Here is a 288358-nt window from a genome sequence, read left to right as displayed (position 1 = left end):
CATATTCTCCCCTTTGGATTTAAAGGCAGATCTAGTGACCACAGGGAAGCTGACTGTATCTCTGAGATCCCCAAGAGCCCCTGTGGCCCTGCATACACAGGAGGAGAGTCCAGGGCTGCTGTTTCAAGGGGCCTGTTGGGAGATAAATGGAGTGGGCCTTGTTCTCAGCCTGTGAGAACAAGGAAACCTGTGTTCTAGCTTCAAGCAGCAGCCTCATCCTTCCTCTTAACAGATTCAGAAACCATCCTTGCGTATTCCAAAGCGCACATGCAGAACCTCCCGTGGGGGCGAAGGCGGTGTGGACTTTTTATGGTGAATTGTCCTATATCATCTCTTGGAAGGTAGCATGTGTCTCCTGGGGGTGTAGCAGTTATTTCCCCAACAACTGAAGCACAAACGACAAAATGTCCTCAGCACTGCCTCAGAGGGTGCACTCTGACCTGCACTCATCCCAAAGCACCTGTGGTTCCTGGACCAGGATGTGCTCATTCCTGCCCTGGGCCCTTTGGACCATGTCTTCAAGCTAGACGGTCACCTTCCTCAGCCTAATGCCTCTGTGACTCAAGACACAGCCAGGCCTGGGCATGGTTTCTCCTAGGAGCCTTCCCTGACTGGTCCCCCTGGCTGGTCCCCCGGGATGTGGCTCTCCCTCTGGTGTACCTGTGCTCCTTGTCTGGCTCCAGCACTGCCCTGTGAGCTCTAAGGGCTGGAATCTTGTCCTGATTCTCCCTCCCTGTCCTGGTCTCCAAGTCCACCCTACTGCCTGGCCTCCGGATGTGAGCCGAGCAGTCAGTAGTGAGTGGCTTGGTGAATCCACCTGTTTGCAGTTGCAGTGCTATTGTTTAATGACATAGAGATTTTGGATGTTTTCTCCTGTTCTGTAGGAAGGAAAATTTGGGCTTCACAGTGAGAGAAACCTGGGTTCCAATCCTGGCCCTACTGCTTCCCAGTAAGATAATCTTGGACAAATCAGTGAATCCCTTTGAACCTCAGTTTCCTTATCTATAAAATGGGGATACAAAGATCTACCTTGCCAAGTGGTTGTCAGGAAAGTGTTTAGAAATCACTTAGCACAGTTCATGGCATGTAAACAGCATTAAATACACAGTGACTGTAATTACTGATCATTTAAACACTGGGTTCTAGCATCTGAGATTTGGTGACATTCTCGCTTTCTGACTGACCTCTTGGCAGTTCAGTAGCTTCGTTCATATCTTCCCTCCGTTCAAACTCTGTTGTCTCTGTCTCTCTCCACATGCGCATATGTGTGGACATAGTCATATATAAATACATGCACACATAGACATTTGGCTTGAATTGTGAAAACACCTGCCTCTTTCACTAGTCTATGAATGCCTTTGAGGCTGGGACCCATGTCTTGTCTCATTCATCTCAAAAGCCCTGGCACTTAACGCAGGGCCAGCTCTGAGGGAGGACTCAGCAACGTGTGTTACCTAAATAACTAAACATCTCTATGTGCCACTGCCGAAGGTGTGGGATTCTGGTCTCTGGAGGAAGAGCTTTACTGGTGTGATTTGGGTTGTAAAGAGAAGTCCCCTGACCAGCAAACACTTTCCTTCCAGCCTTGCTGTCCCAGAACGCAGAGAAGCAGTCTTTTTTGTTTGTTTGTTTAAGATACTGGCAACCTCTGTGATGATGCATGTTTATGTGGAAGGGGGTAATTGACACTGTGATAGCCAAATGACAGCTTGAGACAGATTATTATTTTATTATTTATTATCTAGCCCACCACTAATTGGACCCTGTGGAAATTGGAATGGTGGGTTTGCAGATGAATCATGAGAGGACTGAGCTGGGGGAAGCATGCTGAGCTGAAGACACTGGCACTGAAAAGGACAGAAGTTCGCCATCTTAATCAGCTGGGGCTTCTGTAGCAAAAATAACATAGATCAGGTGGCTTAGAAACAACAGAAATTGATTTCTACAGTTCTGAAGGAAGGAAGTCCAAGAATGATTATGTTCTGGTGAGAGTTCTCTTCTGGGTTGCAGACTGCTGACTTCTTACCATGTCCTTCTGTGTGGAATGCAGAGAGAGGAAGCAGGCTCTCTAACGACTCTCACAAGGACACTAATCCCATTCATGAGGACCCCACCCTCATGATCTCTTCTAATCCTAATATTCTGGGATTTGGGTTGTAAGGAGAGGGTCTCCAAAAGGCCCTGTCTCCTAATACTATCACATTGAGGGTAGAGTTTCAACATGTGAATTTTGGGAGGACACAAACATTCATCCATACCAATCATGCTGTCAGCTTTGGGGGAGCAATAGGCAGAAGATAGGAGGCGGCAGTGGTTGGAGGAGGATGCTTGGGGTGAGAGTGAGGCCAACCCAAACATGCACTGGGCCCCATTTTTAGCTGTTTCAGCCAAGAGCTATGTCTCAGTCTCCTGTTATTCTCTATGAGCGGATTGAAAAGCTGAAACAAATATCAGATATCAAAGAGCTCTCTCTAGGGCAAACATCACACATGACACAAACTATTGGAGAACTTGGTAGCTTCTGGGAAAAGGGTAGACTCTAGACGGTGCATGAAACACCTGGAAAAAGTTTTGTAGGAAAGGAAGAAATTGGCAAGGATAGGAGAAGCCAGCAAAGATTAACGGAGAAAATGAAAGAGGTCTTGATGGGCGAGTAGGCATTTGGTCAGCAGATAGGAGGTGGGCAGGACAGGTAGATGCAAGGTAAGAATGCCCATGTTGGTATGCAGGCAGGAGTAAGGAGGGAGCCCAGCCCTGGACAAATATATTTCTGCATACAGATTTATAAGGCTAATAAAAGAGTGAATGTTTATTGAATGCATACTGTGTGTCAGGCACTATTTTAAGCACTTTATATATGTCAGTTGGTTTCATCTTAACCCCAGTTGGTTTGATCTACCAATGATGCAGGTAGAATTACTATCCCATCTTTACAGAGGAGGAAACTGAGGCCCAGAGAAGGGAAGTAACTTGCCCAAGGTCCCACAGCTTAGAGACAGTAGAACTGAGATTTGAACCCAGAACAGTGTGGCAGACATGGATTTCCCATATCACACAGGCTTACCTAGCAGAGTGATGTGTTTTCAGCCCGAGGAAGGCTCTGAGTGAGGCCAGAGAGGCTCTGCTGCCCTGGAACATTCCGAGGCAGCTCAAGAACATTTGGGTCTTCAAAATTGCTGAAAGAATCAGTTTCTCTGGAAGCCTCACTCTCTGATTGATTTCCCCGTCAGGAGCGAACATCGTCTTTCTCTTCTCGCCCGGGCAGCTGGAAGCCTTCCTCCCCTCCCGTCATGCTTGGCCTCAAGTAGAGAAGGCAGCTGTCTGCATTGCATGGTCCATTGGAGGGGTCTCCTGAATCAGGAAGACCTCCCAGCAGTTGTTCATCTGGGTTAAACATGGCCCTCCTCTGACTCCTTTTTTTTAAGCAGGCAGGGTTAAGAAAAGCTACCACAGACACTTTCAAGTATATTAGATGTACATGAAGCCTGGACTCTGGGGAGAATGAGGAGGGGATGCTGAAAGGCGAGTGTGGCAAGAGGGGAGAGAGATGGCATAGATGAAATAGAAGGTGACGTGACTGCTCATAAGGCTGCCTTTTCTTCTGCTGTTGTGGCAGGATTTTATATATGTCAATTGTCTTTTTCACAAATACCCATTTTACAGATTGGTAAGTGAACACCACAGGGCATGTAGCCGCAGAGCCAGGAATCAGACCAAGGGGTCAGACTAATTGCAGTTGGTTGCAACCCAGCACCAGGAAGCCAGGTGATATCTTGGATGATGTCACCCGAAGGCCACTTCTCCCACTTCTTAGTGGTTTTCTAATCCTCAGGCACTTGTTTCCAGTACCTTCTCAGGACTTTGCTTCTCCCCAGCTCAGTGTCCTCTGCTTACATCAGTCGTCCGGAGATGGCCCTGACCAACTCTTCTCCTAGTTCACCTTAAGCCCTGCTCAGAGGCTTGCTCCATGTCTGGCCCCTCTAGGATGCCCTGGGGTACCACCAGCCCCATGTGTGTGCCAACCCAGCCTCTCATCTTCCCTCCACGAAGCTGCTGCTTACTCTGTGGCCTCTGTTTGGATCAAAGGTACAAGATCTGCACACTCACCCAAGCCAGAGCCCTGGAGTCCTCCAGCGTCCTCATCTGTCCTCTTCCATCACACCCCATCCTTCATCACGTCCAGTTGATTCTACCCATAAAGACCTAGAACCTTCCCACTCCCCTCCATGCCCGTTGCTACTGCCTTATTTAGCATCTCTTGGGAATGAAAGCACCCCCTCCTCATCCCATCCATCACCCTGTTGCCAGGATGGGTCACATCAACCCCGGTCCCACCAGGCCTGTAAGAAGTGCCATCTCAGTCATCATGAATTCCATCCTTCACCATCCCGTCTGCAGTCTGTTAAGGTCCCAGGGTTTTGAGAATAACGTAACACTCTTGGAATTGCCTCAAGGTTCCATCCCTCCCAGGTTACCCTTGTGACGCTCATTGTCTGAACAGCCTGGCCTCTTGATGTCCCCGGCTGACTCTCTACTTCCATGGGCAGCAGAATCTTTGCTGCCACTGGGGTTCCAGCACCTGAAGTCCAATTCTTCTATTACATTTCATTGCCAATGCCCCGGGGGGTGCTTGGGGATAGGAGATGGAGCAGGCCACCAGTTCCCATCCTAGAGGAAACCAGCCCTTCTCCCACCTTCTACCTCTCCTATCCCTACCATCACCCCATCAAGGAGCTCAGGCATTCATAGAGCAAAGGCCTGGACCGAGTGTCTACAGAGATCTTCTGCCTATGCTCTTGCAACCCAAGCATCCTCTGAAGCTAGGATACACAGAGAGCCTCAACCCTGATGACAAACCACAGCCCTCTCAAGATAGATCCAAACTCTCCAGCCTCACATAAAAGTCCGTTGATGGTTTCTCCCCTCATTTTTCATCTGGCCTTCTCTTCTCTCAGTGAACTTTCCAGCAGTTTCCAGATAGTAAATACGATCTTCTATCAAGAGCTTACTGTGTGCTGGGCTCTGTTCTGAGTGCTTTATAGGTATTAATACTCATTCAGTCCTCCACTCAATCAGATGTGTGCTCTTATTATCCCCATTTTACAGGTGAGGAAACTGAGGCCAGGAAGGTTAAGCTACTTACCTAGTTCACCCAACTACTACTGCTACTACAGCAGAGCTGGGATTTGAATGGACAAAGTCTACTTTCAGAGACTACCCCCTTATCCATTGGGTTAGTGACTCTCAAGCCTGGATGCACAGTGGAGCCACTTGAGAGTTTCAAAATAACAAAGGTGCCTGGAACACCCCTGCAGAGATGCTGGTGTCATTGATCTAGGACTTGGGGTTTAGTTTAAAGCTCTCAGTTGTTTGTGATGCCCAGCCAAGGTTGAGAAGTGCCCCTGCCAACCCCTATTGCTGACAGTTCCCCAGGGAATGCTTCATTTCTTGACATGGGTTGCAGGGCTGCTCCTGGGTGGGGGCCTTGACCCTCTTTATTTCACCACCTCTGGTTTCCCCCATCACAGTGCCTATCACCTCCCTGCCTCCCCAGGCAGACTGTGACCCCCTCGAGGGGGAAGCATCCTGGTCACCTCTGTGTGACCGGTGCCCAGCACAGTCTGAGGTCCAGAGTGAATGCTGAGCGTTGAGGGGGTTGACGATATGCCGGGGTGATGCCACCCACACTGGCTGCAAGTCCCTGAGGACTCTGCCCATGCACACTTCCCCCGGTCAGGGCTACTCCCTGCCTTTGGTCACTGGTAGGAACTAGTCATCAGGCCTCTCCCCTTTAGTTAACTGATTCTCCTTCCAAACCAATGACAGCATTCACTTTGTAAAGGTTGAAAACACTAAGTTCTGCAGGAGAGTTGAGTGAACTCTTAACCACACCAAGATGTGTAAGGGAGTCAAGTCCAGCAGACGCCGCTGGAATTCTCACTGAGAAGGGCTGTAAATGCCACTCGTAGCTTCTAAAAGCGCTTAATTGGCTGAAATTTGACTTCAGTTTTGCCGATAGAAAAAAAACAAAACAAAACACACAGCACGTCATTTTTGTGATTTCTGCCACTTTGCATTTCCGTGATGTCTGTCGTATTATATAGTTAAGCAAATCGGCAGCCTTCAAAGAAGGCTGACGAGGAAATCACCTGTGGAGAAGGCAGTGACTCCAAGTCACGTGACTTGGATCCACTGATCCCTGTGAGGCTCAGGGCACATCACTCAGCCCTCTGGGATCTGCTTTTCCCTGTGCAGAAAGGACAGGATGGCACCTCCCTCCTCTATTCAAGAAAGTTCTGAGTACCCACGTGCAAGTGGCTCTGAATACCCTTTGGAAGGATAAAGTGCTTAAGAAAATAAGGTGATCAGATTTGAGAAATTGGTTTTGACACTTCAGGACTCCAACCCTCCAAACAAAACCCTACATCTTCCCGTCTTTATACTGTCTTACCAATTTAATTAATGATATTTTCAGGAGAAGACTGAATTTAGCGGTAAGGCCCTTCCTAATTCTTTAATGTACATTCTGCATATGGTACACGGTGGGCGTTCACCATGGTTATGCAAGGGGTGCAGCAGTCGCAGGCCCATAAATTTTCAGGGAAGAACCAGTCAAAACTGTTAATATGATGTCAAGTTGATGTGTCATTTTCCAATTTGCATGGATAACTGCATCTCAGCAAATTAATTAAAACAGAAAAATGTTAATCTAATGCATGTCTCCTTGTAATTAATGAAATATAACCATTACCGGGTATTTGATTTATTATTTTAGTTTATAAAATGCCGAATTCTTCTGTAAAGTTAGATACAATAAGAGGAGAAGCTGACCCATATATAGCACTAGGAAAAATGATCACATTTCAATAAATTAATCACACTCTAAAAGGATATAGTTCATTAACACCATGAACTGAAAGTGTTAGATGTAAATTAGATTAACCTTTTTAGCGACACTTGCATTTATATTGCATATTCTCTTCAAACTCCAAGCACTTTACATATATTAATTCGATGAACCCTCACCAGACCCTTGTTAAGTAAGTACATATATCAAAGTTGGAAGGGAGGAGAAATGAAACCCTTCAAAAATACTGAAATCCTGGTCTTAAGATTTATGATTTCCTCCTCAGCAGTACCGTTTATGCTGGGCTTCTGGAGCTTGAGAACATGGGTGGTATTCAGGCTCTCTCGTGCTGTCAGGAAACAATTAGCCCATTACTCAGTACCTGAAGCCAGAGATGCTTGTGCTGGGTGCTCAGGCCAAATGCTCTGCCTTCTTTCACAAAATACACCCCAGCAACAGTGGGTCTGGCTGTGGACAGGGCAGCCCCAAGTGGGTGTGGGTGATGGGAACTTAGTGCCCCACTGGGGCATCCAAGGGTCATCTTCCCTTGGGCCAGCTGCTGCTCCTTTTTACATCCCTACCCTTGATCATCTGGGTGCTGAGGATGGGCTGTGGTGAACAAGACCTTGGGAGGCTATTGGGAGAAGAAAGGAGGAGGGACAGGGAGATGGGAATGGGCTTAACCTCTTCAGCTGGGGGTCTCTACTCAAGCTCGCCTGAGTTGGGGGCCAAGACCACTGTTTCTTTACCTGCTGGGATGGAGAGTGAGGGCCTGAGAGACGAGGAAAGCCTGCTCCTCAAAGAAACTTTCCTGAGCGAGTACCTGGGTCTTCTGTAGCAGCTGGTCACTGGGACCACTCCTCTCCTATGGGGGCTCTGCCTACTTGCAGGACTTACTGTCGTTGCCTACTGGAGATTGCACAGAGGGGAGAGGAAGCAGGGCTCGCATTATAAAAGCCTATGAAGAATCAGGGGAGGAGACTATAAGCATTTCCCTAGCTTGATTGACTGTGTGTTTGGGTGTGTTTGGTGGTTTGAGGTTCTGAATATTTATTTTTCCAGCTCTTTCTGTTCCTTCAAGTTCTCAAACCCACAAGTGCTTTCCTAGGGGCAGATTTTCACTTTATTCCACAAACCCATTGAAATGCTGTGTGTCTCAGATAACGGTCTGCCCTGGAGCTAGTGCATCACTAATGGTTAGACATGAAATAGAATGTAGGAGAACAAAGTTGGAGTGTCGGGGATTCTTCTCCCTGCTTCTGGAGTTGGAAAATCATGTACTCTGGTCCTCATGCAAGGACAGTTGAACCCCACCCAGTCCTAGAATCTCAGCTCATTCTGCTCTACCGGCACTTCTTGGCACACTTGTCTGCTGCAAAATGCTCCAAATTCTCTCCTCCAGACCTCGTACGGAAGGGATGAAGAATCTGGATGTAGAGTCAGGAACTAAGACAGGCCACAACTCAGGAAACTCACAGAAATGCTAGGGAATGAGAGAAAATATTGAATTTGCAGTTTATGGTATTTTAAGAGTTTCCTTCCTTCCTTCCTTTCTTCCTTCCTCCCTCCCTCTTCATTTCTTCTTTTCTTGTGTGTTTTTGTTTGTTTGTAGGAGGGTGTGTGGTCATTTGGAGCAGGGAAGGAGGCTGAGATAATTTATAATCAGAGTTAAAAAGAATTTCACTTTCAAGATCTAGATTTCACTTTCTTTTTGTTGGTTATTTATTTTTTTTCCCGAAAGCAAACCAATTATTTTGGCTTTATGGCACCATCATGAGAAATATCAAGATGGCTGTATCTTGTGTATTAATTTTAAAATTATATTTAAGTCTTTTTAGTGATTTATTCTTTTAACTAGAGGTCACAAATAAAGCACCTTTTTTTTTTTTTTTTTTAACTGCACTTGTATCTTTTCCCTCTTGAAAACCCCCTGCCTCCCCTCCACCCCAACCTTCCAGTCCTTAAATTGCAGCCCTCTTACTTGGAGGAACTCAAGTCAGAGACCAGCCAAGAATCTTTGCTTGAAGACGGAGTTTTCCTGGAGTTTTGCTTTCAGACGTGTCCCACCTCTTGTCCCAGAGCCCACGAGGGAGGAGGGGAGGGCTGACGGAATTGTCGGGTCATCTTCAGCACCCTTCTCATCCGCTCCTTCCCCTCCTGCCATATCTCTTCCTACTCCCTAAGTCCCTCCAGGATCTCTCTCTGCAAGACCTTGGTGGCACCAAGGTCTGCTTTTGGAGGTAGTGTTTGGCTGCTTCCTGGAAACCACTTCTTTTTTTTTTTGCGGTGCGCGGGCCTCTCACTGTTGCGGCCTTTCCCGTTGCGGAGCACAGGCTCCGGACGCGCAGGCTCAGCGGCCATGGCTCACTGGCCCAGTCGCTCCGCGGCATGTGGGATCTTCCCGGACCGGGGCATGAACCCGCGTCCCCTGCATCGGCAGGCGGACTCTCAACCACTGCGCCACCAGAGAAGCCCACCCACTTCTTAAATTACTACCAATAATCATGAGAATCCTCCTCCTCCTAATCTTACAATTTGTTTTCTCCATCCAATGGGAAATGTGAATAGAAGCATCTTTAGAAAACTTTGCTACTTCTGTGGATCAGAACCACCTAACCTTTAACTAAAGACAGAGGGTTCACTATGCAGCCACAGCTTCAAAACAAGTCATGTGGTTCATACTTACAACCAAATGGGCTCTGGTAGAGGAAATTTGGAGCTGCCACTGCCCCTGTCTCAAGTCTACTAGACGTGGTGACCTAATGCTCTCCTTACATCATCTTATCAGAGAGGAAACGCTCTGACATTCCTGTAAGCTAAGGCAATGGGACATGATGCAGGATCTCACTTGGCGATGTGCGCATTTAGAAAGAGAGGACACTGCTCAACCCCTAGGGTTACGCATTCGCACACTGGTGGTGTTTGGGGCAGCGTGGCAGGCTCACTGGAGGGGGTGGGGGACGTGTGAGGCAGATAGGTCTCTGTCATGGTGCTCAAACCGTATTAGGGTGATTTAGCTCCTGTGCTCAAATTGTGGAAGCCCTCCCGGGATGAGTCTATGTGACACCTTCTGTCATCTAAAAGCTGGCAGTCGTGGCTACAGGTCTTAAAAAGCTGGGCTCCTGCCCATGCTGACTGCCACCTCTGGTGGGTCTTGATGTCTTTTCACTCGTGGGTCCTGGCATGGAGATAGCCTGGTGCTTGGTGTGGGTGGCTTCTCTGGCCGTGGGTGAAGACGTGCACTTGAACATCCTCTCTCCCCAGTACCAAGGCAGCCTTGATTTCCAGGGACCTTGAGCCCTGCCAATCCCCAGCCAACCCTCCTGAACACCTAAGAAGGCACCCCAAGAGACAAGGGAGGGGTTGCCCATCCATTGTGATGTAAGAGCCTCAGGTGTGCAGACTGGGGGTGTGCTCAGATCCAACCACAGAAGCACTGCCTGGATACGGGCATCAAGCCCAGTGTCTCCCCTTCATTAGCCACAAGGACTCACCTGGTTCTCTAGCTTGATTGCATCTGCTTAAAGGCAGGGCAGGGTTTCTCCTGAGCAGCGGCCAGCACACCTGGCTCAGCAGTCTGTAGAGCACCGATCCTTCTCTGTCTGGTGTTCTCAGTGTTTTTCAGTGTCCTGAGCTGTTCTTGTCTCTGGTCCTTGCTTCTTGTGGCAGGCGCTATCTATATCCCTCACTCTTGTCTTTCTACTGCAGCCAGCTCAGGATAGGGATGGGGGCGGGTGCGGGATGAAGAGGCAGGGGCCTCACTGCTCAGAGAGCACTCGGTAACTTGGATTCTCCTTGCCTGACTGTACTTCTCTATCCCTGCAGCTCATGGACTGGTTCTTCTTTAATCCACTTCTACGCAGCCCTTGGCGGTTCTTTCAAACACACACACCCAGTCCATCACCCCCTGCTCAGAATCCCTCCATGTCACTTCATCACTTTCAGGATAAAGTCCACTTTCCTTGGCTTATCCCAAAAGGCCCTTAGTGGGTGCCTACCTGTTCCTGGGCTAGAAGGTGAGCTCGTGTGAGCAGAGCCCAGCACCTGCACAGTGGCTGAGGAGTGAACGAGCGAATCTTCTCTCCATATGTTGTCCTCACGCTTCAGCCTGACCCGCAGAAAGAGCCCAGTTCCCTGCCTCATGGGTCTTCTTGTGTCTCTGCGCCGATGCACACCCCGCCCTTGCCCCATCTGCCTTTGCCTTGTCTGGCAGCCTGGTGCGTCTTCTGGGATCCATCCCTGGGCATCCCCTGGGAGTATTCTTACCCTCTACCTTGATTACACAGCTCCCATACGGACCTCCACGGTGGCACTTACCAGCTTGCCTACCTGCCCACCTGCCTGTTCCTCACTAAACTGTCTTATCCCTGAGGTCAGTGTCTGTGACGTCCTCATGCTGTGCCCCCAGGCATGTATGGTCTAGCACAGGGTAGGTGGGTGAGTGATGTCTGGAGTTCCCTAGAACTCAGCTCGTTGCCTTGTGGGGATGGAGGGCTGAGGTGGAGTTCCTGTTGATTTATCTTTCTCCTTCATCCCCCTGGGTCCCCAGTGCCCATCTTTCCAGTGCAAGCCTACCCGAGTAAGGCTGGTGGAGAAGGAGAATTTGGTTAGGAAGGTTAGCATCGCGGGCTGGGTGCTGGCTATCGTTGGCATGAGCTGGTGCGTTCAGGGATGGCGAGATGGAGCCAGGCTGGGGGCAGGTGACATGTTGGGGGTGAGACAGGTTGGGGCCTGGGAAGCTCGATGGCTCAGGGCCTTGGACCTCTGAGGCTGATGATTCTGGGGGCCGTTTCCAGAGTGTATGTGCTTCCGGGATGATTAATGTAAAGTAACTTTCCCATCAATGAAGAAGCTTAGTCATGAGCTCCCTCTTTCATCTGTAACACTGAATACCACCTATCTGGGAGAACATCTTCTGTCACTGCGCCGATGAGAATTAAGTTGTAACCACCGGCTTCTGCGGGTCTTACACTCTGCCCAGCGTGCCCTCCATGTCTCTCAGTGGTTACTCCTGGCTCCTGTCGGCATCCTCTGAAGCCTCAGACTGTAGAAGTCCTACGTGCATGAAGCATGCCTCCTTTTCCAAACAGGCCACTAAAAGCGATTTGCAGTCGGTGACATCAGATGCATGTGTGTGGAGAGGCCAGGATAAAGTTTTTAGTTGGAAAAGCTTTGCCATCAGTTAGAGTGAGATGGCCCCACATGATGAGACCCGTGGAGTGCTACCCTCATAGCTAGAAAAAAAGAAAAAATGAGCAAGTGGGAATCCTTCAAAGTCCAAACATTCACTTCCAGATCTAAGGATATGCTGCTTCAGTTCTAAGCATTCAAGCTTTGACACTGTGTACAGGAAACACCACCATCCCCATCCAGCCCAAATCCAGGACTTTTGAGGTTGGTGTCGGTAGGGGAAGCTCCTGGGGGTGCTCCCTGGAGATGTGGCTCTGCAGGGCTGTATGGGGCAGGTGGCTAACAGCCCTGACTCTGACCCTGAAGCCCCCCTTCTCCTTGGGGCAGGAGTTTTTGTGTAGATTATGCTGCTGGGGCAGGGGCCTGGACAGGACTGAGCTGCCGCCTTCCCGTAACTCTGGCTCAAGTGGGAACAGCTTCTCCCTCTAGATATTAAGGCTAGAGCTTGGACCCAACTGGGTTTGACTAAAGGCTCAGGGTGCATAATAGGGAAATAAGCAGAAAGGATTATGAAGGCAGACCACTGGTTTGCATTGCTTCAGAACCAATGGCCCCTTTTTACAACAAATATTTTGTAGTCCTCCCATTATTATCCTGAAATGAAATGTACTGATATTACTGCTTGCTTGCATACATAATTTAACAAATCAGTGTAATGCCTTAACTGAAATATAAAGAAACTAAAAGGAAAATAATGTATCATAAAATAGTGTGTAATGCTTGTGCCCACCTATACTAGAGGAGTAGCGAATTAGATGTTTGCTGTGAATGCCACAGCTGCAAACGCAGATGGCTCCAGGTGCGTGGTATTGGCAAGTCAAATATCATGGTTGGGCTTCCCTGGTGGCATAGTGGTTGAGAGTCCGCCTGCCGATTCAGGGGACACGGCTTCGTGCCCCGGTCCGTGAAGATCCCACATGCCGCGGAGCGGCTGGGCCCGTGAGCCATGGCCGCTGAGCCTGCGTGTCCGGAGGCTGTGCTCCGCAACGGGAGGGCCACAACAGTGAGAGGCCTGCGTACCGCAAAAAAAAAAAAAAAAAATCATGGTTGATATTGGGGTGATGTGATGTTAAGAAATGGTGACATACTTCATGTGAAATTCTGAACAAGACAAAAGTATCCTCTGGCCTTAATTCATAGGATGGTTGTATTCCTGAGAAACTTAGGGTTTATTAAAGCTACACGAAGAATATTTAGCTGACTCATTCCAGTGCCATTAGTACGAGGAAGAGAACCGTGGAGTTCTAGATGGTGTGCTGGGGGATGTCCAGGCCGAGAGGTGCCTGGAGGATATACCCCAACACACACACACACACACACACACACACACACACACACACACACACACTGACTCCTAAGTTCCTGCTTCTAAGATGTACCAAAGCTGGATCCCACATGTACTTGCAGGTGAAATTTCCTTAAAGGGTAGACAACTTCTGGAGCTGTAGTCTTTCTGGGGAACTTTTGGGGCAAAGGGGAAAATGCCACTAGCTGGTGGACACCTGAAAGAGGTTTTCCCATTTCACCAGAAGACCTTCTGAAGAATAAAGCCTTCCCAGGGGGCATGTTGGAAGACCACACTGAGCCCATCAACCATGTGCTGGAGCATCATTTAAGGGGATAGACCAGCGGAAGGGAGGACTGCTACTTTGCCTGAGATGGAGCCAGGCTGGGGGCAGGTGACATGTTGGGGGTGAGACAGGTTGGGGCCTGGGAAGCTAGATGGCTCAGGACCTTGGCCCTCTGAGGCTGATGATTCTGGGGGCCGTTTCTAGAGTGTATGTGCTTCCGGGATGATTAATGTAAAGTAACTTTCCCATCAATGAAGAAGCTTAGTCATGGGCTCCCTCTTTCATCTGTAGCACTGAATACCACATATTTGGGAGAACATACTTTGCTTTAAGTATAGGGACATGTCTTCCCCTTTCCCTTCTGCTTCTCTTCCCCACAAGCAGAAAAGTAGGGTGGAGGGGTGGAGGAGAGAGCAGACCACACTCGACCCCTCCATCAGGAGACTTAGGAATACCTTGCCTTTTGTGGGGGAGCAGAAGCTTTGTGGATCAGATAGGAGTTTAAAAATGAGTTGGGTTGAGTCTTAGTAATTGAATGAAAAGCTGTAGAATTGGGCTGGAGTCTCTTTAAGGCAGTTGCCATCCAGTAGGAGGGAGGAGCTTGACAGCACTGTAGGGGGCAAAAATAACAGCTTTTCCTGTTTATATCCAGATGGATTAAATGCTAACAAACTGGCTAGAGTATTTATTATGGTCCATACTGATATTTCAGAGATAAAACATTGTTTTCTTGGATGGAAAATTCTTCCTTAGTGTTCTCATTGATAATTTAGAGGGATGAGGGTTTTTATTTTGTTATTAATCCCTAGGTGTCTGTTTATTTTCCCCCCCTTCCTTCACATAAGCTTTAAGGTGCTCCTAAGAGAGAGGCTGAATTGCCAAAGAGAGTTTCAGTAACTCTGAGATGAAAGTGCATTTTAATATTTTGATTTAATGGGAAATGGTATATCCCCTTAATAAGGAGTTCAGTGACATTTGGTAGTTCTGTAATATTTGACTTGGAGTTGAGTTTATAAAAATTTCAGCCCAACGGTAACTTCAGGGCACTAAGGGATATGTGTATTTCTGAAATGAGAAGACCTGGTTGACATTCTGATTCTAAAATCAACATCATCTCTCATGCATCACCATATTTTCAATTATAATGGACGATGGGCTGTGCATTTAAAAGTGTTTTCCCTGCAAGCTCCCTCCCAGACCCAGCTGGGAAGGGAGAGTTCTCACACGCACTCTTCCAACTTACTAACACGCTTCCTTCTCTAAGACTGCTTTGTTTTTTTTCTCCCTACATTGGTTCCTCAGGGATTCTTTAGAAAGTGGAATCTTTTTTAACTTCGTGGGGGAATTTACATCCTGAGTCACCTGAAAAGGTTGAACTTGGGAAAAGTAAAATCATGGCAGGAAAAGCCTGAGGTTGTATGAAATAGCTCTGCCAGCCAGACAAAAGTACTTCTAACAAAATCTGGGGAGTAAAACCAATGTCTAGGGCATGGTGTTCTAGTATCTCTTGGGTGTTTCAGAATGATTCAGACCTTCTCTACATTTGTTTCTCATTTTAGCGTTAGCTTACTCTCCAAGGAAACAAATGCCCTAAAAGGATTATATCAAGAACCCGATATGCCACTCGTAGGCAGCGAATAAGGTCGGGGTTACACTCAGGCACTCCTAGGACGCAATGGTTTTGTGGAGTAATGTGGGTTTTTATTTTTAAAATTTTTTAAAAATAAATTTATTTTTGTAACCAATGGAAGCAAATTTTATATGTCACCTATTTCGAGTGTACATTTCAATGATTTTTAAAATAAATTTACCAAATGGCTCAACCATCATCAATCAGTTTTAAAACATCTCTGTGACCCCGATAAGATCCCTCATGCCTATTTACTCTTTGTTTTTTTTATTGCTGTTGTTTGTTTGCTTTGCCAGGAGGCTCAGGACCAGACCTCCCTACATCAGAGACTGGTCACAAAACCAGGTCTGCAATGGCCCTCTCTTCTACCCACAGTCAGTCTAGGGTGGGGCAGGCCCGGTCTTTTCCCCACCCACCTCATCCAGCTGGGCTGGAGGAATAGAACAGCTGTCGAGTTCAGTGGAGCCTGCTACCAGTGGCTTAGAATTAGGGGCCTCTTCCCCAGTGGGGCTGTGAACTCCTGGCTGGCCTTACAGTGTACAGCCCTTCTCCAGTGTACATTGTCAACAGACTTAATAAGATGCAGGTTGGATAGAGACTAGTCAGCAGCCTCAAGGGTGTGTGTGAGGAGGGGATTTGTGTGGCCATCGAGGGTGCCTTGCCAACATTCCCTCTGCTCCTGCCGTTTTCATAGATTCAGGCCCAACTTCCAGCACTAGGTGCCCTTTGCCTGTGTGCTCTCTCTGGCCGTGAGACCCCTCTCTGCCTGTGTGCGGACCAGGTCAGAAGTCCCAGGGAATTAACACCCCCAGGAATGGTCCTCCACCTGTGACTGACAGGAGTTGGTGGATCAATACCCCTGCTCCGTTGTCACTGAGGTGGGAGAACATCACAGCCTTTCACGTGGTCCTCAAGGGGTTCCCACGAGGTCTGGGCTCCACTTGCCCAGTTTCCACCCTTTGTTCCTGAGTCATTTCTCCCCTCCCCCACTGGTCTTTCCTGAGATCACCTCCAGATAAACCACCTGCACTCAAATCCTTGTCTCAGGTGGAGCCTGCTCCTGAAGGAACCCAAACAGATAGAGGGGCAAACAAGAGAAGGTTTTTTTTTTTGCGGTACGCGGGGCTCTCACTGTTGTGACCTCTCCCGTTGCGGAGCACGGGCTCCGGACGCACAGGCTTAGCGGCCATGGCTCATGGGCCCAGCCGCTCCGCGGCATGTGGGATCTTCCGGGACCAGGGCACGAACCTGTATCCCCTGCATTGGCAGGCGGACTCTCAACCACTGCACCATCAGGGGAGTCCAAGAGAAGGTATTTTATAGAGAGCACTTGGGTGCTCTCTGGACTTTGCTCTCTATAGTAAATCTGGTACTTCAGGATCTCAATGCTGGGATTCCATTGCACATTTAGTCAGACTCACTTGGCGGCTGTGAGGTCTCGTGGGGCGTTTGGAGGACTGCTACCCCTTACTGGTGTCCCCCTTCACTGAATTGGGGCGCTCTTGTGTGGCACTTAGCCTGGCCTTCACTCCCACCCGGGGTGAGGAGGTCTCCCTGCAGCGAGCTCTGTGCAGGGCTCTGCGGCCCAAATTCCCTGGGCCTGGGGGGAGGAATGGGCGGCTGTTCCTTGGGGCCCAGGATTCTGAAGGCCCTTTGAGGGCAAGGTTGCCCCTGCTCCTTCCCCAAGATCTGGGCTAGGGTGGGTGCCCAGCCCCCCAGGGGAAATGAGGTGAATTAGGCTGATGCCTGCAGCACACATCATCCACACATCTGGGGCAACATCTGGTGCCTCTGATCGCAGCCAGATTTCTCGAGTGTCTATTTTCAGCATTTTCCCAGAGTGCCTATAAGTGAATTTGCAAAGCGGTTAACTCTGTCTGCAAGGCTTCCTTCACTGACGTGGAACAGCCGGCAGAACAGAAAATCTCTCCCCTCCACCCACCCCGGTTTGCCCATGAGTCTGAATGACTGTGGTCATTCTGTCATTTCAGGTAAGGCAGTGAAAAAATCTGATTGATACAAATTCGGCCCTTTCTCTGAGAGACTTAGTGCCCTGAGCCACTGCCGGTTGAGCGGGTTGACGGGAATTAGTCCGTCCGCTTAGCTTCAGTCACATGGCCCAGCTCAAGTGGATGCGATTTGGTATTTTTTATGTTTTTGACAGCCGAATGACTTTATTTCAGAGGTGACTATTCTCAGCATATAAAATATATGTAAATAGGTGATTTCAGGTACTGAGGACAACCCCTGATTTATTTAAAAAGTTCTTGTAATTCTAGGTGGCTGACGGATGCATGGTGTGTGAAAGGTGTGTGAATGCTGATTCAGTGTACGGGTCCTGATTATGCAACTTAGAAGACATGGGATCTCGGAAAAGTTGCATAACTTCTCTGAGAGTTAGATTTCTCAGCTCTACGATGGGTATACGAAATCCTACCTCAAGATGCTGTTGGAAAGATAAAGTAAGACCTAGGATGTAAACCACTGGGCATAGCAGAGGCTGGTATTCTGGTTATCTACAGCTACCTAGCAAACCACTCCCCAACTAATCCATGTAAAGCAGCAACGTTTTTAAAAAGTATTTTTTATTGGAGTATAGTTGATTTACAATATTGTACAATGGTATACAGTAAAGTGAATCATATATATATCTCAGTTACATATATATATGTCTTATATATATCATATATATATATATATCTCCATTCTTTTTCAGATTCTTTTCCCCTATAGATTATTACAGAATGTTGAGCAGAGTTCCCTGTGCTATACAGTAGGTCCTTGTTGATTATCTATTTTCTGTATAGTAGTGTGTGTATGTTAATCCCAATTTATGCTCATAGATCCTGTGGCTTGGGAATTTAGATGGGGGTGGGTGGGGAGGATCGCTTGTCTCTGCTCCGTGATGCCTGCGGTCTTGAATGATCAGGAATTGGTTGGGGTCATCTGGAGGTTTCTTCACTCCCGTGTCTGGTGCCTGGGCCTGGATGACTCAAGGATTGGGCTCGGCTGGGGCTACTGACCCGAGGCTGTATATGATTCAGCTTCCTGCCTGCATGAAGGATAGTCGTGCTTCTTACCGGGACACAGAGTAGAAGCTGCACCGCCTCTTGTGGACCCAGCTGCATCCTCTCCTAAGTCATCTGGAAGCAGGTCCTGCTCACCTCAGGGCTTTCTCTCACTGGATGATGGCTTGCATTTTCTCCTTGACTATGCCCTTGACCTTGGCCTTAGCCAGAGTGGTCTCTACTCTCTCATGCCCCAAGAGAGAAAGGATGGAGGACACTCATTTCCTGGGTAGCAGGCAGGGAGCACATGCTATGAGGGGGCAGCATGCACAGTGGGACCTCTGGAGGGAAGATGGGTCCCCGTAGGAGGTGCGACCCAAAGGCTGGAGGGAAGGGGGTGATGAGGAGATGGTCAGACCTTGAGCATAGTTACCCCTGTTCTAGAGACTTTACACCCGTCAGCTCAGGTCAGCTCACCCTCACAGGGGCCCTGTGCGGTAGGTCGGATAACTTCCCCACTTTATAGTTGAAGAAGTCTCCGAGTGCTCTTAGTAAGTCCATAAGTGATGATGTTGGGACTTGAAGCCGATCTGTGACTTCTGAGTCTGTGCTCTTACTATCGCTCTGGTAGGCAGCTTCCTACTTGGTGACACCTTTCCATATTTTGTTCTCCATTTATTGTGCATTCGTCCTTTTCCCTGACTCCATTCTGTACTCACTGAGGGCAAAAGTGTGTCTTCTCCTCTTACATTCTCCTCCTGTGTGCTTGGGAGTCCCTCAGAAAATAGCACCGGGGCCAGGTCGAGAGGCCGCCATCACCTCCATGGGTCCAGCCTGGTGATTCTGTCTTGTGAGCCCCACCAGCTGGGTCCCGGTAGATTGAGAGCAGGGAAGGCATAGTTGTTCATAGTCTAGTCTCCAAAGGAAATTTTGTTCTCGTTTATTGTTGAAGTATTGATTTTGAAATTGAAACACAGAAGGTCTCCTGAAGGGATGTCCCATTCGGAACAGGCTCTCTTTTTTCCCCCGCTTTCAGGTTAAAAGCAATAATCATGAAGCAAACAGAAAAGGCACCCTCCAAAGAATGTGAATGGCTCTGACAGGTTACGGCTGCTGGACAGATGTGGGGTTTACATGACAAAAACCTGAGCACAATGCCCATTGTCAGTCACCAGTAATAAGATTTCCTGAAAAGCTCAAGATCTTAATTAAAAAAAAAAATCCCATAATTTATTTTTGCTGGTAAGTGTCCTTTTGCCTGAGGAACTACTCAGGCTGGAATATTGCTCTTCCTAAACTTCATTTCACCAAGGCTGGGTCTGCTTCATCCCCGACCCTGCACCTTCAACACCTCTTCCTGGTTGAGCAGGCTGTTTGGAGCAGAGAAGTCTTGGGTGAATGTTGTTGATTGGAGAGAAACAGGAAGATCTACATTTTGATGGGGAAACCAACAAGCTGACAGATTAAAATATTCAAAGATGATTCTGGGCAGGAGGGCAACACGGGCGTTGAAGTAGGCTGGAGAGTCAGGGCTGGTGGAGGTGATGGGGGGGGTTGATGACTGCTTTGAGCAGGGAGCCCTCCGTGCGCCTTGGGGCCGCCCAGCTCTCCAGCCTCATCTCCAGCCTGGGTCTGGCACTTAGAGCACAAGGAAGGAACCAGGTGTTTCCCCCTCCAGGCAGGACCACTCCCTCCCCCTGAAGGACCTAGGATGCCCTCACCTCCTCCCTAGGCACAACCTCCATACCAGATCCCCAAGATGGAGAGGGATTTTCTCTTCATGGGCGACTTTTCTGTGACATTTTGCATTTCTCCTCCCACAGTTGTGTCCTGACTCTAACCTGTGCAAACCTCAAATAGAGCCTTACTTTTTTTTTTTTTTTTTAAATATGAAAAGCTGGATTTGCCTGCCAGATAGTGAGGCCTGTAAAGGGGCAAGGCTCATCTCTTAATTCAATCCCTGTTCCCCAGTACCTGAACTCACAAACTTTTGACTGGGTGAGTGGGCAAAGGCATGGCTGATTTGTTGATTCAATGAAATGCTTTGGAGTGTGGGACTCTGAGGGTTCTGGAGAGGGCGGACGATGTCAGGGAAAGAGCTGAAGTCAGAAGAGAGTGCGTGCCATGTTGGGCACAAGCCAAGACCAGCCTGTTTTCCATGGGCTGCCATCTGAAGGCCTGCGGAGAACGGGGACCCCCTTTCTAATGTTGAGCCTCACCACCCTGAGCTAGGGGGGCTGGGCTAGCACAGGAAACATTCTCAGGCTCACAGTCTCAGGATCACCATGGGAGCCCATGTGTCAAACTCTTCAAAGGCAAGCACTTTCCCTTGTTTTTCTGATTCTTTTTTCCTGCTGAGTCACTGCCTGTGAGAAAGCCACTGTTTCTCCCACCTGCCAGTGGGGGACCTCGTGTCTGATTGTTGATCCACACTGCAGAGGCCGCTGGGGCTGCTCAGAAATAGGGCTTAGCCGGGGCGCCCAGGCTGCTTGCACTCCTTCACAGGGAGCCTCTGGGGACAGCTGTCACTCAGAAGGCTGGTCAGAGCAAATACCTGCTCCCGCCTGATTTGTAGTCTGGACAGGGTAATGGCCACCGGAACCCTTGTTCCATAGTGATGTCTCCTAGGAGCCTGGGGGTGGGGACTGTCAATGAGGACTGAGGATGTTGCTGACCCACTCTTGGGAGGGCTTATTGGCCACGTGGGGTATGTGCCGCACCTCCAGCACGTGTTCAGGAGGTTTGGGAGTGAGTGATGTGTGCTCTTTCTTTCTTAGCTTTATCCTCCTGCTGTTCATATTTCCTCTTCTTCTGCCTAAGTCGTTACTTTTCTCCTTTGGCACGGTATGCATTTCAGTACAAAAGACTGAAATCCGTTGTAGAATGTGGTGGGGCATCCGTGGATAAAATAATACATCTGAATTCTGCCCAGGTTGACATGATGAACTTGAAGCCTTGATATACTTGGAGTTATGATCTACCTGGTGGACTGGGGGAAGGAGCACCCGGGAAGGGAGATCCACTAGGAACCTGCAGAGAAACACACCTGGCAACCCCGTGCTCCTTCTAAGGGATCAGAATGTGCCCCTGTAGAGTCAGGATTAGACAACGGTGTCACGCAAAGGAAACCCAATACGTCTGGGAAAATAGATACTCCTCGAAGCATTGTGCCATCCCGCCGTGTCTGCACAGGTATACCATGTTTCATCAATTCTAGGATGACAGTTGTTCTTTCAAATGTTAACATCTCTGAAATCAAGATGGGTCTTTTAATGGATGGTGCCATAGATACAATGAAATGTGATGAAATGTGGGCAATGACTGTGTCATTCCTTTGCCTGTTTGCTGTCAGATCTGTCCCTACCCTCCTGTTCCTGGGCTTTGTAAGGGAGGGCACTGTGGTCCCCAGCAATTTGCCAATTGCCTCTGCCTCGGTACAACCCATGGGAGGCCCTGGTGGAGACTGGAGAGTGGGGGAAGGAGAAGTCAAAGTGTTTCTCCCTCTGCTTCTTGTCGCCGGAAATCACTGCTGCCACGCATCTCCTGCGCCAGCTGTTGCCCTGCCAAGATTCCAGGTTCTGCCCTGTGGCTCCACCTTCTGGGCTTTGGTGACCCTGCCTCTTCTATCCCTTCAGCATTTGGTGGTGATGGCTTCCTGTCTTGCCATTTGCTGCTTAACTTCCTTGTACCCTGTCACTTGGGTAATTGATTCTTTGCATTAAATTTCCTCTCTTTAAAGTATCTAGAGTAGTCATTGTTTTCCTGGTTAGACCCTGACTGCTACGAAGATACAACCTCACAAGATTAAACATTGAGTTGAGGGGCCATTATTTCTCTTCCCCAAGTCCCCTGCCTGCATAAGAACATAACGTGACATTATTATTCGTTTACGGTCATCATGGCGTGTGTGTGTGTGTGTGTGTGTGTGTGACTCACTGCCCTCTCAGCTCTTTCCTCCATGTTACCGCACAGTGGGGTGGGAGGGACAGGGGAGATATAAATGAAAGAGAAGACCCCACCTCTGCCTTCAAAGGGCTTACACTCAAAATGTGGATAGAAGTGGAGCTTCAACAAAATAGAGAATAAAATTAGGTGACAGCATATGGTGTTCTTTGGTTGGTTCTCCAGGTTTTCTAAAAGTAGAGGACGGAACACGGATTCAAGTTACAGAGTGGCAATTTGCAGGAAAGACACATCTACATTTTCACAGATGCAAAGATTAGAGAAATGCAATCTGGTTCTTATCCTTATAGCAAGTCTTGCTTTTTCAAGGAACAGGAAAGACTAGAGGGTTTCCTTGAATATTATTTTATTTTATAATTAAAAAAATACATTCTTTTTATAGAAAATTAATAAAAAGCATAAAAAATAGTAGCAACATTTAAAAATTTGCATTAAAAGATTAAAAATTGCTATATTTCCCATCACTCAGAGGTAATCCTCAAGGTATTTCTAGATTTTTCTATGCATATTTTTACATAATTTAATTCATACCATATATATAATTTATATCTTACTTTTTTCACTTATCATTATCACATAAGTATTTTTCCAGGTTATTAAAAACTCCTCATAAACATTGCCTCTAATGGCTACATAATATTTCAATATGTGAGTGTACCATAATTTATCTGAGCAGTCATTTTTTCAGATATATTAGTGGCTTCTATTTCCTTTTTTCATTTTAAATAATTCTGTAGTGAAAATTTTGTATTTCTTTTTATGTCCTTAGGATACAGTTCTAGAAGAAGTATCCAAGGGTAGGGACATTATAAGGTCCCTGATACATTTTGCCAAACTGCTTTCCAAGAGGGGTCCATTGGTTTATCTTCCTATTTATATCCCTTTAGTTCTCTAGCCTCTATTATCATTTTTTAAAACAGGTATAATTAATATGCAGTAAACTGCACATATTTCAAGTGTACAATCTGATAAGTTTGACATACATGTGCACCCATGAAGCCATCCTCACAACCAAGATAATGAACAAATCTATCACCTTCAAAATTTTCCTTATGCCCCCCATACTTCTCCCTTGCTACCCCTGCCCACCTCACTCCCATCCCACAGACAACCGCTGCTCTGCTTCCTATCATTCTACGTTTAGTTGGCATTTTCTACTTTATATAAATGGAATTATACAAAATCTACTCTTCTTTTTGCCTGGCTGTTTTCACTCAGCATAATTAGTTTGAGATTCATCTGTTGTAGCATGTATTAATAGCTCATCCCTTTTTATTGCTGAATAATATTCCATTGTATGGGTGAACCAACATTAGTTTATCCATTCAGCTGATGGACATCTGGGCTGCTTCCCAATAAAGCTGCTATGAACATTCATGTACCAGTCATTTGCGAACATACGCTTTACTTTCTCTTGGGTGAATACCTAGGAATGGAATGGATGAGTCAAATGGTAATTAGATGTTTAACTGGTATCTTTTGTTAGTAGTAATTACCTCTTAGGGCAAAACATTGATGCATTATAATGATGATAATAATAATAGTTATTATTAAATTATTTTAATCGGCTTATTTATAAAATTATTTTTTTTTTCTGGTACGCGGGCCTCTCACTGCTGTGGCCTCTCCCGTTGCGGAGCACAGGCTCCGGACGCGCAGGCTCAGCGGCCACGGCTCACGGGCCCAGCCGCTCCGCGGCATGTGTGATCTTTCCGGACCGGGGCACGAACCCGCGTCCCCTGCATCGGCAGGCGGACTCTCAACCACTGCGCCACCAGGGAAGCCCTTAATTGGCTTATTGAAACTTGTGCTGGTTCCCTGATCAAGTTGAGGTCAGGGAGGAGTGGAAGTGGGGAGGGCAGAGACCCCTTCCTGTCACTCTTTTACATGTTCAGCAGAGAGTAACTAAGGGGGATGATCTGTGCACAGAGCGGTTTCTGAACCCCTGCTTCTCACTCTGGTCTGTAGCCCTGTCTCTGCTCATCATCCTTTTTTCTCTGAAGAATAGACTCATGTCCTGCTGGTCTTTGATTCGAGTGTCCTGCTTGGATTCAACTTTCTCTTTATAATACTTGGTGGTGAAATAACCTAGTCCTCTGCCAATCGCATCACCTTCTTTTCTTCTTCTACAATCGATACCCTTCCTAGTATTAAGGGGGTGTGGTGGTTGGAGGTGGCAGGTATGGGACTGTGGAAGCAACCACGTTGCGGGACCGACTGGGAACTCCATGAAGGCAGACTGGCCTTTCTTGCTTGCTGTCCTTGGCTGGAAGAGACATTCAATAAATAATTGTTGAACAAATAAATGCATGAATTTACATAAGGGGAAAAGTAAGCGTCAACAGTAGTCAGAGGACCGAGTGATCAAACCTATGTCCTTTGGGCAACGAGAGAAGGTTTCATGAAGCATAGGGTACATATGAGAAAGCAATACAAGATAAAACCTAATGTTAGATTGTGTGCTTCAGAGAGTTTAGTAGAGGAGAGGAACTCTGTTTCTTGTTTGAGAAACTTTCCGTTCATCATGATGTTGAACACCCATAACAAACGTGGGCTAGAATTATCTCCATTTTCTGGTGAGTAACCAAGACTCTGAGATTTGGGTAAACCTGCCCAAGGTCCCAGCTAATGGGAGTGAGTGGACAGAGTGCGTACCTCTTGGAAGGGATGGACCTCGAAATGGCAAGAGAAAGGGTGAGATCGTTTTCGTCCTCTAAGGGGTGAGAGACACTCACTCTTAGTCGACTGGTCCTGCAAACATGAACCCCTGTGCTCTGCAGAGGAGGTTGCTGTGGCTGGAAGGGCCCGAACCCCTCTTCCACTCTTCTTCCCAGGAGCACAGTAGGTAGTGAGATGCTGGCTGGGACCATCCATCCCCTTTGTCCACTGTGGCAGCCCAAGGATGCCAGCTCTCACATGGCCTGTCTTAGGGCCTTGCACCCCAGCATCTCTGGGGTTACTTAGGAGTCAGGAAGACGAACAGAGTTTGTCTCCATGCTAGTCTATCTTTGTTCTTCTCTGAGCCTTCTCGGAGCCCCTCACCACATTGACCTTAAAGAAAGAAGCTTCTGATGCATCTGATAAGGACTTCTGTTGAGTTCCATGAACCATCAGTTTGGTGTTAGTTTCTTTTTCTGGGAACTGCAGTCAGATCCAGAAGGCCTTTGCTTCCTGCTTTGCATTCTGGGCTACGAGAAGGACGATGACTGTGGTGGGTTCGTCTCTCAGCACAGCTCGTCAAGGAGCTCTTCCTGGACAACGTCTTGGGCTGGGGCCGGAGCCGGACTCACCCTTGAGAAGCCCGCCTGGGTGGCCCATGCTGAGCGTAGTGCTTGGCACACAGTAGCAGCTCAGCGGCTATTGGAGTGAATAGCATTGCAGGTCGGCTTGGATGACATCGCCAGGGCAGAGGTTCCCCAACTTTCTCAGCTCCCAGCACCCTTTACCTGTGTCTCAGGAATTTTTTTTACAGTGCCCCTAGGCCGAAAGGAGTTCTGCTTATTAAATCGATTGGTCCCCCAGATTTAATGCTCTAACAACTTAGCGCCTACGAGGCACCACATGATGTCTCAGCCTGTGGAACCACACCGGGCAGTGCCATCTTCATACTTTGTTCCGCATTGATTTTTACACAGTTCTTGCCTTTTATCATGAGAATCCTGAAAACTAGGGCTCACAAAGATGGCATCATGAAAGGAAGGCAGCCCTCTAACGTTGAAACTGAGCTACCTCGAGCTAGTCGTTTGCGTGGCACCTGGCAGATGTCACTGTATGTCCCTCGGAAAATCTAAAACATCCAGGGGCATCTCCCGGTGTGCTCGGCACGCATTTTGGGAACCGTGGCCCTAGCGTCACCGTCCTCCTTCAGCTCACCTCACAGTGTCCTCTGTCTCAGGGCTAGAGACCTGCCAGAAGTGCTCTCAAGGGTTTTCTGGTCTAAGGGGAGAACGATCCTCGAATAATCCAGCCTGGGCCATGCCGGGGGTCAGGGCAGGTGTTCTGCATGGCAGGGGAAGGGCCCACTGCATCTGAGAAAGTGCATGATTTCAGGATGAGAAAGGTAGGCATGGGACATGTTGCAAGCACATGTTCTAACCCAGCCTGGAGAGCCAGAGGATGCTCGGGTGGAGATGACACCTGAGCCTGGGCTCAAAGCATGAGCTGGAGGAAGCATTCAGAGAGAAGGGGCTGCTGCCCTTAAAAGCAGGCAACGTAGGGCCAAGCCACCCAGAAGGGGCTCTGGAGGCTGTGGAGTTGGAGGGACGGTCTGCATTTCCGGGCCGGGATGCTTTCTGAAGAGGGAGTGAGACACGGGCTTATGCACCGAAGGACAGACTGTTGTGTCTTTTCCCCAATCCTGTGGGCTGTGCAACCCCAAACCTTTCCCGGGGTGCTTTGTCTTCTCTCTTTCTTCATTTTATTTAAGCAAACAAGAAGTGCATTCTGCCTTTGTTATAAACTGCTGTTTCCAGGAGGTTCGATTCCATCTCCCAGCTACATGTGTCTGGCCCGTGGCAGCCGCCTCCCTTCTCTTCTGTCGGGAATGACCTGCTTTGTCCTTCAGAACAGCGAGTTGACAAATGCCATCTGATGTGTCTCCTAGGCACCTCCATTCATCTTGATGGCAGGCTTCAGGCAACACCACCACGGTTGATATTTTATACTTTGAGACTTTTCTGCAGTGATATCATTTTGCGTGCTTTAGGTTTTAGTGCCACCTTCTCTGGGTCCCTGGCACGTTTACACGGTGTCACTTGGTAAAGAAAAAGCTTTTCTGCAGTTCTGTTCAAAGGCTGTTTAAAAGAATGAACGAAAGGCTCTATCATTTGCCCAAGTCTAGTTGTGGGCAGTGGTTCTGCCAGAGATGCAGTCATTGATCCTTTGACAATAGCACTGTCTGAACCCACCTCTCTGCCTTGGTATCTGGAGTGGTACCTCTCATGACCTTCGCCGTGACCCGGAAGAGAGGCAGAGGGGAAGGAAGGGGGCATTTGGACTTATGAGCGAGCCGTGGGCCCTGTGCAGCTCTGGGCAGAAGCCAGGCTGATCTGCTTCTCTCTTGTGGGGTGGGAATGGCATCTTCCACACCTGGGGCGTGGGCTTCTGGTCATGGTCTTGGGACCTCTCCTCTGGTGAGCGCTGAAGGGGAAGGAGGGCGGGTAAAGGGCACTGCTCCATCCAGATGTGAGGCAGGGTGGCCAGCTCTGGTTTATGGTATCAAGACAGGGGAGCAAACACATTCCTTTCTCAGAGCTGGCCCAGCCCTCTTGAGAACCAGGTAAGGCACCAGCGCCTAGCTTTCTTCCATTCGGGGACCTGCCCGCCCCCTGGCAGGGGGCCCAGAGCCTTCCCACAGCCTCCTGAATCCTCCAGAGACCTCCCACGTCTCCCTGAAGCCCCAGGATGCCCCCGCAGTGTTCTGCGGCCTGCTGTTCCGCTCACCGTCTCTAAAACCAGAGCCCTTCTCTCGTTGCTCTCTTTCAAGATCAACTTGCCCTGACAACCTGTTGGACGGTGGTTCGACGGTCGGCCCACTGAGCTAATGTTGTGCTGTTTACCTCTGGAAGGTGGTGGGCTTCATCAGCACTGGTCCCCGGAGGGCAGGGAGGTGCTGGAAGGGCTCGGGCCAGGACCAGGAGAATGGACCAGCCAGTGGAAAGGGTGCCCTGGGCTCCAATTCACTGTGACCAAATGACCTGGGAAGATCTGGGCCCTGCAGGCCAGTGTTGCCGTCCAAGTAGGCCTTGGTCATGAGTGAGGATGACACCGACTTCCATTCTCAGCACTGCCGTGCCTGGGGCGACAGCAGTAGCCGCCTACTCAGGCCGTAGCTCTGCCGTCTCCCCACGATCTGTAACCCATCATCTTCTCTGTGGCCAGAAACATCGTCGTCAAACCCAGATCCCAGTACGCCGCCGTTTGTTTGAATCCCTTCAGCTGCTCCGATCATATCGAGGATGGAGTCAAAGCTCCTTGACTGCATCTATGGTCCTTTATGACCTAGCCCCAGCCTAACGCTGGACCCTGTGTTTGTCATTCCCACACGTACACCACGACTGCTGTTACCTCCTGCTTGGATGATGCTGTTTCCTCTGCGGGATGGCCATTCTCTCCCCATTCAAATTGCCTGCTCATGCCTATTCGTCTTTTCAGACTCACCAGGCCAGGCCTCACCTGCTCCAGAAAGCCCTCCCAGGCTGCTGCAGGTTGGGACTGGAGCCTTCTCTCTGAGCTTGCACAGAACCCTGCTGTCCCTTGGAGCACAGACCACACTGCACTCTCATGGTTTATTTATTCATTAATCTAAATCCCACTAGAGGGACTTCCCTGGTGGCGCAGTGGTTAAGAATCTGCCTGCCAATGCAGGGGACATGGGTTCGAGCCCTGGTCTGGGAACATCCCACATGCCGCGGAGCAACTAAGCCCGTGAGCCACAACTACTGAGCCTGCACTCTAGAGCCTGCGAGCCACAACTACTGAGCCTGCGTGCTACAACTACTGATGCCCGCGAGCCTAGAGCCCGTGCTCTGCAATAAGAGAAGCCACAGCAATGAGCAGCCTGTGCACTGCAACGAAGAGTAGCCCCTGCTCTCCACAACTAGAGAAAGCCCATGCACAGCAACAAAGACCTGACACAGCCAAAAATAAATAAATAAAAATTAAAAAAAAATCCCACTGGAGCCTGGGATTGTTGAGATCAGTGACTACAGTCCTCAAAGGTACACGTGTGTCTGTCAATGGACTGAATGAGTGAAGGGAAGGTGCCCAGAGTCAGGCTGGTGGCTCAGTCTTATTTTGGGTCTCTTTGTGCTTGGGCCCTGCCAGAGGAGGGAGATTGAGGAGAAAAGTGACTAGTAAGAGTGAGGCAGGGGATCAGCCCCCTACCATGCAGTCAGGCTCCCAGGCCATCTCCACTGGGAAACTGGAGTATAAATCAGGAGGGGAAAATGTGTAGGGTCACAGACATGTGTAAATGCATTGAGGGCGGAGGAAGCCCACAGCTCTTTAAGCTTCAGCCTTGTAATTGCCACCATCCCTGGTAATGGCCTTGGTAATGGCCTGATCGTGGCAGGAGTCAGGCACTGGCCGGAAGCCACAGGAATGATAGATGAATGGGATGGATTTTGGGAGCAGAGGAATAAGAGCTACTTTTGAGGGATCTTGTGAATGGAAGGCCTCTTGCCATTCTTCTGCCTTCTTCTGTGACTGGCCCAACAGAAACCTGCAAGGTGGCCTTGTCTTTTGAAGCTTTTAAATCATATCCATTAGGATGTGATTAATTTTTCAGTAGGTTATGCCTCTACCTGAGCTCCTGGGCGTGGAGGTCAGATCAGTTGTCAGCAGCGTGGCCACTGTCATCTTGCATCTGCACTCAGCAACACCCAGGTATCCAAGGAAGGACCACCAGAGAATGGTCATGGCTGTCACCCACGTTTGTCCTTCAGGAGCAAGCCGAGGGGATTTGGCATATGGGACTCAAGGTGGCTACAGGACAAAACCCCATGCATTCTCTGGGAGCCTAACTGTGCTTTCTTTGTATAATTTTTTTTTTTTTTTTTTGCGGTATGCAGGCCTCTCACTGTTGTGGCCTCTCCCGTTGCGGAGCACAGGCTCCGGATGCGCAGGCTCAGCGACCATGGCTCACGGGCCCAGCCGCTCCGAGGCATGTGGGATCTTCCCAGACCGGGGCATGAACCCGTGTCCCCCGCATCGGCAGGCGGACTCTCAACCACTGCGCCACCAGGGAAGCCCTCTTTGTATAATTTTGTTTCCAAAACTGTGGATGCTTTTCATCTTCCCTCCTGCTTTAGGAAAAGCTGTTTTGTTATTAAAAGTGGTTGCCAATTTATTCTTTGCCTAACAGTGAGAACTCCCAGTTTCCCAGGAATAAAATACTCTGAATGTCTCTTGGATATTTTGAAGTTATGGCAAATAACTTTTTAATTTATTTATTTATTTTATTTTTTATGTGTTTTTTTACACATCTCACTAATATTTACACATAATAACATGCTTGCAGACACTACCTATTTGTCAGATGGTCAGTTTGCCAAGTGGTCCTTCTGGTTCTCTTGGAGTGAAGAGAACCACATGGGATGATTCAAACCTCTTAGGTCCCATGGCCTCACATTAAGGTTCTCTGGAAATGGGAGAGTGAATGCAGGGTGTTGGGTCTGCTGAAATATTTTGTAACACAAGGTCCATGCTGTGTGACCCTTGGCAAGTTATATAACCTCTTCTTCTGCAAAGTGGGCAACAATAATTCTAGTTTGTTGTGAAGATAAAATAAGGATGTGTGTATATGTGCGTGTTATATATATATAGCACACATATAGACATATATCTGTGTATATATGTGTGTGTGTGCGCACATGTATCTGTATAGCAACAAACATGATTAAATATTTGGTAGAATCCAAATACTTAATGATTGGTTATTTGGTTTAGAATAGGTTGAGAAACCCGAATGGGACTCTCCACTTGGATGGCATTTTATGCCTTCTTGAACATGTGAAGTCTTTGGAGAATTCAGTACTGACATTGTAGGCCATGGGGACTGAAGAATTAACTAGAGGCCACAAATGAAACTGGAGGTCAGAGTTAACTAGAAATTCACAGTTGCAAGCACTGGGTCCCTTGGAACTGTGGAACACTAGTTAATGGAATTCTGGGGATAATATAGGATTAACCTTCAAACTTGTCCTCTTCTTCAGTCCTTGTAGGATGTTACCAAAATTTCAAGAAGTGTAACTGATTGAGGACTCTTGGCATAGACATTATGACCCTCGTGACCGCCGTCTTCTGAGAGATTTCTTTTTTCTTTTTCTTAAGCGAAAGACAGACTGTAACTTTTTTATGGCTCTGTGTTCTGTTTAGTTTGGATCTTGAAGTATTCCAGAAACTCAATATGTCGAATATATTGCTGCATAAAATAAGGGGAAGATGTAAAAAGAAATTAAATATATTTTAAGAAACTCCAATGAAAAATTATTGACATTTTAACTCAAATTCATGTTGGTAAGTCTGTTCTCTAGCAGCAGCAAAAGACATAAACTCTTTTTATTTGTTCATAACTTTGAGCTATAAAAGAGATCATTATTCGCATTTTTTTCTCATGGTAGCATAGCCTTCAAGTTTAAGAGGTTGGAAAAGTGAGGAGAACATGCAGAGTATTACGGCCATCATGAAATTGTGTAGGGCTTTGTATATAATGCTTTTTCACTCCTCCAAACATGTTCATATGCATTTTCTTACGGGAGACTCACAGCCTGCCTTTGAGATGGGCAGAGAGGGTTTGATTATTCCCGTTCATCAAGGCAAGGAGGGTTAAGTGACTTGCCCAAGGTCACCTAACTAGTAAGTGTCAGGGCTGCTACCAAAAGCAAGGCTTCCTGGGTTGTCAGTCACTGCCAAGTCTTGTCCGTTCTGCCCTCAGATGGCTCTTACTCCTTTCAGTCTCACTGCCCTAGCCTGGGTCAGCTATGAATTCTTGGGAAGGCTGCATCCTTTTCCTAGTTGAACTCCATCCCAACCCACCTGATCTCTCAGTCATTTTCTTGTTCCGTGGTAGACCTTGAGTGTCTCCCCTGTGCCACAGCCAGATGACTCTTCTAAGAGCGTCTCCATTGCCACTGGAGAATCTTCAGGGGCTTCCTTTTGCCAACCACATACATCATCAGGTCCTCCCTGCAGCCACCTGTCTTTCTGCCCTGCCTCTGCCTACTCTCTTAGGCCTCTAAGCTCCAACCTAACTGAGTCATCGTCTTTACGTGGGTCCTGCGTGCTCTGCTCCCCTCCTTCCCTGCATCATACATAACCTACAGTCCAGCTGTACCGTCTTCCATTACCACACTATGGATCTGTGCCTCTAGGCCCCTTCCAAAGGAGACTTTTCCAAATAAATCATCACCCACTTGCCCCCAATTCAAGGATCTCTCCTCCCTTGAACTCTAACCCTTAGCACCAACATCGTGGCATTGACTGACTTTCTCCTGCAACATTGTAGACTGGCCTAGTTCCCCTTATAGAGTCTGTGAGCAACCTGAAGGCAGGGACCTAGGATGGGACCCCAGCTTCGGAGTCAGACCTATTTGAGTCCAAGTCACCCTGTCCTCCTACAGCCAGCCGTGGGAACTTCAGTAGGTTACTAGACCATTGCTGGAGTCACCTGCAGGGCTTCCAAAAAAGGAGGTCTGCACCCCACTCTTAGACATTGTCTGGTAATTTGGGCTGGGCCGTGGCCTGGGCATCAGAATACTAAAAGGCCCTCAGATGATTCTGTTGAGCAGCACAGTTTGAGAGTCACTGATTAAACCTGCCTAAGCAGATGGGTTAGAACCTTCTCTCAGATAAAGCACCTCTTGGGCTTCCCTGGTGGCGCAGTGGTTAAGAATCCGCCTGCCAATGCAGGAGACACGGGTTCGAGCCCTGGTCCGGGAAGATCCCACATGCCGTGGAGCACCTGAGCCCGTGCGCCACAACTACTGAGGCAGCACGCCACAACTACTGAAGCCCGCACACCTAGAGAAGCCACCGCAATGAGAAGCCCGCGTGCAGCAGCAAAGACCCAACGCCGCCAAAAATAAATATAAGTAAAATAAATAAATTTATAAAAAACACAACAAAACACCTCTTGCCCAGAGTTCCTGGCACTGCAAGCTATGACGTGCGTAAAGCCTCTGGTGCAGGGTGCTCTCCTTGTGTGCCAGTAAATGGAGGTCATTACAATGATGATTCAACGTTGTAGCCTCCGCAGCACCTCACACCCTGGCCTGAACAGGGTAGGTGCTCAAAGCCCAGTTGTAAGGTATGAAACATAAGAACAGTATGTGCTTTGTGACAGCAGTGTGATGTGTCAGTAACCCCTGGTGACCATTTTCATGACAACACTTGTCGCCAGTGGCCTGTGAACTGCCTTGCGAGGCTCATCCTGAACGCAGCTGCACTTGGCCTCGAGGGCCCTCCCTCTGCCCCTGTCAGAGGCACCTGCAATATTTGTACCCCACCCCTGCCCTCAGGCTGCCTCCTGCAATCCCATTTGGCAGGAGTTGACTGGTGCTCATGCTGTTGTTTCCAAGGGGAATTGTGGCCTCTCTCTTTACCAAGTCATGACGGGTCAGTGGCTGGGAGAGGGTGCTCATTTTAGAAATAGCTCTTAAGCATAATGATGGGATTCGGCTTCCAGAAAAGCTAACAGGACGATGGCAAGATCCATTGTACACCTGCCCCTTGCCCTGTGTCAGATGCTTTGCACAACATTATGGAGGGCCCGTGGTCTCTGTAAAACCCTGGGTAGTCAATGCTGCTTTTAATGGCGAATTTTTGCCTTGAGGACATCAGTCAAGGGGAAGATTATGGTTTAGAATTATCAGGCTTTCTTCTTGGCATTCATGTGCTCTTCTCGGGACCGAATAGCTATATGTAGTCCTTCCTGAAGCCAGAGAAAAGCAGTGACCACTGAAGATTTGGAATCTCAGTGCCAGTAAATGAAACGCTTATAGAATAAATATACCTCTGATTAGGAGGGGTGCTGAGAAGCCTCAGTGCTCTGCAGGGCTGGAGAAAAATGAGATGAGAGGCCTCATAAAAGAGCAGTCAATTATTTTAAAGACGAGTTGGCATCTTTTAATTCCTCACCAGATAATGAAATAGCTATTTGAGCCTGAGACTATTGTATCATTTCTGGTGTATTCAACAAAATTGATTCAGCAATCATTTATTAAGTGCGCCTCTGTCCCAGGCCCTGGGCTGGGGCCTGGGACATGTAGAGGAAGGAGCTTCAGTCGCTGGCCGTGGAGAGATGACTGTCTCTTGGGGAGAAGTGTAGGATGGAGAGCAGTGCAGGCTTCCTGGAGGAGGTGAGGCCTCAGCCAGGCTTGAAGGAAGGGAAGAGTTTGCCCAGTGAAGGACTTGTTGAGCAGAGTAAGAGGTCTCCATCTAGGTGAGTTGGGCAGGTGCTCTGGGTTCTGAGCCAACCCATAGCTGCGGAGTGCAGACCAGGCCCACAGTTAGTGGCCTGGGCGGTACTGCCCCTCCTCCGTCAGCAGGCACTGGAGCCAGGAGGACAGGAGACATAGATCCCAGCCCCAGCTGTGCTTCATGCCTGTGTATGACATCAGCCATCGAGACCCACTGGGCTCCGGTGTCACCCTCTGCCAGTACAGCCTCTGATAACCTCTGAATCCCTGACCTTAGGTGCTGAAGAGGGTCAGAGAGACTCTGTGTCTGCAGAGCCTTCCTGGAGGAAAGGGCTTGATGGGGTCCTGAGGGATATTGGAAGGTCCTCATTTATTCTTCTTTCAGGCCCCCTAAAAACATTTCAGTCCTCTGCTCTTCCCCCACGCTGCAGGCAGGAGCTAGCTGCATGAAGAAGGAAGTAACGAAGTGACTACTCTCTGAGGATCTGAATTCCCAGTAAGTTTTAAGTCTAGCGGAAAAGGAAGAGCACAGGCTGTGGATACTGACAGTGGGCTGCAGTCAGCTCCATCACTTGCTGACAGCGTCGCCCAGCTCCTTCTCAGAGCCTAGCATTCTCCTCAGTAAAATGAGGGTAATCCCAGTTACTCAAAGGTTTCTGAAGATTCCAGATTATCAATGAAAGCCCTTAGCAGAAAGCACTGCCCATTGCCAGGTCTCAGTAAACTGTGGTCAGTAACATCCATTACACCACGACAGTTCCCACAGTGCAGGGGGTGCGTGATGGGGAATTTGAGGGCGATGCCAGAGGTGACCCCACTGCCTCAGTCCAGGGCGGAATGTGAAGATTGTAGAACCACTGCTTTCTTCTGCCTTGGCCCTCAGTTAGCTCTCAGTAGTGTTTATTGAATGAATAACTGGATGAATGAATGAATGGATGAATCAATAAAAAAACCAGAAATGGCCATCTGGTATTTTTTGCTAGGAATTTTGTCTGCACATCTGTCTTTATTGTTAGAAATCATCTGTTCCTTTAGTCTACCTTGAAAAAGAGAAAGGATTCCTGCAGAGTTTTATATACGAGTGAGATGTTGGATAACTGGTGGGAAGAGGAGCCCACCCTTATTCAGTGCTCGCCGTGAGCGGACTTTCCTGATGGATACCTGGGGCAGGGCCTTGAAGCCAGGGTCCCTTGATTCAGAGGCCGCAGCCCTGAGGTGGGCTCTGGCAGGGCGTGGTCTACCTGGAGCCACGCCCACACCTCTGCCAGGTGTCCACATCACCGAGGAGCCACCTGTCTGTGACTGGCTTTGAGGGAAGTATGTGGCTGAGAAGCAGGCAGGTGTCTGGGCCTCCTGAGCATTGAGTTCCAGCGGCAGCCACCTTGGTGGCTGGCTCAGGTTAGTGGCCTGGACTTAGAAACTCGGCCGAGGACTTGAGGGCTCATCTCAGATGATGGCTTCAGGAGGGGAGGCCTGTCTGGCCTAAAGGCATGGCATCGGGGTAAACAGTGGGGAAGAACTCCTCAGGAAGAAGGGGTCGTCAGCCAGCCTGTGACACCTGAGATTAGGCCGTGGGGCAGAGGGAGGCCAAGAACTTGGGGTTCCGAGCCCTGCCTGGCTGGGGAAGAATGACATTTCCAGGAAGCTGATATTACCCACTGGCAGGTTTCTGGGAAAGGATGAGACCTGTAGTTATGTCCAGAGGAAGAGTTCAGCTTGGAATTTGTGCAGTCAGGTGCCAGGACTGGGCAGGAAGCTGCTGGGTTATGCATAACACCGTCTTTGCCCCAAGTGGCCAATTTTGTGACTCTGCCCAAGCCAAGGTGCTTGTAAGCCTGAGAGAAAGCAATCTGATGTAAGCATTTTGGGGAAACTTTGCAAAGCAGCGTGAAGCGGCAGGTTTGGGGCCTCAAGGTGACACCACCCATCCTGTGAGAACTGGTTTGGGAATGGGAGCCATGGGTCAAGGACTAATCTTTCCTGTCCTTTGGATGAAACCGAGATACCTTCAGCCACAGGACTCTCCCTCTGCACCCCTGCTCTAGACACGGTCCCAGAGACATTGTCAGCTGTCCTGCTCGGGGTGGGGGTGGGGGAAGTGACACGCCTGGGCTGTGTGGACCCCGCACCCCTGCTTCCCCGGAGGTCACTGGGTGATCTCCACAGAGCCCTCCGAAGCGGAGAGGGGGTGTCTGTGGAAGAACAGCAGCGTCCTGCACTGACCGAATTTATACTCTTGCTAAATGTTTTACAGCGTACATTGCACTGGATAAATTGAAATTGGGCAGGAAGGTTTTTAAGCAATTCATCAGTCCAAGTAAACCCCTGTTAAGAGGTAGACATGAGCTCTTACGGGGATAATAGCCATAGGAAAATAAAGTGCAATAATATTCTTCTCTTTCCAAAGGATATATAAAATCAGTTGCGGGTTCCCTGCTCACGAGCCCAACCTCTGGTGCTGTAATTTACTCTGGGCCTGAGTGGGGTTGCATGCTGGCTGCCCTCTGGCCTTGTATAGAGGCCCTGGATATTTATCTTAGAGAGGCGAGCTGAGGAGGGGATGCTCAGAGGGTGTCTTGGGCACGGGGGTTCAGCCGGCCAAAGAGTGGGGGTCTCTAAGGGGAAGGTGGGGCACTGCCTCACCCTGAGCACAGGGCCCAGCTCATGCTTTATCTCTTTGAATCTCCGGACCCCTGACTTACTCTGCAGAGGAGGAAGCTGAGACTCTGGGTGAGCAAGTGTCAGGTTGGGAGTGGTCACCTAGCCCCTGGGCCTGGGGAACTGGAGCCCTAACCGGAGAGCAGGGGGCGGGGGGTGTGGGCACAGGCAAGGCCTCAAGAGCGGGAGGTGCAGGAGCCGGGGGTGGGGCTCGGGAAGTCTGCTAGGCAGAGGGAGGCAGGTGCTGGAATATGGAACGGGAGGGCTGTGCTTGACCGTGCACTCCCTCAGGGCAGAAACCACAGCTGTCAAGGGCCCACTGGCTCTGGAGAGCACAGAGTGGGTGCTTGTTAAGTGTTCATGAACCAAAGAGTGGTACTATTATTCCCAGTATTAACTGCAAATATGGAATGGTACCCTGAGTAGAGGTCATTCATCTGAATCAGGACTAAGGGACTGATAGAGACATTGCAAAGTGAGATTCAGGAAATCTTGGTTCTAAGAAAGGACCTGTGATGTCTGACCCTTAGACAAGCAGTGATAGGAGTGCAAAGCTTCAGGCTCCTCAATACACAAGGTCATGAAGACCAGGGACTGGCTCCTGGTCATGTGTGGGTCCCTGCATCCAGGCCAGACTGACAGAGTGGGACTCTGTGACTGCTTGTACAGTGAGTGCATGGATGAATGGACCATTCCCCCATCACTTTTCTGCAGGCGGCGCATCCTCAGTGAATCAGAAGACCCTGCATCACATGTGCAGACCCTGCTCCCTGGTCCCCCGGGAGCCGGCTGAATCATGGCCATGGTCATTGCAACAGCACAAGTGCCGCCACAACCAGAAGCTCTTACAGGGTGTCAGGCACTTGCTGAGGGCTTTGGACACCTGACTGCACATAATCCTCATGACTCAGTTAGGAGGCGTGAGACTGAAGCTTGCGGTAGCATTAAGCTGACTTTTCTATGGAGCCATGGAGTGAGTTCAAATCAAAAGGCTGAGGAATACAACTCATCAAAGTACCATGACCCCTCTGTGTAAATCACTGAGTTTCAGAATTTATCCCAGACTGTCACCAGATATTTCTGCAGAGCAGTCAGAGCTGGCAGACCAGCCTGGAAACCCTGGGAAGAGCCTGTTCTGCTACCCTGAGACCACCCAGAGTTTAAGCCTCAGGCAGGATGGGCCAAGCCATCTAAATTTGCCACAGATCTGAATATTAAGGTGAGAATTAGTAACAGCTGCCACTTAAGGGAACAGCTGCTGTGCTCGGGGCGCTGGGCCAGGTGCTGTACACATGGAATCTCACAGAATCCTTGAAACGGTGCAGGGAGCACTCCTCCTCAGTGCATTGATGAGGGAAACTGAGGCTTGGGGGTGGGGGCGTCAACAACTTGTCCAAGGCCACTCAGCCAATGGTGATAGAGCCAGGAGTTGAGTGGAGTCTGTCTGAGCCTAAGTCCCTGCCTTTTCTGCCCAAACCTGCCCCAGTGTGCCAACCAGCAGGCCTGTGATGGATTCACCCAGCAGGCAGATGGCTGGGGCTGGAGAAAGGACGGCGGTTCTGTGTCCTAGTCCAGGATGCAGCCTGCCATGGACAAGTCACCTCACCTCGCCAGGCCGCTTCTTCCACATCTATAGTAGAAGGGAGCTGGACATGCTGAGGGTTGATGACTGCGGGGGTGTGAGCGTACGGCTGTGTCTATTGATGTGATATATGTGTGCCCGCATGTGCGTCGGCGATTTAGAGACTTACCACCCTCCCCAGCAGACGTAATCCCTAGAATTCAAATATGCAGTCTGCTCCTTTGGAGACCTCCAGTAATGAAGCGCCCGCCTCCTCCACCTGCCTCCTCTTCCTGCTTCAGCCACTTACCACCTGGGCCCCAGCCTGGAAAGGACCAGCAGCCACTTGCAAACAGGAACCTGTGGGAGAGAAAGGACGAAACCTCCAACCCTCCAGGACCTGCCTGGCAGCTCTAACACATGATTTGTAGGTGAGAATGGGAGTTGGTTTGATGCCTGCTGTTTTCTCCCATCTTCCTGCAGCCTTAACTGATCTCTTATCCCCACCACATTTCCTTAAACAAAGGGCTGGGCAGTGCTTCAGAGCCCCGCGGGCAAGCGCACTGGAGGTTTGGACAGGGATGGGAGAGGGACCAAAGGAGGAGGGGACCACCGAGAAAGCCAGCTCCCCAGTGGGGAGAGAACCCCAAGCGTGGAGACAGTCTCGCCGAGCATCCTTGGGCCCCAGACAAGACCTGAGACTCACCGTCTGTCCCCTCTTCTCTTGTTCCTTCCAGAATCCCACGTTGGTCTTGAGCAAAATGATGGTGTTAGCCATAAACAGTGTCAACTGGTGTGGATTTTTATCCCTGTGCCTTTTTTCCTCACCTGTGAATCTCCAAGGCACCTGCTAGATTAAGCACCCTGATATCAGGATTACCAAGCTCCACGGGCATCATTCTAATTCACAGGCTTTGCAGCCTTTCGGGGACCCTCCTTCCCTCGTACTGACTTTTTACCAGGTCTGTTTGGCCTGGAGGCTGAGAGCCAGGCCCCCGACCAGGCAGCCTGGGCATTGTAGGAAAGCCACTGCCCGGCACAGAACAGACCTGCTGTTGCTTCTGTGTCCTGGCCAGGGAAGGGGTCAATCGCATTATTTTTTATTCTTCATCTGCTGAGAAAGGTATAGTTTTGGAATCAAGGTTATTTCCCCATGTTCGCTGCTCAGCGTGTTCCGAATGTTTCCCTTGCTGGCCTGCTTCCGTGACATGTGGTGACACAGGGGGCAGGGGCACTGGTAGTTCTCGTTTTGACAGTGGGAAGGGCTGGTTCTGAGGAAGACCCTCACACAGAAGCAGCGTCACTTTCTGGAGAACGCTGTGCTAAGTTCAAACACCAGAGGAAGGGCCAGTGCAAAGTTGAGGGAGGACCGAAAGGGACATTTTGTCTCAACAGAGTGAGGAAGCAGAGAAAAGCAAGGGACCCTCTGAGCTCATCCATTCAATTGTTCCAAAAGCTTGAATCCAATGAAACCCAATACCTGCTGTTGCTGGGTGCTACGCCAGGCCTTTCCCACGCTCCTGGGGAAAGCTCTTTTCTCAGGGGATACTTACGAATTTGTTTTTGAAATGTTGTTCTTGGGCTGCTGTCTCCTTTCTCAATGAAATCTCCACGATATCGAGTGCAGGAGGCACAGAGAGTCAGAGAGAGTGAGCTTATACATTTAAAGTTTACAGGTTTAGATTCTGCTCGGTAACTTAGAGAAAGTGCGTGGAAAGAAGAAAGACAGAAATCACGATAGTTATTACAAAATGTACAGATAAGGGAAAGTGAGGCATCTGTATGATTTAGGTGGGAATGGCATTTACTTAATCATAATTGTGTAAACCCTGAATATAGTGCTAACCAGAGTGCAACATAGCCAACTCCGTTGGTAAGATTGGGGGTGGTGTGTGCACACACACGTGTGTGTACGTGCATATGTGTATGCGTATATATGTGTGTGTGCACATGCGTGTGTGTATGTTGTGTTTATGCGAGTGTGTCCATGTTTAGTTGCATGGAGTGGAGAGAGAACAAGAACTAAATCCTCTTCTTCCAAAGTGGAAAGATGATGCCTAGAGGTGAAAAATGAGGAAGTAACATAAACACGTTTATTTAGAGATATGGAGGTAAATAACGAAAGAAGCAGCTAACGTAGTTAGAAGCAGCTGCTTCTGGGAAGTGGGAAATGGGGCAGAGGGGAGATTCGGGCTAGCCGCTGTGTTGTAGCAAGCCCTGCAGAACAGTTTGATTCTTAACTCTGTGTATGTAGGACTTTGATAAAAAGTAATCACACATTTTTTAAAAAGGAAATGTTAAAAAATGGATATATAATACCTAGTGGGTCCCCCTGCCCATGCCCCAGGATGTGGACATCCGCTTCAGAGGCTGTGCAGCTTGGTCCCCTGACTTCTGAGGCCTGTCCAGCAGTGGGCTGTGATCCACGATAAATGGCCAGGGCTCCAGGCCAGCCTGTGGTGACCGCCAGGGCTCCTTGCCTCCTCTGTGAGGGCCGCATTAGCAGTGACCACTGCCCACTGCCCAACACCGCAGAGCCCTTGAGATTTGTCACTTGTTCTCTAAGGGTGTGCGGGGCAAATGTGGGCAATTCTGTTGTCATTTGTCATTTACATTTCCTTGTTCATGGAACTCAAAATAACAGGTTCAATTCTTTCTCATCGTGCAGGTAGCTGAAGACCAGGTTCCTACAGACAACCCTATGTGGGTTTCTTGCCCGGTTTTGTGAGGACTAATTTTTAACTTCGGAGAACCGAGATGGGCTCTTCATTCTACTAGCTCACCATCAGCATCGTGCCATCCAATGGCATTTCCGCTTACCCACTTGTCCAGGCCATCTTTTAGTCATCTTTGTCTCTCGTCTGTTTCTCTCATTCCTTATCCCATCCATCGCGAAATCCTGTGAGTTCTGCTTCGAAAATGCACCCATGACCCATACATTTCTCTACCTGTCCAGTCACCACCCTGGTCCAGGGCATCATCATCCCTCCCCTGTGTTACTGCAGTAGACATTTCCCTGCTCCCACCTTGGACCTTCAGTCTGAAAAAAGGAAATCTTAAAACTCAGATGCCTTCCATGGGTGCCCAGAGTGAAATCTAAAGTCCTCACGATGATTAGCAAGGTTCTGCGTGATCTGCCCGTCTGTCTAGCTTCATTGCCCATCACTCTGTCCCCAGCTCACTCTGCTTCAGCCACACTGCCCTTCTTAAGGTTCCTGACCGCTTCAAACTTGCTCCTGCCTCAGGGCCTTTGCACTTGCAGTTCTCGGCTGGACTCTTCCCCGAGATATTCACATGCCTTCATTTCAGAGAGGTCTCTGCTTCCATGTCAGCTCATCAGATAGGCTTTCCATGACTATCGTGTGTAAAATGGCAACCCTTCTCCACATCATGGTCTCGCCTTCTCCTGCATTATATTTTTTCATAGCACTTGCCATTTCCGCTCTATATTATACATGTATTTATTTATCTTCCTCTTTGACTGTAATCTCCATGAAAGCATTTGTCATCTTGGTTCCCTGATATATCCACAGCCCTGGAACAGTGCCAGCACACAGTAGGCACTAGGTAGATATTTGTTGACTATCCCAGTGAACGAGTTGTGCACCCACTGTGATCAGAACACTTCCAGGGACTATAGGATATAGAGGCATTGGACTTGTGCCCTGCCTTCGATTTGTCACGCTCACAGAGAGTTATGTGACCATGGGGAGTGGCGCATCCTGCCTTCCAGCAGCAGTTGTGGACGTAGCGTGCTGCTTTCTTAGTTTCCTCGTGTAACTGTCACCTGGATGTCTGGAATGAATGGTGTGTGGTATTATGGAGGGTGGGGCAGAGAATGGAGCCCAGGATACGCTGCCCTCGAGAAACCTTCATGTGTGTGTTTCACTGGGCAGATCAAAGGGATCTCTGTCTACGGGTCACCTGCACATATTGGAGTTTTACTGATGTATCTCAGTGACATCATCTCTTTTCTCTCAAGCTTTCTGGAAAATGTCATTCTCTCAACGGACTTTTTGAGACGATTTGGCTGTGTGCATTGGAGTGATGTAGCCCTCACTCCCAGATTGGCCTCTTTGTGAAAATGTAGTGATATTTAACAAATATTTTTGAGCGTCTGCTGTATTCCTAGCTCTGTTCTAGGAAGTAGAGATATGGATGGAATTAACCTCTTTGCAGGGGCAAGAGTGACCCATGCAAAAGAGCATACATCTATGTGGGTATTAGTGTCCTTTGAAGTATAGTCTCACCCCTTACCATGTAACTTTTATCATTGCCTAAGCTTCAAGGTGGCTATGTTAAGTTTCCATAAATTGGACTTTCTTCTTCAACGAATGGAATACCAGATATTAATTAATGGTCACTGACTATTCCTACCAGCTTACTTTTCTGGCTATATCTAATTATTAGAATTAAATGATGAGACAGGTTAGGCAGACTAAATCAAAGGAACAAAAAAGAGTCCAGGCTTCCAAATTGTGTCCCTGCATTTGCTAAATCAATTTCAATTAGTTGTATAAAGACATTTGGCTGCTTTGTGAAGGAAGATGGTTGCCTTTTCAGAGAGTCTTTATTCTTCCCAGTTATCTACGATGACTTTGAACCACATAATGACCCTGAGAGCCCATGTCTCCCTTGGGCTCATGCTGCAAGGTAAGCAGGTGAAAAAGTAGGTTTCCAGGCTGGGACTCCCAGGTGGAGAAGGTAATTCTGTCTGTTCCCAAGGCTGCCGCGCCCCGGCTCCCTCCGTCTTTTGCTGGTCAATATCTGTCTTCAGTATTCAAAGATGGCTGGTGGGAGAGTTGCCATGATTTGTGTATCTCCTTCTCTCTATTAGAAGAACAAAGAAGAATAGACCTGAGTGATGAGGAACTTGCTAATTTAGCCAATAATAATTTATTTTCTACTAAGGAGAAGCCAAACGCACTGTGGGCAGCTTTTCCCAACCAAATTAGGTGTTCATCAACAACTAAATATGCTACTAATCTCTTGTCTCTTTTTGTGTTTGTTTCTAGTTGAGTTTTCATGTTTTGGGATTATTATTATTTCAATTTATTTTTAGATTACGAGGGGACAATGAACTTATTGCATGCTCCAGTTACACTTTAGGGAGGTCTTTTGGTATTAATTTTTAATACGTTTATACTTTTGAATGACAGTGTCTCACAGTAATATTAAAATATCTTAAATTTTTTTTTTTAGTTATAAAACTTTCATGGGTTCCTTAAGCGAATGTAATACTCTTGGTATTGAATGCTTCTGTAGGGGCTTAACTTCTGCTGAAAGATAATTGTTTATAGTTAGAAATGCTAGGAGGTCTTTTAACAATGGTTGGAGGGGCTTCTTTATTTGGCATCTTACAAGCTTTCATAGATCTGAGAAAAAGCTGTGCACCAGGGCAAAGAGACTTGCCAACCCCGCCCCACCATTGGGTGATGGGATCCGAACCCAACCTGCTTGTGAGTAGACATCCATCTCTAGTTTCACTGAATTGGTACTAAAATCCTCCTGTGATGTATTTACATCAGGGCTAAAGTTGAAAACCAGATTTTGCTGCATCCCGTGAGGAAGAAATGTGCTTACAACAAGGGTACAAGAGAAAAAAAGCATTAAGGACTCGATAAAAATTAATAGGAATTAGACATAACCAGACACTATTGAGATAAGTTGACTAATGTTGATATTAGGCAGATTCCAGATATTTGTTCAAAGAAAAATATGTATTTCTATGGGTTCCATAATAAACAATACTCTAAACCATCACAAACACTTCAGAAACAAAAGCAACCAATAGGTCCCATTTGTTTATGTTTGTGTTTATTTCCATTTCTCTAGGAGGTGGGTCAAAAAGGATCTTGCTGTGATTTATGTCATAGAGTGTTCTGCCTATGTTTTCCTATAAGAGTGTTATATATGGAATCTAAAAAAAAGAAAAATGGTTCTGAAGAACCTAGAGGCAGGACAGGAATAAAGACACAGATGTAGAGAATGGACTTAAGGACACGGGGAGGGGGAAGGGTAAGCTGGGACAAAGTGAGAGAGTGGCACGGACATGGATACACTACCAGATGTAAAATAGATAGCTAGTGGGAAGCAGCCGCATAGCACAGGGAGATCAGCTGCATGCTTTGTGACCACCTAGAGGGGTGGGATAGGGAGGGTAGGAGGGAGACGCAAGAGGGAGGGGATATGGGGATATATGTATACGTATAGCTGATTCACTTTGTTATAAAGCAGAAACTAACACAACAATGTAAAGCAATTGTACTCCAATAAAGATGTTAAAAAAAAAAAAAGCAACCAATAAAAACCTCAGAGGTGAGCTCTTTCCTATGTAAAATCTGCCCCTAATCTGGTATTTTTCCCCCTGATGTTACTGGAAGAACTTGGGGTTGGTTATGGCATGTTCTGTCTGCATGTTTTGATCAGTGAAACTTGATTATGTGTGTGTTACTCACCTTTCATAAGCAGCCACTCATGTGGAAATCGGTTTACAAAAAGAATGAATGGACTGAAAAAAAGATGGGAGGGGTGTTTTTTTATCTGGTTTAATATAATCTAACCACATTAAAATCTTAATTAGGAAAGAGATTTTAAGCTGTGGGTCTCATCTGGAGAAATATGCCTGAAAGCACTCCTAAGAGAGAAATGAGCTTTTTCCTTAATTCACTGTCATAACTTGGTTCACATATTCATTCCAAGGCCTTGAAATAATCCCCTGTTTTAACCCTACAGCCAAGAAAATCCACATGCCATTATATTATGAACTTGAGGGACAGGAGAAATTACTGCATATTACTAAGACTGTTATCCTTCGGATTTCTAAAAATATAGAATTTTATGTGTAGAGCTCATTTTTATTAAATCTTCAAATACCCGTGTGATTGAAATTTCTTGGAGAATCAAAATGCCACTTTTCTTTTGCTACACTATAGTATTAAATGATGTAATAATTTAGTATGTAATTTTTAATATATTTTACAGTCAACTCCCAGATTATTTAGAAGATACTGTGTATCTTTTCTTGTGTAAAGTGCTTCACATTTTAAAGGGGAGCTTACCCAATCAATAGCATGTTATTAACTTTGTGTACTTGTCATAACATGAAATTAAAACCCAGCAGTCTAATGCTTCTGAAAATGAATATATAAAGCAGTATTATTTTTTAATCATTCGTAAGTTGATTCAACCTCCCCAGTGGTCTCCCTTCATTACATTCCTTTTTTCCTCTCTGGGTTCTCTCTCAGAACCAGAAGTAAAACCCACTGGAGTCATTCCATAAATTGATCCATCTCGTTAGTGAGCCAAGCGATGGTTATTGATAACCATAGTGTGGTCAAAAATGCTCATCATGGGAGTTGAGCAGGGAGTGTAGGAGGGGCCTGGTGGGGAAACGTGTTTGGGGAAGCTGAGGAGATGAGGGGTGGCAGGTACCAGTGCACGGCAACTAAGGAGACTAATAAGTTCTGATCTTACCCAAGAGCCCAGGTTCTTACCCTGGAACTATTCTCCTGGACGACCCATGGCTATGGGGGCTTCAGGTGGTCACAAACAAGGAGTATCATCACAGATGCTGCTTCAAGAGAGTAAAGCATCATCTACCAAAAGAGACAGAAAGAGACACATCTCGTCAGTTTCTCTGCTCCCGTTTCCCCTGGATTCCCAAATCCCCAGAGAATTTCCCAGAATTCTCTGCACCCAATTCTCTGCTTGATATTCCTGTCTGGGTCCCAGTTGAATATCTCAAAAGTCAACAGAAGTCTTGTTCACCTATTCTCCATCTCCAATCTATCTTTTCCTTTTCATATTGGCACCACACGCTTGCCAGCCAAAATACTTTTCTTTACCCATTACGTTCCAAACTGGCAACAATGCCATCAGCTTTGCGTCCAAAATGTGTCCCAGGTCTGCCCACTTCTCCCTATTTCCACTGCCACAACCATGTATAAGTCACTGTTGTCTGCCACCTTCGCCTACATCACCTGTTACCTGGTCTCCTGTTTCTGATTTCCACACTCTCTCAACAATTCATTATCCACAGACAGTTGTCCACTCAACAGATTTTTTTAAAGACAAGTGAGATCATGTCGCATTGCTGCTTAAAACTCTCCAGTGGTTGCCCACTGTGTTCTGCCTAAAATCCAAACTCAGCTGAGACCTGTGAGGCTCACAGGGGCGGAGTGGAGTGGACTGAGCTTAGCCTGGGGAGCTGATCATTTCGGTCTAAATAAGGACAAAGAAAGGAATACCCCAATTAAGGTGGTATGAAACAGAAGTAGAGCTTTTTGAGCTTTATTTCTTGTAAAACCTCTTAGGTATTCCTCCCAGCTTTATATCAGTCAACCATTGGATAAACAGGCCTTCTGGGTTGTTCTCTAGATTGAGGTTCCTAATCAGGGCTCCACGGGTGTGTACCTCCTGAAACTCTGACATCGTTTGCAAAATTGTGCGTGTAGGAGTGTGTGTTTGTGTTCAGATGTGCATTGTTTTTCCTGGAGAGAGAATCCATTACTTTCATCAGCTTCCCAAAGATGTCTGTAGCTGCCACTAAAAATATCTTATTTAAATATAGTGACTTAGGGATATAGTTGAGGAGGAAAAGGCAGTGGAATCTTGGTTGCCCAGAGATTCCTTTGGCGGGGTCTGTGTTTAGGGCCTGGTTGCCATGAGCTTCAGTTTGTGTCATCCAGGTTGCACCACCGTCCGGTAGGACTTCCTGTGATGAAGGGAATGTTCTACGTCTGTGCCATTCACTACGGCAGCTGCCAGCAACATGTACACTTGAAATGTGACTAGTGAGACCGAGGAATAGAATTTTTAAACTTTATCTAATTGTAATTAATTTAAATGAAGATAGCCACACGTGGCTAGTGGTTAGCACATTACACAATGCAACCTCAAGCCTGGTGGTCCAGTGTAGTGGACAGGAATGAATCACCCTGGTGTCATCTAGCACTTCAGCCCTTCCAACTTCTCAACATCTCTCCTCTCATATCCTAACTCTGGGAGGTAGAGCAGACATGTGTTCCTCTCTGATATTATTGAGGAAGCACATAGAACTGAATTTTTATAGAGCATGTTCCAGGATGTACTGAAAATTCTAAAGTAAGTTATCACATGTGCATAGAGGTTTTTGTTGTGAATCATCATTATGTAATTCTTAAAAATAACATGTCTTTATTACATGGTTTTGTGTTCCTGGGTATTATGCTCTGTTACCTCATTACTTTTCACCCCAGCCCTTTGAGGGAGTATGATGGGGCCCATAGAGGCTCGGATCTTGCCCAGTGTAAGTGGCAGAGCTGGGTGTCTAACCTTCCTTTGTCCGTGTTCCTGTATGCAGCCCCCAGTCCCTGCTCCCCTTCACATGACACAGGGTTCAGCATACTATGGGGAGGGCGTTTGTTCCATCCACCCTGCTGCCCTGTCTGTGGAGCACATATAGCTTTCTGTCAAGTCTAGTAGCAAAGATTCTGCTTGACCTTCCCTTGCAGCCCAGACTGTTCAGAGCCTAACTTGAACTTTCTCTGTTGCTCTGGGCAGCTCTCCCCAGCCCTGCTTTTCTTTATGAACTTGTGCATTCCTGTGCTGCTTGATCGCGCTCAGCTCTGTCCTTAGCAGTAGGTCAGTGTTGATGCGTTCTTGCCTGGCTGGAAGGAGAGGTAATTCTCTCGGGATTAGCGCAGCTCTGGCACCAGAACACAGCACCAGAGAGCTGGGTTTGTAGGCAGCATCTGTTGCACACTCAGGGGCTGGCTATGGTCTGGTGTTAACTGGACCATATTTGAAAGACGGTGGGGATGTTGGAGAAACAGAATTGCTTTGAGGGCTGGGTATCTGCCCAAAGAGATACATCTGATCATCCTTAGCCGTTTTTCTTATGTACACTGCTTAACTTCAGGATAGATCATACATGCCTATTATCTAGCTTGATGCCTTTAGTGAGGCTTTAGGTCTCCAAAGCAGCATTCCCATCAAGATATCTTTAGAAAAGTGCCAGTTGTACAATGTTAATACAACTAGAAGAGCTGGAAGCTGGCTAGCACCAGCCTTCCCGTGCTAAATTGGAACCTGGCCCGTTCTCTGTATCTGAGAAAAAAGAGTGAAGTATTTAGGTAAATACTAAAGTATACATTGTAGACTACTAGTGCAGTACAAGTTCAGGAACAATTGCAGCTGTCACACAAGGCAGGTTTCCAAGGACAAAATCAAAAGCCACGTCTTTAATTAATTCCAGCTCCTGTAGCTCGGAGGCTGAACTCAGAGGGGTTTGGTGACTCGCCTGCTGCCCTCAAGGTGTGCAGTTTGTTTTGTGTGTGTATGTGTGCCTGGCGCCTCAACAAGCCTCACCAGGTGGATAAAGAGTGCTGGAGACAGGAGACCTGGAAACCTTCTACCGCTCGATGTGGATAAATTCCACCGCCAGCAACGACATCTCCGTGCTGTTTGCTGGTGTGCAGAAAAATAGTATTAAGGAAGTGCTTTTCCTTTTCTATAATACCTCAGCTATCTATAAGACATAAGCTGCAAACCAATGACATAATGGCAAAGCAGCCCTTGGAGAGCAGCCCTGAATGGTGAGAAAGGTGGGATTACACGGGGGTTGAGCTGAAATATGGGAATGATGAGCTTTGTCGGCTGTTTTTAGTGGTTCCACCGGCCATCCAGTGTTTGCTGACATTAGATAATGCCATAATTAACATTTTCAATAGAAGTCTATGCCCATGTCTCATGTTCTTTCCTTAGGATACATTTCTATGGCTTTAATTTCTGAGTAAGAGGTATCAACACTTTAAGAACAACTTAATACACACTGTCAAAGCGCCAGCGGTTTGTAAGGGCCCAGCCCTGGGCATGGCCATTGCTTAAGATCTTTTCAAATGGTATAAGTGAAAGGAAAAGGCAGTTGTACTTTCAGGTTGCTTTAATTGGATTATTAAAAGTACTTGACTCTCCAGAAGATAGAGCTCCTGCCCTTACCTCCCTTCTCTGTGTTTTCCTCTCAGGGAAGCGCTGACCTAGAGCCACCAGTTGGCGTGTCAAACATTCCCTTCATCTTATTGGTCCCAATTAGACTCTCCTTTTCAATGTCATGAGTTAAAAACAAATAACAAAGAAACAAGAAAAAAAGAAAAACAAGTCATGCTAGTCTTCACAGAGATGGGCAACCTTCAGCTGGGTGGAATTTTAAAGTACAGTGTTGAGGGCAAAGTTGCAATATAATGAAAAGAACCCCCAGTATGGTGACTCCTTGGTCCATTTTCCATAGTATTTGTGGGGCATCAGTAGACAGTCAGTTTCCCCTTCTCAAAAGTTTATTAAGCACAGATGCACACTACTATATATAAAACAGGTAAACAACAGAACTTACTGTATGGCATAGGGAACTATATTCAATATCTTGCAATAACCTAGAATGGAAAAGAATCTGAAAGAAAAAAAATATATAACTGAATACATATATAACTGAGTCACTTTGTTGTATACCTGAAACACTGTAAATCAAGTATACTTCAATGGAAAAGAAAATATTAAAACATTTTAAAAAACCTTCCAAAAAGAGTTTATTAAGCATCTACTATGTGCTGGTTGCTCTGCTAGGTCCTGAGATACAAGGGTGATTAAGATGTAGTCCTTGCCCCAAGGATTTCGTGGTTCATGGGGAGACTAAGCTGTGGAAGCACTAGGGCAGGGGCAGTTAACCTGGCCTTCCTGCTGGCTACCTGAAGAGGCAAGGTGATACCGTAGTAGGGGCGAGGTGCAGGGAGGATATCTGAGCAGAGAAAGTTGCAAGAAGTCATCAGAGAGCATGGTGAGGCTTGAGTACTGGGGGGCTCAGTATTAACCCTGTGTAAATGGAAGTCTGCTGCCGGTTGGTGGGGGCCTGCCTGGATTTGGAGATTTTTTAAAAAATAAATTTATTTATTTTTATTTATTTATTATTTTTGACTGTGTTGGGTCTTTGTTGCGGTGCGCGGGCGTCTCATTGCGGTGGCTTCTCTTGTTGCAGAGCAGGGGCTCTAGGCGCGTGGGCTCAGTAGTTGTGGCTCGTGGGCTGTAGAGCACAGGCTCATTAGTTGTGGCGCATGGGCTTAGTTGCTCCGCGGCATGTGGGATCTTCCCAGACCAGGGCTCGAACCCGTGTCCCCTGCATTGTCAGGCGGATTCTTAAGCACTGCACTATTTTTATATGAATAAAAATCCGGGCTCTGGGGCTTGTAACACAGGTGGATTTGCGTGGTGATTACTTAGTCACCCTTGGTAAGTGTAAGGACAGAGTGTGAAAGCCACGTGCCATCCCATGCATCTAATATGGAAAGGAGTCCAGCCACACTCCATCCTCAGCAGGTGCAGGGAGAGCCCTCTACCCTGGGACAGGCCCTCTCATCTGCTTTACAACTTGGGAAGCACTTGGACTTGTGTTATTCAGTCCCTCCTCACAGAGGCCTTTGAGGGCAAAAACGATAGCCAGCCAACGTCACACGGGTGAAAATGTTGGGTCCAGGACCTCTCTGGGGTTTCAGCTCTGATGTTGCAGCCCCTATCAGCACCCTCCTCCTCTGCCCATCTTGGGCTGCGGCGTGGTGTGGGCCTCAGAGGCACCTTTGCGGCCACCAAGGGCCCCGCCTTTCCCCTGCAGGGTTGCTTTTCCGCATCCCATCGTAGACCCACACTTCCTCTTCTGCTCACTTTTCTCCCATGCTCTGGGGCTGCGGTTTTCCTCTCCCCTGCCTTTCTGAGGGTTTTCACTCCTGTATGGTTTTCTGCTCTCCACTTGCAGAATGCCTCTGCCCAAGGCTTGTGCTCCTTGCCTCCATGTGGCCTGTCACAAAGCTCTCCCACTGTCCACCCTCTGCGTCTCCCTTTGCTCTGTCTGCTCTCATTTCTCCCTGCCTGAAGTAAAGGCTGCTGTCTCCGGGGACCGGAGTTCTCAGAACCTGCACAGGTGAGTGCATCCCGGAACCTCCCGGAGCTTTCTGATTTCTTACCTCCGAACGGAGGGTGTGAGAATCAACGGGGATCATGTATTCAGCAGCTGTGCGCTGAGCCTTTACTGCGTCTGGGGTGCCATCAAATGGCAAGCTCCTTCTCCCCGGAGCAAGCACCATGGCAAGGCTTTTCCCACCCGCCCTGCAGTCCACGATTCTTCCCAATTTCCTGCCTTGTAAAAGGAGGATTCCACTGCCAGCAACAGTGTAATCCATGTGCATTGGAATTAGCAGATTTGCAAGTGTGATATCAATAAAAGGTTTAGAAGTGTCACGTTATGTACAAATTTGGAAATCGTTTGGCCTGCCCATATTTTCTTCCTTACAAATTACATGATTTCCAAGTCAGATGGCTGAAGTAAAAACTGCACTCACCCTTGAACTGGTAAGCAGAAATACCCAGTTCTTCATCCATATCCTGGGGGTCCTTTTGTTGCTAGCAGGCTGCGAGGCATTTTTGGTAACCATTGTGCTGTTACTTTAACATTCACTGTTATTATCATTGGAATCCTCTTTTTTTATACCCTATAGGGGTATAAATGTCATGCATGTGTTTATTAAGAAGCACTGTTTGGGCTTCCCTGGTGTTGCAGTCCGCCTGCCGATGCAGGGGACACGGGTTCGTGCTCTGGTCCGGGAGGATCCCACATGCCTTGGAGTGGCTGGGCCCGTGAGCCATGGCCGCTGAGCCTGCGCGTCTGGAGCCTGTGCTCCGCAACGGGAGAGGCCACAACAGTGAGAGGCCTGCATACCGCAAAAAAAAAAAAAGAAGCATTGTTTGTCCTGAAAATTGCTTCTGAATGTCAATAGGTTTGGGCCTGATATACCAGGAGGAGGCCAGGCCACTGCCATAATATGTTGCGTGGTAACATAAGGGTGACCACTCTGTGGAATATTATGACCATGCTGAGAAAATAAAAAGCAGCTTTAAAATAAAATAGGCAAGAGTGTTTACAGATTTATGTGCTTCTAGGGTTCATTCTCCTGACTTCGTATTTATCTGTAGGTCTGCAAATGGGGCTATTTTAAATTGTCTGACACCTTCAGAAATGCACCCTTCGCTTAAAATTGTCCTGCAGAATCAAAGAGGTCACCCACCATGTAAAAGATGATCCTAACTTTTTACTGCCAAGTTCCTGGTCTATCAGGAAATAAGTAATGAAATGCTTCATAAAGAGGAGAAGGCTCACTACAGAAAGGTCCAAGGTGGAGGCCCTACCTGGATGCGTTAGAGACAAACAGGTAGATGCCCTGTGACACAGGTAAGCTCAGGAAGGTGCTAGACAGGATGACCTTGGAGGTCTCACTGGAATGGTTTATTCACATTTCCCCCAAATGTACCTTGACGACCATTGTTGGCACACAGAATGGCTTTAACTGGGTATAGAGATAGACTGTTTTTATGTTAATAGCTATGTCTTTATTTTAATATTGTTTTAAAGCATAGCTAGCATATCAAACTCATATAAAGTTTCCTTTTTAAAATAAACTTATTTAAATGAACAATATGGGTCTATTTAAAGAAATATTTTAAGTAAATACTATGACAGGTGGCACATGGCTACAGCAGAAATCATGAGAGTATTATGCAAATGATGGAAATTTGGAAAATGTTGGTTTTAGCTTGTTTAGGTAAATATGGGTGTCATGTTGATGGAAACCCTGGCAAGCATGTATTGTTCTTTTGGGGCAATATATTGCATAATTAGATGTACTGCTATTTCATATGTGGCTAATTTCAGAAGCTAAAACAACCGTATCTATTAAATGCTATTTTATTTGATTAATAAAAATGCTAGTTTGTTTTAGGATTGAATAAATATAAAACGCTAATTGGATATAAAATGCTTATTTATGTGATCATAGGCATTGCCATAAAATTATAAGACAGTTATTACTGTTTAATATTGCCTTAATTAGAAGAGCTCTTCCAAAAGTTAGAAGACAATAAGCTTCTCCCCTTAGCAATTCCTGAGGAATCAGTGATGTTGCAATGAGATCAGAAGTCAAAATAGAACAGGGTGATTTTCTTTTTCCCAAGAAGGCACAGGGAGATGTTCAGCTGTACTTCTGAAGGCCAGGATTTAAATAGGCTGCCACAGAGTTGTTAGATTTAACTTATCTATAGGATGTCCACTATGTACCATTCTCTGTTAGGTCCCTGGGGAAGTGGTGACGTTTATATGAGCCAGAATTGTTTCAGGAGCAAATAATAGAAAACCTAACTCAAACTGGCTCAAACAAACAGACAAAGGATTTATAGTTTCACACAATGAAAAGCCTAATGGTGGACTTCAGGCATGGCTGAATCCAGGTGCTCAGGAAGTGTGATTAGGACATGGCTTTCTCCATCTCTCAGCTCTGCTTTCTTCTTCACTCTCCAAGGTTCTGTCCATGTGGTAGCCCCTAACAACATGAGCTGCACCTGAGAGAGGAAGCTCAGGGGCACACTAGCATCTATCAGGGCTCAAGACCACATGTGGTGTAGAAAAGTCATTGTTTCTCCTCTCCCACTTCCCCCGTTGCTCGTCGCTCTGTCTCAGGGTGCTCTTGTACCCTTTGAGGTCCTCTCTCTTGCATCCTAATGGGATGAACAGGGAGTTAATAGTTTCATGTTCTCTTCTTATAGTCCTGCCCCTCTTCCCAAGCCCATCTTTAATTCCCCTATAAGGGAGGAGGGCTAATTGGCCAGCGCCTGAGATCTTATTTGGGCGACAGTTCCTGGTGTGTGTGTGTGGCTGGCAGCAACCACTGGTGAAAGGTTTGGGCATGGGCCTTCTTTCTCTCTTTTGCTCCCATAGAAAGATCCAGCCTGGTCTTTCCTCCTTTTCCAAGAATACCTCTTTTGGGTAATTTAAGCCAAACCCTTCTTCTGGGCCTGGGGGTCTCTCTTCCTCTTTTTGTTTCTACCTGCAGAGGTTCTGGAACACACTGGTTCCAAGATTCAGATCCATGTGGTTCTAGATCCATGTGGCTTCTGCCTCATGTCCCAACTCAGCCTGTACCACAGACCTCTGCAATGGGGGACCCTGGAGGGCCCTTTGCTTCCCATTACCGCTGCTTCTCTCCTGACCTGCAAGGACGAAGAGGGGTGAGTGATGCCAGCTCCCAGCTAATCCTGGGTCTGTGGATAATGAGCAAAGAGGCACCAAAACCTCAGCTTAACCCCCAACACGCCCTCTCCTGGAGAGCCTTTTGCCCAAAGAGTATGTCCCCACTTCTCCCACTCCGCAAAAAGAAACTCATATACTGTGCCTGCACCTCCCTGTGTGTTAATGTATTCACACTGATTGATTTATTAACACAAATTCCCCAAACGGTAGGCAAAATTGTACACTTTGTGAACAAGCATATCTTGGTTTAAATCCTGACTTTGCAACAAACCAGTTATATGATTTTGAGCCAATTTGAGTCTTAGTTCTCTCATCTGTCAAATGGCGATAAAGATACTGACCTAGTGGGCTTGGGAGAAGTTGACAAAAGTGTGTGACAAGTGAATGATAAATGCAGGCCGCTGCACAAAGAGACTTGTGACTGGTGCTGGGAATCTGTAGCAGCAGGACTGGTCCCCATGGGCTGCTTGCTTCCTGGGCAACCCAGGACACCTGTGGTGAAATCTTCACTGGGATTTCAGAAAGGTCTCCCAGTGGAGTGCCGGCTTAGCCTGGCTCAGTCCCCAGGGATGATGGCCTATCTACCCTTCGTACCTGCTAGCGTCAGGGGTGAAGAACAAAGCTCACTCACAGGCAGACCCAGCACTTTTGTGCTATGCCTGAAACCGTGCAGGTCTTGGGTTTAGGCACTGTGTCTTCCTACACTGAAGTGCATTTGCCTCCCAGAAATTTCAACTTGCCTTTACCCAGCCCTATCTTTGAGCTGGCTTAGAAACTGCCTGTGACCTTTCCTTGTGTTTCTATAATGTTCCATATCATACTTTCACATCCACATTATCTGATCCTTACAGCACTTTGGTAGGTGTCATACTATTTAACAGATGAGGAAACTGAGATGTGATGTCTTACTTTAGATCTCCTAATTTCTGATCTCATGCTTACTCTATTGCTCTGAGTCACACATCTGGCATTCTGTCTTTATTATTCCTACATGGAGACAATTTTTTGTGAGGGCTTAAATTTCTTGTGACCTCACCTTTTGTGAGGTCTCATATTATTATGCCCGTGTTGAGATCCTGGACTTTAAGCACACCTTCCGCAATGTGCAGTGCCCTCGAGAGGGCTGGTTCCCTTTGCTTCCCCCTTGCTAACCACCCTGTCCCCCAGCCTCCGCTCCTATTCAATGCTTATATGATATTAACTCCAGGTGCATCCTTCCTGCATATTTCTTGTTGCTTACTTGAGACTTTTGGATGGGAGAAATTGATTAGGCAATCAACAGCATTTAGTGAGAATATACTCTGCCCCATACTCTGCTAGGAAGTGAAGGTGTTATAAGAATTATGAGATGTTTCTGTTGCCACTAGGGAGTTTACAAGAGAGAGATGGTCCCCTCCTTATGATTTCTTCCCCTTCTTTCCTTCTTTAGAATCCTGATGTCCTTCCTAAATGACTCAGGTCTCAGGCTCAAAAGACTGCCTTTGAACATAAAGAACACCATGCATTACTGGTGTCTTGACCTTTGTCTCTCTGACATTTGCTGGGTGCCTGTTCTGAGCTGTGGCTCTGACTTTGAGGGGCTTTGGAGAGTTGAAAGTTGGTGATATCAGCCACGCCCCTGGGTCTTCCTTGGCATCTGTCTGTCCAGGCCGAGGTCCTGCTTGCAGGGAGCATTCAAGGATGCATTAGAGGAATCACATTTCTTTCCTGAGCTCTGAACATCCAGTTTTTCCTCTGGGACCCCAAATGACCCAGTCACCCATGAATGGAGATATTTCTTTGGGAAACTGGTTTTCATTTCCAGCCTCCACACCTCACAGAATAGCATATTTCCTATGTGTCAAGTTAAATATGCTGTTGTCCATTCTGATTTTCCCTTCCTCTGGGAACCAAGTAGGCAGGGGCTTGTGCCTAGGGCTTTGTCAACCAGGGAGCCACATGGCAGTTTTATGGACTTTGCATCTCGCTCCATAAGCTGACTTTTCTCCTCTCTCTTGCCTGTGATCCCTTGAATTCTTCTTCTCTGAATTGCCTGCGGTTCTGACATCCTGATTGGGCTTCTTTGTACAGAACTCAGCCACTTTTCCACATGCTTCATCCCAAGTGAGTATGGGGAGAGCTGTGTGAAAAAGGAGCTTGAAGTCTTAGCAGATTCATTACCGATGTCTGTCATGGGCATGACAAGGAAAAGTAGTCATACCTGCTATCTGTGCTAAGGTGTAAAGGGGGGATGGAAAACTTCTGGCTACAGCAGTGTGGGTGATATATAGGTACTTTTTATAGATGACAGTGTTTGGCAATCGCCAATATTCCATTGCACCCGTATCCCCGATTTTTAAAATTGGACCTTAGGTATACAGAATTGGATTAATCATAGTTCTTTTCATGACACAGTATTATCAGTGGCCCTCTTTTATTTATTAAAAATATAGCAAACACTATGAACTCACAACTCAAACCAAGAATTGTATATTACTAATAACTTACACCTACCCATGTGCTCTTCCCCCACCCCAGCTACATGCCTCCCTTACTCCAGAGAGGTGACCATGATTCTGAAGGTCGAGTTTATTTCTCCCTTGTTTATTTTTTTTAAAGTTTTTAAAATCACACATGATACCTAAACCCAAATTGTTTGGTTTTACTCGAACTTTATAAAACAGTGTCTTACTGGATATTGTCTTCTGGGACTTTTTTTGTCCAGCCAACTTGCAGATGTTACTCTTCAAGTGTATCTGTTTAATATCTCAGTGTGAAATATACACCCTTTATTTGTCCATTCTGCTGCTGATGGGCCTTTGGGTGGGTGACTGGCCAAATTTGCAAAATGATGCCAGATTGCTTTTCAAAATACTTGTATCATTTTTTATCCCTACTGGCAATGTGTAGAATAGCCACATTAAACTGCATTTTCTCCAACACGGAATATTGTCAGCATCCTTATTTTTGCAGTTGAAAGGATGTACAATGAAATCTTGTGATCTTGATTTCCAATTTCTTGACTGCTACTAAGGCTTAGCATTTCTTCATATGTTATTGGCTATAAGTGTTTTTGCTTCTGTGATAATGCCTGGTAATGTCTGTTGCTAATTTTCCTATTGGGTTGTTTGTGTTTTTCTTATCTCTTTGTAGGTGCTTTTTATAGTGTTGATACTAATCCTTTGTTGGTCGTCTATTCCACAGATACCTTCTTCCGGTTGTAGCTTGCCCTTTTTCTTTCTTTGAGTCATCTTTTGATGAGTAAAAGTTTTTCATTTTGTTGAAATCAAATGTATCAATCTTTTCTTTGATTGGTAGAACTTTCTTAATCTTGTTTAGGAAATCGTTTCCTGTTCCAAGACAGAAAGATAGATAGCTAAACACACACACACACACACACACACACACACACACACAGGGAGTTGATTTTTGTGAATGATGAGTTACAGAGCCAGTTTCAATTTTTACACACAGAGAACCACATTTTCCAGCTCCGTGGATTGAATTACCACTCCCTTTCCCCTGTGATGATCATGCTGTCTCTTTCAGATGTTAAAATTCCACGTATGTGAAAATCTCTTCCTGGGATCTCTGGTTTATTGGTCATTTTTCTAGTCCTGTACCAACACTCTTCGGTCTTAATGATCACATCTCTATGTTTAGTCTGTGTAGTCTTCGTATCTGGTAAGTTCCTTCACTGTTTTCTTCTGCAGAAGCAGGCAGGCTGTGCCTTTTCTATTTCTCTTCAATATACATTTAGAATCCGTTTGTCAAATCCCTTGAAAAAGATTGGTGTTGTTTTTGAATGGAGTTGCATCAAATTTATAGGCCATTTTGGAGAACACTGACATCTCCCTAATGATGAAAACGCCCTTTCCATGAATGTGGTATATCTCTCCATGAGGGACAGGCCTGGAGATGATAGTTTTCTTAGGACCCTGGAATTACGTGTTTAGATAATAGTGCACGTGTTTGTTTAGATAATAGTGCCCCCTTCTTTCTTCTTGCCAGTTAGAGGTTTGTATGGTCTTATGTTAGAAAAAGCATTCATAGGCATCTGGTTAAAACGTTTTCTTTCCTGCTCCCAGGGGGATTGTGAGAATTTAGATGAAACCATGTTCGTAGAGTGTCTGGTGCGGTGTCTGGCCCAGGGCGATACCTCAGTAATCAGAACAGAGCGTGCTGCTGGGAAATGAGGCTCCCTGAGCTTAAGAATCATGCAGACCTGGCTCTGCATCCCTGCACCTACCAACTAGGAGGCCTGGAGCAGAGACCTCATGTCTCCTAGTGTCAGTTTCCTTTACGGAAACTGGGGATAGTAGTGTCCGTAACACAGGGCTCTGGGAAGGTTCTGTAAGGCGTGCAGTTCGGTGTGTGGCACTTGGTGCAGGATGAACCGCGGCCAGGCCAGGACGTTGCCCGTCCCCCTTAAGCTTCAGGAACTGGCCGTCCCCCTTCCCATCAGGCCGCCTGCCCGACCCTGCCCTGCCCTGGACCAGAGTGGTCTCAGGAGCTGACAGCCCCATTTCCTCAACTGATGTTCTGACTTATATTCTGATCACACATAGAGGCTACATAAGATCTAAATAGATTTCTGGAAACCTTGAGGCCTAGTTTAAAATGAAATTACCTCTGATGGGAAGACCAGGAGCCTCAGCCTTGGCTTTCCTCTTCTCCCTGGACTTTGTGATTTATTTATTTTTTTTTTTTTTTGCGGTACACGGGCCTCTCACTGTTGTGGCCTCTCCCGTTGCGGAGCACAGGCTCTGGACGCACAGGCTCAGCGGCCATGGCTCACGGGACCAGCCGCTCCGCGGCATGTGGGATCTTCCCAGACCGGGGCACGAACCCGTGTCCCCTGCATCGGCAGGCGGACTCTCAACCACTGCGCCACCAGGGAAGCCCCCTTGTGATTTTTTTTGTTCTGAAGCCTCCAATGGCCCCATTATGTTTGCCTGTCCCCATGGCCTGCCCTGCCTGGGGCACACATGCCGCTGTGCCTGCCCTTTGGAGAGGAGATGTCTCTAGGCATCAGCCACTTGGGGCAGTCTCTGCGGTGATGGCCCTAGATGCCCTGAAGTTTTCTGATCCTGACTCCTGGGGAACCTGGGGATGGGGAATGAATCTGCATCCCATACCTGCCTGCCTCAGGCCCCAGGGCCGTTCCTCCACCTGTGCAGCTCTTTTTTGTTTTTTTTTTTTTTTTTACATCTTTATTGGAGTATAATTGCTTTACAATGATGTGTTAGCTTCTGCTTTATAACACAGTGAATCAGTTATACATATACATATGTTCCCATATCTCTTCCCTCTTGCGTCTCCCTCCCTCCCACCCTCCCTATCCCACACCTCTAGGCGGTCACAAAGCACCAAGCTGATCTCCCTGTGCTATGCGGCTGCTTCCCACTAGCTATCTACCCTACGTCTGGTAGTGTATATATGTCCATGCCTCTCTCTCGCTTTGTCCCAGCTTACCCTTCCCCCTCCCCATATCCTCAAGTCCATTCTCTAGTAGGTCTGTGTCTTTATTCCTGTCTTACCCCTAGGTTCTTCATGACATTTTTTCCCTTAGATTCCATATATATGTGTTAGCATACGGTATTTGTCTTTCTCTTTCTGACTTACTTCACTCTGTATGTGCAGCTCTTTAAGGAGGAATGTGAGCCTTGAGTGGGGCCTGTGTGGTTATCTGCTCAGTCAGAGAAGGGCACCTCTTCTGGAAGCCTGAAGTGCATCTCAGATGTGCCTGACAGGGATGAGACCTACTAAGGTAGTGTTTCTGATATACCCTGGTAAGGTCTGATGCTGTAGCTGACAGCCCTAAACCAAATCGGAGACAGACATATTTGTTATTTGTTTCACTTCCATTAAATACAGGAAAAAGCACGACAAGAAAAGTAGGTGTTTGTAACTTTCATTTTCTATGCGAATTATATGTATGGAACTTTCAAAATTCCAGGCCTTCCCTTTTTTCTGAGCTCTCTGTTATCACACAAATGAAAGGTAAGAGACAGCACGTCTAGTGAGTGTTGACAATGTGCTGATCACTCTGATGGGCACTTTATATAATTACCTCCTTTACACTTCATGGCAGTGCTGCACGGGTAGCGATGGTTAACCACAGAACTGCATTGCAGATGAGGGGCTGAGCCCCAGATGTTGCTGTTTGGGTTCAGCCAGCCCAAGTATAAAAGGTTCCTAACATACTATCACCAGATAGTATCCATCCTTCGGGTAGTAGGTAAGAGTTGACAACCTCATTAGCTGGGTGACCTTGAGGAAGAGATTTAGTTAGTACTTACCTTAGGAGGTTGTTGTGATAAATAAATATAAAGAATTAATTATAAGTGAATTAATGAAATTAATATACACGTAAAATGTTAAGACAAGTGCCTGGCACATAGTATGCATTCATTCAATGCTAGCTATAAATGAAATAATATGTAGTAAGTCATAATAATTGTTAATTAATACAATTGCAAATAATGTTACCAAATATTGGAATTATTGCCTCATTTTATCTATGTCTCAGTCCATAAAACAGGGGTTGACCAAATGGAGAGGGTCAGATAAAAGACTTAGCAGACAAAGCGAGAGAGTGGCATGGACATATATACACTACCAAACGTAAGGTAGATAGCTAGTGGGAAGCAGCCGCATAGCACAAGGAGATCAGCTCGGTGCTTTGTGACCACCTAGAGGGGTGGGATAGGGAGTGTGGGAGGGAGGGAGACGCAAGAGGGAAGAGCTAGGGGACATATGTATATGTATAACTGATTCACTTTGTTATAAAGCAGAAACTAACACACCACTGTAAAGCAATAATACTCCAATAAAGATGTAAAAAAAAAAAACTACACGTCAGGATATATAGATAAAGATAAGAAGAATTCACACTTAATAGTGATTATGTCTGGGGAGGGAGGGGACTGTAGGAGGGTGAAGGAATGGGGATTTTACTCTTTTATATACATCTTATTATTTCTTTAAAATAATATCTGTGTATTGGATGTTCACCAAAGTTATTGTGGTAATCATTTCATGATGTATGTAAATCATGCTCTATACCTTAAACTTACACAGTGCTGTATGTCAATTATATCTCAATAAAACTAGAAAAAAAATATCTCTGCAAAAAAAAAAAGACTTAGCAGAGCGCCAGGGCCCAGATGAGCATTGTTCCTACTGGAGTCTATAGATTGTCCCACCTCAGTGGTCATCACTGGATAATGGCAATGCAAAGCATCTCTAAGAGCTGAGCTGTTCTCATGTGATCTCTGGGTCCTGGGAAGGGATGGTGCTTGCTCTGGTGGAGCTGCCTGGGTTTCTCATCTTGCTCTTCCCTGACCTACATTATCTCTCCTTTCTTCACTTTCCCATCCTGTGCTCTCTCATTGTGCCTGAGAGATAGGAGAAGCCACTCCATGAGTCTATATCCTTCTCTTTCCATCTTCCACATTGACCAAGGGCTTGTGAGCCTTGGAGTTCTGTATTAAGGCCTTTATTCCAGAGTTCTGCTTGTTGGCATGTGTCTTGATTTGGGGACAGAGAAGGTTAGGAGAAGCACACAGATAAATACTTCAAAATATCCTCCTGCCTCACTTTAAAAAGAGGTACAGTGTTGGCTTATTTGTTCCCGTTTTGTACCTGCAGAAACTGAAACTCAAAGGAGTTAAGTCACTGACCAAGCACACCATTCACTCATCCAGTAAGTGACCCAGTAAGTAACCTCAGAGGAGGGGGAGGTTCAACCCAGGTCTGTCCAAAGTCAAAACATATTACAACTTTAATTACAGTTATGTTAGACCACTTGGGTGTTTCCTACATATCTCTTGTACTCTTTTCTCTTTTCTTCCCCTATTCTTTTATCCCCCTGTACATTAGTGTGGCTATCTACTTATCTTGTCTTCTGCTCTGTCCAGTTTGCTATTAAATATACCTGATGAATTCTTAACTTGATACATTGCATATTTCAGTTCTAAAATACCTTTTTAAATTCTTTTTTACACATTCAAATTTCTGTTGCAATTCTTCATTTTTTCATTCATTTTGTTCATCTTTTCTTCTATGTTCAACAGGTTAGTCACAATTATTATTATTATTATTTTTTTTTCGGTACGCGGGCCTCTCACTGCTGTGGCCTCTCCTGTTGCGGAGCACAGGCTCCGGATGCGCAGGCTCAGCGGCCATGGCTCACGGGCCCAGCTGCTCCGCAACATGCGGGATCTTCCCGGACCGGGGAACGAACCCATGTCCCCTGCATCGGCAGGCGGACTCTCAACCACTGCGCCACCAGGGAAACCCAATCACAATTATTTTAAAGTCCTTATCTGCCAACTCAAATAATGGGATAGTACATGGGTCTGTTTCTGTGATCTTTCTTTCCTTGATTATTGGTCAAATTTCCTTGCCTCTTCATATGTCCTGTAATTTTATTGTATGCTGGTCATTGAATACAGAAAACTGTAGAAGCTCTAATATTGTTTTTTTGCCAGGGAGGACTCCCCTTTCTTTCTGTTAGGTAGATAAGGTGAGAAAAGTATGATCCAATAAAACATATACATTTATATATTACACACCAGTCAGTGCTCAGTGCCTCTTTGAAGTTTCCATAGTTCAGGCAGTTTTCCTCATTGTAAAGATGAAGCTGCAGTTTCTCTTACACCAAATAATTAAACAAGCACGTCCATTAATATGCAGTGCTCTTGTTTATTCACATAATTAAACACAAAAAGAGAGATAGTCAATCAGTTGGAAAGTAGCTTTCTTAATGTAAGCAGATGGCTAAGCTGACCTGATTTCCGTTTATGACAGGTGCCGTCTGGAGAGCCCTCCAGGAGAGGGCCGACATTGATGAGGTGGGATGTGGGGAAAGTCAGTGTAAATCCAGCTCTGGCCATCTGGATCCCAACAGGGAAACCCCATCTAGCAATCAGCACTACAAGCCACTCAGAGAGGCAGCAGGAAGGGTGAACCTTTAGAATTATTTGGGAGCCTGTACTTTAGAGACTTTCTCTAAGGCTGGGGCCCTCTCAGGGACCAAGTTTCTTGCCTTCTATGACCTTCCAGTAATTCACTAGCATAATGAAGCTCTTCATCTAGGAGTGAGGACTTGAGGAAGATGTCCGAATTGGAAAAAGAAACAAATTTTTAGGCAGGAAGAGATGTTTTCTAGCCCCTCCAAGTAATACAAGTAAAATTGAGTGTGAAGGGCTTCTTGCAATAATTTGGTTGTGACCTTTGGCCAGTTCGTGAAAGACCCAGTGGGTTTATTTGCGAGGGCCCCGTGATTTTATTGGGTGCTGAGAAAAGTATCGAAATCTAAAATTCTTCTCCATCCTGGAGCAGGCACTGTTGTTCAGTTCTCCACAATATGGCCATATAACATGGCCCTTCTATTGGTCCATTGGAACCAAAGTTTATGATTCATAAATGAGTATCATTACATCAGGTAGCCCTCATCTCCTATGGCCATTGGAGAAGGCTAGGGAAGAGAGAATGGTAACTAGTGGCCAGCCCTGGATATCACTACAACTGGGGAAGGTGGCCCCAGGAACCCAAAGGTAGAGGAGCTAAGCCCTGCAGACATTGGCCTGGGGATGTGGTAGTTCTTGGCAGGGCAGCTCTAAGGAGAGCAGTGTCCCTTGATTCCTCGGCTATCAGGTGACCCCCAATACCCTCATGTCAGGCATGGTCTTGGTCCCAAGTCACATGCGTGGGCTTGTTTTTGTCCCCCTCCTCACTCCAGATCCTCCCAGTTTGCGTTGTGATTGTTGGTTCCCCTGTTCACGGTATTTCCTGTCTGATCTCACTCTGTGGTGACCTTGGCCTCCCTCCCTGTCTTTGGTGTTAATCCAGCCTCGGGCTGTATTTCCTCTGGCTGTTCAAATAGTCGTGTCAGGCTCCTAGACCTTCTTTCACCCTCTGCCCAACAGGACTCGCACACAGAGCCCCACCTACCTTCCTTTATGTCTCCTTTTGGCCCCAGTAAACCTTCTAACTTATAGCTAGTATGTGCTTATCCCACCCACTCTGCGTGCTGTGTGACTAAGTAAAACAAAATTCCTGCTGTTGAACCACTACATTGTACCTGAGGAGACACAAGTTTCTCAATTCTTAACAAGATGGGACTATATTTAATTATGTGCTAAAGGATGTGGCGCTGATAAGTGCTGAAGAAAACCTGATGGGAGAAAAATGAATGTAGCGAGTGGGAGAAGAAGTAGATCTTGACCTGGGATGTGTGTCCCCGTCTCCCCACGTTTGGACTTTGGCTCATGTCGTCACCAACTGGCAAGGTAGCTGGCAAACAACTACGGTAAAAGAAATGAAATGATAAACAGAGTTGTAGCGATGCCAACCCACACATATCAGGATGGTGATAACTCACAGCTTCTGAGGTTGACGGCTTAGTCGGAGCAATATTGTATATTTGAACTAGGCTAGAGTTAGCAATATCTTAAGTTCATTCATGCTACTGCTAACATTAGCAAAACGATGGTTCAGGAGCCAGAGCTGATATATTGATATTCAATATAACATCCACGTTCTTGGAAAAGCAGCTCCCAGTTCAATCCCCGTGGAGGTTTCACAATTTCTCAGTGGGGTTTCCATGGATCCCTGGGCCTTAATGAGAACGTGGTATTCATGAGCACATAATCAAGTTAGACATTTTTCTTGTGAGATATTTTGTTTTCTTCTTTCTGAAAAATTTAAATTTCAAGAAAAAGACTTTTGGCCACAGATTGTATAATAATCTTCCTCCCACAAATCTAAAATAATCTTATGAAAAATTCAAAGCCTAGTTTTTAAAAAACCTACAAGGCTTTCTTCAGTATGTGGATCTTTTAGCTGGGAAGCCTTTCCTTAGTTCATATGGAAATGTTCATGGAAGTGGTTCGTCTCCAAGTCTCTGGAACTTCTGCAGGCACCATGGGATCCATTTAAATCTCTCTGGCTGGCTGCAGAGCGCTTCACCATGCTTGCCCCATGCCATTTTTCCCCTGAATAAGATACACAGTAGGTTGATGTTTTCTAATCAAGCATGGTCCACTTGATTGCCTCCTGAATTTATGTCCTCACTACCTCTCCCCAGGTGTGTGACACTTTCTATGCTGTTAACATTTCATGTCTCATTTTCCCCATTTGTCAAATGGGAATGTTCCTAAGTACTGATAGGAGTATTGTGAGGCTTATATATAATTTTTTTTTTTTTTTTTTGGCGGTACGCGGGCCTTTCACTGTTGTATCCTCTCCCGTTGCGGAGCACAGGCTCCGGACGCGCAGGCCCAGCGGCCATGGCTCACGGGCCCAGCCGCTCCGCGGCATGTGGGATCTTCCCGGACCGGGGCATGAACCCGTGTCCCCTGCATCGGCAGGCGGACTCTCAACCACTGCGCCACCAGGGAAGCCCTTATATATACTTTTTAAGTGCAGTGCCTGGTATACGATTGATAACAAATAGTAGCTCTGTCAGTAAGGCCTAGGTTGGGATGAGTGAAGTACCCATCTCGGGCGAAACTTCAGGAGGCTTGCACACACACACACCCACACGCACACACACAACCTCAGAAATAAAGCTAAATATTACTTTAATGCAACATTTTAGAAAATCAAAATTAATGCAAAAATCCATGATGAAAAAAATGTCAAAATTTAAAATAGATATAAGATCAGTGTTACTGATTTTTCCTTTTGTCTCCAATACAGCTCGGCACGGCACTGATAGTGATATGTAAATGTACATCTATGCCCGTTCCTGCCCTTTTATTCCTGCTTGGCCCACCATGAAGCCCTCTTCGTCTATCACTCACTAGGGAATCTGAAAATAAGATGGAATGGGGTGGGGAATCGTTCATCTTGCTGGATGGCTTCCCCAAGCTGCCGGGCTTGCTGAAGAAACAGCATGCAGAAAAACATAGGTGTGTCCAGGAGCACGCAGGCCTCATTTGGGACTGAATCATTAAGAGTATATGCTCAGGCCAGGGCCTGATTAGATGGGTATGGAAACAGGACACAGGGGCGCAGGAGAGGCAGGTGTTCTGGCAGCTGGCATGGTTAGCACAGCATGAGTGGTACCCATCGGGGCTGCTGGCCAGGGGTGTCCTCTAAGGTGGAGCATTTTTCTTCTCCCCATCCTATCTCGTCCCATCTCATCCCTGTTTCTTTTTGAGCTTATGGTAATTCACATACTGGAGTATAGTTGAGTCCCATCATCTATGAATTTAATTCCTTCATTTATTTGTGCTTCCAGCAATTTTGAAAAGGAGAGAAAAAGAACAGTTGAAATAATGCTAGGGATTCCACCATTCCACTCCAAGCAGGTGGGCTGCAGAGTGAGCAGGCCTGGGGGCAGTAGGAGGCTCAGGCTGGCCTAGGTTCCCAAGTACCCGCCATGGTGTGAGAACCTTGCAATGCCAAATGTGTCCTTGTGTTTGCATACTTCTGTGTGCATATGTGACGCTGTGCACCATGGTAACTCTCTGTGAGCCGGTAACCACTTCCTCTGGCCTTAAGAGAAGAACCAGTGACCTTGTCCAATAGTGGAAGAAGGATGCTGGCTGGTTCTATATACTGTCTGGGCAATTTAAGGGATTTCCTGTTAATCCAGCTTCTGACTCATTTCCTCAGGCTGCCTCAAATTATCTTACCAGCCTCCTAGACCTTCTTTCACCCTCTGCTCACGAGGACTCACACGCAGAGCCCTACCTGCCTGACCACCCATGATTTTCATAGCATGTGCGGACTTAGAACCTAGCCTTGGGGGAGATGCAATTTTTATTTTAGGCATTCATCTACTCATTTAACTGCCAATAGTTACTGAGTTGAAGACTCTTGGTCAGATACTGTGCCAGCCTCAAGGATGCCAGGCCTAATAGGGGACAATCTTACTAGGAGCTCGTGTTCCAGCGGAGAATGACCACATGTAAATAGTTGATTCCAGCACAGGGCGAGTAGTGTTGGGGGCATGATTCTGTGGGGTGATGGCCCTTCTTCTTTCCCAAGTCCTTGAGTTTGCCCCATGAGTGTCCCATGCTTCTTTAAGGGAGCAGCTATGAGCTGGCCAGCTCCCAGAAGCTACAACCCAGGTCTTTTCAGTGTACCATGTCCCTGGCATCCTTTTCCTTTTGGTTAGTGCTCCAGGGCTCAGCTCACTTCCCGCTCCTGCAGTATGCCTCTCCTGACATCTTCAGACTCCTGTGAACTTCCACGCTGTTCCAAGGGAGGAGCAGGCAGCTGTTCTTGCAATTTATAGGGTCCCCAGGGCCCAGAGCCCCCCATTTGTCAGGAGCTTCATAACACCTGCGGTCGGCTTTCTTCAAATCTGCCAGGATCAGAGGCAGTGCTTTGCCTCTATCAGGACCTCCAGAGTTTCAAAGTTAACAGAATTTTCCCAGTGATACGAACAAACGGAGGATTACAGTTTGGTTTCAAAAGGACATCAGAGAGTGGGTGGTGTTATTTGCCCAGCACATACTATTAGTGATGGTGACAGTGTAACTGGCTGTGATTCTACCCAGCCACTGGCTTGGTCGTCTGAGGCCATATTCTCTATTCTGCTAAAACATCTGGGAGAAACATGGGGGGTGCAATCAGTCACCCCAGAAGTTGGTCCAAAGGGCATTTGTTTGCAGATTTGCCCCAATATTTAAATGTTTGGCATATATAGACTTTTTAAAAATGGTTTTGTTGGCACCATACAAACACAAGCCTGTTGACTTCATTTTTGCATCAATATAAATGTTTTCCTTTATGACAATTTAACTAATGTGCTGTGTTACAGATTGCTGAATAAATATGAAATATGTCATGGACTTCTGCTAAACAAATTCTGGCTGTGACATTGAAGAAAGGTTTATTTCTCTTCCACGTTTAGAGGAGGAACATTTTCTTATTTATTTTGCTTGTCCAGCCACACTATTTCCTGTTTTGTTTTAAGGTCCCGTGTCCTAATTATACGTCTCGATCTTAAAACTGACCTTATTGAGTCATTGATTGCTTTGGAAAGATTTCTTTTCATTCCTCTTTATTGTGCAAGTAATTCGTGTGCACGGTACCAAAAATTAGTTCAGATAAGCAGGTCTAGAAAACAATTTAAAATCACCAATAATCCCATCACCCAGAAATAATGACAGCAAACATTTTGTTTGATGTTTATCTGTTCAGAGGTATTTATTTGCCATTCATTCAGTAAATATTTATTGAATTCCTCTTTTGTACTCAATACATGAAATCATCCTATATATAGTCTTTGAGACCCGCTTATTTCTCCTAGACATGTACATCTTTCCAAGTCAATAAATGTGTGTCTACACTGTCTTTTAAAATATCTTTCAATTGTAAGGGCATATCGGTATATTCCGTTAGTTTAAAATTTCAGTTATCGTAAGTTTCTGTTGTTATAAACGTTGCTGCAACAAAGGTTCTTGTAAATATTTCTTGGCATGCTTGTCTGATTATTTTGGAAAGATTTTCATATATATTTACATCCAAATTATAAAAGAAAGTGTAGAATCCCCATGGCTCCCACACACAAAAATGCCCCAATATGCATGAGTCACTGGTAATGAAACTGCTGTCTCAGCAATGGAGTTTCACCTATGCTCTTGTACCTGCCCAGACTTTGCTTCATGGGGTTTGCATTTGATCATCCTTCAGTTTCAATTTAAATGTGACATTCTCAGAAAGCCTTTCCTGACTCTCCATCAGATTAGTTCTGTATTATTATGGCTGCCGCCCCCCAGCCCTTCCAGAGTGTCTGTACCTGTCCTGTTCTATTATTATGGCTGCCGCCCCCCAGCCCTTCCAGAGTGTCTGTACCTGTCCTGTTCTATTATCATGGCTGCCGCCCCCCAGCCCTTCCAGAGTGTCTGTACCTGTCCTGTTCTATTATTATGGCTGCCGCCCCCCAGCCCTTCCAGAGTGTCTGTACCTGTCCTGTTCTATTATCATGGCTGCCGCCCCCCAGCCCTTCCAGAGTGTCTGTACCTGTCCTGTTCTATTATTATGGCTGCCGCCTCCCAGCCCTTCCAGAGTGTCTGTACCTGTCCTGTTCTATCCATTAAGCTCCCTGAAGACAGGAATCCTGTCTGTTGGGCTGTCTTTCCAACCAGTTAGCGTGGTGCTTTGTTGAATTCACATACTCGTTAGTTGAGTGAAAGTACCTGTCTGTGGTTGCCTTATGCTTTTCTTTGATTTTCTCTTCTGTCTTTCAGGAGATTTCTGTGCCCTTGCCACCAATTAGGAGGCCTTGGTCTTATTCTTTGTGTTGGTGTAACAGACTTTTTCTGTCCTAACTAAGATGAGAAGATATTGACTCACCCACACATGAAAATTCCAGCGGTGGGAGGGGCTTCAGACATGGCTGGATTTGTGTGCTCCATGATGGTTCCCAGAAATTCATCTTCCCATTTCTAGGCCTGGATTTCTTGTAACCTGGCCTCGTTCTCTGGCAGGCGTTCTTCTCGGGAGGGTGGTGCTCAGTTGCTCCAGGTGTATGTTTTGCTCTCTCTTGAGGACTCCGTCAAATGTGAATGGAGGATTCTGAGCGGCCTGACTGGGGTCCCAGGCCCTTCCCTGAACCGCCTGCTGTGCCCAAGGAGGTGGGGTTCTCTGGGCCCGGAGTCCCACTGGAAACCAGAAGGAAATTCAGGGTGACAAAGTTGACTGTTACCGCCGTCCACTGCACTCTAAAGTTGTTGTGTGGTCCTCAGCACAGCCAGCCTCTTGGGGCCTTGCTTTGATGCTGTTTGTGTAGGAAATTAGAAAAATAATGCTGCCTTGATTGTTGTGAGGACCCGATGAAACAGTGGATATGAAAGCACTTTGGCATTTATAAAACAATTTGAAAAAAGAGGGGCTCTTCGTATTGCAGATTTGGAGATCCCTTTGTCTTTACCCCACAGGTGCAGCTGAGTGGCCTGTGTGTTCCAGAGGTTACAGACGTGTCACCTGGGGGATTGGTCTGCGCTCAGAGAACCAGGACCCCTCCCCACCTGCCCAGGGTCATTTCCCCACATTTAGAACTTGAGGTGCCCTGGCAGGCAGGCTGCTTCCGCAGACCCTCTTCCTCAGACCCAGGGACCCAGGGACCCTCCCTCGGCTGGCGCCAAGCACTGCTAACGTGGCAGCAGGTTAGGGTGCAACATTGCCAAGGATCTATAACCCTTGACTGGTGGTGTGGCAGTGCTAGAGTCACGTCTGTTACAGCTACTCTGCTGGCGTCTGTGGGTGTCTCAGCAGAGCCGAGGAGCCAGTGACAGAGCATGGGGAGAGGGTATCCTCTGCTCCAGGACATGCCTGTCTGCCACCTTGACCTACAGATCACCAGCTCCTCCAACCCCATTTCTCTTTACCTCAGACCATGGATCTGCCCATTATTTGCTGTGTGACTCCAGACCCACTGCTGAATCTCTCTGAGCCTTGGAATACATTCTGTATACAACTATCCCAGCTGTGCACTTAAAAATGAGATAATGTACCACATCTTCTTCGTCCATGCATCTGTTGATGGACACTTAGGTTGCTTCCATGTCTTGGCAATTGTAAATAGTGCTGCTATAAACATTGGGGTGCATGTATCTTTTTGAATTGGAGTTTTTGTCTTTTACAGATACATGCCCAAGAGTGAGATTGCTGGATCTTATGGTAACTCATATGGTAATTTTTAGTTTTTTAAGGAGCCTCCATACTGTTCTCCATAGTGGCTGCACTAATTTACATTCCCACCAACGGTGTAGGAGGGTTCCCTTTTCTCCACACCCTCTCCAGCATTTATTATTTGTAGACTTTTTGAATATTATTTAGCCACAAAAAAAGAATGAAATAATGCCATTTGCAGCAACATGGGTACATCTAGAGATTATCATACTGAGTGAAGTAAGTCAGACAGAGAAAGACAAATATATATCACTTATGTATGGAATCTAAAAAAAATGATACAAATGAACTTATTTACAAAACAGAAATAGACTCATAGACATAGAACACAAACTATGGTTACCAAAAGGGAAAGAGGCGGGTAGGGATAAATTAGGAAGTTGGGATTAACAGATATACACTACTATATAGAAAATAGATAAGCAACAAGGACCTACTCTATAGCACAGGGAACTACATTCACTGCCTTGTAATAACCTATAAAGGAAAAGAATCTGAAAAAGAATATATATATATTCACCAGAATCACTCTTCTGTACACCTGAAACTAACACAACATTGTAAATCAACTATACTTCAATAAAAAAAACAGAGAGATAATACATGGATGCCACCGGCCCAGGGCTTAGCACAGAGTGTACGTTTACTTAGCGCTCATAACCTTCCTGGCCTGGCCCTTCCGATGACTCCCACAGGACCGTTTGTCTCTGGAAGACGTGCCAGAATGTAACCCTGGTCCTTCCTAAACCCCTGGACCACTGGGCCCCTTTCCCTGGCCACTGCTGCCCTCACACAGGGTTTCACAGAGTCCCTGCAGGAAGAGTGAGTGTCTGGGGACAGGGGGGTTCTAAGTGCTGAGCCGAGGGCTCAGGTGGCCGGCGCAGTGGGGGAAGCCTGAGAGCGGGGGCTGTGAGGGAGAGGACCCCAGCTCTGGGATATAGAACCATCCTAGTCAGGAGAGTAAGGCCAGAGATGCCTCTGAGGGAGATGAGGGTCATTGCAGTCCATCAGAGGAGGAGATCCGAGATGCCGCTTTCTCTGGGGGTGTGCAGGAAGCCGCTGAAGAAGGCAGAAGGAACCACGACAGGAGACTTGACGAGGCTCAGCACGGCGGAAGGTGCACGGGGAACCTAGCCTGTCACATTGCCTGTCCGCACCGCCCTGCACTAAGGACGCCACTGTCTCCTGCTTCTTTGAAGCACAGAGCCTGTCCAGAGTGGGTGCTCAGAAAGCAAGCACTTGAAGAGACAGTGATGAGAGACAGGAGGGGGGAAGAGAGAGAAAAAAGGGAGAGAGCAATTGAGTGAGAAGGTCTGCTGCAAGCAAGCCGGGGAGTGGAGGGAGAAGAGATAAGAAGGAACTAAGTGGATCAGTAAGGATGTGCCAGAAAACACAATGCAGACATCTCTTTCTCTCTTAGGAGAAGCAATCTGGAGACAGGCTGTCCAGAGCTTGAGGGATCCCTCAGCCGTGCCACCAAAGTCCCCAGCGGTCTCTTTCCCCCTTCAGCTGTTGGCCGTGTGCTTGCTGTGCCCGGGGCCTCAGGGCTGCTGCAGCGGCTCCAGGTGCACTTCAGTGTTGGGGGGATTTGGGGGGACTGGGAAGCTGAAAGGAGAAAGGGTAGCCGGTTGCATGGGTCCATATTTTCAGGACAGTAAAAGCTTTCTCAGACACCCCAGCAGACGTCTGTCTCTAACTCATTGGACAGAATCGTGTCTCATGACCACCTCCAGCGGCAAGAAAGGCGAGTCATTAGCTTTCGCTGCCTCTGTGGTGAGGCAGGCGAGTCAGAAGGGCTGGAAAAGGTATGCGGTGAGTGACAGCCAGTGCCTTGATCCCCCGGGCTTACCCTGGGTGACTGAGCAGCTGCAGACTGCATTAACCCAGCGAGGGAGGTCAGGAGGCGGGAGGCGCTTTAGAGGGAAGCCAGTGAGCCTGAAATTCCAAGGTGCATCTACACAGAAGAAGAGCTGGCCCTGGAAATGTGGTCTGGAGGTGGGGCCGGAGACAGAGGCATGGAGGGTGGCCATTACAGCTACACAGCCATGGGTGAATGTGTCCGTCGGGGAAAGAGTGCTCACCTGGTCCAGGTGGCAGGAGGGAGAAAAGCCAGGGGCTGTCAGGGCAGTGCATCCTGTTAGAGCCAAGGGAAGAGGGCCTGTGCAGTGGGTGGATGGTCCAGGCACGGCTGTGGGAGGGGAACTGCCTCAGGAGAGCATCAATGGGGAGCATGGTGGGCCCTGAGTCAGAAGGTAAACCACATCACTTCAGGTAGCCTTTCTGGGAATTGATGAATCTAATTCTGGGTGAGAGAAAACAGTAGAAGGGGCTGCAGCTCTGGGCCCCGGGGCTGAGGGCAGAATCGCAGGCTGTGCTAACCGTGGACCCAGCCCATGGTGGGGTGCTGAGGTGATGGGAAAAGGCCGACGAGTTCTGGTGGCTTTGAACGAGGGCTTAGTTACTTCGCCCAGCTCTGCGTTTGGGCTTACAAGGATATGGAGGACATCACTGAGTGTGGGAATAGAAAAGAAGTGCATGGAAACGGGTGGGTGATATGGAAACAAGGGCTTTGGGTGCCAACTATTGAAATGTCTTTTCTTTCTGAGGCTATTGCAACCCAAATATATATAAATGGCACATATGAACACACCGTGGCACGTTACAGACAATCTGATGCCTGGGTCTAAAGTTGTAATTTAAGAAAATTTAATCGCGAAACACTAAAAATAATCAGAAGCATAAATAGCAGAGCAAGCCTGTCATCATCACCAAACTCAAAACTGTAACTGGAAAGAGTATGAGATGCTGTAGAAAATGGACCAGTTGGAAAAATAAGCTGAGTCTTCCAGATGCTCCCAGCCTGTGCTGGAGGTGGGGAGCGGGGTCCACGTGTGCCTGGAACGCCTGAATCACTATAGTCTCCTTCCGGACGCTGGGCTGGAGCACAGCCCTGGGCCACGTCTCCCTCCCCAAGTATATCTGCAGCTCCTGGGAGGCAGGCATTTATACCAGCCAGTGCCAGTCACCCCTTGCTCCCTCCACCAGCCTCCAGGACCAGCCAATGCGCTGACCTTTTGCTGAGTGGAGAGCTGCTTCTTTCTCTCTGTTATCATGTCCCAGGTGACCTTTCCTTTTCTGCAGCTGAGAGAACCTTGGGTGCCCTCCTTTATCATCAGGCATTGTCAGGGGTGGGGCTGTGACCAGGGCACTTTTGCCTGGGGCAAGGGTGATGTTGAGACTGGGGAAAGTGACCCAAGAAGGCCACACTTGGGGAGGCATCTGTGCAGGTGGGGAGCCCTTTGGGGATCCAGGACTTAGGGAGGTAGCATTGGGGGCCTGCGATGGCAGGGAGGGTGCGATTTTACATAGGCATTCAGGATGGTCTCGGTGAGAAGGTGACATTGAGCAAAGATGTGAAAGAGGTGGGGAAGGGAGGGAGCAACGTGGATGAGGGGAAGGGCATCCAGCCGATGGGACAGGCGGTATAAAGTCCACAGTAGGACATGTGCCTGGTGTGTGTCCGAGGGTCAGTGAGGGCCACTGTGTCTGGAGGAGAGTGAAGGATGGGGGAAGAGAGGAGATGAGGTCAGAGGCCTGATGGGGGTGGGAGGTGGGCTTCTGCAGGGCCTTGCAGCCATTGTAGGGACTTTGCGTTTTCCTCTGAGTGAGATGAGGGTCATTGCAGGAGTTTGAGTAGAGGAGCAACGTGACCTGACTTAGATAATAAATGAGCGATTGGACTGCTGTATGTCAAAAATCGTGAAGAGTCCGCTTCCAAGCTAACAAATTCACCTGCCACAGTCTCATAGATGTTGGCAGACACAAGCCTCCTGGTTAGAGATAAAGGATTTTATTACTGACAGGATACCAGGCAGCACAGCCCCTGCCTCTCGTTCACAACCATTCCCCTTGCTCCCTGAGTTCTACCGGGGCCATTCGGAGCAGCCCAGGTGGATGCTGTGCACACAGTGGGTCTGTGTCACTGCTGAGGAACCCCGGGCTTAGGAACCCAGAGTCTTATAAGGGGCTATTGGCAAAGCTGCCCCAAGTTTGTCCTGGAGTAAGACAGCATCTTTATCATCTTGCTCAGGAGACAATCTGCCCTCTGCCCAGGAAGGAGATACTATCTCTATCCTCCGAATCTGTTTCTATAAACGTCCTCAAAAAGATAGTCCAGGACAAACACTGTCACAACACACGTGGTAATACCATGGAGAAGTTCCACCTTCCCCAGCTGTATAGTGACAGTAAACTAAGTAGGAGGAGGTCAGAAAGCCAGAGGACCCATCAGGAGGATGTTGCGGTGACCTGAGAAAGAGATGATGGTGTTTGGACCGGGTCATAGCAGTGCAGGTTGTGGAAAATAAAAAGTTTCCTCTGTGTAGAGCCACTCAGGGCACTCTGCCCTGGTCATGCAGGAGAAAGATCAGTCCTGCTTGCTTCCTGAAGCCTCAACTCATCATTATAGAAGAGAGACTGTGTGATAGTTAATTTTATGTTTCAATTTGGTGGGGCCACAGTGCCCAGATATTTAACCTGACATTATTCTGGATGTTTCTGTGAGGGTGTTTTTCGATGAGATTAACATTTAAGTTGGTGGACTTTGAGTAAAGCAGATTGCCCTCCTTAGTGTGGTGGGCCTCGTTCAATCAGTTGAAGACCTTCATAGACCAAAAGAGCAACCTACCCTGAGGAAGAAGGAATTTTGCAGCATGTGGCCTTCAAACTTGAACTGGCTCTTTCCTGGGACTCCAGACTGCTAGCCTACCCTCCAGAGTTTGGACTTGCCAGCCTATATAATGTCATGAACCAGTTCTATCTATCCATCTATCTATCTATCCATACACACACACACACACACACACACACACACACACACACATATCCTATTTGTTTGTACTTCATCCTGCTTTTGGTGGGAGTCACTGAAGAGTTTAGAGTATTTAGAAGAAGGACATGATTGGATCTATATATTAGAAGGATGCTGAGGAGGGCCAGATGGTGGATTGGGAGACTGGGTGTTGGGAGACAATTATATTTATCCAGGTAGGAAATGACAAATTTGGTGGCAGAAGTGGGGATGGAGAGGAGGTCTGGAGTGGGGAGATACTTAGCCAGAGGAACTAGTAGGAATCAGAACCCACTGCATGAGGGATGAAGGGGAAAGTCAGGGTGGGTCTGGCTCCTGGGTACACTGGGGATGCCCATGCCTGTTGGTACAGGAGAAGGAGAATTGGGCTGGGGCAGTAGGTGATGAGTGTCCTGGGGGGTGTGCCAAACTGTGCTCCCTTATCTTGAGGGAGATGCCCAGGGAGCACAGATTTGGGAGATGTCACAACTTGAGGCGGGTTAAAACCCTGTGGAGTGCATAGAGCTTGTCCCTGTTGTCCCCAGAGCATCATTCCCACGAAAAACCTGTCTGAGTGCCTCGCCCAGCATCACCAGCCTAGGTCTTCACCCAGGGGCCCAACACAAAGAACGGGTTAATGCTGAGGGGGAAATTCAATACCTGCCACCAGAACTCAGCAAAGGCGTTAAACACCATCTGGTGCCAGACAAGTGAAACAAATGAAAAAAGTCTCTGAGGAGACCCCACCCTAGAGGGAGGCGGCGTCTTGCCTGTACTGCAGGGAGTAGGGGAGGGGCTTTCCTTGTGTGCACACATGTGTACTCAGGTAGAACCCTCATGCACGTACACACATGCGTTTATGAATAATTGAATCTCCGTAAACCTGCCATCAAGTAGCTCATTTTAGTTTCGCAGACTGCCCCCGCTCTGTCCCCTGTGACGGCTGTCTTGTCCCCATTGATACACGAGGAGAGTGAGGGTCCTGGCCTGCAGACAGGCTCAGAGTGCTGCGAGGGAAGGAGAAAGGCAGTGGTTCTGGCCCAAGTCCTCCCCTTGGGTGCCATATGGGCCACATCCCACCCGGGATGGCAGGTCCAAGGCAAGCAGGCTCCAGGCTTTCTGCTGTGACCGGGAGCCTCATCCCTCCTCCCCCAGGGCTGGTTGGCCTCTAAGGCAGGACTCTGACAGCAGAGTTATAAGTGTACCTGGCCGGGTGCATTATCTAAATTATTATGTATCACCCCGCGTAATGGCAAAAGTAAAAACCGCTGTTAGCTCAGTGAATAAATCCTCGGTGTTGATCAGTCATCGCGTGGTGTCGACTTTTTTAATAGGCACTATTTACATGGAGACTTGGCAGCCTGCTCCGTCGTCTAATTGCAGGTGGAAAATGGATGCCGGTCTCTGCTGTGCCGTAAAAATGTAAACTATAAATGACTTAAGTGCTCGTGTGCTCCCTTCTCTACCCAGCACTCATTTCCACCCCGTGTTTAGATACCAGGTGGAGAAAAAAAACTACTCTCCTGTGAGATAATAACTTTTAAGATGTGGGGCTCCCAGCTTCTCCCATCTGATGCCCCCAGTGCTTCCTGGAGCCGTAGTTTCCCTGGGTCTCTCTCCACGGGGGAAGCATCGTTCTGAGCTACGCAGACGGTCCCCTGCCTCTTAAGTGCCATGATGTTATTGCATACTCTTAAGTAGTCTGAGTTACTGCCCCTGTGCTCCTTAATGCTCCTGTGGACTGAAGGGATCGGAAGCTTCCAGAAGAGCTTAACTGCACCACAGAGCCCTGAGAGGAAGTGGATTCTAAGGGTGGGTGTGTGCTGCTGATGGCCTGAAAGCAGGTCAGGAGAGCCAGGTCCACGCAAGTGATTCAGTGATGCGGTTTACCCGCAACCTTGCCAGGAGCCAGGCTTGTTTCACCCTACACTTAGCTCTGAGACACCTGCAAGCCCTGTTCTGTTAGAAAATTCCCCATCCGGGGTGTGTACCTGATGTTCTAATGGGGGCTGGGTGGGCTGTGTGTACATGAGTGTGGCTCTGTACGTTGGGGCTAGGTTTTTGGTTCTTTTTTTTTCATACAAGGGTAACTTTATTAAAGCAAAGAACTGAACGTAATTTTAAAGGACATTTTTCAAAGGACTCCACCTCCATCATATCTTCTCCTAATTTTTATCTTCTCTGAGAAATTGTGCAAGGTTAAGTTTACTTTTTTCTAGTGCCGCTGTCTTGGCTCGTCTTGGTAGTCTCATCTTCATTTCTTTCTATTTTTTTTTTTTTTTTGCGGTTCGCGGGCCTCTCGCTGCTGTGGCCTCTCCCGCTGCGAAGCACAGGCTCCGGACGCGCAGGCTCAGCGGCCATGGCTCACGGGCCCAGCCGCTCCGCGGCATGTGGGATCTTCCCGGACCGGGGCACGAACCCGCGTCCCCTGCATCGGCAGGCGGACTCTCAACCACTGCGCCACCAGGGAAGCCCTCATCTTCATTTCTGATTCTGGCTCTGGAACCTCATGATCACTTTCAGAGTCAACCTCAGCCTCAACAGTCTGACGTCTCCTGTTCGTTCTAGCTGAAGCTATCACTTTTCTCCGTCCTCTGTTGGTCCTTTGCTGCGTGGATTTCGTTCGGGATGCTTTTACATCCTTGACAGGAGTTACATATACTTCTTTATTCTTTTCATCTTCACTTTGAAAAACAGTTGTAGTTGTGTCGTCTTCCTGTGCCATTACAGCTTGGTTCACCATGTTCTTCATTTCCTTTTTCTAACCGAACCTTGATTTTCTCCAAAGCTCTCAGACACGTTCTCTCTTTTACTTGCTCCAGAATCTCATTCAATAGAACTAGAAGATCTTTAGCAAGACTGCTCCTGAGTTCTAAAGAACTCAAGGCTTTCGTATAGACCCGAATTTCTGGTGAATATGGACATGTTAGGATCTCACTGCAAATTTTTAGAGTCAGATTGTCATGAACTGTTAAGGCCTGATAATCTTGGGAATTCTTGGCCTGAGCATTTAATCCATTTGGTCTTGTCAAATCTACAGGTAACTCAGCAACATTAGTGATATCTATTTCGGCTAAAGGAGAAGATGTAGGGGCATTGGCCAGTGTTTGTAGAGCTGGAAGAAAAGGCTTCTCCAAAACATTCCTGGTTAGTCCTGCTTGCATAAGCAAACACTGGGAAGAACACGCCTAGGCAATGTCGAAGTCAAACATCCTCTTCAGTCACAGGACTGTGCCATAACAAGACAAGACAAGAAAGAATCCTACTGCTAGCTTTTAATTCATGTTCCAGGAGCACTAAGGGAGTCCATGGAACTACTTTGGGATGATTTGAGGGGGTGCCATGAAGTCCCCTCTTTTTATGGGTCCAAACACTTTTACCCACATGCCACGGTACCCGCTATTCTACCCATAAGGGGTGCATTTCTTAGGGATTTAAGGCAAGAAGACCCCCCATTCATGTCCAGAATGGAGCCATTCTCCCTTGTTAATACATTAGTTCAGGTTACAGTGTGGAACCATTGAAGGTTAACCATGAAGAAAGGTTTGTTCTCTAAGTCTGTGAGTCTGTTTCTGTTTTGTAAATAAATTCATTTGTATCAGGCTCACAGACTTAGAGAATGAACCTATGGTTACCAGGGAGGAAGGGTTGGGGGGAGGGATAGATTGGGAGTTTGGGATTGACGTGTACACACAGTGCTATATTTAAAATAGATAACCAACGAGGACCTACTGTATAGCACAAGGAACTCTGCTCAATATTCTGTAATAACCTAAAGGGGAAAAGAATTTGAAAAAATATAGATACATATATATGTATAACTGAATCACTTTGCTGTACACCTGAAACTAACACAGCCTTGTAAATCAACTATATGCAAGTATAAAATAAAAAAGAAAAGAAAAAAAGCCATCCAGCACACTTCTGGGGGAGAAGCACAGAATCAGAGTAAGAGTGCAGTGCACCTAGCCTGGCAGTGGGCAGAGCTGTGACCTGGGCACTGCACTTCTGAAGACAAGTAGCCTGGAGAGATGCTGAGAGAACATGGTGCATGCCAAGCTGTCTTGATGGGTGAAAGTGGAAGATTATACTGGGAACTCCAGGTCCACTCCAGGGTAGAGGGGACCCTTGGAGGCAGTGGCAATGGGGCAGAGCCTGTGGCTGGGGTGCAGCCTGGATGCCCGAGATAAGAGAAGCATAGAGGTGCTGGAGGCCCCTCACTTTCCCAGGTGACTCTAGAAGGAGCCAGGCAGCCTACTGGGTGAGGAGGGGAGAAGCACAGGTTGCAGAGGCCTGAGCCATCCCTGTGCAGGTGAGAGGCGCCTCCTACATTAATAATGCTTTGGCTCCTTCGTCTGCCTGACTGTGTCCACATGGCCTGCTGTGCTCCAGGCCATCCTCCTAGGGGGGCTCCTCTGCCCTGCTGCTTGCAGTCCTACCCAGCTCCTTAGCTGTACAAATACAAGTAAGGGTGGGGGAGACCTCAGTGGGCTGATAAGCTTTTATGGATGGTTGGGTTGCTTGCCCTGAACTGATGTAATGGTCCATCTGCGATCTCTCGGCAAAAAGGGCTCAGAGTCAGCTCTCCTTTTTTGGCGTCCCACGGCATGCAGGATCTTAGTTCCCCAACTAGGGATCGAACCCGTGCCCCCTGCAGTGGAAGTGCAGAGTCTTAACCACTGGACAGCCAGGGAAGTCCCTCAGAGTCATTTCTAAGTAAGATTTTTTAAGAAATCAAGTGATTGAACGTGGGCAAGTCAAGAAGCATCATCAAAGAAATGCGACAGGATTTCTTGTGCCTTTTATAGATATTACAAAGTCCCACATGTTTGTGAAGCTCAGGTTGTCCTCGGGCCCTGGCCCCTCTGGTCGCATCAGAGCTGAATGGGGTGCAGGCTGCCCCTGTAGAGGACTGACAGTCAGGAGGGACAGAGAGACAGGCAGAGTCAACACAGTGTCACAAGGAGGTGCCAGGACAGATCTATGTGTGATATGCAGCTCCGCAAGAAAGTGAGATGAGCCCTACCTGGAGATGGAGGCTGGTGACCCAGAAGAGGTGCCAGGTGAGCAGAGAATCAGGGGAGCTGTGTGTGCAGAGGCCCGGATGGTGCGGCAGCCAGGCAAGTGCAGCTGTTCTGAGGCTGAAATGGACAGTAGGAGACACAGGGTATCAGGGGGTGAGGCTGACAGTGAATTGGGCAAGGGCTGTTTGGTAAGGGTACTTACTCCTTGACGTTCAGCCTGGAGGTTATGGGGAGTGCTGAGGGGCTTAAGCAGGGGAGTGACATCATTGCAGAAGGACATGTGGTGTTGCTGAGTAGAGAATGGGATGGAAGGGGTGGAGGCAGGTAGGTGTTACCTAACAGTGCCAGACCCTTGTAAAAATAAGGCAAATGTGGGCGTGACTTGTGGAATATTAGATGATTTTGTTGTTAATGTGATGCTTGGCCCCATGGGAGCTAAGTCATGGACCTCTGCAGGCAGGTGCAGAAGTGGACCCTCTGAACAAGACATATGAAATGAAGAGCCCCCTTTCTACTGCATGGACCCTTCCCAGAGTTTGTGCCCTTAAGAGCCCATCATGACACCTCCAATATAGGAAAGGTGCTGGGTAGATGAGGAAAGTGATGCAGGATTGGGAATAAAAAGATTCAGCCTTCTCCGGTGACCTCTGCCCTTCACTGGGAGATGTGTGTCCTGGGAGGCCCCTCCCTCCTGGCATGCTGGTCATTCCTTCTTGGTCCCTGGACACCACCACTTGCCCGAAATCAATGGCTCTGTGAGCAGACACAGAATTGAACAGATCTCACTCTCAGGGGAAGAGAACCAAGCCCAGGACAGCAAGAGGAGAGATTGTCCTGCAGGTAGAAGTTACCTTCAGGGAGGGGGACCTCACCAGAGAGTTACTGGTGCCCAGGCTTGTGATGCTGGTGGCATGAATGGGGGGAGGGGTGGCCCAGGAAATTGGTCCCTAAGAGGAATTCCAGACTGTGCCGAGAGTCACTGGGAGAAATACACAATCTCAGAAGCGGTCTCTTGAAGAACCACCAGTTTGTGAGATAAATTTCTGGTATGGTTGTGAAAATGTCTTCTTTTATTCAAAAACTATTTATTGGACGCCTACTGTGTGCCATCTCTGTTAGGCATTGGGGGTCCACCGGTGAGTATGGCAGACCACCCTGGCCTTTCTGGAGTAACTGAGTGGTGGGAGGGATGGGGCACACACAGATCCCACAAAAATGATTTAATTCCTACTGGGAATGACGGAGAAGCCCAGGGGCCCGTTATCTGTGAGTCTTCAGTTTCTATGTCAATATGGCCAAAGCAGGGAATCAGGGGGTTGTGGGGAGGCTGGGGAGAACCCTGACAATTTGGAATGAACGCCCAGAGCAAGGCTTAGGACCGGTTCTGTTCCTGAAATGCAAATGCATTGAAGAGAGCAGGTAGAACTCTCTCAAACAGAGGAAACTTGGCATTGTTTTCTTGAGTCTGAAAGAAAAATTGCGGTTTGTGCCTGGACCTGCCCTTGCTTTCTCTGAGGCTGTGTCCCCATTTGTAATACGGAGAGCAGACTGGAAGGTCCTCCGAGGGTGGGGCTGCTCTGTGTCCCTGACACGCTGGCATTGGCCTCCCCAACTAGGGGCACCTCAAGCCCCCATTCCCTCAGCGGGTCCTGGGTCCGCATGCAGCACCTCTGCACAGGTCAGCTCTGTGGAGAGTGCTGTCCTGCACCCAGCGTCCCAGTCCTGGCTTCACAAGGCAGAGGAGACGCTGGTACAGCTTTCAGTGACGTGAGCTGAGTCTGCTGCCCCGGGAGCTGCTCAAGCTGGGCGCCAGGGCGCCTTCATGGTGGCGGGCGCCCCAGGGGAGCTCAGAGCTCTGACTCCTTGTTTACCAGGCAGCTCTCACTGGATGCTGTGTGTCTCACCGCTACCATCCTTACCCTGCTCCTCTCAGGCACTGCTTCTTGGCAGGAGTCTGGTCTCAAGGGAAGAGAGCTCAGGCTGGAATCGCTGAGCCTGGGTGTGGCCTCCACCTGGCCCCAGACCTGGGGTTCTGGTTCCTGCTCCAGGACTCGGCACTGCCCTCCTCCCCGATCCACAGCAGCATGGAAGGTCCCATGGGGGACGATGGGGGTTGGGGACCATCAGCAGAGGTTAAGCTCTCAGCCTCTGAGGTCCCATTGCCTGTGTTTGAACCCCAGCTCCACTCACTGTAGAGTATAGCCAATCTGGGTCTCAGTTTCCTCATCTGCAAAATGGGGATAAGTATGGATACCTACTGTGTAGAAGGTGAGGGTTCAATGAGGGAGTTCATGTAAAGCTCTTAGCACACTTCTTGATGCAGCATTAGCGCTCATTACACTTTGTGGCTATGTACTAATAAGATATGTCAAGTCTGAGCATGGAGGTGGCAGTGTTCCACATGTGCGCATCCCACGGCACAGGGCACCCCCTGCCCGGGTGCCCACGCTTTGTCTTCCCCTGTGTCTGTCCCTCGCACATGTGGACAGCCTGGGGGAGTGTGCCGTCCTCCCCCAGGGAGACCTGGACTGAGCCGCAGGCAGGGCCCATCTCAGCCACATGTCCTTTTGCCCATGAAGCGAGGTTTTATTTTCCCTGGAGACAACTGAGGGGTTAAAGGACTTTTCTGCAGCCCTCTGGCAGCCTTGGCCTGGCCCCAGTGGACGTTTGGTCACTAGCAGATACCCTGTGGTTCAGGCAGCAGTCGGGCCTGGATCTTACCCACGCCTCACACAGCTGGGTCTGTGGGATGGCTTCTTGTCCCTATAGGACTATTCGTTTTCAATCTCATGGTGATACTGTGGGTAAAGGAGGCACAAACTTTGCACGTAGAGATGCACACAGACCCAAATCTCAGCTCTGTGGCCTCGAGGCAGTTACTTGGGCTTTCCGAGCCTCAGTTTTGTCATCTGTAAAATGGAGATGATAACCCTTATCTTGCAGGATTGTTTTCAGTCTCAAGATGCTACATATAAAGCATCTGGCACATATCTGCTGCTCAAAATATAATAGTTGCCACTTTTGTTAAACGAATATACCCAATGCCAGGGATTGGCCCTTTAGAATAGACTTTAGTGATCACTTACAAAATTATTTGAACTACACTAAGGAAATTAAGCTGGAACCATAGTCAACTGCTTGCATTTGGCAGATGAGAAATTAAGGACCAGACAGGGTTGGTCCCCTGTCTAGGATCTCCCTGGTCAGGAACCTTGCTGTTTCTCAAATTCTTTCCCTTCAGCTCCATATTATTTGTCAGTAAACAGGAACTTTGAAAGGGACCCCAGCGTTGTTCCCCAAGTGGTTTTGTTTCCATTTACTCTCTTGGGTACATTCAAACTTTTGGTGAGCAAAATTTTATTCATGGGGATGCTGACCCAAACTAAATCCGTGTCCACCCAGTGGTAGGCCTTAAAATACACTCACAAAAATGGTGCGCGTGCAGAAAGGGGTTCACCTTTTTCCAGGTGTTTACTTTGCGAGGCGGAGGTCACGGTTTGGCTCCTGGCTGTGGGACTGCGGCAAGGCACTCATCAGCTTCTCCATCAGGGGTGAAAACAGAGCACAGCCATGTAGGGGTTTTGTTATCCTTAGTATTACAGATGGCTATTTCTAAACTCCCACCGCTTCCCAATGGATGTTGGTGGGGGATGTCGAGGAGGGGTTAAATCATTCTGCATGAGCAAAGCCGGAGAAGAAGGAGAGAGCGACGAGGCCGAAGAGATGTCCGAGGAAGATTTAAAAGATGTGTTCGGTGTGATGTATGATGTGGCCCCCTCTGAGATCTTCAGCAATAGCCGTCTTGCTGGGTGTCCTACCTGAGGTTGGGTTTGCTTTATCGGGGTAAGGATGGAGTTGAGTGTGGGATGGGCGCGGAAGCAGCTCACAGGTCATGCAAGGAAATGCTGGATGGCTCAGGGCTGGGCGCTCACGGGAACGGAGGAGGTACCCTGCGTGGAGTTACATGGGATTGAGGGCAGTGACCATGGCTGTTGTTGGTAATAGTGAAGGGCATCCCTCCCCCTCCCCCTCCAGGTGGCCCAATCCTGCTTCCCAGAGGGGGAGTGATGGGTGATGTTTGCGGGTCTACCTCTTCTGCAGCATCTCCCCTCACCCCCTGCATCCCCCCAGGGGGCTGGGAGGAGATTGAGTCCCTCATCCCACTGGAGAGGTGTTGATGAGCTCTCTTGAATGAATTCAAGCCTCAGCACTTCAGTATTTTTGACATGAGGATATATCACTACGGAAAAGTATTGGAGTTGGGAGCTATTAAAGTGTTTTCTGAAGTCCGGCTGCGGACCACAGATTTATAGGGAAGGGTTTTGTTAGGAGGGGAAGGTGCCGAGAGCGTAAAAGCTGACCATACCCGATATCTTTCGCTGACAGAAATGATATTTCAGTAGGTAAAATAAATAGTATATGGAAGTGCTTACAAATACATCACCGCGCCCTTTATGTCCTGTGCGGGGTTGGTATGTGCAAAATGTGTCTCAAGGCTCAGAAAGCAGAAAAAACTAAACAAAAAAAATTGCCTCCCCATTCAAGGGCCATCTTTCCTCTGCTTCCTCTCCGTGTCACAGAGTGTTATGGGGCTTGGGGAATGGAAGTGCCGCTTGTCTCTTGTTGGATTGGTCACCAGAATGGGGGCGCGGAGTGGCTGGAGTCGAAGTTCCGACCCCTCAGGGCCCTGAGCCACCCAGTGCAAAGTGACACTCTGGGGCTGGGTGGGCTCAGTGTGAGACCTCTGTCCCTGAGGCCCTCCTGTCTCGGTTAGCTCACTGTCCCCTGCGAGGAACGTCTGGGAGCCAGAGCTGGCTCTTCGTCTTACAGATGGGTACCAGGGGCCCACAGAGGGGAGGGGAGACCCCCATCTCAGAGGCCTCCCCACTCCGCACTGCCCGCGCCTGGGGCGCCTCCCTGCCACCTGGCTGAGAGCCCAGGTTCCTGAGCCAGAGGTGGGACAGTGACCTTGGGAGCCTCATCACGCATTGCTTGGGGGGAAAACCTCCCCCCACCCTGCCCTGAACGGAGCTCTGGGGATTATTGCCAGTGGCATCACAGGTAGATTTGGGGCTGGTGGTGAGACTTCCCCTTCAGCTGTGTATTTCAGGAGAACCTGGAAAAATAAGTGTCGGTCCTTCTCCTGCAGTTGTCAGCCCAGAGGCTTCGTCAGAGCCCACGTGACTCGGCGGGTCGGGTGCAGGAGCCGGAGAGACAGCTTTGCCTTAGACGTAGTAGTGGGTTGACTGGTGTCCACAGAACCTCAGAAGGTGGCCTTATTTGGAAATGGGATCTTTGCAGGTGTAACTGGTTAAGATGAGGTTCTACTGTGTTAAATTGGGGCCTAAATCCAACCACTGGCATCTTTATCAGAAGAGGAGAGGACACAGAGATGCAGGGGATGCAGCCCCAAGCCGAGAAGGCCAGGGGCCCCCAGAAGCTGGAAGAGGCAAGGAACGGCCCTTCCCTACTGCCTTCAGAAGGAACATGGCCCTGACAAATCTTGATTTTGGGTTTCTGGCGTCTAAAACAGTGAGAGAAGAAGTTTCTAGGCCACCCAGTGTGTGACGATTTGTTCCTGCAGCCCCAGAATCTCAACAGGTAGAGAGGGGCTGCTCCTGGATCTGCCTCTTTGAAGAGGGCATATGGGGTGCGGGGATTTAGCCAAGGGCGTAGAGTTTGAGAAAATGAGAATGTTCCAAATTGGGTTTTCTGTCTCAGAAGCTATAGTAGTCAGGGGTCTCCAGAGAAACAGAGCCAATAGGATGTGTACACACACACACACACACACACACACACACACACACACGAAGATTTGTTTTGAGAAGTTGGCTCATACAAATATGGAGGCTGAGAAGTCCCACAGTCTGCTGTTTGCAAGCTGGGGACCCAGGACAAGCCGGGGTTGTAATTGACTCTGAGTCCGAAGGCCTGCGAATCTGGAGCTCAGAGAGCAGAAGATCTCTGTCCCAGCTCAAGCAACCAGGCAGGAAGAGACAAATCCCTCTTTCCTCTGCCTTTTTTGAGTGGTTAATTTCATCTGAAGACACCTTCCTAGACACACTCAGAAATAAGGTTTTGCCAGCTCTCTGGGCACCCTGGGGTCCAGTCAAGTTGACACACAGAATTAGCCATCCCAGAAGCTATGGCTATGAAGAGCATGGCCCCTGCAGAGTGAGTCGTGGAGCTTCTGTATTACATTTAAAAAGCCCCACTGACTTGTACGGGGCAGGCTGTGCAGGAAGCCAAGGTCTTCCTTCTGAAACTGTGTGATGGGTTCAGTGGGTCACTTCCATATTCATGCTGTTACGTCTTAAAATCGTTTCCATCTCCTCTTTTCTCTGCCTCTTCCCCAAACTCCCAGGATCTGGGAAATTCTCATTCTGAGACTCCAGCACATTCTCTCAGGCTTTCTAGAGGTTTCTCTCCCTCTGTCTGGAGTGAGACTGGAGGTAGTTTGCAGCAAATGGAGGAAGGAAACAATTTTTGAAGAGAAATGAATTCTCTCCTTTGTTGTTTTTTTCCCTGACTTTTTACATTTTAAGTATGGCAGAAATAATGAGTTTTGTGATTCAAAGTCTGGTGTCCATATGGTAATGCGTGTGTCCTTAGCGTTCACAGTTGAATTTAGATCTGTAAAGGATCCCGGGTGAAAACAGAACACCTATAAGGATGTCAGGCCCACACGTGCAAGGCCTGCGCCCCACATGTTGACTTTTTTTTTTTTTTTGTGGTACGCGGGCCTCTCCCTGTTGCGGCCTCTTCCGTTGCAGAGTACAGGCTCCGGACGCGCAGGCTCAGCGGCCATGGCTCACGGGCCCAGCCGCTCCGCGGCATGTGGGATCTTCCAGGACCGGGGCACGAACCCGCGTCCCCTGCATCGGCAGGCGGACTCCCAACCACTGCGCCACCAGGGAAGCCCCCACATGTTGACTTTTAACTTTATTTTTCGAAATTTGAAGTCGTCCTCGTAAAAACATTGCCAAGCCTTTAGAATACTGTTCCCCAGACTATCTGACTCAACGAATTAAGAACTCGGTAGGGAATGTGGGCTTGGGGAATGTGTGCATGTAAGAAATGCACACATGCAAAACACAGAGATGAGACGTGCTATATTTCAGATGCCTAAATATTATAAATTTTGAAATTAAGTTTCCTCCAGAGCTTTCGCGTTTGTGTTATTTTCATCTCTGGTGCTGGGATCACTATCGTTTGATTCTTCTAGGATTCCTCCTTATTTCTGCTCACCATCTCCTGATCCCTCTGCTTCACCTTGGTCAGTCTAACACTGAGATCTCCAAAGACTCAGGTTGGAGACCTCAGTGAATTTCAAAGTTGCCAGAATACAGCGGATAGAGTTCCCGAAGGCCAAGCTCAGAGAAGCCAAAGCTATTTCTGAGAGGTCAGAGCTTCAGCTGGTTCTCTTAGCATTTCGCCTTGGCTCTGCCTTTTTTCTGTGTTTTGGTTCAGTGATGAAACACACTGTCCATCACGGCATGCGGCAGCACTGAGAATTGTCAGGAGCTGTGTGCTGGCAAAAACCACAGAGCCGGGGGCGGCAGCAGGATGCGAAGTCACCCTTTCCTGTCTGGAGGGCTTGCTGAGTGCCAGACACATACTAGCTGCTTGACATACCCCATGCCACGTCATCCCCTTGTGAGGGAGATAATATTATACCCATTATAGGGATGGAAATGAAGAGTTAGGTCACTTCCCCAGTGTCAGACCTCTGGTTAGAGGCAGGATGGCTGCCCACAGAGCCCCTGCTCTTTCGTATTTCCCTGATACTGACTCTCTTTTTTTTTGTTGGTTTGTTTGGGTTTTTTTAAAAATTAACGTTTTATTAGGAGTAGAGTTGATTTACAATGTTGTGTTAGTTTCTGCTGCACAGCAAAGGGAATCAGCCACACATATACACGTATCCACTCTCTTCTAGACTTCATTCCCATATAGGTCATCACAGAGCACCGAATAGAGTTCCCTGTGCTATACAGTAGGTTCTTATTAGTTATTTATTTTATATATATAGCAGGGTGTATATGTCAATCCCAATCTCCCCATTTATCCCTCCCCCCTTCCCCCGCCTCCCCCCCCCGGTAACCATAAATTTGTTTTCTACATCTGTGACTCAATTTCTGTTTTGTAAATAGGTTCATTTGTACCATTTTTTTAGATTCCATATATAAGCGATATCATCTGACATTTTGTCTTCCTCTGTCAGACTTACTTCATTCAGTATGACAATCTCTAGGCCCATCCATGTCGCTGCAAATGACATTATTTTGTTCTTTTTTATGGCTGAGTAATACTCCATTGTATGTATGTACTACATCTTCTTTATCCATTCCTCTGTTGATGGACATTTAGGCTGCTTCCATGTCCTGGCTATTGTAAATTGTGCTGCAATGAACATTGGGGTGCACGTATCCTTCCGAATTACGGTTTTCTCCGGATATATGCCCAGGAGTGGGATTGCTGGATCATATGGTAGCTCTGTTTTTAGTTTGTTAAGGAATCTTCATACTGTTCTCCATAGTGTCTGTACCAATTTACATTCCCACCAATAGTGTAGGAGGGTTCTCTTTCCTCTACACCATCTCCAGCATTTCTTGTTTCTAGATTTTTTGATGATGGCCATTCTAACTGGTGTGAGGTGAGACATCATTGTAGTTTCAATTTGCATTGCTCCCTGATACTGACTCTTTAAAGCTGGGTGTATGCTGAACTGTATCATCAGGGAGCTAAGAAGTAGACAGAAGTGGGGAGTGCGGGTCACACTTGCAGCCTCCATTTTCCCTGTCTTCTAATGCATACGGGAGGTCTCCTCTCACCAGACAGGCAGAAGGCTCAGAGAACATGGGGCTGAGGGGCGGTGGAGACCTTGTACCCCACATTCTCCCATTGAGGAAACAGCCCCAGAGTGGGAGGACACAGGATTAATCAGGTACCTGACACCCAATGTTCTTTCCTACCCCTCTTCAGTCTTTTTACAAGAAAAATGGTCTTGTCCCCTCACTGGAGATGATGTAACTGAAATCTAAACTGAAATCTAAACTCCTGAATGCACTTTTGGAATTGTTCATTAAAAATGCGTCCTTATTTTCTCTAAGGACTCCAAATGGCAGATAAATGGCATCTTCCGCCTTGACGTCCCCTCGGTGGCACATATTACAGCCAGAGGAAGAGGGTAAGGGCTCTGTGGCATAAATTAGGCTGAAGAAAGAGGAGCCCCGGTTGAATGGTGGGCACGTGTCCTTCCTTTTTCATGTCAGCCTTCTGTTGAGGAGACGTCAGCTTGACACTGCCTCTTCTAGCTTTTATTCATCTTGGAACATCTTGACAGCGCCATGTCAAAAGGCTAGGATGCCCTTCTGCCAAAGATCTCAACAGCTACGCCTGATGTTTTTTTAAGGGCCTCCAGTAAATCCAGGTAAAGGACTGGTATTCTTAGGAAGCCAGTGGGGGTGGGATGTGGTCAAGCTTTGCCTCTGTTTCATTTTGTGATAAATCAAACCGATTTTTACACGTGGCACGTGGAGGGAAGACATTCTTGGACTAGGAAGATGGGCAGAGCCTTGTTTGGTCATTCTTGGCTATTTGCTAATGAGGAGTGACTTAACAGTTGTCAACGGGTTGGGTGAACGTAACCACCATATCCCTGGAGTGGTTGAGGTGTGGACTGTCTCTGTCCTGGCGGCCACCCAGAAGGGTCCCGGGGAGGCATCCTTACTACCGCAACTCTTGCTGTCCCAAGTGAGGAGATTAATCGTTTGGATAAATGTTTTGAGATAGAGCAGGTATCCCTTGCTATCCAAAGTCTTGATGCTTTGCTCTCAACTTTCAGGCACCAAATTGATTCTGGGCTTCTCTATTTGGGAGAAGCATCTAAGTGAATGGGTTTGAAGATCAAGGGATATTTGTATAGTTTCCTTATTCCAGGCATCTCTTGACAACAAGGACGGCATACGTGAGTTGGAACCTGGTGTAATGGAGAGGACACAGACTCAGAAGCTGTTTGTTAGAGCTGGGCTTCTGCTGCTGTAGTGAAACAGGGTGGTGTCACCCAAAGCTGACCTGGGGAAGAAATCAGGTGGCTGGCAGCTTGCATGATTTGAGATGTGCTGGGGAAGATCCCTATGTCTTCGAGTAATTCTGTGCTCAGACTGAATTATCCATCCAAAGTCACATGGTTAGTGAGAGACAGAGCTGGCATTCAAATCAGGCAGTCTGGCTCTACCGTCTGTGCCTGTAGCCACTGCACAATTGACTGGGGACCTTGGGTGAGTCCTTCCTCTTTCTGGACCTCAGGACCCCTCTGTAAAATGGGGAGGTTACACTCCAGGACCTTCAAACCGCTCAGCTGTCCAGGCACTCTCTAGCCTAGGGGATACTGGGGCATGCTGCTCTGGGCCCAGAGCAAAGCACAAATAGGTGGGAGGACCCTTTGATCTCCTTCTCCCCCTACCGCAGACAAAAGGAGGGTGCTGCCCCCGGACATATTGCATAGGGCTTGTCCTGAAAATTATATCTGTGCAAAATGAACAGGCTTGCTGGGGAGAACAGGCTCATAAATATACTCAGGGGAAAAATTAATTCGTTAAAAATATATTCCCCATGTAGTCTTTTTATGAGTCTGCCTCAAATTTATTCTTATTCTCCTGCTCTGTCTTTGCTCCCACCAAGCCTAGGCTCCAGGGCCAGTAAGTACCATTTCTGGGTGGTCCACAGCGGGTACAGGGTGGCAGAAGTGTGGGCACACCTTCCTGCTTCCTGTCAGCTGGGCGTCAGGCATGGTGCAGAGTCGGCAGTGGCCCAGGACCCAAGACCTGGCTTCCAGCCCCGCATCCGCTCTTTGCCATCTGTGTGACCTTGGGCAAGTCGCTTGGTCTCCTTGCCCCTCAAATTCCCCATTTACCAAATCGAAGGTAACAAAATACTCCTCTCTTGTTTTCGAGAGATGAGTTGGTGTGTAAGCAAAGTGAAAAGCGCTGTAGAGATGAGAGAGACAGCCTGGCCCTTGACAGAGAGCGAGGACGCTGGAGTCAGATGGGTCCGGTGGAATCCGGCTTCAACACTTATCAGCCAGTAAGCCAGCATGAGTCCCTTCACCTCTCTGAGCCTCGGTTTCTTTATTTGTAAAATTGCAATCATGACCCCTACTTTAGAGAGTTGTTTCAATATTAGAAAAGAAATAGGAGGCCTGGCACATAGTAGATAGTATAGAAAAATTATGATATGCTCTGGGACACAGCTTAAGCGGACACTGAGGCTGCACAGACCTCCTGTGTAGACCAAAGGGACATAGCATGGTGACAGGGTCAACCTAACTGCATCAAGGACCAGGTTCTCAAAGGTAATGACTTCACAATGATAACCAAAGCAGCTTGACTTTTTAAAATTATTTATTTATTTTTAACTTTTTGGCCTTTCCACATGGCATGAAGGATCTTAGTTCCCCCACCAGAGATCGAACCCGCACCCCCTGCAGTGGAAGTGCGGAGTTTCAACCACTGGACCGCCAGGGAAGTCCCCAAAGCAGCTTTATTGAACACCCACCTTGGGCCAGCTGCTGGGCTTCGGAGAAGAGCCTTCCCCTTCTGCTGTAACTTCCCTGGGGTGCCAGGTATGATACCCCTTGCCCCATTCCAATGGTGCATTTATCTGTCTTCTCCAGAGGCCATGAGCACATTCTTAAAGTGCATGCAAAACACCTGATAATTTAGTGTGGGAGCAGAGAAATAAACACAAATACCGCTTATCATTCTGCAAGCGTCCTTCACTCAGCACCGATAATACTAGTGAAACGGGCAGCCATCGATTTAATAAACAGTTGAGTAGACTGAAAAAAGAAGAGAGGCAGAACATTCTTCAGGGTTCCTGGGATCTTAGGTGAGCCAGGAAATAACTGAAATGCTGTTTTATGTGTGTGCAAAATTACTGTTTTTCTGTGTGCATGTGCATAACTGGGTGAAACGCTGGGTTTTACTAGGGAGAGGGTCCATAGCACTCTTCATATTCTTAGAGGGCTGAAGATCAAAAGGTTACAGCCTATTAATCTACTGAGTCATTTTTTTTTTTAGACAGGAGGAGGTGGAAATAATTAGTTGTATCATAATATATGGGAGAAAATGTCTCTCATTAACCTTTTAATAGCTTGAAAGGGTGCAAACTTTCAAGACCTCACCGATGGACGTTTTCAATTAATGTTGAGTAAATTTGCATTTTGTAAATGTGACCAAATGTGTATGACGCTATATTTGAAACATTTCGAGACTCTGACAGAAAGTACAAAGCCAGAACATGTAGGTTAACGCTGGTAATCTCAAGTCAACTCTCTATTTGTTTTAGAGATGGCTTTGCAGTGCATAGAAATTAATAAGTAATTTTCTTGGTGACAGCCTGAGGCAACTGAGTTAATGCTTAAATCCAAGTCTATGCAGTATGGAAAGGAGCAAATGATTTTTATAGAAGTTGTCTCTAGCAGTAGGGGAGAGGGAGGTACTATGGGGGAGCATCTAATGAGAATTCTCATATTTTAGTCATTAACCTAGAATCAGGATGTCACCATCCTGTCAGAGAAAGAGGAAATAAAAATCCCAGAGGCCACAGGAGTCTTGAATGCCAAATTGGAATCAAAGTTTGAAATGGGGCTTGTCCTCTCTGCAGAGGTACTCTGTGCTCTTTCTTTGGGAATGATCCCCTTCCTGCCATAAGGCATTCCACGTGGGTAGTATGCTTGCAAACGCTGACCCCAGGGGGCTTGCAGATTTAGGGGAGCCTGCCCTGCCTTCCTCTCCTTTATCAGAACTCCTTCAGCTGGAATTCCAGCTTCTGGAGATCCAAGAGTGAGAAGCATGGAGGAAGGTCAGGGGGAATTTTTCGGAGTTTGATATCCACTGATATCAGTCAACTTTTTTTCCTGCAACCTCTTCATTCAATAATTCATTTATTCTGGGGGAGAGACTTGAAGTCAAATAAATCTAGATCCAAATGCACATTTCTCATCCACAGAGTGGGAATTGTAATGCCTACTTCACAGGGTGGCCATTAGGTATATTAATAAAGCAAAGCCCAGGTACCTGGTGGGTCTACAATGGTAGCTCGGACTGAAGCATTGTTATCCTATTCTGGGCAAGAAGCAATCTATCCACACACACAGTCTATCCAAACACCGTGGGCTTTGGGACCCCCCCTTCTTGTCCTTCTTACGCCTTTAGTGGCCTTTCGGGGCATTTTTATGGGAATTTCTGGGAGCCTACCCTTACCTGGTTTAGGGATGATTGACACTCAAAGGACATTGTTTTCTGCCTAATCATACATATTGGAATTTTTCTGAAAACAACATTTTCCTAGGGAGTTTTAAATTCTGGCCAGCCAGGATGCTAGCTAGTCCTATGGCCTATGTCAGCTAAGGAACTTTTACCAAAGCTCTACCTCCTTTGGAATTCTGATTCATCCCAAGACTGGAAGAGGGCTTGGAGATCCCAGTGGCACCTTGTCAAGGGAACCACTAAGTACCTAGGGTGGCCCATTAGTTGGAATGTCTTTCCTCAGTGTACTGTAAGTTTTTTGTGAATTATACAGGGTGATGGGAAACAGATGACTCTGAGAGCTTCTTGGGTGGTCTTCCAACCCCACCCTGCCACTCCCAGTCATTCCCAACACAGCAGCCCTGTGAACATAGAAGAAACAGCATGGTGAGAGGCTGGACTTTGGAGTTGGGGTTTGAGTCCCAGCTCTAAGTCCTACTAGTTGTGGGAAATTGCTCCATCTTGGATAATAATAATACCTGCATCCCAGGTCTGTTATGCGGATTAAATGAGAGGATCCACCACCCTCTGCCTGCCTTCCCGACCTCATTCTGAGCTCCCTGGGTTCCAGTCATGCTTGTTTCCTCTTCATCCCTGGGAAGTACCATCTTAAGACAGCGCTTTTCTTCTTTGTGCGTCTTCTCCCCAGCTCACCTCTCCAGTTGCGTGGGTGCCACGTGCTGCTTTCACATCTTTCACATCTCAGCTGGAAGGCACCTGCTCTGAGCACCAGCGCTGGACCAGGCCCCCTGTCCTATGCTCACAAAGTAGCCAGTTCTTTGGCCTCAGGGCGTTCATCCCCACTTGTAATTATAGATTTGTGTTTTTATTGGATTAAAATCTGTCTCTCCCGGTAAACTGTGAGCTCTGCAAAGCTGGGGACCGCTTCATTTGCCTGTTTTCTTTCCCACTGCCTGGCCTGGGATTTGACACCAACTAGATGCTGGATAGTATCTGGTGAATGAGTGGCTGAACATTTATCTTCTGAAGCCCTGGCAAGCACATACATTCTGCTAGTGTTTTGTTTCACTTTTCAGAATGGTTTCCATTCCTCCATTCCATTACAGGCACACCTCTTTTTATTGCATTTCACTTTATTGCACTTCTCGGATACTGCTCCTTTTTTATTTTATTTTTTTTTAAACAAATTGAAGGTTTGTGGCAATTCTGTGTCGGGCAAGTCTATCGGCACCATTTTTCCAACAACATTAGCTCACTTCATGTCTCTGTGTCGCCTTTGGTAATTCTCACAATATTTCAAACTTTTTCATTGTTATTATACTTGTATGGTGATCTGTGATCGGTGATCTTGGATGTTACTACTGCGACTTGCTGAAGTAGCATTTTTTAGCAGTGAAGTAGTTTTAATCAAGGCATGTGCGTTGTTTTTTTAGACACACTTAATACTTCAGTATAGTGTAAATATAACTTTTATGTGCACTAGGGAACCAAAGTATTCACATGATTCGCTTTACGGACATATTCGCTTTATTGCAGTGGTCTGGAACCGAACACGCAGTATCTCTGAGGTATGCTTGATCTAAAACATTTCCAGCCCAGCCCAAAATCCATAGAGTGATTTATGCTGCTTTTAATTAGAATCAGCTCTGAGACAGCTTGGCTCAAGTCTAGAAGAATCCCATGACCTTGTCAAGTGTTTGCCCTGAAAATTCAGATGGCATTGTACACCTGCACCTTTCCTTGTTGATACACCTGTTTGAAGTAAGTGGGAATTAATGATATCCTGGGGTACATATCATAATACAGATATGTAGGTAAAAAGTCCAAGCTACTGTATAGCACGGGAAACTCTACTCAATACTCTGTAATGACCTATATGGGAAAAGAATCTAAAACAGAGTGGATATATGTATATGTATAACTGATTCACTTTGCTGTATGGCAGAAACTAACATAACATTGTAAATCACTATACTCCAATAAAAATTAATTTTAAAAAATGCCCAAATCTGGGCACAACTAAGACATTTGGAAATGTTTGGATTTTCACTTTCAGAGTCTACTTTCCTTCCCCTTTGTGCATGAAGTGGACATAGTATTAATGTCTAAATCACAGCATCACATCGAATGCTCTGCCCATTCCCATTATTCTTGTCCCTTCAGTGAGGATGCTAGATCTGTTTTTATAGGAGGTTGAGCATCAGATAAAATGCAAGACATTCTGTCACTCATCAGAATGTTTCCAACATTTAGCATTTTGTCATTAATTTTGACCTACATTTTAGATCGTATTTATTTATAGATGGGAGTATATTTAATCAAATTCTTGAACATTATGTACACTGTTAGAGGTAAAGAGTGGTAATACTTTTTAGATTAAAATGTGTGTGATAACTATAAAAAAGTACAAATTACAGAAAATAAAAATATAAAGGAAATAAAAGTCTTACATAATCCCTGCACCCTAAGATAATTACAGTTTGCATTTTGGAGTGTATAATTTTAGTCTTTTCTCTTGTGTTATATGTATATATTTATATACCAATTTGGAATCATACAGTACATGCAATTTTGTAACATCCCTTTTCTGAAAACAAATACATTGACACATTTTAACAATCTTAATGATTATTTTCAAACTTTTAAAGCACTTTTTGAGGCTGGAAAATTTCAAACAGATATGACAAGAAACACACCACTGTTATAAACCTTCATGTACAGTTCCCCAGGTTCAACATTTCGGTACGCGGGCCTCTCACTGTTGTGGCCTCTCCTGTTGCGGAGCACAGGCTGTGGACGTGCACGCTCAGCGGCCATGGCTCACGGGCCCAGCTGCTGCGCAGCATGTGGGATCTTCCCGGACCCGGACACAAACCCGCGTCCCCTGCATCGGCAGGCAGACTCTCAACCACTACGCCACCAGGGAAGCCCAAGTTTCAACACTTTTGATTCATCTGCCATGGAGGTATTTTGAAGGACCTCTTAACCATCATGTCTTTTATCAATACGTGAGCCTGGATCTCTAAAAGATAAGGGCTTATCATTAAATACATAACCCACAGTGTCATTATCTCACCTAAAAATTAATAGTAATTTCTTATCATCATGAAATATTCAGTCACTGTTCAAATTTCCCCAATTGGCTTATAAAAGATTTTTATGGTTTGTTCGAAAAAAGTCCAATTAAGTCCATAAACTGCAATTGGCTGATATGTCTCAGAAGTGTGTTTTAATTTAAAAGTCTCCCTGCGTGTGCACGCGCACACATGCACTTTTTTTCTTGCAGTTTATATGTTAATTTTTTCTGTAGATTTTCCCACATTCTGAAATTATGTCCCTGTGATATCTTTATAACATGTTCCTCTCTCCTCTGTATTTCCGGTAAATTGATAGTTAGCTCTAGAACTTTGCTAGGTTCTGGTTTGACGTTTTGGCAAGATGACTTCATGTGGTGTAGCATATTTCCATCAGATGGTATGTAATATCTGATTGGATAAGGATCTAATATCCTTACTTTTGTGGCATTGGTAGTCATTAATGATTATTGCCTAAGTAATTATTTCACTGGGGCCTGTGGAATAGTGATATTCCAAGTTTATCAGTCCTTCTGCCCTTATTAGCTGAAAGACTTTTATTAAGATAAACTTCCCTTTATTAACTGTTTGGCAGATTTCAAACTAAGGAGTTGGTTCCTTAATCTTCCTTACTTGAAGGTAATTAATGTGTGTTTTGTGTTCTGTGAAAACATGGATTGAAGCACATTTGATGTGCTTTTCAGTAATTATTCAGATAATAATGTTTCAGTTAACATTATTATTGATATTCAAATTGACCCATCTGTGGTCAGTGGAAGCCTCTTTAGGCCGGCACCTGGGTTCTCTGAGACACAATTCCGTAGTCTTTGATGACATCCGTGCTTCCTGTCGTGGCAGAAACATACACAGGCTGCACATGGCTCCTCTTGTTCATCTCCTGCCCCAGACCTAGAATTAGCCATTTCTCTAAGGGGTCTTTGTTCCTTTTACTGAAAAATGTGTTTTAGGTAGTAAGGGTGCCATTGCTGCTGGTATTTCATTGTTTCTGGTCTTTTCATTAGCTAGAGCTTGGGAAAATGTATTCGGCTAAGCTATATGAAATTGTCATGTTATTGGTTAAAGTGATCCGATATTGGCAATTTCACGTGGGTTAACCTGTTTTTAGAGAAAACACATTATGAGTTCAAACTGATCTGTTCCAGTGAGTTTGTCTTTACTTCATTGATCCTGACAATCTGAGCCACTTATCCCTAGATATCTGGTGAAGCCAGTTCATACTTCTCTTCTTCTCTTAAGGGTTTCTGGGCAAGTGTTGATTTGGAACTTCATTCATTCATTCATTGTTTAATAGATGCAAGTCTGTCCCTTGCATCCACCATAATTTATTTAATCCATTTCCTTTTCCTGAATACTTTGATTCCATTTGTTCTCTTTGTAAATGTGTCTGCGGTGAACATATTTGAATATAAATCTTTCGTGTGTATTTCTGATGATGCCCTTAAGATGAACTCTTAGAATGTGGAATTTTGAGGCCAAGGGGTAGAGACCTTTTAAGGCTTTTGGGTGCATTTTGCCAACTTGCTTTCCTCTCCTGCTTCTACCACTGTTCACTGTTAGGATTTTGGTCAAATTCTTCATTCCTAGTCACATGGATCTTTCTAGCTTGTATGTCCATCGTTTGCACGTTAATACTTGTGTTATCAGTACTGACAATATGAAAAACACGTGGAACTATTTGTAAATAAATTAGAGTTTTTTAGTTTATAACCATGCACGATATTCCTGTAGCTAATTCAGATTTAGAGCCTGTGTTAAAAACACTATTGATTTCTTTCTCTGCAACAATGCCCTATATCTCTCCCCTGCCACCAGGTTATTTGTGGGGCTGAAAAAAACTTGAGGACTGGGATTCTAAGTTCTGAGGGAGAATTCCATTTGATATGTGTAAATTATATTATATATGTGTGTGTGTGTATATATATATATATATATATATAAAGTATTAATAAATGCATATGTATTTTATAATGTAATTTAATTTATTTTTTTTTAAAGAAGATGTTGGGGGTAGGAGTTTATTAATTTATTTATTTTTGCTGTGCTGTGTCTTCGTTTCTGTGCGAGGGCTTTCTCTAGTTGTGGCAAGCGGGGGCTACTCTTCATCGCAGTGCGAATGCCTCTCACTATCGCGGCCTCTCTTGTTGCAGAGCACAGGCTCCAGACGCGCAGGCTCAGTAGTTGTGGCTCACGGGCCTAGTTGCTCCGCGGCATGTGGGATCCTCCCAGACCAGGACTCGAACCCGTGTCCCCTGCATTAGCAGGCAGATTCTCAACCACTGCGCCACCAGGGAAGCCCTAAAGTAATTTATTAAATAAGTAGGAACAGATAAACAATATGAATTAGATTAAAAGACAACAGTAACAACTTCTAAGTGTCAAAAATGTCAAACTCTGCCTAAATTATTTCCAGTTAGATGAATTGGGACTTCCCTTCTTTTACTTTAAGCAGTTTTAAGAAATCAAAGCTCCAGCATTCAATATCCCTTTGTACAAAAAAATTCATTGTTTGCCTCCTGTAAGCCAGGCTTTGTAGGTGAGCTTGTACACTTCATACCATCGCTTACTAAGCCGCTAAAGCTACCAGATTTTGAGCTCACCTGGTCAGTTTCTCCTGTGCCTTGCACATCAGCTGTTTTCCGTAGCTGCGCCTTCGTTTCCTCATCCCCTTTGGTGTCTTTCTTAGGCATTGCCCTCCTGCGCACAGCTGAGGCAGTCCTGGCCCTGAAGCTGACTGCAGTTCTCAATCTGCGTGCATCCTAACTTCTCTGTGTCATTTATTATAGAAACACATTGTAAGTTTTAGTTGACACCCTTGGGTGCCAATGTGCAAAGAAAGGAACCTCCTGAACATTTTCAAGTTTCCAGACCGTGCCTTGCATATGTTAAGTAGAGTCAACTTTTTCAACAGAACCGATACAAGGTGTGTTATACGCAGGAGGAGATCTCCACCGCTGGTATCATTCTCACATACTGTTTCTGTGCCCGGGACGTGGAAAGAGGAAGGCCAGTGACTAATGTCGCCCTACTTGCAAGTGTTAGTATTCCTCCCTGAGCAGCCTGACCCGACCTTATCCAGATGCTGCCAGGGGTCTGAATGTTTTATTCAGTGCCGGTGTGTCTTCCCATTGGCAAAAAGAGAGTTCGAGTGGACAAGCAATTTGAAGAGATTAAAGAAAATGGAACGCTTCTTTAGAAATATGGTTTTACTTCTCTTTTCATTTGAACCCAGTGGCAAGAGGAAAAGAATAAAGTCTTGCCTGTTGATAAGGCCGTGAGGGTGACAGTCCCGTTGAAGGGGAGAGAGTATTTTTCATGATTACTAGGTGGAGTGTGTGGGATCCGGCTGTTAGGCCGGCCCAGCCATGAATCAGTCATATCTAGCATGACGGGGGGATGAGGGAAGAAAACAGGGCTTTGACATCCAGCTCCTGTTGCCAGTAGCAGTGATAAATGAAGGAACTAAGCCCCCTCCAAATCAGGCGGCCCTCGTGGAGAAGAGGCAATGTAATAAAGGTTGGAGATACCTTTCCCCTGTGCCTCGGTGAGCTCTCCGTACGATATATTACTCCTGATATTTATCACGTTAAATCCAGAGAGCAGTGGGGAGACATAATAGCTCATTTTTTATCATCTTGAGATAGACAAGATGTGGTCGTGACTTTAATTAACCGACTCAAAGCAAGTTTATCTAGAGTCTCCCCCCAAGGCCGTGTAAGTGCTGTCTGTGAGAGTGACTTGGCCACGTAGAGCTAGCTCCTGGCTGAGACGGCCATCTACTCTGCACAAGGGACCGTCTGGTCCATGTACACAGAGTTCATTTTCCAGAAACCAGAGGGGTCAGCAGAAGCAGATTCTAGGCAGGCTATGGTCTCTTGTCTGGGAGCCAACAAAAGAATTCAGCACCAGCTTAGACAAGATCTTTGTAGAGGACAGTCCCAGAGGAAATGGAGTTTTCCTTTCACACGTTGTGGGGAGGGGTAGGTGGTGCAGGAGGAAAGATGGGAAGCCGGGTCTTGTCGGAGGTTTCATCACCTGTGTGTCCAAGGCTCTGCCACCCCTGGCCTGCCTCTTTACAGCCATCTCCTTTCAGTGCTTACATCCTGCCCAAACTCCTTGCAAAGCCTCAGTCTCTCTTGCTTCCACACTTTTGTACACGTCATTCCCTCTGTCTGAACGATGTTTCCCCACCTTCCAGATCTGACGATTTCCTACAAGGTTTTTAAGGCATTTCTGTGTCACTTTAGACCATCAGAGCGATTGCTTCTCTCTGCTCATCAGGCGGCACAGGTCCTGTCTGCCTGGGTCTTTACTGTGTCTCAGCATCCCAAGCATAGATTGTGCAGAGCGGGAGAGAGAAAGCTTTGCTGAAGTAGAGAGATGGGCTGAGCTGTTTTCAGTCACGATCCCTCCAGCTCCATCACACCCTAGTCCTGAGTCTTTATTTTACTTGAATATAAAAGCCTTTATTTTATTTATTTATTATTATTATTTTGCGGTACGCGGGCCTCTCACTGCTGTGGCCTCTCCCACTGCGGAGCACAGGCTCTGGACACACAGGCTCAGTGGCCATGACTCACGGGCCCAGCCGCTCCCTGGCATGTGGGATCCTCCCGGACCGGGGTACAAACCCGCGTCCCCTGCATCAGCAGGTGGACTCTCAACCACTGCGCCACCAGGGGAGCCCTAAACGTCTTTATTGAAATAGAATTCACAAGTCATAGAATTCACCCATTTAAAGAGTGTTATAAAGTGATTTTTAGTATATTCGCCAACTTGTGCAACCATCACCACAATCAATCTTAGAACATTTTCATCAACAAAACCCCATGCATATTAGCAGTCAATACACAGTTCAGTTCATTTGATTCGTTATGCATTTGAAACCAAAAAGAAACCCTGTACCCATGAGCAGCCTCCCTGTTACTTCCCCAACCTCCCTTTCCCCCAGCCCTCTGCAGTCGCTAACCTACTTTCTTTCTTTATGGACTTGCCTATTCTGGCCGTTTCGTAAAAATTGAATCGTACAATCTGTGGCCTTTTGTGTCTGGTTTCTTTCATTTAAGCCCAGCGTCATTCAGGTGCATCTGTGCTGAGGGATGTCTCAGTACTTCAATCCTTTTTACTGCCAAGTAACATTCCATCGTGTGGATGTATCACCTTTTATTTTTCTGTTCATCGGCCGATGGATCCCAGCCCCGATTCTTAACGACAGCTCTGGTGTCGCCTCCTCCAGGCCTTTCCTGCCTCACATCTGTCACAGATTTGGGACGGTTTCCTTTCTGCACCTACCACTCGAGTATGACACTGTGAGAGCCAGGACTCGACTGTCATTTTCGCATCCTTGGAACTTGGCAACTGGCCTAGCTTGGTGTTGCCACCTCCAGCTATCCCTTCTGGGTGACTTTTTGCACATCTTCATACTCTCTGTGTTATTTATGTTGAGAGATTTATAAAATAAAGGAAAAAGCAAGAATATTTGGTAAACATCGTGTTGCTTCCATCCAGAATTTTAGCATCATGTTATATTTCCTTCAGGTCACTTTGTCTCTCCTTAAAAAAAAAGGATTTAAAACTCTTAATACTTTATATCCCCTTTGATCATCAATCTTGGCCATACTCCTTCCTCTCTTTCCCCTCTACCTTCCACAGGAGACACCATCCTGTTAGTCAGTTTTGCGTATCTTTACAGTTCTATACATGTAGTCATGAAAAATATCAGTAGTCCTCTTTGGGGTATGTTTTAAGTTTTCTGTAAACGATGCCACAAAATGCATATTGAGTCTACAACATTCTTTTCATTTCAGCTTATGTCTCTGCGTTGATATGTAGATCAGTAGTTCATTCTTTCTAACAGCCATGTAATATTCCACCTGGGCTTTTCATTTACATAATATTTTCTTTTAACTAACTCACTTCGTATGGAAATTAATTTAAGAAGGAACCTATGTCACCCCTATAAATGGAAAATGATTATTGCTTGCCTTAAATAATGTTACAAGGAAATAAAGAAAAGTATGGCCATTAAAATTGAAGTATAAAGCATAAAAAATTGACCAGAAGGATATGGTTGCCATGATGACTGAGGCGAGACAGGAGGGGGGGCGAATAATGCTAAGAATCATGATCTAAAGGGAGGTACATTTATCTGAAATCTTAGCATTGTTTGTTTAAATGGAAAGCTGATAGCGCTTGCCTTATATATTGATATGAGGAAATTAAAAGTATACATGGCTATTAAAATTAAAATAATACCCTCCAGGGTAACCCCTGCTGTCAGCTTGTATGCCACGGTTGTACTGGAACATACTTTGGGAAATCCAGCTTAGTTCAGAGTTAAATGATTGAATGAATGAACACATCCAAGAATGAGTGGTCTACAGTGGAATTTCAGGCATCATGCCCAGGGCCCAGGGGTGATCTGTGGTGAGACTGAAGACTTCCTCAAAAACCCTGCCTGCACACTGAATGGCCCCCAGACTTGGCCAGCGTCCGGAATGACAGCCGGCCGAGGCAAAGAGAGGTTAAATATCAACAGATTGCCTAGCGTCACACAGCTAGTGAGTAGAAGAACTGGCTGTGAATGTGGGGAGGGTGACTTCGGGCTCCGGATCCTTCCCCCTGCCCCATTGGTGCCTCTGTGTGAGCCCCTCCTCTGGGGGCGGTCCTGTGTTCAAGGCCTCAGCGTAGGCTGGAGAGGGAACCGGCAAACTCAGCGTCCACTCCTACTGAGGCCATAGCCCTGCAGCTGTGTGAGGTGCCTGCAGCCCCACCACACCCAGGGGCGAAGGCCAGACTCAGACCCTGCCCGCGGCTCCAGAGAGAGAGTCTGTTCTCTCACCTCCTGGTCTCCGGCCCCACCTGGTTCACCGTCTCTGTTCCCTCCTAGTCTGACCAGCTGTACCCCTCTGGCTGGCACTGATGAGCCCCGACTGTGTGGTCCTTGCAGACTCCTGGGGAAGCCCAGGCAGGTGGCACTGGCTGGAACTCGAGTTTGAGCCAGAGAAACAATCAAAGGGACCTGGCATCACGAGGAGCAGGGAGTTAACTCTGGCCCAGGCACGAAAGGCGTCTCCACGGAGGACACAGTGACCAGCACGCCCTGCAGAGGGTCAGCCCCGAAGAGGAATACATTGCCTTCAACTCGCCCCTCTCTGGGTGGCCTTTGACTGACTTGTCTTCCTAAAGGCTGTTGCCAAGGAAATCCTGAAATTTCACAGTAAAACCAAGAAAACCATCTTTTACGGCAAGTTTTCTAATCCCAGGTACATAAAATCAAAGTGCGATAAACAGTTTTAGCCTCTCTTTTTAACCAGCAATTATAATCTCCAGACTAGAATGATTATTTCCAGAAGGAGGGACCAGAACCAGCCCTTTATCAAATGCTTGTAGGTTCTACATGTTTTACCTTTGCTATCTTATTTTGTCTTCTTAGTCTCTCTGAGCAGGGGAGGGCCTTACCTCCCTGAAGGGGAGGATGCTGTGTGCAGGGGGGCCAGGTGAGGGATCCAGGTCACGGAGTTAGGAGGTGCTGGCGCTGGGCACGGTCTCTGTGGCTCCAAAGCTTCCTGTCGACTGCATCGCTTTGGGGGGAGGGCAGTAGGGTCCCAGGGGCTGAACGTGAACTTAAAAGAGTCGAGGGAAGGGGAGGTGGGCTGTGCCCCATTGCAAAGCCTCAAGACAGTGGTGACCCTGGGACACTTGGCATTCTCCAGGCTTAATCACTCTCACCTGTGGTTCCATCGCCTCCGACAGCTGTATGATGTACCGAATCTTGTACCAAGTATGTCAGGGGCCACCAGTGGGAGGGAACAGGCAGAATGAAGAGAGTGGAAGGTCATACAGTTCAGCGGGAAGGAACGCGGTAGAAGCAGCACACGGGCTCGAGGGATAAAAACCAGGCTGTGATTAAGGGTCTGCAGTGAGGCCACCAGCCCAGCGCTGGGCCCACATACTCTCTCCTTTTATCTGAACCCAAAGCACGGGACCTTGTCAATCCGCTCCTGTCCCTTTGGGCCCGTCTCCACCTTCTCTGTCCTGTCCTGTGCCCGGGGGGGCCAACCTCTGGAGGTTGCTTCCTCCAAGCTTCCTTCCCTCTTGCTTCTGGTTGAGTTTGACCAGAAGTAGTTACCTGCTCTTAACTTACCCAGGCTTCGATGTCCCCACTGGGGACAATAACAGTCTACAATGGGGAGAATAACAAGTCTGTACCTCAGAGTTTTGAGGACTAAATGAGACCACCTGTATGAACTGTTAGCGCAGCAACTGGCACACGGTAAACTCTCAACTTTACTATTTTCTCAGCAAAGGCCTTTGAGTCTCTGTTCTCACCTGTGAATGGACGCTAACAGCATCTCCCCACACCTGCCGTGTGGGTTGAGCAGGACAAAGAGGCCCACTTGGAGGGATTAACTGAAGAGAGTTAAGGAAGGGACTCTTTACTAGATGAACCATATGGAGCTGCCAGTGACTTGACCGTTTTTGACCTACAGACACAGCAGTTTCACGTGGTTCCAAGGTGTGGGCAGTGTTAAAGGGGTGACGCTATTAAGGGAGACTGAAGCGCCCAGGCCTGGCAACATGGCAGCCCTTAGCGCCCAGGCCACAGGGGCAGGGGGAGAGCGGTTAGCGGGACTGGCAACTGGGCCCTGCCCAGACCTGTGGCTGTAGAGACAGGATGGTCTGCAGCAGCTGAGACCCTCTGTAGGCGAGCAGGGACCACCCTGGGACCGATGGAGAGAGTCAGAGGAACGAACACCCCAGCCTGTCACTCCTCCTGCCATTTCTGTTTTCTCCTGGTGCCTTCCTTTGGTTAAACCCAACCAGACAGACAACAAGGGAGCGTGGATGAAGCAGACCGTGGACATCAGCCTCCCAGACATGGAGGCGAGCTGGAGAATAAGTCTGCAGGGGCGAGAGGGGTGTCACCAGCTCCCATGCTTTTGGCTCAGATGAGGGCCCCGCAGTGGGCCTGGTGTGTGTGGCTGCTTCCTTGTCATCCTTACTGTTACTGCTGTTGAGGGGTCTGAAGGCCAAGCAGGGGTGAAGAGGGTTGCAAAGGTTCAGGAACATCTAAAGAAAGAAACACGGCACTGGACCAACCACAAGAAAAGCTCCCACAGAGGGGCCTCCGGAGGCTGTCCTGGATTCCACGCAGCCTCTGGTGTTCCCTGGCTGGGATTCAAGGCCAAGAGAGGCAGGAAACACAGCATCTGATTCCCACTCAAAGTCCACGCCAGGTTGATGGCGTGAACAGCTTCAAGGTCTTTGGTAGGACCGAGCTTTAAATGGCAAATTGCTCCAGGGAGAGGCTGTCGGGAGAAGCCATCAATTTTAGGGCCTATGCAGCTTGCACAAGTTTGCAGACCTTCAGGACTTTTTCTGATGAATGAAAAACTGTTGGACCTGGATGAAATATCACAGACGTCTATGAAGCCCCATTATAGTTCACAATCCATCCTCAGCATGGCGGCTGCGCATCTTCCTAAAAGCGTTCTCGTCGTTCATACCACACCCGCACGCTTGCTGGGCCCTGCCCAAAAGGCAGGGGAAGAGGGTGCAGCAGTGGGCCATCTGCAGGCCACAGGGGCCAAGAGGAGGCCTCATTCATACTTGTGTTTCTCCATCTGTGCTCTTAGACCCGGCCCTCCACTTCCTGCAAGGACTGTGTGATCATCTCCAGAGAACAGGCATCTGGCATCACCAGGGAAGCTTCAAAATAGTATTGAGGCCCAGGTGTCACCTCATTTACATCAGAGATGGTGATGTCATTGGTCTGGAACGTGGCCTGGGTTCTGGGACTGTTGTAGAAACTCCCCAGGTGACTCCAGTGTGTACCCAGCATGCGGGTCATGGCCTTCAAGCAGAGGGGCTCTTGAGCTGCATCAGAATCCCCAGGAGGACTTGGAAACACAGATTGTGGCACCCCAGCCCCAGAGCTGCAGGTGCAATAAATAGGTCTGACGTGGGGACTGAAAATGTACGTTTCTCCTAAGTTCCCGGGCAATGCTGATGCTGCTTGTCTAGGGACCACACTCTGGAACCCCTGCCTTAGTGGAAACTGAGGCTCAGAGAGTTTAAATGATTTGCTTGAGGTCAAATGACCCTCAGTGGATAGAGAACTGAAGTCTGTTTATCCCCCTCCAGGCCTGGCTGGTTGAACCTGTGCAGAAGACCAATATTTTCTTCAGATATTTCTGCTATCAAGTTATCACAGAAAGCCAAACCTGCTCCCACCCCATTCTAGGTTTATTCTTTTAAGTCTGTGTTTATTAGACCTGCCAGATCAGAAGAATCCCAGACTGGGTAGGGAAAAGCACTTGTTTAAAATATTTATTTCTAACCAGCTGAATCTCCCACCGCCGTGAAGTGGGTTTGGCAATACCCCCTAAGGGAAGCATTGGCCTCCCTGAGCTTCTCTTCTGAAGTGCAGCCTTCTCCTCCTGTTTGGAAAATCCTTGGCATGTGCTTGGAGCCCAAGAAACCTGGGTTCCAAGCACAGCTTGTCAATTTATAGGTTGTGTGGCCTTGGACACGTTACCTAACCTCTCTGAGCTCACTTTCCTTCTCTGACAGCCCCACTTCTGCACAACGACGATCTGGGGAGGATTAAATAGCATGCCTTGGGTGTGGGCACAGTACGTCATTTCTGCCTTCCCTAGGCTGTGTGGTAAGGACAGACATAGCTGCCATCAGGAAAACGTAGCCAACCATGGGTCTGCAGGAGTAAGCACAGACCCTTCCTATGGGTGGAGCTGGCAGTCAAGTCTCCCAGAGCATCCATGTGGGCTCCCTGTCCCTCCTGGGTGCAGGGAGGATGAGCCCTGCCCAAGAGCCCGGCCCTCCCAGTCGGCAGCCCCTCTGTGCCCTCGCAGTGCCTCTGCCATCCTCTGGGCTCTGGGTGGGAGACAATTTCATGCCCCTGACTCCGCACCCTGGTGATGGATGTGTGTAAGTGACCTGGGCTCCTCGGCCACCACTGGCGCACACGATGGTGTAATTGAATTTGTATACACCGTAAATTTTATTAGAGGAAAGCAATCTAGTTCCAATTCTGGCTCTCCGGAGTTACTGGACTGTACAGAAGATAAACTGACTGGTCAGCTGGCCGGAGATAGAGGTCAGGGCCACGGTGACTCTCTCATTAGCTTTCACTGGGCGTGATAAACAGAAGTGTGTGGCCAGTGCCAAGAGCACCAGACGCCTCCCGAGTGGTGGGGAAGGCCTTAAGGGAAGGGGCGGGTATGAGGCCAGCTCAGAGCTGCTCACAACAGGGGCTCAACAAAGAGGAGTCCCTCCTGGCTGACGCTCTGTCTCTGTCGGCCCCGCTCTCCCATCACCCATCTCTCCTTCTTCCCTTCCTCCCTCATGGTTCTTCCTCCATTCCTGCCCCTCTGAGCCTCACGGCTTTGGGGAAACAATTAGCTCACCTCTGTGAGCCTCAGTTTCTTCATCTGTGAAATGGACTCCGTAACCCTTGTCTCAGAGGGATGTGGTAGGATAGAGTGAGATGATTGCTGTCAAGTGCTTGGGCATAGTCAGGGTTAATGCACGTGAGGAGCCTCTCTGTCATTGGGTGATTGAATGCCTTGTCTGTAGACACAGATTTACTAACTGTCTGCTTGGAAGGAGGCTTGGGCCTGACCCCAGTGGGTGACCACAGTTGGTTCTCAGGCAGCTCAGTCTGGCTGGGGATTCCCATCACACAGGACAAGGTGGTGAGTGACCACAAGGGGCTGGTGGTGACCAACAGTACCACAGAGCTCATGGGAGGGCGTGGTCCTTGGGGACCCATATAGTCAAGGAGTGCTTCCTGGAGGAAGTGAGGGTGAGCTGGGCCTTTATGTAGAAAATAGACTTATGGTTACCAGGGGGTAAGGGGGGGGGAGGGATGAATTGGGAGATTGGGACTGACATATACACACTGCTATATATAAAATAGGTAACTAATAAGGACCTACTGTATAGCACAGGGAACTCTACTCAATGCTCTGTAATGGCCTATATGGGAAAAGAATCTAAAAAAAAGTGGATACATGTATATGTATAACAGATTCACTCTGCTGTACAGCAGAAACTGACACAACATTGTAAATCAATTCTACTCTAATAAAAATTATAAAGAAAAAAAAAAAAGAACTGGCCAGATTCGGGGAGGGTGGGCCAAGTAAGGAGGCCAGGCATTTATTAAGTGCCCTCCCTATGCCAAGAGCTTTACACTGTCCTTTTAAGTTCTTACTTTAAGCCAAGAAATAGGCATGCTTTTCCCTCCTTGACAGTTGCTGAGACATCAGGAGGACAAGAGGTAAGGGATTACACCCCACGGGCCGGGTAAGGAAAGTAAGATGCACAAATCCGAGGCTGTGTAGCCAGTAAGTGGCAGGAATGACTCTCAAAACTAGATGTGTCTGACCCCACAGACTCTGCTGTAACCTCCTCTCACACCACTGACACCCACATGCCCCTGTCTCTGCCAGAGGCCCCTGCCTGGTACCAGGGAAGGAGACAAAAGCGCCCCCTCTTGACTAGTAAGTAGGGTGCGAGTGGGTCAGTCTGTAGGGGACCCTGCACTCTGTGTGTGTGTGTGTGTGTGTGTGTGAGTGTTCTTCATGGACAAATTTATTAGCAGAGGTTGATTCACTGCGCACTCTGCCGTGTGTTAAGCGTTTGTCGACTACTGTTAACTCCCTGTCAAGGATGGCCCTGACCGGGGAGGAGGGCACTTAGGAGGAAAACTTAAAACTGATGTCACGAGAGACACTCCTTCTGTTCCATCCTGCAGCTCACACGATTAGCAGGGACTAAGCTCCCCCTGAATTTCATTTCCACCCAACTTCTCAGAAACCTGGCTATTTCTGGAACACACCTGGGAAACGCCTGTAGGTTTATGGACTGTTGTTTCTGAACTTGACAGAAAAATTGGCTTGATTTTGTTGAAGGTTTTCTGTTTTATTAATGTTGGGTTTTCCCTCTAGATAGGAAGGCAGCTCAGTGATGTGTAAACCTCCATTTTCATCTTTTTTTTTTTGTCTCTCAGAATTTCATTCTACTTCATCACCAGCTGCCTCCTGTCTACGGCTTCCCGGAGATGGATGGCAGTGTCCAGAAACCATTTTCTTATTCTTCTTATCTTGTTTGCTTAAACCTTGGCTCGGATGGGCTTTCCTCTCCCTTGAGCAGGCCCTGGATTTTCACCTGATTTCAAGCCACCATAATCATACGGCAAACAAGTTCTGTGTATCTTTCCAGATTGCAGAATTTAAGCAGGTCTTTGGAAGTCGAAAAGGGCATGTGTTCCTGAGAGAAAGCTTGGTGGAGGAAGAACAGCTTAGATTTCAGAATCGCCTAGCTGTGTTTAAACCTCAGCTTTGCCCCTTACTAGTGGTGAGGCCCTGGGCAAGTTAACCTACCTCCGTTTTTTTTTAAATCTTTTGGCCGAGCCGCGCGCCATGTGGGACCTTAGTTCCCCGAGTGGGGATCAAACCTGAGCCCCCTGCAGCATCGAGTCAACTACTGGACCACCAGGAAAGTCCCTAACCTACCTCCTTAAACCTTGGTTTCTGTATATGCAATAAGGAAATAAAAATGCTAGCCTGCAGGCTTGTGGAGGGGGTTAAAAGGGGTGAAATGAAAGCATCCAGCACAGTACCCAGCACGTAGTAGATATTCAGTAAATGATGCCTTTTTCCTTCTGACACCTCAGACAAGAAAACAAAACATGCCCTGGTTTAGTGCTAACCTTAGGAAGGTGATAACAAGTAGAGGAAACATCTCATTTCAGCACCCTATTAGTCAGTCTCCCAGTCTGCCTGGCGTTTAGAGCTGTCCTTGACACGATAAAGTATAAAAGAAGAAGGAAACAAGGGCCCCCGCTCAAAGGAGTTGAGTTGGGGGTGTGAGATACGTGGAAGTGAAATAGCTGGGGTGCCTCTCATACCGACCCCATCAGGAGCAGATGTGCACCAGGGCCTTTGGCATCAGTATAAAGAGAAGGCCTGGGAGGAGGCCGAACTGGAGAGTGCCGATGGCTTTGGGCTGAATTTGGATGTGGGGAGGGAGTCTAGGATGGAGGGGCATTCTGGGAAAAAAGATGCTTGCTTGCTGGGGTTGGGTGCCAGGCCACAGTGGGGAGGTTCTGTCAGTAAGGCAGAAGGGTATAGAATGAGCACTGCAATGAGTGGCTAGAGTGAGCCATTGTGGATCCTTTTTTTCTTTTTTGCAATTTTTATTTATTAAAAATTGTTTTCTTTTTAGTGATTGTAGTTGTAGTTGATTTACAATGTAGTTGTAAATGTAGATTTACAGTGTAGTTGATTTACAATGTTGCGTTAGCTCCTGGTGTACAGCACAGTGATTCGGTTATGCATGTATATTCATATTCTTTTTCATGTTCTTGTCCATCATGGTTTATCACAGGATATTGAATATAGTTCCCTGGGCTACACAGCAGGGCTTTATTGTTTATTTTATATATAGTAGTTTGTATCTGCTAATCCCCAAATCCCAATTTATCCTTCCTCCACCCCGTTTCCCCTTTGGTAACAATAAATTTGTTTTCTATGTCTGTGAGTCTGTTTCTGTTTCATAAATAAGTTCATTTGTGTCATATTTTAGATTCCACGTGTAGGTGATATCATATGATATCTGTCTTTCTCTGTCTGACTTACTTCAGTAGTAAGATAATCTCTAGGCCCATCCATGTTGCTGCAAGTGGCGTTATTTCATTCTTTTTTATGACTGGGTAGTACTCCATTGTGGATATATATACCACATCTTCTTTATCCATTCGTTTGTTGATGGACATTTACGTTGCTTCCATGTCTTGGTTGTTGTGCTGATGTGCTGCTATGAACATTGGGGTGCATGTACCTTTTTGAATTAGAGTTTTCTCCAGATATATGCCCAGTATTGTGGATTCTTGAGGTAGGAAATGACATGGTTACATTCAGTGTTATAGTCTCAGCATCGAGCAAAATGCCTCATACACAGTAGGTGCTCAATAAATAGTTGCAGACTGCTTGTTGGATGAATGTCTGGTTGGATGACCAAGGCTCAGCTTGAGCATCACCTCCTCCAGGAAGCCTTTCCTAACCCTGCCAACCCCCTCTCTGCCTGCGGGGCCCCTGTGTGCTCTCTGTTGTAGACCATGACCCACCCGGTTGGCCTTGTCATTCTCTGGTCTGCCATCCCCACTGGACTTCAGTCTTCCTGAGGACAGGACCATGTTCTGTATCCTCAGCCTGGCTCATGGAACACGTGGGCTGGATCAATGCCCACAGACATGGTTGGAAAGATAGGGTGCAGCTCCTGAATGAGGACTGAGAGAGAGAGAGAGTTTGCAGAACTTAGAGGCCCTTAAGGGCTACAGATTGGACTGTTTAATTGCAGTGTAATTCTGGTCACCAAACTGTGGACCGAAACCCAAATAAGTGTGGAATAGGTCACATTTGGGGAAATTGAGGCTACTTTGTAACAAACTATTTGGAAAAAAGTGTGAACTATTTTGTAGCATTGGACAGTGCTGGGTTCCCAGAACAGTGCTTTGGAAATCGCTTAGGCAAATGCTGTTGTTTTATGGATGTTGAAAGAATGACAACAATGCCCAAGATCACTTGGCTTGAACGTGAAGGGCAGGGTGGGACCCAGTATCCTGACTCTTGAGTCATCCTTGCGAGAATCCCTACCTCATGCCAGAGCCTCTTCCTGGAACAGGGGGTTTCTGTGCCCTCCCCACTCAGCAGCTTCGATAGCAATTTCTCCAGGACACATTAACCTGCTAATCTCCATACCAAGTGCTTTACATGCATTGGCTCATGGAATCCTCACCTGTCCGTGAGACAGGTATCACGATCTCCATTTCACAGGGGAGGAAATCAAGACCCAGAGCAATGATATGGACCATCTAAGGCCACTTAGCTGTAACCGGTGTGGTGCTGAGATTTGAACCAAGTGTTCCTGACTCCTGAATTAATGCCATTCTAGCGGTGCCATGTTGAAAAGAATTGCTCAGAGCAGCACACATGCAGGAGCCACATGGGAGCGTTGGCAGCAGCATGTGTTTCATAGCTGAGCAGATCAAGCTGGAAAGAAATGGGTACTTTTCATGCCCTCCTCAGCCTTCCCTGACAGTAGCAATGTCTTTTCTTCCTAGATCCCTTTGGTCACTGATGCCATCAAACTGAATTTTTTAGCATAGAAATGTTACATCCCAGGAATTGATTTTCTTGCATAATATTTCTAGAAAAGTTAATCGTCTCATTAGTCATATTTGCATTCTGTTTTAATGGCATCTTGAGAGCAAATATATTCATGTTTCTCCTATGTTATAGTTCTCACTTTAACAACCTTTTAACAAAGCAGAGATCAGAGCACATGAAGAATACCTTGCTTTCTTAAAACACTCCACCTTCCAAAAATGTAGGGCCCAATTTTCATCGCAGCTATAAGCTAATTATCAGATACAAAATATGGATCACAACTAATTATCAGGATCTGACCTTATTTTGAAGCCATAGATTCCCATAAACTAGGTTACCATTACTAAAGGAAGAGAAATTTAAGTAGGAATTCAAGAACTGCAGTAATGAGTGGGTATGAAATGTTTATATTGTTAACAAATGGCAAAGGCAAGAGATCATTTTCCTAGGCTTATGTCTGGTGAAATTTTCCAGAAGCCCACCCTTTGCAGGGCCTTATTAGTGGGACAGAGATGATGAAACATCCATTTCCATTTCATTAGCATCCTAGAATCTTCTATTTGGAAATAAGGATGGCTGCTTCCAGTTTTCAGTTTTTTTTCAAAAAATGGACACCATATGTCTACAGAGCTCTGTGCTGCATGAGGTGAAAGATTGTGAGACAGCTAAGCCAGCATCCTTGCCCTAAAGAGGTCCATTGGAGTAGGTAGAAATGAGGTGTGGTCCCAAATTCCAGGCAGGGAGCACTGAAATCCCATGAGGGCAGCTGGTGGTGAAAACATCAAGGGAGAGCTCTTGCCTGGCCTAGTGACATTGGAGCTGGGTTTTGATGGGTCATGAGGATTTCATTAGATGGAAGAGAGGAATGGAGGAAGCATCTGGGGTGGGAGAAAATGTTGAGAGGGAGATGGAAAGACACGTTTAAGGAACTGAGGAACAGTAATAAGATTTGTGTGTCTAGGGACTTCCCTGGCGGTCCAGTGGTTAAGACTTCGCCTTCCAATGCAGGGGATGCAGGTTCGATCCCTGACTGGGGAGCTAAGATCCCACATGCCTCGGCTGCCAAAAAAACCACAACGTAAAACAGAAGCAATATTGTAACAAATTCAAGAAAGACTTTTAAAAAATTGGTCCACATTAAAAAAACAGAAAATCTTTAGGAAAAAAAAAAATGTGTGTGTCTGTTGCTGGGGTCTTCTTGGTGGCATCGTGACAGTGCAGAAGGTGCGTGCTAACTTTGGGAAGTGTTCATACATGTTTATTTTCCTGGGGAAGGATGGTCCATAGCTTTCTCCAGAAGGTCAGCGATTCCCCCAAAAGTTTAAGTTCTCTGGCACGGAGGATAGTTTTTGTGAACTGAGCATTGGGGAGCGGGTAGAGAAACACAGAAATGCATGTCAGAGCAGACCGTGCTGGGCCTTGAGGCCAGGGCTCTATACCTGGACTCTTGGGGACTCAGCTGGGGTGGGAGGCAAGATGGAATGGAGGTGACAGAGGCCACGTGGGAGCTGGGCAGAGGCTAGAAGAGGCAGGAAGGCCAGAGGGAGGCTGCTGTGCTTCCAGGACGGACGAGGGCCTGGGACACAGGGAGGGGGCTACCAGAAAGGAGAGCAGGAGAAGCTGTGGAGGAAAAGGTGAAAGGGTTGGAGACAGAGGGAAAGCAGGTAGAGATACGCGGCCTCAGGGAGTGCTGATGGCGTGTGAGCTCTGGCGCCAGACAGCGCGGTTCAAACCCAGCTTTGCTGCTTCCCACCTGTGCAACTTGGGGCAACTCACCTAACCTTCTGTGCTTCGGTTTCCTTAGCTGTAATGCTGGCTCCTCCCTCAGAGTTGCGTGGGCGAGCATCAATTGGACTGAGATGCACCAGGTACCTGGAACAGCCGTGATGACTGCCCCAGGAGTGTGGGCTTTCATCCCCAGGAGGCCAGCAGCAGCTCCACCTGGGCAGAGCTGGTCCACTGCCATCTCCCCAGGGCCTGGAACCATGCCCGGGACACAATGGGGGCTCCAAAAATGTATGTTCAATGCTGAATAGATGACTCACGGTGACATGCTAGGAACTGGGACATAGGCCTGCCCTTGCTGGAGGTACATGTGTTCATGAGCAGGCCACCATTGAAAGCTACACAAGAGGGTCCCAGGGGACACAGGACCTCCCCCCGGCCTCCTTCTCAGGCCCGTGTGTCGAGCCGTTGCACACTTACCATCATGCCCAGTCCTCCCGGTGGCCTCCTCTGAGCATGGCGGGTTGGATATGATTATCCCCATTTTTCAGGTGAGAGACTGAGGTCCGTGCAGTGAAGGAACTGGCCCTTTTCAGCTACTCGCTTGGAGGCAGCTGGGTGGGCCTGCTCCTTGGCCCTGTGTCTTCCCATCTCTGGTGCTTCCGTGGATCCTCAATCTATGATTTCCCAAATTGCAACAGCAGTGTTTAGCTTACTAAGAAAACAAAATGTCCAAAGAGAGTATGCATTTTAAACAACAAAAATTAGGGACTCTTAGTAACGCAGAAAGAGCTTATTCAGGATATAATGGTTTCACTTAACGATGGGATTAAGCATAACACCATCACAGGCAGATTTCAAGAGCAGCTGAAATCCCTGTTGAAATCCCTGTTTCAGGAGCAAATCCCTAGCCCTGCCCGACCAGCTCTGTGGCTTTTGACAAACTCCTTCATCTCTCTGAGCCTCGGTTTCCTCATCCATAAAATCAGGATAATGAAACTCCTTCACGGCTGTTAGGAGAACTAAATAACATGTATGTAAATAACTCAGCAAGGTTCTTGGCATATAGGAAGTGTTCAATAAAGGGTTGTTATCCTTCTTTCTTCTGTTATTATGCCTTATTTGTGCAGATAGCCTAGCTTCGAGGGAATAATGTAATATACGTACTGTTGGGAAAGCTGAAAGGCTAGTCCTCCAGACACAGGAGAATAAACTTGTCAGTGAAGGTCAGGTGTGATATTACTGGAGAAGAGGTGTGTGAGGTGGGGGAATGAGGTCAGGGGAGGTAGGCTTTTTACGACTATAACCAAGGCTGTCCCACTGCTAACCTGCAAAATTGACCAGGAGCTGCCTTGATACAATCCCCAAAGTCCTCTTAGAAGTGAACTTGGCAAGGGCAAGGGCAGCCTCAGCTTTCCCAGACATGCGGAAACCCTGGATCTCAGGGGACCCAGCTCTGCCACACCCTGACTGTCTGAGTGAGCCTCGCCTCGCAATGGCAGGTCCAGATGGGATGACTGATGTGATAGGGCCTCAGGGATGCCTGGTCCAGAGGAAGTACTCCCCATCTGGCTGCTAGAGCAAGCCCTTTAGAGACTGGGCCCATCACCAGTGGGCTGCCCTCTGTGGGATCTGGGGTAATGAGACTTGTGGTTGACCTGGGTAACTGGTTAACCACAGTGGTGGGCAACACAGGGAAACATCTGAGTTTCACAGGCATACATACTGAGTGCTGGATCTGAGTTTCATGGGTGTGCCATTCTTGTCACTCATTCAGCATTTTCTGAGCATCTCTTGGGGTCGGGTCTGTGCCAAGGGAACCTGGAAAGGATGAACCTTGATCCCTGCCGTCAGTGAATTTCCAGCCTGGAGAGAGGACAGAGGAGGAAACAGACCAGGACTGGACACTGGCCCAGTGCTCTGGCAGAGGGAAGCCCTGAGCAGAGGCGAACAGCAGGAGACACCCCTTACTCTCTGCCTGGGGGCCAAGAAGCAAGATTCCCCGAGGGAATCCCAAGCTTTTCCCCAAGGCTCCAACCTTCTCAATTCACACGGAAATAGTAACGTTGATCATTTTCTCAAAGCGAGCTTTTCTGGATCAAATTCTATTTTGTAAGCAGTGCTGTAGTTAAAACTTCAAAGGCGAGGAATTAAAAGGCATGCAGATAAATGCACGTGAATGGACAGTTACCTTTATCTGGAGCATCAGTTAGTTGCTAACACAGGTCCGCAAATCCACTTAGCCCCCACTCTCTGTAACCCCGTGGAAATGAGAAGCTCACTGCAGAGACTGAATTTGCACATTCCCTTCTGGATGTTCCTGAATTTATAGGTCGTGGATCTCTCCAGATCGCCCTGAGTGGGGGTGGGCGGGTGTTCCATGGCTGCGGACAGCACTCAGGACCACGGCTTACTCTAATCCCCACCAGCCCAGCTTCTCTCCAGGTCTGGGGCAGGTGTTCTCCTAGAGCTGGAGGTGGGAAGTCCCTTGCACCACTCTTCTGGGCTGGAACCCCCTCCGAGAGTACTCTCGCCACCTGTCCTCTGAGACCAGGATAAAGTCCACCTTTCCAAGAAATCGCATCCGGACTGTTATAGCCAACTGGGACATGACACAGTTGCATTCTGCACCAGGCAGATGGGAAGTCCTGCCGAGGACTGAATGGGCCATGCTATCTCTTACCACAGTGCCTTTGCATGTGCTGTTCTCTCTGCCTGAAACTCCTTTGGTGCCTATGTTGCTTCTTCGGGACTCAGCTAAGTGCCCGGAAGCCTTGTGCTCACCGATCCCGACACTGATCACACAGTATTTTAAATGGTTGTTTATGCAGCAGCCTCCCTTACAGACAGTTCCTGCCTGCTAGCAGTCCTCGAGCTGTAGCAATTGCTACCCTATAATAATAATAGTGATAATGATGAAAAGTGGTGAAGTGTAGAGAAGGAATGCCAAGTGAGGGCTCAGCATGAGGAGATGAGTCAGGCGTTTGGAGAAGGCCAGGAGAATGGTGGCTGTGTGCCAGGAGTCCCAGGCACCCAGTTTGCAAAATGCTGGGTGCAGTGATTTAGTCCCCGCTAAACGTGTGTACACTGTCCTTTGAGAAGCACCTTCTTTCTGATTCCAAGTTACTGACCTCAGCAAGTCTCAGGTAATGGGGTAAAGGACCATTCTCTAAGTGGAGGGCTTCCTAGTCTACAGACAAGCACGCCCACCCTTGTGAGGCATTACACTGAGGGATTATATCCTCTCCCTAAGCTGCTCAAATACAAGTATAAAGAACGCATGTACGTGATGTGGGTTTTAACTGCAAAGACAAATCAAGCCCTACCACCCTCTTGTGTGGCCACCGAAGGATCATCTAATCTATTAGTTGGTTCAATGTGAGCAGACTTCGGGAAAACAAATAATAAATACTTGTAACTGCTGCTTTGAGGGCCTCCCTGGCTGAGCAGGCAGGACTGTAGACGGTGCAGTCTTCCCTTTACCCTTGCCCTGCCTTGGCCCTTCCTCCCACAGCTGTCACGAGTCCTCATATGATGACACACATACCCACACCCCCATGTCCCCCTTATTGTAAATTCATCCTGTGCTAGTGGGGTTGGAAGATGGAGTCTGGTCCCAAATCTGCTGTGTGACCTTGGGTGGATCACTTCTCCTCTCTGGGCCTATTTCCTTGTCTATAACCAGGGTTCTTCTTCTTTTTTTTAAATTCAAGTTTAGGTGATTTACAATATTGTGTTAGTTTTGTGTACACAGTGAAATGATTCAGATATACGTATATATATAACTGAATTATATATATATATATATATATATAATGTTTTTAGATTTTCCATTATAGGTTATTACAAGGTATTGGATATACTTCCCTGTGCTATACAGTAAATCCTTGTTGCTTATCTATTTTATGTTTAGTAGTTTGTATCTGTTAAGCCCATACTCCTAGTTTATCCCTCCCCCTTCCTTTTCCCCTTTGGTAACCATAAGTTTATTTTCTATGTCTGTGAGTCTGTTTCTGTTTTGTACATAGATTCATTTGTATTACTTTTTAGATTCCACATGTAAGTGATATCACATATTTGTCTTTCTCTGTCTGACTTACTTCACTTAGTATAAAATTCTCTAGGTCCATCCATGTTGCTGCAAATTGCAATATCTCATTGTTCATTATGACTGAGTAATATTCCATTGTATATATACACCACAGGTTCTTAGGGCACTTGGGTTGCTTCCATGTCTTGGCTGTTGTAAATAGTGCTGCTATGAACATTGGGGCGCATATCTTTTTGGATCAGAGTTTTCGTCTTTTCTGGGTATATGACCAGAAATCAGATTGCTGGATCATAGAGTAGCTCTATTTTTAGTCTTTAAAGAACCTCCATACTGTTCTCCATAGTGGTTGTATCAATTTACATTCCCACCAGCAATGCAGGAAGGTTCCCTTTCCTCCACATCCTCTCCAGCATTTATTATTTGTAGACTTTTTGATGATGGCCATTCTGACCAGTGTGAGGTGATACTTCATTGTGGCTTTGATTTGCCTTTCTCTAATAATTATATAACCAGGGTTCTTAAACATGTTTTTGGACCATGGACCTCTGTAGTAGTCTGGTGAAACATATAAACCCCTTCTCAGAGTCATGTTTTTTAATCAGTAAAATAAAATACATTGGATTATAAAGGGAACTAATTATATTGAAATAGCTATCAAAAGATTTATAAATTGTGATAGTGCAATATATATGCTTATTTATTAACACATTAAGTGACAAAACCTGGTTGTGGGTGTAATACCTATCCTAATTCTGAAGTAGCGATGGATGTAAATGATATTCTGAGATGTCTGTGGTAACTGTGACGTGCCACGCAAGCACCTGTGATTTCTGTTGGTCACAAAGTCCCAGGTCCTAGATCCACAGCTAGGACTGCTGTGGTCTGCTGCCTACATACATAGTAAAGGAAATCCTGAATTGCTGTGAGATTAGGGAGGATAAAGATGTGTTTCCTATCCAGATTTTAGGTACCCCCTGCATTGTACCCATGAACCCCAGTAGTGAACCCCTGGACATCATGGTCTCTCTGGGCTCTGCCAGTCCTAGCACTTTACTGGTGTCAAACTCTGCGAAAGGTAGGCCATGGCCTTCCAGCTTGAGCCCCAAGCTAGAGTGGGAAAGGGGTGAAGGAACCTCCCAACCCCACGTTAACTGAGCACCTGCCATGTACGGGCTACCACCCTAAACCTATAGTACCCAGGGCTGGGTAAAGTACCCCCTCATCTTAGGGAAGGATTGTTGGAAATAAATCATTTAAAAGTTAAATATATAAACAGAGGTTCAAAACCCTGGCTGAACTCCTGCCCGAAGCCTGCTCTGAAATAGGAATGTCTCAACCACCACCATGTTTTCCTGCCATGTCTTGTCACCCTTTGAGGACGTGCCATCTTGCACCATCAACCCTGCCCTGGATATGTTCCCTAACCTCTCTGAGCCTTGGTTTCTTTATCAGTGAAGGAGGCTGAGAACTACTCCATAGGATTAAATAGCAAGCACAGTTAGTTAGGGAGTGATGTGGGCACTGGCCCCGTCTGGACAAGTCTAGTTGTGGCCTCTGGGTGCTGCAAGGCTTGCATCTGGGGCACTGTGTGCTAAGACTCTCCAGGGCCTTTCTGGACCTAGGCTGGCAGATGGAGAGACACCACTCACCGCCTTACAGCCTGCTCAGTGCTGCAGCGCACAGCACTCTGGGAGGTGTCTTCTCAGAGTCACTGAAGGAGGACCTCCATGCCCTGTTAGAGGCCTTGTCTCTAGCTGCTGAAAACTCTTCACGTCCCTCCCCAACCCTGGAAAAGCCCACTGATGGTTGTGCGCATTCCCTGTTGCTGAATAAGGATCTTGGAGATTGTCTTCTTATGCAAAAAGTTTTGGTTCTCATTTCTGGTTTTATTGCTTATTATCTCAGAAGCTCCAGTCTGCTTGCTTAAGCTCACCATGCTTCAGGTTCTTCTCTCTGAAAAGTGGAATAAGAACGTCATCCCTGGGCTTCCCTGGTGGTGCAGTGGTTGAGAGTCCGCCTGCCGATGCAGGGGACACGGGTTCGTGCCCCGGTCCGGGAAGATCCCACATGCCGCGGAGCGGCTGGGCCCGTGAGCCATGGCCACTGAGCCTGCGTGTCCGGAGCCTGTGCTCCGCAACGGGAGAGGCCACAACAGTGAGAGGCCTGCGTACCGCAAAAAAAAAAAAAAGAATGTCATCCCTGCTGATGGAGAATCATGTTGCAGTACTTACCAGGAAAATCAAAGCAAAATAAAACCTAATCACGTGGAAAGAAAAAACAGGACTTTCTTAAACAACTTTTGTGTACAAAAGAAAATCAAAACCACAATTACAAGCTATTCATAGAGCAACACTGTATACCAAAACTTATGGAATGTAACCAAAGTTGTACTTAGAAGCAAGTCCATAGGCTTAAATTCTTAATAATCAATGAAAAAGAATGAAAATAAATAAAGCATTCAACACAAGAAATTAAAAAGGAGAAATCTGAGGAAATTAGGAAGCAATAAACCATAAATATGGTAGGAACTCATGTATTAGAAAAATAGAAAAACATAGAATTTATAAGTGAACCTAAAAGCTGATTCTTTGAAGAAACCAATAAAATGGACATGCTCTTCTGAGATATAATCAAGAAAATAAGGGAGAAAGCAGAAATACCCAAGATTAAAGATGAGAAATGGAATATAACCATGATTTTGGAATAGATTAAATTAAATTACAAGAGCATAAAACCTACATCTCTAAGCTAAGATATTGGGAAGCTTCTGAAATGTATGGCATCCTAAGGAATCGTATATGATCAGATTTGACTCAAAAAGTTAACTTGGCTAATAGCCATGGAAGCAATCTAAAATCGTGTTTAATGAATTTTCAAGACAAAATAGATGAATTTTCAGAGGAGGGTCAAAACAAACTGAGTCAGGGTTATACTGGAGCAGGTGAGTAGATGGGGCAAAACAATGACCAGGACGTGGTCAAAGGCACAGGGAGATTAGAATGAAGTCAGGTGGTCAAGGCCAAGGGCAAGTGTGTGGGAGGCAAGGGCAGGTGAGCCAGGGTCTGGGACAGATTGGATCTAGAGACCAATCCACAGTTTCCTACTTTTGAGGCTCAGACCTGGCCACCTGGGCCCTGCCTTTCTTTAACTTCATGGTCAGCCTGGGAGCTAGCCCTCACCACCTACTCACCCTTGAGTTCTGTGACTGTCAACGGGACAGGGTTTTTAAAAACTTGAGCACTTGTACTGACGCAACTTTAACAGTAACTTGAGAGAAAGGATTGCCCTCATCATGGTCAAGAAGTTTATTCCTACAAAGCCATTGTGTTGATAACTTCAAGACTTTAGGTGCTTCCCATGGTCTTGAATATGTTATCCTGAGAGGCGACGCCAAGAAGGCTGGGGACAGAGGGAGATGCCCCGGGAAGCAAATCTTCTTTCTCTCTGGGTCACCATCCAAATTTAACTGGCATCCCAGACTCTCCATATTGTCTCTCTGGAACCAGAAGGTCCGAAGATGTTGGGATTTTCAAGGTTCAATTCCCAAGGACCATTAAATGCATCATCATGGTTTGCTTCATTCATTTAAAGCACAGTGTTGGCAAGTACAGCCTTGGGAGTGACGGGCACTAGACTCATGAGTGATAAAATGCTGCATGGAAATATTAGATCTTAACTGACTATTTTTACTATCCCATGGAAGAATTACTCTTATATGATCTGCTCAACCATGGTGGAGAGAGAACGGGAACTAATGGTTATCAAGTTCCCATGATTTGCCACCCATTTTACATTCACTATCCCACATAATGCTCACCATCAACAACCGATACGCAAATATTATTATCCCTATTCAACAGAATGGGTAAATGAAGGAATTAAATAACTTGCCAGTGGTCTTTCAGCTAGAAAGTGGGAGAGATGAGATTTACACCTTGATTCTAAGGTCCCTGATTTTGCTACTCCATCATCCTACAATTTTTCAGGTAGGCACAAGCCCAGAAAATTTCTGAAATGTTCCACCCTGTTCTCCATGGTGCCTGTCAGGAGCCCCTCAGCAGCCTGTTTGCAGGAACAGATGGGAGCTGGAGAAGCAATCTCCCACTTCCTGCTTCTACAAGGAGGCTACATAGCCTCTGCCCTAGTGTTTCTCCAAAGCTGTCTCTCCAGTCTTTCTCTGTTGCCAGAAATATTGTTTGGAGGCACCAAACTTTTGTTCCATCATGAGAGAAAAGGCCAAGGGAGGAAATAACCCTTTGAAAGAAGACAAGTGGATGTATATTAACATAAAAGTGTGGCTGATTTCTAGGAGATGCTTTCCTGGAAGAAGGGCTAGACAGGAAAGTGAATAGGGCTGAAGGCACCAAAACTTTCATCAGAAAGGAATAAGCACAGGGCTTCCCTGGTGGTGCAGTGTTTAAGAATCCACCTACCAATGCAGGGGACACAGATTCGAGCCCTGGTCCGGGAAGATCCCACGTGCCGCGGAGCAACTAAGCCCGTGCACCACAACTACTGAGCATGCGCTCTAGAGCCCGCGAGCCACAACTACTGAGCCTGCGTGCCACAACTACTGAAGCCTGCGCGCCTATAGCCCGTACTCCGCAACAAGGGAAGCCACCGCAATGAGAAGCCCGCGCACCGCAACAAAGAGTAGACCCCGCTTGCCCCAACTAGAGAAAGTCCATGTGCATCAACAAAGACCCAACACAGCCAAAAATAAATAAATTAAAATAAAATAAATTAATTAAAAAAAGAAAAACGAAAGGAATAAGCACAAACAGGAGAGACTGATGATTGTCAGGACAGACTCTTTTCATTTTACAGCCTTGCTACCTTGGGGGAAAGAATCCTCTACTTAGGCTCCTGTTACATTAAACCAAAGCAGTAGGTTGTTGACTTATGTTCATCTGTGACCACTGTGACCTCCAGATTCCCTTCTAATGCATCACCTTCATTTCCTTTCACCCACAGACACTCACCGATGCTTAGGAGTCAGAAAAGAATGGCAAGGAGGTAGGCTATGCGTGACAGTTCTTTCCGCTTCTGTGACGACCACCCTGAACCAGTTGTCAGTGGCACTCCTATCATTCACATTTCCACGTCAAGGAGTTTGGTAATTTATCATCCATGTGTTTTAATCAGAGAAAGAGATGCCTGGAGTGGGTTTCATCAATCTTGGGGGAGAAGAGGTTTGACCCCCGACCCTCCCTGCACCCCCAGCCTGTGTGACTCCCTGATGGATTAAATGAGGTAACGTAGGGTAGCAGGAAGTTGTCTTACCAACTCAGAGAGGGAGGCAGTGATGTTACACAAACTCATTGGGCCTCGGCCTCCTCCTCTCTAAACTGGGGACACAGTCACCTACTCGTAGGCGGTTCTGAAGATCATTGAGTAAAGCTCCCAGTGCAGGGCCAGCACACTCTTTGGGCTGAATGGCCTTGGGTTCCTTACCTCTCTCAATTTTTGTTTTTAGAAGTGATTGCTGTCATTCTCTGCGACTATCAAAATTTTTTCTAATTAATTTATTTACTTTTATTGAAGTAGTTTCAGGTGTATAGCAAAGTGATTCAGTTATACGTATATATGTGTATATATATATATATATATATATATATATACACTTTTTTCAGATTCCTTTCCCTTATAGGTTATTATAAAATATTGAGTAGAGTTCCCTGTGCTATACAGTAGGTCCCTGTTGGTTATCTATTTTATATATAGTAGTGTATATCTGTTAATCCCAACCTCCTAAGCAAATTCTTGCTCTGTTGATGTGGCGAGGCACAGCCTTCATCTACTTCCTATGGCTTCAGACAGTTAATGTCCCTGGGGTCTCTGCAGGCCTAGGTAGATGATGTTGTTTCAGTCCTGAGGAAGAAACACCACATTGAAAACCTCTTTGTGGCAAGTATGTTACATAAATGATCTTATGTGAAACTCCAGAAAGTCCAGGAAGGTAGGCATTATGCTCATTTTAGAGACGAAAAGATGGAGTCCCAGAAAGTTGAATGATTTCCCAGTGATCACACATAATCACGAAGGATGTAAATTTGAGTGTGCCTGACGAGTAAATGCCAGGATCGCAGGTGCTGTCATCCCCCCGATCACAAAGGCTCCCCTGTGGGTGGCCATTTGAGGAAGGACACTTTTCTGGGAGAAATGGGGCTGCTTCCATTGTTTTGAAGTTGGTATCTTTGCCTCACTGGCTTCAGGAAATGGAGTTCTTGAAATAACCAATCTCCTCACCTCATCCTGCTGCCTCCATAAAAAGGATAAGAATTAAAGATGTGTGTTACCTTCTCTCTGATTGACATGAAGGCCCGCCCTCTTGGCAGAGGTTGTGTCTGTACAGCCTGGACACTGTGTGTATGAGGCTTTGGTTCTATTCCAGGCTCTGTGCTGGGCGCTGCAGACACAACTCTATCTCTCTACGATTCCCAAGCCCACGGCCGTGGCAAACAGGTACAACCAAATACTCCTTGGGAGGTGATTTAAAGTGAGGCCAAGTGTCTGTTCCAGAGCAAGGCCAGCCTTGGTTTAGTTAAGCAAGAGGCAGGGTTTGTCCTGGGCATATGCCACTGTTTTTGTGGGGACCCATTACAGCCAAGTGGAGGGTGGCCCTGAAGTTTGGAAGAAAGCATCTAGGGCCATTTGCTTTTGACTACCTCTTTTAAGCTCCAGGAATCCAGACATTCACTTAACCTCTCTGGATCTCAGAATCTTCATCTATAAATAGACCCAAGGAACCCTTTCAGAGTTGAGGCCTGGATAAAATGATACCGGGAGCTTCTTGGAGCAGTGCTTGGCACATGGTAGACTGCCCTCAGGTTCCATATGGACTGTTTACCTCGAGTTTATGCCTCTTTGTTCTTCTTCCCATCCAGATGGACTTTAAGAATCCCTGGGTACTTGGATTTTAGATGCATTTGGTAGCAGTGTGCTTCATTTCTCTTTCCACCAGAGAACAATGCGTGTTTGTTGAATTGAAGGCTACCTTGTGATACTTTGCTTCCTGGGCAGGCTTTAGCTGGAACATGACCTCTTTAAATCATCCTGATGGAATGACCGATTTCTGATGATGACCCACTTCTGATGGGATGTCTAATCCCTGATGGAGTGGACAGTGAAGATTTGGCCAATTTCTAATGTGATAGCCAGTTGGTAACAGGCCAATTCCTAGCGTGAGGGTCAATTTCTGCCTTATAAAAGGGCAACTATCATTTATTGAACATCTACTGTGGACCTGACCCAGTGCAGGAAATGTATGAATTATATGTGATTTAAAGCACTCCAACGATATTAGCATGTAGATGACGGCAATTAAGAGTCGGTTCTAGAGCTTCCCTGGTAGCGCAGTGGTTGGGAGTCCGCCAGCCGATGCGGGGGACGCGGGTTCGTGCCCCGGTCCGGGAGGATCCCGCATGCCACGGAGCGGCTGGGCCCGTGAGCCATGGCTGATGAGCCTGCGCGTCCGGAGCCTGTGCTCCGCAACGGGAGAGGCCACGACAGTGAGAGGCCCGCGTACCGCGAAGAACGGAAAAAAAAAAAAAGAGTCGGTTCTAACATCATATTACGTGGCTCAAATGTCATTTTTGCCACTTTAAGCATATTACTTAACCACTGTGTGTCTCTGTGATGATAACAGAATCTCCTATCATAGGGTTTGGAGGAGGAATTATCTCCTGCCACATAGTAGGTGTCCATTAATATTTAGCTGCCCTTATTTTTATCCATATCTTGCAGACAGGGAAACCAAGGCTTGGGAAGTGACAGTGAGAGAGTCTTCCTTTCCCAAGAGGAAAACTCAAGTTTAAATCTTTCCTTAAATTTTGCCTGAGATCCAATTCCGGATCTCAGAATTGTCCTATACTCATTTTCAGTTCAGGCCACCTCTTTGCAATGTGAAGATATAAGCCTCTCACTTGTTGGGAGTGATACCTACAGGGACATCCTGGGTACACCATGGCACTGAGACACCGGGTTAAAGGCAGGGCCATGGTAGACCTCTCCTAAGTATAGACTGCTGAGACCCCATAGAAAGTCTGCGCTGCTGGGGGGAAGGGTAGAGTTCCCAGTCTCCGGAGGTTTCACAGGCATAGGCTGAGCCTGACTGATGCCAGCTGGCTGTATAAGAAGTGAGTTATGACCATCCCCTTGCTGAACAGCAAGCTCCACGGTAAGAGTGGCTTTCAGCTCTTATGCATTAACTCTTTCAATCTCTACCGCCATGCTCGGAGGCATGCAGGTTGCCTTTTACTTCTCTGAGGTCAGAGGAGTTCACACCTTGCCTTACGGCACACTTTGGCAAAGGCCAGATTTGAACTTGGGTTTGTTGGACCCTTTAGTCTGTGCTCTTCCTCCTCCTGTGCTGGCTTTCTCCACGAGGATAGGACTGCAGGGCTAGAAGAGGGCCAGGAAAGGATCCTGGCAAGGCATTAGGGGGCAGTTGGCAATAGACAGTTCATGATCCCAGTAAGCAGTTAAGCTGAGCAAAACTCCATAGGAAGTGGGCTTCCCTGGTGGCGCAGTGGTTGAGAGTCCATCTGCCTATGCAGGGGACACAGGCTTGTGCCCCGGTCCGGGAAGATCCCACATGCCGCGGAGCGGCTGGGCCCGTGAGCCATGGCCACTGAGCCTGCGCGTCCAGAGCCTGTGCTCCGCAACGGGAGAGGCCACAACAGTGAGAGGCCCGCGTACCGCAAAAAAAAAAAAAAAAAAACTCCATAGGAAGGAGGTGAGATTGGCCATGGTATAGAGGGTTTATAATAAGAGGAGACCTCAGCCTGAAAGTCAAGGAAAGTTGGATGTGGGCAAGATTGATGACCACAGGCCCTCTGGGATATCTCAGCCCTGAGGCGGCACTGCCCACATGGACAGCAGTAGGAAACTGCTGCACAAACCTGGCTATATCACTCCTACCCCCAGAGAGCCAGGGCAGGGGGGTGGCTCTCACTCTCCCTGACTCCACAGCCAGCATGTTCCTGGTATATTTGGGTTCCATTTCCATACCAAAGCCCTGGCCTTTACCCATCTTGGGGCAGGGCATCTCTAATTTGGGACAGGAGAATGGATAGTGATCTTGAGCTTCTGATGAAAGCTATAGACTCTTCCCAGGAAAATATGCAACATTTGTGAAGGTATCTAGGCCCCATGGGATTTCTCTATCAATCCCAGAAAAGTCTATAGATCTGGTTATAAGCCTTGCATTAAACTAGTAGGTTGAACCAGTGGGTTGAACAAAAGTCAATGGGTACAAATAATTTCATGTTCAGTAACAAACATAAAAACAGATAAAATACCTCACACTAAACAAGACATGTGCAGCAGCTAGGAGGAAAACTTCGCAGTCTTACTGAGAGCAAAAATGAAGCTGTGAATAAATGGAAGGAAAGAATGTGTTCTTGGATGGTAAGAGTCAACGTTTAAAAATGTAGATTCTCCCACTTTAATCATTAAATTCTAAGCAGTCCCAACCAGCAGTCCAAAGCTGGTTTGGCTGCTTAGGTGGGAAAGCTTTCAAAAATGACACTAGGGTTCATTTAGAACAGAGGTTGGCAAACTAGGGCTTGCTGAAGTCCAGACCACCGCTGTTTTTGCAGATAAAGTTTTATTAGAACACAGCTACACTCAAAACTTGTTTACATATGACCCGTGGCTGCTTTCCAGCTACAAAGGCAGAGCTGAGTAGTCACTATACAGAGACTGTATGGCCCACAAAAAGCCGAAAATATTTACTGTCTCTTTAACAGAAAGTTTGCAGATTTCTGACCCAGAAAATTAAACACATGAAAATAGCCATGTAAACATGAAAAGATGGATATGGGCAGACTAGCCTTACCCATTTTCAAAATGTTTGATAAATACACACTACTTAAATCAGTTCGGTATTGGCACATGAATAGAAAATTGTTCAGTGCTATGAAAGGGTACAGAAATAGGTCCAAATATTGGTAGAACTTACATCTAGTATAAGATAAGATGACATTTAAAATCAGGAGGAATAGATGGACTATTCAGTGAACTATTTGATATCGAGAAAAAAGTCTCAGCCCTTTGCTTATACCTTATACGAAAGAAATCATAGATGAATACAATATTTAATAATAATCAGTGGAATCATCTAAAAGCTAAAAGGAAACAACGGTACAAAAGGAAGTTGATGTATTTTACTTAAAAAAAATTTTTAAAGCCTTCCCAGTAAATTTACTATAGCAAAGCCAGAAGACACTTGCAAAACAGAATATCCTCACCATGAGGGACAGAGGTTGTAAGCAAAGAGGGCCAATGAATCAATGAAAACAATCTAATCAGCAAGGAGCATCAACAAGCAGTTCATACGTACACAAGAAAGAAATGAAAAATATCAAATAGACTATGGAAAAATGCTCATTCTTCCCCTCATTGAAGAAGTGTAAACTGCACCAACTCTGATGTATCTTAGTTTATTGAATACCTGTCAGATTACGAGCTTGGCAAAGACATAAAAAGTGTCAAGCATGCGTGGAAACAGACATTTGCATACATAGTTTGGAAAGAGCAATTGCAGTCCCGCTGGAGGGTAATTTGACTGCTCTTATGAGCATCGTAAATTCATCTACACTTTGACCCCTGTTGCCGCTTTTAGAGGTTTATTCTCCAGGTACCCTCAAACACGCAAAGATACTTGGAAAAGATTAAGTGCACATTGTTTGTATTAGTAAAATAACAGGAAACGACCTAAATACCCATCATTAAGGTTTCATTGTGTCAGTGTTTCTCAAACCTGAGTAATGTATCCATTCTATTTAAGGGAAAAAGAAATTCTCAGGAACCCGTTCTAATGAATTTAATTATTTTTATTTTGAGGTTTCTCTAGAATGTGGAACTACTGAACTAAGTATAAACCTCATAGCTTTATAGTTCTAATAATCCTGTAAATTTTAAAAATGTATAAATCATATATAAGCAAATACAAAACCAATGAAATTCAAGTTAACACTATCAAGCTTATAAGATGTGTGTATTCTGAAACTGAAGGATGGACGTATTAAATAATGGCGTTGTATAGACACGGATTCGATTTTATATAGAGAATCTATACTTTCGGTTCAATAATACCAATAAAAAGAAGGCCTGCTTACATAAATACAATTTTTTTTTTTTTTTTTCCGGTACGCGGGCCTCTCACTGTTGTGGCCTCTCCCGCTGTGGAGCACAGGCTCCGGACGCGCAGGCTCAGCGGCCATGGCTCACGGGCCCAGCCGCTCCGCGGCAATGTGGGATGTTCCCGGACCGGGACACGAACCCTCATCCCCTGCATCGGCAGGCGGACTCTCAACCACTGCGCCACCAGGGAAGGCCTAGGCTTTTATATTATATAAATACATTTAGGTTTTGCTTGTTAGTTCAGGCTATTCAGACCCATGAATAATCAAAACCTTCAAATGAGCGGTTTTAATGAGCGGTCGTTGATAATCCTGTGAAGCTATCCAGTTTATTTGAAAGTAAGGTTAGCATCCTGGCTTATTGAAATGTGTGTTAAATGGTAATAAATCTAATTATCACTGGAACTGAGACCAGAAACATTCTTCCTGGGCTATTTACTGCCGTGCTCATTGCTAATGAGTTCACGTGCACACGCGCAGACTGCTGTGGACAGCCTGTTTGAGTTCCGGTTTTGCCTATTCTACGCAGAGGACTCAATTTCCCCACCACTTTTCTCTTTTCAAGTGAACTTTGAAATCTTTATTTCCACAGACTGCCATGATGTCATTTGGTCTTCATTTGCAGTGACCCTGCAACACAAACGATGGGGCTACGTCTTTGAGCAGTTCTTGGTTCAAAGATGGCTATCCAGGTGGTCCAAAAGATGGCTTTGACTCCTTGACCTAGGAGATATCATCAAAATGAAAATGCAAAATCACCAAAGACTGAGCTCCTGACTACCAGGCTCACTGTAATGTAGTGAAATCGGAGAGTTACCCAGAAGGAGCTGGAAGAAAGGGGTGAGGGGAGAAAAAGTAGTCCCAGCTCCAAAATCATAGTTACAGTTACCATCCAGGATGTATTTCCTGGGAGCCTGTGATGTGCCTGTTGAAATCGTGCCCGAGCTTTGGAGCCAGGACATACAGGCTTGGATCTGGGCTCAGCCACTTACCAGTTGACTGATTTAGGGCTTGCGGAATGGTGAGTGCCAGAGCTGGCACTGGGACAGATGGCCCCACCGCTCAGGGCCACCCAGCTCCTTCTGCCAGGCTTAACTGACCCCTGCTCCGCACTCATGATGTCACGCAGCATCCCACCAGTCAGGGCCCCCTAAGACAGTGGTCAGGGGCAGTGGAGGGAGAGGTATACCCGGCTCACTTCAAAGATTTGGACCATGCAGCTCTGGGCGGTTAAGTAGATGTTGGCAGAGAGGATTTAAGCATTTAAAACCTTTGCATCAGATGTTTTCATGCACTTCACTGCCAAGAAGTGCAAAGGGTGCTTGGTTTAACTGTGGTTATTTACAGCCCAAAGAAAGTAGCTGGCAGTTCTCTGGAAGCCAGGGGTTTTATTTCTCACTCCTGTTTTCCATTTCTGGGATTTATGGTCCTTGGGTCTGGCAGAACTCGCCTGAAAAGCTGTGAACTCAGTCCTCTCCTGCCTGCCTCGCCCCACTCTCTGGAGGCTCTCGGAAGGCACAGGCTGTGTGCCCTTGCGAGGGGAGGCCCGATTGCTGGTGATGCCGCCAGAGGTGGCTGGTCGGGTAGGCCGTCCTCCTCCACTGTGGGCATTGGGAACACCAGCCCCAAAGCTCTTGACCTAAAAACTGAGATCAACGCAACAACTTGCTGTTGGGTGTTTTTTGTTTTTTTTTTTCCATCTGCCATTTGACCTTTGATTTTCCTTAAGTAAAATGTGTATTTTCGAAAAATTGCCCACTTCGGCTCAGGGCTATAATCAACCACTTTTGTCTTGATTCTTTGGCCCTTTAGTATCTGAGAGAGATTTCCTCATCTTGCCTACTCCCCGCCCATGAGGGTGTCGCACAGGAGGCTCAGTTGGGAGCGTGCACTGGCCTGGACAGGGACTGAAGCTGCCCCTCCCTGGACCACGTGCTGGAAACCTTAACTGTTCCTGGCACATTGGAGGTGCTTCATAGGTGACTGCTGAGGGCATGGAGGGGAAAGGGGTCCCCAGTTATCTAGGCCTGTCCACAGAAGTGCAGTTCTGCCTCCCTGCCCAAATTGGTACATTGAGTTCTGCTCATAGACATGTAAAAACAATAATAATATTCATAGTAACCCTCAGTGCAACTGAGCATGTCCTCTGTACCCACCTCTTCTAATGCTCACAACAGCCTTGTAAGGGAGGTACCCTTCTCTTTTTAATTGAAGTATAGTTGATTTACAATATTGTGTTAGTTTCAGTTATACTTATAAACATAAACTTAAATATATATATATCCTGTTCAGGTTCCTTTCCATTATAGGTTATTACAAGATATTGCATATAGTTCCCTGTGTTATACAGTAGGTCCTTGTTGTTTATCTATTTTATAGATAGTAGTATATATCCGTCAATCCCAAATTCCTAATTTATCCTTCTCCCCTCCCCTCTTCTCCTTTGGTAATCATAAGTTTGTGTTCTATGTCTGTGAGTCTGTTTCTGTTTTGTAAATAAATTTGTATTTTTTTTTAGATTCCACACATAAGTGATATCATATGATATTTGTCTCTGTCTGACTTACTTCACTTACTATGATAATCTCTGGGTCCATCCATGTTGCTGCAAATGGCATTGTTTCATTCTTTTTTATGACTGGGTAATATTCCATTGTATACACATACCACATCTTTATCCATTCCTCTGTCAATGGACACTTAGGTAGCTTCCATGTCTTGGCTATTGTAAATAGTGCTGCTATGAACATTGGGATGCATGCATCTTTTTGAATTAGAGTTTTCATCTTTTCTGGATGTATGCCCAGGAGTGGGATTGCTGGATCATATGGTAGCTCTATTTTTAGTTTTTTAAGGAACCTCCATAGTGGCTGTACCAATTTACCTTCCCACAAACTGTGTAAGAGGGTTTCCTTTTCCCCACACACTCTCCAGCATTTATTTTTGGTAGACATTTTTATGATGGCCATTCTGACCAGTGTGAGGTGATATCTCATTGTAGTTTTGATTTGCATTTCTCTAATAATTAGTGATGTTGAGCATTTTTTCATGTGCCTTTTGGCCATCTACATTTCTTCTTTGGAGACATGTCTATTTAGGTCTTCTGCCCATTCTTTTTTTTTTTTTTTTTTTTTTTTGCAATACGCAGGCCTCTCACTGCTGTGGCCCCTCCCGTTGCGGAGCACAGGCTCTGGACGCGCAGGCTCAGTGGCCATGGCTCACGGGCCCAGCCACTCCGCACCATGTGGGATCTTCCCGGACCGGGGCACGAACCCGTGTCCCCTGCATCGGCAGGCGGACTCTCAACCACTGTGCCGCCAGGGAAGCCCTCTGCCCATTCTTTGATTGGGTTGTTTGTTTTTTGTACATTGAGCTGTATGATTTGTTTGTATATTTTGGAAATTAATCTCTTGTTGGTTGCATCTATTGCAGATATTTTCTCCTGTACCATAGGTTGTCTTTTAGTTTTGTTTATGGTTTCCTTTGCTGTGCAAAGCATTATAAGTTTGATTAGGTCTCCTTTGTTTATTTTTGCTTTTATTTCTTTTGCTTGGGAGACTGATCTAAGAAAATATTGCTACGATTTATGTCAGAATGTTTTGGCTATGTTCTCTTCTAGGAATTTTAAGGTGTCATGTCTTATATTTTAGTTTTTAAGCCATTTTGAGTTTATTTTTGTGTATGGTGTGAAGGTGTGTTCTAACTTCATTGATTTACATGTGGCTGTCCAGCTTTCCCAACACCACTTGCTGAAGAGACTGTCTTTTCCCCATTGTATAATCTTGCCTCCTCTGTCGAAGATTAATTGACTGTAGGTGTGTGAGTTTATTTCTGGGCTCAGTATTCTGTTTCGTTGATTCATATGTCTGTTTTTGTGCCAATACTATACTGTTTTGATTACTGTGGCTTTGTAGCATTGTCTGAAGCCTGGGAGGGTTATCCCTGTAAAGGAGGTACTCTTATTACTCCCATTTTACAGATGAAGAAATAGAGGCACAGAGCGGTTAAGTAGTTTGTACAAGGTCACAAAGCTAGTTAGTTGCAGATGTCAACTCAGTTCCAGTTGACTCCCTGCATTTGTGGCCACTATGAGATGCCATCTTATTTCACATCATTTGAGTCCCTTTGGCATTAAATGATCTCATTGTAGGACCCAGAAGGGTTCTGCTCTCACCCCTGTTGGAGTAGCTTCTCTGGCTTCCCAGTCAGGGGCTCTCTCTCCTCTGAACCTCCTACCTGGAGACCTCACTTGCCCGAGATCTCTTCCTGGTACTTTTCATGGACACATGTCTTGTCTCTCCCCTGCACTGTCAGCAACCTATGGTAGGTAGAGGCCTACTCTGGGGGCAGCAGTCACACCTAGCAAAATCCTCCACTAGTAATCCTGAAGCTGGTTATTCCCTCCTTCGTTTTTTATCAGCCACACCAGAAGTTGATCATTCTCATTTGCCTTTTCAAAGAACCTGCCATTGGCTTTCTTGATCCTCTCTAAATTACGCTGATTATCTTATCAGTAGTGGCTTTACTCTTTTCTTTTTCTTTCTTCTACTGTCTTTGGGTTCATTTTACTCTTCTTTTTCCAGTTTAGGAAGATGGATGTTTTAGCATATTCATGTTTGCCCTTTCTTCACTTAGGGCTGAATCCTGCATGTTTTGATGGGTATATTTTTTATGTCACCGAATTCGAAATATTTTCTGTTTGTATCACGATTTCTTTTTTTTGACTCACGGGTTATTTAGAAGTGTGTTTCTTAACTTCCAAATAAGTGGGGGATTTTTCGGGTTTATCTTTTGATGATTGATTTCTCCTTAAATGCTAATACTTTTACATCTAAACAGAAACACCCTCCCGTTTATCATTCCCGACCCTGGGGCAGGAGCTTCCCCCTCTTTATTGCAGCTCCTTACACCCTCCCTGCTCAGGCAGTGTCAGTGTCTCCATCCCACAGATGCCCGCTGTCACACAGCTATGATGTGTGAGTTGGAACTGTGGAGGAAGTGAGAGGAAGGCAGTCTAGTGAAACCCAGCTCTTCGTGGTTCTGAAGCTCAGCTCTGCCACCGTCTCGTCTCCAGTTCACAGTCACAGGGGACATGAACAAGTGAGGGCTTCAATGTTGGCAGAGGGATGGGGAGTCCACGTCATCGTCACTCGGGTGGGTACCAGCGTCTGCTGCCCGGCAGTTACCCTTTTACTTCCTGTCTTGCACTCATTTTCACTAATTAAAGTGCTCCCTCCAGACTGCCTGGGTGACTTTTGACAAACTCACGTTGTGATCACCAGCTCTCCTCATTTCAGCCACCCACAGGAAGGAGCAAGGCTTCCACAGTCAGAGCAGCAGAAAATGAGTTCTAAAAATGCAAAAATAGCTTGGAGGGAAGGAGCTGCCTTGGGCTATGAGGGTCATGTCATCTGAGCAGCCTGTGGTTGTCAGTGCTTGCCTCCCACACACCACCTGATGAGCAGACCTGCCGGCAAGCGGCTCCCTTATGATCCCATCATAAAACAAGTCCATCCAGGTGGTTCATCCTTAGCAAAAAATTAGGAGGAAAATGAGGGCTCTGGTCATTATATGGCACATGGGTTTTCATTATTGTCTTGTCCCCCGGCCCCCCGGCCTGTTTTTTTTCTCTGCCCTCCTGGAGGTAATCTCTTTGCTGTCAGATTATTCAGGGCAGCTGAGGAGAGAATTTGCTTCTGCACAGGTCCTTTCCAGAGATCATCAGTAAATAATAAACTCAGGAGTTTCTAGAGCCTTCTGTTTTATGATGAGGGCATTTGAGCTTGAAGTAGTGAGAGGGTAAATTCTATAAAGAGAAATGCAGAGAAGATATGGTCCAGATAGTCTGAGTGTTAGGGATCTAACCTGCTAGGTGTTTGTTAGTTCTTTAAAAGCCTTTAAATGATGGAGTTAAATACTGTATTCACAATTGGCCAGGAGCTGGGGCAGGCTTGGGGCAGCTGATCCCAGCCACAGGGCTATCCCCAGGGAAGATGGCCCTGAATGCCGTGGAATCTTCACTCACCTGACATGAGCTAGATGGCCAGTTTAGTCTGTGGTGTTGTTTAGTATGTGTATGGGGCAGGAAGGACTGTTCATTGTTTATTAAAATAACATTTTTTCCTTATACAAAAGCAATGCATGTTCACTCTGGATAACCCTCCTATAATCATTTATAGATAATCACTTTAACTTTCTTGAGTACATTTTTTCAAATGTTTCTTAAGGAAAACATATACTTGTAAAAAAATGGATCTTACAGTATGCATTTTCTTTGAATCTTACATTTTCAAGTAAGTATATACTGGAGACATATTTCTGCATCGATGAATATTCTGGTATAGTGTGTTAATGGCTGCATTGTATTTCATTGTCTGAAGGTACCACAATTTATTTAACCAATATTTTTGGTTGGGTTCTTTTTCTTTCTGCTATACACAGTGCTTCAGTAAACGACCTTTGAGATAATTTGATAGGCACATCTTTCTTTCTTTCTTTTTTCTTTTTTTGCGGTACGCAGGCCTCTCACTGTTGTGGCCTCTCCCATTGCGGAGCACAGGCTCCGGACGCGCAGGCGGCCATGGCTCACGGACCCAGCCGCTCCGCGGCATGTGGGATCTTCCCGGACCGGGGCACGAACCCGTGTCCCCTGCATCGGCAGGCAGACTCTCAACCACTGCGCCACCAGGGAAGCCCGATAGGCACATCTTTAATCTTTCTAACCCTGGGATAAATCCCTAGAAGAACTGTTGGGTCCAGTGCTGGGCCCTTCTTTCTAATGCTTTTGCTCTGCAGTGCCTAAGAGCATTGCACTAGAACTGCATGCATTATGCTCTGACTCCCATAGTGAAGCCGAATCCGGCCTCTGCACACCAATAACGAATTAAATTTCGGAGACAGAGTTTTGGGTGAAGTAGAAAAGGATAGCTTTATTGCTTTGCCAGGCAAAGGGGGCCACAGCAGGCTAATGCCCTCAAAGCTGTGTGTCCCGACCTGGAGTGGGTAGTGAGGAGTTTTACAGTAAGGGTTCAGAGAGGGTGTGATCAGCTCGTGGACATTCTTCTGATTGGCTGGTGGGGAGGTAAGTGGGAGTCAGCATCATCAACCTTCTGGTTCCAACTGGCCTGGGGTCTACGTGCTTGTGGGCAGCACACCGTTACTTCTCCCACCTGCAGGGGGTTTCAGTATCTGCGAAACAGCTCAAAGATACTGTTGTGTGTATCCCTTGAGGGGGAGCCAGGACCCTGCCCCAAGGCCGCACTATTGTTTCTTTTAACTGTTACTCCCCTGCCTCTCCATCCCCTCCCTTCTCTGGTTAGCAACTGTTTGAACCTGCCTGTTGGAACTCAGGGAAGGTCATGGAGGCTGAATGAAGCCTATTTCCTGCAAACAGGAAATGGGGGACACAGAAAAGGCTTTTGTGCCCAGAAGCCCCACAGGGTCCTGCTTGGTATCAGCAGTTCAAACGTGAGGGCTCTCTATGTCTTTTATTCCCAATACAGGACACAACAGAGAAACTAGGTGAATATTCCCAGGCCTGGTGGTCATGCATGTCCTGAGCACAGCTTCACAATCGCACCTAACACTCTAAATGAGAATCATTTGCTTACTCTTCTGTCTGGACTAGAAGCCACTGGAGTGAAAGATTCTCATCAATTGTTACAACCCCAATACCCAGTACCTAGTGGGAGCTCAGTAAATATTACTTCATTCATTCACTTAGTAAATCTTTATTGAGTGCCAACTCTGCTGGGTGTTCTTCTCCACACCAGGGAAGCCTCAGTGAGAGAAACAGATTGACAACCCTGTTCTGGTGGAGCTTTCGTGGACCTGAGCTATGTGGCCCGTGACTGCCCGCTCACTGCCAGTGGTTTCTCCACCCTTCCAGGCCCAGCTTCTCTCCGAAGTCTTCCCTGACCCCCTGTGCCTCCTGTGAACTCAACAGCAGTGAATGCCCACATGATTTATTTGACACTTTGTTTGTGTAGTATGAATTGTTTTCTGCATTTTTATGGCTCTTAGCCTTCCCGGCTTGACCGAGGACACCTTGACGGGCGAGGACACCATGAAAATGGAGGCCATGGTTTCTGCATCTGTGGGTTCATGGCTCCAAACACTGCTTCACAGGGTGGTGCTCTGCCCACCCAGCCAATCCCATCCAGGCCCAGCCAGGCACCGTGCTTCACAGCTGCTGGTTACCCCTCCTCTCCACTTGGCTCCCCAGCACTAATGCTTGAATTGCATTTTCCACCTCTGAACTTACAAGGACAACTATCGCGAAGATGACTGGGAAAGGCCAGATTCTCTCAATGAAATGGAAAGCGTATCAAACTTATTAGAAGCAAACGAGTAAAAAGTGAATTCTGATCAACTACATGTGATGCCTAAGGAATCCTCGCTGTCGGCCTGAAGTTCTCTTAGACAGTCAGGGCTGGAGCTGGGTCTCTGGTCATAGCTGTGTTCTGGGCCTGTTCTGTCCTAGCACTTCTCTGCCAACTGCTGACTTTTCCTTCATTCTTTGCCAGGATGTCCTCTCCTCTGATCTGTTCCAGGCCATCCCGGGCTGACTGACTGGTTTCTTATCAGAGAGCTCTCATACACATCGTCAGGTTCTCCGTCTTTCCCTAAGCACCTGGTCAATGTTAAAAGCATTGTTTAAATGCTTAAACATTTGAAGCAAGGTTCTTAAAGAGCCTAAGAGTTCTACCAGTGTTTCTATTGCACCAGCTATTTGTGTTTCTGTTGGTACCACGCGGAAGTTCGCAAATATAAGAAATGGGGGAGGCACCCTCTGCTCAGTGGAAACAGGCCCTGCTAGTGTCCTGAGCAGAAGAGGCCTGCCCTGCACTGCTGACAGGGCCTACCTACAAAACCTCATCCTGCCTGAAGTGGGAAGGGTTTTCTCAGCATCCCCTTCATTGAGAGGAGAGAAAAAAAACACTCAAATCTTATGGCTTGAAACTACTCAACCCTAGAATCCTCATCCACCCACTGCCCACACAGCCCTTTTTCCTGTGCCCTTTCATCCAATATCAAATGTCCACCTGGCTGTAGCTGCCAGTGTTTGGAATGGCTGACTTGCCCCTCTGCTGGAATTTAACTGTTTGCTGATTTACGTGTGGACTCTCCTGGAATCCAGTCCAGATTTGATTGTGATTATGAAAGCCTGTAGCTCCATCTCAGGGGAAATGGTTGAAACTGGAGGGAAATGAATCAACCATGAGAAGTTGCTGGGATAGGTGGAGAAATTCCCCTGCAAAGGGTCAACTAAGAAGCTTAATTTGGGGTAGCAAAGGAAGAGAGGAAGGACAGAAGACAAAAGTGGAACCTACCCCCCTGCCCCCTGACCCCATCCTCCTTTGGATCAGTGTTAGGAGATGCTCAGACCAGCTCTCCTATGATAGACTTTGCATCTGTGTTTGGCTTATTTTCTCAATGAGGTGGTAAGCACAGAAGCACCGAACTAACTTCTGCTGGTGGATTGTTCAATTAAAGAATTGGGAATTCGAATCTGGAGCTGTCCAATGCATAGTGTTTGTCACTAAGGTCTAGGGGAGATGGTTGAGGCAGAACTGACCCATTTTTTACCAACATGGAACCAAGTGTGATGCAATATACAGCTGGGAGCATTAGAAAATTAAAGGTGACTTTTCAATCCAGGATTGCAAGCTGACAACAGCTTGAGGAGCTCTATGTAATGAGTATATTGTCTCCATTAGGGGCCCTTGATGACTGATAGGTGAAAAGCTGTGCCACAGCCTAGAATTATTATGCTCCATCGCAGAAGAGGGTGAGAGTGACAGCACGGTGATCTATTAGTGCTGTCTGTGGGGTTAATGGTGCGTTTTCCTGCTGCTGGTGGCCTATAAAGACAGCAAAGAGAAGGGAAATGGTGTGGGGGAAAAATCAGTAGTATTAGCAGAGTTATGATAATAAATGTAATCGTTTATTTCTGGGATGGTTTTTATTGAACTGGTTATGAACTTGATACTTTTTCCTTTTAGTTTATAAGTTGGAGAAAATGAGAATTCGGGGAAAAAAATCCAACTTTCTGATAGACACAGCAGCCATGTTGGGTCAAATAAAGCTGGAGTTTTCATAGCCTTTGAAAAGGAGGACTGAGAAATGATGTCTGTGCAGACAGAGGAGCTCTGGGGATGCTGGGGGGAAGAGTGTGATCTTTGATGTCAGAAAGACCTGTTTTTGCATCCTGGTTCTGCCTGTTATTAGTTGCATGACCATTGGCCAGTTACTTCATCTGTAAAACAGCATAAGTATATCTCCCTAGCTAGGGTGGTTATGAGGCTCGAGTAGCATCATGCGTATTTGTAAAGGTGTTTAGCACAGCTCCTGGTAGGAAACAGCTACTCAGTAACTAAGCCATGGCTCTGGTTTGCTGATGCCATCGCCATCTTGGAATTCATATTTCGTTATAGTCACACAGTTCAATGGCATCTCAGCCACAGGCCAAGAAAGAATTGTGTGATGTATTTGACTTTTTAAGTCTGTTGATTAACAATAATCACTTTAGCCTCAATTTTAAGGAGCAAGCTCAAATCTCTAAAAGATATAGAAAGTTCCTCCAAAAGATAATAATAAGCCTTGGAAATACCCAAGCAGAAGTGGAAGGGTCAGCTACCATGAACACTGTAGAAAAGATTACCTGGGTGGATGGAAAGGAGGAATGAGTCTTTTTTTTTTTTCCCCCAAAGTGAGGTTCAAATAGTTATTTTTAAAAAGCTAGAAAAAATTCTGAGGAAGAATATGTTGGTTTTCAGGTTTAGCTTTTTAAATGGTCCAGTGCATATAAGTTTGATTATTCTTGATTATTTGCTAGGGAGGAATTAATACATACCTACTTTGCAGCAGCTGTATTCGTATACATTTTCACAATTCAGTGACATGAGGTATTTTATCCACATCTTACAGATGAGGAGATTGAGAATAAAATATTTAACGTAGACTAAAGTTGTACTGCTAGAGTGAGGCCAGGGTTCACATTCCAGTCTCACGGTCCTCCTGCTGCCTCACGGAAGGGAGAGGATATGGGCACCTGGAAAACCTTCCTTGAATCTTCTTCCCCTTCTTCCGCTCCCAGGCCCAGTGGGTGCCCTTCCTTAGGCTCTGACAGCAGTTGGGTCTCTGCCATCACCCTGAGACAGGAAGGGGGCAGGACGCAACCTTTAAAAGAATGACAGCCATTGAGGACACGACATAAACTGGTTAGAACCAACTGGGTCCAAGATGGCAGACAATTGACTTCCACTAGACTTTGTGCCTCAGTATACACTTATTGTAATACATTAGCGTATGCTAAATGACACACCCACAGGCACCATGACAGTTCTGAGGCCGACCACAAAAGACCAAAATTGGATGGTGGCTTAATTCCTGGAAATCCCCACCCCTTCCCCCAAATAGCTGGAATACTCTTCCCACTTGTTAGCCTATGAAATTACACAGCCCTATAAAAACTGACAGCCCCATACCCTGGCACCTCTTGTCTTCTGAGATGGCCCACACTCTGTCTGTGGAGTGTGTATCTCCCTGAATAAACCTTCTTTCACTTTACTGTGGCTCACTCTTTAATTCTTTCCTGTGTGAAGCCAAGAAGCCACACTTGGTGGCTATCCCAGGGACTCGCCTGAGACCTGGGATGTGACCATCCTCTTGCGCCCCGCTCTCTTTTGCACAACAACCCCACTTAATTCAACTGGACTGTGCTCATCTCTTCACTAGTCTTTATCTCTAGAGTGAATTCCAAAATGGCAAAAAACTGTGTGCTGTTCACCTCTGAACCTCCAGGACCTTCCTGTGGGTAGCTGGCACATCATGGGTGCCTAGGAAATGTGTGAATGAATATTGGAAGATAGTACCCAAGTGGCCGGCTTCCAGTCTTTTCCTTTGAGCCACAGTGGGTCTCAGCCTCATCTATTCAGGGTCCTGTTTGGGCTCATGCTTATCCGAACTCCATCTTCTTTCCCTCATCTGTGGGTCTTTTTCCATCAAGACAAAAGCCCTCCCAGCCCCCGACTCCTTTGGTCCCCTAGGATGCTCAGCTTCCCCAACCCCAGCTTCCCTCTGGTTGTTTCCACTCTGTCCGAAGTTCTGCCCCCTTTATAAGCTTCCAGAAACCCACCTGCAGCTCTAATTCTTGGCTGTGTCTGCTCATGCGCCCGTCTGTGAGGATACTGCTCAAGATACCCTCAAATCAGTGCTCTCCCAGGGACTGGAGCTCTGTGAATCCACACAGGTGAGGCAACATCCAAGGTTTGCTATAAGAATGAGATGATTGCAAGGTGTGTAACACAGATATATGCAGTTGTTGTTGAACTTGAGTTCACGTGCCCCGAAGCACAGTGAGGCCAAATAAACCAAAATATCGAAGTTTTGGAGCAGAGAATGGTTTATTGCAAGGGCAAAGCAAGGAGTATGGGCGGCTCATGCACAAAAGACCCATAATCCTTGAAGATTTTCAGGGCAGAGTTTTAATAGGGAAAATTTGGGGGATGGGCTGCAAGGTGTGTGACTTTCTTCTGATTGGTTGGTGGGGAGGTAACAGGGTGGTGTCCCAGGAATCCTGTGCTCAGCCTGGCTGGGGTCCTTAGTTCTTGTAGAAACACTCAAAGATATGTTGTCATGTATAACCCTTGAGGAGAAACCAAGACTCTGCTTTACTGCCGCACTATTGTTTCTTGACTACTTTTCCTTTGTTTCTGCATTCCCTCACTTGCCTAACGAGTAACTGTTTGAATCTGCCCTTTGAAACTCAGGGAAGGTCTAGGAGGCTGAAGCCCTTTTTCTTACAAACAATAATTGGCAGACAAGGAAAGGCTTTTGTACCCGGGAGGGCTGCACAGGGTCCTGCTCAGTAATTGGGGAGATTTCAGTCTACTTCTGTCACCTACCAGCTATGGGACACCTAATTCTCTTAGCCTCTTTCCCCTTATCTCTACAATAGGGCTAAAGATACGTATTACATAGTAAGTTTTTCGAAGCGCAGGTTTGTTTCTGGCACTGTGAGGATGCTGTGTGTGAAAGAGAGTGTCACTGAGATGAAATGGAGATGGAGGCTGGCCGACCTCGCACATCCTCAACTCTACAACATACACAGCGATTCTAGGGATGACATAAACATACTATTTCTTTGTGGAAAATGGATCTCCAAAAGAAAAGAAGATGCTTCTGTTAACAACAGGATAGGACAAGAGGTGAAGCTGTGTGAGAAGCTGAGGGCTCTCTTCGAGTAGAGACACACTGAATGGGGGGAGTTTTGCCCTATAGTGGCATTTGTCAGTTTGGGTTTATTGCCCCCGCTTAGGGCAAATCCCTCACAGATGTCAAGATACTACTAAAAATGAATGATGAAGAAAAGATAGACAATACGAAAGAATCAAAAGCTTGGGGAAGTTTCATTTGTTCCTTTGTTTTGAAAGATTAATTTCTTCATGCCAAGGTTGATGTTCCTCCTTTCTCAAGTTTGCCATTAGTATTCTGAGTGAAAAGTTAAACACTTGAAACGGATAAAGATTACTTGCCAATGTTTCCCCATGAATCAGATTGAAAATGCAAACTGTGTCATGAGGCAGAGACATTCATTTTATTTAGTAGGGAATGGGGAGAGGAAATTGCTAGCTTTTGCACTGCAGCCCCAGGTGCTGGTAGGTCATACTGGCAAATTCCTCAGTCCCCTTTCCCTGAACCCACCCTGACTCCGGTTCTCCAATTCCGGCCACTTCTTTCTTTCCTCTTCCCTTTTCCAAGCTGCCCCAGCATCCTGCCACCCCTATGTCCTTTAGTAGCACTTCTGAATGCTTCAGAGAGGAAGACTCCAGGAATCTGTCCAGTGAGAGGTAGAGATTTGCTCATTTTGATCTACTGAATTTAGCCAGCATTCTGCTCTAGAGATGGAAGAGAGCTTGGAGTTAAATTATCAAGCTCTTCAACTTAATAGCTGTTTGGCCTTCAGCAAGTTGCTAAACTCTTCAGGATTTAGCTTACTTATTATTATTTTTATATAAAATGCAGATCTAACTACCTATTGGCTGATTCATTTAACTAACTGTAACCCCCTCTGTTGTTCACCACCCTCCACCTGCCTGGAGTTAGTGTCAGGCAGGACATTTCCCCCCAGCTGTTTGTAGATAACAAGTCTCTTAGGAGTGCTGCAGTGACAAAACACTTTAACTGGAGCAGCTGCAGGGGAGCAAGTACAGTCCAGACTCCCAGCAGGTGGGCGTCCAGAGAGAGGATTGTGAGCATTGTTCTGTGCCCAAGGGTTGGGGAGTTACTCAGGAATGTTAATCCTTTTCTGTGATCTTTCTTCTGACCTTATTTGAGGGCTCCAGGCTCCTCTCCTGTAGCTGGCTTTTTTTTTTTTTTTTTTGCCTTCTCTCCTACTCCTTGACTTCAGAGGGCTGTGTGCTATATCCAGAGGACTGGCAGGGTTAATGATGGGAATGCACGTTGCTTTTTGCACTGGGGTTTACTTATTGAGAAACTGTCCGGTGGGCCATGCTTCTAGGCTTTGCTTTGCAGGTGGCAGGCAGAGTCTCGGAAATGCATCCTGGAACTGCATGTGTCTCTATTCTGCCTCATTTCTGGGATCAGAATGAGTTAGGTTCACCTTGGATTTTAAGATCCTCCAGAACTTGACCTCTGTTTACTTCTCCAGGCCCCTCACAACAGTTCTAATGCTTCTGCACAACCTGCTCCAAGTGGAGAGGTGGCTTCCTTGTCCCTCTCGTACCCCACATGCGTGACTGCTTTCAAGCCCTGTTACCATCCCCTTTCTGGGGTGCTCCTGTTGCTTTTCTGTACTACTTCCAATTGTTTAAATTGATCCATGAACCTTCTCATGATCTACCATAGATTCCTACTTATTACTCATTCTGGGGCTTGACCTTTGCCAGGGGCTATGTTAGGTGCTGGAGATATGAGGGAGAATTGAACATGGTCCCTGGTTGCAGTGAACTTACATCCAGGCTGTACCTTTGATACATTCCCCATGTTTGTCTCAGTAGCAAGCACAGGGCTTGCCATCAGGAACATGCAGAAAATGTGCTTACTCTTCAAATCGGTGTAGCCATAGACAGCATTTGCATTTACACCCCAGGGCCTTTGCACATGCTATTTCCGCTTCTTTGGACTACTAAACTCCATTAGGTTTTAGCTGAAATGTTACTTCCCCATGGAATCCTTTTAATCACTGAACACTATGTCGGGGTCATATTTATAAGCACTCGTGAGTTGAACTCTTATGTCATAGCATTTATCACAGTTTTTACTTATCTACTTGCATGGTGACTTGACTATTTTCTGTCTTCTTTTCAAGATTGTAAGTTCTGCGGTAAAGGTGATCTAATTTGTTCACTACTCTGTGCCCAGGACCTGGCACAGTGGTAAATCCACTGTGTTGCTGTTCAATTAATCTGTATCAAATAAACGGCAGAAAAGATAGATGGATGGATGAATGGTTAGATCAATGAATGATTGAAAGAATAAAGCCAGGCCTTCCCAAACAGCAACCCTGGCCATTCAGAGACATCTGAATGGCAGATATCTGCCCTTCTTTTCCCCTCCTACCATGATTTATCCCTCCAATCTTTCATCACCCTTGGACCCCTTGATCCTGAGTGTCTTTGTATTTCCAGGGGCAGACCCTGGTTCTTGTGTTGAGTGGTATATGGTGAGTCTGTGTTTTCAGTGTAGGGTTTTTAGCCCAGCTGTCCTCCGGAGTCCTCACTCAGTACAGAGATGCTACCCAGTTCTAGTGGTAACACTGCCTAAGAGACATCTGTGGGCAGGACACAGCCAGGGTGAAGAACAGGAGGAAGAATGTCAACATCTATGTGTCCTAAGCTCAGCGACCTTCCCTCCTCCCTTCCTTCCTTCCTTTCTTATGAACTTTGATCCTCTGCCTCCATTCAGTACTCATCAAAGGTGAACTCAGTACTTACATTTTTGATGAGACACATAAACTAGAGATTGATAGGAAACATTCTTCATTAACTTTAGAAAGTTCTTACCAAAGAGAAGTAATAGGTTCTCTTGGTCTGGGACTGTAGATGTTTCCTGATGTGGTACACAACCCCAGAGGAATGGGAGGCCAAATCCCAAGGAGTCAACATCTCTCCTATGTTCTTTGCCTTTCTTATGGCAAACTGGGCACATGTGCATCTCCCATCTGCCTTCTGAGAGGCACCAACACATGTTTGCAGCATACCACCCTGTGTTGGTGACCTAAAGACGGAGATGTATGTGTATGGGATCACATATTAAATAAATAAGGGCATCCTCCTTTCTTACCAGCCCAAGAAGTGGCTGGAGTACCAGGCGGGGAATGGGAAGATGAAGTTCCTGTTCAGTGAAGCCTCTAACCAGCTGCGTGAGTTCCGGCAAGTCCTTTAACATCCGTGGGTTTTCACTGAGGTGAGGAGGAGGGGTGTGTATGGGTGAATATTCATTCATTCATACGTATTCCAGCTGCCTGACAAAATCTAATTTCCTGCAGCAGCTGAGAGTCTGCCAACGTCTGTCAGAAACCGAGCCTACAGACAACTGTAATAGAATATGCTGCTGTCTTATGGTTACTTTACCAAATTCACAGGTTCAAGGAGACAATAGTTGAAGGTTCTCTGATGACTACACAGTGCAGGGCACACTCATGTAGGATACAGTCTGTTGCTGAACTTGAGCAAGTTCCAGAAGCAGAGATTCTAGGGGCTTGGCGGAAGCCTAGAGGCAGTCCTCCCATCAGACCCTTGAATCCTCTCTCCAGTCTCTGCGATAAGTGTTTTCCATCCCTGCCTAACCCCTTCCAATGACAGGGAATGCAGTGCCCTCCTAATGAAGCCCTGTTGCTCTTTGAATTAGGACTCAACCAACCTCTTTGTACATGTGAATGTAAGTGTGTATATGTGAGCGTGAGTGTGATGATACATTTTGTGTAATCCATGAGTTTGTTTCCAATGTGTGTGGCTGAATCTCCCACCATTTGCTCCCCACAACAATGCCAAAGAGAAATAGAATATTTCTAGGATTGTCAGGTATTTGGGATTCTTGCAACCTCTCTCCGCCAGTACAGTTAATTGAGGGTCGATTCTGTTGGCAACTGTTATGCGTTACTCATCCAGGGTCTCTGTGGACACCTCATTTCCTGCCTTCTATAAAAGAAATCAACGAACAGATGGGTGTCATTGTTGTGCTGAAAGAAAAATGGTGGATCAGAGCATTTTGTTCCCCTCTTTGCACAGGGAGCGTTTTCCTGCCAGCAACTGGGAAGCATCACGTTCTCCTAGGCACAGTCCTTCTGGTCAGCATTAGATCCACTTACTTTCCTTGTTATATCTCTGCAGGTAGGACTGTGGTATGAGCTGATATTCGACACACTAGGGACATTGCTCACCATGCTACCTCCTGGGGCCACCCTGGCCTTGAAGTGGGGAGGGGTCAGTTGGGCTGTACGTATCTTTCATGAGAATGCACGTCCTGTGGGGTCAACTACTCTGCAGAGAGTGGACATGACCAATGATCTGTGGCTGGGTGCTGGGGTCTGTCTGATGAGAGACACAGGTGCCACTTTGATACACCTGGCTCTCAGCATCCTGACTCTGCTTCCTCTTGTGCTCCTCCCTCCATTGCTGCCCCAGGATCTCACACAAGCCTGGGTGGATATAGGCTTAATAGAACTACATCTAGAGACTGAAAACTTGGCCCCTGTGGACACCCTAGGATTTATACCTTCAGAGGAGGTTTTGAACTACGATCTCCTTTGTGACTCAGTTGTGTACTTGCCAGATTCTGTGCTTTAGCCCTTTGTACAAGTCCTTGGTCAATCACGTTGCATAGAGCCAGCTAAAGTACAGCTCATTTGGGGTAACTCCTGGAGAGCCCCTCAGATGAGCATTGACCCATTAGTGAGACGTATGAAATTATTAGATGTGTTCAGCCAACTGCAAATCTCTCTTGGGGCTTTTCCCCCACCTAATTCATAAGACTTTCATAATAGACTTTGCTGACTACCCTGTGGACATTTGAACATGTTATGCCAATGGCAGAAATGGGAAAGGGATTTCCTCTGGTGTGACTATGCCTACAGGTTAGGTGTGGTCCCTCTGAAGTATTATTATCTTGAGAAGAATGTTGGGGCTGTATCTCTGTTCAGTGACAATGAATGCTGGGATCGATTAGCAATGTCTGCTCTGGGAATGTGGTAGCAGAGTAGTAGTGTGTTTGCTGGGTTTAGTGTAATGCATGGAACACGGGCTCTGGAGCTGCACTTCTTCAGTTCAGATCCTACCTCTGATACTTCCTATAGTTGTATGATCTTAGGCAAATTACTTAAACCCTCTGTGCCTCAGTATCTTCAACTGTAAATTGAAGATACTGATAGTACCTACTACCTCACTGGGATTTCCTGTGGATTGAATCAAACATATAAAATGCTTAGAATGGTTCCTGGGCACATGGTAAGTGCAACATAAGTACTTGCTATTATTGTAATTATTAATGCATATCCCTGACCATCAATCCAGTAAAAAATTAAGGTTAACCTGATGTATTTGTCATTAATAAGTCCATTTGGGGTCCTCAGGATTACTGTTTTGTTTTTTAAGAGCTTATAAATAATCTAAGATATTTTCTACAATTTTCTTGGGCATCACTGTGTATCTTATGACAAGTAGTTTTGGATTCACGCTTTCTCATTTCTTAAGAAATAAGACTTTTACCATTGCCTGATCTTTAGGCATTGCTCTCATTCTGCGTATTGCACAGCTGTCTTTGACAGGCCCTGGCGACGTATTAGGTGTCACTGTGTACCACGCATGGTTCTAAGAGCTTCTCTTTCACTCTCTCACTTACTCTTCACAACAGCCTTTTCAGGTTGGAACTGTGATCGTCTCCATTTCACAAATGGCTTAGAGATTTTTAAATATAGCTATGGTTTATGGAACTCCAATACCTTGCCCATGATTGCTCAGCTGGCAAATGGCAGAACCTGAATTCAAACCCAGATCGATGGCTCACGTGAAAGGCGATTTGAAGACCTTTTGTCTGGTGGGGAAGGTTTTTAAATGGAGGGGAGAGGATCCCAGCTGATATCTGAGACAGGATTTGGGAGCTGGGGTGAAGTACGGGATCAGGAACCAGTGTCATTAAGGACCAAGCAGATAGGAGTTGTGATATGCCCATTTTACCTTTGTTGAGTGTAAGGGAAGGAGGTAGAAAGAACATCTGATTAAGATCAGATTAAGTTTCCTCAGTAGGTCATTGAGATTAAGACACAGTCCAGGTAGACGGATGGTCAAGGATCAGGCAAATAAGCCAATTAATGATTAAAAATATGAATTGTGGCCATGCTTTTAGTTGAATTTATAGCTTTAATATCCTAGGTAAATTTCTAACATCCCCTGCCTTTACAGGTGTCTCTTAGGGTCCTTCACTGGAAGAGTCCACCTTTCTACCTGCCAGAATCAACCTCTCAGCATGAGTCCACCCTTCTACCCATCCTAGACTTCCCTGAGCTGGGTCGTTGCATTGTGGATAAAGAGGGGAATAAGATAGACCCATGTGTTTGAGGAATGTACTTTCAAAGTTAAGTAAAGAAAATAAAAAAGTAAACACACCTGCACAGTAAATTGAGGCTTATATAGAGACCATCATTAATTTCTGTAGGGGTCCCCAAAAGAAATACCTAATCCAACCAGAGATGGGAGAAGAAAGTCACTGAAGGCTTCTCAGAAAAGGTGAGTTTTGAGTTAACCAGGTTAGGTAAGTTCTTCGTAGGTGGCAAGACAGGGAGATATGGTAATGTGTGAAATATTTGGAAACTTCAAAATGTTGGCATGGCTTGAGTGTAAGGTGCAAGAATGGCGGGACCACGGGGCAAGACTCAGGCCATATCCCTATGGGTCTCAGAGTCCAGCTTAAGGAGTATGGATTTTAAGGTATTTGCAGCTACAGATCTCTGTGGTTTGGATGAAAGGATGAAGGTAGGAGAGTTAGGTTTCTCGTCAGCCCTTCATTATGCTGACATCTCGGATTCATTGGGTTTTTTGTGGCCCGTTATTCTTTTCCCCCTAAGAAAACCGATGCAAATGCAAATAAGATTAAAATAAGATTTATAACACTTTTATCACAGAAGAGATAGTGCTATCATAAACGTCTCTGTCCCACAGGCAACATTTGCTATGAATAGTGGAAGATTTAACAGATGCCCACTATCTGAGAATGGGATTTGTTCTGATAATGGCCAGACAATGAGTTCCAGACACAGCTTATAATCCAGGGTCTCCTTTATTCTTGTACAGAACACATAGAACAAGGTTGACTTTTATGTGACACCTGGTCGTGCCATAACTTGTTGGGGGAGACATTTTTTCTGAAAGTTTTATATTTTTAATCTAGAATATAGCTGAGCCCACAACCTCACCCCATTTCACATTTATGTCCACCAAGTCTACACCGACATTCAAGGTAGTTTGAACTGACCTTCACAGAATTATAACTGCAGAAAAACAAAGGAAGCCAGCTCTCCACGGCAGCTGTCACTTGGCCCCTTCCTATCACTCCCCCAACCCCAGATCTTCTGCCCGAATATGAAGTGTCAGGGAGACCTTCAATACCAGGAAGATGTGGCCCACCACAGTGGATGTGGTGACATCATATATCATCCCTGGGGCTCTTCCTGGGCTGCTGGAGAGGCCCTCACAGCTTGTAGTAGGTTATCTGAGGCAAGACCCACAAACAGGATTTCATTGGCGCTTGATGCATTCTCCTTATTTTCTCAGCCTTTTTAGTCTGGTCCCGGCTTCCTGAGACCCATCAGCATAGAGGCTAAGGCTCCTCATGTACCACTCAGCCTGAACTCAGTTACACAAGCTGGCTGAGCCCTGGTCCCCGCTCACCCCCTCACCTCCTTTTCCACTTGCTCAGACCTCTTTGGAGTCTTACCTGGGGGCTTGTTTTCCTACATATGGCCTTGTGCACCCTTCAGAAATCAGGCATGGTCCTTCTGCTCTTTTGGGGTTGCCCTCTGGCTTCCTTTCTTGGCCAAGGTTCAGATTTGACCTTGGACTTTTTGGTCTCTGAGTGCCCTGGTTAAACACTTAGGTGGTTCCCCTCAGTGCAGGCCCTCAAGTCTAGGCCCCAGCCCTGGTATCTGCAGGAGAGCACTGTCCCAGGACAGCCCTCTGATGTGCCCAATGGAGAACAGAATGTATCTGTTCAGCAGGCTCTAAACACCCAAGAAATTGAGAGAGAAATGAAGCCCTGGGTGTTCAAGGCCATCCCATTTTGGTGGTCTTCCTTTTCAGCTTCTTTATATCCATCAATCTGCTCCATCCAGGAGGAGAACACATGGCGCGCCTCAGCCTGTTGCAACGTCACGCTGGCCTCTGCCGCCACAGGCTAGCCCCCCATTCCGTACCCCTCCATCCCCCCCGGCCTGAGTGAGCCAGAGCCCCCTAATCAGCGGATCCTTTTACCCCCTCCTGCCTGGGTGAAGAACAGATGCCAGAGAGCAACCTACACGCAGAGACGGGGCCATATCCAAAGCTGAACCCCAGGAGCTGTGCGAACAAAGAAGAGAAAGGGAAATTTCTCCCAACAGCCTCAGGAGCAGCGGATTAAATCTCCACAGTCAACTTGATGTACACTACATCTGTGGAATACATGAATAGACAACAAATCATCCCCAAGTTGAGGTGGTGGACTTTTGGGAGTAACTGTAGACTTGGGGTTTGCTGTATGTGATTGACTAGTTTCTGATTTATATGTTTACTTACTTTAACTCTCAGCACTTGTTATCATTGGTGGATTTGTTTATTAGTTTGGTTGCTCTCTTCCTTTTTAAAAATTTTTATTACTTTTTTATTTTTTATTTTAATAATATTTTTTATTTTAATAACTTTATTATTTTATTTTATTTTTTCTTTTCTTTCTTTCTTCTTTTTTTTCTTTCCCTTTATTCTGAGCCATGTGGGTGACAGGGTCTTGGTGCTCTGGGCAAGTATCAGGCCTGAGCCATGGAGGTGAGCGAGCCAAGTTCAAGACATTGGACCACCAGAGACCTCCCAGCCCCACGTGATACCAGTCAGCAAGAGCTCTCCCAGAGATCTCCGTCTCAACACTAAGACCCAGCTCCACTCAATGACCAGCAAGCTCCAGTGCTGGAAACCCCATGCGAAACAACTAGCAAGGCAGAAATACAACCCCACCCATTAGCAGAGAGGCTGCCTAAAATCATGCCAAGTTCACAGACACCCCAAAACACACCACTGGACTCGGTCCTGCCTAAAAGAAAGACAAGATCCAGCCTCATCCACTAGAACACAGGCACCAGTCCCCTCCACCAGGAAGCCTACACAAGCCACTGAACCAACCTTACCCACTGGGAGCAGAAACCAAAAACAACGGGAACTACGAACCTGCAGCCTGCAAAAAGGAGACCCCAAACACAGTAAGTTAAGCAAACTGAGAAGACAGAGAAACACACAGCAGATGAAGGAGCAAGGTAAAAACCCACCAGACCAAATAAGTGAAGAAGGAAAAGGCAGTCTACCTGAAAAAGAATTCAGAGTAATGATAGTGAAGATGATCCAAAATCTTGGAAATAGAATGGAGAAAATACAAGAAACATTTAACAAGGACCTAGAAGAAATAAAAAGCAAACAAATAATATGAACAACACAATAAATGAAATTAAAAATTCTCTAGAAGGAATCAGTAGCAGAATCACTGAGGCAGAATAGCAGATAAGTAACCTGGAAGATAAAATAGTGGAAATAACTACCAGAGAGCAGAATAAAGAAAAAAGAATGAAAAGAATTGAGGACGTCTCAGAGACCTCTGGGACAACATTAAATGCACCAATATTCAAATTATAGGGGTCCCAGAAGAAGACGAGGAAAAGAAAGGGACTGAGAAAATATTTGAAGAGATTATAGTTGAAAAATTCCCAAATATGGGAAAGGAAATAGTCAAACAAGTCCAGGAAGCTCAGAGAGTCCCATACAGGATAAATCCAAGGAGAAACACACCAAGACACATATTAATCAAACTATCATAAATTAAATACAAAGAAAAAATATTAAAAGCAGCAAGGGAAAAACAACAAATAACATACAAGGGAATCCCCATAAGGTTAACAGCTGATCTTTCAGCAGAAACTCTGCAAGCCAGAAGAGAGTGGCAAGACATATTTAGAGTGATGAAAGGGAAAAAATCTACAACCAACATTACTCTGCCCAGCAAGTATCTCATTCAGATTCGACAGAGAAATTAAAACATTTACAGACAAGCAAAAGCTAAGAGAATTCAGCACCACCAAACCAGCTTTACAACAAATGCTAAAGGAACTTCTCTAGGCAGGAAACACAAGAGAAGGAAAAGACCTACAATAACAAACCCAAAACAATTAAGAAAATGGTAATAGGAACATACACATCTGTAATTACCTTAAACGTAAATAGATTAAATACTCCAACCAAAAGACAGAGACTGGCTGCATGGGTATAAAAACAAGACCTGTATATATGCTGTCTACAAAAGACCCACTTCAGACCTAGGGACACATACAGACTGAAAGTGAGGGGATGGAAAAAGATATTCTATGTAAGTGGAAATCAAAATAAAGCTGGAGTAGTAATCAAAATTAACTTTAAAATAAAGACTATTACAAGAGACAAAGAAGGACACTACATAATGATCAAGGGATCAAGCCAAGAAGAAGATGTAACAATTGGAAATATTTATGCACCCAACATAGGAGCACCTCAGTACATAAGGCAAATGCTAACAGCCATAAAAGGGGAAATCGACAGTAACATAATAATATTAGGGGACTTTAACACCACACTTTCACCAATGGATAGATAACCAAAATGAAAATAAATAAGGAAACACAAGCTTTAAATGACACATTACACAAGATGGACTTAACTGATATTTATAGGACATTCCATCCAAAAACAACAGAATACACTTTCTTCTCAAGTGCTCATGGAACATTCTCCAGGATAGATCATATCTTGGCTCACAAATAAAGCCTTGGTAAATTTAAGAAAATTGAAATCACATCAAGTGTCTTTTCCGACCACAATGCTATGAGGCTAGATATCGATTACAGGAAAAAACTGTAAAAAATACAAACACATGAAAGCTAAGTAATACGCTACTAAATAACTAAGAGATCACTGAAGAAATCAAAGAGGAAATTAAAAAAAACCTAGAAACAAATGACAATGAAAACACGATGACCCAAAACCTATGGGATGCAGCAAAAGCAGTTCTAAGCGGGAAGTTTATAGCAATACAACCCTACCTCAAGAAACAAGAAGAGTCTCAAAAAAACAACCTAACCTTACACCTAAAGCAATTAGAGAAAGAAGAACAAAAAAAACCAAAGTTAGCAGAAGGAAAGAAATAAAGATAAGAGCAGAAATAAATGGAAAAGAAATGAAGGAAATGATAGCAAAGATCAATAAAACTAAAACCTGGTTCTTTGAGAAGGTAAACAAAATTGATAAACCATTAGACAGACTCATCAAGAAAAAAAGGGAGAAGACTCAAATCAACAGAATTAGAAATGAAAAAGGAGAAGTAATAATTGACACTGCAGAAATACAAAGGATCATGAGAGATTACTACAAGCAACTATATGCCAGTAAAATGGACAACCTGGAAGAAATGGACAAATTCTTAGAAAAGCACAACCTTCCAGGACTGAACCAGGAGGAAATAGAAAATAGAAACAGACCAATCACAAGCAGTGAAATTGAAACTGTGATTAAAAATCTTCCAACAAACAAAAGCCCAGGACCAGATGGATTCATAGGCAAATTCTATCAAAAATTTAGAGAGGTGCTAACATCTATCCTTCTCAAACTCTTCCAAAATATAGCAGAGGGAGAAACACTCCCAAACTCATTCTACGAGGCCACCATCACCCTGATACCAAAATCAGACAAATATGTTACAAGAAAAGAAGGCTACAGGCCAATATCACTGATGAACTTAGAAGCAAAAATCCACAACAAAATTCTAGCAAACAGTTTTCAGCAGCACATTAAAAGGATCATACACCATGATCAAGTGGGGTTTATCCCAGGAATGGAAGGATTCTTCAATATACACAAATCAATCTGTGTGATATACCATGTTAACAAGCTGAAGGATAAAAACCATATGATCATCTCAATAGATGCAGAAAAAGCTTTCAACAAAATTCAACACCCATTTATGATAATAACTCTCCAGAAAGTAGGCATAGAGGGAACTTACCTCAACATAATAAAGGCTATATATGACAAACCCACAGCCAACATCATTCTCAATGTTGAAAAACTGAAACCATTCTCGCTAAGATCAGGAACAAGAAAAGGTTGCCCACTCTCACCACTAATATTCAACATAGTTTTGAAAGTTTTAGCCCCAGCAATCAAAGATGAAAAAGAAATAAAAGGAATCCAAATTGGAAAAGAAGAAGTAAAACTCTCACTGCTTGCAGATGACATGATACTATACGTAGAGAACCCTAAAGACTCTACCAGAAAACTACTAGAGCTAATCAATGAATTTGGTAAAGTTGCAGGATACAAAATTAATGCACAGAAATACCTTTCATTCCTACACACTAAAGATGAAAAATCTGAAAGAGAAATAAGGAAACACTCCCATTTACCATTGCAGCAAAAAGAATAAATTACCTAGGAATAAACCTACCCAAGGAGACAAAAGACCTGTATGCAGAAAACTATAAGACACTGATGAAAGAAATTAAAGATGACACAAACAGATGGAGAGATATACCATGTTCTTGGATTGGAAGAATCAACATTATGAAAATGACTATAACACCAAACGCAATCTACAGATTCAGTGCAATCCCTATCAAACTACCACTGACATTTTTCACAGGGCTAGAACAAAAAAATTTCACAATTTGTGTGGAAACACAAAAGACCCCAAAGAGCCAAAGCATTATTGAGAAAGAAAAACGGAACTGGAGGAATCAGGCTCCCTGACTTCAGACTATACCACAAGGCTATAGTAATCAAGACAGTATGGCACTGACACAAAAGCAGAAATATAGATCAATGGAACAGGATAGAACGCCCAGAGATAAACCCGTGCACTATGCTCACCTTATCTTTGATAATGGAGGTAAGAATATACAATGGAGAAAAGACTGCCTCTTCAATAATTGGTGCTGGGAAAACTGGACAGTTACATGTAACAGAATGAAATTAGAACACTCCCTGCCACCATACACAAAAATAAACTCAAAATGGATTAAAGACCTAAATATAAGGCCAGACACTATCAAACTCTTAGAGGAAAACATAGGCAGCACACTCTATGACATAAATCACAGCAAGATCCTTTTTGACCCACCTCCTAGAGAAATGGAAATAAAAACAAAAATAAACAAATGGGACCTAATGAAACTTGAAAGCTTTTGCACAGCAAAGGAAACCATAAATAAGAAGAAAAGACAACCCTAAGAATGGGAGAAAATATTTTCAAGCAAAGCAACTGACAAAGGATTCATCTCCAAAATTTACAAGCAGCTCATGCAGCTCAATATCAAAAAAAGCAAACAACCCAATCCAAAAATGGGCAGAAGACCTAAATAGACATTTCTCCAAAGAAGGTATACAGATTGCCAACAAACACATGAAAGGATGCTCAACATCACTAACCATTAGAGAAGTGAAATCAAAACTGCAATGAGGTATCACCTCACACCAGTCAGAATGGCCATCATCAAAAAATCTACAAACAATAAATGCTGGAGAGGGTGTGGAGAAATGGGAACCCTCTTGCACTGTTGGTGAGAATGTGAATTGATACAGCCACTATGGAGAACAGTATGGAGGCTCCTTAAAAAACTAAAACTAGAACTACAATGACACAGCCATTCCACTACTGGGCATGTACCCAGAGAAAACCATAATTCAAAGAGTCACGTACCACAGTGTTCACTGCATCACTATTTACAATAACCAGGACATGGAAGCAACCTAAGTGTCCATCGACAGATGAATGGATAAAGAAGATGTGGCATATTTATATGATGGAATATTACTTAGCCATAAAAAGAAACGAAATTGAGTTATTTGGAGTGATGTGGATGGACCTAGAGTCTGTCATACAGAGTGAAGTAAGTCAGAAAGAGAAAAACACATACCGTATGTAACACATAAATATGGAATCTGAAAAAGAAAATGGTTCTGAAGAACCTAGGGGCAGGACAGGAATAAAGACGCAGACGTAGGTAATGGACTTGAGGACACGGGGAGAGGGAAGGGTAAGCTGGGACAAAGTGAGAGAGTGGCACTGACATATATACACCAGCAATTGTAAAATAGATAGTTAGTGGGAAGCGGGTGCATAACACAGGGAGATCAGCTCTGAACTTTGTGACCACCTAGAGGGGTGGGATAGGGAGGGTGGGAGGGAGGTTCAAGAGGGATGGGATATGAGGATATATGTATACGTATAGCTGATTCACTTTGTTATACAGCAGAAACTAACACAACATTGTAAAGCAATTATACTCCAATAAAGATGTTAAAAAAAAAAATCTGCTCCATCCAGGGTCAATGAGAAAAAACAGGGACATTATCAAAGAATGCGCAAATGCAGGTCAAATGCTTCCTGGTCTCTAGCATAGTGTCAGGAGATATGAGGGAAGAGTGAGTTCAAGTTCTGACACCTTTTCTCTGGTAACTTAAGTCCTACTGGAGAGACAGCACAAACACACAGACCCATAAGTAGGGAACAGTGGATTCTCATGGGAGGAGAATGCTAGACCAGCAGAGAAGTCTTCCTGAAGGATGTCTGGATGAATGTGACCCTTGAAGGAAAGAGCAAACTTAGCCTAGGGAGAGGGGCAAGTTCTGAAGGGGGAAATTCAGGCTCTGAGGCAGGCTGGACATAATATGGGTAAGAAAGACAGGAAAGGAGGTGGGGCAGTAGAGAATGCTGGTTGGGGAGATGGAACAGAGCTTTGTGGTAGGAAGTTGGAGGCCCTCATTTGCCAGGTTGAGAGTGTGAACTATTGGGGAGCATTGAAGGATGCAGGCCGGGTAAGCTGATGGAAGAATCTTTGTGATGCTGGGCTCTTCCTGGTGTGATGTGCTGGGCTGGGTGGAGTAGGGCTCCCTTTTCAGCTGTGGTGCCTTGAGCAAGTTTTTGCCTCAGAGCCAGTCACTGTTTCTTGATTTTAAAGGTGGGCTGATGACAGCGATCCCCTGAGGCAGTTGTGGGGATTGCTATGGACAAACACCAGGTACAGCATGGTGCAGAACAAGTAGTGCTCCAAAAACACTGGGCATGAGATAGACTGTGTGCAGAGTGCCTATGAGGGACTAGACAGACCCAGGGCATGGCCAGGTCGGGTTGAAGAACACACCTTCATCACATGACCAGATCAGAAGCTCTTTCGTTTGAAAAAAGTGATGCAAAATCTAGAGACAAAAGGAAATCTAAACGAAGATGTGGTGTGTATACACATATACAATGGGATATTACTCAGCCATAAAAAAGAATGAAATGATGCCATTTGCAGCAACGTGAATGAACCTAGAGATCCTCATACTAAGTGAAGTCAGACAGAGAAAGACAAATACCATATGATATCACTTGTATGTGGATTCTAAAAAATAGTACAAATGAATTTATTTACAAAACAGAAACAGACTCACAGATATAGAAAATAAATTTATGGTTACGAAAGGGGAAACGGGGTGAGGGAGGGATAAATTAGGAGTTTTGGATTAGCAGATACAAACTATTGGGTTGGCCAAAACGTTCATTTGGGTTTTTCTGAAAGTTTTGGCCAACCCAATACTATGTATAAAATAGATAAACAAGTCCTATTGTATAGCACAGAGAAGTATACTATATTCAATATCTTGCAATAAACCATAATGGAAAAGAATATGAAAAGAATATACCTATATATATATAAAACTGAATCACTTTGCTGTACATCTGAAACTAACACAACATTGTAAGTCTACTATAGTTCAATACAAAATAAACATAATTTTTTTTTTTAAATTAAAGAAGGAAATTTACTCCTTGACTGTAGTCTCAGGAGGCTGGCTTCCCAGGAGCTGTGCCAGTGAACAGGTTTTCCCCAGTTTCACCTGCTGGCTGTGTCAGCTCCCAGCTGTCCTTGGGGGAAGGAATTCTTGGTAAACATCCTGCCCTGCCTGGGTGGTAAGTGACAATCAGAGAAAGAAACTGAGAGCATTTCATTTCCAAAATCTGTTTACAGTTTGAAGACATTTCAAAATGTTTCTGGTGACTTGCTGCACTTCCCTATGAAATCATTTTCCTAAATCACTCTGTAAATGAAAACATCTTCGTCACTTTTTGTCGTTGAAATGTAACACACATGGGCCATCCGCGACTCCAGGCCTTCTGTGGTTCCTGGGAGCCAAGCACAAAGGAAAATATCAAAAGGAAAAATATCCCACAAGAGATTCTGTTGATGATGTGCTTAAAAGTTCCACTGTGTGCTTCTGAAGAACCCAGGGGCAGGGCAGGAGTAAAGGCGCAGACATAGGGAATGGACTTGAGGACACGGGGAGGGGGAAGGGTAAGCTGGGATGAAGTGAGAGAGTGGCATGGACATATATACACTACCAAATATAAAGTAGATAGCTGGTGGGAAGCAGCCACATAGCACAGGGAGATCAGCTCGGTGCTTTGTGACCACCTAGAGGGGTGGGGTAGGGAGGGTGGGAGGGAGACGCAAGAGGGAGGGGATACACGTATACGTATACATATAGCTGATTCACTTTGTCATACAGCAGAAACTAACACACCGTTGTAAAGCAGTTATACTCCAACAGAGATGTTAGAAAACAAAAAGTTCCATTGTGTTTTCAAGTTCTATTATGAATGGGAACAGCAGCCCCTGTTCACCTTTATGCCTCGTTGCACAGTCTTGCGATTTCTGTTTGCTTTGTCTGATTTTCTCTATTCATCGTGATGTTCCCAGTCCCAGCACATTGTAGATGCTCAGTAAATATTGGTTAAATAAATAGTGGTGCAATTATTCCAGCCTGGCTGTGCCTCGCTATCACTCACGGGACTTTTAAAGGGAGCACATCCTGGGCTTCCCTCCTGCCCCCTGATCAGCCGAGGCTTCAGGGGGACTGATTCAGAATCCCTGTCGTGGATGAGACTTTGAGGCTCCTGGGAGTGCAGTGTGTGCCCTTCAACCCTCCTGGCCTTATTTAGAAATGTTTAGACCTGAGAAGTGGTCTTGCAGTCCGATTCGCTGAGGAATCTCCCCAGTACCATTCCCTGGAAACATGCTTTCGGACAAGCTGGGTAGTCCTGCCAGGAAAAACGTGCACCTTGATAAGGATAAGGATGACACCGATGCCGTGTTTTGCTCCGAGCCCTGGGTAGGCAGTAGTGAGTAGTTCCTAGCAAGAAACTGGTGTTCACTTAGCACGTGCTTGGTGTTTACAAACATCATTCCTGTCCTCGTGGCAGGGGACTTAGAGGGAAGTGTCATTGTTTTTGTCATGGGGAATCAAGTCTTCGAGAAGCCGAGGGTCTTGCCTAAGGTCTCAGATCTGGGAGACAGAGTGGGCGCCCAACCCCACCCGTCCCCAGCAGATGTCTCCTCCTGGGCCAGTGCTTGTGGGCACTGCCGTGCTCCAGGCTGGAAGGGTCGGGAAGACAGAGACAGAGATGAGGCCACTTTGCAGAGAGCAGTGGGCTGGGAGTCAGATGACCTATGTCTGAATCCAGCCTCTGTGGCTTCAAGCAAGTTCGTGACTGCACGAGGGGGTTGCACTGACAGTGAAAGCTCTGCTCGCAGTGAGCTCTCTGCGAGCTTACCGTCCTCGGGGATTCAGAGAGGGCACTGAGTACCAGAGAAAAGATAACCCTGAGAGAGCCCCCCGAGCCCCCCGTCCCCACTCGGCCCCGTGGTGTGCCTCTGACCATCCCCTGGGAGGGGTGAGTCGGGTGCTGCCTGGTGGGTGGACATTCTCTGAGCCAGCTGGTCAGGGGGCCAAGGACCAGGAACGGGGGATGGGTGGGCGCCATTCTGCCCTTCTGGAGGCCACCAGCTCCATCAGTTCTTCCCCACGGTGTGTCTGCACCATCTGGACTCCTGGGACGGTTTAAGCCCTTTGTTACCCAAGGTGTTCAGATGGGAGCTACAGAACTGGAGAGAGAGGGAGAATGAATAAAGGCCAGGCTACAGGCCCATTCTGCTACCTGACTCTTTCAACCATGGCCCAGCCAGGCTTCCTCAGGTGAGGGGAGCATGGCCATTGCCCTCTGTGTTGCTCCCTGAACCTTTATTTCACAGGTATTATTATTACTTAAGCCAGAGTCTACTTATAAAGTCGACTAAGTGACAGTTGAAGTAATAAATAATGGTGCCAGGCCAGCCAGCCAGGAGGGGGCCCAGCTCCAGTCCACACCCTCCTCGGCCTGAAGGTGTCCTCTCTGCCTTCCTACTTGCCAGTTTTCAGTCTTTTAATCTCTCTCCCCCTGCACCCCTGGCCCACTTCTGGCCTCCTTCTCTCTTATCCTCAAATAATGGAGCCCCCTAAAGTTCCCTCTGATCCCTATGGATTGTGCACATTTCATATTCTTGGGTGTTGAGTTTCAGTGTCCCAAGGCCAATGACTGAGGGTCCTCAGAGTGCAGGGTGGGCCCTGACTCAGCGTCCAGAGGGTGCGGTAGAGGGGCATAGATCTGGTCATTTTAAAGATGGGCTGGGAAGAGACCGTGGTGATCTTCCACTCTCCCCTCGAGAAGTACTTCCTAACGAGCAGTGTGCAAAAGGACTTGGAATGGTGCAGGGTGAACATGGCTGATGTGTAGTTCTGCACTGATTTCACTGGGTGTTAAAACACATGCAGTGAACATGTCAAACTATTTCTCAGATGGAAGTAATAGCATCTTAAGACGAGGATAACTCATTAGAGTGAGTTGATTCAAAGTCAAGTCAATAATAAGAACAAAGAGCAAATAAAAGTACCAGTAGGGCTTCCCTGGTGGCGCAGTGGTTAAGAATCCGCCTGCCGATGCAGGAGACACGGGGTCGAGCCCTGATCCAGGAGGATCCCACATGCCGCGGAGCAACTAAGCCCGTGCGCCACAACTACTGAGCCTGCGCTCTACAGCCTTTGAGCCACAGCTACTGAAGCCCGCGTGCCTAGAGCACGTGCTCCGCAGCAACAGAAGCCACCGCAATGAGAACCCACGCATAGCAACAAAGACCCAACGCAGCCATAAATAAATAAATTAATTAAAAAATAAAAGTACCAGTAGTGTCCAGATAGGGCAAGAATCCGAGAAGGGAATCTGGGAGGGGCTTAATTGTTGGAGACACTCCCCAGGGGGATCTATAGTAAATGGCCTCACCCCTGAGAGGGTACAGTTCCTTCTGAAACCAGCCCATTTGTTCCATAGGAGAAATTCAAACAATTAACAGAACTTGGACTGCCTTTTCCATTGCTAACATTCTTGGTATAAGAGAGACACCAGGTCCTAACCCCCAGCACCAAGATAGAGCAGAATCACCTGCTGCATGAACTTGACAGTCACACTTAAAACCTCTTCCTAATCCATTGGGGTGGGGAGCGGAGGACCTTGTCCAAGGTCACAGACTCAGGCAGAGTCAGAGTCAAGCATCAAACCCGCGTCTGTAGGACTCCAGCGCCCATGCCCTTTCTCTTCAAACTCTACGAAATCTATGACTTGAACTAAGGGTATTTTAATTTCTCCCCATGCCCTTTGGAAAATAAAATTGACCTTCTATTTTCCTGGGGCTGGCTGGTTCCTTTAACTCTCACAGGCATTTTAATTAGCATCAAGTCCATGTATTCAAGGAAATGAATTTTTATTTCAAATGGTGCAAGAGCTTCTGTGGGGAAGAAAGGAGAAACATATTAGCAAATGAACTGTTCAGCCCTCAAAACTCTTTTTCTTAATTATAAAGGCAGCATCAAAATTAAGTGCCAAAATTAAGCGGCTAGAGTGCTTTGCAGTATTAATACTATATCCTTCAGTCTGCGACAGCAATGGCAACAAACATTGGAAAAAAGCGGAAAAAAGCTACGCCCCCAACAAGGCCTGTGTCCCCAAGTTATACTGTCAAGAATCTCCCTTTGAATATGGAAATTGGCCATGTTCTGAGGTCCTCGTCAGCATACAGTCTTTTCCTTGTGGCAGGTTTCATGTGTAGCATACTAACTTTTCATGAATGATGTTCTAATACATCAATGATTTGACTGCAACCAGGACTTCAGAGTCATTGCCAGGACCCATGGGACTATCAATGCCCTCTTGAGGCCTTGAAGTACCTTCAGTTAAGACCCAGACAGATTCTAGAAACTTAAGCAGATTTTATTGACCGTATGAGGCCACCACATTATAGGTGGCAAATGGTGTCTTCAACCCTACAAAAGACTTTCACAAAGATTTTATGAGCTCAATTTCTCTATCCCTTTCCAATTAGTTCTGTCCCCCTCCCAACACCAGACTATAGCTCCTCACATATTAAGGGTATTTGGGTTTGGGAGCAACCATGGTGGAGAGAATATTAATGGAATACACAGAACTTGCACCATTGCATTTTGTTCTGAAGTTTCTCCGTGAATTACCACCATGCAGGGAGGACGGTCTCTGAAACTGTCTGGTCATGTGGCCCTGCCCCTTATTTCGGTGCTCCAGAATGCTTGACTGTGCTCCCCAGTGCCCTCAAGCCAAATGTCAAACATGAAAAGTTCTTTAAATCTTACAAATCTCCTGCTAACAGAGACAGTGGGTATGGATGTGGAAGACCAGTGACTCCGGAGAATGGGCAGAACCGGTGGGCTGTTTACAACTATTCCATTCCTGAAAGTGTCAGCTGACAGAGGGCGAGCGACATGCATTTTCTGCCTTACACAATAATTAGCATCAAGCCTTGGCATGATTATTAATAGTATTCCACTTCAGCTACAGACACCCTCAATTCTCAGAAAGTGTTTGGACACATTGCTTGGTCTCCTGGTTATGAGTATTGGTCATGCTATACTCAGATTTCTGCAGAAATGGGAGAGGAAAGGTGAATGGCTGGAAGAGAACATCTGAGGGACAGGGAGTGTGTTAGTGATCAGTGACAAACATCTGTGTCTCTTTAGTGCTATGTGTTTTCCAAGGGCAGCGACAGCTGCTCGAAACCCTGTAAATTAGCTTTAGGACTTGGAAGTAATAGAGCTACAAGCTGGCACCCACACTGTGGGTGAGTGGGCTGCCGTTGATTTGTCTGCGACGGGCTCTTGCGTCTAATGCTTGTGCAGTTGTGTCAAGCTGCTCTTCTAGGAGATAAACCACAATGGGTAGATGAGGAAATTTAAGGACGCTGGTTGAAATTTAGTCAGCTTCTTGGAAAAACAAAAGCGCCTTTCCCAGAGAATAGATCCTAAGGGAAAGTCATTTCATTTTACCAAATGACTCCAAAGTGTAGTTTCAGAGTTCTCAGACCGTATCATATTTCCTCCTGCCTGCCTTCCTGCTCCCAAAATCTCATGTTCCATCTGGTGGCCAGTGGTTTCCTACTGTCTCCAGCTCCCCGAATAGCTCAGGGCATAACTAATTCTGCTTCTAACTCCTGCCCCTTTGCCTCTCAAGCCAGTGCTATCTAATGAAGATCATGTTTCACTTAGAAGTTTCCCAGCTTTCCCAGTAGAAGGTTTCTGATATTCCAATTGACATTAATGGCTTATAGGACATTACATCTCCCCAAAGCTTTTGTGATGTGCCAGAGATTAAATGTCATAGCTGGAAGGGATGGAGCTCTGATGGTAGACCGTGATATTGGTGCTAAGGTGCTGGGAGGGTCTTGCGCAGGAATACATTCCTGGTATTTTGCTCTTTTGCTGAATGACTGGCCCCCGTTCCCATGGCTTCTTCTGGTGATGATTGGTTGTGGGAAGTCTTCTGAGTCATGACCCAGGACCGTATCAGTTAGGGTCATTAGCCGGTGTGTGCTTCAGTACAGGTGGAGATCCATCAAAGCCTCCTTTGAAAATGCCCAGAGATAGATATGGCCCCTGCTGGACATTGGCCAGTGGATCCAGGCTCTTGATTCAGAGTTGCTTCATCTCACAAGGGATCTGTGGTCTCTTGCCTGGATTGGTCTGCTATGCCGTGGGGAAAACAAGAGAAGGCACAGTTCTAATCCTCTTGGACTTGGTGTTCTGTTTGAAGAAGCATGAAATAAGAGGGGCAGTAGGCAGGGGTAAATAGAGCCAGCATCTGGGCGCAGGACACAAGGGTTCTATCGCTAACCCTGCGTAGTCTAGTTCCTGGTTAAACTTGGGTGGTCCAACTCCTTTCTCTGAGCCTTGCTTTCTTCATTTATAAGCTGGGAGTTTGGACCAGCTGAGCTCTCAGACTTCTCCCAGCCCTAATATTGGGTATAATATTATAGGTTTATCATCTCAAATGAATGGACACTTTTTGAGTACCTATAAAGTACCAGGAACTCTAAGTATATTTTTTTCTAATATAAATAACAACTCTGCTATTACATATATTATTACATATGTAATAATGGCAACTTTATTATTTCCTTCACTTTGTACATGAAGATGCCAAGTCTCAGAAAGTTTGGGTGGTTTACTACACGGAGGGGGTTGCACTTTCAGTGAAAGCCACTCCAAACTTTGGGTTTGGGTGGCTTATCCAAGATTACAGAGTGGTTTGGGTGACTTCCTGTCTCCAGGCCTGGAAGTCCTTTCCTCTCTCCAATCCATCCTTAAACTGGAGAGATTACACCAACCGTCTGATCTGGACTTTCTGCCTTCCCGCTTAGGAGTTTCTTTGCCCAGCGTTACTGAGGGGCTACTATCTCTCTTGGGATAACTAGCATCATAAAAATGATCATAGCAGCTAATATTATTCAGCCTTCACTATGTGCCCTTAAGCAGCTTACAGTCAACTTGAGGAGATAAGGCATGCTAATATGAAATATGTAGGTAAAACCACACAAATCATTCAGAACGATATGTACTTGCACATGTGCTTTCAAATTCTAGAAGAGAAATAGATGGGGTGGGCCAGAGAGCCCACACATACCTCCTCTTGCAACTCTCCTCAATTCCAGTGCGATTACAGGGCTGGAAGGTGCTGTTATGAAAGTTTCCAGATGGGATTCATTGACTGATTTGTGGAGTTGTACATTTTCATTGTCACAGGTGTTGGAGGTTTTCAGGAAGTGATTTACCATCAGGAGATAAAGAATGTAATTATTTCCCCCAAATGCAAATGGCAGCTTTGATTACACTGGATGGGAGTCCTCGCATTTTTGTTCTCTGCCTAAAATACAATGAAACATTATTTCCTGCTATTCCTCTTAGAGAAATGAATTTCCTAAATGCTTAGCACAATGCAGTGATATAAGACACTGGGCAGACTATTTCTGAAAATGACATTGGGAAGATAATATAAACTGAATACATTTGCCTATTCAGCTTAAAGGCCAATAATGGTGAAGAGTGTAGAGAGAAGAAGCAGAGACCAATGGGAAACTTTATTCTATGCAAGTGTGAGAGCCAATGGGAGGTTTCAAGAACTCCACAAAGCGAACCACGGAAGGATTGCAGCTTGGTGGATACTGACTTCTGCAAACTCCTGTCATTATTACAACCGCGCTGGGCTTCCACAAATCCAAACTGATATTTTCTACCAACTTCCACAAAGATGGTACAATCCGCAAAGTTAGAATAAGCCTTTTCTGCACCATTAAATTTTAACATTTCACATTTCTGAGTATTTGGCTACTAACACAGCATTACCTTTAATGAGAAATCTCAAAGCTGATTTCTCTCCAGCTGTCACTGTTGAATTACTTGATGTTAAATCCTTCAGCAAGACTGAGGGAGAGAGAGAAAGAGCTATAAAGTGACATTAATGATTTAATCAAAATAAGTTTGCCTGGAAATATACAGACACTGCATACTTACTACTTTGAAGGCAGTAAACTTTTTTTCTTTTTTTTTTTTTGCTGCAGATTTTATTCATTCCCCTGGCTTTAGAGGCAATCACAAAATACTCAAAAATATGTAATCCTCTTTGGACCTAGTTCACTGTTTTATAGTAGACATGAAGTCCCCTGTTTTTCTCCTATCTGGCTTCCAAACAACTTATTTGATGGCTCTAAGTTACTGAGCTATAGACTCTGTGCTCCCGAAAGTATTATTATTAATTATTACTGTTTTATATTATGCAAAAGCATTAGGAGTTGAGTACCCACTCAGGAGCAGGGGGGAAAGGTGAAATTCTCTGGACTGCCATGCCCAAAAGAGCAAACACTTTCCAGCCCAGATCATAAATCTAGGATTAAACCACAGGTTCAAGCCATATTTAGAGGTGAGATCATATGTGAACACTTGAAGCATTAAGAGTCACGTGTTGGGACAATTAGCCAAGTGAGGGGCGTGCCAGATGCCACAGTCCAGAGAAGGACACAAGAATCCGCTGGTCCACACATGGCCCAGACAATCTCATCCAACAGCAACTTTCTCCCCTTGGGCAGATTTTAATGAACAAAAGGGTGAAAGAGCAACTGCTAGCTTTTAAGGAGCTCTGCTGGAAGTCCCCCTAGATTAGTTTCCTAGGGCTGTTGTAACAAATTACCATGAACTTGGTGGCTTAAAACGACTGAGATTTGTTCTCTCACAGCCTGGAGGCTAGAAGTCTGAGATCAAGGTGTCCATAGGGCTGGGGTCCCTCCAGGCTCCAGAGGACAAGCCTTTCTTGCCTCTTTCAGCTTCTGGAGGCTCCAGGCATTCCTTGGCTTGTGGCTGTATCACTCTCATCTCTGAATCCATCTTCACGTGGCTTTCTCTTCTCCCATGTGCCTCTCCTTGGTGTGTCCTAGTAAGGACACTTGTCATTAGATTTAAGGCCCACTTGGATAATTCAGGATTGTCTCATGTCTAGATCCTTAACTCAGTTACATCAGCGAAGACCCCTTTTCCAGATAAGGTCACATTCACAGGGTCCTAGATGTGGACGTATCTTTGAGGATGTATTCAATCCACTACACCCACCAGATTGCTGCTTCCGTCTCAAGGGCAAGAACTGGGTCCCACGGCCATCTCTATCTGCAAGGGAGGGGGCGGGATGCACATTTTTAGCCGTCTAAAGCATTTCTATCATGAATTCCTCTCAGTGTGATGCTGCAGGCTCAGTTACTGCTGACAGAGTAGATGAAATCTATTTGCCAACCCTGAAGAAAATGGCTGTCTCAGGTTAAGAGGTAAGATGAACACAGGAACAAAAGGTGGATTGAGGATACTGGGACAGTTTCTGTTGGTTGGGCTCTGGGCCAGCCTGTGGGGAGACGCTGCCGAGGCAGTAGCATGATGCTCTTGCCGCTGATTTTTTTGACAGTTGATAATCAGATGTTGCAGAGCCCTGTCTAAAGACTGGCAGTGTCGGACTTTACCCCTCCTCCTGAGAGGTTACACAAAGTGTTTTTCCCTCCTGTCTCCCAGAGAAACATACACATGCAACACATGTTGCATACACATGCCGAATAACTCTTTCTAAAATCCCACATCACCACCTTCTGTAAATTGCATTTCTTATTATTTTAAAACCATGCAACTTTCACGAACTCCTTTTTGGAAAGCCCTGGCTCTCTTTATTTACCCTAACGACTCCTCTCATCTTTTGCTGTGAACTCATTTCCTTTCTTGACTTGACATGGGGCCTTTTCCTCTTATTTCTCTCCCGCCTTCTTGTGATGTGGCAGTGGCTCCCCGCTCAAGGCCCTTGGCTGTCTGTGGACTGTACTGAGGTATTAAAATGACCATCTGCCACCGGAAGGCAGTGCACCTCATCCTCCACTTATTAACTTTCGGCAGTGATCAAGGTGGGCAGCTTTTTCTTAAGCAAAAGAATATGATTTAAAATGTTGCTTTCAATATTCACTTTTAAACTCTAAAGACTAGAAACTATGAGATCCTCTTAAATTCTCTTTAAAATATGACCCCGTGGGGCTTCCCTGGTGGCGCAGTGGTTGAGAGTCCGCCTGCCGATGCCGGGGACGTGGGTTCGTGCCCCGGTCCGGGAGGATCCCACCTGCCTCGAGCGGCTGGGCCCGTGAGCCATGGCCGCTGAGCCTGCGCGTCCGGAGCCTGTGCTCTGCAACGGGAGAGGCCACAGCAGTGAGAGGCCCGCGTACCGCAAAAAAAAAAAAAAGAAAAAAAAAATATATGACCCTGTGATAGGAAAGTAGGAATCTGTGTCACTGAAGGTTTTCCTTTCCTTTTCTTTAATAAAGGTACTTCTGATTATGCAGCCTCCCACGCAGCCCAATATACCACTGAGGGTCCAGGATGAGCATGAGGGCACGGCCACAGTCCTGTTCATGGGCTGGGGATAATTTCTTGCATACGTACGACAGAGGTGGGCTGTGAGGCTTACACTCTAACAAGATAGGAGAGGCATCTTTGGGCCACTCGGTTGCTGTAGAGGGTTGGGAGACTACCATAAACCCTGAAGTGATGCTTCCTGATAGCACCAAGGCCCAAGTGCAATTATAATTACCTTCTGCTCTCACCTTGTGTCCTTGGTGCTCTTAGAGAGGCTGCCAAGACAGTCTTTACTGGGAGCTTTTGTGATGCCCCTTGTGGTCAGGATGTATCACTACAGGCCCTCGTGCGGGCAAAGGGAAAGGCAAGATTGTAGGGAACCTGTTAGGAAGAGGGTAGCAGATGTGCAGGGGTCAAACCTGGGTTTCCCTCTTGATGTTGGGCACTACCAGTCACGTGTCCTTGAGCCCTTCTGCCAGTTTTTTTTTTTTTTTGGAAAATGGAGCAGCTAATATCTCCTTTATCTTTAGGATTTGTATAAGAATCAAACAAGGCAGTGTTCCTGGTATGCAGTAAGCACTCACGGGGTAGGTGTGAGTTTCTATCTCCCACCCTCCCCAGTGGACTTCACTGCCTCATGCTGGCCACAGACTGACTTTGGCTGCCACGTTATCAGTTGATCACCAGACAGTAGTAGTAATATTAACGTTAATATCGGTCGTCATTGCATTTGCCGAGCTATTCCAGCGTGCCAGCGTACGTGTGCTTTCTCCTGGGGGATGGCCTAGGGATTCAGGCTAGTTCCATCATATAGCTGTGCCATCTGGAACGTGTGGCCAAGGAAGGGAGCAGGATGATGGAAAAGGCACAACTGCTTTAACTGCACTGACCCAGAAGTGACACCACTCAGTTTTGCTTGTAGTAATCCATTGGCCAGAACCAGTTCATGTAGCTGTAGCAGCTGGATGGAACGCCTGGAGAAATCCCCTTTTGACAAGATGCTGGTCTGTCCATTTAGCCAAGCCACGGGGATGCTAATTTCTGCGTTGCCTTCACACTGCCTGCCGCGCCCCCTGCTGCAGAACTGAATGAACGTGCACAGCTGGGCTGCTGTGATTGGGGGAGAGTCAGCCACACCATCCACTGTGAGCTCTCAGGGGAGACAGGAAGCCTCTATTCACAGTGTTCCCTCAACCTCCCATGCCTGCCATCGTGCCTCCAATTCCATCATCACAGGCTCTTCGTAGCGTCATTTAGAGACTGTACGCTTATCTTTCCAACAGCAGCCTGGAGAAGTGAGTTATGCATTCATGTATTTTTCAGGGTCCTTTTGGAGAAAGCGTGTCAGCTGTGATCTCAGGATCCTAGTCACAAGATACCAAATTAAGTCTGAACCAGGAAGTATGCTCAACCATGTCTAGACTGTCAAAAATAAAATACAAAGCAATATTCTGGAGGGGGTGGGGGAGATATTCTTTTCTCTCGTTTTCCATGGCTTTGCTAAATTCTTGGAGAATCACACCCAATGGGACAGGCCTTTATAGAGCACCTACTGTGTACTCAGTCCCAGTTGGGGTCTCAAGGAGTGTTTGAACTAGTTGGGGAGGGAAGATAAAGACAAGAAAAAAGGCTTCACAATACCAGGGCCGTGCAACAACAGAGAACAAAATACCTGCCAGTCCTTGAAAAACTGTGGTGTTCTCACATCTTCAGGAAACCGGAGCATGATGGAGGGAGACGGTAGCGGGAACTGCGGAAGCTGAATAGAACTTTATCTTCACCTTGCTCTTATCAGAGAACAAGGAGATACTTGTTCACAGTAAAGGCTGGTCATCTTAGCCGGAATGGAAGGAACTGTACAGCTTTCATCAGAATATTGCCAACTTGCACAATTCACTCCTGTGCAGTTGTTAAGGACATCTTTCCCCCTGCTGACCGGTTCTATGGCCCCCTTCAAAGGATAACCTGGATTCTTCCAGAGACAGCCCCTCCCTCCTGCCCTCTTCTTTACAGAGCAGCGAGCTAGGGGCACGGGAGAAAGAGAGAAACTCACTGCAGTATTACCACCCACACTTGGAAAGTCATTGTTCTCCAAGTGAGAGCTGCCAGCAGCAGACATTTCTATTCTGTCCCCAGCACAATATGAGAAAAGACCCAGGATTCTTGCTTTGTTGCCAACTAAGCAATGTCCAGCTGAGAGGAGCCCCCTCTCTTCTTGCTTCCCACCCCAAGCCTGCTGACTTCACAGTAGAGCAGAGTTATCTGGGCTGACTTTACATACTCAGCAACAGTGCAAAGTGTAATAATTCTATCTCATACCAAATACCCCTTGATTGACCGCAGAAAGAGTCGCTGTTCATAATTCAGGAAAAACCCAAAGCCAGGATGAAAAAAAGAAGCTGTTGCTGAAACAGAAAACTAAAGGCAAAACCTGAATTTCTGGTGGTAACATGGAAGGAATCTCATTCCAGGGCAAGGACTCGGGGTGGCTTAGAAAGAAGTGCTCTATTCAGGTCTTGAGATAGCTCCAGGTTTAGGTTAAACAGTGACTAATAGCAGTTAAGAATGAGTGAGGGAAGTACCAAGTTTATTCAGAGGCTTATTTCTTTAAATTCATCCCTCTTAAGATGCATCACCTTTAAATATTTGATCCCTCTGACTTAGCTATTTTACTAAAGTTCCTGACAAAGTGCATTCAGGTGCCTGTTAATAACCATGCTCGTGACCGACCCTGGTTGAACATCTGGTTTTTGTCAAGGTTCATTCCCCGAACTAGCAGAGTTCTAGGAATGAAGGCATCGTATCCTAAGACAGCTCGAAACTCTCTCAACCCTAACATTTAAAGGGCCCACACATGACACACATTTTGGTAACTTTAGTCATAGCTAGTCATGGACGGTAACCTCCGTTCCTCCACTTCGAGGCCCGGGGTCCCTCAGTGAAGGAGAGAACACATTACTTTTCTCCCAAGCAACTGAGCGTCAGTCCTCTCCCCTCCTCAGAGCAACAGTGAAAGGTTTGACTGCTGACTCCCGGCATCTACACCGGGCAGATTTCACAGAGTCATTCATCAGACAAACATTTACTGAGCATCTACCCTGTGCTGGGCTCCTTCCACGAGGCAGGTGCCTTCCCCAGGAAAGGCAGTCAGTGTGGATGCTGTTCGATGAGACCCCTGGCACCCTGGCCTCCCACTAGCCCAAGACTAGACAATGTAGCCGGCCTTACAGACACCTGGCATTGCACCTCTGTGTCCTGGGACAGGACCTGCCTTCCTGTTATTCCCTGGCATCTGTACTACCACCCCTGAGAAAGGGCAGCTCTGGGTCCGTTTGCTGCTATGCACACATAGGGTCCCCTTGGAGCACAGGTCATGCTCGGTGACCTAAGAGGTGGTGGTCCCTGAGTCCAATCTCCTTCAGTGTAAGCCCCCAACCCCCTGCTCAGCCTGTGGGGACCAAGGTGGTGGGCCTGGTGTCACCTGCAGAGCACCTGTGGAACACGATCACTCCCCTGGGGAGGACCAATGGGGTTCCTGCTGTTTCAAATGGCCATGTGTAGGGCAGGCATTTGAGGCTGCCTTACCGTGTCAGATCTGGTCTGCAGAGCCTCCACCCTTTCTTTCTTATAATACGGTCCAACCCTGAGCAACACAGCTTGCAGATGGATAGATTCTCTGAGTGATAGATGACCAGGACCATTTCTGCTCCAGAGAGAGGTCCCAATGGGACCCACATCGTCCCTAGAATGTGCTGCTTCCAGAGAGCCAATTCCAGGAAACCTCTCCAGAGCCTGCCGGAATTCTCCCAGGAAGGGGCAGATTGATCCGAAAGGGCTTTCTTCGCAGTGGCAAAGTGAGCCCAGAATTGTGTCTCAGTACTCCTCCTGGGCCCTGCAGGCTGGATGCCCACCGCCTGTCACCCCAGAGGGCAGCTTCCTTGACACATGAGAAGGGGCAGGAGGCCTGGCCTCAGATGTCCCAGCATTCCGTCTCCTCCCCTGTGTCCACATTCCAGTTTCTGCCTGGAATTCTAGAAAACAAGGTCCCTCTCCAGGATGGCCCACAAGGAGTTGGGAGGGTCAGTTAAGTCTTCCCAAACCCACACATGATGGTGGACAGTGCACAAGGCCCTTGTTCTTTACACATAATTTATACAGAAGAAAGGCCACTTGTAAAATGAACCTTCATAAAAGCAAGATAGCAAAATTTCACAATAGGTTTTTAGAACACTGTCATGAAAAACAGAATTAGGAAGTATAAACGCATGTTCATTTTACCTTATGCTTACCAAAAATGATGTTATAACTGCACCTGTGTGCTATTTTATGCTAAGTCAAGTATTGAGTATTTTCCCCGACACTCTTGTTAAGCTGTAAGCAGGGGGAACATTTGAGTGGGAACTCGCTTTGGAAATGATCATTCAATTAATGATGTGACAACTTTTCCTGTTTTACACATTCTCACTGTCGGGCATTGATGAGAAAAGTTCTCTTTGAGAGGACTAGCAATCTGGATGGATTCTTTCACTGAGTGCTAGGACAGCTGGGAAAAGACAGACAAGGACACACTAGAATTTCTGCGCAGCCCACAGGGAACTTCCAGAACGATGTGGTCCTTGGTGATGGCATCTGCTTGGAGGGTCCCCACATCCTGCCCTGGCTCCCCAAAAGTAGGCTACCCTTTGGGCTCTTTAGTTTTGACTCTCCAGCCTCTTATCAGAGTCTTCCCTACCCTTTTCCTCTAACACAAGGAGGCGCAGATCCCCTGGATCTGCCGTCTTCCCCTAGCTCTTCCCTAGTCTCCCTCCTTCAGACAGGAGGAGCTCCTGGTGTCCCTGTTGTTCTGTGACATCCAAGGACAGCTCCAAGGAAGAGTCTTGTAGGGCCAGTTTTCAGGAGAGGGGTTCCCTGGCATTGAAATGTCAGACTCACCCGGTCCTTTAAGCAGGGACTCTTGGAGCAGACATCTGCATATTCACCTCTCCGGGGTGACGAGAACATTCTGAGTGCACCCGTATGTAAACCCACAAGCAGAAGGAAACTTCCCTGCTTGTCTCACTAGCCAGTGGCGCCCCCTTCAGTCAGCATCGCTGCAGTCCGAGGGCAGGGCAGGGTTTGGTTCCTCACCTCTTCACCTTGGAGTGGAACCCAAGGGAAGATGCAGGAGCGAGAACACTCTCTAAGGCTTCTCCCTTGTTACCCCGAGAGGAAAGGATTCACCATTCTACTGGGGATTAATGACACGATTTTTTTTCCTCCTCGTTCTTTTAATCCTCACAAGACTGCAGGGACATAGGTGTCCATCTCCCAGTTTGATGGCTAAGAAAACAGAAGTTCAAAACATTTAGGGGACTTCCCTGAGGAGAGGCAGCCAGTAGCAGTAGGGTACCTCAGACTGCACCCAGCCCACTGTTCCCATCCAGCCGCTGTGCCAGCGCAGTGAAGGGCAGATAAGGGAGCCCTGCGAGAAGGGTGGGAGGGTGTTGTATACCAGGCATTGGGTGTTCCTCTCCAGAAAATATAGAAATGGATTTTCCAGATGGGATCTTCTTCAGAAATTTTAACATTGACTCTTCCAGTAATTATGTACATACAGGTAGAACCACCATATCAACAAGTCAGGGAGTTGACATGGGCCATCTCAAACCTTCAGTCTTCGCTCACGTGGGGAAATTGGAGTGTGTTTGGCATAAACTATCCTTGCTCTTTAAAGTTATAAATCTCGGTGCTTAATACCATGTTATGTGCAATTATTTAGAAATCAAAGCCTCCATCATACTTGCCCAAGCCTTAGGGAGAAAACTCTTTAGGGATTCCTGAAGCCAATGGAACCTGGGCAGTGGCAGTGTGGCTAAGCCACCCCCACCCCCAACCCCACCTCTCTCCAGCCTCCCTTTTCCAGGCATTTCTCTCTCCTGCTGGCCCAGTGCTCCCCCTGCAGCTAAGAGTCCCATCTCTTCTTGCAGGGAGCAGGCATCCGAACACACTCACTACGTTCCCTCTTTGGACATACTGTAGAAGATGTGCCCAGAAAGGGAAGCCCTGCAGCCAAAGGGAAAGGAAGGGACCAACATTTGTTGTTCTCCTGCTGGGTGCCAGGGAGAGCTCCCCTTATAGTCTCCCATCCTGGGGACAGCTCTATGAGCTGGGAATCATGATCCCATGTTAAAGGTAAGGAACATGTGCCTCAGAGGGGTCCAATAACTTGCTCAAGCCAGGCAGCTGTGAAGTGGAAAAGCCCAGATTTGAACACAAGAGATGGGGACAGGTGGAATTCCTATGGTAGAATCCCAGGCACTGTGGTTCATAGCTAAGGGCATTAGTTCTGGGCCTGTGGATCTTTCTTGGGTCTCAGTACACTACATAAGGAAATCACTCCTGTCTCTTCCTTGCCCAAATAGAACATGAGAAGACCACCTGCACCATGGCCCCTTCCTTGGTGTGAGCTTGCTGGCCCCAGCGGTGAGCTCTCTGCTGTCCCAGAAATCCAGGTGTTTCTGAGGAAGATCACATCACCTCCTGGCAGGTCAGCTCTGACTGCTTCCCGAGAAAATCTGGAACTCATGTTTGGGGGAAGCCTTAGCTGGACCTGTGCCCTGAAGAGCCTTGGTTTGCTCTCATTGGTGAGCTCTCTGCTGTCCCAGAAATCCAGGTGTTTCTGAGGAAGATCACATCACCTCCTGGCAGGTCAGCTCTGACTGCTTCCCGAGAAAATCTGGAACTCATGTTTGGGGGAAGCCTTAGCTGGACCTGTGCCCTGAAGAGCCTTGGTTTGCTCTCATTGGAAGAAGTGCTCCTGCCTGACCAAGGGGATATTTGGCTGTGGCTCAGGTAGAGGTGGGTGGACAGGCTCCTTCCTGCTGCCTCTGGAGGCCAGCGATGGTTGTGGTGAGGGCATAAGCCTTTTCTGTAGACTGCTCCTTGGTCTTTCCAAGGCTGTTGGACTTTAGGGAAGTCCCCCTGGTGGCTGCGTTCTATTAAAGCACTGGGACGCTTGCAACTCTTCAGAGGGGCTGGGAGAATTCTGAGGGAACCGAGGAAGTTCCCAGGTTGGTGGAAAGACCCTCTATTTCCAGAAGAAGAATTTCAAGGCAGCACAGAGACAGGAACTGAAGAATCAGCCTAGAGCAAAAGGGACCGTGAGGAACTGGGTTTCATGTGACTCATCATGAGGCCATGCGCTCCAGTTCTAACTTTGTAGTCAACGCCCAAGGGACCTAGGGAAACCATGCTTTTCTCTGGGGCTCATTTTCCTCTGCAGTAATTAAAGGGAATTCATTAAAGCTTTCTAGATTGCCTCCCAGTTTGACCATTTGATCACAATCATCTCGCCAACTCCATTGTCATGTTAACCCTCATCGGCTTTCCCAGAACCATGATTCTCAGACTTCTGTATGGCAATTTTACGCCCAGATTTGTTAAAATGTTTCTTTATGTTAAAGGGCTGACAATTTCAAGTCACTATCACCACTCATCTTAAAATCTGCAAATATCAGAATAATTTCACCTTTGTACTCAGGTTTTGCCTTGAATTTATCAATCCTTTTATTTTGAAAAGCATTGGTACATGGATCTGTGCTTCCTTGGGCTTCTTAATCAGGATGAACTTCTTGAATTCCAAATGGATGTTAAGATGATCAACATCTTTCTTAAAGAGCTGCTCACTCCTGACCATTAATACAGAAAACACAAAAGACTGGGAAATGGGCCATTTTTCAAGAGTAACCTCAGAGCATGTTTGCACAGTAATATCTTGGCAATAAGCAAAAAGGGAAATGTAACCATTAAACACGATGGGACACCATGTTATTGAGTTAAGAACTTAATTCTTACACTTCTGTAGAGAAGAGAGATCTTTGATTCTAAGGTCGAGGATTTTCATTTTGCTATTCCTCCAAATGCTTTTATTTGTTCTTTATTATTAGAGAAAAATTTAAAAGCTAACTATGGACGGTCTAAAATAATTCCATTGGAAGGTAAATATGTTGCTGCAGTCACTGGGATGGCGAAGATGATGGTGATTTCTATTGTAGATATAGGAAAGCCAAGGTTCCTCAAGGTTCATTGACCTCAATCATTCAGGGAGTAAGGGCTTGACTTTCTAACTCTCAGTCCTGAGCTCTCTCTGCTGCTTCTCAACCTCTAGGCTGACTCTGGCTGCCCACCTGCAAGCGCTGCTTCCCAGCCAGACAGTAAACTTCTGGAGCGCTGGGTGATGGCCTCTCCTCCTGCTGCCCTGTTAACCCCCAGACCAGGATAGGACTTACAATCGGATCCCAGGAAAGGAAAGCAGACTAGTTGGACAGAACCATTGTCCAGTTTCTGACTGTGCTCCAGAGGGGCCCTAGGTTCCTCAACCCCATTCTCCTATTGTCCTCAGGGGATGAAGCTGCACAGTCAAGGCTTAGCATGTATCACTCTATGGTCCTCATCTCATGGGCTTTCTTTTTGAGCTCAATGCTTCAAGGAGGGACAGTGATTCTAGTGGACAGCCTCAAGTAGTCTGTGCCCAGGGAGGACATCTCCCTTTTGATGCTTTACGCTTACCCCCATCCCCGCAAACACAGTCCCTGTCCTGCTACATGTATCAAGTCTTCTTGCCCTGCCCTCTCCATCTGAGATTGTGTTTCATTGTTCATCTCCTCTGGCCAGATCCCCCCAGTCCATGGTGATGAGCTCACGGATGTGGCTCAGAAAGACCCCATCTTTGTTAGCCAAGTCATAGAGGTGACCTCGCTAGTGGAAACTTGAGTCACCAGGGACCTGGGGAGGTCCCTTCAGCAGAGGCTACCATGAGACAAGTCTGAAGCCACATGGTGAAGGAGCAGGGTTCTTGCTTAGGTCTGGGATGTCTCAGCTAAACAAAGTGCCGCCATCTCCACAGAGGAGACACCCTCTTCCCTCCGCCAGGGCTTCCTTCTTACCTGGGCCCAGCTCTCTTTCTTGCCTCCACGTCCTGATTCAACAACACCTCGGTCTGCAAGACCTTGCTTAGCACCTATACTCGGTGTGTTCCTGGGATCTATGAGACGAGAAAAATGGCCCATCCCTTCAAGCAGTCAAAGTATAGCTGAAAGACAAGGTACATGTATTAGAGCAGCTAGACAGAAGCAGCAGCAGCATTTATGGAGTGCCTGCTCTGCACCAGCAGCCACGGTGCTAAGGGCTTTATATGCATTGACTCATTTATTTGATCCTTAGAACGACCCTGGAACGTTCCTCTACAGCTGAGGAAACTGAGTTTTAGAGAGTGCAAGTGACTTGCCCAAGGCCACACAGCTCATGGGATGCCAAATTGGGCTTCAAACTCAAAGTCTGACCCCAAGGCCTGTGCTCTTTTTTTAATGTGTCTTATTTTTTTAATTGAAGTGTAGTAGCTGTACAATATTATATAAGTTACAGGTGTACAGCATAGTGATGCACAATTTTTAAAGATTATACTCCATGTATAGCTATTGTAGCATATTGGCTATATTCCCTGTGTTTTACAAAAGCACTTATAGCTTATTTTATACCTAATAGTTTGTCCCTCTGACTCCCCTACCCCTATGTTGCCCACTTCCCTCTCCCCACTGGTCACCGCTACTTTGTTCTCTATATCTGTGAATCTACTTCTTTTTGTTATATTCACTAGTTCGTTGTGCTTTTTAGAGTCCACATATAAGTGGTATCATACAGTATTTGTCTTTCTCTGTCTGACTTATTTCACTTAGCATAGTGCCCTCCAAGTCCATCCATGTTGCCGCAAATGACAAAATTTCATTCTTTTTTTATGGCTGAGTAGTATCCCATCATGTACACACACACACACACACACACACACACACACACACATCTTTAGCCATTTAACTGTTAATGGGGTTGCTTCCATATCTTGGCTATTGTAAATAGTGCTGCTATGAATATTGGGGTGCATGTAGCTTTTTGAATTCATGTTTTTGTTTTTTTCAGATATATACCCTGGAGTGGTATTGCTGGGTCATATGGTAGTTGTACTTTTAGTGTTTTAGAGGAACCTCCACAGTGGTTGCACCAATTTACATTCTCACCAACAGTGTACAAGGGTTCCCTTTTCTCCACATCCTCACAATACAAAAGTGTGTGCAAAGCATAGGAGTAAAGATGCAGAGTGTCACTGGCAAGGCTAGCTCAAAACGCCAGTGAAAGAAATGGAAGGAATTCTTTAGTTTGTTGAAGCCAGTGTCTTTCTTCAAAATAGAATCTGCTTTGATTTCCTGCTCAAGAAGAAGAGAAAGCACCATCTTGATGGGATTTTCATTTCTGTTCTATGAGGGGTGGCAAAGAAAAGAGAAAGATTCCTTTAACGGCTTGTCTTCTAAGCAATTTCAGGACCACCTGTATTTGGGAAGCTTATTTTGCTTTTGAAATCACAGATGATGTGCAGTAACAGGGAGAGGACCAAATATTAAAAGTGTCTTTTTCACTACATTCCAAATAATTACTTTTCCTCTAAATTTCTTGGTGTAACATATACATTTTTAAAACCCACAATAATAAGGAGCCTTATAAGTCATAGGAGTGCATCTTCATGGGGAAATTTCAAGGAGAAAGTGGTGTAGATGCAGACCACCACACACTGTATATTATACACAATGCCATGATTTCCTTTGTAAACTCAGTAAGTGGGAAAGAGTTATTTATCCCTCTGTCAAATACAGATGAATCTGAGGGCTGTGATCACTCTCACCTCTGGCTTCTCATGGATGCATACAGACCTGGGGAAGTGCTGGGTCCTAAGCAAAGGCAAGATGAGCTTGAGCTAAGATTGCACGTCTGACTCAGGAAGCACCGTGAGAGAAAGGGGACTGTCTGCCCCTTTAGGACTCTGGGCAGATCCCTACTTACTGGTGCTATGGAAAAGGCACGGTAGAAAGTTCTCTTTGCAAACATGCCTTTGGAGACAGAACAGGAGAAAAACATACGATAAAAGATCGCTTTGAGGCTGACTTTCATTTAAACAAAGTGAAGTGCAAATGCCTATCACAGAAAATGGCTCATAATCTGTTGATGGTAATTTTCTGGAGAGGCCTTGAGATGCCAACTCCATCCTTCTGATGGCTGCCTCAGTGCTCTGCTGGAGCCAGCTCTGCCAGCATGGGGGAACCGATTGTTAAATATTCTGGAATTTGGGGAGCCAATTCTTAAACCACTGGTGGCTTGAAATTGGCCAAGTTTGGAGTTTTTACATGTGGAAATCAGCCAACGCTACAGATTGAGATTTTTGCTTTTGTTTTCTGGAGGGCTGGCTCCCTGGCACATCAGTAGGCCACCTGACATCGAATTCAGAACATCCAGCAGCACCCCAGCTGTGTTTCTCAGTGGTCTCTTGAGACCCTGTGAACCTGAGGGTCCAGCCAAAGAGAGCCTGTGGACTGCGTGCAGACCCCGACTCTCCCTCAGTGATACAGGCTCTCGGGGCTTCACTCCAGCTGTTAGTGGGAGCTGCCCCCCAGTCAGCATGGCCAGGGGTGCTCACACTGCATTCACCCGAGCTCCCATTTCAGGGCCATGCCATTCCGGTGCCCTGATTCCAACCCACATTGCTGCATCATTCACACAGGTGAGAATGGAGCTGTGGTTGTAAGAGTTTCAGTCACATAATTCCATTAACCTGGGGTTAAATTTTTCAAAGTTTCCTGAAAAAATATCTTATCTCCCTTCATAATAACCCTCCAAGTTAAGCTGGGTGTGATCATTCCTGTTTGCAGGTCAGGACCGCAAGGCGGAGAGCGGTTGGATGGATAGATTATGCAAAATTATGCCACTCATTGGTGGTAGCTCAGGACTCAGATTAAAAGATTAATTTTAAAAATAAAATGAGTGGGCTTCCCTGGTGGCGCAGCAGGTGAGAGTCCGCCTGCCGATGCAGGGGACATAGGTTCGTGCCCCAGTCCGGGAAGATCCCACATGCCACGGAGAGGCTAGGCCCGTGAGCCTTGGCCACTGAGCCTGCGCGTCCAGAGCCTGTGCTCCGCAACGGGAGAGGCCACAACAGTGAGAGGCCCGCGTACCGCAAAAAAAAAAATTAAATAAATAAATAAATAAATAAAATGAGTGAAGCAATTGAGTATGTGCGTGTGTGTATGTATCACGCATGAATCAGTGACTGGAAACATGGGAAGTTATTTGCAACCCTAGGAAGGCACCAGGTGCGTGGGATAACTGTGGACGGTCAGGCCAGTGAACGTGGGATGCTCTGCGGACCGGTGATGGCCTGCAGTTACTCGCAGCTGCCTCTGAGCAGATGTGGATAGTTATACTCCAGCCAAGTCTCCTTGCTGGCCTTCAGGGTAAAGCCCAGATTCCTTGCCTCTGCCCACAAGCCTGGTCCAAACGCCCCCTCCCTGGCAGATCTCATGTCATTCTTCCTCGCCTTAGGAGTTCCCAACCCAGTGGCTCTGCTCCCCACTCCTCTTGCCCCATCCCCAGCTCTGTCGAACTGCTCAACTTTAGAACTTTGCATCTGTTGGTTCTTTGCTAAGGAATCTCCCCTCTAGACCTGTCCTCACCCGTGGGCTGGGATAGGTCTGCCCCACGGTGCTCCTACTACCCACTGCGTCTGTCATGACCCTCATCATGTAGCATGCTGTCTTCTCTCTCTTCTGTTTGTATCCATCACTAGCCTGTAAGCTCTGGGGAACAGATTTGCATGAGGCTAATCTCTAAAGTTACATCCCCCAGCCCAAACTACTCAATATATTTTGTGCTGGGAGAATAAAGGGACGGTCTTAGACAAAGCCATAATAGCCCTTACAATAAGATTTGTCCAATTTCCACGGCAGAGCTTGTGCATTCAAGTGAGTTCATGCCTTCAGATGGCCACTGGATTCTAAGGATCTTGGAGGCAGGATATCATACGTCTATCACTTCTATTCCTGGTGACTGGCACACAGTAGGTGTGCCACTCAAGTATTTGTTGGATGAAAGTAAGTGATGAATGACTAACAAATGGGTTGATATTGTTTTCACCATCCTGGCTGCATGAAGACCTTCACCCTCTGCCCACAGCTTATCCATCATTAATGTGGTTAACATCTGATGCCTGATGCCCGCTTTGCCAGGAGCCATCACTGGAACCCTCTTGGTGAGAGCAGCTGCAGTCTCCCCTCTCTTGCCCTGATGGGACTCACACCTTGACTTTCCCAGACCCACTCCTGCACCTGGATACTATTTGTTTTCATTCTTTATAATAAGGAAAAGTGTTGGCCGGTTTGGCTACCACATCTTCATTTCCAGTATGCTTTTTGATGATGATATCAGTTGTTCCCGGAAGGGAGGAAGCACCAGCCCATTTTACAGTTGAGGAAACTGAGGCTCCAAGAGTTGCAAGGCTCATTTGAAATCACGTGCTCTGAGCAAGTGAGAGGTGGATCTGGGAGCTGCACCCCGCTCTTCAGCCCCTAAGCCTATTTCTTTCCTTTTGTTTTAAATTTTTTATTTTGTATTGGGGTAGAGTTGATTTACAATGTTGTGTTAGTTTCAGGTGTATAGCAACATGATTCAGGTACACATATTCATATATCCATTCTTTTTCAGATTATTTTCCCATATAGGTTATTACAGCATATTCAGTAGAGTTCCCTGGACTATACAGTAGGTCCTTGAGACTATTTATTTTCTTTCTGTGATTCTGTCTGATTCTGTCTTTATCTTCCCAGTTACAGGACTCTCTAGTGGGGTGCACAGCATTTCCCTAAAACATACATTGCTTTTCTCTGTGTGTGTGTTTACAGCATTCAAAGGTATAAAGTCGTGAATGATGGGCAGCCTCATCCCTTGCTTCTTTTGAGGGGTCACATATTTCCTGGAACCTCACCCCTTCCTCTGCTCACCAGGCTAGAAAGAGAGCTCATTCTTCACTCCCACTGGCGCAGGGATAGAGCAGGGAAATGTGAACAGAAGGTCGTCCGCAAAGGGCAGGCAGAAAAAGTCCCTGCTTCTGATTAGATTTTTCTCCCCGAACCAGCTTGTCCCTTTCTGATCTCTGCACCTTGGCAGGGCCTCCTGGGACAAAGGCTTTTGTGTTTGGGATTCTTTCAAGGGATGGCACCAGAGCCATACCCTCTTTGGTCATCAGGGTGTCATTCCCCAAGAGATGCGTTGAAACATTAAAGAAACCTTTACCAAGAAGCTGTTTCCATTGTATTGTTCTCAATGAACAGTCACTGGTTCAGAGGCTCTCACTCTTCAGGAAAGAAAAAGTAGCCTGCCAGCTTTGATCAGAAATCTTTGGCGTGGAGAAGCTTGCTATGGTGACCGAGAGCGACCCCGGTGGTTATGCTGAGAAGTTCTGGAAGCAGCCAGCTTCCTGCATCATTTGCATGGGACATGTAAACCCAGGGTCATTGCTGGACCGGAAGCCTGCGTTCCCCTGTCCTGGGTAGTTGTGGCTTCTTCAGTGGACTGAGTGTCTGGTGTGTTGGGGCTTAATGCCGGGACGTGAGCTTTCCTTGCCTCTGGAAGACTACCCATTCCATCTGAGGAACAGCTGAGTGGGAAATCCTGGTGTTTGCCAGCTGCGGTCCCACAATCCCCACCTCATGAGATTCCCCCATCCGCAGATGCCCTGCTCTATTATTGACTTAGTAGTTTTCTTCCGAGGAACTTACTTTTTTTTTACTCAAATTTATTTTTCAAGGAAACTTTCTATTTTGACCACGAATGGAAACTAATATCACTCGTTGTATATCTGTGAAAGTAAATATGGTGAAATCACAGCAATGGTATTAAATTCTAGCCAGACGCTGTGGCCTGCAGGAGGCTGTAAGCATGAGCCCACTCAAAGCCAGAGAAAGGGCAGCCAGGTTTAGAGACAGAGAGCAAACAGAAGGATTTGATCCAAACTGAAAAGAGACTGACTTTCTCCCTTCCAGCGGGGCCAAGAGTCAGGTGAGGTCAGTGCAGCTCCTGGGCGTGTAATTAAGAAGGCACTTGGTCCCAGGGGTGGCCGTGCACTTGCACCAATGCCAGAAGGGAGCGCCTCCTTAAATTTTGCACCTTGGCCCCCTCACTTTGTCCTACTCTGATCCAAGCCCTCTGTGAGTCAGTCTGATTCATCACCAGGTGCCCTTACCACTTAAGTTCATCCCTGGAGGACCAGACGCAGCCTTGGGAAACACCAACTCCTTCCAACCTCCTGCCCTATTGGAAGAGAGTTTGGGTTGGTGTGTTTGTGCTCAGGTAGCTTTCTTTTAGCTGTGGTTGAACCCTCTGCTAAGTCCGCACTCAACCCCGCCCCCCCCTCCCATTTAATATACCACCGGCAAGTGCGCGGAGAGCTTTCATCTGGTTTTCCAGCATCTACCGTTTTGCCCCTTTTGGAACCTGGGTACTGTTTGCTTTCGGTCTGTCTTCTGGCGTTGCTGCTGTACTCCTGACCCCTCTTCTTCCTCCCACACCAGAGTCCCACGCAGGCAGGGGAACGGTGTTACTAGGATGGTCCTGAGTACATTATGCTCTTCCTGTGTCTGAAATGCCTTTCTCAGCCTGCTTCCTTCTCAGACCTCAAAGCCCTGCTCAGGTGTCCCTGCTCCCTTGGTGAGTATTCCTCTGCTCCCGCATGATGAAGAGTAATTCTTCCTCTATCCGATTCTTCTGTACTGGGCATTACATCGCGGTGGCCCCTGCAGCCTGGGGCATCCTTGAAGGTGGAGTTGTGTCTTACACAGCTCAGCACCCTCAGTGCCGGTAACCAGGGCTCGGTCCAGCAGGAGGCCAAGAGCACAGGCTCTAGAATCAGACAGCCTAGGTTCTGCATGCTCGCCCCACCTCCACACATCCCTCCCCACTAAGCCTGCCTTTCCTCACCAGTAACACAGAATTAGCGGTACTTGCATCAGGGAAATGATGAAGATGTTATGAGGCAAAGCAGGTGGATCCCTTGACCTGGAGTCTGCCCATGACTGCTAACTCCCCCAGAAGGGCGCTCATTGAAGAGCTGGGTCTCTGGTTAGGGTATAGGGAGGGGCAGCAGAGATCAACTTTCTGTAAACCACACTTATCACCGCCCCTCTCCTTTTTGGAAATTTTATTATCAACCACATAGGTCCAATGCTTCTAGCTCCTTAAAGAGCTTTCATAGTCATAGATTTATAGGATGAGCAGAGCAGCTCTGGGACAGGAGGGGAAAGTAGAGAACTGCCCATGTTACAAATGGGAAAATCATGGAGGTGAAGCAACTTGCCCAAAGTCACAAAGGGAGCCCGGGGCAGAGTCAGGCCTGGGACTCTGTTCTCCTAACTGGGTTCCATATTCCTCCCATTTGGTCCCTTTGCCTCTAGGAAACCTTGTAATTGGGATGTCCTGCTGCTAACTGCTTCCTTCTTAGGCCATGTTATCTGAATTGTTGAAGTCCTAACCCCCAGTACCTCGGACTTTGACTGTATTAGGGGATTGGACCTTTACATTGGTAATTAAGGTAAAATGAGGTCATATGGGTGGGCTGTAATCCAATGTGACTGGTGTCCTTATAAGAAAAGGAGATTAGGACACAGACAGAGGGACGACCATGTGGGGATACAGCAAAAAGATGTCCACCTGCAAGCCAAGGAGATTAGCGTGAGAAGAAACCAAACCTGCTAACACCTTGATCCTGGACTTCTAGACTCCAGAACTATAAGAAAACAAATTTCTGTTGTTTAAGCCACCCAGTCTTGTTATGGCAGCCTGAGCTGACTAATACAAGACGTACGCTGCAATTGAAAGACAAAAAATAAATAAATAAAAGAATGGGCTATCTGGGCAAGGGGGATGATGGCAAAACGTCCCAATTCCATGGAAGAGCCGTAAGCCATCATTTGGGCTCATCACTGCTAGGACTTTCCGAGGTTGTTTCAAAGCTGAGTGCTCCGGAAGACCTGGCAGTGCTGACGTTTGGGGAGGACACTATGGTTTTTTCTGAATCGACAGTGGTTAGAAGAGGCAAAGTGGACATAATTCAGTGGAGCAACCTGGGTCCTGTCATGGAAGTCGGGCCAGGTAAAAGGACGGGGATGTATTGGGCCTCAGAATGAGTTCTGTTGGAAAGTTTGCACGGGGGGACACTGGTTCAATTTCAGATACCCCTAGGTTTGAATTCAGACACTGGCAAGTTACTTAACCTCTTCGAGGCTCAGCTTCCTCATGTTTAGAATAGGGACAATGCGTTGTCGCCTAAGACAGAAATAGATGTCACGTCTGGAGTAGGGAAGAGGCTTTGTAAGCGGTGGTGCTGTTATTATCATCACTTCATTTGCTAACAATTCCTCTGGTGGTGCCCCTGCATTCCTAGGACACGGGGCGGGAGTTCTGGGGCTAAAAGGTGGAGCAGCAGCCCCAGAGGCTGGTGGATACAGGTGGGTGGGAGCCAAGGAAAGCATAAGGGAGGGAGAGAGAAGACCCAGCCCCCCGCTAGTTACAGGGCCAGAAGGGGTCAGATGCTGGCTCAGGAAGTGAGGGTGTCACAGCTCAGAGTTTCCACAGGTCATGCTCACGTTCCTTCCCCTTCCCACTGCCTATCTCTGCGTACTGCTTCCTACTGTATGGGGAGCAGAAAAGACATGCTATGGCTCCATGGCTTCCACTCAGCAGAATCCCATAAGCAAGTCAACCCAGGGTCAACCAGTCATTAGTAATGAGCACCATGGCATGCCCTGAGCTCTTTGTGACTTTGGGCAGGTCATTTTGCCTCTTTGATTTCCCCATCTGTAAAATGGCCATAATCCCACCTTCCCCTCCTGTCCCAGAGCTGCTCTGCTCAGCAAATCTATGACTGTGAAAACTCTTTGAGGAGCTAAAAGCGTTGGACCTATGTGGTTGATAGTAAAATTTTCACTGAAAGGAGAAGGGGCAGTGATAAGTGTAGTTTATAGAAAACTGGCCTCTGCTGCCCCTTCCTACCCTAGCCACCTCTTCAATGAGCTCCTTTCCGTGGGACTTAGCAGTCATGGAAGCTGTCGTGGGCAGACTCTAGGTCAAGGGATCTGCCTACTTGGCCTCATGACATCTTCATCATTTCCCTGCTGCAGCTCTGTGATACAGGTGGGGAAAAGCAGGCTTCGGAGGGGGTGTGGTGGTGGTGGAGGTGATGGGAGCATGCCTAGCGCTAGACATTGAGGAGTGGAAGGAGGGAGAAGCCTTGGTCCCTCCCGTTACCCCAGAGACGTGGGTGAGATGTGCAGACAAGACACAGCTCAGTGAAGTAGTGGGTGTAAACCAGCCAGCACATAGTAAATGCCGGGTTCATGTAAGCCGCAAGTTAGAGCACAGCGATTGCTGGAATGCGTGGGCAGCAGCCTCCTGCCTTTGGGGTCCTCCGCTGCCACCTGGGTGCTGCGTGGAGGGAAGCTCCTCTAGCCTCGATTTGCTGGTACCTAAAATGGGTGCATTCAGGGTTTCCCTTCTGGACTTGGAAGCGCTCCCAGTGGGAGAATTCCTCCGGAAGGAGCACAGTCCCCAGCAGGGGAAGGCTCAGCTCTGCAGCTCACCCCCGGAAGAGTGAGACCTGGGCGTTTAGGGCGAGGACGGCACTGCCGGCACCAGGGGGCAAGCGCAGGAATCCTGCAGCTCATCTCACCTTCCCTCCTGAGAAAATGAATCGGTGAGAAAACACACAAGTCTGCTGTTCGAAGTTAACACCAACTTTAGAGGGAGTAAAAACACAACTGTAATGGGGGTCATTAATTATAGTTCTGATCCAATCAGGAGCAGAGCAAAGCTGAGCATGGGTCATCTCCGCGTGCTTCTCTCTCCTGTTGTCCTGCAGAGCAGCAGGTCCCCAACCTTTCTGGCACCAGGGACCGTTTTCGTGGAAGACACTTCTTCCAAGGACTGGGTGGGGAGGGGGGATGGTTTGGGGATGATTCAAGAGCATTACATTATTGTGCACTTTGTTTCTATTATTATTACATCGACCCCACCTCACATCATCAGGCATTAGATCCCGGTGGATGGGGACCCGTACTGCAGAGGACACTTCTCACACACCCCTCAGAAGCGCTTAGGTGTGACTATAATGCTGATTTTCCTGGGGGCGCACCAGCCTTCAGTGCAGGTTTTGCCGCCGGAGGATGCCTCTCCCCACCGCACGAGCTTGTCAATGCATCCTTAACAGGATGAATCTATTAGCTGTGCAGGGCTGGCGTGTATGAGGAGGCAAGCCTGGATGGCCCCTCTTAACTTCAAAGCCAGCAAAACACGCTGCATGGATGTGAGGGGCAGAATGTTGGGTCCACATCAGAAACCACGTGGCAAGGAGTGGCCGTTCCTGCTAATGGGATCACGGTAGCTGAATCATGGACTCCTGATTCACAATATAACTATTTTATTAGATAATAAAGAATGCGTTTACTCCCAAGAAATGGATTCCTAGGAAATTCCTATGAAGAGCCCTCTTGAGCATGCTGCCCTGTACCACATTATCTCCCCAGTGGGGTGGAAACAAGACTTAACGGTGCAGGAAGAGTGTGCACCTCTCGGGATCATGGGGGGACAGTGTCTGTCTGAAGAGTGGCAAAGCAGCGAGCACAGCATGCTCTCCAGAGCGCCCCAGAGGGACAGGTACACACACCAGTCACTTTGGTCTCCTAGTGCAGGGGTCCACACACTTTTTCTGTAATAGGCCACATGTTTTAGCCTTGGTAGCCCATAGGTCTGTCGCATATTCTTTCTTTTTTTATTTTTGCAGTATGCAGGCCTCTCACAGTTGTGGCCTATCCCACTGCAGAGGACAGGCTCTGGACGCGCAGGCTCAGCGGCCATGGCTCACAGGCCCAGCCGCTCCGTGGCATGTGGGATCCCCCCAGACCGGGGCACGAACCCGCATCCCCTGCATCGGCAGGTGGACTCTCAACCACTGCGCCACCAGGGAAGCCCTCTTTCTATTTTTTAATGATGACCACAATAAGTTTACTGAACATCCATCATCTTATATGGATACAAAATTAAAGAAACAGAAAAAAAATTTTTTCTCCTTGTGATGAGAACTCAGACTTCCTCTCTTAACAACTTTCATATGTAACATACAGGAGTGTTAATATATTTATCACGTTGTACATTACATCCCTAGTCCTTATTTTTATCCTATAACTGGAAGTTTTTACCTTTTGACCACCTTCATCCTATTCCATCTCCCCTCACCCCCTGCCTCTGGTAGCCACAAATCTGATCTCTTTTTCTTATGAGTTTGTTTGTTTGTCTTGAAGAATAATTGACCTACAACCCTTGTTCCTATGTTAGTTCCTGTAACACAACCTAGTGATTTGCTATTCCTTGTTGTTGATTGCTTTTGCTGCTGCTGCCTTTTCTTCTCCTCTTTCTCTTCCTCATCCTCTTTCTCTTCTTCTTTTACAACGCTTTAAAAATGCAAATACCATTCTTAGCTTATGGGCTGTACAAAATCAGGCCACGGGCTGGGTACGGCCAGTGGGAGGTAGTTTGCCCATCCTTGTCGTAGAGGTTGGAGAGCCAGTCAGTTCATGAGCCTCACAGATGGGGGACACGGTACCAAAGGGACCCTGGGTGGAAGTCAGTCACTCAGGCAGTGCATTGCTGAGTGCCTTCTGTCTGCCAGGCACTGTTGTAGGACACGTGGGATATGACAGTGGACAGAGTTAACAAGGACCCCTGCCCTTGTGCAGTCACATTGCAGTGGGGAGAGGGAGACAATGAAAAGACATAATAAGTAGGTAGGAGGGTGATAAGTGCTAAGAAGTAAATATAAATAGAAGAGTAGGAACTGCTGGAGGAAGGTGGTAGGGGAAGAGAGATTAGATTTTTGTTTCAAAATCTAGCTTGACCAATTCTTGGCTGTGTGACTTTGGGTCATTTTGTTAACCTCTCTGAGTCTCACTTGTCTTTTCTATAAAATGAGGATAGTCTTGGCTCCGGACGTGCAGGCTCAGCGGCTGTGGCTCACGGGCCCAGCCACTCTGCGACATGTGGGATCTTTCCGGACCGGGGCACGAACCCGTGTCCCCTGCATCGGCAGGTGGACTCTCAACCACTGCGCCACCAGGGAAGCCCGATGAGGATGGTCTTTAAGGGCAGTTGCGGGAATTAGATGAGCCTATGAGCCTATGAAGCACAGGGCCACAGCAGGAGACATTCAACCGAAAGTTCCAGATATTGTCATAATCATATTATAAGCAGTGTTAGTAGTCACAGGGGTGGTGGTATTAGTAGTACCTACGACACCTGAGGTAAGCTTCCAGGTCATCCACCCATTTATGGCAAGGCTGGCAAAACAATCATGGTTATGGACCCTCCGAGAGAGGTGGGCTCCCTTAAGGTCACACAGTGGGTCTTAGAGCACCTTCTACTCCTAACCTAGGGCACATAAGACCACTTCACTCTTACACTAGTGACTTCTCTTTAGCATTGTCCCCCACCAAGAAGGACCCCTGGAAGGCATACACCCCAATGCCTTCACCTGAGTGCTATTCCTGGCCCTGACATATGCCAGATGATAGGACCTTGGGCAAGTAACTTAATTTCTCTGTGCTTCAGTTTCTTCATCTGTTAAAGGGGGATAATAATAAAACTAATAGAATGTGATTAGCATGAGGTTTAAGTGTGTTGATATTTGTAACACACTTAAAGCAGTGCCTAGAGCGTGGTAAGTGCATTATAAGTGTTTGTTAAGTGTTATAGAGAAAATAAATAAGAGAGATACCAGGAGTGAGTAGTCAGGGAGGGCTTCTCTAAGGAAATGGCACTTGAGCTGAAAATTGAAGGCTAAGGTACCAACTGTGAAAAGACAGAGGGTATAACATCCCAGGCAGAAGGAACAGCACATGCAAAGACCCTGGGTAAAAACTTGTTCAGGGTATTGAAAAATAAGCCTGTTCATATCTGGGGATGGCTGGACAATGAGATGGAGAGGAAAGCCAGCGTCAAATCAGGGAGGGCCTCATTACAGCTAATCTTTATTTAATATTGCCATACAAAGCTGCCAGGGTTGTAAGCAGACTGCTGCCGAGGAGCTGAACCAATATGGATAGTGATGAAAGTAGGGAGACAAGATGCTCTCTACTGCAGTAGCCCAGGCAAGGGATGCTAGTGACGTGCACTACGGTAAAAGTAGTAGGAGATGGTAAGAAAGGGATGAATTTGTGGACATTTTTGAGGGTAGAGCCACAGGCCTTACTGATGAATGAGATGTGCAGGCAGCATGAAAAGGGGAGTTAAGGATGACCCCCCTGTGTTTGGTCTGATCAGTTGAGTGGATAGCGTTGCCCATAACTGGTTGGGGAAGACTCGGCAAGGAACAGGTCTGGGAGAGGCAATCAGGAGTCTAGTTCTGAGCATGTTGAGATGCCTATGAGACATCCAAGTGGAGATGCTGGCAGAGTTGGCAATTGAATATTCAGGTGTGAAGCTCAGGGGAAAACTCAGGCCGGGGGATGAAATGGTGGCATCACCAGCATACAGGAGGAGGTAAAGTTTCCTGCAGGATGAAAACACGTGGGAAGTGAGTGAACATAGAGAGGAGGCCCAAGGGCCAATGACCAAGCCCTTGGCCAACACTGAGGCCGGGAGAGGGGACTCAGCCAAGGAGACAGGGGACAGCAGCCACGAGGTAGGAGGAAGCCCGAGAGAATGTGGTGACGCAGAGGCCTAGAGGACACAATGATTCAGTGTGATCTTCTCTGAGGCTGGATAAGGTGAGGCCCGAGAACTGACTATTAGATCTAGCAGGACAGAGGTGACTTGTGACCATGGAGGAGTGGCCTCAGTGGAGCGGTGAGGACAGAACCCAACTGGAGTGGGTTGAGGGATGATGAGGGGGAGAGAAGTGAGAACCTTGAGTTTTGTCAACCCTTTTGAGAAAGGTTGCATGAAGAGGCACAGGGAAATGGGGCACAGACTGAAGCGGGGAGTGGAATTGTAGGGCGGGGAATGTTTTCAGAGAGTCAATGTCAAGGCATGTTTATGGTGAGAATGAAGTTTACTGTTTGGGAGACAGAGGGCATTGAGTGGGCAAGAGGAACATGTCTGAGATCTACAGAGAGGGCTTGACCTTCGGAGCAGGGAAGTTGCTACTGCGATAGGAGGGAGAGCAGAGTATGTGAGAACAGATGCCAGTAAGGCAGAGAAATTGGGAGTGGGAAGATGAGGTGGTTCCTTGATTTCGTCTGTTTTCTTTATGAAATACGAGGCAGGGTTAACGGCTGACAGGAGGGGGAGAGAGAGTGTTGGAGTTTTAAGTAGAGAAGGGAAGGTGTGAAATAATCAGATGGGGAGTGCGACAGTGAATTTCCTGGGGAAAATGTTGTAGCGCTGTCCATGGTGCTGACCTCTCACTGGAAATTTGGACTCAAACGCATAGGCTGAGCTAGAACTGTTTACTTGATTTTCTCTAAACACATTTACATGGGGCAGAATCTGAGAAGGGGGGCACTTGGGTTAAACTGGGATTGGAGTAAGGGAGGAGAGAGAGCAGGAGAGAGAGCCCAGGCAGTCAGGCAGGTTTGTGAGAGAGGGATTAAACTGCTGGACAGTCCACTCTAAGCAGAATAAGGATGGAAATAAAGACACCGGGACATGGTTGACAGCAACAAAGTGGCAGGGTCAGTGGGGGCAATGCAGGGCCCTGGGGGGGGGGAGTCAAAGAATTGTTAGTGCATTTATGCCAGAGTGAATGAGCAGGAGGGATGGGAGGTGATGGTCAGTAATGGGTGCTAAATAGAAATTTTGTAGTTGGTTCAGTGATTGGTGACGATGTATGACCTTAGGACTGGGTGCCTGAGGTGGGAGGAGGAAGAAGATCGGGTCGAGGAGGTCAAGGAACTCAGAGGTCTGGTTATGGACAGACCATTGCCATTGATGTTCAAGTCCCCCCACATGAAGACAGGGAGGCAGGTCTGAAGTCATTGGTGAATGGCGGGGCGCAGGGTGACTGGGAATTTGGCAGATGACGGCAGCGTGATGATATGCTTCAAAAGAGCTGACAGTTTTTTTTTTTTTGCGGTACGCGGGCCTCCCACTGCTGTGACCTCTCCCGTTGCGGAGCACAGGCTCCGGACGCGCAGGCTCAGCGGCCATGGTTTACGGGCGCAGCCGCTCCGCGGCATGTGGGATCCTCCTGGACCGGGGCACGAACCCGTGTCCCCTGCATCGGCAGGCAGACTCCCAACCACTGTGCCACCAGGGAAGCCCGAGCTGACAGTTTTGAATGAGGAAGGCAGCGACAGGGTTCGGAAGTGGCAGTGAGGATCCAAAAGGCACCTTCCCACTTCTCTGAGCTGCAGAAAAATTAGCCTCTACTGCTAGAAAGTCCTGTTTGAGTGCCCTAGGGACTTCTGGGTTTCCATCAGAATAAGAAGGTAAAGGAACTTTGCAAAGCTCAGCCCTGGGTGAGGGATTGAGGTGAGTTTGCTTTCGATATTCTCTGAGTTTCACAAGGACTGGCAGGCAGATGGGTTAGAGGATCAGGAAGGGATATTGGGTGGCATAAGAGGAGGAACAGGCTAGTATGCTCTCTCCATCACTTGCTTCTCCTTCCAATCGTTTTGAAATTTTTTTATTACCTGACCTTTAAGACTTGAGGGTCATCCTTTCCAACTTCATTCATTCATGCACCCTTGCCTGCTCTCATTTAAATGATGAGGGCCTCAGCTGTGCTGGGGACACAGAAATGGCCATATTTGGATGCTGCCCAAAGTAGTGGATCCCTGACATTTTGTGCAGATACACAAGTAGGCTGGCATGTGTCAGGAGGTGCAAGTGCTATTTTCCTGGCACTGGTGAAAATAATGCAATTAGCAAATTGTTGAATTTAAAAAATTCAGAGCAGGTTCAAGGTTATCATGATAGAGTCACTCTCCTTCAGTTGCATACCAGGATGCATTCTTGAGTGGGGGAAATCGGGGTGATGGTAGGGTCAGCAGGCTGGGATAGATGGGAGTGCCCCCCAATATTATCTCAAACCCGGAAGGCAGTAATAATCTGGGGAAACCTGCCAGGGTTCAGATCCCAGGTCCAGGACTTATTAGTCACTTGACCTGGTCCAAATTGCTGAACCTAAGCCTCTGCCCCCTCATCTGTAACATGGGAATAGGAGCACTCCTAATGATAGAATTGTCATGAGAATTAACTAAGGTGCAACGCCTATAAAACTCTTACAGTGGGGTTAGTCCTGTACATAGGAAGGTTTCAAACCACAGTAGGTTCAATTATTGTTAGTAACATGCTACAGTTCTGGATCAAACGCATCACTGTGGGAAAGATGTTGAAAACCACTGGTGTGATGGCAGGGGCAGTGCACATACAGGTGACCATAACGCAGATGGCTGAGTGGAATGACAGTGCTGAGGGGAGGGGTCTATGGAAGTAGGATGAGTGAGCTGTCAGGAATCATGGCTCTCAGATCCCAACTGAGTCTAATTTCCTAGTCAAGAGTTACAGATGTAGAAAATAAACTTATGGCTACCAGGGGGTGGGGGGGGGAGGGATAAATTGGAAGATTGGGATGGACATATATGCATTATTATAGGTAACTAATAAGGACCTACTGTGTAGCACAGGGAACTCTACTCAATACTCTGTAATGGCCTGTATGGGAAAAGAATCCAAAAATGAATGGATTACATGTATATGTATAACTGATTCACTTTGCTGTACACCTGAAACTAACACAACATTGTAAATCAACTATACTCCAATAAAATTAAAATGTTAAAAAAAAAAGAAGTGATTTCCCTGACCCTTACGAATGGAAAGAGCCAGGGGGGATAAGAATAGGACTGACTATTGGGTTATTGTGAGCATTAAATGAGTCAATATTTATAAAGCAGTTAGGACAGTATCAGGCACAGAGTAAGGGCTAAGTCTTTCTGTTTTTATTTTTCTCTTCTGTTGTTTATAAGAGTTTAGAATTTTCGAGCTTCATCCCAGATCCTGGGAATACCACACTGACTTGTAAATCCAAGTGCCGTCCCCATTTTAATAATAATAATAACACAGTAGTAATAGTAAAGCATTTAGAATTGACTGTGTCTCAGAATTAGGAAGCAAGTACTCACATTGCAATAGAATCTTTGCTTTAATAAATAACGGATACATTGCAGGGATTCTTGGCCTGTGGCTTATGGACTGCCTGAAAATTTATGCAAACATTTGCAAAAACATACATTTGTATGTTTTTCTAGGTTGAAGGTCTATAGATCATCAGAGTTTTTTAAGAGATCCGTGTCCCCATAATAGATTAGGAAACATTGAGCTCTCCCAATTAAAATAGAATTTCATTAGCAAAAAAAAAAAAAATAAATTTAAATAAAGTTGCCACTAGTCTAACTCTTGAATGAGTGAGGAGATACCCAATCAGGTAATTCCCCCCCCACTGTGGGCCTGACTCTACTCTATGGTTGATACCGTAGGTAATGAAACAATGTGTTAAATATGGTTTCTGCTCTCAAAGATGGCATCAGACAGCATCCTGGCAGGAAACAGATGGCACATTCAAATTAGGTAGTTTGAAGAAAGGCTAATAAAGGGGTTATTTACAAAAGTGTGGGCAGGATGTTGTGAACGACAAGAGATAGTGTGATACCCTGGTCTAGACATGGTGGTGCATGTGACAACAAACATTCATCCCCCACACCGCCCCCGCCCCCGGCGTGAGGCGGGACTCATTACGAACCTGAAAATAAAGCTGGGAAGGGAGGGTCTCCTAAAAGCTGTGACTTTCCTTTCAGTGGAGGAACTAGGCCACATTGCAGGAAGCTAAGGGGAGATTGCTGGGGCAGTAAATACCCCAACCTCTTCCCTCCCTTCCTCAATCCCTGCAGCAGCCCCGATTTCTGAACCCAACCACAAGTGGGCGATCACGGGAGCTCACTGATATGGTCCATTGTCTCCCGGAGCACACAGCTGGTCAGAGAAGGGAAGGTCCATCTGGAGGGGAAGTGGAAAATGTCCAGCCCAGGGACCTTGTCGGGGAAAAGGGGATGGGCTGACTGGATCATGTGAGACTAACACATGTGGGAATCAGAAATGCAGACACAATGCATAATTAAACCCTCAGCGGGAAGAGTAGATAGTGTTTCCACAGTAAGGGTTAGAACATGAAGTCATCACATTTTAGGAAATGTGAATCTTATATCTAAAAACTTGTGATCCCAGAAACTGAGTGGCCATGACAGTTTCCCCTGACAGCAGCAAAGAGTTGATCCCAATTTGAGTGTTTAGTGTTTGTCAAATTGAATTGATTCCTATCACTTAAAAAAAACCTTTTCTTTTGAACTAATTACAGATTTATAAGAAGTAAAACTAGCACAGAGAGATCCCCCAGCCCCCCTGTGGTGACAGTATGTTATCAAAACCAGATTCCTACCACTGTGTAAGATATGAGGGTCACATTTGGTGAGAGTGTTTATTCAGATTCACCCACTTTGTAGACCAAAGGCTGGGAAACACCTCTCCTGGCCACTCCCTTGGCAGCCCTGTGAGGTTCTTGGAAGAATTTGTGATACCAGCATATAGTTTCCAACCCCTTAACAAGCTGTGTGTCCTTGGTCATAGGTCTTAACTTCTTTGAACTCTGGTTTCCTCATTTGAAAAATTGGGAAAATAACATCTTCCTCATGAAGTTGTCCTGAGAATAAAGATAGTCAAAGCATGAAGAATGTGTGATACGACCCATAGCTACCGTTGTCTGCACCTCTGCAGAATAACTACTAGCAAGGACTCCTGGAGTCAGTGGACCTGAGTTCCAACCCAGGTTTTTTTTTCCTAATTAGCTCTGACTTGGGACGGTTAGTTAATCCTTCTTGGTCTTAGTTTTCCCATTCTTTAAAAGAGGATTATACCTACCTCGCAGGGAAGTGGTGAAGATTCAAGGAGACGAGGCACGTGTAGTGTCTGGTACATAGTAAGTGCTCAATACTCTATGCTCTCGTTATTGGATGGTAGGGAAGGACCACACCTTCCTTCTCTATCTGCGGCATCTGGCAAGCACTGGCTCAGACAAGGTGCTCAGTCAACTGTTGACAAGCAGAATGGTATATGAATGACTGGGTCTTGAGCGGGTTGGCGTTCTGGAACCCCTAATCGGGCACCACATCAGCCGAGCCTGGTGTGTTGAAGCTCGGCACTGCTCTGAGCCCTTCGTCTTGCAGCCCTATTCATCACTTCTGACTTGTGCACGCCGGCACAGCAAGTGATGCATTGCTCAGCCCCTTATCACGCCTAGGAAGCCCGCTTTCATGTAAATGCAACCCTGACGCCATTCATCAAGGGGACGCCATGTTCTCCTGGTAAACTCAGCTGCCTAATGTACAGTGAACACAAGTTCCCCAGCATACTGAGCGAGGCGCCTGGTGGGACAGATGCCAGGTTTGGCCTGCTGACATTCAGGAGATAAAAGTCCTGTGTGTCGTAATGTGATCGTCTCTAACACAGGTTTCCAGACGAGGGCCAGGGCGGGGACTTCACAGCCAGAGAGACACAGTCAGCTCCCATGCATCCCTCATGATGTACACTTGGGAATATCACACAACCCCTGGGAGCCTCAGTTGCCGTCTTTGCCTCTCGGGAGTGGCAATAACGGACTCCAGAGTGCTGGAGAGAACCACAGCATTCCGTGGGCCTCTGCACTTACACTCTATACAGCCACTGTGGGGCTCGCCGTGTAAGGAGCACCCCACTGCATTTTTTAGGGAGACATTGAGGGAAGCTCCACTGATGATCAGAGGAAGTATCAGATGCACGTGCCACGAAACCCTCACTGAAGTCCTTCCGAGAATCAGAGATCAAGTCCTTAGGGAAGGTTGCCCGGGGGTATAATGAAGGGACACCATGTTTTTCCTCATTCATCCCTTCAACAAACATTCACAATTACAAACTATATGCCACATGGCAGGGCGGAGTGGTGGAGTCACAAATAAAATAGCCCCTGCTCTTAGGGGCTCACTTCCTAACAGTAAAGAAACAAACATGAAACAAGTGTGGGGTTAAGTGCTGTGACAGAGGGAAGCTCAGGGGCTGGGAGGAGGGGTCCTGAACCAGCCTGCAGGAGGCTGGAGCTGGCGATGCTTTTCTAGTGCCGATCTTATATTTTGTATCTTTGCTTTCAAGAAGTTTCGGCATTTGCAATGTTTTAGCCCGATTCAAAGCAATGTCTGGATCCTGTGTTTAACTGTTTTCAGCACTGACAGTCCTTTTATTCCGTACGCCTGAGCTCTTAATTTTACTTCCCATTGATTTGATTGGACTGAGTTCATTCCCATAGATGTACTTCGATACCGTCGCCCCCAAGAAGTTGACATCAGGGGCAGGCTTTCTGAACCTTTATGGGCCAAAGGTAATCTTTCCACTTCCTTCATACATGAAGGACAACGTGGCTCCTTGTTCGTCTGTTGGGTCTCAACAACTCTGTCCCTCACGACTTGATAGATCTGGGACTTGAAGTTAGTGAACCAAATGAGAAGTCTGAGGAGGCCTGACCCTATTTCTTTGGCAGCAAACTTTTTTTAATAATTTTTTGTTCAGGTACTTCTTAGACCATATTTTGTCCTTTCAAATCCAAATTTTCTCAGGTTACTAAGAGTGAGTTTCTTGGAGGAATTTTTTCTTTATAAATGCAATGGTCCTCTTAGGTCTTTTTTTGGCTCAGGAAATGTTCTCTTTTTTTTATATCTATTTGTTGCTTCTATAGCGTATACTATACTGGTGTTTTCTTATGGAATACAAGTTATGTATGTGCTTGATGATTGTAGTCATCTGTATTTATCATTTTCTCCGTCTTGACTTTTACCTTTTTGTCCTTTCTTTCTGTATTCTAAGAGAGGTTGTCAAGTTTGTGGTTCACATCCAGAATATCCACAGTCCCTTAGAGGCAACAGGCAGACCTGGCTCCCTCTGACAATGTTTAGCCCAATGTTAACTACTTCTGGTGTTGTCTTTAATTCTGCTTCTGCTTGAAGGTGGTAGAGGTGTGAGATGGGGGGATAGGGGCAAGTGATGGCTGGATGGTGAGAGCTTTTGTGTCCTGTTGATGATGGGGAGCCATTCAAGGCTTTTGCGCAGGGTGTGGCCCAGGCAGTTTTGTGTTTTAGGAAGCTCACTCTGACATTTGTGTAGAGGAGGATGGACTGGAAGGAAAAAGACAGAGGTAAGAACATAGCACAGGGAAGGCCCGAAACTTGCCCTACAGTTGACCAGTGTTTTGTCTGAACCGGCTGGCAGATGGAAATTAATGTAGACACAGGCAGCAACGTTTAAAACGTTGAAGACTAAATAGATCATTGTGGCTCTAGTTGTGTGTGATTTAAAAGCAGGTGATACAACACCCCCAAAGTGATAAGCTTCTCTCAGAGATGAATTAAGATTCAGTCTGGCAATTACATTAAGATTTCTGATACATAGCTCACACGGAGAGCTGCAATTATGATACATATCACGATCCTGCATGGCGGGCTCAAATATCACATCATGTTGGTTGAAGTTTAACAGTAGGAAAGAATGTAAAAGATGCCTCACTTTAAGGGGAAATGCCTTCCTCTGGCTTCTATGATTTTTACCGGTAGCACTTAAAGAATTCTTTTTTCTGTGTTTGAAGGTGAATAATAAATAGACCCATATGTCCCTTCCTTCTTAGTTTTTCAAGCTAATACAGGTAACCTCAGTTAGAATGCATACATCTAAAAAATACTGTGTAAACCAACTTCATCTCCCCATGCAGGAAAAGAAGAGAAAATAATTCCCCTGTGCTGTGAAATGTAGAGGAGAGGAGGCATGGGGTAGGAAAGATGCCTGGACCCTGGGCTTTGGTAGACCCAATTTCCCGTCCCAGCTCTATCACTCTCTAGCCGTGAGAAGTTGTTTAGGGTGTCTGAAACTCAGTTTTCTGGCCGGATGTTGAGCACAATAGGGTGTCCTGAGGATTGAACGAGATGATATGTGAAAGTATAGCGCAAAACAGGTGCTCCAGTGAAGTGAGCTCTTTTAAAATATTTTTGTATTTCTTAAAGTTGAAATACATGATTAATAGCAAAGGACGTCTCAAGCAGTTCTTACAAGAGTAGCTCAACTCAATAGCTAGAAAATGCTTAGTCCCTTGTAATTGCATCTGTGTCCCTGTGGGGACAGCAAAACCCCTTAGGCCTTCCCAGGGAAGTCCCATTTCGAAGATACTGTATTGAAAGGTATGTTCAATGTCTTTGGAAAATGATAGATTTTTGTCGTCATTTTAAAGGATGTTAAAATGGAGATGGGGTACATTCTTAAGATGTTTGCTTAATGGAGCAGCATCTATCTGTGGACCTGGAAATCACACAGAGGCCTGATTCTTCAGTGGAATCATAGACAAGGTCTTGATGCTTGCCTAAGCCACTGTGTTTATAGCCAAGGTATTTCCAAGAGTGACCTGACACTTGGGCGGCAACTGACGCTTGGTACATCAATAACTAGGGACTGGGTAGAAGCATGGCCAAGGTTACATTTTGAAAGGCCCAGATCACTCCCATAGCGTCTGAAGGTTGACCCCTGGAGAGGGGCAAAGGTGGGGCAGCCAGGAGCCCACCTTCATGGCCAGGTTCGAGAACATGAACAGATGTTACTGGGAGGCCAACCATATTACACACTACTGGAAAAACTTGGGAGGTAGGAATCCAGGTACGCCATGCAGGGCATTCGGTACCACATAGAAAACCTGGGGTATTCTCCCTGGAAATGCAGGAATAGTATCCTTCCCTACTAGAATAGCCACAGCCCACCATGGAGGCAATAGGACACTTCTGGCTGCAATTTGGACCTCAGGAGGTCAGAGCTTTGATGCGATATCCCCCTACCCATGTCCCTTGGGTAGCTGATTGCAGTTAAGAGTAGAAAGAGCAACTGACTTGAAATTAAAGCTCCCACTTGGCTCGGAACCACACCTCATCATTTACCTGTGATATAGCTTTACTGACTTTGAATCTCAGTTTCCTCAGTTTAGCACAGAAGATGCCTTTAGTTTTCCCTTTTGCTTGTATGCATGTCCTCTGAGCTGGATGTTCCTCTTCTGGATGTAGAAGAAGTCATTCCACTAGAGTCGCACAGCTCTCACAGCCCGAGTCTGTCTGTCTCCTGTTTGGATGGCTCTCTGCTCTCTGGCCAACATCAGACAGGAAGGCTCTTCTCCATGAGTCAGGACAGTCCCAGCCCCACCCCCAGACAACTGGCTCCTTGAGAAAAGCAGCCGTGCATGGGGCTCGTAAGACTCCCAAACAGTCGGGACTCAAGACATTCCCCTTAAATAACGTTTTCATAGAAATGTGGACTGTGCTAAAACGGAGAAAGCTTAGGTATTTCATCAGGTCTCTGGGCAGAGGGAGTTATCACTTGAGCATCAATTTAGGAGAAGATAGTTTGACACTTGCTGAATATCGTCTTTACGGATTTCTCCCAATGCAGCACAGAGACCACCAGACAACACACTGTGCAATGCAGATTATCACTGCTGAGCTGGGCTGGGGCAAGGAGGGGAGGGGGAGGGAACAGCTGTTACTTAGTGCCCAAGATGCATGCTCTGTCATTCCACTAATCCATCAGGGAGCATCATATTCGTCAAAAGCTCCAAAATATATAAATACATTCAGCAAACCCCTAGATGATGGCTTGTGAAGAGTTTCCCAACTAGGTTGCAAAAAAGAGGTTGGAAGGTGCATATAAGAACATTTTAGAATGGAGAACACGTGGAATTTCTTGCCCCAGGGTGTGATCACTTTGCAAACAAGAATGGGTTCAAGAAAGGTTTAGACAGCATTTCCAAGAGGGTATTCCTCATAATAACAACAGTTCGAGGTGATGCTTTTAAAAAGATATATTGGGGATATACCGGGTATCACAGGCATCCTTTGGAGTTATACAATGCTTATTTGCATATAAAATACTCTGAGATCTGTAGTAAAGATATCTGTTTAATTTTGTTTCATTCCGAGTTTCCCCAACTTATTGATTCTGAAAACTTTTTGATGTCCCCAGTCACACTCCCTCCCTCTTTTGGGGCACACACTTGGGAAGCCCTGGAGAGTTTCCGACACAGTTTTCCTCCGTGTCGTCCTTGTGGCCATCCTCGGAGGTGGAATCTGGAGCTGAATGGAGAATGAGGTTGATCTGATGTGTTCTTTCTGATGTGTTTCTAGTCTCACATTCTCTAAACATAGATGAGTGGGTAGGAGAAATTCATGAGCACCTAAACTTCTAGGAACATCAAAGAAAATCATCTGAAGGGGGAAGATGAAAGCAAATATTACAGGGCCATATGGGCGGCCCGTGGCACTGTCTTATCCTACCCTGAAAGCAGAGCCATAGAGGAGCACCCATGATCACATGTGGAGCAATAAGATTTGGCTTTTTGACAAATGGACGTGTTAATCGGGTGGAGTGTATGTCGCTTTTTTTTTGATAGCTGAAGTCAGTTTATAAAAGAAATGTGTTGTGTGAGTCTCTTCCTGTCCGGAGCCCCTCCATTTTAGGAATCTGGCTTAAACCCTAATCTCTAAAATCGTATAACCCCAAACCAAGTCATATTTCTGCTCTTTGCCTTGAGAGCCCTGTAAATGCAGGTGTACGCTTGGGAGACTTACATCTCTATCTTAGAGCATTAATATGGGTAAGTCATTGTTTATCTTGGTATTAAGAAGATTCAAAGGTTTTAGATCCAGGAAGACAGAGTAAAGGTCGCTGTCGTTCTTAATGAGCAATTTCTTCAGAGCTTATCAAATAGAGTGAGGCTGATTATGGCTATCAGCCAAGCTCCCCTGAAATGATTCGGATGGATAATAGTGCTCTAGCAATTAAAAATATATATCATTCCTCGTCATCAAGCCCCAATAGGATCTTGGATTCCTACTGAAAATAGACAGATATCCCCCTTGAGTTTTGCTGTGTTTGTAACAGGCACTAAAGGGATATTGTGGGAAGAGGACAGACTTTGGAATTAGGCAGAATTAGTGCCACAACTTAATAGCTGTGTCTTAACGAAAGTTACTTAGCCTTTCTGAACTTCAAGATCCACAACTGTAAAATGGAACAATGGTGCTTATCTCAAGGGAATTATATGGACTAAGTAAGATGACAATTAGTACCTTGCTGTGTCAGTGAGAGGCATGAGACTCAATATATTGTTGTTGTTTTTGTTGCTATTGTTATTATTATTTGGTCCCAAGGCAAAAAACACAGGTTTTGGGGGTGAAAGGGACTTGAGCTGGAATTGTGACTCTATTGCTTAACCAGCTGTGTGACTTTGGGAAAATCACTTTGCCTCTCTGAACTTTAGTTTGTGCATCTGTAAAACACGGTGACTCTTAACTGCCCTGCAGGCTTGTTGGGAGAATTGGATGGGAAAACTTAGGGAAACCCATGAGCACAGTCCTGGCAGGGAGCAGGGGGTTGACGAATGACTGCTCTTCTTACTCTGCACTTGGAGGAGGAGTTGTGGGCGGATAGAGCCAGGGTAGCTGGGTTTAATGTCAGATATGGACTGTGGAGATTGAGTAGCAGAATATATGTCAGGTCACTGTAGAGATAGCTGAAGTCAGTTTATAAATGATATGGCTGCAAAAATGTAGGACTGTTTGATACTCTACCATAATCATAGCCTGCTACCTCTAGATTATATTGGAGGTTGAAGATGCATTTATTCAACAAATACTTATTGAGAACCAACAATGTGCAGGGATTTGGGCTAGGTACTGGGGGTGCATTGATTTATTCTGAAGAAGGAATCACTGATGAGGGCTAGCTCTCTAATCAGGGGCAAGGAGAGATTCATATTTCTCCGGTCCTAACCTCAATAGGGCTCAGGAACCCAGTGATATGAAATCACTTAGGCAAGAGCTGGGGTCCTTTGCAGATATCAAATTACTGACATCCCAAACATAGTATACTTGTTCTTTTTTCTGTTTCATTGTACATGCTGTTTCTCTGCTTGCCTAGAAAGTTACCACCATCCCCAGCCTTCCAACTTGCTTTTATACATCCTCCTGGACAAAGCTCAGGAGTCACCTCATCCATGAAGCCTTCCTGGACCGCAGTCTAGGTCAGGTGTCCCTCCTCTGGAACCTGAATTCCCTCCCTGTGCTCCCTTCCGACTCCTTTATTTTTTTTATTTTTTTTTTCTTTTGCGGTACGCGGGCCTCTCACTGTTGTGGCCTCTCCCGTTGCGGAGCACAGACTCCGGACGCGCAGGCTCAGTGGCCATGGCTCACGGGCCCAGCCGCTCCGCGGCATGTGGGATCCTCCCGGACCGGGGCACGAACCCGCGTCCCCTGCATCGGCAGGCGGACTGTCAACCACTGCGCCACCACGGAAGCCCTCCCTTCCGACTTCTTTATCACCCACCTCTCAGTGTCCTCTGGCTGGGAACCTCTTCCTCCTAGACCATAAGCTCTTGATGGCAAAGACTGTACCTAACCCAGGGCTTGTAATGTGTTAGGGGCAACACTGATATGATTTGAATGTGTGTGGCTTAGCATACTTGCAAATCACAGAGATGTAATAACGGTAGCTGTTATTGCAACTACGGCAATATTTACATAAAGCTTTGTAGTTTACAAAACACTGCCTCAGTCTTTCTTCACTAAGTTCTCACCCAGCACCATGAGACAGACAACTTCAGAGCAGAACCTGCTTCCCTGTCCCCTGCCCTGCAAATGAGGAATCAAGGAAGGACTGATTGTGTGGGCTGTGCCACGTCAGGCCTAGAATTGAAATCCACGTCTGTGTGGTTCCACATCCTTTTGTTTTCTCTATTGCCATTTTATTTGTCTGTTAATTTTCTTGCGTAACAGAAGTTCTTAGGAAAGGACACACACACAGGACATATGCACGTGGAAACGCAAAATCCAGTGACCAGTGCAGTGAATGATGGACTCTCCAATAAAGAGTCTCCTAGCCGGCAGCAGCTCTCCTTCCTCTAAATTACTTACCTTTGTCTAATTTCCTGAGACCTGAGATCTCTCCACAGGGACGAGAGTCTAACATAATAATACAATAGGGTATGGGTTGTGAATATTGCAAACACGCAAAATGGCAGATAGCAGATTTCTTCCAAGACTCTGTGCTTGAAGGGAGGACAGAGTGCTATGTGACAAGGGACAGGGACAGATAGAAAAGGAAACCAGCTTTGCTGTCCCCACAGTGCTGCTTGGGAGGGTCCTTTGCTGTGTTGGACCACCTGTCTGGCCCTTGTCCAGCAAATGGGGACCCCGTGCAGCCACTGGGCCAGTGCTTAGGGAGGAGCATCCTTCCTGGGTCAGACTCACCTGAGGTAGGTGCACTGTCCAGGTGCCCTGAGGCAGCACGGCTGGGGTGTGCTGAGATCAAGGGTGAGTGAAGCCAGGAAGACATGGGGACCTCTGTCTGAACCTCAGCGCTGAACGACAAATTCACCTTGTGGGGCATTGGAAGATATGTCAGCACCTTCTCCTGGATCCTGGTGGGCCCCGGAAACACATGAATACTTGCTCTGAATGGCTTTCTCTTTGAACCATTCAATCCCTGGACCACCCTCTCTTCTCACCCAGGTCAGTACAGCCCTCCAAGGTCCTCTCTGCTCCTGGTTCCTCCAGGACTTGTAGAAAAGATAGAGGAATGTGCAAAATTAGAAAAATAGACGTGCCTCTTTCTGGTTCTGAGTTGCTTTGTTGTGATGGCTCCAAATCAAAGTCCATTTTGAGAGGCTGTGTTGGCATTTCTCATGTCTTCTCTCCCAGACATGGAAAGAGCACTAAGAACAAAAAAGATCCAGGTCCTACCCCAGCTCCATCATTTACTATCAGTATGATAACAGGCAAGTTAATTACTTTTCTGCACTTGGGTTTTCTCTTTATACAATATGAATCATCATACTTTGTCTGGCAGCATGGTTGCTAAGGATTAGGGATGAGTCAAGTGCCTGCCACATGGTAGGTGCCCAGTGTGTGAGCACTTTCTAGGTAGAAGCTGGAGAGGGCATGTCACGGTAGAGCAGACTCTTGGGAGGTAGAGGACCACGGCCAGGAGTCAAGTCTCAGCTCAGTTCTTTCTCTCTTTCTCTCTTACTCTCTTTCTCTCTTTCTCTCTTTCTCTCTCTCTCTCTCTCTCTCTCTCTCTCCCTCCCTCCCTCCCTCCCTCCCTCCCTCCCTCCCTCCCTTCCTTCCTTTCCTCATTTATTTATTTACATCTTTATTGGAGTATAATTGCTTTACAATGGTGTGTTAGTTTCTGCTGTATAACAAAGTGAATCAGCTATATGTATACATATATCCCCATATCCCCTCCCTCTTGCATCTCCCTCCCACCCTCCCTATCCCACCCCTCTAGGTGGCCACAAAGCACCGAGCTGATCTCCCTGTGCTATGCGGCTGCTTCCACTAGCTATCTAGTTTACATTTGGTAGTGTATATATGTCCACGCCACTCTCTCACTTCGTCCCAGCTTACCTTTCCCCCTCCCTGTGTCCTCAAGTCCATTCTTTACATCTGCGTCTTTATTCCTGTCCTACCCCAAGGTTCTTCAGAACCATTTTTTTTTTTTTTTTAGATTCCACATATATAAGAATCCTTGCATTCCTGGGATAAACCCCACTTGATCATGGTGTATGACCCTTTTAATGTGCGGTTGGATTATGTTTGCTAGTACTTTGTTGAGGATTTTTGCATCTATGTTCATCAGTGATATTGGCCTGTAGTTTCCTTTTTTTGTGACAACTTTGTCTGGTTTTGGTATCAGGCTGATGGTGGCCTTGTAGAATGAGTTTGAGAGTGTTCCTCCCTCTGCTGCATTTTGGAAGAGTTTGAGAAGGATAGGTGTTAGCTCATCTCTAAATGTTTGATAGAATTTGCCTATGAATCCATCTGGTCCTGAGCTTTTGTTTGTTGGAAGATTTTTTTTTTTGCGGTACACGGGACTCTCACTGTTGTGGCCTCTCCCGTTGCGAAGCACAGGCTCCGGACGCGCAGGCCCAGTGGCCATGGCTCACGGGCCCAGCCGCTCCACGGAATGTGGGATCTTCTTGGACTGGGGCACGAACCCGTGTCCCCTGCATCGGCAGGCAGACTCTCAACCACTGCGCCACCAGGGAAGCCCTGTTGGAAGATTTTTAATCACGGTTTCAATTTCAGTGCTTGTGATTGGTCTGTTTCTATTTTCTATTTCTTCCTAGTTCAGTGTTGGAAAGTTGTGCTTTTCTAAGAATTTGTCCATTTCTTCCAGGTTGTCCATTTTATAGGCATATAGTTGCTTGTAGTAATCTCTCATGATCCTTTGTACTTCTTCAGTGTCAGTTGTCACTTCTGCTTTTTCATTTCTAGTTCTATTGATTTGACTCTTCTCCCTTTTTTCTTGATGAGTCTGGCTAATGGTTTATCAATTCTGTTTATCTTCTCAAAGAACCACCTTTTAGTTTCATTGATCTTTGCTATTGTTTCCATCATTTCTTTTTCATTTATTTCTACTCTGATATTTATGATTTCTTTCCTTCTGCTAACTTGGGGGATTTTTTGTTCTTCTTTCTCTAATTGCCTTAGGTGTAAGGTTAGCTTGTTTATTTGAGATTTTTCTTGTTTCTTGAGGTGGGATTGTATTGCTATAAGCTTCCCTCTTAGAACTGCATTTGCTGCATCCCATAGGTTTTGGGCTGTGGTGTTTTCATTGTCATTTGTTTCTAGGTGTTTTTTGATTTCCTCTTTGATTTCTTCAGTGATCACTTTATTTAGTAGCATGTTGTTTAGCCTCCATGTGTTTGTATTTTTTACAGATTTTTTCCTGTAACTGATACCTAGTCTCATAGCATTGTGGTAGGAAAAGATAACTTGATACGATTTCAATTTTCTTAAATTTACCAAGGCTTGATTTGTGACCCAAGATATGATCTATCCTGCAGAATGTTCCATGAGCACTTGAGAAGAAAGTGTATTCTGCTGTTTTTGGATGGAATGTTCTATAAATATCAATTAAGTCCACCTTGTTTAATGTATCATTTAAAGCTTGTGTTTCCTCATTTTTTTTTTCATTTTGGTTGATCTGTCCATTGGTGAAAGTGGGGTGTTAAAGTCCCCTTCTATTATTGTGTTACTGTCGAGTTCCCCTTTTATGGCTCTTAGCATTTGCCTTATGTATTGAGGTGCTCCTATGTTGGGTGCATAAATATTTACAATTGTTATATCTTCTTCTTGGATTGATCCCTTGATCATTATGTAGTGTCATTCTTTGTCTTTTGTAATAGTCTCTGTTTTAAAGTCTATTTTGTCTGATATGAGAATTGCTACTCCAGCTTTCTTTTGGTTTCCATTTGCATGGAATATCTTTTTCCATCCCCTTACTTTCAGTCTGTATGTGTCCCTAGGTCTACAGTGGGCCTCTTGTAGACAGCATATATGTGGGTCTTGTTTTTGTATGCATTCAGCCAGTCTGTGTCTTTTTGTGGGAGCATTTAATCCATTTACATTTAAGGTAATTATCGATATGTATGTTCCTATTACCATTTTCTTAATTGTTATGGGTTTGTTATTGTAGGTCTTTTCCTTCTCTTGTGTTTCCTGCCTAGAGAAGATCCTTTAGCATTTGTTGTAAAGCTGGTTTGGTGGTGCTGAATTCTCTTAGCTTTTGCTTGTCTTAAAGCTTTTAATTTCTCCGTCAAATCTGAATGAGATCTTTGCTGGGTAGAGTAATCTTGGTTTTAGGTTTTTCCCTTTCATCACTTTAAATATGTCCTGCCAGTCCCTTCTGGCTTGCAGAGTTTCTGCTGAAAGATCAGCTGTTAACCTTATGGGGATTCCCTTGTGAGTTATTTGTTGTTTTTCCCTTGCTGCTTTTAATACTTTTTCTTTGTATTTAATTTTTGATAGTTTGATTAATATGTGTCTTGGCGTGTTTCTCATTGGATTTATCCTGTATGGGACTCTGTGCACTTCCTGGACCTGATTGACTATTTCCTTTCCCATATTAGGGAAGTTTTCAACTATAATCTCTTCAAATATTTTCTGTCCCTTTCTTTTACTCTTCTTCTTCTGGGACCCCTATAATTTGAATGTTGGTGCATTTAATGTTGTCCCAGAGGTCTCTGAGACTGTCCTCAATTCTTTTCATTCTTTTTTCTTTAATCTGCTCTGCAGTAGTTATTTCCACTAGTTTATCTTCCAGGTCACTTATCCATTGTTCTGCTGCAGTTATTCTGCTACTGATTACTTCTAGAGAATTTTTAATTTCATTTATTGTGTTGTTCATCATTGTTTGTTTGCTCTTTCATTTGTCTATGTCCTTATTCAATGTTTCTTGTATTTTCTCCATTCTATTTCCAAGATTTTGGATCATCCTTACTATCATTACTCTGAATTCTCTTTCAGGTAAACTGCCTATTTCCTCTTCATTTGTTTGTTCTGGTGGGTTTTTATCTTGCTCCTTCATCTGCTGTGTGTTTCTCTCTCTTCTCATTTTGCTTAACTTACTGTGTTTGGGGTCTCCCTTTCACAGGCTGCAGGTTCGTAGTTCCCGTTGTTTTTGGTGTCTGCCCCCAGTGGATAAGGTTGGTTCGGTGGCTTGTGTAGGCTTCCTTGTAGAGGGGACTGGTGCCTGTGTTCTGGTGGATGAGGCTGGATCTTGTCTTTCTGGTGGGCAGGACCATGTCTGGTGGTGTGTTTTGGGGTGTCCGTGAACTTAGTATAATTTTAGGCAGCCTCTCTGCTAATGGGTGGGGTTGTGTTCCTGTCTTGCTAGTTGTTTGGCATAGGGTGTCCAGCACTGTAGATTACTGGTTGTTGAGTGGAGCTCGGTGTTAGTGTTGAGACGGAGATCTCTGGGAGAGCTCTCACCAATTGACATTACGTGGGGCCAGGAGGTCTCTGGTGGTCCAGTGTCCTGAACTCGGCTCTCCCACCTCAGAGGCTCAGGCCTGACACCCGTCTGGAGCACCAAGACCCAGTCAGCCACACAGCAAGGTATGTGGGGAGTTTCTTGCCTGTTAGGAAGTCTGAGATCTTCTGCCAGCATTCAGCAGGTGTTCTGTAGGAGTTATTCCACATGTAGATGTGTTTTTGATGTATTTGTGGGAAGGAAGGTGATCTCCATGTCTTACTCCTCCGCCATGTTGAAGGTCGTCTCTCAGATCAGTTCTGACCGCCCAACAACTCAGGCAAAGTACTGAACATGTCTCAGAATCTCACAGGAACAATGTTTTTTTTTATTCATAAAACTGAAATATTAACATTTGCTCTTCCTTTCTCCAGAGGTTTTTGTGAAGTCCAAGTGACTTCTTCCAACTCATGAGCTGGCTTTCTGCCTCTGCATTGAGAATGGCTGAGTCTGTGAGCTGAGGGTGGGGACCAAGAGGTGGAGGGGTGGAGATGAAGAAGACAAGGGGCTGGCTTCTGCTTCCTGCCTCCCTGCAGGTTACCAGCATCGCAGACTGACCCACCTGGTTCAGTGGTTTTTATCCCTGTACTGTACAACGCAATCACTTTGGGTGCTTTAAAAACTACTCATGCCTGGGTCTCACCCCCTCCCAGAGATGCTGATGTGAGTGGTCTGGGCTGTAGCCTGGGCATCTGGATCTTTCAAAACTCCCCACGCGATCCTTTTTTTAATTAATTAATTAATTAATTATTTTTTGGCTGTGTTGGGTCTTCGTTGCTGCGCGCAGGCTTTCTCTAGTCGTGGCGAGCAGGGGCTACTCTTCGTTGCAGTGCTCCAGCTTCTCATTGCAGTGGCTTCTCTTTGTTGTGGACTATGGGCTCTAGGTGCACAGGCTTCAGTAGTTTTGGCATGAGGGCTCAGTAGTTGTGGGTCACAGGCTCTAGAGCACAGGCTCAGTAGTTGTGGTGCATGGGCTTAGTTGCTCCTGGCATGTGGGATCTTCCCAGACCAGGGCTCAAACCCATGTTCTCTGCATTGGCAGACGGATTCTTAACTACTGCGCCACCACGGATTTCCCTCCCCATGTGATTCTAATGTACAACAAGGGATGAAAATGTCTACTTTACAGGGAAGCAGATCTAAAGAAAAATATAAGTGGCATCCCATATTTAACTGGCTTTAACTCCGTCTGCGTGTATTGAGTGCCTACATTTTTTTTTTTTTTCTTTTTTTGCAGTACGCGGGTCTCTCACTGTTGTGGCCTCTCCCGTTGTGGAGCACAGGCTCCGGACACGCAGGCTCAGCAGCCATGGCTCACGGGCCCAGCCGCTCCGCGGCATGTGGGATCTTCCCAGACCGGGACACGAACCCGTATCCCCTACATTGGCAGGCGGACTCTCAACCACTGTGCCACCAGGGAAGCCCAAGGGGAACATTCTTTTAAGTGGCAGGGTCAGGATTGGAACTCAGGGCTGCCTAACTCCCAAATCTGCCTCCCTCTGCTTACCACTGTGCCTCCTGATAGGCAGTCATTGGCTTCCTGCGGTGATCTCAACCATATCCCAGGCACCATGGAAGTGACAGGAGACCCCTCCCTAAATCACTTCAAACCTCTCTGTGGTCTCCATCAAGGAAGAAAACTCAGAGATACCACTCCGGTATGCAGCAAAGCACTAGGAGACGGCCAGTGACCCAGGGTCCAGTGGCTCCTTTCCACAGAACATCTCCAGGGTTGGGGAGGGCTGTGGGCTGCAGGGGTCCAGCAAGGCTCTTGGAGGAGGAGGTAAAGTGGATCCTGAAGGACATGGTGTCCCAGGTTCTGGCCCTGCTTCAATTGCAGCTTTTATCACAGGGTGAGTCTCAGAGGATGTGAGGTCTCTGCTCCAATTTTAACGCCCGCTCCTTGGACTATGTCCCCAATCCTGCCTCATGCCTTCTGGGTGGAGTCCTGGTGCTGGGGTCCCTCCTGGTCCTGTGAAGTACTTCTCTGCCTTGTGCTTTGACCAGATGGGCCCTGTTTGCCATCAGCAGAACTGGACTGTACCAGGGATCATACTGGAGCCCCCCTGGGGGAGGCGCAGCAGGAGTGACAGGGACAAGCTCATCATAAGGGCTGCTTTAGAGGAAGCATGGCTGATGTTGGGTCTTCGAGACCCGAGTCACTATTGTTGAGTTTCGGGGAAGCTGCCTGTCTTAGGAGAATAATGGCAGTAATAACATGTGGGAGAACTGCTGGCCTGTCCAGCACAGGAAACAGCTGCTAACAGAATCCCCCAGGACCTCGGAAGGTGGTCTTCAGGCTAGAGCACATGCACGGTCACTGGAGTGGGGTCAGTCAGCTCCCGGCAGCTTCTGCTACCTGGAAACCCAGCCGCTAGCCCTGCTCAGCCTTGGCAGGTGCCCCTCACGTAGCACATACTCTTCGCACAGCTGATGGGGCTTCACCCACACCCCCTGACTGTGAGGAAGAGCCTCTATGCTCCATCCAGCTCTACTGTCACAGAGGACCTTCTCTTGACTCCCGGGTGTGAGTTCTGTGGCCCTAAGAGCCATGCTTATCCCAAGAAGGGGCTCTTTTCCTGAATAGTTTCCAACCTTGCCTCCCTTGATTAAGGCAGAAACCAAAACACAGAAGAGCTGTTCCATGGGGGTAGAAGAAGATGGGACTTGGGTTCTAAAGCGCATGTGATGGCCCTGAGGTTTTGGACGCCTCACTTCATTCTTCTTGGACTCGGTTGCCTCATTCATCTGATTGATAGAGTCATTTGTGATTTCCCTAAGGAGGTGGGTAGGTTAAAGAGGACACATCCTTCCGTAAATCTTGGCATCCAGGAGTGTGTTTGCAAAGTCTCAACTTGGCTCCTGTTACTTCCTGTGTGTGTACACTGAGGATGGAGTTCATGGTTTTGTTGAGAATATCATTAGGACCAGTGGATGTAGTTTCTGGGGACAAGGGACACCTAAGAGCATGAAGCTTGCTCACAAAGGACCCCCAGCCTGAGGTGAGCCTGGAGGACCTCAGGATGGTCCAGGCTGCCCAGGCCAGGGAGGACCTCTCAGTGAGAAGTTTCCACCCCAGGGGTATGAGGGAGCTGGAAGTCCTTGGAAAAAGCCGAGGAGTTATCCAGAGCTGGGCCCCCCAGACAAACCCACACCGGGTGCTAGAGACTCCCAGGTTCCATTTCCATAGATTACAGGAAGAGTCATGAGTGACCAAGTGATACACCTGAATTTCTGTGATAGTTTTTCTTCGTATTTTCAAACCCCTTTTCATGTGTTGAGTCTTATCATCATCCTGTCTTTGTGTCTGGACATTCTTGCTCAAGTAATGACGGGTCTAACGTTCTCAGGCCCTTGTGTGACCTGGAGAGGAGTCCTGAGAGGCAGGAGGTAGCATCCCAATCCTGGTTTAGCCCATTGTGACCTCAGGTAATAAGTACCTTATCTCTTTGGGCCTCAGTTTCCCTAGCTGTAAGATGGGAATAACACCTGTCCCATCCACCTCATGGGAAGTCAGAGGCGATGATGCCTTTGAAAGGGCATTGGGATGTTGCGGGCAACTTTAAACTCTACAAGTGTAAAGAGCAGCCAATCAACCTGAACTTGAATGCACCTCCACTTTTTGCTAATGTCGTGACCACTGAGCTCCCAGAGCTCCATTTTCTCATCTGTCTGATCAAGATAATAATCCCCTCGTCACAACAGGACCATTGGGCTGCTATGAATTATGATACTGTGCGTACCGCATCTAACAAGTGCCTGACATAGTCTACAAACCCCAAACAGCAGCAGCTGTCACTGATTATAATCATTAGACTGATTATAATCTTCACAGATACGAATACAGGTAATTTTGCCAGGTAGACCCAATTCTTTCATGGAAATCCCTTCCCTTCCCTTGCACTATAATGGTTCTTAGTACCTCTGTTTACATCTAGAATCAGCCTTGCTAAGCCTTCCTGGGCCCTGGATGAAGCGCATCTTCTAGAGCTCGATGGCTCACTCTCTCTGCATTTCACCCTGTTCTGTCATTTGAGGAGAGAAGTTTCTGTGTGCTGGCTGTGCCCATCACCCCACAAAGCAGGACAGGCTTCAGTCAGAAAGCCTAATGATTTGTGTAAGAATTCAGGATGCTCTGATAGCATACTTCCAATGGCTTCTTTGCCTGAGATCTTTGAAGGAAGCTTGCAGAAAGACATGTTAGGATTCCAGCTTTCCTAACCCACGAAGGTACATGGAGGGTGCTATGCTAATTGGCATGTCTGCCGTCTCCCTCCCAGAGTGCCTTTGTGCTGGCTGTCAGCTTCCGCTTGGTAGATACTAAACACTGTGAAAGTGAATGATATCATGACTGACAACTTAATAGATGTCTTTTTGAGCTGCACGTGCTCCCGTGTGCTCCCGCCAGATAAAATTAACAGAAGCCTTCAAGACCGCTCTTTTCAGGCTGAGTCTTGAGAGAGAGAGAGTCTTGTTAGCAAGAGCCTCCCTACTCACGTGAAAGGCAGGGAACTCAGTCTGATTGGAGATTAGGGGATGGATGCTTGTCAACAGGGCTGCTGCCTGACTTGCTGGAGAACTGACATCTTCCCAGGTCTTTCTGATAACAGGTAAAAATTATGAGGGGTGGAGACAAATAGGACTCCTGTTAATGTGAGCAGGCCCCCAGATGAGGCTTGATGTTAAAAGTCGTCACCTTAGGAGATGGCACACTTTTTCGGATTACATTGGAAGTACTTAAAATGTCTTTTCGTTTCTTGTTTTTAGGTTGTTTTGAGTCCATACAACCCCAAATCCCAAAGTCGTGCAGCTCGGGTTGGCTAGATTAGGCTCAAAGTGCTACTTGCTCTGAAAGTTAGTGATGCTGGGCTCTTTTTTTTTTTTTAGCTTTATTGAGATGTAATTGATATACAAAACAACCACACACATTTAATGCGTACACCTGATGAGTTTGGACATATGCACACACTCATGATACCATCACCACAGTCAAGGTGCTAAATATATCTATCACTGCCAAGAATTTCCTTATGTTCTTTTGTGGACTTTTTTTTTGTAAGAACACTTAACTCAAGATCTATCCTCAACATCTCAACATGTTTTAAAGTGCACAATACAGGATTGTTGACTATTGGCCCTGTGTTTTACAGCTAATCTCTAGTTCTAGAGATGGCTCATCGTGCATAATAGAAACTTTCCACCCACTGAAAAACAAATCCCCATTCCCCCTCCCTGCAACCCCTGGCAACCACCATTCTATTTTCTCCTTCTATGAGTCTGACTAATTTAGACACTTCATATAAGTGGAATCAGTCAGTATTTGTCCTTCTGTAACTGGCTTATTTCACTTAGCATAATGTCCTCTAGGTTCATTCGTGGTGTCGCAAATAGCAGGATTTCCTTCCTTTTTAAGACTGAAAAATAGTGGATAAAGAAGATGCACTGGGCCCCGCCCCACACTACCTTGCATCACACTAAACCATTTTCATTCACCCAACAAGCGACACATTCACCTGCCTCTGGGCCTTTACATGTGACTTTTTTTTTTGCCTGTAACAACTTCCCTTTCTTTGGGGGCTTGATAATTCCTTGTCATCTTTGAAGGGTCATTTCAACTCTTATCTTCCATGAATGAGGTTCTCAACTCCAGTTTTCCCCCAAGAAGACCACTTCCTGCCCCTGCACCTCTGCAGCTCCATGTCCGTTCCTTGGTAGTTTTGTCATCTTGGAAGAATTGAGTTATGGCATCGTTCCCCACACTGTGATTTCTTTTAGATCAGAGGACAGATCTTCATCAGAACTCTGTAACCCAGCCTCCAGTGGAGCATCCATTACATGGTGTCAGCTCAGTAGATATTTATTCAAAACTCTAGACAGCGAGAAGCATGGGTAGGTGGGAAGAGTTCAAGCTCTGACATGAGGCAGCCCTGATTTTGAAACTGCACAACGCAGACTGGAACTTGAACCCATGGGCCAGGAGTTGAACCCAGCCTAAACCCAGATTGGGACTTGAATCCACTGTCTTTTAATTAAGATCACACACCTGGTCTCAGGACTTAAAGAAGCTCAGGTCCTTGCTGCCTCGTCGCAGAAAGAATTCATTGAGAGACAAAGTGATAGATACGAAGTGGATTTATTTAGAGAGATTCACATTCCATAGACAAAGTGTGGTCCATCTCAAAAGGCAGGAGCGGCCCTAGGGAATGGGGTCGTCTCAGAAAGTGAGAGTGGCCAAGGGAGAGCGTGGGCCATCTCAGAAGGTGAAAGGCCCCCAAATATGGGGTGGTTAGTTTACGGGCTGGGTAATGTCATCGGCTAATGAGAGGATTATTCCAATTATTTGGGGGAAGGGGTGGGGATTTCCAGGAATTGGGCCACTGCCCACTTTTTGGCCTTTTTTGATTGGGCTCAGAACAGTCATGGCGCCTGTGGGTGTGTCATTTAGATGCTAATGTATTACAGTGGGCGTATAATGAGGCTCAAGGTCTACTGGAAGTTGAATCGTCTGCCATCTTGGACCTAGTTGGTTCTAGCCTGTTTATGTCATATCCTCAAGGCCTACGTCATTCTTTTAGAGGTTGTGCCCTGCCCCCTTCCCTCCTGGTTCAATTTCACCTTCCTTCCTGGCCCATAGGAGTGGGGAAGCCACAGGGAAACCCTCAGTGTCTCTGAGCCTACTGTCTCCTGATCCATAGGAGAGAAAATGATTCCTAAAGGTGTGGGGTTTCTAGGAGAAATCAGTGGCATGGGCCAGGTGCTCTGCACAGCACATACAGGCTGCGTAAAGCACCTGCTGGAAGGATCATAGCTCCTCAAGGCAGTTCTCAGAAAGAAGCTATCCAAATGGTTCCAGCAAGGCTGAAATCTCTGGAATAAGTACATAGGCTCTCAAGGGACTACTCAGAAGAAATCTCTCTCAATGGTCTGAGCAGATGCTGGTGTTTGATGAGAAATGCAGCTTTGCTTTCCGCTAGCCAAGGCTCATGATCAAACAGTGTCCTGCCCAGGGCTGCCCCAGGTCTGAGCCCAAGAGCCCCGGTGGCAAATTCTAACACATTTCCAGCTTCATCTGCGAGCTCTGTTCAGCCTTCTGCAGTTTAACAAGTTCCAGGGAAGATTCCAGTGTGTCTTCCAAGCATAGGAAAGTTTCTTGGGTTCAAAGAATATCATTCCTGGAGCTGGCAGAATGATCGTTCCGACACATCCCGCCCATGTGGGACAGATGGCGTTACAGAACATTTTGTCCGATGAAAACCATTGCCCATGAGTGAGATTGCCTGCCATTTGAAAACACGTTTCCAGAAGAAGCCTGCTTTGTTTCTGGGAATTAGTTAGAGGGGCTTGGACGTGCAGTGCCAGAATGCTTGGAGCCACAGTGCAGACTCTGGGAAGACCTTTCCCCAGGACCCCCTGAACCCACCTGTCTACTCCCTGGTAAGGTATAATTTCCTGTGATCCCTGCTGGCTCAGAAAGCCTGTTGAAAAGTACACGCCAAGGGGCACAGAATCCATTACAGAAAAGAAAATAAACAAAACTGGAGACAAGTGGAATTCAGTAAGTTCAACTAAGCATATGATACCTTACAATAGCTGGGATGCCCTAAAATTGCTGAACACATAAGGGAGGAAGGATCTAACTGCAGTTAAGTGTACGACACAGGTTGTTTTTATTAGGAAAGGGGTATTACAGAAATAGCAAAAGTTCAGCTGAGCGTTGTTAGCATAGCACTGAAAAGCAGAAGGATGAGATAGCTCAAAGCAAGAGGGTGAGCCGCAGCACAGCACCCAGGAAGGTGAAATGAAAGGGTTTTGTGGAGCAGGCGGTGTGTGGAGACAAATGGACAGCACTTCTCCTCCTCCAAGGCTCCTTGAGGTTTTGCTAAATAAAGCACGTAGGTAATTCAGAGGAAGTTCAACTGGGGGAAACGAAAATTCGACAGGAATTGGTGTTGCACCTACAAAGTGGCGAAAGCAATCTAGTAAACATTTTACTGGCAGCACATAGAAGAAAATAACTTAATCCAAAAGAGTGATGGTGCTGGCGCAGAAGAGTTTTCGCGTGCTGGGATGCAACAGTGAGGGAGACACTGCTGGTCGGCTGGGATGTTTACGTCAGTCTCGAACTGAGACTTTACCCACAGTGGTATTATCCTCAACGGTCTCCTCCATCCCTCCGGCAATAGGCCCAGCTGGGAATGCAGCCCCCTTAGCAGAACAAGTCCTCAGGCACCTGTGCATTTATTCATCAACATTTACTTAGTACCTACGCTGTGCCAGACTCTGTTTCCGGTGCTGGATGTACAGAGACAAGGTAAGCACCTGGCACCGTGAAAGGAACTTGCTGATTGTCAATCTTTTGAGCGAATTAATGATTGAATGAGTGAATGGACAGATGTATGGGTGGATGAGTCAGGGCGTCTGATACTCTGTTTCACTAGCGGAGGCCAGGGTGTAATAGATGGAAACAAGGAAGTTCAGCTGAACTGTTTGCATGCACTCAGATAAGAGTCTGTGCAGGACCCAGTGGGCACCCTGGGGAGGCGGTTGCTCTCCCTGGGAAGTCAGGGAGCGTGTCCCACAGGAGGACAGAAGGAGTCCTGAGGCAAAGCCTTCTAAGACGACCCTCCTGTCCCCTGGCCCCCCTTGAGAGGGCCCTTGGTCTCCAGGAATGGTTCAGCTTCTCTGCTGGATCCTTGGCCCTACTGCTTGCATGGGTTGCCCCTTGCCCACTCATTCAGTCTGTTTATGGCCACTCTGGGGTGACCGACACACCGAATCCTGCCCTGGTGTCGGGCCCATGGGGTTGACCCACACTTCCCATGGATGTGACAGGGTCCCCTGCAACATGACGAGGGGGTAACTTGCTCACTTTATTATTTTTTTTTTATTGGAGTATAGTTGCTTTACAATGTTGTGATAGTTTCTGCTGTACAATGAAGTGAGTCAGCTATATGTATGCGTATATCCCCTCCCTCTTGCATCTCCCTCCCACCCATCTAGGTCACCACAGAGCACCGAGCTGAGTTTTGCTTTTTTTTTTGTGGTACGCGGGCCTCTCACTGTTGTGGCCTCTCCCGTTGCGGATCACAGGCTCCAGACGCGCAGGCTCAGCGGCCATGGCTCACGGGCCCAGCCGCTCCGCGGCATGTGGGATCCTCCCGGACCGGGGCACAAACCCGTGTCCCCTGCATCGGCAGGCGGACTCTCAACCACTGCGCCACCAGGGAAGCCCCTGAGCTTTGCTTTATAGCATGTTCCCACTAGCTATCTATTTCACACATGGTAGTGTATATATGTCAATCCTAATTTAAAAATCATCCTGTGTTAGGGGGCAGTGAATGTATCTCATTCCAGAATCATCTAGAACTCATAAAAGAGGATCACAGTAGAAACAAACAGGTGAGTGAGAAAGGACAGAATTAAAGAGGGGTGGAGGGTCCACTGCTCACCTAGTGGCTCCTGACCCCCCGCTGTGGCCCTCTGAGGGACGCGGGCCTGCCTGCAACCCTGCGAGGACTACATAAGGTCTGCTTCTTCCAGATGGAGGCTGAGTGGGCGGGTAAAGAGTGAGTATTGTCACAGGCCACCAAGGAACACCCAGAGAACCCTCACTTAGCTGGAGAGGTGGGGTGGACGTCGTTTTTTCCCTAAAGCCTTTAATTGCTAACGACTTTGAGTGGGATTTGTTCAAGTGATTCTTTGTGTTCAAACTCTTTTTGTTCAAAGTCATTACTCACTGTGGTTCCTCTGAATATTTGAGACGGCTTAGCCTGGCATATTCCCCATCATGGCACTTTATAAATGTTCACGCTGATTAGAACTTTTATTTTTCATAATGACCCTCTAATGTAATGATAACACAAGTAATAGTCCATATCTAATGTCTTCTTGTCCAAAGGCTGAGGGAATTCGTTTCGTGTATTTAGTGCCGAACTCCTAAAGGAAAACTGTTTAAGCCGTTGCCTTCACTTATGCATTTTTATGAATCTCTGGATAATAAAAGGGAATGGCTTGTCTGGGAAGTCGGGAGAAAGGGAAGATGTTCAGGTCATTTGTGATGGCCTTTCGGATGAGCTAAACACCGTTTCCTTATCACAGAGCTGCTCAGAAACATCAGGTTCTAGGCCAATGACAGGACCAGGAGACTCTGAGTGCAAAACTGGGGGTTTTGCAATACCTGCGTCTGTTTCAGATGCAGTGGCACTAGGCCACTGGACTCTGGGTGGCCCATAAGCAGGCCATGGGTGCAGCTGGTTGCTAGTGGGCAGGGGTTTATTGTGGGAGTGTGAGAAGAGTGTCCTCCTCCAAGCCAGAGAGAGGAGAGCCCAGGAACCCGCTGAGCACTCCAGAAAGACTGGGACCCCTCTCAGGGAGACTGAGAAAGATGGAGGCTGCCCATTTTTCACCAGGCTGCCCTGCACATCATGAGACTTTTCTTTCATCCTGAGCCCTTCACCCCTTAGTGATGCCCTGTCCTGGCATCCCTCTTCCCCATCTGTTTTATTTTGTGTGTATTCCCCAAAACCTGCTCTCAGTAATACCTCGAGGGTGAATAAATGCAGCTCATGGGTCCCCTCTCCCGGGGTGCATTCACGTTAAGTGTGCAATGAAAAACTTTGGGTGCAGGAAAGTGGATTGCAGACTGGGAGAGAGCTTGGTCTGAAGAAACTTTCGTGTCACCAGGATCATCTTGAGGATAAGGAAACACGACTTCCACCTCACCCATGAGAAAGCTTGACAGATAAAATACCAGGCACCCAGTTAATTTAATGTCAGATAAGCAGCAAACGACCTTTTAGCAGAAGTATGTCCCAAAGATTGCATGGACCTACTGATACTAAATTAATCATTTGTTGTCTATCTGAAATTCAAAATTAACTGGGCTTCCTGTATTTTTATTTAAGTTAATCTCATCCATGAGTCCTAGACTTGGTACAATCTCCTGGGGTCCTGAATGTGGCTTAAATGCTACCCAGTCCCAGCAACAGAGGTACAGGTGAGTAGACATAGTGGTCCAATCCACTTGTGCCCAGACTGATCCGAAAGTGGTGCTTCTGCCTGCATCCTCCTGGTTATTTCAGGGAAGAGGAGGTCCTTCTGGTCTATTGTAAGCCCAAGATGTAGGAGAGGGGGCACACTTTGAGCCCCTACCCACTTGCTTGGGAGGAATGAACATTGCACAGTGACACAGGTATAAGCTGTGAAATCAGAACTGAGTTCAAATCCACCTGTAGAACTTTGGTCGAGGGATACTCTCTCTGTGCCTCTGTTTCTCATCTGTGAAATGGAGATGACATCTACCTCTCAGGCTGTTGTGATTTTCCAAAGTAAGATATGGAAAGCAGCTGTGTAGTGAACCCCATGATGTGCCCCAGCTGCTGGGAGAACGCTTGGCAGAAACAGCTTCCAGCTCTCAGCCCCTTCAGGCCCTGCCTCAGCTGTGAAGAGTCATATTGCCCAAAGTTAAATCCCTTCCAGGGGCCCTCATCCAGTGATTGATGAATGCAAGAGCCTAAAGGCCTGCGCATCTCAGCTCAACCCCGGATAATGCAGAAAGGGCAATTCAAGCTCTAGAGCATCGCTGGTGGGTCACTGAGCCTGCATCAGTTCTCCCTCTGCCATTCCTGCTTCCATCCCTTCTCTTCCACAGCTGTGACCCCAAGGCCACTGCTAATGAAATATCCTGCACAGTAAACTCTGTCTTAGAATCTGCTTCCCAGGGAACCCTGCCTGCCACAGCCTGGTACCGTTCCCGGCACATAGGATAGGTGCTCAACCCATGGAAAACACGGACAACAACAACCCAAGAATGGCAACAGCAGAGTCAAACATACAACATGGACCTAGTTGTACATGGCAGCTCCTGCACCTTCTTAGAAAGGGCTTCCTTGCTGGCGGTGATGTCATTTGACATTAGATTGTGATCAGTGCAAGACCCATGCCTGCCCCTGTGCCTCTCTTGGTGGTCGACATGGGCCTGGAAACACAGCAGGGGCTCAGTAAACGCTTGGGCAACATTTAGCGGCTTGGCCTCAGAAGATCGATGGAGCAGTAGACTTCTAGGGGACAATCATTTACAGATATGAATAGCTTCAGGAGGGTTTGCTTAAGTGTGTGTGGAAGAGATACATGAGTGGTTGCAGTAGGAAAGTGTGGGGTTTGGGGATACCCTTGGTCCATGAAATAAGGTCATGAAGGAAGAGTGATGGATCCCCCAGAGACCCTAGGAATTGGTGGGAGAGAAGCTCTGGGCTACAGGCAGGGCTGGAGAGAGAGCAGGCTACACCCAGGAAATGGGAACTAACTCAAGGTGTCCAGGGAGTTAGGCAATGAGCAGAGGTCAGAGGCACATGGAGGTTATAGAATGAGAAGCCTGTGTGCCAGGCTAGGGAGTGTGATCTTTATTTACAGGGCGACGGGGGCTCTTAGAAGGAGGGGAGCAGGGGGTGGGGTGGTCCAACCTGCATTTTACAGGCCACTCTGCCCTCAGTAGGGAGGATGCCTAGGTAGCGGTTTGGCCTAGGTAGTGGGGCTGGAAAGCAGACACACAGGAGACTTTTCTGTGAGGGACGTTATATACAATAAATATGGTAAAAGATGAATTAATGGATGAGAGAGAAGGGAGCCATGGAGGTAGATATCCAGGGTCTTCCCCTTCCCTCACCACTCTGTCTACCCAGCTCATCATTGCAGAACCCAGCTGAGGTCCAGCCCTCACCTCCTGAAGGTCATTATTGACCTCCCCTTCCTCTGAAATTACTACAAAATTACATCTGAGCTACCCAATCACACAGTGAGAATTCTGAATCCTGTTCTCATTTTCTTATGTTATTGGGAGCTCCTCCAAGCAGAAGCTGCCCTTATGTTCCTAAGCCTCTCACCGTTGTGGCCTCTCCCGTTGCGGAGCACAGGCTCTGGACGCGCAGGCTCAGCGGCCATGGCTCACGGGCCCAGCCGCTCCGCGGCATGTGGGATCTTCCCGGAACAGGGCACGAACCCGTGTCCCCTGCATCGGCAGGCGGACTCTCAACCACTGCGCCGCCAGGGAAGCCCTCCCTCACCTGTCCCTTTTGAAGAGTGGGCCCTCCAACAACCTCAAAAGGTCTTGACATGTATCCTCATGGGATCTTGTATTTCTCCTTCTCAGCACAGATGCCAATTTAATTACCAATGTACTTACTTAGTGCTGTACCTCCATTGTCCCTCCCACATACAGTAGTTACTCATTAAATTAATCTTTGTGGAATGAAACTGTTACTTGTGGCTTCCACCGTGGGCAATCAGTGTTCACATTCCATTAGTCTAGATGGATGTGTGGGTGGAAACCATTTTGAAAGTGGTTTCCAGGGGGTTGAATCTACTCTCTCTTTCAACCCCCAGGATGAAGCAGCCCCCGTATCATAAAGCTACGCTTCATAGCTAGTTCCCTTCCCTTGTGCTGTAGGAAATCCCATTTTCTCCCACTCCATGCTTAGTGGAGTTGGAGGCAATCTGCATATCCAAGACATAAATGCTTCATGAATCCAGCAGATACCGAAAGAGAGCCTGGTAGGTACAAACCCTGGGGACATGCTCTGGAGCCAAGGAGTGTCCCCACACGCACGAACTCCAGCTCAAACATTCCCAAAGGAAGCCTGATCCACCTGTGACTGGAGCCACATGGGCTGTGGAGCTTGGGTGCCTTCCTGGTGTATGTTGTGTCTCTGAGAGGTTGGTTTATGAGGATTTCAGAATTGCATGCCAGGGCATGATGTGGGGCTTTTGCTAAACTACTGTAGAGGAAGAGATGAGGTTTCAGCCTCTACTGTTGAGAGGGGAGGAGGGATCCTGGCACCTTGTAACCTACATGACCCCTCTCAGCTCCATTTCTGGACCCTGTCGCTCAGACTGTGTAGATGGAGGCTGCTTTATAAAGATGTAGGGGTGGGGCTTCTCTGGTGGCACAGGGGTTGAGAGTCCGCCTGCCGTTTCAGGGGACACGGGTTCTTGCCCTGGTCTGGGGGGATCCCACGTGCCGCGGAGCGGCTGGGCCCGTGAGCCATGGCCGCTGGGCCTGGGCGTCCGGAGCCTGTGCTCCGCAACGGGAGAGGCCACGGCAGTGAGAGGCCCGCGCACCACACACACACAAAAAAGATGTAGGGGTGGAGGAGCAGATGCACCCGCTGGCACAGGGAAGACAAGGGTCTGCCAGGCACTTAAAAACACGTCACCCTATGCAAAAGCATGGGGATGCTCTGCCTGTGATCATGTCACTCCTCAGGGCTGGAGCCGCCTACCTGTGGCGGGAATGTGGCTGGAGCTCTGGCTTGGAGCTTCGGCATTCTGCCCAGCTCAGGCAGTGGGTGCTGTGGAAAGAGCTGTGAGGGCTGGGTGTACCTGTGTATATTTAGGGGTCGTGTTTAAAAAGGAAATCACGGGCCACCCTGGTGGCGCAGTGGTTGAGAGTCCTCCTGCCGATGCAGGGGACACGGGTTCGTGCCCCAGTGCGGGAGGATCCCACATGCCGCGGAGCGGCTGGGCCCGTGAGCCATGGCCGCTGAGCCTGCGCGTCCAGAGCCTGTGCTCCGCAACGGGAGGGGTCACAACATTGAGAGGCCCGCGTACCGCAAAAAAAAAAAAAAAAAAAAATGGAAATCATGGCACAGGTGAATCAGAGAAGTCATTCTCAAAATCATCACCTTGCCCCTGAATTCCTTCTCTGAGAGCCTCATTCTTTGGAGGTTAAAAGGCCTTTGGAGTTCTCAGATTCTCTTTGGATGAAAATGAGAGGCTTGAGATAGAAAGAGTCTGAGTATCATCCACCAATGGAGGATGATGGTGGATGCCTGGGGTGCCACGGGGAGGCGATCAGAGGGCTGTGATATCAGCCAGGGAGGTGGAAGGGAACACCGTGTGGGGAATGGGGCTTCCGGAGGGAGCTGAGCTGAGCCAGGAAGGTGCTCGACAAGAGGGGGCCCCATGTCAGAAAGACACTTCCCTGACCTCACTGACAGTCCTGATGGGTGCCAGTTTATTCACTGACTGAGCATGTATTTATCAGAGCCTATAGTGGGCCAGACACTGTCTCAACTCTGGAGAAACAGTGATGGACAAAACAGGGCATCCATTCCACAGGGGCCAGACAGACAATCACAGAGTCAAGTCTTACAGAAGGTGTGATCCCTGTGATAGAATGATTAAAGAGTGGGTTATGGGGGCAGGGAGAGACAGTTGGGATGAGGTCTTCAGGAAAGGGCTCTTTGAGGTCTGAGCTGAGGGCAGAGTTATGGGAAACAGCTAGTCATGCTGTTGGGGGAAGCCATTCCACACAGTGGGAACAGCTAGTGCAAGCACCCCAGGTAGGACTCGGTTTGGTGGATTTGAGGAATAAAAAGGAAACCAGTGTGGCTGGTGTATCGTGGGGGAGGAAAAGTGATGCGGGATGAGTCAGGACTGGGCCTCATAGACCATGGGAAGGAATTTGAATTTTATTTCAAATGTGATGGGCAGATTTGAGAGGGTCTAAGCAGAAATGGCCATGGCTTGCTTCATGATCAGGTTTCTCTTTGAAACCGTCGCTCCAGAAGCTCTGTGGAAAAGGGATTGTAGGGGAGGAGTGAAAACACAAAGATAAAGTTGAGGGTTCTTGCAGAGGTTCAGGCAAGGAATAATATTGGCTGGGCACAGGATCTTGCCAAATAGAAGGAAGAGGGCTTCCACATTCTACTGTGTTGGTGTAGAAATGGCAGAACCTGTGATGGACTATGTGTGGTTGTGAAAGGATTGCTGGTTAGGAAAAGGTAGGAATCAAGCCCCTCCTGGGGTTTTTGCTTGAGCATCAGTAATGGTGCCATTTTCTGAGATGGTGCCCCTTATGTGAGGAGCAAGTGTGGGAAGGAAATCAAAAGTTGCCTCTGTTCCCAAGTGTCAGCCAGAGGGGAGGGCTTCCTGAACATCTGAATGGGGATGGTAGATTATACCTGGTCAGGCACTCATCTGTAAGAAATGAGCAGGTAACTCGGATTCAAAAGCTGAACATCCTTGCCCTTCCTTTCTCCCAAAATTAGGGGCTGGGAATTAAAATACCTGGACTCTGAGGCCATGCCTTCCACGGGCTATTCCTGTGGAGTGTGGGGATAGTGGGGGACGCTAAGACTCCTGGGAGACATGGGGTTGCTCTGACTGCTGACTTGGGCTTGAGGAGGCCCTAGGGCTTCGGCTTTGTAGAGTCACACGTAGACTGCATGATGGTATGAGACACTTTCACCCAACCTTTTCTTTCTTTTTCCTGCACTGGGATTACATTTGCACCAAGGTCAAATCTGCATTTTCTCTTATAAAATTCTTGCACATTTAATCCCATCTTGGGTCTTGGTATCGGCTTCTTGGAGGACCTGGACCAGTAGACCTTGCTGACATCAGAAAGGACAAGGGCCATATTAACCCTACCAGTTGCCAGCAGGGCAGCAGGGGAGTTCTTGCCCATGCCCTTTGTGAAGTGGATTGAGTTCTTGGAAACATACAATGGGAGCAGCCATCACTGTTGAGAAATTCAATCCTCATTTTTAAAAAAGGATATGCAAAGTGATATTGAGGTTTAACATATAACATTTTTAATAAATATCTCCATTTTCACTCATATGCGGCAAACCAAATAATACACTATCAGGTAGCATGATACCCATCTGAAATTCACTATCGTGAGCTCTGCACAATTAATTCCATGCATCGTTCTGTGCTCATAAGAATCTTGTAGACTTTTCCAACCCTAAATCAGTTCATTGCTCATACATTTGTGTGTTTTGTAACCTATAATAACGTATATCTTGTTCCCCACCAAATGTCCTGTGACAATCTGTTTTCATGAGTCGGAGTTACTTTCCTCCCGGGACCTTCTCAAGTCCATGGAATTCCATGGAATTCTCATTCCATGCTGAACTGTTCTAGGCTAGTGTTTATCTTCTGCCAATGTCCTTTACCTATCTGTCCATACATCCTCTTTGTTTTTATTTCCTTATTTCTTCCTTGTTCAGTAATCCCCAGAAGTAATGTTGGTGTATGTGGAAACCAACATTCTCTTGATCAACCAAAGTTATTCAGAAGTAAATATGTCCAAACCAGATATCTTGGTTAAGAGAATTTATAATTGGTGAGGAACAGTGATTCCATGCAGAGTGCTACATGGGTCTTTGTGCAGATAATTGACAAAAGCAGTAAAAGCATATTCATTTATTGATCTTTTAATCACATTTGTTGGGCACCTGTCACATGCCAGGCCCCCAGGGTGCTTAGAAATTGTCAGATCAGGGATCCCAAAAGTTTCTTTTGAGAAGGATGCCTTAAGCATTGAGAGACTCTTCCAGCTGCAAAGACCTGTTCTATTTACCTCTAGGAAAAATTGACACCTTTAGCAGTGGAGGTACCCTCTAAAATTGCTAAGATCATGATTTCTCTGTTGAGATGCAATGGTTGCCTCCCAAACACTCTGAAAATTCAGAGTCCAGATTTATTTCAGAAATTCATCATGATGCTTTTAACCTTTGATGCCTTTTGCAGGAATGGTATATGGAGTTTGTGTCTTTTTATGGTGGTGTCTCCAACCAGGTTGCAAGTGATATAAGGACTGTGATTTCAGACAATTATTCTCTTGACAGCATGTGCTCAGGTTCATACAGCAAGAGAGGAAGTTCCTCTTGCTTTTTTCCAGAAAATTCAGCATGGCAAAAATTAGCTACACGACATTACAACAATTGGTGTGCAAACTAAGTCAACCAGTTGCTCTTCTTTCACAACCAGAACGAGAGAAAGGACTGATCTTGTCACCATGTTGATGGACTTTCCCCCAACAAAGATGAAATTAAGAATTGATTATGTGAGCCTGGCCTTGACAACTTTAGACATCCTTTCTTTCCCTCCCTCAACTCTGTTTCTTTGTTCACTCTCCCCTGTTCCTCTGCTCACACCTTTTCTCTTTATTCCTACATGAGTAGTATGTACTATGTTTTAAGTCCTTTGCCAGGTTATACAGCAAACTTTTTGGTCTCAGAACACTTTAACATTCTTAAATATCATTAACAACCCACAAGCTTTGGTTTTTGTGGATTTTACCTATTGCTCTTTATTTCCTTAGTAATTAGAGCTAATAAAATGATATATATATATCTTTATTAATTCAGTTAAAAATAATTTAAAAACCTATCACATATTGATAAAAATAGAGCACTTTTTATTAAAAATAACTATATTATCCAAAATTTTAAAATAATGAGGAGCGTGCCCTTGTTTTACATTTTTGCAAATGCCTGGCTGATTAGAAGACAGCTGAATTCTCATAACTGTTTCTGGATTCTGTTGTGATACCTCTTATACAGCCTCTGGAAAACTCCTCCAGAGAGAATGAGGACAAAGACAGCAAATACAACCTTAGTACTTTCATGAAAATAGTTTTCACCTTGTGAACCCCTCAGAGGGTCTCAGGGACCCCTCAGGGTTCCTGGGCCGTACTTTGAGAACTGTTGTGCTAGGGCTAGAGATACAGGCATGAAAGACCCAGCATCTTTACCCACCATCTGGTAGTGGAAAGACACAAAAGGATATTTACAGCCCGGTTTAGTCCTTGATGTGCTAAGGATAGGCAGGGGGCTATGGTAGGACAAGGAAAGAACTAATTCAGTCTGAGGGGTGTCTTTAGGGATGGAGAGGAAGGGGAGGGTCAGAGAATGCTTTCCTGAGTCAGTGGTGCGGAACTGAGCTGAGCTGAGCAGATGGGAATGAAGATAATTCAAGGTGAATACAAATGGAACCGCCTTGTCTGATACCCTGATCAGGGTTGATTATGAGGGTGACCTAGGGCATTTGGCTTTCAGCTTTATGATGATTTTGTGTGTTTGGTGGTGGTAGAGGGCAGACTTTTCTAGCCTATCCTCTACCTCTGATATCCTACAACTTCCCAGGAAGGAGCCAGAGCTGGAGAAATGCAGATAACAATCCACATAAATAAGAAGTGAAATTGACCTGCCAGTGCTTTCTTTCTGAAGCACTGAGAAACAGGTGAGCATTCTGCAGTGAATATACTGTAAACCGATAATTGCCATTCGTTGTTCTGAACACCTTGGGATCTAAGACATGAAATGGAATTTGCAATAAAAATGTATCTCACATTTGCTACCTTCTAGAACAAAGTTGATAGCAAAAGCCACAAAGGTTTTATTTATTAGTTTGCCAGTAAAGAAACAAGAATTTGGTGTGTTTCTGTCTGAGGTTAAAAGGAAGTTGCACTGTCACATCCAATCTTCTCACTCATTTTGAATATAATATTTTAAAAGATTCTTCAGTGAGTGTGATATTTAGTTTTATGTGTCCATTTGGCTAGGCTATAGTATCTAGTTATTCAATGAAACACTCATCCAGGTGTTGCTGTGAAGGCATTTTGGACATGTGGTTAACATCTACAGGCAATTGTTTTAAGTAAAGGAGATGATCCTCAATAATGTGGGTGGGGGCTTCCCTGGTGGCGCAATGGTTGAGAGTCCGCCTGCCGATGCAGGGGACACGGGTTCGTGCCCCGGTCCGGGAAGATCCCACATGCCCCGGAGCGGCTGGGCCCGTGAGCCATGGCCGCTGAGCCTGCGCGTCTGGAGCCTGTGCTCCGCAACGGGAGAGGCCACAACAGTGAGGGGCCCACGTACCGCAAAAAAAAAATAATAATAATAATGTGGATGGGCCTCATCCAATCAGTTGAAAGGCTTTAAGAGCAAAAATGGAGTTTTCCCAGAAAAGAAGAAATTCTGCCTCAAGACTGAAGCATTAACTCCTACTTGAACTTCCAGCCTGCAGGCCTGCCACATGAATTTCAGACTTGCCAGCCCTTGCAATTGTGTAGGCCAATTCCTTTACACACACACACACACACACACACGTATCTATATATGTATGTCTCTCTCTCTCTCTCTCTCTCTCTCTCTCTCTCTCTCTATATATATATATATATATATATATATATATATATATCTCCTAGCTCTATCTAGCTCTATCTGTCTCAGTCTCTCTGTCTCCCATTGGTTCTATTTCTCTGGAGAACTCTGCCTGTTCTCCGGTCTGTTCAGTCTTGGCTCTTCTGTGCCCCCTCAGAGCACTTGGTCCAAGGCTCGACCCACAGGGGATGGAAACAAATGTGTGCTGCTGCATTGACCTCTGGTTGGGGGAGGAATGACCCAGTGGGGTGGGAACCTCAGTCCTTCCATTAGGGACCATGACCTTGTATGATTTCCTTAAACTCCCTGAGCCTCCATAACCTCATCCATGAAGTGGAGCCCATGCAACCCTCCCACGGGGGCGATGGGGAGGATTTAATGAGACCGCACATAGTAGGCCCTCCGGAGTGGCTGCTCCTGATTAGTCATGTAGCGGTCGTGGTTGAACAGTGGATTACAGAAAGAGTTGTAGACAATTACATGTAGTAGCATCAATTCCAAAGTAAGTTACGGGCTGGTTTTCGGGGTTAGAGATATTTTAAATGAAGTGAAGGATGAGATATTGAAGTAATAACAATCTTGGGGAATTATAGGTATGACAATTTAGTGCACACTTCAGTCCAATAAGGTTGTTCAGTAGGTAAGACATTTTGTGTGGAAAAGTGTGTTTGTTCTAGTAATTGAATGGGAGCATTAAACCATCGCAGCCTTTTTCTCCCCTCTTCCTACTCTAAAAGATTTTTTCCTGAATGGCTCCGAATCTTCTTCACAGTCTTAATCTAATCTTCCCCGCCCACCAGTAGATTTATTGGGTAACTTGGGCATGTCTATATGGGGCAGGCTGGGTCCCATGGGGGTCCTCACCAAGGCTGTGGGTGTTGAGATTCAGAATCAAAGGGCCTTTACTGGGGACATTTAAGGTGCTCATCACCACTGACTCAGCTCTGACTTAGTGTCTCATTTCATCTTCCTCCCAGTAACCCTGCGGGGTTGGTATTACCTCCATTTTCTAAAGGAGAGTGAGCAGAGGTCTGGGAAGATTGATACTTGACTAAAATACCCTGTTGGTTACATAGTGTCAGAACTATGACATTAAGCCCGGTACCACTTACACCTAATCTCAGGGTCTGTCTTAGGGCAAGCTTCAGGAAATTGGCTTTATCTGGATGGCTTGTGCAGAGACAACTGAAAAATCACACTTTTGTGAGATTACGCAATTCCCCAGTGCACAGTTCTTGCTAGCCTTTCTCCTTGCCCACGTGCCAGTACCCAATGGGATAATGGTATATGGTTCATCCCCAGGCTGGGGCAATTTAATGACTTTGAGAGAACCCATACTCTAAACAATTGAGTATTTATGATGGAAAATGACAGATGGGAGGGAAGAAAAAAATAGGAAAGGTGGATAAATGTATGGATAGATGGATAGAAGGAAAGGAGGAAGGAAGGGAAGGAGAGCACTGGTCCGCCCTCACTGAAAGCACCCATCAGCCATCTTTTCTTCAAATGCTTTTTCAACCCAGTTAACACGGTATAATGTAACCCTCATCCTCTGTGAATCTTTGCATATGTGAGTCACACACATGGGATTTGCATTTAAAACTCTCTAATTGGTACCTCTAGCAAGAGATATATAGTGCCTCTAATTAAGTGATGGCAAATGTCACCCTATGTTTTGCGAGGCACATCCTCTTTCTATTTGGGTGACGTCGCAATACCTGCTCATTGGAACCAAAGAGCTGCTAATTGCTTCAGGAGGTTCTGGGAAGGCAAAGGTGTGCTCACCTCATTTATCAAGGTTACAGGCACTGTGTCAGGACCTGTGGACATCATTGTGACCAGGATGCTTCCTCTCCTTGAAGAGGGGGAAGGAGGGGCAAGGAACCAGCTAATGGCAATGTGGCGGACCTATTGCCTAATAGCAGGCAATGCAGGGTGACAGGGTGTACAGAGGAGGACCACTGGAGGAGGGGGGGCTGGAGCTGCCTCTGGCAGGATGAACAGGCAGGAGCCAGGAGAAAGGAGTGTGAGGACAGGGGTAGACAGCACAATGAGGGCAAAGGCATGGGTCACGGAGGGAGCGGGGGTCTTTGGGTGGCTTCCCTGATCTTGTGGTTGGAGAGCAGGAGAGCTTCTGATGGATCCTAGGCAGGGAAGTCAGGACCAGATTTGCCCTTAGGCAGGCTTACCTCCACCTAGACACAGATCCCATCCCACCCTCACTCCGAAGCAAGGAATAAAAATACTTTTTGAAATGCTATGACAATTATTGTAGTTAGGAGTCATTTTATTGCAAGAACAGACACCCACTCAAACTACTGCAAATTTAAAAAATGATGGTTGGGGGAAGAATTATTGAAAGGCTTCACTTGGGAGCCTCAGACAAGCCACGGCAGGCTGGCGAGTCAGTGAAGGGTGAGCGGGGCCAGGACTGGGGAACAGGATGGGGGGCCAGCCTCTATATCTTCTGCAGCTGCTAGGGGTGCTTCTCTTCTCTCTGTATGTCGGCTCCCAAATCCTCTGTCTCCTGACCGATTAGCTTTCTTGGATTTTAATAGCGTTCCATCTCCGTCTAAATGTTGGGTTGGGTGATCACTGCATGAACGCCAGCCCCAACTCCTTATGAATTTTCACCTCAAGTGCCCATCGCCAAATACATTATAGTTTCTCGGCCTCTTAAATGAAAGTTTAAAGATCCGACCAATCGGCCCAGCCTACTCCACCCACGGATGCCCCCTGGTCTAGGCAATTCTACCAGGGGATGGAGTCAGAAGGGGAAACTGGGCATGGCAAGCAGAAGAACAGCCTCACAGTCACTAGAGTGACCCGTTTCCTAGGATGTAGTTAACCTCACTGGAGCATTTTGCAAGCAGTCTGGTATGTTTTTACTCACAATTCACTTTTACCCAGGGAGAATTCTGAGGTTTGAGGAGCTAGCAGTGGCCAGAGGGTTAATTGAAGGATGTAGGTAGAAAGACTCAAAGGGTGAATCATCAGCCCCTTGGCCCTGCTGCTTGGACTGTGTTAATGCAGTTTTTCAGTGGGTGCATTGAGTGGAAGCCGAGAGACGAGAGCCAAGGCGTGTTCTGCGGATGCATCTGTGTTCTAGTTAAAGGCGCACTGAGGGGCAAGACCTAATTTCTCTATATAAATGGAGCAGAAATATCACACTGGCATTTCCTCTATATGAGTGCAAAGACACAGGCATTTTCCAGATGCTGAAACATCACGGAAAGGAGACAGGACAGAGGCAAGAAGCAGTTCCTAAGGGGGCATGATATGACAGAGTTCAGCCTCAAGAGGGGTTGTATAGCAAACAGGGACATTATCTTGTGAAGAACCGATGAAAAGTCAGTTCTGAAGTTACAAGCAAATGGAGCAAAGCGTGTGCTGACTGGCCTCAGTCTATTGGAACAAAAAGGCAAAACGTTTGTCAGGGAAGGGAAGAGATTAAATAGGAAATTACAGCCGAGCCACCAGCATCAATACCTATTGCTTCTTTCTGGAAAGGAGATGGTTCTCCAGTGTCTCTTGAAGCCAGAGTTTGGAAATGGTTCCTGGATGATTCTGTGCAAACCACTAAGCCCTGGGTGATGTAGATGATATCCATCAGTCCAGCCTCTTAGCTGGCCTTGCCCCTCAAGCTATGGTCTCCAACCAAATATAACTATTCACATTCTCCCCATGGTGTAGCAGGGTGCTTTTACCATCAGGCCCTTGCCCATGCAATGTTCCTCTGCCTGGGACCCTCCATATCTTGTATCCCTGCTTAATTCTTACTGCTCAGGACTTAGAACCTACTTTCTCCAGGAGGTAATTGTGGATTACCATGGTGGGGTGAGTACTTCTCCTCTCTTTTTCCATAGCAGTCTGCTTTTCCTCTTCTTACCTACCTCTTGCTACACTGGTATCGTGGATCCCTTTCTAGTCTGAGAGTCTCTTGAGGATAAGGACTTTGTTTTTGTCCCATATTTATTCAAGTATAATTTACCCACAATACAATTCATTCTTCTTAAATGTGCAAATTGATAAGTTTCAGCAAAGACACGTAGAGGTGTAACTACCACCACAATCAAGATACAGAACAGTTCCTTCAACCCAGAAAGCTCCCTTGTGCCCCTTTGCAAGCAGACCCTAGCAATTACTGATCTGTTATCTATCCTTATACTTCGGCGTTTTCTAGAATGTTATATGAATGGCATCAAACAGCATGAAGTCTTTTGTGTCTGACTTCTTTCATTTCACCAGTGAAATACTTTGGAGATTCATCCATTTTGTTGCATGAATCAGTTGATTTCTTTTCAGTGTGGAGTAGGTGTTCATTATATGGATATACTGCAATTTGTTTATCCATTCACTAGTTGATGGCCATTTTAGTTTCCACTTTGGCACTATCCTGAATAAAGAGTCTATGAACATTTACCTACAAGGGTTTTTGTGTAATTTATGTTTTCATTTCTCTGGGATAAATCCTAGGAATGGAATTGCTGAGCCATTTTATAAGAAATTGCTGAACTGTTTCCGAAGTGACTATATTATTTCACATTCTTACCAGCAATGGATGACTTTCAGTTGCTTCACATCTTCATCAGAACTTGGTATTGTCAGTCTTATTTTAACCACTCTAGTAGTGACATGGTGATATCCCATAGTGGCTTTAATTTACACATTTTTGATAACTATTAATGTTGAACATCTTTTCTTGTTCTTATTTGCTGTTCATATATTTACTCTGGTGACAAGTGTGTTCAAATTTTTGCCTTTTAAAAAAAAACATTTGTCTTATTTTTGTGTTGTAAGAGTTCTTTATAAATTTTGGATTCAAGTCCTTTATGAGCTATGCTTATATAATATTTTCTCATAGTCTGTAACTTTAAAATATTTTCTTAAAATTGTTTTCCAAGAATAGAAATTTATAATTTTTATAAAGTTTGATGAATCAATTTTATCTCTTATGATTCATACTTGTTTTTGCCCCTTCTAATAAATCTTCACCTAAACCAAGGACACTCAGGGTTTTTTTCCTATGCTTTCTTTTAAAGGTTTTATAATTTTAACTCCTACATTTAAGATGATCTATTCAGAGACAATTTTTGTGTATCATCAGCAGTAGGATTGAAGTTCCAAAGCAACATTTAATGAAAGGACTATCTTCTCCCCCACTGAATTATCTTGGAACCTTTGTCAGAAATTGACCATATGTATGTGTGTCTATTTCTGTACCCTTCATTCTTTCTATTGACCTGTATGTCTATCTTTATGTTAGTATCACACTGTCTTGATTACAGTAGCTTTATAATAAGTCTTAAAATCAAGTAGTGTAAGTCCTCCAACTTTGCTCTTCTTTTTCAAAATTGTTTTGGCTATATCAGGTCTTTTTCATTTTCATATAAATTTTAGAATTAGTTTAACCATTTAAAAAATTCTGCTATTATTTTGACTTGGGTTGCATTGACACTTATAGATCAGTTAGGGGAAAATTTACATCTTAACTATATCGAGTCTACCAAATCATGAACACTGTCTATCTCTCCACTAAGACCTCTCCAGGTCTTCATTAAATTCTCTCAGCAATATCTTAGAGAATTTACAGATCTTGCATGTATTTTGTGAAAGTTATTCCTAAATGTTTCATTTTTTGATGCTATGATATTAATATTTTTAAATTTAAATTTCCAATTGTTTATTTCTAATACATAGAAATACAATTGATTTTTATAGATTGACTTTCTATCCTGTGACTTTCCTCAACTCATTTATTAGCTCTAGTAGTACTTTTGTAGATTCTGTAGATTTTGCTTCATTGATGATCATGTTCTCTGAAAATAAAGACAATTTTACTTTTTCATTTCCAACTTGAGTGGGAAAATATTCACTCTTTAATCATTAAGTATGATGTTAGCTATAGATTTTTATAAAAGCTCTTTATCTGAGTGAAGAAGTTTCCTTCTATTCCTCATTTGTTGATAGATTTAATTATGAATGAATATTGAATTTTGTCAAATGCTTTTTTCAGGGACATTTTCCCCCATTTTACCGCCGATGTTTAGACTGTTTTTGCACATTTTAAGTACCCCATAGATGTTTGTTGAATGAATGAAGCTGGGCTAAATACCTCTGAGAATGTAAGGTTATACTTCAACCATTCAGAAGCGTGAGATGCGCTAGGGGGACTTCAGAGTATTTGAATGCTTAGTCACGTCAGGAGTACTAGATTTGCCTAAATGATCGTGCAGTTTTTACAATATTCCCATGAAGAAAGTGTCTCCATTTTACAAATGAGGAATGAGTAATAGATGGAAAGATTAAAAAGCTATAATATTGTTGGGATGCGGGGAAGTAGTTCTGTGTTTCATTACTCATCAGAAATAAAAAGACAATCAAGACAATCATTAAGTTCAGAAAACAAAAAATAAACAATATGATATTGCTTCTATGCGGAATCTAAAAAAAATGATAGAAATGAACTTATTAACAAAATAGAAACAGACTCACAGACTTAGAGAACAAACTTATGGTCGCCAGGGCAGAAGGGTGAGGTTGGGGGGAGAGATAGTCAGGGAGTTTGGGATTGACAAGTACACACAGTGCTCTATTGAAAATGTATAACCAACCAGGACCTACTGTATAGCACACGGAACTCTGCTCAGTATTACTATGACACAACCTAAATGGGAAAAGAATTTGAAAAAGAATGGATACAGGTATATGTATAACTGAATCACTTTGCTGTACACCTGAAACTAACACAACATTGTTAATCAACCATACTCCAATATACAATAAAAAGTTAAAAAAAATAAATGAAGGAGGCTGGTTCCAAATATAACGCAAGTTAAAATGGAGGATGATCCAGCCATTTGATGGAATGAATGAATCAAGAATCCAGCTGGTCTCTATACAAGGAATGGTGTTCTTGGAATGACGGTTGGACCACCAGGAAGGAAAAGTAATCCTTGCACGATAATTGGCTCAGCCATGAAGGGTATCCTTGTAGTCAAAATAATGTAAATTTAAGTTATTGGTTTGCAAACCTGAGGATCTGATCTATACACAAAGCAAAGAAGATTTCATTGGGGTTACTCATCAAAGTGCAAATGTTTATCAACCTTGACAAAGCAAAGTTGAGATAGATCCGAAGGAAGTTAGAAAGTGAGAGAGAAATGAAGAAATTTTAGGAATATGAACCTTTTTATTTTCCAAAAAGGGAATATTTAAACCCCTCTGAGACTCAGTTCCTCACCTGTACAATGAGATACGACGTCTCATCTAGAGGGGTTGTTGTGAGGATTAATGAATGAATGCAAAATGCCTAATATGTGGTAGGTACTCAACTAACTATAGTAGTGATAGAGAGGAGAATCCCCACTAATGATGCAGAAATCTCGACTTCTTAACTTCAGGGTCTGCAGAGCACCTTTCCTGTGACACTTTCACTGCCCAGAGAGCAGGCGGGTAATGAAAGAGCAGGGGCTATGTGGCCAGTGGAGGACATCTGAATGACATGACAACCCTGTGGGCGGTGTCATCTTCCCCATTTTATAGCTGAGTGAGTTGAGATGCTGCGTGGCCAGCTGACTTGCAGTGAATCAGCCCTGAAGTGGCTAAACCAGGGCCACAGCCCAGCAGCCGTGACTCTAGATTCCGTTGTCCGCCACTGAGCCAAGTGGTGCGTGAATCTGCAGCACCGGGTAAGCTCCTGGTATATCTTCTGTACACATTTCTAATGAATAGGCCCCTAGGTTTAATTAAAGGAAAAAAAGGTTAATTATTTTTCCCAACAGTTGCAAATTATTTACATTGCATTTGTGTTGATGGCTAATAAAAGAGCAAAGGAGTGTGGGGACAACCCAGAGTGGCTGTAATTCTTCCAGGGTCCATAATGAAGCACTAGTTTGAATGCCAACAAGTGAGCATGGATGAGCCTGCTGCCCCATTAAAACCTGCTCTAGGCAAGGGGCTCTCTACCCTGGGCATGATTCAATCATCAGAAATAGGTCTCAGAGGCCAACTGAGAATAGCAATGCATATGTCCATGCCCCGCTAAACTGCCCCTCGGTTAGTTCAGGGTTGCTGTGGAATGGGTGACAAAGGGCAAAACAGTGGCCCAGGTTGAGCCTACCACCAGTCCTGGAACCGCTCTTAACTGACCTTTCAAAGCATGATGAAGTGGGAAGGGGACGGAGCCACTGCCACAGATCTGTTCTCAAATCTATGTATAAGCTTTTGCTTTGCCATGGCTATTGAAACAATATGTAATATGTATTGTGTGTATAATATATATTATAATGTGGGTTATATAGTGTAATGTGTATTACATATATTATGATATGAGTGTGTGTGGGGGGCACTTTTTGGATATCATGAGGTAGGAAAGAGTTTTGGGTTTTCGCCATTGTTAGTTATTAACCCTGTGGCCATCTTGGGAAAGTCACCCCTTGTGAAAGTAGTTTCTTTGTCGTTTCCATAATGATCACACCTACCTCTCAGGTTGCTGGGGGGAGCATTACATATGTGACAACATCTCTTAAACTGTGAAGCAGGTTGTGAGGATTAGCATTAGGACAGCTTTGATTATTCTAGGGCTCCCTATAATCTGTCATTTCATTTCTAAAGCAGCTACTCTGCACCCAGATTCCTCTGGGGGAATAAAAGGACAAACCAAGGAGCTCCCAGTTGAAAAATTAGATTACTACTTTAGAAAGATCACTCTTAATGTCAGTGTGGAGGATGGATTGGAATGGGACAAGACTTCTTACTGGAAGACAAGTCAAGAGGCCATTGCAGCCATTCACATAGGAGAACTGGGCCAGAGACAAAGCAAGGGGCTGGAATGAGCAGAAATAGGATATTCACCAGATAAGATTTTCACATAGGACTATTACACCAATCCTGGTACAAGTCTTAGTGCTGGTTGACTTTAAGTTATCTTGTATTCATTTGCTCATAACAAAGTACCACAGACTGGGTGGCTTAGAACAGCAGGAATTTATTGTCTCACAGTTCTGGAGGCCAAAAGTCTGAAATCAAATTGTCAGCAGGACCGTGTTTGCTCTGAAGGTCTCTCTTGTAGATTTTGGTAGTTCCTTGGCTTGTGACAGCACAACTTCACTCTTCACGTGGCGCTCTCTCTGTGTGCATGCCTGTCTCTGTGGCTAAATTTCCCCTTTTTATAAGGACACCAGTCATTTTGGATTAGGGCCCACCATAATAACCTCATTTTAACTTGATTACCTCTATAAAGACTCTATCTTCAAATAAAGTCACATTGCAAGGTACTGGAGGTTAGGACTCCAATCCCTCTTTTGGGGGGGGGACACCTCAACTAGTAATATATATTTGATACGTATTTTAAGTGTATTAATTGTACATTATACAGTATATCATTCAGCTGATCAAATTATCAAAGAGCAACTTAAAATGCTATATAATTTAGACCATTTAGATAGACTCAGTCTTTAATGGATCAGAAAATATTAAGATGTTTGTTGTATATTTACACATTTGTTGGTACTTATCCATATACATGTATATAAAATTCAGTAACAGCTCCTAATGATGGATTGGATAAGATTGAGGTCAGAAATCTCAGCACGCAGTTGTAATCTGCTAGTTTGTTGATTGATAATGGATTTTAACTCTGAAACATGTCTGAATAGATAGTAGCATTTAAGAATTAAAGCTTTTGATTAATTTTTTAAATATCTATACTGGGCATCTAGAAATAGAAATAATGGGATTTGGGCAATATTCATAATATTATTATGGATTCAAATAATGATCTTAAAAGTCAATCTTTTTGTTTCCATTGTTTTCCAGTGAACAAGCACAAGCCATGGATTGAGACTTCGTATCACGGGGTCATAACAGAGAACAACGACACAGTCATTTTGGACCCACCACTTGTCGCCCTGGATAAAGATGCACCGGTTCCTTTTGCAGGTGAGATGATAGCTTAGCATGGTTGGGCTCTGCTCATTTGGGAGACAAGTCAGGAAACCTCCACGAAACCCAGGCTTGGGCTTCATTGCCCTTGTCACCACCTGTGGCTCTCACAGATCAGCTTGTGCTTTCAAAGCTGTATGCTTCTTCTGATTCCTGGTGTGGATTCTGTATCTCCTTATGGTTTTTCTCCTTGGTGTTGCCTGCAATGCAAGACCCTTATATCTTCTTGTTGTGAGAGATGGTATATTGCTGAAGTGGCCTCTGGAGTGGAAAAGCTGGGCCAGCAAGGCCTGTGGGGGAATTTTCCCTCTAGAAAGAGGGAAAATTCTGTATCTTCTCATCGACACGAGAAGATGTATAACCCACTGTCCCCACTACCCACATATCATGAATAGGTGAAGACTTGTAACTTGGTAGATTGACAAGAGAAAAAGGAAAGAAAAAAGGATCGGGAGTTATTTGCTCAGGGTAGGACAGACTTGTGCCCTTGAGCTTCAAAATGGGTGTGGCTTTTAGAGGAGGAATCTGGAGGCAGTGCCATTTGCCCTTGCAGCTTGAGAGCCTTCTCATTGTCATCAAGATGACCACTGCTTCCTCCTCTAACCTCCTGCAAGGGCCAGATCCCAGGAGGGGTGTGTGAAAGAAGATGGCTGTGTCTCACGTTTCCAGAGATTTTGGCAAAGGAAAGGGGATGGGTGATGGCGGGGCGGGGTGGGGAGGGGTTGGACAAAGAATTTCTGAAGATGCCTACATCATGAGTGATATTGTTAATATTTTATAACTGTCAGAAGAAAGACAGGAAATTTAATGAAGGTTTTCAAGATTTCTGGAAGATTGCTTTATGATTGATGGGTGCCAGGCTGAGGTTTTTACCATGATGAAGTCTAGTTTTTCTGACAGTTTGTCTGTTACATTATGAGCTACTTGGGCAGAAAAAAATGACTCTTTCACACTTCTAAGAGATAAGCTCTGTGAAGTCCTGTTTTTCATTACAGAACATTATAAAGTAAGGAGTGAGAGGGTGAGTTAAATGGGGAAATTCAGCCTTATGTGAAGACAAACCCATAAGCATTCTCACAGAGCATGGGGGAGATACTCTAGACTCTCAGAAGAAGGCTTAATCTTTATTTTATGTAGAATGATAACCACCAAGGGTACCTAACTGTGACTTCCATGGTGTTTAGAGTTGGGACATTGCCATACATCTTCCAGCCATCCTCAGAGGTCCCAGCTCAACCAAAGGCCACTTGGCAGTGTGAATCCCATGCTGTCTTTTCCACAGTAGATGAGGTGTCTTCCCCAGACCTTCTTTACCAGCCTGGGAATATTCCAACTCATCCCCTTCTTGGACATAACTATACTGAGGTTAACCAGCAATTCTCACCAACCCCATGGAAATGAGATTTTAAAACAAACACTAGCAAAAATATTTGGGTCATGGGAATGTTTGGACTGGCATGCACTGTGTGCTTTAAAAAATGAAATACAGACAGCATTTAGAAGTTGGGAAAGTTTGCATAAAACCTGCAGGATTCTGGTTTCTCTTGATGAATTAAACAGATGCTTTTAAGTCACTGTAAGGCAGTGAAGCTAACACTTTAAAAGTGAGGGATGTGTCTGTTTATTCGTTGTGTCCGCCTCAGTGTAGCCCTGTTCTCATCCAGTAGTATACTAGGAAACTGAGGTCGTTGAACAAGCTGTTCTACAGTAAACTTATAAACTCTGATGTAAAGACTAAAATGGAAAAAAAAAATTCAAACAAATCTGCTATTTGAAAGTTTGGATTACAAACACTTACCTTCCTTGGTTGGCGACCTGAAGGACAGTTAATCATTTCACCTGAAGATTGACCGAAGGATTTCCTTCAATTCTAAATCCATCAAATACTTTTAAACTTGAAGTTGTATTCAGACCATCAGATGTGACCGCAGGTGTTCTGACACCTCTTGAAACTAAGGTTTGCTTCTAAGCGAAGCCCTGAGCAGTTATTTCCATCTGAAGGCAATCTCTACACTCCGCCTGATATTGGCAGCTACGTTAAAAAAAAAAATTCTAGCTTAATGCATCAAAATATAATCTTCCAAGTTCTTAAGGGTAAAAAGTAAAGGTGCTTTTTAGAATGGTCAAAGCTATTTTTCTCAGTGTTATTTATGATTGGCTCTGAGACAGGACACAGACACTAACCAGCCATGCATGCTGCAAAGAACATTTATCTTAAAACATTTATCTTAAAAATAAAATACTGAAGATTTATTTCAGATCCCTATCGTTCTCATAAAATTGAAAAATTCATATCTGCCAGCTCCATCACTTCTTGAAGTCAACTGCAGCTTTTGGTCCCCCCCTTATCAACTGCTCTGGTATTGTGTGTCAGTTTTTCCACCCTCATCCCAGTGGTCTTTATTTCCAGCTTAGCCAGTGAGATGAGCTATAAGCTCATGGGGGGGATGGTTCCACCCGTATCACTTTTGCTCTGTGTTGTTTCTCTTGAGATTTTCCCTCTTTAAAAACTTAAGAAAAATTTCCTACCTAAAATATCACTCATTTAAATAAAAATCATGATTGAATTTTGTGGATAAATACAAAATTCAGGGATATAAAATAGCTTTTGTTATATATCTCCTGCTTACGACAATGTGCTTATTGTAGAAGATGTGAAATCTTCTTACCCCCAGAGAGAGTCTCTGTTAACATTTTAGTGTATTTCTTTCCAGTCATTTTGCTACTCTGTTTTAATCCAAAAATAGTGATACACTTTATATTCAATATTATAACTTATTTTTCCTACTAATGAATATACACCATTTTATTAAATACTCTTCTGCATATCATTAAATGGCTGCATGATTTCCAACTCAATGAATATTCTATAGTTTACCATTCTTTTATTTTTTTCCAGCTTTATTGAGATATAATTGACATATAGCATTGTGTAAGTTTAAGGCATACAACGTGTTGACTTGATACACTTATATGTTGCAAAATATAAAACAAAAACACTTCATAGTGTTACCTAACACCTCCATCTCCTCACATAATTACCACTTCTTTTTGTGGTGACAATATTTTAGGTCTACTCTCTTAGCAATTTTCAAGTATCTAATATAATATAATATTTTTTTTTTTTTTTTTTTTTTTTTTTGCGGTACGCGGGCCTCTCACTGCTGTGGCCTCTCCCATTGTGGAGCACAGGCTCCAGACGCGCAGGCTCAGCGGCCATGACTCACGGGCCCAGCCGCTCCACGGCATGTGGGATCCTCCTGGACCGGGGCACAAACCCGTGTCCCCTGCATTGGTAGGCGGACTCTCAACCACTGCGCCACCAGGGAAGCCCATATAATATAATATTATTAACTCTAATCACCATGCTGAACATTAGATCTCCCAAACTCATAACTTGAAGTTTGTACCCTTTGACTGACATCTCCACGTTTCTCCACCACAACCCCTGGTAACCACCATTCTGCTGTCTGTTTCTATGAGTTCAGCTTTTTCACTGTTCACATGTAAGTGATATCATACAGTATTTATCATTCTCTGTCTGACATTTCACTTAGCATGCTGCCCTCAAGGTCCATCCATATTGTCACAAAGGGCAGGATGTCCTTCTTTCTCATGGCTGAATAATGTCTGTATACATCTTCTTTATTCATTCATCCGTTGACAGAAGGTAGTTTCCGTATCTTGGCTATTGTGAATAATGCTGCAATGAACATGGGAAGGCAGATAATCTCTTCAAGACCCTGATTTCATTTCCTTTGGGTATATACCCAGAAGTGAGATTGCTGGATCCTATGGTGGTTCGTTTTTTTAATTTTTTGAGGAACCTCCATACTGTTCTCCATAATGGTTGTACCAATTTACATTCCCACCAGCAGTGCACAAGGGTTCCCTTTTCTCCACACCCGCTCCAGCACTTATCACTTGTAGACTTTTTGATGATGGCCATTCAGACTGGTGTCAGGTGACTGGCAATTTGTCTATTTCAAGTCTTTTTTATTACAATATGTGTCTACATTTCTGATTCTATCATTTGGATGGATTTCAGAATTGGAATTAATTGGTCAAATATTTTAAAGTTCTGAAGCCTGTTAAAATGTTTTCCAGAGAAGTTGTGTGCATTTGCGATCACATTCACACACATCTCTCATTCCCTGGCCCTGTATGCCTCATTCTGATGGTGTGGTTTCACGGCAATAAGATGGATTCACCAATTACAGTAGTCTCGCTCTTTTCATCTGTGGAATAAATGTATAAGCTTCCCAGGGTTGCTGTGTTGATTAAATTTAAAGAATGTCTAGGATGCATGTTGCAAAGATTCAAGATATAGTAGAAGTTTTGTAGGTTTGAGTTTACTTTTCATGATCCTTCTCTCTTCTCCTTTCATAGAGGAGATCACTGACTCATAGGGAGCCCAAGAAAGTTACTCAGTATCCCAGAGCAGGCTAGCCGTGGGGCTGGGATTGGAGCCCAGGGCTTTCATCCTTGCTGTGAATTCCCTTTCCCTGTGATATTTGTGTTTGATTCCTGACCCAGCTGACCCAGCTGGTGCTCTCTCTCAGTCAGTGAAACCTCCCTCAGACCTCAGTCAAGTCCATGAGACCTGACTCAGTTCTCAACCCGGTGTCTGAGCTCAGTGGACATGATCTTAGAGAATCACATACAGAAAAATCCTTGAGTCATAATGCAAATTCTGTCCACTGCTTGGCAAAAAAAAAATGGTAATGAAAGCAAGCTGGGCACACTGTGAACTTATTAATTTCTACATGAGCCCCACTGAGGCCTGTTAGGAAACCGTGGAAACTTTTCAATTTGAAGGGAATTAGATTGCCTTTCAGAAGTACTAGAACTGCTCATTTGTCTACACTGGGCCAGTCTGGACTTATCTTTGGGGAGCACAGGGCTACAGAGAATGATCAGGCACAACTGACTTCCCAGCCTGGGTGACTCTCTGAAGGCTGCCCAGAAAATTGCCTGGGGCATGATTTGGCCTGGTTTGATTAACCGGTTGTAGCAGAAGGTGCTTTTTCCTCCATGGTTGTCTCCATGGGTCCTCCTTGTTCTGTGCAACATCTGCTCATCTATCTGCCTCCTTGTCTTTGGACTCACCCGGGGCCCTTGTTTGTGCTTTGGGCCCCAAAGCTGCCCAATGGCAGAGATCCTCCCTGGAGGTTTGTACGGTGATGGTGTCTTAGAGCGAAAAAGGAATCCTGGTTGTGAGCAGTCCCAGGCTCTGAGCAGACACACATGGTTTCACAGTTAGCCTCTGCCTTTGACCAGCTATATGGTCTTAGATAAGGTACTGAACTCCTCTGAGGGGCAGTTTCCTTATATTTAAAATGGAGGCAAACACAGTACCTATTCCTGGCTTAATACATGGATTAAATGAGATACTAATGCAAAGTACCAAGAGTGCTGGCAGCCAGGAGGTGTCCAGTGTATCATAGCTCTGATAATCCTAGCAAGGGTAGTAATGAGAGGAATCAGAGTAATAATAGTTCTCATTATCATCAATAGCCATGTTTTATTCATTTTAGTTTGATTACAACGGTGTGATTAAAATCTGGGATGATGATGTGAAGGACAGAAGAAAAGTAAGCTTGGAGTTTGTTCTGAAGGCTTGATGCCGTCACCCACTTGCACCACCAAGCTACGTTGCCTGTATTGTTTGGTTATGTTGCAGTCTGGGGACAACCAGTTAACTAATGCAGGGGAAAGTCGTTTGTGAATTGTGCAGAACTCTGTAAATGTTAGTTGAAAATGAACGTCCCCTTACATTCTACCTATCATTTATCCCTGTGGAGTAACCTATTCGTTGCAAGATATACTTTCAGATTGCCGCAGACCATGTGCCCTTTTATTACAAACACACACACACACACACACACACACGTGTGTGCCAGCTCCTGCACACACAAAATTACATCCAAGCCTCACACCAACCCTGTGGAAAAAGTAGGTCAGCTATTATGATTCAGTTTTGCAAATAAGGACTTTGGGACTTAGAGAAATTAAGTAACTGCTCCAGGTTACCAAGCTAAGGACAGACCAGCCCTGTCACTCAATTCCAGACCCTCAGACTCCAAGTCCTTCCTTCTTTCCCCTCTGCCGATTGTCCAGTGTTTGAGGTATATGTCACTGGCAGTATAAGATTTCCATGGTACCCGGACATAATGTTAAAGAAAGTTGAATCCCATGCTAATCCATTCCCTTTTAACTTTTTAATCTTTCTGATTATGTCAAGGAGAGAGGTGCAATTTGGGAGGCTCAAGATGTCTTCAGTACCTCTCAAACACTTGCTAATCTCTCTTTTTGACAAAGATAGAGCAAGCGCTATCCCAATAGCACTCCGTAGGCAACAGCATTGCGCTAGAATTTTAATAACATTCTGTTGTATTTTATTTAGATTACGCTCTATTTGAGGCACATATTGCTGGCTTTTCAGTTTTCTTTTTAAATAAATTCAATGAAGTTTTTAAAACTTAAAGAAATTTAAAGAAAAATGTAAGTAAATAAGTATTTAGGTAATTTATGGCAGTGGCAAAAAACCATAAAAGAGGTCTTTGGCTGAGTACCACGTGGATACCAGGCAACGGTCACATCCAGGCCTCACTGCCCCATCCAGCAACCTCGGGATCACTGGCACTGGACACAGCCATCTTCAGTCTGTCCTGCCCCACGGTTCTCTGAGCTGTGGTCCTGGCAGCAGAGCGGCCGTCTGTGTCAGCCTCACCACGGATGCGCCTTTGCGTTCCAAGTTGGTTGCCGCGGGGGTCATTCCTGAGGGCCAGACGGTGGTGTCCCACCCTGCTCTCTGAGCATTCACTTGGCCTCAGCCAGAGGTCAGTGCATAGCAGGGCCTGCAGAGAATCAGGTTTAGACTTAGCTCTGGAATCTACAATGTGGGCTGGGGAAGTAGCCACATAACTCACACACAGAGTTGGAATCTAGCATATACAGGAACCAGCATCTATTCATTCAAATACATGTGAAAATTACTAAAAAGAATAAAGAAGAAAACAGTATCCCCACACTCCTAAAACCCTGCCAGCCTGTTTTTATTCATGTCTAGATACATAGGTCTTATTAATTTGGATCATAGTATGTATGGTTCAGAGTCTTTTTTTTCTTTGCACAGAACATTTTCCAAGCAGATTGAAACAGATTAAAAAATACTACAAAATACTGCTTAAATGTAGGCATAATTATATATCATATAATTTTATCATAGTTTACTTAGTCATGCTACTGTGTTTTGTATATTTGAGTTGTTTACAAGATTTTCCCGTTTACAAAAAATTACACTGCCATGGGCAACTTTGCTTAAAATACCTTTCTTATATAAACATAGGAGTCAGGATTTTATGTTTATGGTTTAGTTCATAGTAAGTAAAAAATAAAATAAAATAAACAGATGTGCCCTATTTTCAGTGACAGGTTGAGATTGTGTTGTCAAATGTTTCTGCTGATATGATCTGTGATTGCCCCATTTTCGAGCAGATGGTGGGGTTCAGATTAGACTGGGAAGTAAGGACTGGAGGGGACTCCCACCCCTGTCTGTAGCCTGTGGCAGAGTCCCCTGTCCCCATCTCTGCAGGCTTCAGGCCTCCATCCCTATGGCAATGTCTCCCCCTCACTACAGTAACTGTGATCTAAGCGTTTCCAGCTGTAGGCAAGATGTGATTTGAGAACGATACAGAAGTTATTTTAAAGTTGAAAAAAATTGAGGGCTGAAGGCACAACAACCAGTAAATAAGGCAGAAGATCTGGTCAAGTTGATGCTTTTGATCACTGGGGGGACGGGGAGGGGGGTGACAATGAAAAGGTCCGTTTGTAGTCCCCAGAAGCAGCAAGGCTTATTGGACCGCACCTATGGTCCCGATTCTGCTGGTGCGGGAGGGGCTTGCGAGGCAGGCTGGGAGAAAGGCAGGCCTGATGTATCCATCACTCTGGAATTGAAGTGTTGATCATCTCTATTCCTTGGTTCTCTTTCTTCTGCCAGCTTGGCAGCTGCCAGCCTTGACAGTGATGGATGTGGGGTTGGGGGCATAATGGGGGTCCTTTCTTGGTTATCCCTTCTCAGGCAGTGCATTCACTCCAATTTTCCCCTTTCACACATTTTATATCTCCCTCCTGTCTGCTGAGGGCCGAGCAGCTCAGGAGGCAGATCTCAGCTCCAGTGGGGGTAGACAGGAGCCATCAAGTCATCCTTGGGCACCGGGAGCTTGGAGCACAAAGCCCTAACCTCACTGAGAAGAGAACACAGCACTCCTGCCGCCACACTTTCTAGGGTGGAGCTGCTCTGCCAAGGGGAGAATAAGGAGCTTCCCTGGTTCTCTGCTGCCCATGAGTTTGGGGTCTTTGCCCTGAATGAATTTTTTCTCTTGGCTATAACAAATCCTTCCACTTTTTTCTTCGTTAATTAGCCTCTTTCTTGGTCCACCCGAAAGTGGCTCTCAGTGTTGCTGAAACTGTCTGTCTGTGTATCCCCTGCCACGTGGCCTTTTGTTGTTGGTTTTAACTTCTCTCAGGCCATGTGGCATTGCAGCCTTGGTAAGTTTTGGATGGCCCATCTCATCATAAAGATTCTACTGCTCACTTCTCCTCCATCACATTCTATGCTTAATCCTGGTATCCCAGACCTCTCCACAGGAGCCTGGTTGGACTGGGTTCTTTGGCAGCAGCTGGAGACCCTGTGAGTGTGGTCACACATGGTCACAAGGGATGGCTGGAGGAGGGACTAGAGCCAGAGTGCAGGGGAAGGAGCTTGGCAGCAAGGGGTGGTCAGTCAAGGAGGAGGAAGAGGGAGAGGGTCCCATGTAAATCCCCACAACAGGGGCTGACTGGAGGTCACTGGAGGTAGGTGACTGGAGGTAGGAAGCTCTCCACCAGTGACCCTGACCTTCTCGATGAGAAGACTAGTGAAGGTGAAGTCATGTTCCAGGTAAAACTAAGGCTTAAGGGAGAACCAGTGGGTAGTGTGGGCTGTTCTCCATCAATAAGGATGAAGAGTAAGGGACATTCAAGGAGGCAGGCTTGCCTGGGACTGAGAGATTCCTAGGTTGTGGGACTTTCATTGCCAAAACTGAGAAGGTCCTGATAAACTGGATCAAGTTAATTACCCCAGCAGGAGGGATGTGGAGAACTTGAGTGCTGGCCCTGAGAGAGAGCTTGCGAGACGCCCTTGAATGCAGGAATTTCAAGTCTCCTGGGATTCTGAGTAAATGACAGTATACTAAAACAAGATGAAAAGTGAACAATAAAATTAATAATAATAGCAGGACTGTTGCCAGCCCATATGGCAACAGTGCCAGTTAGAAACAGCTGCTCCTTCTTTCAGACAGACACTGTCCTGCACCAGAGCACGTTACTCGGTAAGTGGAGAAAGAGGTGGATTTTAACCCCTAAGTTGTCCCCTTGATCATACATCCTTGTACAGGAAACAACTTGCACACAGCACTGAAAATTAACTAACATTTATTGAGCCCACACTACATAGCAGGCACTGTAGTAGGTGTTTTACACAAACTACATCATTTACTTTTTACAACAATCCTCTGAAATAGGCATTCTCATTAAGCCTATTTTATAGAAGGAGAGACTGAAGTTAAGTCAGATTGTATAATTTGCTCAGAACATAGTAGTAAAGAAGTTGTCATTCCAAACGGTAAAGCTGACATCTCAGTTAAGTGTTGCTGTCCAACAACCACTGCAAAACTTAGGATCATTGAACAAGAGCCATTCATTCTTTCTCATGAGTCTACCTGTTGATTGGGCAGTTGTGCTAATCTGAGTCAGACTCAGCTGGTGCCAGCTGGGCTCGTTCAGGTGTCTGCAGACAGCTGGTGGGCAGGCTGTAGGCTGGCTGGTCTAGAGTAATGTAATCCTAGGCGTGTCAGCAGGCTAGCCAGAGCATATATATTCCTGTGCTGATTGCAGAGAAGCTTAAACGCACAGAAATGTGCAAGGACTTTTGCAAGCAGCTACTTGGGACACTTTGTTACTGTCCCACTAGGTAAATAAGTCACATGGCCAAGCCCAGAGTGGGAGCAAAGTACCAAAGGGCACAGAGAGGTGACAAGTTAGGGTCATCAGTGCAGCCATTCTATCACTACTCTTAGGCCACAATTATTCACATCCCTCTTCAGGCAAAATATGCTCACTGCATCCTGGGACTCCCAAAAGCGGTATCCAGTCATGGCATCTAGCTTGAAGCCAAGATTTTGTGATCCTCCTCAGGTCTGGACGCAGCTCCTCTTGATCCAGAGAACTGTGAACTAAAAAGATAATTTATCTTCCCCTACACACCCTCCAGGGAAAGGAAAAACACAATAAATTCTGATTCAAAAGGGAGGAAAATGGGAGCCACACAGCAATCACTGGACTTGCCTGTAGCAATCCTGATATTCCTGCCAGAAAAATGTTGCCAGGTGTCCCAATTTTGAGGGTGATTCTGTTCTGCGGGAGGGTTCCCCAGTGCACTGTTTTCTACTGCTCCCTGTTAACCACTGTTCCGTTTTGCCATCATTTGGTTCTGCTTCATCCCATGCCTGGTGGACTCAGTGGGAGTGGGCACAGTGCCCCTGAGGTCAAGTTCCTGGCCTCAGTCCCTGAGGACACTCTTAGCTTCATTCATCTCTATGTCAGTGTCCCTGACTCTGTCCAGCTCAGCCAAAGACAATGGGCCCAACTGAAGTCCAAAGTCCAGAGCTCCTTATATAACAAATCAGGAAACATACAAAACAAAAACAAAGCCTTTGCTTTTGCTGGAGAAACGATTCAAAAGGCACAGGCACCCTTCCAGCTCCAAGCTCAAAGACATCGGAGCGTAAAGGACTCCCGATCTATGGCCTTATTGACAAGTGTGATGCCAGCATGTTTATGATACTTTCACACTCACTGCCCCTGGTGGCCAGATTCCAGGCCACATGACCCAGCCCCCTTGCCTAACTGTGATTGGACCTGGGGTGGATATCTGACTCTAGGTGGCTGATAAGTTGGCTAGTTCCAGCCTGTGACCTGCTACCTGGGTAGAAAAGACCACGTAGGCCAGTTGGCTTCCTGTCTGAGTACTGAGGGACCACACTAGATGGTGAGGGTTGCAGATAAAACTTCTGTGACACGTGCAAATCACAGTATAAGGGCTTGGTCAGCAGACTGAGAGGAGGCAGCTGGTCCCAGGGAGAAACAGATGTGACCAGAGGGAACAGGGTCTTAAGTGGGCCCTGATGGGAACTGTGGCCTCAGTTCCTGAGTGGTCCAGGTTTCCTGCTGATCTCTGTACTTGTATCTCCACTCTGCCCTGAGATGACTATGTCTCTGTCTCTGAAAACCAAAGAGGCCAAATAAAAACCACCTGTTAATGTGGTTTACTATATTGAGGGCATGAGGCATTGTTTGAGCTACAGGAGAGAGAAGAGCCCAAGAAAGTTAGAATAAGGGAACAGCATAGAGAAGAAGGCACTGGGAATTTGAAAACACTGAAGAAATCCTCTTAAAAAGCCGTAACCGGTGATCATCATGGTGAAACCAATGATAACTGAAAACCAGCTGCAACTGTCCATAATTGGACCGTTTAATAGCCAAGCTTAGACAAGTTAATACTGATTCAAATCCCTTCTCTGGAAGCTATCTCTGCAGCTTAACGACAGTAGCCATATTGAATAGGCCTGGAATCGGACCCCATCACAAATATTAATTATGAACATGGGTTTGTAAGGTCAATGGTTTTACTTTAATAGGAATTAGGGGCGGATGAATGCAAGTCCTAAATGTCTTAGCTTGTTGTGAGATTCCAACAGGAGTACAGGCAGGCATTTATAGTTCAGTTCTTCTGCTTTGGCACAGTGTCCAGCGTGAGATCACTGAATACCTTGACGTGAGTTCAGAGCTCGATTTTATGATCTTGTAGCTGCCTGTAATCACAGATGAGGCATCAGAGGCCAGCTGTCCTCCATGAACCTTGACAGTCTGTATAAACTGATTTGTTTTTTATGAGCCGTCCTTTCAGAGGTTTGGAGAGAGGGCCTATTAAGCCAAGTTCAATATGATTTACAAACTTAAAAAATTATTATTATTTATCTAAGTTCCAGCTGAGTGCCATGGTAAATGACATCCCTGGCAACGGTCAGCTTGGGACTTTATTAAAATATAATACTTTGTAATTTTTTTAGTAGAAAGGTGAATCCCAGTGTAACAGGAGTTCTTTCTGCACATGAATGATACTAATAGCAAAATTTCAAGGTCAGAGAAGGAAAACAATTTGGAAAGTGTGGGCATATCTGCAAAGCCCACTCCTGGCCCGTTTTGCTGAAGGTTGCAAGGATAAAAACACGATGCTCTTTGGCCCCAAGTCCAGTGTCCAAGAGCACTCCTTGGCCCTTTGCCTTTTTTGTGTCTTTCTCTTAGAGTCCTAAATAGGTAAGATGCCAGATATAACACTCACCACAACTTCCCCCACTGCTGCCTGCCCCTCTGCTGTCCCTCCACCTCAGCGATCTTTGGGCCATCCTTCTCAGTGCTGTTTCCCGTCCCCTATGGTGTCTGCCCTGGGCTGGCCATACCATTTGGGGGTGTATTCTCTCAGCCTCCACCAGTGCGCGCTCCATCACTGCCCACCTATGATGCTTGTTACTCTAACACTGAACTTAGGGATCCACCATGATGGTGATTGGCCCAGTAATAGGGCTTCATCCCCTCCCCTCACCACCTCTCTCCCAGCCAAGGAGGAAATGGCCTTTCTCCTCTTCTGGTCCACCCTTGCTGAGGGTTCCCGCAGAAATGTTGTTTCAACTCCTAGTGTTTACACTTCTTTCTGTCCTCCCTTCCCAGAGATGGATGCGCGCTCCCAAGCTTTAGGTATGTAGGATAGGTTCCCATGCAGGCCAGAGCTGTGCTGTGGTACGTAACCTTCCACTCAAGTTTCTGCCGCTGATTCTGCCCTCTACCATCTGAGTTTTCTCTCATTTGTAGTGTTTCTTTTTTCTCTCACAAGCGCAGATATTCTTGCCTGCTGTCTGGTTTCCACTGGGTGTCTCCACTCACCCCTCCTCTCACGCCCACATGTAGTCTATCAGACATGACTCTAAATGTCTGAACTTAATTTACAAAGAAGGCTCGACTGTAAATGATATTGTATTTTTAATTTTGTTGTTCATGTATTCACTGCTAATGTATAAAACTGCAATTGCTTTTTTTTTTTTTTTGCTGTGTTGGGTCTTCGTTGCTGCGTGCGGGCTTTCTCTAGTTGTGGCGAGCAGGGGCTATTCTTTCTTGCGGTGCACAGGCTTCTCGTTGTGGTGGCTTCTCTTGTTGAGAAACACCGGCTCTAGGTGTGCAGGCTTTGGCAGCTGTAACACACGGGCTCAGTAGTGGCTCATGGGCTCTAGAGCACAGGCTCAGTAGTTGTGGCACACAAGCTTAGTTGCTCTGCCGCATGTGGTATCCTCCCGGACCAGGGCTCAAACCCGTGTCCCCTGCATTGGCAGGCAGATTCTTAACCACTGCGCCACCAGGGAAGTCCAATGCAATTGCCTTGATATGTTTATTTTTATGCTTTGTGTCCTGCAACCTTGCTGAACTCCTACATAGACAGTCATGTCATCTGCAATTAGAAACAGTTTTGTTTCCTTTTATTCCCTTACTGCACTGACTAGAAATGAGAGAAGATTTTCTTGCCTTGTTCCAGCACTTAGAGGAAAGCATTCACTCTTTCACCAATAAGTATAATATAACGTATAGGGTTTTTGTAGATTCTCCTTATCAAGTTGAGGCAGAATTCTATTCCAAGGTTTCTGAGAGTTTTTTTGTCCTTGTTTTGTCATAAATGGGTTTTCATTTTGTCAAATTATTTTTTTCTGGTATTGATTGATATGAATGTGTGGGTTTTCTTCTTTAGTTTGTCAATATGGTGATAACACTGATTGATTTCCATATATCAAACCAACCTTGCATCCCTAAAGAAACCCTGTTTAGTCACAGTGTATAATTCTACTTGTAAAATTCATGCTACTGAATTTTATTTGCTAATTTTTTATTTATTTATTTATTTATTTATTTATTTATTTATTTTGCAGTACGTGGGCCTCTCACTGTTGTGGCCTCTCCCGTTGCGGAGCACAGGCTCCGGACGCACAGGCTCAGCGGCCATGACTCACGGGCCCGGGTGCTCCACAGCATGTGGGATCTTCCCGGACCGGGGCACGAACCTGTGTCCCCTGCATCGGCAGGCGGACTCTCAACCACTGCGCCACCAGGGAAGCCCTATTTGCTAATATTTTATTCAGGATTTTTTCTCCCATATTCATGAGGGATATTAGTCTGCCATATTCTTTATTTGTCTGTCATCTTCTTCATCTTTCTTCATCTGATGCGAAACCAGATGCCATTATCTGGTTTCACATCAGGGTAATACTGTCTTCATAAAATGAATTGGGAAATGTTTTCTCCCTTTCTATTTTCTGGAAGAGGTTGTGTAGCACTGGTGTTAATTCTTTTGTAAATGTTTGTTAGAGTCCTTCAGTGAAAATGCTTTCTGGGGAGTTTTACAATTATATACTAAATTTCCTTAATAGTTATAAGGCTATTCAAATTATCTATTTCACATTGGGTGAGTGGTGATAGGTTACGTTTTTCAAGGAATTGGCCCATCTCATATAAATTAGCAGATATATTTGTGTAGAATTGTTTTTAGTATTCTCTTATCATCTTTTTAATGTCTGCAAGAACCTGGAATGATATATACTAGTTCACTCTTGATATTGAAAATTTGTCTTCACTCTTTTTTCTTTGTCAAATTTGCTAGAGGTTTGTCAATTTTACTGATCTTTTTGAAGAACCAACTCCTTATTTTACTGATTTTTCTCTATTGTTTTTCTATATTTTATTTCATTGATTTTTGTTCCTATCTTAACATTTCTTTCATCTACTCATTTGGACTTATTTTGCTATCCTTTAGCTAGGCTTTTGAGGTAAGAGTGTAGATTATTGATTTTAGATGTTTTCTCTTTTTTTTTTAACATCTTTATTGGAGTATAATTGCTTTACAATGGTGTGTTAGTTTCTGCTTTATAACAAAATGAATCAGTTATACATATACATATGTTCCCATATCTCTTCCCTCTTGTGTCTCCCTCCCTCCCACCCTCCCTATCCCACCCCTCTAGGTGGTCACAAAGCACCGAGCTGATCTCCCTCTGCCATGCGGCTGCTTCCCACTAGCTCTCTACCTTACGTTTGGTAGTGTATATATGTCCATGCCACTCTCTCACTTTGTCACAGCTTACCCTTCCCCCTCCCCATATCCTCAAGTCCATTCTCTAGTAGGTTCTCTTTTCTAATGTATGCTTTAAATGCTATCTGTTTTCCTTTCAGCACTGCTTCACCTGTGCTGTACAAATTTTGATGTATATTTACTTCAATGTATTAATTTTATTTACATTGAGACCTCCTCTTTGAGCCATGAGTTTTGCTAAGTTTCCAAATGTTTGGAAATTTTTCTGTTATCTTTCTGTTGTTAATTTCTACTTTGGCTTCTTTGTGGTCAGAGGGCATACTTTGTATAAATTTAATTCCTTTAAATTTTTTGAGGTTTGTTCTATGGCTCAGGATCTATCTCTGTATAAGTTCTCCAGGTGATTGAAAAGAACATATATTCTGCTATTGTTGGGTGAAGTGTTCTAAAAGTGCCTGTTGGTTGATAGTGTTGTTGATTTTCTTCTATATCCTAACTGATTTCCTGTCCAGTTCTATCAATTGTTGAGATAGGGCTGTTGAAAGCTTCAACTTCTATCTTTTTCCTTTCAGTTTCATCAGTTTTTGCCTCACAAATTTTGCAGGTCTGTTGTCTAGTGAATACACGTTTAGAATTGCTATGTCTTCTTGGTGAGTTGACCCTTTAACCTTTACATAGTGTCATTCTCTGTCTCTAGCAATTGTTTGCTCTTTTTAAAAATTGTTTTTATTTATTTATTTTTGGCTGTGTTGGGTCTTCATTGCTGCACGTGGGTTTTCTCTATTTGCAGCGAGTGGGGGCTACTCTTCATTGCAGCATGCAGGCTTCTCATTGCGATGGCTCCTCTTGCTGCGGAGCACGGGCTCTAGGCACGTGGGCTTCAGTAGTTGTGTCATATAGGCTCAGTAACTGTGGCTCACGGGCCTAGTTGCTCCGCGGCACGTGGGATCTTCCCAGACCATGGCTTGAACCCGTGTCCCCTGCATTGGCGGGTGGATTCTTAACCACTGCGCTACCAGGGAACCCCGATTGTTTTGCTCTTAAGTTTATTTTATCTGATATTAATATAGTGAGCCTGCTTTGCTGTGATTAATGTTTGCATGCTATATCTTTTTCTATTATTTAACTTTGAGTCTGCCTCTTTCATTATATTTGAAGTAAGTTTCTCATAGACAATATGTTGGATCTTTTGTTTAATTTACTGTGCCAATCTCTGTCTTTTAATTGCTGTATTCATACCATTTACATTTCATGTAATTATTGACATTTTTTAGGGTTTAAGTCTGCCATTTTATTTACTGTTTTCTCTGTGTTCTCTCTGTCTTTTTGCAACTCTGTTTTCTTAGTCCTGCCTTCCAGTTAATTACTTGAATGTGTTTCAGAATTCATTTTGATTTATCTATGGTGTTTTTGAGTGTATCTTTTTGTGTATCTTTTTTAGTGGTTGTTCTGGCTAGTATGTACACATAATTTATCAGAGTCTACTGGTGTCATTATTTTGTCTGTTCAGACAGCATATAGAAACCTTACCTCATTTAGGTCCCCTCACTCTCCCCTGTTTATAATTGTCTTAAATATTTTTTCCATGCATTTAGAATCACATCAGAGAATGTTATGATTTTTGCCTCAACTGTCAAATGTAATTTAGCAAACTCAAGAAAGCCTATTATATTTACCCATATTTTTAAACATCTTTATTGGAGTATAATTGCTTTACAATGGTGTGTTAGTTTCTGCTTTATAACAAAGTGAATCAGTTATACATGTACATATGTTCCCATATCTCTTACCTCTTGCATCTCCCTCCCTCCCACCCTCCCTATCCCACCCTTCCAGGTGGTCACAAACCACCTAGCTGATCTCCATGTGCTATGCGGCCACTTCCCACTAGCTATCTATTTTACATTTGGTAGTGTATATATGTCCATGCCTCTCTCTCGCTTTGTCACAGCTTACCCTTCCCCCTCCCCATATCCTCAAGTCCATTCTCTAGTAGGTCTGTGTCTTTATTCCCGTCTTACCCGTAGGTACCTCATGACCTTTTTTTTTTTTTTCTTAGATTCCATATATATGTGTTAGCATACAGTATTTGTTTTTCTCTTTCGGACTTACTTCACTCTGTATGACAGACTTTAGGTCCATCCACCTCACTACAAATAACTCGGTTTCATTTCTTTTTATGGCTTAGTAATATTCCATTGTATATATATGCCACATCTTCTTTATCCATTCATCTGTCTATGGACACTTAGGTTGCTTCCATGTCCTGGCTATTGTAAATAGAGCTGCAATGAACATTTTAGTACATGACTCTTTTTGAATTATGGTTTTCTCAGGGTATATGCCCAGTAGTGGGATTGCTGGGTCATATGGTAGTTCTATTTGGAGTTTTTTAAGGAACCTCCATACTGTTCTCCATAGTGGCTGTATCAATTTACATTCCCACCAACAGTGCAAGAGTGTTCCCTTTTCTCCACACCCTCTCCAGCATTTATTGTTTCTAGATTTTTTGATGATGGCCATTCTGACCGGTGTGAGATGATATCTCATTGTAGTTTTGATTTGCATTTCTCTAATGATTAATGATATTGAGCATTCCTTCATGTGTTTGTTGGCAATCTCTATATCTACTTTGGAGAAATGTCTATTTAGGTCTTCTGCCCATTTTTGGATTAGGTTGTTTGTTTTTTTGTTATTGAGCTGCATGAAAAATGGAGCTGGAGTAATCAGGCTCCCTGACTTCAGACTATACTACAAAGCTACAGTAATCAGGACAGTATGGTACGGGCACAAAAACAGAAATATAGATCAATGGAACAGGATAGAAAGCCCAGAGATAAACCCACGCACGTATGGTCACCTTATCTTTGATAAAGGAGGTAAGAATAACAATGGAGAAAAGACTGCCTCTTCAATAAGTGGTGCTGGGAAAACTGGACAGGTACATGTAAAAGTATGAAATTAGAACACTCCCTAACACCATACACAAAAATAAACTCAAAATGGATTAAAGACCTAAGTGTAAGGTCAGACACTATCAAACTCTTAGAGGAAAACATGGGCAGAACGCTCTATGACATAAATCACAGCAAGATCCTTTTTGACCCACCTCCTAGAGAAATGGAAATAAAAACAAAAATAAACAAGTGGGATCTAATGAAACTTAAAAGCCTTTGCACAGCAAAGGAAACCATAAACAAGATCAAAAGACAACCCTCAGAATGGGAGAAAATATTTGCAAATGAAGCAACTGACAAAGGATTAATCTCCAAAATTTACCCATGTTTTTGTTTATCATGTTCTTTCTGTTTTCCTGATGTTCCAGGTTTCCTTCTTTTACAGTTTCTTTTTTGTTTCAAAAACTTCCTTTAGCCATTCCTTCAGAATAGGTCTTCTGATGACCAATTCTCTTAATTTTCCTTCCTCTGAGAGTGTCTTGATTTCCTCTTCATTCCTGAATCATATTATTGCTGGATATTGAATTCCAGGTTGACAATTACTTTCTTTCAGCATTTGAAAAATACTGTGCTTCTTTCTTCTGACTTCCTTGGTTTCTGGTTAAAATTCCCCTGTTATTCTAATTGTTTTTCCCCTATAGATAAAGTGTTATACTGGCTGCTTTCAGTATTTTTTCTGTCTTATATATTCAGAAGTTAATTGTGTCACCTTGGCTTAGACTTCTTTGGGTTTATCCTGTTTGACATTCACTCAACTTCTTGAATCTATAGGTTTGTGTCTCTTGTCCAAAAGAGAGTTTTCAGCCATTACTTTTTTTTTTTTGAATATTTTTCCAGCATTGCTCTCTTTTTCCTCTCTTCCAGAACTCCAGTGATGTGAATGTTAAATCTTTTGTCATGAGTCCTTGAAGCTCTGTAACTCTCTCTCATCTTTTTTAGTTTGTTTTCCCTCTGTTGCTCAGATTGGTCGTTTCTGTTTTGCTCTCTTCCAGTGCACTGATTCCTTCCTCCATTCTCCTGATAAGCCCATCCACTGAGCTTTTTATTTAAGTCATTGTGTTTTTCCCTTCTGAAATTTCCATTTGGTTCTTTATATCTTCCATTTCTTTACTGAGGTTTTCTAATTCTTTGCTTAGGCTTTCTATTTTATTTTGATTCATGCATGTTTATAATTGACCATTCACGTGTTTTTATCATGCCTGCTTTAAAACCTTTGTCAGATAATTCTCATATGTCCTTTATCTCAGCAGTGCCATCTATTGATGTTCTGTTTTTCATTCAGCTTGAGATCTTGTTAATTTTTGGTATAATGAGTGATTTTCTGTTGAAACCTGAAATTTTTTATATTATTCTGTGAGACTCTAAATCTTATTTATACCATCTGTTTTAATTGGCTTTTTCTGACACTGAGCAAGAGAGAAGGGTGGGCACCATGTCCTTACTGACAACTGGAGGTAAGAGTCTAGATTCTCTAGAGTCTAGAAATCTAGGCTTTCATTAACACCTGAGGGGGCTTTCTCATTACTTCTGGGTTGGGGAGGGAATTCCAGCTTCCCACGTGGTCTCCAGTGATACTGCAGTGGAGACAGCCTCATTACAGCTGAGCAACGGTAAAAGTCCTGACTCTTTCCTAAGCCTCTTCTGACACCATCCCAGTGGGGAGCAGGGAGGGCTCCTCATTACTGTCAGGTGAGGGTGGACACCCAGGCTCCCCACATGGTCTTCATTGACACTGTAGGATGGTCATCATTACTGCCTGTTGGGGATGAAAGTCCCAGCACCCTACTTGACCCTTCCTGACAAAACTTTAGCCAGGATGTTGGGGTGCCTCATTACAGCATCATGAGACTGGAGGTCTAGGATCCCTACTCAGCCTTTTATGGCATGGGTAGAGATGAGGTCACAGTTTTTTATGTAGCGTTTATCTGAATAGAGTGGCAATTGTATGAAAATTATTTGTTTTGCTATGTAGCACTTTTTCTGGTCCTTTGGCTAGAGAAAGCAACATTTTGCTTGGGATTTTGTTGTTTTTTTGCTGTGCCTATTTGCATTTCTGAGTTGCAGCCTTCTTCAGCTTCAAGTTTGGGATATATGAGGCAAAAAGAAAACCCAGGGAACTCACCATCATGCTGTTTCTTGGGTTCCCAAGCTCCCTAACTGGTTTGCCTCTCTCCAACTTTCAGTCTTCCTATGTATATATGTATCTCCAGGATTTTTAATTATGCTTAGTAAATAGGAAAAAGTCTAATGATTTTCTTCTGTAAATGTAACCCCAAGTCTACCAGGTCTTGTCATTTTCCAAAAGAAGCCAGAAATCCAGAATTTTGTATGAAATTTCCAAAATTTTTTAAAAAAGTAAATAATTCAGTTTTATCTATAGAGCACTGTGTGGGCAGACAGTCTACAGATTAAACAACACTGGTGGCTGAAATTTGCCCCAGGCCACCAGCATGTGTCCTCTGGTTTAAGCTACCCAGGCAGTGAAGGATGAAGGACTGTGGGTTTGGTACACTTGGAGGTTTGCACACTGCCAAAGAGGGACGTTTGCCTATACCACATTTGTTCATTTATTCATTCAAAAGAAATGTTTGAGAGTCTACTGCATGTGAATTACAGTGGTGAATGAGACAGTCAAGGACTTCTCACTATGGAGCTTACACGAGCAAACAAAACACACCCTCCTATAGTGGACATCATGATGGAGAAGAGGTTTTCAGAAATAGATGTGACTCTATGGGCAGCTCCCTAGGTGCACCATCTTTCTGATGGTTAATCCTAGTGGATTTCCTCAGGAATCCAAAGTCATCTTTCTTGTTGTGTAAGAGGAATACCTGGGGACAGCTCCACTGGCTCCAATGACAGCCAAAAGAGAGAGAACAGGAGCCTCCTAGCTACATCAGTGTGTCCTGATCATTGTCAGAGATAGCAGAGCTTTCCCAGTCTTCATGATGGTTTGGGAAAAAAATCCAGAGTCACATTAATGAAAACCAAGGAAATAGGAGGGCTGACGTCTGGATGTAGGGTTCGGGCATGAGTTATCATTGCACGGACAGGGCCTGGAGATGGGAATGAAGGGAAAGAGCCGCTGTCTCGCATGCATTTGCCTGGTCAAACCAAGGGCTGGAATGGAATGGGTACCACTTGCCATTTCCAGGGTAGAAAGGAGACAGGGATGAACCCAGGAAGTCACCATCACAAATTCCTTTGACCCCTTTTGGTCATTAGGGTGGATGTGAGATGATCAGTCCTGACTCTGGAGATGCTTCTGTTTCTTCAAGTCCCCTGAACTCCCAACCAGCATGAATACCCACGGTGGGATGCAACCCGAGAGAGGCAGCTAGATCAGCAAAAGCTGCCCCCCTCTCATGTATTGGACAGTATTGTGTTTCTGCACACACAGATTTTGTAGTAAAGCCAGAGTTTGAAACCCCAGCATTGAACTTTCTGTTTACATTCATACCTGAACATTACCTGTGATCACAATGACACCATGGTTATTTTGTTATGAAAAAAATTACTTCTCCTCTCTTATACTCAGGCCTTTCCATCTCCAAACCTTGAAATCTTCAGAGCTCTTTGGCAATTCCACTTTTTTTTTATGAGTTTCAGCAATAAAAGAAGTTGACTTAGCCAGGAAAAGGATGACAAATACTAATTGAATTTAATTTTGCCGAACCCTGCAGCTGGAGATAAGGAAGCTTAAAGACATGACAAAAACAAACAAAAAAGCACATAGCTTGTATTCCTGCACGGCAAATACAACACTGCCTGACTCACAAGCCCTCTCCCTTTCCTCCAAATGTGAGGAGGCCCCAGCCCCAGCTTACTGCTGCCAAGGTAGCTGTCCCCATTAGGAAATGATGGTTCAGTGGCATTTACAGCAAATTGCAGACAGAAGAAAGAGCTTGCTGGAAATAGACTGGTATCAAACTATCACAGCTCATAAAAATAATAGCCACTGCCTGCCTACTGTGTGTTTGGCACTCTACTGACAGACTTACATACATAATTCCATTTACATTCACCAATCATGTGAACTTGTGAAGCTGGCACTATTTTTAAGGAAACTCAGTCTCAGAAAGGTTAAGTGACTTGCTGAGATCATACAGCCAGGTACATCTTAGGGTCAGAATTCACATAAGCTGGCATCATTCGTTCAGGTCACTGGTTCTTTGCTGGGGTGATTTTTGCCCCCCAGGAGACACTCAACAATGTTCGGAGACATTTTTTCGTTTTCTTAATGGGGTGGAGGGTTGCTGTGGCATCTAGTGGGTAGAGACCAAGGATGATGCAAAACATACTAAAATACACGTGACAGCTCCCCACACCAAAGAATTATCTGACCTAAAGCATCAATAGTGTCGAGATTGAGAAACCCTGCTCTGGAAGGCAGGAGGCTTCAGTTTTAGTTTCTACTCTGCATGTAGCTCAGGACGTAACTTTGGGAAACTTACTTCCTCTCTTTGAGCCTCAGTTTTCTCGTATGTAAATCAAGAGGATAGACTATTAGATTGGATTATCTCTAAGGTATTTCCAGCTTTCATACCCTACAGATCCTGAGAAACCTGAGAATTTCATTTGTGGCTCTTGAAGTGGTCTCGAAGATGCCTGTCAAATGTACTGAGGCTTCAAGCAAAAGTAAGGAGAGTTTTTGCATGGCATCACTCTATAGAGTGGACATTTTATGCATTCTGCAGTAGAAAAAAATGTCTTCACCTCATTGTATTTGGGTCTTAGTTGATGGTCCTGTTAAATTTTGACTTCTTGCCATAATTAAATTGCCCATTCTGAACCAGCCAATGATTGTGTCACCATGGGCTGGCCCAGCTGCGTATTTCATGGTATGTTGGTGTCTTTGGGGAAGGCAGATCAGCTAACCATGGGACTAAGGTATTTGTGCCACACACACCCTGGCAACCACAAGAAGAGCTGAGCCCTCAGCTTGGGCAGACCGTATAAGCCTTACCGTGGCTCTGTTCTCCTGGATTGGCCCAGCTGGCCAGTGGAGATCTGAGGAAAAAATTACTCGAAGGCCAAAAATGACTGCTTTGCCAACACACTACACACATATACACCTACGTACACATAGATTAACCCACACATTTGGCAAAGGATTAAACCTTTCAATCACTTCACTTGTGTTTATTTTATGAGGATTTAACTTCAGTATTTTATAATTGTGGAGCACAGACCTTCAGTGTATTAAAGATGCATTGCTAATGTTTTTGTGAAGGTCGGTGGAAGAAAAACAGGGAGGAATTTGCTTAAATTTTAGAGAAGAGGGCATTTGAGAATTGGTAAATTGAATTCTCAATTGTCTATGAGTCATGGGATAGAATGTAGGCATGGGTGTGATTCAGTTCCTGCCTTAAAGGACCTGGCAATGTCGTGATGCGGAGCCATGTTAGAGCTGGATTGGAGGTGAATGACACTGCTGTAGCCATCGAGGCTGTGAGGCTGAGCCGGAGTCACAAGAGTAGGTGAGCTTTTTGCAGGCTGAATTACTTCTGTATCGTCAGGGCTGAGCAGAGTGTCTGGCACACAGACGTCTCAGTGAGCACTGCTGGGCATAAGAGACCCAGCACAGTTCTCTCTCCTGCTCCATGTATGCTGCACTGAAGGTGTTACCATACCCTGCTCTACCTGAACTAGTGACTCCTTGAGGGCAGGAGCCCTGGCTTGTTCGTGTCAGTATCCCCTGCACCTGGTCCAGGGAACCCCTGAGGAATGGATGAAGTCACGCACAGCTGACTGGCATACCCAAGGGCCTGCGTTTCAAGGACTGCAAACTCCCTGAGTGCAAGGGATAGTCGGTGGGGCTCCATGGATGCCAGGGAACCTGAAAGAGAAGGCAGAGAAAAGTAGGCAGGAGACTTCCAGAGAGTGAGAGGAAAGTCAGAGTGCCTTGTCCTGGTGAGAAAAGTCCGATTTTTGGTGTCTGAAGGCTTGTCTGAGTTTTCACTTGCTGCTTAACAAAGTGCCACAAATTTAGTGCCTTAAAACAACATCTGGGAAATCCCTGGTGGTCCAGTGGTTAGGACTCTGCGCTTTCACTGCTGAGGGCCTGGGTTCAATCCCTGGTCAGGGAACTAAGATCTTGCAAGCCACGCAAAGCCACGCAGTGGCCAAAACCAAAAACAAACATCTGCTTACAATCTCAGTTTCTGAGAGTCAGAAGACTGGGTGGGCATGGTGTGGCTGGGTCCTTTTTTCAGGGTCTCACCAGCAGAAGCCAAGGTATCGGCAGGGCTGCGTTCTCACCTGGAGCAGGGGTTCTCCTCCAGGCTCCCTGGTTGTTGTCAGAATTCAACTTCCTGTGGCTGTAGGACTGATGTCCCTTCTTTCTTGCTGGCTGCCAGCCAGGAGGAGGTCTCAGATCCTGAAAGTTCTTGTAAATAACATATAATACATGCCAGGCATTTCACACCAATTCTTTCATTTACCCCTCTAAACCAGGGGTCAGCAAATTTTCTTACAGGGCCCAACAGTAAATATTTTAGGCTTTGCAGGTCAAAAGGTAACATCAAAGCTATTAGGTAGGGCTTCCCTGGTGGCGCAGTGGTTGAGAGTCCGCCTGCCGATGCAGGGGACACGGGTTCGTGCCCCGGTCCGGGAAGACCCCACATGCCGTGGAGCGGCTGGGCCCGTGAGCCATGGCCGCTGAGCCTGCGCATCCGGAGCCTGTGCTCCGCAACGGGAGAGGCCACAACAGTGAGAGGCCCGCGTACCGCAAAAAAAAAAAAAAAGCTATTAGGTAGGTACTTAATATAACCATTTAAAATGTAACCATTTAAAGATATAAGAGCCATTCTTAGCCTGTGGGCTAAAAAACCAGGCTGGCTGAATTTAGCCTATGGGTGGTAGTATGCCCACTCCCTGCTCTGAACAATCTCATTAGGCTGAAGTTAATATTATCCCCACTTTAGAGATGAATAAACAGAGACACAGGGGCTTTAGATTACTTGCCTGACTCTGTCAGCTCCCGGGTAGGTCTGTTTCTGGTTCCCAGGTCTGATTCTCGTCTGATAACGCAAGTCTGGTTCGCCAAGACCTGATCAAACCCCACAGGTGCAATGATTTATTGCGTGCTTATCTTCCATCTAGATGCTAACTCCCTCGCTTTCTCTCGAGTTTCCACAAGGGCATCAGGGCCAGAAGTGGACAGTCTGTCTACCACATACAAATTGCATGATCTTTGTGGCTGTCCAGGCTTAATTCATCAGAGTAATCCTTTATCTAATCATCCATGCCCTTGCCTGAACATCAGAGTCACCTACAGACCTATAAATCACATTCATGGGTTTCCTCCTTAAAGAATTCAACTCAGTAGGTCTGAAGTGGACCTGAGAATCAGAATTGTCTTGAGACTTTCTAGGCAGTTCTGATGCAGAGCCAGATTTGAAAACCACCAAATAGATCAGTGCTTCCGATCAGCTGGGTGCTTTTCAAGCTTGGAGCCACTCAGGCTCCTGCCCAGTTGGTTATTGTCACCAGGGATGACTGGGACGCACTGACATCTTTTCTCCCAATTATCTCCTTCCATCCCAGAGTCCCCACACTTGCCCACAGCTGGCCTTCCCAGAGATGGGGTCAGTGGGCTTGGAGGAGCTGTGGACAGCTAGACGGCTAACAAGCACTGCAGGTGAATCTGAGGCACTCCAAAGTTGTTCTCCAGAGACCCACAGGGATGAACTAACTAAATAGTAACTGACCATCAGGTGGACCCAGCAGAGTTTGCCTCTAGCAATCACTTAATTAGACTTCAATGGCATTTCATCCAAATCAGACAATGGGTGTTAGAAATTGCAATGGTCTTTTAAATTTAGTGGCATTGAAACCAAACACTGTACACAAATAGAGTTCAAGTTCTGGCTGAAGGGCATCATTGTGCTAGGATTGGAGCAGCTGGTGACTATTTCCGGGTCCTTCCTGGGAGACCGTTAGTGCAGGCATGAAGGCAGTTCAGCTCAGAGAAGTCTGTATTCTACATGTAGCCTGTTCTTCTTCCCCTGAAGCTTCATTCTAGGAAGAAGCTGTATGAACCAGTCCCAAGTTTGTCCTTGGTCAAGGTCATCATGCCTTGACTGTAGTATGGCACAATAGTTTGTACACATTTCAACATCGCAGTCCCCGGGATATGTAATGAAATATAGGGAGCTTAGTGCCCTGAAAAATGCTCAGAGAATTTCGCTTAAGTATTAAGGGATTCATGGAGCCCCTAAACCACTCCATCCTTAGACTCCAGGTAATGACCCCCAAATGTAGCAGAAAGTCTTAACAGGGGAAGAGGGGGGACCTGTGTTTAAAACAATTAGCTTATCTATGTTAGCAAGCCATACAACATTTCCAAGTTTATTTCTAAATCTGTGAAATGGGAGTGTTATTACCATGCCCTTTATATCTACAGAACAGTAGTGAAAAACAAAAACCAGAATGTATCATGGATATGAAAGCATCTGGAAGTGTTTAAAAGGTTATTTTGAAATGGAAGATCCTGTTATTATTATTATTTTTTTAAAGTGTGTCTGGTTCTAAGGCAGCTGTCCCCAACCTTTTTGGCACCAGGGACCCGTTTCGTGGAAGAAAATTTTTCCATGGACCAGGGTGACGGGGGCAGGGGGTGGGGGTATGGTTCAGGCGGTAACGTGAGCGGTGGGGAGCAATGGGGAGCGGCAGATGAAGTTTTGCTCGCTCGCCCACCGCTCACCTCCTGCTGTGCAGCCCAGTTCCTAACAGGCTATGGATTGGTACCAGTCCATGGCCCGGGGGTTGGGGACCCCTGTTCTAAGGCATCCAAGTAATTCTTCAATCTCATTAAGGCATTGTATGTATATATTCAGACATTTGAAAGAGCATCAAAGACAGAACATTTCTCAAAGATTGAACTGAACAAATACTACTGAGTCCCTCACTGATCTCTACTCTAGAATGCCTGCTCCTCCCACACCTGTCTCTTCTTTAACACCTACCCCATCTTCAGGCCTTGGGTCAGCCACCACCTCCTGCTAAGCCTTCCCAGCTCCTCCCCCCATCCCACTGACCCATCACCCAATACTTCCCTCTATGGGACCTTGACAATATGACCTTGGAATTGCTTGTTCATCCAGCTCTCTCCTCTCTCAACAGGGACCACCCTGAAGTCGGGGAAGGTGACCTACTAGCCTCTAGGTCCCCCATCCTTGCACAGAGTAAAATGTCTCTTAAATCAAAGGGAGATAAATGAGTTTAAAGCCCTATCCTTTTTGATTGAGGTGAATATAAAAAAGGCCCTGCCCTCTAAACATTTACTTAGTGAGGAAGCTGACATGAGAGATGCCCTCAAGTCCACTGTGGCCTTTAAAGACTAATGTGATCTCAGTTCACCTTTATTATGGGAGGTAATTCTTGAAATGGCCATTGAAAGATGACTGGGTCCCTGAGGCTTCATTCAAAAGGAGAAGGGAAGCCAGGAGCAGAGATGCAGGGGGAAAAAGCTGTGGTCGGTCCCTTTGCCTGGCACACAGGCCTCATGTATGGAGGAAGTGGGAGCCACAGCAAGAAAAAGCAATGGGACAAAAATGTGGGGCACGTTCTCTGCCAACCTGGGAGTTTGTACTCAGTGGGCAGCCAGGAAGGTTTTTCATTGACAGGACTGAAACAGAGTCATGGGTGTGGACTGTGGTGAGAACTTCAGTTTTTTGTTTTGTTTTTTTTTTGAGTGAAGTGGAGCCATTTCAGGGTTTGGAGCAGAGGAGTGGAATGAACTGATTTACCTCTGGTAGGACTTCTCTGGCTGCTGCACTGAGAATATATTGTAGGAGGATGCAGGCAGTATCAGAAAGCCAGGGAGGAGGACACTGCAATAATCCAGCTGGGAATGCTGGTGGCATCTAACAGGAGGTGAGAACTAGTGGAATTTATTTATTTATTCATTTTTTGGTGGGTAGGTTTTCAAGGTAGAGCTAGCAGGATTTCTTTTCTTTTTTTTTTTTTTTAACATCTTTATTGGAGTATAATTGCTTTACAATGGTGTGTTAGTTTCTGCTTTATAACAAAGTGAATCAGTTATACATATACATATGTTCCCATATCTCTTCGCTCTTGCGTCTCCCTCCCTCCCATCCTCTCTATCTCACCCCTCTAGGTGGTCACAAACCACTGGGCTGATCTCCCTGTGCTACGCGGCTGCTTCCCACTAGCTATCTATTTTACGTTTGGTAGTGTATATATGTCCATGCCACTCTCTCTCTTTGTCACAGCTTACCCTTCCCCCTCCCCATATCCTCAAGTCCATTCTCTAGTAGGTCTGTGTCTTTATTCCCATCTTACCCCTAGGTTCTTCATGACCTTTTTTTTTTTTTCCCTTAGATTCCATGTATATATGTGTTAGCATACGGTATTTGTTTTTCTCTTTCTGACTTACTTCACTCTGTATGACAGACTCTAGGTCCATCCACCTCACTACAAATAACTCAATTTCGTTTCTTTTTATGGCTGAGTAATATTCCATTATATATATGTGCCACATCTTCTTTATCCATTCATCCGATGGTGGACACTTAGGTTGTTTCCATCTCTGGGCTATTGTAAATAGAGCTGCAATGAACATTTTGGTACATGACTCTTTTTGAATTATGGTTTTCTCAGGGTAGATGCCCAGTAGTGGAATTGCTGGGTCATATGGTAGTTCTATTTGGAGTTTTTTAAGGAACCTCCATACTGTTCTCCATAGTGGCTGTATCCATTTACATTCCCACCAACAGTGCAAGAGTGTTCCCTTTTCTCCACACCCTCTCCAGCATTTATTGTTTCTAGATTTTTTGATGATGGCCATTCTGACTGGTGTGAGATGATATCTCATTGTAGTTTTGATTTGCATTTCTCTAATGATTAGTGATGTTGAGCATTCTTTCATGTGTTTGTTGGCAATCTGTATATCTTCTTTGGAGAAATGTCTGTTTAGGTCTTCTAGCAGGATTTCTTGATATGTTATATTCGAGATGTGAGAGAAATAAAGGAGTCTAAGATGGCACCAAGGTTTTGGGCCCAAGCTAGAAAGATGGAGGTGCCATTGCCTGAGTTGGAAAGGCTGTGGATGGAGTGGGTTTGGGAAGGAATACTGGGCATTCACTTTAGAATAATCCATTGCTATGTCTTGTAGCATTTAAGTGGAGATATGAAGTAAGCAAGTGGATACTCAAGTTTAGGGCTTGGGAGAAAGGTCTGACTGGGGAAATAAATTGCGAATTGTTGGTATACAGCTAGTCCTTTAAGCCATGGGATATTCAGATGTTTGAGGGAAGAGATGGGACAAGCAAAGGAGACTGAGCAGAAATAACCAGTTATTAGGAAAAAAGCAAGAGCATAAAGGATCTGGAAATAAAGTGAAGACAGTGTGGATGGAGCATGGATGAGACAAGTAAGCTGCTCCCAAACCAGTTCCTCTTTTTCCTGGGCACAGAATTAGACTATATTTCCCACCTTCCCTTGAAATTAGGTGCATCCATGTGCCTTGAGTCCTGGACAGTGAAATGTGGGTGGAAGTGAGGTATGCCACCTCCAGGCCTGGCCAACAAAATCTCCTGCTCTCCATGGCCTCAGGGGAGAGTGGAGCCTGTGGATGGGAGTATCTGGTCCCCTAATGACTCTTTAGAGCTGTACCCCAAACACACACACACACACACACACACACACACATAACACACATGCACACACACTCCGGAATATGTCACAGGTGAGAAATAATCCTTTATGATTTTCAGCCCCTGAGATTTGGGGATTGGCTGTTACAGCAGTTAGTATCTCTGACAAAGACAGAGAGTGATCCCTTGCTGCTGCTAGGTCAAGGAAGCTGAGTGAGGACTGAGAAACGGTCATTGCACGTAGCAACACGGAGGTCTTTGATGACCTTGAAAAGGGCAGTCTCAGGGGAGGGTGAAGGAAGGCCTGATTGGAGTTGGCGCAATAGAAAACAAGAGGAAAGAAATTGGTGAAGGTGAGTCCGGACCCACAAAGAACCAGGGACTAGCTGATGGGGAAAGAGGGGTCAAGAAAAGTGTGGTTTTGTTTTAATACGGGAGAGATAAGCACCCCCTGTGCCATTTGTTGGTGGAAAATGTCAGCTCTTTCCTGAGACCGTGGCGCAATTTGGCCCGTGGCCCGCGCCTCTTCCGCTCACCTGGGAAAGTTATTTGTTTCCGCCTGAATAGCAAATGATATCGTTTTGAAAGGCCTCCTGGTGCCTTATTGATTTGTTAGGGAGCCTGACAGCCTTAATGGACTTTTCTGACAAGACAATGGTTTCTCCTGGCAGTGCTTATCCTGGAGAGGTTACAGGGATGGTAATGAACAGCGTTATGCTCAAAGACAGAGGAGGAGAAGGAAGAGGGAAATGCTGCAAAGATTTGTACTTAACGTGGAACCTGCACTTAACATGGGAAGGAAGGAAGCTCCCAGGTTCTGCCTAACTGGCAGATGCTGGCGGAGGGAACAAAGACAGGAGAGAAGGGTGTTTCTTCTGGGTCTTCGTTAGTAGGAGGCAGCCAGGACTGCCCTATGAGGATATTTCCTTTGGCGATTAATCTCCAGGGATCTCCCCTTTCCTTCTGCTCTCCATTTTCCAAAGGAAAATGTCCTTTGGAATGCAGTGTGGCATGTTAGAAAAAGGCTCGACTTTAAATTCTTTCTGTGAGATCTTGAGTAAGTCATTTAACTTTTCAAATCTTCAATTTCCCCTTCTGGAATATGGAAATTGTAGTACCTGAAATAGCTTCTGGCATGCGGCAGGGATCTACAAGTGGGGGCTATTGCTGTTTGGGACCCTCCCAGAAGACGTGATGGCCCAGAGAAGGAGAACTGATGGGTTATCGTCCGGTTCTTTCTCTCCCACCTTGCACACGTTACTGACCCTCCCTGTGCCTCCCTCCCCTCACCCATAAGTGAAGGTCATCACAATACCTATGCCCCAGATTTAACGGGTTTATTAATGAATGAATACACGGAAAATGGTGTCTGGCGCATCATAACTTCTCGGTGAATTAACTCTTAGAATTATTTGCACGTGTGTCTGTGGCTTTGTGTTAATTTGGAAAAAGGCTCATTCCTTGGCTAGTTGGTTGACTTAACGTGGTACCTGGGCAGAACCTGGGAGCGCAGTGAAGGGTAACAGTGTGATACTCAGCTGGTCACTCCAGATATGTCCAGATGTCCTTCCCCGGAAGAGCTAGATGTGCTGATGGGTTCCCCTGCCCCCATCTGAGCAGCAACATAAGCCACCTTGAGGTCCTTGCAGTCGCCTGGGGTCTTATTACCCTGGTCACTGCCCCACAGGCAGCCAGGCTGCAGTAGTGTTCGTGACGGGTCAGACCTGCCTGTCCCCTGTTCTGGATCTATGAGGCATTGGAAGGAGCTGGTGACACTTAATGACAATGCATTGGTGGACCTCACGGCATTATTGACCTGCCCATGATTCTTAGGGGCTCAAAATATGGTGGGGAGTAGGGGAGTCAGGAGGCGTGTGAGAAAAGGGCAGACATTTTCTATAAGATGTGGCCTCTGTCCTGCCTATGACAGGGTAAACATTATCATGTGCACTTAAAAGTTGAGAAAAGTGAAAGTCAGAGAGGTTATGTAAATTGCCTAACGTCACACAGCATCCAAAGGGGTTTGCTGGGATCTGAGCGCAGGTCCCTCTGACACCCATTTAAATGCCATGTTTTTCACATTTCTTTTTCATTATACCTATGTGTGGTTCAACTTGACGCCGGAAGGCGAGGATATATGCAAAGGCGGAGGACATTATGCCCAGCCATGAGGAATGCTCAGAAGGCAGGATGTGCTCGAGGAGCACCTGAGCACGTGATAAATGGTCAGTTTAGCCAAACCATGAAACAGGGATTCAGAGAAAAACGATTCCAGGTACCTCCTGGGTCACAAAAGGTGAGGTATCAGAGACATAGTAAGCTGAGGTTGGAAAGCAGATGAGGCGAGGAAATCCACAGAGGAGGGGTGAGGAGACTGAAGATTGGGTGCCCTTGCTGCTCAGACTTGACTCCACACGGCCATGTTCTACGCATGCTCACGATGCAGGTCTTAATTAGTCCATCAGTCAAAGCACTGCCTTCTGCCACTCCATGAGGACTGAGCACCCACCGTATGCAGGCACCATGTCTGGGGCTGGAGCGCAGAGGACAATGAGACAAGGTCCCTGCCCTAAGGAGCTCTTACTCCCTCATCAATGCAAACAGCCAGGCCTCACAAAGCCCCAAACCAGTGGTGCCCGCCAGTCAGCCCAGGGGGTGGGTGGAGTGTGCGCTGTGCCCCTAGGGGCTGGGAGTTCCATCTTCTGTCCCTGAAATTAATGCACCAGAATCCACAGGCGTAAGAGATTTTATTATCCATATAACCTTGAATCCACTCCTACTTAAAAAAAAATAGAAAGGAAATCATTCACAAACTTCAGAACGTTTGCTTTTATTGGTAACACATTGCTCCCTGTGGAAATACTTCTGCTGAGACCCACAGCTGTAAACAACTCCAAATTAGTCTGTTCACTGGGGTGGGAGGGTAGGTGGGTGGGTTATCGGTAGTGGAGTCGGGGAGTAGAGAGAGGCAGGGAGGGAACCCACGGGACACCTTCTCCTTCTCCAGAGTGGAGCCCTGGGCTCAGCAGGAGACAGATGCCTGGAGGGAAGGGCATGCTGTCATGGCTGGGGCCAGCCTTCCCCAGCTTGGAAGCAGAGGCCAAGGCGGAGGCTAAGGATGAGTGGCAGGGCAGGGATTTGGCAAAGTATCCGCAAAGGAACTGATGGAGGAATTGCGGCCCCAGCCAGCAGGAAATGAGCTTGAAGTGCTCCAGGTGGAATCTGGCTTCATTAATACCCATCTGCTCTTATCAAATGTGAGGATACCTGACAGTAGAAGCCAAACCTGACTCCTCTTCTAGACCTGAATTAGCTCCCCAAACCAACTCTTCAGAGCTTCTTCTTTTAAATAATGAAGGATTTGATAAATGCACTACCAAGTGGATTCAGAGCAGCCAAGGAGAGAGGCTGAGATCAGGTTTAAAATCTCCCAGGGAAGCCCCCCATGGACTCTCCAGGGAGACATTTGTACTTGGCCTGTTAGCATCTCTGTTTAGGGAGCGTCTGATGGGCTTTTCTCTTTGGGATGCTAGTGGAACGCTGTCCAGGGTCCTTCCAGGGAAATCTCAGGGGCCAACAGGCACTTGGTTGGCTTGAAATGGCAGAGGTAGGTCTACAACACAGCTAGTTGAACCACGAATTCTTAGTCCCGGGAGATATCAGAGCCTGCCCTGACCTGAGCAGTGGAGTGAGCAATTGGGATTGGTTCTCTCTTTCTTCTGTTCCTACTTCTTTACCCATCCCCAGGATCACTGTGTGACCAGAGCCCTCCTGTGCAAGGGTGGAATGTTGGGAGATTCCAAGACCCTTTTTCAGAGCTTCCTTAACCTCCTATTTCTCCATCACAACTGACCCATCACATGCCCCATTTCCAACTTCTAAGATGCCTGTGTTTTAGCTAATAATCTAACAAACAGAAAAGAGAAGAGTTTGAGAGCAGGCCCTCCTTCCCAGGAATGTTTGTGCTTTCCAGTGAGTTAGTGCAAGAAAAAGAGTGTTCCAGAATCAACACGTAAACCTCAGTAAGAACCTTCCCCTCTCTGAAAGCCAATTGTTTAATTTTTAAGAGAAAGGATTTGGTCTAGGTGATCCATGCTTCCCATTCTGTCATTATATTTTCATGTCTTTGTGGCATGATTTCAGCCAGCAGAGAAAACTTTCTGTGACCTTTAACTCAGACTACATTGACCTGCCCTTTTTGTCTTCCAGTGTCTTTAAGTGGGGATAATGATAATAATGCCTTCCTCAGGGAGTTGTTTCAAAAATTAAATAAGATGATGTTTGGGAACATGACCCACAAATTCAGAAGGTCAAAACACCTGTGAGGACTGAGGTTGATGGTAGTTTTTAAAATAATCTAGAACAGAGCAGATTGAGCGTCTTGGGATTGGAGAAGTCCTCCTGGATACCCCTTGATGCACTTCTTTTATTGGTGCATGGGATATATTTCTAGGAGTTGAATTGGTGGGTCAAATGTGAACACTGCTAGTATTCTTGGTACCCAGTGCAGAACTGGCTTCCAGAAAAGAACTCACTTAACAATTAAGAAACAATTAATTGTTTAATTGTTTAACTGCTCTCTCCTCTGTTTTGCCCCAAAAGAAAATCTGCAGTTTTACTTTGCATTTTGTTGATTACTAGGGAATGTGAACATTTCCAAAATGTTTATGGGTATATATATATTTTTTGTTTTGTAAGTTCTTTATTCATATATTTGTAAATGATTATTGCTTCCCTATTAAAATGCAAAAATATCTATCTCTAATTTCTTCTTTATAATAGTAACCTATTGCTATACTTTTTGTAAGAAATATTGCTCTTTTGTGCTTTTAAATTTTGATTAGGTTGTTTTGGATATAAACCTTAAACTGTGTTAGTCAAATCCATTGATGTTTTCTTTTGTGATTTTTTTTTCCATTACTTTTTTTTATAATGGTATTTTTTAATACAAATTTATTTATTTCTTTTTGGCTGCGTTGGATCTTCGTTGCTGCACACAGGCTTTCTCTAGTTGCGGCGAGCAGGGGCTACTCTCCGTTGCGGTGCGCGGGCTTCTCATTGCGGTGGCTTCTCTTGTGGAGCACGGGCTCTAGGTGCACGGGCTTCGGCAGTTGTGGGATGCGGGCTCAGTAGTTGTGGCTCACGGGCCCTAGAGCGCAGGCTCAGTCGTTGTGGCACACGGGCCTAGTTGCTCCACGGCATGTGGGATCTTCCCGGACCAGGGCTCGAACCCGTGTCCCCTACATTGGCAGGTGGATTCTTAACCACTGTGCCACCAGGAAAGTCCCTCCCATTACTTTTTGCTCTAAGTAAAAAGAAAACTTGTTCTTCATCCAAATATCCAAACAACACTAATACAGTTTTTCCCCCAAGGTTATACATGGCTCATTTTTAAATTAACTCTTTAAACTACAGGTTTCCCCCATTATCCGAAGGCAGAGCATTTCTTTCAAGGCTTTCATAAGCCAAAATGACGTAAAGCAAAGAGCAGTTATCTTAGGACATACCTTGCTAACAGATACACAAGATAAATCAAGATAAAGCACAGATGCTCACAGACACGGTTCAAAGTTATGGCGTCTTGATGTTGAGGTGCTGACTGTAGTTCCCTGGGCTTTAAAGATCTTGGTGGTATCATTCTGGTCGAGGTGCATATAGGCTCCCTGTAAAACAAACACTAGATGCTATGTTTGCTTTTCGCCTTTTTTTTTTTTGCAAAAGTGAAAATCCTCTTCGGATTTCTTTCAGTTAGTGAAAGCAGGTACTAATGTAGGTCTTTCGAAAAAGTGAAGGGGCGTAAAGCAAACTTTCAAAAAGCAGAGATACCTGTATTTGAAATTTGTTTTGAAGTAGGATTGGTGAGGCTCTAACTTAATTTCATATGAGTAAAAGTATTTTACTAATTGTCTTAAAAGTAATCTTATTAATCCTTGATTTAGTAAATTTAGCTGGCCGTATCCAGGAAAAGATTTCTTTTAACTGATTTTGGAATACAGTAAGATCTTTTAACCTTACGATTGTGATTCATCTTTTTTGTTGGCTTTGCTTTAGCTTTTTGTTTCTCTTTTTTCATTTTAGCCAAGAGAAATTTACAATATCTTTGCTTACTGATTCTGTTTCCCCCGAATACAGGTAATGCTTAGAATCTCTGCCCTCTGTGAGCATTGTGCGTTCTGATATTGTCATGTGTTGCTTTGGCATTTACCTGCCTTCTTAGACATCTTCTTGTTTTATTTTTTTCATCACTCATACAGTTTTCCAGCGTTCATTTTGCTTTTATGTGTCACCAATAGAAATTTTCATTGTAGTCCTGCATTTTGGGGTTCTGCTGCAATCCTTCTTATTTCACTCATCTTGTTTTCATTAATTCTGTTGGGTTTTCACATTATTTGTTATCTTTTAACCCAGTTCTGCAACTAAAGACCTTGGGACTTCAAGTGAGCTGTGTAACTTCTCTTTACTTCTCAGAAGGTAATTAGGAGAATACAATGAATCAATACTTGTAAAGAGCTTGTCGCCATGCCTGACACATAGAAAGAGTTCAATTAATCTAACCTATTATTATTAATACCCATCACCACTTTCTGGTTATTTTATACTCTGCCAGCATACAATGGATAGAAAATAACAATTCCCAGTTTGAACTGCTCCCAAGTTTCTTCATATCTTTGTGACCATCACAGCAGCTTCTTATGAGAACCGTTTATTTAGGAAAAATATGTCACTGCGATTTCATCTACTGACTCCCATTTCTTGCTCTCAGATTTTTGAAACTTAAGGACTTCAGCTATCTGTAGAGTAAAAACAATGATGTGTGTCTCTTGGTGGTTGGTTGTCAGCAGGAGTCAGAGTGGAGAGTTGAGGGTGTTGTGTGGAGGACAGCATTCTGCTTATCAAACCAGGAACCATTTAGTAGAAAAAAGATGGCTCAGCCTTTGGGTAGGTACTGACTTTGCACTTCTGGATCGGGGGTATGTGGGGGGCTCAATGGACTTTGGGGTCAGCAGGTTACTTCCTTTCAACCACAGAGCTTAGGTGGCCATCAATGGATCCTTTTCATTTTCATTTGATTAGTGAGAGATAGCACTTTCCTCTCAATTCTGGCAGGAGGTTAACTTCCAGGGCCAGATGTGGGTGCTTTTGTGAGGCGTGGTCCTTGCTGTGCCTTCGTACGTACTTCCAAGGGGTACCAGGTGAGACTGCACCTGCTGCTGCTAATGAGGGGTCCTTCCAGACAGGAGATCCATGTTGAAGTGCAGCGATGTCTGTGTTGCTGTCTGAAGCTGCAGCTCCCCAGGCTGAGTGAGCAGAGCACCCCAGTATTTAATGGCTGAGAAGGTAACAGGGCCCCCTATACACCCCCCTCCCTGTGGGCTGGAAGCTGGAGAGGACAGGTGGCATGAAGAGGCCAGCATGGTAAGATGCAGTGGACTCAGTTGTGGAAGAGGGCTTTTCAGTGGTTCAACTTTGAAGTGGTTCTAACTTTTTAAGTGTAAGTTGGAGACAATGAATTGAGTTCTCACATAGATTTCAAGGACTTTCTAAGTACCTACAGGGCCATTCAGGTATTCATACATTCCCTCTCTTATGCATATTTATTGAGCTCCTGCCATGTGCTAAGTGCTGGGGATGCGGTGGTGAACAAGATGGAACCTCTCCTGTCTCTTCTGAGAAAATCCATTCTTCACTGCGTACCGATTGTGTCACCCTCTTTTGTTAGGATCCTTGCATGTATCACCACATCTGTGTAATGACCCTGGGAGGTTGCTGCCATGTTCCTGTTTCACAAATGAGGAACTGGGGCAAAGGGACTTACAGGTTGTGTCCGTGGAGGATCAGAATTTGACCTTCTGTTTGCCTGACACTAGAACCCTTCCCTCACGCTTCCTAAATCTACCAATCCCCGCATCCCGTGAGTGATCAGAATATGTTTTCAAGGGTGTGACCCTAGAACCAGAGCTGTGGTGTTCAAATGGATAGAAAGAGCCGTAGCTGGAGCATGCTGGATACTAAGAAACATCTGGAAGTATTACACACTTTCAGGCAGGTGTTTGGCATCAAGGAGCCAGTCAACTGACATGACACATGCCCAGCAGGAAAGAGGCATTCCCACCTGGAGTACAGACTCTTGAAATTTGAGAGAAATGTTCACTTTTGCTCGTGTCATCCTCAGGGAAATCGTGCACTAGCCTGAGCTGAGGTTGTAGAGGCTCAAGAAGACATCAAGCTGCTTCCCTTTTGGTTGGATAACTCATCACGGTGAAGCCACTCATGTCCTGACCAGTCTTTGTCCCATTCCGCAGGGAGGATGCCACTCGCCTGGATGTTTCATCTTGAGTAGATCTTAGTGGGCCCTGTCCACGCAGTGGGCTTGAGAGAGGAGGGTTTTTATAGAAACCTGCAGAGCGGACCTATTTACAATAATTGGGATGAAATGTGGGGACAAGGAGGGTTTATAAAAAATACTTAGACATCCATGAAGTCAAGGATACTGCAGCATCCCCTCAGCTTCCTAGGAAGCTTCAAGTCTCCAAATTCATAATACCCCCACTCCTAATCTCAAGTACTTCAACAGCAACTAGAGACTCTGCTCTTTACATTACAGTGAGCATGACTTTTAAGAAAGGTTTTGTAGACTTAGGGTTGGAGAGGGTTGCCTCATTCCCTGCATGGATAGAGCCCAGCCTCCTGTGGAGGCTCCACGTGGTAGAATCGGAGATATGACGGTCAGTAGAATTGGGACCTTGTCCCAGCCCTGTCACTCACCAGCAGTGTGGCTCTGGTACATCACTCCCTTCCCTGGCCTCAGTCTCCTCCTCCATAAATTCAGCAATTCAGTTGAGATGATTTGAAAGAAACTTCCAGCTCTGTTCTTTAAGGTCCATTCTAGAGTGATTTGTTTGTAGGGATGAGCAGTCTGTTCTCAATGATCTATGACCAATAGACAGAAGGAGAGGCCCCAAACCACATAAGATATGCTGGGTAATTCATATATATCTATTTATCCCCACAACAAAAAACTTTTAAGTAGCTGTAATAGCTACAGTGGTACAATGGAGCTGAATCATCGCACACATTCAACTTACTTGAATGAAAGCCGATGTGGATTGTAAAAGAGAAACCTGCATTTGTCTCACCTCTACATCCCCTGCCCCTCACCCCGTTCACCATGTCTCCCTCAGCCTTTCAAACTAGACCTTCACCTCCAGTAATCAGGAAAATATGGGAAAAGAAAAAGAAAAAATATGGAATCTTTTGGGCTTCCAAGTGCCTGGTGTTCACAATTCAGAGAGGATGTAAGGTTTTGTTGTTTTAGTTTTCAAGTGTAATTTTGACTGTGCTTGATTTCCAATTCTCAGCATGCCTGTTGACTTTTGACTCTAAATCTGCATGGATTTTCCCTGTATCATCCATGTTAGGTATCAGATGCAGAGACTGTTGCCCAGGGATTAAGTGACCTGTCCAACATCAGGGATCTAGTGAGCAGCCAGGACTCCATTGCACAGAAGTGCAGTGACACCAAGGACCAAGCCCCTCCCCTGTCCCCTGTTTCCTGCATGGCTGTGCTGAATCAACCATGGACATTTGACTCCTCAGAAATGTGACGGGTTCCTGCCCTGGGCATTCCCTTGAATGAGCAATCATTTACATTTGGCTTTCTTATGCATTATTTTAATCATTCTGGGCAGAGATTTTCCTTCTGGATTGGTTAGGCTCCATCCAGTGTTAGAAAGAGTTTGCAGGCCTAGGGGAGTTGGTGACTAATGACAGAAAGGCAGCCATCGCCGTCCTGTGCAAGAATGGAAGATCAGTTACGGGCTAACGTTTTGCAATTGCCACAGGTTATCCACAAAGCAATTAGTCTGCATACAGATGATTACAAGTTGATTTGGTCGCACCTCTTTGAAATCCAGACTGACGTAAGTAGAAAGCTTGTGTGCTGTGTTCTGAGGACTACCCAGAGCCACCCGGCCCGGAAACCGCCTTTAGCGAGCCGGAAGTTCCACCATCAACCTCTCATCTCCTTATAATTCTTCAGTGACTCCCTGCTGACTTAGGCTAAAGTCTAAACTCTTAAACATGACCCATAAGTCCCTCTAGTATCCGCATTCTGCCTATATCTTTAGCTTCATCTTTTTCTGTCCCACTTACAGCAGCTGTAACAACCTTATTTCACGTTCTCAAATAGGCTGCCCTTCTGTTCACTCTAGACCTTGCCACATAATGTTGCTTATACCCAGAATACTTATCCCCCACTCTAGGATCCCCTGCCCCAGGCCTCAGTCCTCAGGCTCTGGGAAGCTGATCCTGATGCCTCCTGCCTGGGCTGTGTGCTCGCCACACTCTATGGTAGCTCCTGGTTCCTCTACCATAAGCTCCTTGCGGGAGAGAACTCCGTCTGTCTTTCCACCACGCCGTCTCCTTACACTGCCGGTGCACAGGGGGCGTTCCATGGCTATTGAGGAATGCATGGACCAACGAACCAACAATCAAGGTGGAACTTCAGACTCCTTAACTGGGAGAAATATCTCATAGCTATCAACACTTTTCCTTTCATTTTTATAACCTCATAGCCATTAGCAATTTTCCTTTCATTTTTAATACCAGAAGTAGTACATTAATATATTCTCCTTGTTTAAACAAATAAAAAGAAAAAAGAAGAGAAACATTGCAAATGAGTCTAAACTCCTCTTACCTACCATTTCCAGTCCCACACTCTTCAACTATATTTTGTATTAATTTTCCTGACATGTGTGTGTGTTTGCATGTTTGTATTCGTGTGCCCACATATCCTCCAAAATGTACAGGATTACATGGAAATATCTCTTTGCAGCTTGCTTTTTCAAATTTACAATATGTTGTAAATTTGGTTTTGTATTAGCACCCTTAGCTCTGATTCATTCTTTTTAGAGGCTGTCAAGATTTCCGAACATGGATAGAACAGTTTATTTAGTTACTCCCCTATTGTCCATCAACATTTAAGTACCTTGTAATCCTGGAATCTTCAAGAGAGATGGACTTCAGGGATCATATGATCAGATCTTCTCTTCTAGAGCCTGGAATCCCTCCAGTAGCATCCCTGGGCAGACATCTCCTACTTTTGCTCAGATGCTTAAAGGAACAGAACACTCAGTACCAGAGAAGGCAACCCTAATTACAACATTTGTTCCCATAGTAAACCAAGATCTTCCCCCTTTTAATTCCCATCCTTCTTTCTTAGTTCTGTCCTCTGGAACCTCAGCCACTAAGTGTACCTCCTCCTCATGGCCACATTTGCCCTCTGAATGCGTGATGGGAACTAGCATGTCGCCCCACTAACAATTCTTCTAAATCTTTTGCCAAATCCTCTGCCATTTGGTTTCTAGACCCTGTGAGCCTCAGGCAGCCTCCTGAATGCACCCAGTTTGGAAAATCCTCTCTCAAAGTGTCACTCTGAGGAGGGAATGCAACACCCTAGATAAAGCCAAACCAGCCCTGGACTCTTTGAGATTATCCTCTCCCTTCATCTCACCGTTACACTTGTATTCATGTCACCCGGAATCTGCATAGCTTCAGGCCCCAAAGAAAGAGGAGGCAGGATGAGTAGCTTTTGTTCTGGGAGTGGGCACTGGGATGACCTTGGGTGAGATCTCTTCTCTTGGAATGCAGGCCTGGGCAGGGGGAAAGGGTCACCGAGATGATGCCGAGTGCCCTTAGAAAATGCCAATGAGCAAAGGGGACAGAGAGCACGATCCCTCTCCCAGACCATTTTGCTTGGCGTGAGCAGTGGAGGAAGCCAGTTCCAAGGAAACTAGGGATGCCTATTGATTCTTATCAGAGTAAAGTGAGGAGCACCTGCCCGCCCCACCCCCCCCCAGGCTTAGGTAAGCAGGCCCAGAGATGCCCAGAATACCAGGCAGAAGCACTGTCCTGGGGAGTAGCAGTTGGTGCCCAATGTCTTGTCTTCCCTGTTTGGTCCAGGAGAACATCTAGTCTACCCTCATTCACCTAGTCTAAGGTCTGACCTTGTGACGTGAATGTAGGGCCCCTGGTGGGGTTAGCAGGAGGAGGAGTCTCATTTCCTTCACAGAGGTTTAGCATTGGCTTCATGAGGATCGAGGCTCAAATCCAGCTCTGTTCTCTATCAGTCAGAATGCTTTGGTTGCAAACAACAGAAACAGACCCTGCTGGCTGAAGCAGAAGAGGGTTTACTGGAAGAATATGAGAGCAGAGGGAACTCACAGACCCCAGAGGAGGTTGAAGGTCCAAATTTAATTCCCATCCTTGAGCCAATCTGTTCAAGATTTAGTGATCTGGAAAGTTCAACCAAGCCAGGCAGTTTGGTTTATCATTCTAATCTAAAATAAAGAACCACGCCTATAAGGTATCCCCAAAATAGCCATCCTAAGTCTATCTTAGATAATGTTATCCAAGCCTCAGCTTTCTTATCTGTTATATATTTTAAAAAAGGGATGAACATGCCTACCCACTTTGAAAGGGTTTTCAAAGTGCCCAGCACAGAGTCAGTGATCAATATTCTTTAGCTTCAAGGTATCCCAGGGACTAGAGTCAGAACTTGCATCTTTTCCAAATAGTTTGGCACAATACTTACCAGTTCGTGTGACCTCTTTCTGACACATCTTCACTGCTTGCAGCCCTTCAATAAAGAATTTCCCAATTATTTAAATGGTGTTTTCAAGGATCGCACCCAGAGATCGAGGGAAAATTCCCACCACAAGTGATTACTCATGTGGCAGATAACTTTGAGACCAGGGAGAGTACAGCATAGGGGGAGAAATTCAGTAACTGCATAATTTAATGAAAGCAATCTTTCTTTGACTGTCTGAAGCCTTATCTGTTTTCTTACACTTTGGAAAAGCACAGATACCATATATTTTGGAAGTGTTTATACAACGTAATAAAATTAGACTATTTATTATATGTGCGTTAATCTGAATGTATCAAATTTTTATCAAGCAACTAAAATAACACTTACGGATTGTGCATTATGACGTAAATCTAGGGCAGAGGGATGAATATTTTAGTAAATGCACTTAGTTATTAAATTTTGCAATGACAGGGACCTGAATCCCCTGGTAGAAATAGAAGGTAGGGAGATTCTCTTTCTGCCCTCTTCTGTGCCACTGGTAGGTTTGATAATCAGAAAAGCTGCCCATCATTCTGTCTTCCTTCTCCCTCCCTCCTCCTCCTCCTCTGCCCCCATCCTTTTCCCGTATTCTTTTCTTCACTCCCTCTTACAGCATTCACATCCTCTTCTTTTCATTTCCTCTCTCCTTCCCTGTTTACCCCCGCTTCTTCCTTCTATGACAATCACAAACTCTCCCCGGCCTTCAAGACCCACCACTACAGGCTCGTTCTTTGGGCCTCCATAAAATGTAAGGTGCACATAGAACACGGGGCAGACAACAAGTACGTAGCCAGACACCCCTTAACCATAACAGTTTATCTGTCTTTATCCCCATGATAGTTGTCTCCATGTAAGAGGTATCAGAGGTTGGAGAGAAAGAAACATTGGATGCAGAGTTGGGAAGGGATGGGAATCCTTGTTTGGCTCTTAAGTACTAGTGTTACCTTGGGAAACCTGAGACTCTTTGTTCATGTAGGCATTTAGCACAATGCCAAGCATAGAACAAACATTCAGTAAATTAAGAGAGTGGGGAGAGCCTAGTAATAATCATGCACAAGTAACATAACCTCTCTGTGCCCCATTTTTTTAATTTGAAAAATCAGGATAATAGCACTGCTTTTCAAACTGCATTATTGTTAGATTTAATAAGTAATTTATGAAAAGCTTAAAACAGTGCTTTGTATATAGTACATACTCAATGTGTGTTATTTAATATAAAGCAAGTATATCAGTCTGAGTTTGGTCAAGGAAATGGCTAACGCTCCAGGTGTTTCCAACAGGAAGGGATTTCACAGAGGGGATTAGAGGACATAAGGTCTTTTAGAGAAGCTGTGGGGTGAAGGAAAGGGAAAGCCACCACTAGCATTTAGGAAGTCAGGAATTGCAGCACCAGTGGGGGTGACTTGCAGAAGGATGCCCAGTGCACCTGGCATCGGTCCATCCATCTGCTCTCTGCTGGAGAGCCCCCATGGCTGCTCACCCCCCATGGCTTCAGGGGCAGTAGGGCTCTGCTCTTCCTCCACCTTCAAACTCTCCTACATGTGCCTCTCCGCTGTTACTACTACAAAGATAGAAATCTGTTACCTGCTGGGTAGAATTCTAGGAAATCTAGTTCCCAGGACTCTAGGCCTTTGATACAGGACAAAGCACAGAGGAGAGAAGGTGATGCTAAGTTGTCCAAAACAGTCAAGCAGAGTGGGGAATAACACCCGGGGTTGATCTAAAGAGTATGCGAGGTTTAGAGTGTGAGTGCTTTTTGTAAACTTCAAAGTTCCATGCAGATATTAGATTTTGATGGTAATGGGAGTGAAGTGGGAGGGATATGTCCAGACAGTGAATCCAAGACCAGGTAAGAAAACCTGGGAAGCCAAGTGACAGTGGAGTGGAAGGATGCTCCATAGATAATCTGACATATTTAAGACTTTACCATGTGCCACGCTCTAGTATAAATGCTTTATATGTACTAACTCATTTAATCCTACAAAAACCCATGCAGGAGGTGCTATCATTACATTTTACAGATGAGGAACCATGGTCCGGAGAGGTTACATAACTTGCCCAAGGTCACACTGCTAGTAAATAGGATTGGAATCCCAAAAATGTGACTCCAGAGGGGCAATTTCTTAACTGCCAGGTAACAGAGAAAGGAGGGGATCTCAAGTTGGAGTTGGCTGACTTCGTGATTCCCCAGGAGCTGGCTCTGGCTGGAGCTGAGGGTCTGTTACATGTTCCAGTTTGGTTTCTATATCCTCAGAGAAAAGGTTATTTTAAAAAGCACAGGTTGTTATTTCACTCTTCTAAAAACAATTCTGCACCAAGGTTGGGGATGTTTTCGCCAATCAAAAATAATTTGACAAACTAAACTAAGCCACTTTGACCCAGGATGGCTGTCCGTGAAGCAGACTTGTAACTTGCCCCGAGAACTGACTTTTCCTGTTAGAATTCATCCTCATTCAGCCCACAGTGGCACCTCCTCCACAATTTGCTGAGATCCAAGAAAAACTGATCATCGTTCAATAGTCACCATTAAAATACAGTTTTGTTGATTTCTTTGTTACATGACAAACCTTTAAAGGTAGGAAAATGCAAAAAGCAAAATAAATCTTGGCCTACCGTAGGATTATGGTATTTTCTGTACCTTTTCAAGATCTGGAAGGAATAGAAATTGTTGGTGTCTTGAGAGAGGGGTTTTGGCCCCAGAAATTGTATGTAGCACATGACATATTTCTTCAGATAGCCTTCCCTCACCTTTGGTTTTCTCCCAGTCAGCTGCTTCTAGAGCAAAAAAAAAAGCCATATTTGCCTTAGGAAGCAAGAGCACTGTTGTTGGGCTAGAAAATGAAACTATTCAAGAAGTGTCAAGTGCCGAGGAAGCTTGGAAATGATGCTTTAAATTTTAAAAGTTCTCTAAAGCAGAAAGGAAGGAAGAAACCAAACCATGCTCTGCTCTAGCTGCGAAGCACATTAGCACTCTTGTGGCCCTGCAATGAACCAGATCATCCCCAAAGTCTTAATTAATGACCCAGCATAGAAGAGCTGATCCATTTTCTATCTGCTCCAGCAGAAAGATGACCAGCAATAGGGCCTGTGGTCATTTTTCAAGAACTCATCATGGAGCTGGAACTCAGGAAATAAAAACAAAAGTAAATAAATGTTGACAAGAAATATAGCAGTTATTATTTTGTAAAAACACGATGTCTATGTAACTCAGCTACTATCAGCAGAACTTTCCCAGTTCTTATCAGAAAAGTGCCCGCCCCTATTAGCTGAGAGGTTCCAGTCTTTTTTTTTTTTTTTTGGTGTCTGATCTTATTTATTTCTCTTAGAACATCTCATTTTTGCCTGGACTCAGACTTAGAAGTAGAAGCTCTCAGAGAGGACAGCCTCCGTCTCTTGGCAATCTGTTCCTGGCGTTTTTCTTTGGCATCCTTCATTCTCTTGGCTAAAAGTTTAGTATATTCTGCAGCCTCTTCCTTATTTTTCTTTTTTTTTTTTTTTTTTTGCGGTACACAGGCCTCTCACTGTTGTGGCCTCTCACGTTGGGAGCACAGGCTCCGGACGCACAGGCTCAGCGGCCACGGCTCACAGGCCCAGCCTCTCCGCAGCATGTGGGATCTTCCCGGACCGGGGCACGAACCCGTGTCCCCTGCATCGGCAGGCGGACTCTCAACCACTGCGCCACCAGGGAAGCCCCCTTATTTTTCTTAGTACACTGTTTCTTCAGAGCAATACGCTGACGTTTGTGTTGCAGAACACGTGGAGTAACAAGACGCTGAATCTTGGGTGCTTTGGTCCTAGGTTTCTTACCTTCTTTGTTTAGGGGCTTTCTCACAACATACTGGCAGATTTGGAAGCAAAACTCTGGAGTCATTGAACTTGCTATTTCTTTGCCTGTATTCATCAATGCTATGTAAGCAAAGATGCAACATCCTGCATCCCCTTATTTGCAAAGCTGTTAGGGCTCTGGGGTGGTGCTTTCAGTGCAATCCAGGCACTCATAAACCTTGGATCACTTTTTAGGTTGGAAAGACCCCACCCAAGGACCAAGTAGGATGTGAATTTGAGTGAGGGGGCAGAGTATAAGACAGAGGAGCCCTGGGATCGTGGTGAGCTGGAGAAGGTCTGCTCTCAGGGAAAGCAGGACCCAGCACTTGTTGCCTCGTTGGCCCAGATTGCTAGCTCTCCTGATTTTCAGGGGGAATATGAGTTGATCCGTCTAAACCTCCTGAATTTTACATTTCAGCAAGTAGTTCAGATTTTTTAAAACACTGAGCAGGTCAAGCAAGCATGTCTTTGGGCCAAATTTAGCCCACAGGAGCTTTCTCCCCAGACACCTTTCAAGGCAGGTGACAGTCTTACAAAATAGCCCGAGACCCATGACACCTGGAGCGAAGATAGTGTTTGGGGTGAATGCATTGAGGGAAATGACGACTTGAGTTTGCTTCTGATAACGGAGTATGTGGCGTCCCCAGAGGGATGAGGATATAGAAACAGCCTTCACAAACACAGTCGTGTGAGGCAGGATTAAATGGTGCAGTAGTCTGAACCATCTCACTGAACGACGTGAGCAGAGGTGGTGGAGTGGCAAAAGGGGAACCCACCCTGGGCGGAGCAGGAAACCCCAAGTGGCAGTGTTTGGTTCACACACAAGATTATTGTAGAAGGAGCGTGGACCTATTTTTTTTTAATTTTAATAATTCAGAATTTAAAAAAATACCACCAGCGCATCAACTCCAACCACGCTATGGTCCATTTGGGTAGCACCATAGCAACTGTCATACATGAACTGCAGGAATGATGGACACTCGGGTGCCCGGGTGCATTCGTCTCTGAAGAGTGGGGTTTACAACTTTTCCTAAAGAGAGGGAACGGGAACGGGGGCACACGGCTCTCACATGGGTGCCAAGGACTCAGGAGTTTTTCCTCTCATCAAAGCCCTTCTCTGGCCTGCCTTCCCAGAGAGCACGCAGGGGACCTCTGGGCTCACACATTAGTTGCCTGTGAGTGAGCTTTAATTAAAGCTCAGGGCTTTAAAAGCTCCAGATTTCCCACAGGTATTTTTCAAACCACAGCTCCTTCATTCAGAGAATTTTGAGCTCCTTACGAAAACAAGGGTGACTTTTTTTATCTAGGAGCAATCTTGTTTCCAGAGTTCTCTTTCTTGATGAATTTTTAAATATTTTATGGATGCTGCTCACTTTTCATTCGGTGCAAGTCCTATCTTGGTGTCCTGGAGGCTGGTAAATACAGTGGGAAAGAGCACCTTGGTGGTGCCTTGATGGAGGGGCAGTGCCCAGCCCTTCCACACTGGCCAGTGGATTCAACTCTGACGTAGGGGCAGCTGGGCTTCTGCACATCCGCTTGGTAAAGCAGTCATCAGGAAAGCACCTGCTTGGAAGCCTGCCTTC

The sequence above is a fragment of the Delphinapterus leucas genome, chromosome 4 (genome assembly GCF_059928025.1).
Source record: "Delphinapterus leucas isolate spDelLeu-1000000601 "Yukka" chromosome 4, BTC_Dleu_Yukka2, whole genome shotgun sequence".
NCBI classification, from domain to species: domain Eukaryota; kingdom Metazoa; phylum Chordata; class Mammalia; order Artiodactyla; family Monodontidae; genus Delphinapterus; species Delphinapterus leucas.
This window is presented reverse-complemented; position numbering follows the sequence as displayed.